Source organism: Leptosomus discolor, chromosome 2 (assembly GCF_034619465.1).
Source record: "Leptosomus discolor isolate bLepDis1 chromosome 2, bLepDis1.hap2, whole genome shotgun sequence".
Lineage (NCBI taxonomy): Eukaryota > Metazoa > Chordata > Aves > Leptosomiformes > Leptosomidae > Leptosomus > Leptosomus discolor.
In genome coordinates, this window is record NC_141392.1 from 113,585,215 (window position 1) to 113,873,572 (window position 288,358).

Here is a 288,358-nt window from a genome sequence, read left to right on the forward strand (position 1 = left end):
ACCAATGAACTCGTAACTGGTTTTGTTCCTCTCACATCATAAATGTGGTTCTACAACAATCTCGCAATGCTCAGGGAGACCCTGGGGGTTTCTTTTTTGTTTTCTTTAGTTTGTTTTGCCGTTTCTATCAGGGCCTGCCCATGACAAGATCCATCAGCACATTGGCCACGCGATGTCTCCATGTTGTGTGAAGTGTGTGCACTGCATACAGAGCATCATTCTCCCCTTAGCAGATAAGTCTGATGCTCTATACACACAGCAGGTGGCATTTATGGCAGCATAATAAAGAAAGAATAAATAGTCACAGGAAACTTTGTAGTACAGGTGAGATCAGAATGCAGGCAGAGATACAGTTGCATCAGATAGTCACAAAGATCCCAGAAGATCCTAGTGGCCTTTTTTAGTTGCTTTCATCTCCAACAATGTCAGGACGAAAATCCTTCTTGCCACATTTTTCTGTGCTTCCACTCATACATATTTAAAAAAAATAATAATCTGTAGAAGTATGTTCATATAAAGCAGTAGTGTGACTATTTCAGAGCCTACTTTGTCAGCTTAAAACTATTATTTCTCTCATTCCAGCAGAAGGATTGAACTCTGCAAGCACCATTGATAGGCTCCCTTTTTATTTAACAATAAAAATTCATCAGTAAGAAGCCAAATGCTGAACTGCAGTTTCTTTGCCACACAAATTCTTATTGCTTCTCCCTGGAAGAAGTAATTAATTCATCAACAATAGCAGGCTGACGTTGCAGGGGGGAGCGGGGGAGAAAGTGGTGTTTATGGACGGTTGATCCACACCCATCTTCTCTGTTATCTGTCACTCTTTCCAATCTGATGGCAGACAAAAAAAAAAAATAAAAAATTGAATGGCATGCTCCCTCTGCACTGTCTGCTAATCTAATGTTTATGGGTTTTGAGGATGCAAAAGGGGTTATTCCATACACATATTCTTTTTTTTTGCAAGTGCTGAATTTTGAATCCTGTATTTACCACACTGTGTGGAGTTGCTCAGATAGATAAACTGTCATATTCCACATAGGAATACATAGACAAATCACTACCCTCCACAAATAGTAAAGAGTACAGTTTGGCCTCAGAAAGGTTCACTACAATTAACTAAACAGTTTTCAATACAATCCAGCTATACTGTTCTGTACTGAGGCAGAAATAGAAACGATACACTAGAACTTGCAGAGCTTCTCCTTTGTAAAGCAAGAATTACAATTGATTTCAGAATAGTTAGTTACTCACATGTTCAGGTCTTGTGTCCACCCTTCTGGACAGTCCTTTAAAGAAAAAAGTTGTCATCAAAGCACAGAACGTTCTAGTGGGAGAAAACTGACATTGTTTAGCCCTATTGCCAGAGGGGAATCAAATCACACACTACATCTTTTTGAAAACATAATTAATTTCAGTGAATAAATAATGACTCAAAAAGCAGCCAGATAGATCCATCCAGTCAGAACAGCACACAGCTCTGACTTTCCACCTAAAATGGAGTTCACAGGAACGGCAAGATTATCCTGGGAAACACAGATCCAGCAAGGTGTAACTGTACCTTAAAAATCACTCTTTCTCTCCTCCGGCCTGTGGTCACTCCTCCTTGGGCAACGGCCACCCAGCGTTAGCTGCAGAGCTCCGTGCGCCCTCTCAGCCATGTTGTGCTCGTGTCCTCAGCCTTGGCTACAGCCATCCAACCTGACCAATGTGTTCAGTCTTCAGGAAAAACTACACACTAAACCTACTAAGACACTCACCTTTGCAGTGGATGCCTCCCACTCAAGATCACTGGCAGGCTGATGGGGGACATTGCAGTAGTCTCAGCACTCCAAGAAAACTGTGACTTCTGCTGATGGACAACCAATTCTATTGTAAATGTGTGTATATGCACGTATACAAAACACAGAATAAAGATTTCCAATCAATCAAATCAATCAATCAGCTGAACACCCAAGACCTACCTTGGCCATATTTTGTAGATGATTTTCCGGTTTTCTTTTTTAAACTCCTTTCCACAAAAAAGTTCATAGGATATCTTTAGTAAGAGTTGTTCAGAACATTTTTTTTCTGTTGGGTTACACAAGTATACCCAAGGATTCACTTGAAGAGGCCGTGACTACAAAACTGTGTCTGCAGGGTGAGAAACACACACCCAAACCATTAGAAAGACACTTTTTCTGTGCTTGAGGTGCTGAATCTTTTTACAGGTCACCAGGCAACATGAGAGGAGAACCAAGTTTGGCTTGCAGATCCCAGACTGATTTGTGGGTTAGAAGAGAGTTCTATTTGCTTAGTGAAAACTTCTGAGTTGGAAACTGGAGAGACATTTGCCCTTGCACACCTTCACAGCATCTTTCAAATGAAAGTCCAAGGCACGATGAGGGTAAAATGAAATACATGGGCAATATTAGAGAACAAATTTTATTTGACCTAAAAAAAAAACCAACCACTTTACTGTGTTAAAAGCCATTAAGAATCTCACTAAAAACAGGAAGGGAAAAATCCTTAATTCAAAATCATATCATCATTTAAACATGTGGAGATAAGCAAACTGGCAAATACCAACAACTCCACTAAATCTTACCTTCACATTAAGAATGATAGCAATTGATACTTCAGCCTCTCCCACTTTTTTTTTAGAGTACACAGAACATAATTTCTTCATGCAATGTAGAAATTAAATCAGTCTATTTTACAGTTTATAAGAAAAAAAAAATCTACAAATTCATAAATATATCCAAAACCAGGAGACTGGACTTCTGCCCCATCCCATATAATTTTGTGGAGCTCAGGAAAGACAAATGCAAAAGAAAACGAAACAAAATAAAACAAAACAAACCTCAAAATTGTAACAAAGCTATTTGCATCATTGATTATATCATATTTGAATAATTCTTACAATTCAATGTTGATATAAAAGCAATCAAAATAATTCTTTTTGTAAAGTAATTTTGAAATAAACCTTAAATTTATTTTCAAACTATTTTAGATGATTATTTGAAAGAGTCATCAAAACTACTGTTTTCAATGAAAAGTTTTTGTTTCAATGAATTCGTATTTCATGCTAAGGTAAAAACATGGTTCAGCCAGCTAGCTCTATCTGGCATCTGTCTAGATTTCAAAAAACTAGGCCACCTTAAAATTCCCATTTTCCCAGACAGTTCCTCCCTATTGCTTTCTCTTATAACTTGATTCTTCAAAGTGTGACATCAGGGGGTTTATGGGGTGGGGGCTTTTTCCCTTTTTGTTTGACTGGCAAAAATATTCCTCTTTTAGCTAAAACCTACTTTTCATGTTACTGCTACTTCAAATTGTGTGTGTATTCCTACCTTCATTTAGCCACGTAACTTTATGTATATCATTTTATGAGATTACAAAATTAGTTACAAATAAAACAGAGTAAGTTATTTATATTTTTCATACTCTCAACATTTATTTTACATTTCATTTTTTGGAAATAATAAAACAAATACGAAGCCACTCCCCTTAAAATAGCACAACTTTTATCGGCAATACTACAATAGGTGTTAATCCACTAGACATATCAGTAGAAACTAGGTGGGACATTAGAAGAAGAAGATTGCCTTTCTCCTTGAATCCTCACTGATCATTTCTCTTCATTACACATTCAGGTTCCACTGTGATGAGGGGCATAAAACTAAGACAGGTTTGCAGACAGAAATATCACTATATTTTTTCAATACAATCTCTGCTCAACACGTCATCTCAAATTAATAAGGACTTTACTTTCAGGGACATGATGGAAGTATTTTGTGAAGGTACTTAGGTTTGACAACCCAGCTTCTACTTGTCTACTGTAAGTTGTTTAAACATTTAATTTAAAGGAATGTAGTTATTTTTCAGGTTTCCTGAAAGACAGAGGAAGAACCAGAGAAATATGAATGTGCTTAGATCATAAGAGATAATTGGATTGAGTATGAGTTATCAACTTAAGCATGTAATTACAAAGATAACAAGAAAGCACAACTAATGAGATGAGATTACTAAACAGTCACAGCTGACTTGCATTCTCATCCCAGGCAAAGGGACTAGACTTGCAAGGAGACAAGCAGTTTCAAAGTAATTAAACGCTTGTGATATCAGCTGCAAGGTTGCACCTCCAAACCCACAGTGTTTTTACTAGCATCCAGCAGACCACTAATAAGAATCAGGAATGAAACGGCTGGGGGCTGCAGAATCATGTTGCCATGGAAACCACTGCAGGTGCGTGGTCCAAGGAATAATAAACCCCAGACTTTTAGAGTTTATAAAAAAAAAATAAGGAAGAAAGGAAAAGGAGACAGAGTGAAATAAATAACACAAACCAAGGGCATTGCAAACACTTTTGAAAGGAGGACAGAATAGCATTGTTAAATGTGAGCTGTCACAAAGAACATTGCAGGGGACAAAGGGATTGAGCTGAAAGATATCTCAGTGTATAAGTATGCCAGAAAAAAGGAAGAAGAAAACAGAACTAAACAAAAGAAAAATACAGACACCAGAGGGCACTGAAACAGAAATAAAATCTATTACAGGTCACTGAGTTCAGAAGAAACAACAGAAGAAAAAGAACAGTTCAGAAATTGATGTGGGAACCAGGACCTCTTGGATTGCATAACGTAGTTCTAGTTCTCTTGTGCCAAAAATCATTTGAACGTCAAGTCTCCCACTCATCTAGCACACGGATCAGCCTTTCCGAGAATAAGAGCTCATTCATCTATGTACAGCACAATGTAAGTCTGATGGATCCAGTTTTCAAAGGTAATTAGAGTCCTGAAACTGTAGCTGGTGGGATTTTACCAGATCCTGAACAGGTTGAGCACTTAATTCACATTCTCATCAGTGGAACTGAGGTACCTCATGCTCACCTTGCCTGTCCGAGGTCTACTGGCACCCTAAATTTCTCAACAGTCAAGTGAGGGGTTTGTATAGCTCTAAGATTGACTGAACCAATGAAGACTTGAATTGGTTTCTCTCCCTCAAGTGACTCTCTAGGACGAATTAGCAATAACATTTTTATTAAGACTATATTTATCTGTGCAGCTTCCTATTTGTAGAGTTTATGAGTAAAAGGAAAAATGCTGTCCAGAGATGCTGTAGAGTGATCTCTCTCCAGGCTCACAATACTCATGGAAAACAGAAGTCTCAGAAGATCATGACGTTTGCAATCCCATACATGATGATGTCTTCTCCACAATGGCCACATACTGCCCTACATTGCATTTACTTTCACAGAGCAAGGAGAGGTAGATTACAGAGTGGAAGACTCTGTCATCAAGAGCACAGATGACAAGGTTTGTGATACTAGAATGCCTTCAGGTGACTTTTCTGACTGGGGGAAAAAAAGGGCAGTTTTATAAAGAAAGGAAATCCAGGGACAAGACAACAGTTATGGTACACTGATACGCCCACGACCTAGAGAACAGTAAGAAAGAGGTTCTGGATGCAAAATGCAAGTTACTACATCTGGCACTAAAGATCAGGAACTTCATGACAGCATCCCACAATTTTACCCCTTAGTAGAAAAGCAGACAGAAGGTGAAATCATAATGCGAAGCTGAAATATTAGATGGAGGTGTTCAGAGGACGTATAGATGCGGTGCTTAGGGACATGGTTTCACGGTGGGCGTGGTAGTGTTAGGGTAATGGTTGGACCTAATGTTCTTAAAGGTCTTTTCCAACCAAACTGATTCTATGATTCTATGAAGTCATAAAACCTGCGTAGCATCAAATAAAGAATAGAAGAGAGGATGGCAAAACTCAAAAAGAAAAATATTTTGGCCAGACTTGAACAAAGACAGTACCCTTCAAATAGTACCTGAATATCGCAGAAACTTGATGAAGTATGAAGTATACAGATAAAACTACAGAGATATTAGAAAACTTGAAAAGAAAACAAAACCAAACCAAACCAAAACCCAAAACAACAGAAAACCAAACCAACCAAACAAACAAAAAAACCCAAAACACTAAACCAAAAACCACAGCTATATTAGCCAGCATGTTTGGTTTCCAAACGTGCATTCACATAATCAGCATATTAAAAATATCCAAATCTCCCCCAAAGCCATTATGAAGTGATTAATCCCAAAAGGGACACTGCAGAAAAATGAGGAAGAGTGTTATTTCCAGATTACAAATGAGAACCAAAAGATTAAAATTGTTAGCTACAACAGAAAGTGTTTAAATACACCATCCTAAACGCTGAAAAGCCATTCCTCAAACAGAAACTGAGACTAGATGGCTGACAGGGATGAAGCACAAGGTTAGGGAAGCTGTTAAAAATAAGGTGGTGTTTTGAGTCATGTCCAAACAAGAAAGTAGAAAAGAACAAACTGTGGAAGAAAAATTAAGGCAAGTAAAAAACAGCTGAGGAAAATGTTGCTTAAGGCATAAAAACAAATAGTAACTACTCTTTCAAAGAAGAAGTAGAAAGCCAGTGGAAAGCCTGACAAGAGTGTCTCTAGGGCTACTAGATGATCAAGGTGTAAAGGTACCCAGAAAAGACACAGCCATAGCAGAAAAGCTAAGTAAGTTCCTTGTGACTGTGCTTATGAAAGAAATCAGGGAGGGGTCAGCTTTCAAGGAAAGCAGAGCAGTAAGGCTAGTGTATCACACAAATTACACAACTGAAACTGTTAAAAATAATGTAGTTAAAAGACACACAGATAAACGTCAAGTATCGGGAGTACTGGGAAAGATTACAGTATCTGAATAAATCCTAGAGTTTTACTTATGTTGTTAAATTGAATTACATTCCATGATTATTTTTATCTTTGGAAGAGGATGATTTCTTTACAGGTAGATATCTACACAGTAGGTGTCTAGTGTGGGGTGCCACAAATATGCCATGAAGAGAGGTCATGCCTCACAAATATGTTAGTCCATGGATGCAGAGATTTGATTGATGTAATCAATTCAGATTCCTGAAAAAAATAAGTTATGAGAAAGTACATTTTCTCATTGATTAGCTATAGAAAGGGGAGGGGAATAAAATATAATTTAAAAAAAAAAAAGGAAAAGAAAACAAAGGGCATAAGTAAGTGGTCAGTTATCTCAATACAAGGGTTGATCTTTGCGGTCTAGGAACTTACGCTAGGATCTGTATCTGTATTGTACCCTGAATGATCTAGATAAGGTCATCATAACACAGCAGAATTTTCAGAGTACTAAAACTCTGAATGTGAAAAGCTGCAGGAGAATCTTTTAATACTGAGCAACTGGTGATATAATTGCAAGTAAAACTGAATTCTGAAAAATATGAATCAATGTGTCCATTCATAGGGATGGACTGTGAATTAGATATTACTGATCAGGAAAAAGATTCCATCAGGGAACAAAAGAAATGTCAATTTGCTTCAACAAAGCTGACCAGAAGAAAAAAAAAGGAAAAAAGAAACATAATGGACAATTAATTGTATATGACAAAAACCACCAACAAATATCACATTCATTAACAAAGGAAAATAAATAACAGATGATGGGAAGAACTGAAATATTCAGTGCCTCTTTGCTCCAATGTTCTAAAGAAAAATTGTGATTATATACTCAACGCAATTCGCATTTGTAACCAGCAGTAGTAAAACAAGCCAAAACGATGAAGGATTTTGTTAAAGATAAGTGAAATACAGTCAAGGCAGCTAAGCCTCATGAAAATTTACACTACATATTTAAGAAACAAGCCAAAGCAACCTTCAAATCATTAATGTTTATCTTCAAGAGCTCAAGGATGTCAGAAATATTCCAGAGTCAAAAAGTACCTACCTTTAAACAAAAAGAAGTAAAAATACATCAGTCACTAGGGCACTGAAGATCAAACTCTGATATCTGAAAGAAAGTGGAAAATATATGAAACAATTATTTTGCAAGATAGTAGATGATACTAACATGACAAGAAATATAAAAATGAATTGTCTAAAATACATGGGGTCACACTAATCAAATCTACTTCCCTGACAGGGCTATCAAACTAGGGGGAAGAAGTTTAACATATGCATCTTTCCTTTAGTAAAGCTTCTGGCATTTGACATTTACATAGGAAAATTAAGGATATATCATTTAGGTGAAACTAATATTAAATGCCTGAACAACCAATCGAAAATAATGAGAAAACAACGTGTCCACAGACTAGTTATTAATAGTTACTTTTAGCCTGGAAAGGTGAGAGATGAAATGGAATATCTGTCACAGGGTTTGAATTATATTCTGAAATTCCAGTAGTGATATGGTTGATAGAGCAGAAACAATTTATGGATGCTGCAAATGCTTTAAAGGTTTTTCAAGGACATGGTTAAAGACTCTTATCAAAGAAACACCATGAAATTTAACCCAAAAGATGGTACACCTGAGAAAGAAGAATTAAAGGTGTAAATAACGAGTGTCAGGAGGATGGAGCCAGGCTCTTCTCGGTGATGGCCAATGACAGGACAAGGGGCAGTGGGTGCAAGCTGGAGCACAGGAGGTTCCGCATTAACATAAGGAAAAGCTCTTCCACTGTGAGGGTGGCAGAGCACTGGAACAGGCTGCCCAGAGAGGTTGTGGAGTCTCCTTCTCTGGAGACATTCAAAACCCGCCTGGACATGTTCCTGTGTGATCTACTCCAGGTGGTCCTGCTCTGGCAGGGGGGTTGGACTAGATGATCTTTTGAGGTCCCTTCCAACTCCTAACATGATTCTGTGATTCTGTGAAATACAAAAAAATGAGAATAACTGTTTACACAACACCACTGCAGAAATGTAGCTGGGGTTACAGTAAACAACAAACAAAATTAGTTCAGAACATGAGTAGAGAGCAAAAGTAATTCTGGACTGAAGGCAGAGGAGCATTTCATGAAGGCCATGAAAAGTAGTTATTCCATTCTGCAAAGTATTGATAAGACTGTAACTATTGTACAAAATATTTCAAATAAAATTTCACAAATTAAGGAGAAACCAAGGGAGCTCTTCTAAAATATAAGAGGGGGATAAAAAAAAATAGAAAAAACAAAGAAAGAATTATATTTCTTTAAACTAGAGAAGATTTTTTAAAAAGCCTTTCATATTTTGAAAGGTCATAATAATGGAGGAGGCAACATTGAAGTGTTCTCCAAGATGCTAACGATTAATTTGAGAAAGCGATAATTTTCTATCACACTTCTAGGAAAATTAAACAAAACAAAGCTTTTCAACATGAGGACAGTTAAGTACTAGGACTAATTATCTGTGGAGAGTACCTAGCATGGCTCCTAATTTGGCCTCTGTTACTGTCAAACCACTGCTTGGAACAGAGGGTAACTACCCAGCAATGCAGAGCCTGGTTTCTGTTTGTTGTTACTGGGTTGACTCTGTTGAAGATGTTTGATCTGGTTTCTCTTTGGGTATCAACTGGGATGAAAAAGGATTCATCTCTGCAGGGAATTTATTTGTACTACACATTTGCAATTGCTTATTTACAAGAGGCTGTGAGATATATTTTTAAAATAATGAACTTTGAGGGCAAGAATTGGCTATTTGCTAAATGCATCAGACTTTGAGTTCTTCCCATGGAAACTCTGAAAATAGCACAGCAGCAGAGTGGTAGTAGACACAGTGTGCCACTTCCTCCAGAGTTAAAAGGGGCATTGTTTTTCCAGCGTTTTTTGTTCTAGATAGCAGATTTCATTACCTCAACTAAGCATTTTGCACTGTCGTGTCAAGTAAGATACCAGAATATCCATGAAAACTTGGATTTGAAGTCAGAGAAAATAATACCTCAAAGTCCAGATGTAGGTATGAGGAAAAGGCTCAATTAGCAGAGACAGATGTATCCTAGAGTTCATGATACATAAGGATAAAGCGATACTTGACAAAACTCGGACTGAGCTAGAATTTTTTAAAGGTATTAAACAGAAAAAGTTTTTTCCAACATTTTGCAAAAACAAACAAGGAAGGCTTTGCACTGGAAATGGGGCTACAGACTTTCTAGAAAGATGAATATGAGGTGGGAAGGTAGGATAGCTAACAGGATCACAGAAATGGAAGCGTACACATCTGAAGCAGGGCAAAACCTCAGGGAACTCCCTGCTCACACGACAAGGGGCTTCACATACTGCATGGAGAAATGTGGCAGGACTACAACATGGACTTGTATGTTCAGTATAAAGGTTTTTCAAGAAATCTATCCCACTTAAATTTATCCTCTATTAGGGATAAGGGTTTATATCAGGTGCCTACAAAAAAAAAAGAATTGATAAAAAGAAAGTCAGGCATGTCTATTTTGAATTCCACAATGCACAGGACTTTCTAATATTTTATAATGAGGCACAAGCTGACACTGGATGCCCTTTCTGCTTGCATTTTGGGAAGCCAACCAGGTTGGAAGCTGTCTAATCAAAATAGTGTGGGGCTAAGCATCAAAGAACATTAACCACCAATAAGCCACATTAGCAGCCCAAAAGAAAAATCTAAACCTATGGCATAAGCTGATTCTCTGTCCGAGGATCAGCCTGGATGAAAAATCTCAGGAGACAAATCTCATGGCAGCCAACATGTTCCATGAAAGCCCCCTAGAGACCCACTATAATGGGAGCTCTAAGCATTGTCTCTCTCCTAACCCTACTCTCAACCACCAGTGTACCCAAGGGCCTGGCTGAGCCTCAAGCACGAATTTTTAGGTGGTATAAATGAAAAAATTCACCAGGAATAACTTTTGTCTGCTGCCTACATCTTCCCTGTGCAGCCTCTCCCCAGCTTCCTTCCAGTCGCAGCTCTAGGCTTAAGGCGAAGGAGAAGGGAAATGGGGCATTTCAGTGCTGCGCCACTAGGCTACAGGCTTTGGGATCCGAGCCTCTCTCCCTCTAGCTGAGGTTCAGCTCTCTGCCTAGGACCATTCAGACCTGCGACTTCAGACTTACAGAAATCACCAGATCTAGGCGGGAAAGGAGAAGTCAGGACAGTGTTTTGGTAACCCGTCCACAGGAACAGCAAACACTATATCCACCCCTTTATGAAAAAGAACTTTAACTCATCTTTCATTGTCAGCCCACATACAGAAGGTTGGACAAGTCCTATCACTTTGAACAGGTCATTAAAAAAAAAAGCACCATGTGGAGTTAGTTCCAGGCCAGACAGAGATTATTGCCAAATCAAAGCACAGAGCTAATGCATCTGTGTAACATCATCTAATTATTGGCAGATAAATTATTTCACAGTGTTCTCCCAGGCTGAGTAATGAACAATTCACTAACATACTTTAGGATACAAGCCATGAATTCATAGCACTGGGGTCTGAAGCTCTTTTCATTTTATTCTAAACATATGTAAAGGAGATTTTTGCTGCTATACACATGGTTATCTGTGGAATTTACATATCACAGATTCTAATGCCCTTCTATCACCATTTTGTCTTCCTCTTGCAAAAAATTGAAAGAGATTTAGCTAAGTAATCAAGTAATCCGGGAGTGAAATAATAGTATGTATTGGGCTTTTAAATTCTCTTAGTCAAATGAACAGATTAATTAAAGATACTAGAAGCTCAGAAAAGCAACAGGTTCTGGTAAGCAGTCTGGAGAATAAAACTCGTGTAAAAATAGCCACTGGGATATTCAAAATAAGAAAAATCAGTAAAACTCTAAGCTTGTCTGCAAGTAACTCAAACAGGAAAGCCAGGCTACATTTGTTCATTTAATATTCCATCACAAATGTCTGGAATACCTCTAAAAAGTGCAACCTTATTCCATTCTTTCAGGCTCATAATGTTTGAAGCCCTCAGATGGTTTACCCTGGTACTATGGTTAGACAGCAAAGAAGAAGAACTGGAATAGGCATCCATAAATGACGTGGAAGGAACACAGCAGGTGCAGGATGATCAGGGACTCAGGTCCAGCCAGCATGGGTTCATGAAGGGCAGGTCCTGCTTAACAACCTGCTCTCCTTCTATGACCAGGTGACACAACTAGTCAATGAGGGGAAGGCTGTGGATGTCATCTACCTGGACCTTAGTAAAGCCTTTGAAACCGTCTCCCACAGCATTCTCCTAAGAAAGCTGGTGGCTCATGGCCCAGACAGATGCACACTAAACTGGGTTAAAAACTGGCTGGACAGCTGAGCACAGAGAGTGGTGGTGAATGGAGTTAAATCCAGCTGGCGGCCGGTCACAAGGGGTGTCCCCCAGGGCTCAGTACTGAGGCCAGTCTTGTTTAATATCTTTATTGATGATCTGGATGAGGGGGTTGAGTGCTCCCTCAGGGAGTTTGCAGATGACACTAAATTGGGAGGGAGTGTTGATCAGCTCGAGGGTAGGAAGGCTCTGCAGAGGGATCTGGACAGGCCGGATCGCTGGGCCAAGGCCAATTCCATGAGTTTCAACAAGGCCGAGTGCCGGGTCCTGCACTCGGGTCACAACAACCCCATGCAGCGTTACAGGCTTGGGGAGGAGTGGCTGGAAAGGTGCCTGGCAGAAAAGGACCTGGGGGGGGCTGGTCGACAGCCGGCTGAACATGAGCCAGCAGTGTGCCCAGGTGGCCAAGAAGGCCAACAGCATCCTGGCCTGTATCAGCAATGGTGTGGCCAGCAGGAGTAGGGAGGTGATCGTGCCCCTGTACTCAGCACTGGTGAGGCTGCACCTCGAATGCTGTGTGCACTTTTGGGCCCCTCACTGCAAGAAAGACATTGAGGTGCTGGAGCGTGTCCAGAGAAGGGCAACGAAGCTGGTGAAGGGTCTGGAGAACAGGTCTTGTGAGAAGCGGCTGAGGGAACTGGGGCTGTTTAGTCTGGAGAAGAGAAGGCTGAGGGGAGACCTTATTGCTCTCTACAGCTACCTAAAAGGAGGTTGCAGTGAGGTGGGGGTCGGTCTCTTCTCCCAAGTAACAAATGATAGGACAAGAGGAAATAGTCCCAAATTGCACCAGGGGAGGTTTAGGTTGGATATTAGGAAAAATTTCTTTACTGAAAGAGTGGTCAACCACTGGAACTGGCTGCCCAGGGCAGTGGTGGAGTCACCATCCCTGGAGGTGTTAAAAAAATGTGCAGATGTGGCACTTCGGGACATGGTTAATGGTCATGGTGGTGCTGGGTTGATGGTTGGACTTGACGATCTTCGAGATCTTTCCCAACCTTGATCATTCTACAATAAGGTGTCCTATGGAGTCACTGGAAAGAGAGAACACAACTCAAATCTTGGTTGGTTCAGTCAATCTTAGAGCTACATTAGACTGTAGCATTAAGTCACTCCTAAGAGGATGTTTCAAAAAGTGACTACCAAAAATATGTTAATAAACTTATAGTTACAATTCTGATACAAAGACTTTGGCTCACTTCAGAAGCTGTGACTGTACATTACTGGGGCTAAAGGAGTAGTAACAACTGCTAAAATTCTCCACGCCAATAAGGAAAAATTGTGGCATACTGCAAGGGAACAAGCAAGCACAAATTTCTCCTTCATCTGCCCCACAGTCCACTTTTTATAATTCACCATGCAAAACAGTAACTGCAAAGAACAGGTAAGGGAAATTTCATCCTGTAAGGTCAATGTCTTGAAGTTACAAATGTACTAAGCAATGCAAACTGATCCGCAGCTCTTAGGAGCTGGAAAAGCTGTCAGTTCCAAGAACTGAAAGCTAACACTCTTGACACCAAACACCCCCAAAAGATTATTTTCTGCAGTAATTCTAAATACAAGTCTTTAATAGAAGGGAGAGCTCTCTGCCTGAGGGTTAAGCCAAACTCATCATTAAAGTAGGGCTTTGAGATGTTGGCTGTCAACCACCACCTCCCACACACAGTTGTGCGACGCTTCTTAGTAATCTTCAGTGGCAGCTCTGTTGTATTCAAATTTATCCTAGGGATGCCAGGAATTATACCACAATTTTCCCCATAGTTATGATGCTGCTTTGCCTACGGCTATTCTTCTGGTTAATGCTTTGTAGATTTGAAATTCGGTGGAGCATAGAGGTGTTTTAGGATTACAAAATCCAGCTTGCTGATTTCTGTTCACCTGCATATTTAAACCTTAATTATTGAACAGTGATTAAAACCAGAAGCTGAAACTAGCAGCTGCAATAAGTAACATGGTAATGAAAGATCTTCCCAAGTCAGTCAGTTGTTGGCATCAAATGGTTTTCTCTTGGGACAGATTACATACATAGGACAACAGAATGGACTGGTATTTCAAGTCACAGAGAATATTTACTCCGTGCTGTCAAAGGCCTCTCCCAACAGCATAGAACAGGATTAAATCCTTGCTAGAAATCTCAAATGCCACAAAATGCCATGAAAAACAAACAAGAAAGATGTAGAAGACTTCCAGTGTCGGCAGTCACAGCAACAGCAGGGAATTTAACATAGAAAGGCAAGCTGCTTCCCATTTTGTTCCACTGTTGATAATCCTAAGCACCTTGAGCCTCTTCCATTAGGTGTTGGATACATTGAGATCGGTGAGCATCTGAGCAAACAAGGAAACACTTTAGAAGATGCTTCCTGAATCTCAGGTCTCAAGTTTAACAGACTGAGCTGCAGCTACTTGTACTTTGCTGTGTATATGTTTTTGAGTTTTTGAGAGCGTTACTCTACAATAAAGCCAAACCTAAGACATTGGCATAAGAACCACCTGTGCTCTCTTTCCTCACTTCTCTGACTTTTCAGCTTACAGGATGGAAAAAACAACTTTTAAAGTCAATAGTAAGTCAGCACATTTAAAGCAGGATCTTGCAGTACAGAGAAGTTATCAAAAATACCAACTATTTTTAGAGGCCATTTTTTCAAAATGAAAAAGATATCTTCAACCCGGTATGATACATGTTGGTTAGGCCAAGCAGATGTTGAGCAGAATCTGTCCAAAGATGACATTACTGTGATGTCTTTGCTGCTTATTTTCTCTAAACACATCATCTTTAACACATAACATGAATATTCTGTTGCATACAGGTGCAGTGCTTTCACAGTATGAGTCTTTACTGGGGCCTCCAGGGACTACCACCATAATAAATACTGCCCTTTAAAACCAAAATGATCTGAAGAAATCAACAGCTAATCAAAAAAACCTAGAGCTCTAATTACAAACAGTGGCTTGTAGTCCCCTTCATTCGTTTACCTTTGCTCATTGCTAATCTCTATGATTAAGACACACTACTTCAATTCCTCCCAGACCAAGACCCTCAAACTGCCAAATCGTATGTGTTAAATAAAATATTTTAGGAAAACCCACAATTAGTCTGAGCTGTTTGGTGTGGTCCTGCCAGTTGTTTTTCCATCATTACGAATGAGGGAAAAAAACTTAACTACACCACTTAAGTATTTATCTAGGATTTTCATTCCTCTGGAGATCTATCAAGTCATTGACGAGACATGGATTATACCTGGGTATGAAGTTAACAACAACCGAAAACTTAAATTATCAAACATCTTAAATCTTGAAGCATCTCAAGCTGGACTTACTTCAAACAGGAAGCCATATTTCATAACCACTTTTAGTTTTTAATCTACTTACATTTAGCAATTTTGAACAGCTTAAGAAAGTACTAAAGAATGAAAAAAATTACATCTTAGGAACATTTTTGTTACAGAACAGCTGTAGCATTTATAACTCCAAAGTCCAAAATTACCTAGGCTAGTTTTTGTCCACTTTTCTCTGCAATGTCTTTACCAGAAATAACATTTAAAGCAGCACTATGACAAACATTCACTAAGTGCTTAAATGAATGGAAGAGGTCACAACAAGAAGCACCTCCAGGACTGGACCTTAAATTGCACCACCATTCCCTTTTCAAGATTATACAGGATACTGCTGACACAGGTTAGGAATGGGCTGGCCAGTAACGTACATATTATTGACAGTTACATTCAGATACTGGTATGTCTTTTTTCCTCTATAGCCAGAACCAGCACAGATGGTACTACGAGATTAATTAAAAGCACCCCCCGGGTTCATTCATGTTTTGCGTTCTGTATTGTTCTCCTATTTAGACTAAACTCCTTCTGCTTATTTGTTTTCAAGCATTACTTTTTATTTTTAAACAGCATACATCTGCTTTGGTCATTAGAATAAATATTTTGCATGCACATTATGTAGATAAAGATTCTCACAGAAAAAAGGCCATAGTGCAGCTTTCTGTGTCTATCTGGGTTGCAAAGGTCATTGGAACACAAATCAGAGCTCTGTGTGAAGCTGGTTTCCCTGTTATCGTGCCCTTCAAGCAAGGGAAGCCTAGGAGGGTAGACTAAGAGGACATTCAGTGACAGGCGGTCAGCACAGCTTGGCAGAAGATGCTGAGTTCAGAGGGAGAGGAATACATATTAAGTAGACAATTCACTTTTAATGGTAATCACATTTTTTACATTAGTTTATATATACTTATTTTCACCATTAATTCTTATTTCCTTCAGAGATTACCACCAACTAATTGTTTCCTTCTTTTTCCTTATAAATAATGCACGAGGTCTAGTATTTTATTACCTTTGTGCCTTGAGAAAAGAGGTTGACTTGCATCAACTGCTATCAGGAAATATTCTAGTATTTCATATCTTCAGAAGAATGAATCTCAGTTTAATACTCAGCTTTGCCAGTTATGCATGCTGACCAGTGATGACTAAACGAGATATTTCAGCTTCTACACCTATTTTCAATAATGACCACATATAAATTGATTATACATTGTATTGGGTTTGCATGGCAAGTGTTTGGTGGCATGGCAAGCTAGAAGCTTCCCCCATGTCCGATAGAGCCAATGCCAGACAAGATACCTGCCACTGGCCAAGGCCAAGCCCATCAACAACAGTGGTAGCACCTCTGGGATAACATATTTAGGAAGGTAGGAAAAATAAAAACTGCGCAACTGCAATTGCAGTTAGAGAAAGGAGTAAGAATACGTGAGAGAAACAGCTCTGCAGACACCAAAGTCCGTGAAGAAGGAGGGGGAGGAGGTGCTCCAGGCACCAGAACAGAGATTCCCTTGTAGCCTGTGGTAAAGACCATGGTGAGGCAGGCTGTCCTCTTGCAGCCCATGGAGGTTTATGGTGGAGCAGATATCCACCTGCAGCCCATAGAAGTCCCCATGCCAGAGCAGGTGGATGCCCAGAGGAGGGTGTGACCCTGTGGGAAGTCTGTGCTGCAGCAGACTCCGGGCAGAACCCGTGGAGAGAGGAGCCCATGCTGGAGCGGGTTTGCTGGCAGGACTTGTGACCCCATGGGGGACCCACACCGGAACAGTCTGTTCCTGAAGGTCTGCACCCCGTGGAAGGGACCCATGATGGAGCAGTTTGTGAAGAACTGCAGTCCATGGGAATGAGTCTTGTTGGAGAAGTTTGTGGAGGACTGTCTCCTGTGGGAGAGATCCCACACTGGAGCAGGGGAAGAGTGTGAGGAGTCCTCCTCCTGAGGAGGAAGGAGTGGTAGAAACCACATGTGATGAACCAACCCCAATTGCCGTTCCCCATCCCCCTGTGCCACTCAGGGAATGGAGATAGAAATCACCAGTGAAGTTGAGCCTGGGAAGAAAGAAGGGGTGAGAGAAAGGTGTTTTAAGAATTAGGTTTTATTTTCTCATTATCCTACTCTGATTTGACTAGTAATAAATTAAATTAATTTCCCCAAGTTGAGTCTGTTCTTCCCGACAGTAATCGGTGAATGATCTCTCATTCCTTTATCTCAACCCATGACCCTTCTGTTATATTTTCTCTCCCCTGTACAGCTGAGGGGGGGGAGTGATAGAGTGGCATTGGTGGGCACGTGGCATCCAGCCAGGGTCAACCTGGCACATACAGAAACAATGTCCACTAACTGTCATGTATCCAGTATTGATAGGCGATACAGGAAGCTGGCACTTGGAAAGGACACGGCTGTGCAACAGAGAAGCTGTTGGGATCTCCGCCATCCAGTCGCAGGCAGCTTCAGAAAGCATAGTCTCTGGTTTTAAGTAGAAATGCTGACCAGGATGTCAGATCTAGCTATGACTGAGCTGGACATAACCTCAGACTTTATCTTCTATTTGTACAGCTTAGTGTATCCTATGAAGGTTCAGTCAACATGATAAAATACCTCGCTTTGTTCAAATAGCATAGCCATTAGCATGAGCACCAAGCCATCCCTTTTGTTAGCCAATCCCAAAGCAGAAGAAAAATGACAGATGAAATTTATCACTGTAAGAAGAAGTCAAAGCAAATATGATTTTCTTGTTTCTGAATGTCATGGTAGTCAGAGAGTTTGAGAGAGATTTTTAATTTTTTTTTTTTCTATATAGAGCTGCTATAATTACCTACTGAAAATACAGGTCATGGTTAAAAAACGACTCTCCTAAGCACTAAGGGAAGATGAGGCTCTGTCCTTGTGTTGCTAAAGTCTTCCTGCTCTATGATGGGATGCTCATTCACTCTGGAAACTCAGTACTCCATCTCCACCTAGTGCAACAGAGCATCACTGAGGACAAACATCTGGTTCTACTTATTGAAAAGAAAGGTGATATATTTTGCTGCTTTGCTGTATCTACCACTGAGGACAAACATACGAAAGTTTAAGGCAGTGAGCTCTTGTGGAGAATGGAACCATGACAGCAAATGATTTAACCTAGCTAAAAGAGCAAGCCTGCATCTGACCATTCGTAGGACCTTTTTCTACTTTTCTGCTTTTATATATGTGCCTTATCTTCAGCAAAATGAGATAGCTCTTTTCAAGTGCAGGCAGTTGTTACTGAGACTCAAGTTTCCTATTTTCTGTGCCTACAAAAGGCAACCAATAGTAAAGGTGTCAAAAAGGGCTGATGAAGACAAGTTTTTAAGTAAGAATGAGAGATGGATGAAAAACTGTCGAAAGTCTTCGTGAAACTTACTGTCCAGGTGATCAACTGGTAAGTGGACTTCAATCTGTAACTACAATGATGTACATGAGAAAAATAATCTTCAAATAATCTGTAAAAAAAATATAAAGTAATGTAATCTCAGATGACTGCTACCAATGTGGAAAGAGAGCTCAGGGTCAAACCAAATAATCCTACATAAACACTACCTCAAGTGCTCAGTAATAGTTAAATAATCAAATTGAAAAAGTTTTATGCTACTCGATGAACCTTTGGTGTGTCTGCAACATTTGATACAAGGCATGGCTCTGCTCCTCCCTTTCATGTCTCAAAACATATACTGAAAAAGATACAAAGGTAAATAAAGAAGACGACCAAAAGTCATAGAGAAATAATTAAGTACATCAAGACTCAACAGGTTAGAAAAAACACAACTGAGTATATTAGAAGTCCATAAAAACCGAGACGGTGGACAGTAATTTAGTTTTTCTTTTTTTTTTTTTTTTTCTGATATGAGAAGCAGGGATACAATTTGAAACAAATGAAAGATGAAAACACATAAATAATGGAGGTGGCTCTACTGACCAGTTTATGAGAAGTTGGGCATACAGATCAAGTCATGCAACCTTGGAACTGAGACAAGTCTCAGGGCTTTACTGAAAATGTGTACTCTCTTCCAAAAATACTAGAATTTAGGAACCTGGAAATGTTTAAGTAGGAAATGTGGCAGACATGGTGGGCAATGCTACAATAATAAATCCATTTTGAAGATGGAACACTTCTAGTTTTGTGTTCATTCCCTTCCTTCAGAATCTCTCAGTCTATCATCCATCAGTACGATAAAACAGCAAGGTGTTAGATGTTACCTGCTCTGTATTTTGCAGTGAAATATAACCCTAGCAAAATCCTCGCCTTGGCCTCCTTTTTCACGTACTTCAATTGTTGTGGCTGTTTCGATGTCGCCCTGCCCTTGACTGGCTCTCCAGCTAGAGCCTTCTTGTTCGGTACTGCTGACAGACGAACCTGGGTAAAATTTTCAGTTCCTACACGGTCTGTTGTCACCCTGTGCTTCTGCATAAGCAACACACTCTTTGGGAGAAGAGTTGGGCTGGGTGGTAACCCACCATCGTTCTCAGGAGCTAATGGTGCAAGGTTTCACCTAGCATCCTCTGTTTTGTGGGTAGCAGAGGCAGTTACTGTCTGCATACTCTTTTGTGAAATCTGACCCTGCACAAAATACTTGCTTGCCCAGTTTGCTGGGTTCTGAAGGGAAAGGAGAGGTAAATAAAAGAATCTTGAAAAATGATTGTGTTTTTGCAAGTGTAGGAACTCTTACCCCTATGATGAACATATTCATATTCTATGGCCATCCTCTCAAAGCATCTTTTCCCTGTGCAAAATGGCAAAAACAATAAAGCAGAGAAAGAATCATTATACAAAAAAAAATCCGAATCATACGTAGCCACCCACTCATTGAATTGCACTGTTTCGTTTATAAATACAAAAGTGTCTACTCTGCGTCTATTGCAATGACCTACTGTCTCCACTTATGATTTCCATCAGAGAAAGAAATTGTGAGTTACGGTCGTTCTTCCCTAATCTCTCGTTCTACTTATCCAAAAGAAAGGTGATATATTTTGCTGCTTTGCTGCATCTACCAGGCAGCAAAGCGCTCCTAAAGATGCAAACACAATCAGTGTTTTTCAGGCAAAAGAGGATTAATTGCCCTAGGAATTGCTCCTGGAGACACAGCTGAACTCTTTATTCACCTGCTTTTGGGAGCACAAGCATCTCCAGAGCATGGACTTGTTTTGGGTAAAAAAAAAAATAAGCTCATGCTGTATTCTGAACAGATCCCAACTACGGATCAAACAGACGAAACTGAACTGTTCAGCATCTTAAGTACTATTAATAAATACCAAGGTGAGTTTCTTAATGTTTAAAAACAAACAAAGAAAATCGCATCCAAAATCAACACAATAGCATTTGCTAGCATATCTTGGTCACTCCCAGAGCCTCAAATGTTATTCTACCATACAGAAGATACTAAAAAGCTGGCACTGGAATACACATATCCTTGTTACGTGTTTCTTTTTTCAATTTTTCCTTCTCCCTTATGTTTTATTTAGGCCATAGACTAATGTAGGCTGATGATTTGGATGTATATACTAAACCAGTTTCTTATACAAGAAAGTTTTGAACACAGAATAAATCAGGAGTAGTCCTGGCTGCAAGGAAAACATTCATCATGGATCTGTAATGCCAGCAAAACAGAAAATGGACAGAAGATCAATAACACTCATTAGAGCTTCATCTACAGCTCAGCTCTGAAGTGACACTAAGCACAAACTTTTCATGATCCTCAATGAGAATGTTCAGAAAATCTAGCACTGAACTTACTAACCCGAGAACAAAACATGCAGGCAGACCAAAATGCTCCATCATAAAGTACAGAAACATCTTCTACAGTATAATCCAACGTTTTCTCTCTGGACCTGTGCTTCATGGTTTGTCTGCATTACTTTCCTTTTCTAATTTTTTTCTTTTCTTTTCTCTGCAATTCCAATATACTTGGCTTTACTAGTCTGGGGCTCTTGGGACTGCTAACGTAAGAGAACAGAATTAAGGCAATATAGCTGAATGACGTAAATTTGAATTTGATAGGTACGTCAGCTACATGGATGAGATAGTCTTCTGTAAAACACTGAAGGACAGCTGGGACCAGCAAGTACAAAAAATAAGTTAACAAGCTAAAGAATTAGTGTTGTTAAAAACCTTGTTAAGAATCTTAGGTAAGGTGGGAAGTAAGGCTAACATATGAACAATTTCCACAGTCAGCAAAAGCTGATAAAACAATGAGGATCCCAAGTCAAAGACAATGCTAGCAAGAGTCAGTTTTGGTTCCACAACTGTAATCACCTATTTCTAAATTCTGAAGCCTAGGAAAGAACTCGGGAATACAAATTTGTACCGAAATAGCTAGTTCAAGCTTTTAATCCACTCTTCTTCAGTCTTTATGATTTAGGTTGACATTTAGGAAGGAGGATTTTAGAAACTATTGTCTCAGTAATAGTCAGCTTGTTACTGTATTGCATAACAAAGGGGCTGGCCAAATAGCCAAAAGGTCAGATAAGGGTGTTGTTACCGAAGCACAAGGCAACCACACTTCAACTGGATCCCTCTGTTGCCGAATTTTGACCAAATATTACCAGTGTTAACGGAATCTGTTACCAGCGTCTGTACTGTAGGCATAGTACAGCCAGCTAAATTGCCTATGAACTGCAAACACTGCACTGGAATTGTTTTTGTGTTCTTTTGGGCTTGGTTTGTTTTGAGGAGGGAAGGCTATGGGGGACCCCATACCTACAAGAAGGTTATCAAGATGATGGAGCCAGCGTGCATGGTGGCAGGATGAGACACAACCGGCAGAAGCTGAAATAAGGCAGGTTCAAACAAGAGGATAAACGTAAAAAGATTTTCAACATGGGGACAGCCAAGCAGTGGGACATTCATCCCTGGAGGTTTTCAAGAATCAACTGAATACAGTCTTGAGCAACGTGCTCCAACAATAAAGGAACCCTGCCTCGAGGAGAAGGTTAGATTACATTACCCCTAGAGATCGTTTCCAACCTGTATTATCCTATGGATCTTATCGTGTGTAATGGTTCTGTACATGGTTACATCAAAATTAGATCTGAACACAAGACTAGGCTAAAGATTTACAGATTAATTTTAACAACAAATTCCTATAAACACATGGAAACAGCAAACGCTTCTGGTAATGCAATGTAATAAACAGACAGTCCCCTTGTAAAACTTTTTGAATACAACCAGAAATACTTTGCCTTATTAAGACAGAAAGGCATTTGGAAATAAACACAACTACGTAATTTTTCAGAACCCAGGAAAAATACAAGTAAAATACTTTGAAAGCACATTCACAAAAGGTATCAACATATATTTAGGATTTGAGATAGGGCTTCGCAAACTGTGGAGAAAAATACCTCAAAGACTAGAACTGTCTGCAAGCACAGAAAAGTTCAGCTTGTCCTTATGAATAAACATCACCAAGGAGAGACAGGAATTTCAGAAAAAGGGGCTGAAGAAAGAAAATATTTATCTGTTTAAAAGGAGGAATGAAGAGAGACTAAAATAAATGCAAAATATTTTATTTATTGCAAACAAAACCTGTGGCAACAACATTGCACAATACCAAATTTTAAGGGTTTGAAATTCTCAGAAATTACTCTCCACTGTGATTTATTTTTTTGCTCCATATATCTTTATAATTATATTTTTACATTAGGTTTACATTATGACAAGAGTAAATTAATTACAGAAATTAAGACAAATTGTATATAACCTGCCAGCTTACTAACGTTTCATTTACATGTCACAGAGTGTAATCATTTAACACTTCTCTCTGATCTGAAAAGGATTATCAGCTTCAATGCTTTGCTAGTCATATAACACAACGATACGGTCCGCATCAATACATTTTTAAACGATTGGAAGTATATGGGAATTCACTTTGAGTGTGCTGTTTGTATTTTCTACAAAACATAGGTAATAACTAACTCTGTTACTTCACTAGGACAATAACTTCTCCCTTTTGTGTAAGATCTCCAGCAAAAAGGCAGACAAATGCATAAATCCAACATTTTTAGATCCAATGCTGAACAGCCTGGAGGGCAGTAGTAAAAGTCCTGAGTGCAGGATGAGTTCCTCGATGAGACATCAAAAGGGATCCGGCCTCTGCGTGGAACCCTGCTTCTTTAAGTTGTTTTGCTATTTCCTCTACATCCCAGCCTCCTTCTCCCTGGTTAGCCAGTAAGTGCTCAACAAGGCGAGGATAGAAGGCAGTAGACATGCACTTCACCACTAACCTGGCATTGAGGAGCAAGGAAAGTATTTCAGCATCACAACTGGAATCATCAACCTACAAAGAAAGAAAAAAACAAAGTAATTAAAAATTAATTATCAGATGCATCCATCAACCAGAACATTTCACGACTGTTCTAACTGCACAGCGTGACCTTGGAAAATGAGATGAGTATTCTGTATGGATTATCAACAAGGATACACACTTTGCATATGTCAGAGTATGTAAAGGTATGTCTTTAACAGTCTCTGTCACACTAATAAAAGTATTTGACCTCCACGAAGTCAAAGAATAAGGATGCTTAAAAACCTGGCTAGGATTACATGAACAGCTTTACAGACTTTCCACAGGTTTTCAGCCCCAGTGCAGAACAGACCACATCATTTACCTCCATATCAAGAACGACACCCCGAGGAAGGTCAGAGCAGAGTATATGACATTTTGGTCACTTCAGATTAATATAATGTCTTACATTACACGTATTCAAATGATAGGCAACATTCGCAGACTCAAACAGATTTTCCAGCTTTTCAGCATTCACAGCAAGAACGAGATTTTCAAACGAATTCAACATATTTTAAAAGATTTGGAGCACAGAGCTGCTACCTCTGCGAGACACTGTGGAAGCCTGAGAAAAATGTAGTTACTTGATGCATGAGAACAGATATTCTCCTGAAAATCTTGTCTATAGCTTTACAAATAACACTATTAGAATAGAATCTTTCAGTTAATTTTGGCATGTCTTTCCTGCATTCCTTCAAACACAGTGTTGTTTTAATCAGCTTAGGTGACTTACTACTTAAAGAAATGCCGTAAAACAAATACATATAACCAAAAAAAGAAGGGCCAAAGGAGGGATAGACAATAGTCAGTTTTCAATCACAGCATCCTATCAAGTTACAATAAACTCATCAAACCAGGCTACATTTACAAAACAACATCTCAGTTTTAAAAATAAATAAAATTTGTCTGGTTAGCCTCTGTTTCATTTCTGTAAAAATAATGAACTATCTTACATAGTTGGTACCAGGGTACCAGCAAGTAATAAAGATCCAGGGATTCGGTACCCTTGAAGACCAATTCAAGTGCTACACAGGACACGACTACCGTATACTGATAGATTTGGCACTGACACTTGAAATTAAGTAATTTTTACATCTAACTGACATCAGAAAAGTTTTAACCCTGATTCTTTTCAAGACAGCAGTTAAAGTTTCCTTGTGTCTCTGATCTAGTTCAAGCTAAAACAGTGCAGAGCTTTGCTGCTCATGTTTATGAGTAAAAGGCTGCATCCATCCCTTGCCCCACCATTGTCACCATGAGCGCACTGCAACAGGCACTTCTTGCTTATAGCCCAATTCTTTGTCCCATGAAGTTTCCAAACCCATTTCTTAGTAACATGTGTCAATTTGCTGCTGCGGTGTGGGTTTTTTCAATCGTTATTTCTTTCCAGAAAGACTGAACAGAAGTATGGTCTATTAGTCCAGAAAACCAAATGTACTAGTAAAAGAATCTTGCCTACTTAGACACATACACTGTGAGAGATCATGCACACCATTTAACAAGAACCATCTACTCTGAGAGACTAGTGTCTCCAGTTTCCCTGTACAGGTAGTCAAACCAGAAGCAGAATCCTCAAAGCAGAAATCAGAACAAGTACATAATTTTCTCTTGAATGCATAAAATTCCAAGACTCCCAAGGTTTGGCACCTTATTTGGAGGAATCAGTACTACATTTGCATGTAGAGGAACACAGAGTTTATGAGGAATTACCAGGTAGCTCCTTGCATTGAAATGGATGAGAAATCTGCAACTAGCTACAGGAGAAAGAACTTCCTTTGAAGTAACAACAAAATCTGTTAGAATAAAGATCTTTATTGTATCTAAGTAGCTGTAGATTAATGAATATAAGTTTCACTTCTGTGAAAGAGCTAAGAAGTCAGCATGACGACTGAAAGCACATTTGTAATACGCAACAGAAATAAAGCAATTTGTTGCTCTGTTTTGGCAAAGATGTACTCTACACAGCATAGAATATAATTTTAAAAAGGAAAAAGACAAAATATGAAATATTGTAGCATGAAAAGCTGTTATTCCTCTTTTTATCACCTTCAATTTACCATGAATAACACATGATCATTACTTTCGATTTACTATTTACACTTTCTTTGCAACTTCAGAAGCTTTCCAGAAAAACAGGTCTTTACCTATTAACCAGGAAGACAGTTTGCTGTTTCACCCTCATGCTACTTCTTCCATTACTACATTTAGATATTCGTGGTTTTCTTTCCACTGAAATCTTAAAAATAAACTTGATTTCCTCCAAGTCTTCAACATTTTCACACTTATGGATTACAAACCTAAGACAATAGTGCATAGCACTGTCCAGCTTACGAAACAGTTCTAAGAGCCATAGGGATGTCCAGTCTTTAGGCTGTCCAGTCTTCAAGTCTTTAATTATTTAATAATTCCTCTAAATTGTCATATGTTAATTACTGACACGTTTTCCTGTTCAAGACAGGTTGATAATTAAATAAAATTCCTAGTGTTGGCATCTTGTAGCATCCCATGCAGCATACTAAGCCATTACCCAAACAACTCTCATCTTTTCTGAAATGGGAGGCTGGAGGGATATTCTGCCCCACCTCTAAGCTCTGTGTGCTCCATTCTTGACCTGTAGGTAGGATGCAACTTTACACAGGGATTCAGTGACTGATTTTATGAACGTAAAAGGCTAACGGCAATTACAGTAATGAGAGTAAGAGCAGACTGGAGGTTTGATATAAATTAGGTTTTTAGGCTATTATTCAGTTAACGAAAAGTCCTATAGATTCGTGTGATTTCATATACCAAAAACCTACAAATTGGAGAGAGACAAGTCTGAACATAAAAGACCTTTGCTGTTATAAAAACTTTAAACAGCTGAACATACTATGGGGATGAAGATGTTCGCATGCAGAGCAACCTGTTTATGCTCACTCATGCATAAATGAGATCGTTGTGTCTTTGCACAGAATGAAAGAGCTGCACAGAAGGCTCTTGGTTGTGTCTGACAGCTCATCCTCAAGCTCAAATAGTCCAGTACGTTTAAATTGATTAACATTCCCATTTTCTGACTTCAAGGCTGGCTGAAGACCGGGTCAGAAAGTGGAAACCTTTGTAATATAACTGTCTCCAGGCAACTGGATGGAGACACAAGATCGCAACCAGGCCCTGTGAACACATTTCAGCCAGTTAAGGCCTCTGTCGTTCTGCAACTCTTTGGTCAATCTAAGGGAAGTCTCACAGATGTGGGAAGAACGCAGAGATACCAAGGTTTAATAAGAAATCTGCATTAAAAAAAGGCAGCTGAGGAAGCGAAACTATTTACCAGTTTTGCAACTTCAGATCATGTTAATTTTTTGGATATATGTTGCATATGAAGAGACAGTCACAATCATTAGTTTAAATAAAAAACCTGCACACATGGAAATTCCTTACCAACACCTATACAGACTGTCAATGAATTAATGTATATTTAAAAACCTTAATTAAGATAGCTTATAGACTGAACATGATGCTTAGATAAAAGCGTAAGATTTTTTAAAATTAATTTAAATGTACCATAAGACTACTTGTATTTAAAATTAATTTTAAATTAGAACAACAAACATTAAAGCAGAAAAATAACTAAAACAGTATGTAAGGTAAACACACAGAGCATATATTTAAAAGTAAAAATACACCACAGAGAATATAATATGGTGGCTGTGCAAGAAATGACTGAGTAAAACTCAGACACTCCAACCTAGGAAAGAGGCAGCTTGGAGGGTATAGAGCAGATAGCAACATCATTAGAGTAGACAGGGATTGACTGAACACATTCTCTCATTAAAAAAAGAATTATGAAGCATCAAAAAATCTAGCAGGATCAGATTCAGAGTAAATTAAAAAAAAATAGTTGTTTTTTTGCACTGAACTCTTTAGCAAACAATACTGCAGGATGTAAAATCTCATGCAAGCTTAAGGAAAAAATGGACAAAGCTGAGAAAGAAAAAACACCGGCAGTTACTTAGTTAGTAAATACATGCAGCTGAAAATAACTGGAAGTTGAGAGAGTACTATCTCAGAAAAAGAGCCTATACATTTGCCCTGTTCTTACTCTTCTCTAGACTTGTAATTGTTCCATCCGTTGGAGCTAGGATACTGTTCCAGATGCACTTTTGATCCTCAAAATTTTACCTTTTAAAAAATACTAATTCAATAAAAACCTTCAGGGTTATTTTTGCTTGCCAATGATGTCAATTATATTTGAAATGTTGTTTAAATTACACAGCCACAGATTGGCTGCAAGTACATACATCTGGCATACATGTCAAATATTAGCCTACAGTAGACACAGGCTCTCTAAATGCACCACATTTTCTTTTTCACTATCACTCTTTTGACAAGACTTGTAAACAACAGAGTAAAACCCAATTAAGACAATTACTAAAAAGCAACCTTACCATCCCAGTGTTAAAAAGCTGCTGCTTCTGGGCAAGCAGCAGAGGTAGGATCTTATTAATGAGTCACTTCTGATCTGCTTGCATATGCAGAGCCCTTGCTATCCCAAGATCCTAACTAAGCCATAAAACACCAGTTCCAGCGATATGGGATGCAGCTGACTGCAGTTTAAGCAAGTCTCGGAGGTGCAGGTATTTTCTGCACAAATTAACACACAAACATGTTCCATATTGTATGAACATGTGAATAAAGTATAAACCAGAATAATGACAAACTCAGAGTGTATATGATAGAGAAAAATCATTATGCCTATCTAGACTTCCATGCTACAGGTGCTACATTTTTCATTAGTGTAAAATCTGTTACTTCCGGAAGGCTTAAATGGCAGCAGCTTTACTTTTTCATAGCCATCTCTCCTTATGTAGGATCTGACAGTGCAGATTTAGTGTGGTGCTCACATGCAATACGTACGTGTACAAGCAAAATGGGAACAATTATGCTAAGGAGAGGAAATCCCGACTTTTTTTTTCTTTGACTTACACACCTATTTAGATATTGGCTGAAATCTTTCAAGATGTAGGCATCCAAGAGGTATTTCTGATGACTAGCTCTCTCCTTCAGACTGCAATGATCAATATCTTTCCCTGCTAGAGATGCTTATGCATCTAGAAAGCGAGATAGTATAGAAACAGGATTGCAACAGATGCACTCGCTTCCACTGAAGCAGAGCTATAAGCACTCTGCTTCAAACGCAGCTTGTGCATTTTATCAAATCTCTCTTTAATGCAGAATTTATAAACGGATCTGCATCTGCAGATGGAAAACCGCGTCTCAGCAAGGTTCCCCACAACCGGTAGAGAAGTGAGGACCCACTTGCACTCTGTCTCCACGAGTCCTGAACTTTCTGCGTATCTTCAGCAGGATGGGGAGGAGCCTCATCTCCGACTACAGAGGTGCTGCTCTTAGAGAGGGTGGGGGATTTGAGCTGTTTCCCTAATGCCCTTGGCAAATCATCGCACGCAAAGCAGCTGTACAACCTGTACTCACCCCTACGCTGACTGCCGTCTCTCTGAATCGGAATGGCAATTTATGTCTTACGCTGAACTGAGTGCTGTCAGTGCATAATTAGTAAGGGTTAAGCAGGCCTGCCTGGGGCTTTGCCATCAGCACACTGACGTTATATACGAACCTCAAATGGGCTCAGGCTTGAGGCACTCAGCTCTACCAAGGCAGCAGGTCCCCTGGGCAAGCAGACACAGGGAGCCTGCAAGTTTTTAAAAAGCTTGTGAGTGAAATAGGTGGGTGAAGATCAGGTTTGCCACAGGCAGCACCTCTTCTGATGTACTCAGAAGAGGAACTGGATAAATCTGATAAATTACCGAGGCCTCCAGAAATTCATGCGACCATGAGTGCAAGGATTTTGTGGATCTGCTCTCCAAGACCAAGGCCACATCTTATATCAGCATCTAGTATTTCTTCTGGCCGCTAATACAGCCTACATGGACACATTAGCTATACTAGCTATGATGCGGCGTATCTGAAAAACAACGAAAAACCTCTCTCCTGTAGTGAGAGTTTCAGATAAGCAAGAGCAGGTCAGGTGGTATCTTTTGCCTAACTAAGGGGTAAGACCTGGTCTGGGCAATTCCCTGTCAGCATTGTTTGTGCAGGTGACTAGAGGTTCTGGTAACAGGAAATATTTCATCCATAACTTATGCATTATAAAATCCACGAGTTATGAAACATGGATACTAATGGAAAGAGAAGAGCTGGCTCATGATGTAAGAGCAGAAAAGAAGTGAACCTGTTATTTCCCAGAGCATTAGTTCTCCACTACTACTAAAGGTAAAAATGCTTTTCATTTTACTCTTTAATGGAGTCTATAGCTATAGCACAAATAAATAAGGTGAGCAGAAAACAGAGAGATATTAAAAACCCCTAGAAAAATAAACCAGAGAAAGATATTTTATCATAATCACCATTAGCTTATATACACACACAAGACTTCTTTTAAAAGGTAAGCCACAATTGTGTAGTCATAAATGGCATAAGACACAGGAGAACACTCGAAATTCTATTATTTCACACACTCTCTATGATTTTTCATATTACATTTTTCGATAAATCATGTTGCAAAGGTAGTCTCACTACTTCATCATTGAAAGTATAGTATACAAATAGAGCCTAGGGTTCACTTGGTCTGTCAGAAGTATAAAAATAAGTCTTACTCTTTGAAAGATAACCAAGTGAACAAACCACACTGAAACGCTTCTCAAAAACAATCTGACTCTTAAGGTCAAACTCTTAGTCCTACTGTCAGTATTAAGCTTATTTAAGTAAACTGATTTTTAAAATTATTCACATACCACACAACACAGAGGAAGAATAGTTATTTCTGCTATCCAAAAAAGACAAGTGGCAGTTTATAAGAAGATACACAATAAAAAGAGAGGTCTGCAATTTCAAAAAAGCTTACACAAAATCTTGCTTGGTTTATTACAGGCAAAAGCTATACAATTCCTAGTATCAGCACTTCAGCATCATCCTTAACTGTAAACATCCATAAAGCTGTCAGTGACACAACAAATTGCTAACTAATACATCGTATCAGCAAGCAAGTGCTGTATTTTGTTCACAGCCATGTTTGTGAGCTGTGTTAGCACTATGTCAGGGAATCAATAGCTATGATTTCCCTTTGCCAGATGTTTTTTGTCCTTTTCCTGTTTATTGTAAACAGAAATGGGCTTCCTATGAAAAATTCATTAAGAATTGTAGAAAAAGCATTATCAGTCCAAATACTGATTTTAAAAAGCAAGAAGTACGCATACAAAATTATACTGAATAAACAACATTGACGTAGCTAAGCGATACATACGCTTTTAGTACACCAACTAATGCAATCATAAGAGAGGCACATAAAACAAGGAATAAGAGATACTTTTGTAAACAATATAAGAACAGCTTTTAAATGTAGCATGGCACTCTTCTGTACTAGTCGCTTTTCTAACACTGGCAGAGGAATGTCACATTCAAGGTACTGGCTAAGCTCTATGCCTGATGTAATGAAGTCAATAGTTATATTTTCATTGACTTAAGATGAAAGATCAGACCAAAGCTAAATGCTTTGAAAATTCTAGGTTATCCAGCACTCTTACAGAACTATGTGCTCAAATTAATACTGAATTTAGAAGGAAAATTAGAAAGAGCTTATCAAGCTGCCTCCTGTATAAGAAGGCCAACAAGAATATTATTTTAGGCATGCACAGGTGTACTAAGTGCTTTATATTAGTAAGAAGAGAATATGGTTCCTGGCCGTAGAACTCCAACATAATGAGATCAACCTAGAGTGTAGAAAATTGAAAGCTATAGCACACAAGAAAGAAAAGGCCAGTTAAGAGAGTAATACAATTAGTAACCAATTCAGAAAGTGCTCCTGCACAGCATTATGCTTTAAAAATAGTTAAATAAAATGTACTTAGACACAAATTCCTGCTGGCAAACTTCAGAGCTAGTCACTTACACAGCAGCTTTCATTTGTTAACAAAAAAGTCAATTTTAAAAGGTTAACAGGAACACATAGATGAGAAAGTGCATGCATACATCAGCTCTCCACTTGATTTTCAATGAGACCTTCTTATTAAGAACAGTTACAAAAGCGCCTTGCTTTGCAGACACAAAATCTATGATTGCAGGTGGTAAAATAAAACTATCAATATACTAAAGATAATCTACTATTGTTTTGGTGGTTGATATTTATAAAATTGTTTTGTGGAAAATTCAGAAAATTTGTGATTTATTTGTATAAAGAAAAGGGAATAGGAACACCTTCATAAAAACCTACGGTTCTTTGCTTAGAATGCCAAACTTAACTAGGAAATACTTCAAATTCATACTGGATGCGAAATATGGCATTGGAATTTTGATACAAGCAGATGTGTATTACATATAATATGCCCTGCCCCCTTTCATGCTACCATTCTAAATGCTCATAGAGAACAGGTTAAAAAAAGCTGGTGTTTCATCCATTTTGGCAACAAAGTCTTTTTGAGGCAAAATGAGCTTCAACATCTGAGATGGAGCCTGTGCTTCCAGGTCTCTTGCTTCTCTGACGGGTCTTCACTGCTGTGAAGGAGATAAATCCTTTCTCAATCTATGCAATGGATACAAAAAGAGAAGGCTTCCGGAATACAATGTGCAGCATAAACAGGAAAGACACAGCACATGAGCAGAAATAAGTGAGGAGGACAGACTTAAGGGAGAAACCTGGGAAAAGCAGGATGCAGAATATATTTCACATTATCCTCTGTTCCCTAGGAAAGTAGGGGATGGGATTGCACCGTTTGCTGCAACCAAAGAATCTGAAAAACTTGTGGTAATTAATATAATTAGAGCAGAAAGCCTGCCCTAGAAGGCTCCTGCAGAAACAGGGGAATGTTTGCCTACTTCATGTGTCTCGAAAGTTATAATTTCAATGTGAATTCCTACAAATCACATTTTTAAAGCTTTTATGGATGCTCATTTTAAAAAGATATACACAGTTGCATTCTGTTTCATTTTGAAGTAGCATATGGGAAATTTACCATCAATTACTATTTTATACTGTAATACACAACCAAGAGCTTCCTAAGATATGGAGCAGAATTTGGAAATATTAGAGATGTGGTTTTCCTACCTAAATAATTAGAATTCTGGAGACATTCAATGCTGTTAATTCAGACAGAAAGGAAAACCATTCTTTTTCATATAAAGGTCTGAGACTACACCTCCCTTCTCTTCCGTGGTACAGTGCTAGATCGTAGACCATAGCTAACATAAAATCCAAGCAAGTCAGGTTGTACATACACAAGTGCAATTAAGAGCTTGAAGAAGTTTTAAATCCACCTCAGTTTTCAGAAAAAAAAGATAAAAGGCAATATCATGATTTGTCTAGGAGACTAGCTTTCATCTTTTTACGTGTTCCTTCTTAACTGAAAAGCAAATACACAGGAAAAGAGAGTCATGTAACTTTATATAAGAACTGAAAAATACACAGTAATGTCTTTCTGTTCTTGTCCAAAGAAAAAAAGACAGTATCTAGGTTTTTTTCTCCAGAAACTTTGCTGCAGTATCAAATAAAACCTGTTTAGAATTGCATGAAAGTTCCCAAACATACCATCTTGCATTTTAACCTTTCTACAACAGAACCAGTGATGTAAAAGCTCTCCATGTGTATATAAACAGACTGCTAAGCTTGTCAGAAACAAGCTAACTCATCTGATGTACTATTATAACTTAAAAAAAACCCCTAAGTGCTAGAATATGAACACAGAGATAACAATCTACTTGATATAACAGAACAGTTTCTGTTCCACCACACTGACTTAAAATAGCATACTAGATAACTTAAAGAAAGTGATAAGAGTTTTAATCACCTCTAGTATATATAAAAGATCTTACTAGCCTTGTGTCACTGCTCACTGTAGACACAATAGCTGTGGAAAATCTTAATAATGATAAGGGTCTCAACAGTCTCTGCTACTGTATGAAGATAAAAGGGCTAATTTATTACAAACTCTGAAAGGTGGTTAATTCAGCTGTTCATACCTTAGGAACAGCTGTTATCTGCTCCAGTGCCACAGCTTGAAGATCTTGATCTTTGCTTTCTACTAACAGTTTCAGGGATGGCAGCAGGAGAGACTGGTTAAGCAGCAGCAAACATAATTCTTTTATACACTGAAAATAAAAGTAAACACATTTGGTGAGATCTCTGGAGATACTAACATCATCATTCACACTAAAATTTATGAAAATTCTATGTCAAATGCAAAATGAAAACCAAACATCCGCAACAAATGAACTCCCTGTTGGAAATAACTCTTCAGAAACTTGAAAGGATAAATTTAAAAAAAATGTGGAATACAGGGTTGTAAGTGCAATGTTTGTTATATTAAGACAAGGCAGGTACTGAATCACCATTACAACCCAGAGTTTTACTGAAGGAACAACAGAGCAATCACAGCTCTCTGGGGGACTAATATATTTGTGCTTACTGAAATACTGCAAAGCATAGGAGGAAAATTAACAGACACCTGTGACATTTCTGTAACTCAATCACGCAATCATAAAAGTGGAACAAAATAAAGGGGAAATAATAGTACATACCATAGTTTGACATCATAAAGTTCTGTTGCAAAATCTTTCCAAATTTTCTACAAGTTTTTTTATACACAATTAAAGCTTAGTAACTTCACTTTCCCTTGTTCACCTAATTTCTTGTAATTTTTAATAATATAGAATCATAAACCTTCTGCAAGAAGAAATTGGCCAAAGAAATATCTTTAACACTCCCCCTCCCAAAAAAAAAGAAAACAAAAAACCCCCCAAAAACCCCAAGAACAAACCTACTGTGCATTTCTAAATCTCTACCTTGGCCTTTAGTTGAAACAAACAAACAAAACATCCTACATGTAACTTCTGGGGGGGGGGGGGGGTTCCCCTTCAACTTTGTAGTGTGTAGTGATTTATTCATTTATACATCAAAATGTATTTTGAGTAACAATTTATGTTATAAATCAAATTACAACTTCCCTTTCCCTTTTTGTCATGTCCAAGAATTTGGGTCGTTTGTCACAAGCACTTCCCAACAAGGCCCATCCCATATTCCAGGACAACTTACACTAAGTGCTTTTGATATTGTATGGTAGTCACCTTGAAAATGGTATCCAGCTCTTAAGAGGTGCTCTCTGTCTCACTTCAACATTTAGACAGCAATTGTTGAAGAAGTTTATAAGCTAAACATTAAGCTGAGAGAATGTAAGTCATACATTTTTTACATTTTTTGCTGTTTAATGACAGGTGTAACCATTTGATGACCAACATGCAACCACACTTTTAGCAGCTGCGAACCTAAAAGCCTAAAAATTATTTGAAGATGAAGAGATGATAAATGCTCCAACTATAATGTACTGCAGAGACACCTGGCCTTGCTTGGCACAGGGAGCTCTCTGGCTACACATTGCTCAGTCTGTTCTGAACTTGTATCAAGATACAAATTCACCGCCCAGAAGGATGCATTCTATCACACTGAGCTCTGAGTCACTGAGGCAAGGCTTGTTGTCTTACCCAGACTTTTTCCTTTAAAATTGTATTCTGTACTGCTATTGATTGTTGATGTTTTCAGTGAAAGGCATGACACAGGATCAAGGAATAAGGAGATTAAATAACTACATTAAGCTGATCAGTATGATCAGTCATAGGCTTATTAAACTTCTGATAATTTCGTATTCTGTTCTATTTCTTTTGACCTGTATACGTAATCATTCCAGCAAACTTACTGAATGTAAAATTAGAGATTCACTCTACATGTCACCTTTTCTTGAAAACGTGTATCCACAGACATAACTACAACTTATGTACACAAAAATAAATTCAGAGAGTCATTAAGATACATCACCTAAAAAACCCAACAATTTTACCATGCTTGGTAACTTTTTCTGTCTGAGAGCCTCTCAAAACTAACCGGAGAAGCAGTGCCATAAGAAATAACTATAAAAAGGCTCTCTAAAAGAACTCCAAATCATATTTTTGGGCTGTTGGAGGAAGAAAAGGAAACTAAGCAAATTGTAAAATATAACTAGGTACTGTAAAAGCAACAAGGCAGGGAGAGAAAAGATGCAGATGTTGCATCAGAGTCTGCTGTCTCAATGAGCTGCTTTAAAATAAAGAAAAATCTCTCAGCAAGCAAATGCAGTAATACAGACATTAACATTGCTATTTTCAAAGCAATAACATTTAACTTGAATGATATGCCAGCATTTTTTTTTCTGTGTAGATACTTCAAAATTATACTCTAGTATTGGTTACACATTCTAATGGGACAGGTTCTAACTCAATCTGCCTTGTTCATCACAGAGGCATAAAGGCTTCCCCATAAGAAAACACTTGCTTAGCTATCCAATCAACTTCTGTTTATCTTACAATAGCAGATTTTTAAGCCAAAGGTCATCAGATTTAAGGTAGGTACCAGTCAGATGACCTGAGTAACTTTGTGCCTGACAATATCATGTCTAGCAGACATATCAAGTCTTACCTACAAAAATGTTTGAGTATAGAGAATCCATCATCTCTCTTGAAGGAGAAATATACATTCCAACAATTAAATTTACTGACAAATTATCATGCCTTATGCTAAAATTTGAAATGGTATAAATTAAACTCTATTGGGTCTTGTTATGCCTCTCCTCGTAAATTGAGAGACTTTTATTAGCTTGTGTTCCATCTAAAAATATCTGCAGAATACAATCAATCACCTCTCAACCCCTGATAATACACTGCACTCCTTCAGTCTTCCACTTCAAGATATTTTCATCCGTGCACTAATTTTTGCAGGTTCTCTCTTTTGCCCCTCATTTTTCAGTGTCCTCTTAAAATGCAGCCATAATAACGGTATTTTATTTTAATGCCAGTCTCACTAATGGCTTATGGAGAAGGGTACTTCTTACCCACTCTTCTTCCCTTGGTATCTCTTATAAGGTAAGACTGCACTGTATGTTTTCCTTATGACACTGTATCATGATTAATGACATCCTGATACGAAAAAAACAGTAACAAAAAGCCAAGAAAAGCAAAGCGTTAAATATCTATTTTGCATAGTTCTTATTAAAGGATCGCAGGCAAACGAACAGCTAACAGTTGACAACAATAATAGGTGAGAGTTCAGCATTGAAAATTCAGTCTGGAACAAAAACCCATGTTTCTGGGGCTGAAAAATTCACCTCCAAACACCTAAAGAAATAATATTGCAAGTTAAGTGACATCATCCTTGACAACATAACAGGTTTCAACAGACTGGAAGAGAAATACAGTCTGTCTTTCAGACACAGAAGAAAGCAGGCACGCAAAGGGAAAAGAGATTGTAGATCTACCAGACACTCCCAGTTCATGAAAATCATCAAAATATAAAATGAAAAAAAACAAACACAAAAAAATATGTATGTAAGTACATTCCCACATGGCCATGCAACAGGTTCTGTAGTTAGGGATAAGGCCATCACTATGGCATATTTTGACTTCAGCAAGACTTAGAGAGTGTCACATGAAACACTCACTGTCCTCTGCACCTGGGAAATAAGGTGTAGGATAGCGTGGTCCAACTTGCAGACCCCTGGAGTGGCCTCCATCCTTTTTTTCCACAGAAAGGGACTGGACAACTTGAGAAGCACTGGAGACTGTCCAAATAGTACAAATATCTCCTTGTATCTCTGCCACGAATGACGGCACTACTGCTCTGGACAGGAATTGGAAATCCAACCCTAAGCAGCAAGCCACCACCCACAGCACTTCTCAGAGCATCCCAAGTGGCTTTCTTTTCCGCAACAAGCACTCAAAAGCATTTGAGTGTCTGCCTGCCTGCAGTGAGAGGCTGTGCTTAGAAGGGATATGATGCTACCTGAGAGAGGGACAGGTGAAGTCCTAATTCAAAATTTGGATTGCCATGATTTAACTGAAACTTTTGTAAGGTAACTTTTATCTTCTATCTAGTTATACAGCTGTCGAGGATCAGTGTGACACCAGGGAGGCATATAAGCCAGATTTTGTAGGAATCTGTTTTGTATTATTCAGTATTTTCATGGATGGCTTGAAAGGCTGGATAATGAACACAAACAGTATTGTGTCTGGAAAGGCTGAAAGCAGACTGAAGGACAGCATTTAAATTCAAAATTATCTGAGCAAAATGATCAGACACAACTTTGAAGAAAAACATACAATGTAAACTCATAGAAAGGTCTGGGTTGGAAGGGATATTAAAGATCACCTAGTTCCAACCCCCCTGCCATGGGCAGGGACACCTCCCACTAGACCTGGTTGCTCCAAGCCCCATCCAGCCTGGCCTTGAACACTGCCAGGGAGGGGGCAGCCACAGCTTCTCTGGGCAACCTGTGCCAGTGCCTCACCACCCTCACAGGAAATAATTTCTTCCTAATATCTAATCTAAAACTCCCATCTTTCAGTTTAAAGCCATTACCCCTCATCCTATCACTACCCTCCCTGATCAGGAGTCCCTCCCCACCTTTCCTGCAGGCCTCCTTCAGGTACCGGAAGGCTGCTGTAAGGTCTCCCCGGAGCCTTCTCTTCTCCAGGCTGAACAACCTCAACTCTCTCAGCCTGTCCTCATATGGGACATGCTCCAGCCCTTGATCATCTTCATGACCCCTCATATATAAAAACCAGGAACAACTAGCTACAAAAACAGAGAAAAGGAGACCGATTGGCTGCTATATCATTCTAGGAGATAAGCATTTTATGGTCACTAGTACCCCAGGGTGATTACAGATAAGAGACTAGATGCATTCTCTCACTTGGGTGTTTATGTTAACTAACACATGACCCATAGGCTGATAAAAAAACATGAGATATGCATCAGTGTCACACTTTAACAATTACTGGAGGGAGAAGGATTTGCCCCTTTCTAAAGAGATTAATCAGGCAGTGCAGATGTCAGACAGTCCAAACACATGTGCCTTCCAAGCAAATAAAACAATGCTTATAAGAGGAATGGAAAAAATCTATCCACTGAATAATGTAAATAAAGAAAAAAATCCAACTACACACACACACGCAGATACAAAGATTAAAGTTATGCAACTCTCCAAAACACATTTAAAAAAAAAAAAAAAAACAAAAAACCGAACTTGGCTGTAAAAAACCAGAAGGACCAGCAGGAGGCAGAATAAAGGAAAATGGAAACCTTTCTGATTATATCCAAAGAAACAGTTTTTCTAACTTCTAGACCATCATGACTTGAAGTTAAATGTTTTCTTCCGTCACAGCCTTTGGACTTCAGAATGGCAAATGTTATTCATGGTGATAAATTGATCTCTCAGTTTTTAAAATTCCATCATTTTAGGTCTGTCTCCCTAACCAGTGTATTTACTGAAATGTGAAGTCTTCTAAACAGGTTGTCAGTAATCACATTTTCATCTTATTCAGCCACGTGAGCTCAACTCTGTAATTTGTGCCCTTAAGTATTTAAATAAGTTACTTAAATTTATTGATGTCATTCCCCCTCTTCCCAAGTAGAAACTTAAAGTACTACAGCCTCTGTTTGTAAGTAACTGAACAATTACACATTTTAGTGCAATTCCTGTTGCTGTACAGCATTCTAGCCATGAAAAAGGTATTTTGCATTGGGGCAAAGCCTCATTTTATGCTTGAGGACTAGAATATTTTCATACTGTACCTGTGTATTCACAACTACATGGAGGGCTCTTCCCACATCCTGTACCATTAAAAAAGGAAGGCACCTCCAACCACAGCTGCCAACTAATACCAAAACTGTCTGCAAATAGAGACTTGTTAATTGAGTAAAAGTTTTTTGAACTCCATAACACAAACGAGTAAATCATGACCCATTCTTGAGCAGAACTCTTGGTGACCTGACTGCTGTATGACAGTGACCCTTGGCGGGATTTGTCTTCCTGGATCACCAAGGTGAGGTCGAAAATTCTACTTTGATAAAGTTTGACTACTCCTATGCATGAATAAGATCATAAGTTTACAAGCTATGATGCGTCACTCAACACCTTATGAAGAAAAGCTACATATAATCACACCAGTCCTGTGGACACAGAGACCTGCATTCTACCAAAAAATTTTTGGTGGGATGAATAAAATAATAAATGTATTTATCATTTCAGCATACCAACAACTTCTGGAATCGCGTTTTACATAGATTTTGAACTTGGGTCAAATCAGTCTGTTGGACTACTTACAAGAAAAAAACAAAACCAACAACAACAAAAGCTGCACCTGCCTGTCCATATTTTAAACAGAATGTGTTGTTTCTATTCTGCTTTGTCTTAACATCAGCTGTTTCTGTAACAGACTGTGATTGCTTGAAGATGATTACAGGGGATTAATCAGCTTACTAAAAATATGCACATGACTACCCTGAAGCTGTGTGAAGTTTATTAAGCATTTCTCCAATGTGTCTTCATTAATATACAATGTTTACGTACAAAACGCTTCAATAATTTTATACTTCAGAGATGCTTGTATTAAAGTATGCATACATAGTTAAGGAACACAGAACATCATAATTATTACAAAGCAGTTACTTGTATATTAGGTTTTTTCAATTGCCAACACATTTTTCAAGAATTCTTCACTAAATCTTTATGCATTTATTAGTGAGAAAATTACTGATTATTTAATTAACAGCTTTTGCCACACTTACTTCAATGACAATATACTATTAAAGCCTTTCTACAAATATGTCAAAGAATAATTTATACTGGAACACACCTCTAAGGGTCAGCTGATCCAACTGGCCTCCACTCAAAGCAAGTCCAACAAGATCAAATTGCCCATGATGTGATCCAGTAAGTTCTGAATACCTCCAAGAACAGAGACTCCATGTGTCTTCTAGGCACCCACCTGTTCTAATGTTTCACCACTTCAACGGTGAAAAACGTTTTCCTTGTATGTAATGACAGTTTTTCATGCTGTAACTTGCCTCTATTGCCTCTTGTCCTATCACTGAGCATATCTGAGAAGAGGCTGGCTCCATCTCCTCTACATGTTTCCTCATCCGCATATTTAAAGACAGCAATATGATCTCCTCAGCCATCTCTTCTCAAGACAGAATGAACACAGTTCTCTCAGCATCTCTGCATTTATTGTGCTCAATCCCCCTAATCATCTTGTTAGTTCTCCATCGGACTTGATTCAGTATGGCAACATGTTTCTTGTAGTTGGGACCCTGAAACAGGACTCCTATCCATGATACCCAAAGTTAAAACTTACCTCGACAGGGAGCATGTGCTTTGTCTCATACAAAGAACGGCAGATTTTCAAAATTTCATTTCCTGTGCTCTCCTTTTCCTCAGGTGGGCATCTCTGTAGCATAACAGTCCCCAGTTTCACCCAGGGATTATCATCTGTGCACGATCTGCCCAGAAAAAAACAAACAAAAGACAGTAATAGAATATAAATATACATACACCCCCACCATTTTCTGTAGGTGCTTTAGGTGAGGTGGGTTTTTTTGTTGGGTTTTTTCTTTTTGGGTTGGGTTGGGGGTGTGTGTGTGTGTGTGTTTGTGAATTAAAGTACAATCTTATGAAAGAGGAAGAAGTTTTGAGACACGTTACTATCCTGAAGTTTTAAAGTATTTTGAATTATGACATGCTGTTATAATCCCTGCAGAATCACGCATCAGTTAAAGATCGATCAAATTGGAATAGCATAGGAATCTCTTCTCCTGGCTTTACACCAGCTGATTTCCCAAGCAGAATAGTATCAAGGGAGGGGTGACAGGAATCCAGCATTCCTAATTTTGTTTGCTTTGATCACATTCTAACAGCATCTGTCTCTCAAGTATCTGTCTCTTGCTTCTGAGCGGAAAAAATACTTCCAAGATTCACATTTTAATTTTCAATTCCAACAAGCACAAAGAAAAATAAACTTTTCTATAGCCCATCCTAACAGGGTAGGAGAGTGAAAGTACATCTGTACTTGTCCATTAGTAGATACAGATGTAGACAGATTCTTTTACATATTTAAAATGTTCTTTTCATTCCACACAGAACTTCATGCCATGTCACCATTGCACAGTCAGGCTTAAAGAGATGGCAGACAGTAGATATGAGTAAATTTTATCGCACATGATGGCAAAGGCAATGCTTACTATAAAGTATTGTTGCTGGAACATTTCTTGGCCTATAGCCTCTATTTGCTAGATCATGGAGATGCGTGGCTACTTTTGTTACAGACAGGTGTACTTGCTAGGACTGGTTGTACTGACAGAAATGGGTAGCAGACCAGAGCTTTTAAATGATAGCATGAAGTGTGATGCTGGAACACAGCCACACTGCTGTTTTCCTAATGTGAATTAAGTTAATGCATTTCAATTCCCATCTACAGTGGGCTAAAATCATGCACAATCACAGCTTAGATCATGATTATATTAAGCCACAGTAACACAGCCACTATGTTCACCTGTGCATAAACTTAGGAAGTTTAGGTGGTTTAAAAATCACCCGTTAATCTCTGTGGCCATTAATCAGCATCACAAAGATACAGGAAACTTTTCACTTTAGCTTGAAGGAAGAAAAGAAAAAAAAACCCACAGCAAGACCAAATCTCACAGGTTGGTCTTACAATTTAGTGTAAATTAAGAACCTCATCCAGCACCTGTGGGAAGAAGCACTAAAGTGCTGTCAAAGTGCTGCATTTCAAAGATATTATTTAGCAGCAAATGTTCAAAGTAACACATTAGTATCACTGTAAATGGAGTCCATTAAGAGAGTCTGTTGGACTGACATACCAAGGAATCGGTTTGACAACTCTGGAGAGGACAACCACCAACATCTGCTATTTCATATCTAAAAGCTCTCTCACGCTTACCTTTCACTTCCAAAAGTACATACTGTAAACAAATAAAACCAGGTCCACATGAAGCCAACATTATACCCTGATATGAAAATCAGACAGAGATGCTAGGAGTGGGTAACTTTTGAATGCAAACTAAACAGAAATGATTATCTTTATTCCTTCTGACAACTTAATTGAGCCTTTCCATCAGTCACAGTCCCTGAGCATCAAGCTGCCACAAGACTGGCTGGGGACAGCATTGCTCCTCCTCTCCTCTCCCTCCTTCCAACCTGATGGGTTGAACCCAAAGATGTCAGCTTATTCAACAAGCAGAACATGATGCACTTAATCTGTGAACACCCAGCAAGGTTAGGAGAAGAAAAAAAAGAAAAAACCCTGCAGCTCCATCTTTGCCACTGGTTAAATTGATAACTTCTGCCCTGTGATCCATCTCTTGCTTAGAGGCACGGAGAGTCATAATGAGTTTCCATTTTTATAGCTGCTGCCTCCAGAGTACATTAAGAAAACCTATAAGAATCTCCCATTAGAAAAAGAAATCAAAAAAATCACACTACAAAACACAGAAGGTAGAAATAACCAGTAAGATGCAAGGCTTGCCATGCGCATGTTTATTTATTTAAGTATCAGATATATACTTTACATATACAAAGCTTTTCTCAACATAATTCCTTATAATTATTTCAAATACTTGTGTGATCTATTAACAAATATCCATTATTTCTAAATAAAAGCAAGATTCAGTTACCAAAAAATCTGACACCTACAGGTAGAATTTAGTTTTCTTCTTGCCTTAATTTTACCTTAGTTCAACTATGTTTAAAAAAAGTTATTTCTCAAGGTGAAAAAAGTAATTATTTCAAAAACTCACCATGAACATGTTTTTTTTTTTTTTTTCCTGGCCAGAAACAAAAGACAGAAATTTTGGATTAAGTTAAAGAAAGAAAAGTGAATGAAAGCTATTGAGTCCCTAGAAGCTGGTCTTTTTGAGTTCCAAAACACCTTATCAATATTTAAGATAAATATAAAAAATGCCTTTTGAATGTAGGCAGCAAGTTCCAAAGGATCACAGAGCTTCAGGTACTGTCAATAAATTTTTTTAAAAACACCTTTATGAAATGCTTAAAATGACATCTGAATATGAGAAACCTAAGCAGAAAAGCATGCATGCATAACAAGGGTGTTGAAAATAAAATTTTAAAAAGTGTATGGTTTTGAGTGCTCACTGAAACAACCAAGCTACCTCTCTGTTTCCTCACAGACAACATGGCATATTGTGATATGGATAGAATCATATGAGCAGATGAATAATGAGCATTATTGTAGCTGAAGTGTTTTAGACTACAAGAACTCAAAAAAAAAAAAAATCGTTAGAAAGCATGGACTTAGTAACAGAGATGTCACAAAAGTTCAAAAATAAAAATAAAAGGCTACTAAAAACCACCCCAAATTTCAGTTCCTTTACTTCTCCTTCCTTTTGAGCCTTTATAGAATGTAAATTGTATTTTCTAGCTTTGTATTAAATATTTATTTTTAGGTTGAAAACCAAAATTCTAACTATTCAGATGACTCAGACTTAAATTCCCCAGTTCCTGCATATATCATTACATTGGCAGTAAATAATCAGTTAGCAACAATAAACAATCAGTTGGCAACAACAACCCTTTTCTGAAGCAGAGAAGGAAAAAACAAGTAAAGATTAAACAAAAATCTTAATTATAGTATCACAGAATAGTTTGGGTTGGAAGGGACCTTTAAAGGTCATCTAGTCCAAGCCCCCTGCAGTGAACAGGGACATCTTCAACTAGATCAGGCTGCTCAGACCCCTGTCCAGCCTGGCCTTGAAAGTTTCCAGGGATGGGGCTTCTACCACTTCTCTGGGCAATCTGTTCCAGTGTTTCACCACCCTCAGTGTAAAAAATTTCTTCTTTATATCTAGCCTAAATCTACCCTCCTTTAGTTTAAAAGCATTACTCCTTGTCCTACCACAACAGGCCCTAAAAAAATTGTCCCCATCACTCTTACAGGCCCCCTTTAGTACTGAAAGGCTGCAATAAGGTCTCCCCGGAGCCTTCTCTTCTCCAGGCTGAACAACCCCAATTCTCTCAGCCTGTCCTCATAGGGGAGGTGCTCCAGCCCCCTGATCATTTTTGTGGCCCTCCTCTGGACCTGCTCAAGCAGGTCCATGTCTTTCTTGGTCTGGGGGCCCCAGAGCTGAACACAGTACTCCAGGTGGGGTCTCACCAGAGCAGAACAGAGGGCGAGAATCACCTTCCTCGACCTGCTGGCCCCACTTCTTCTGATGCAGCCCAGGATACAACTGGCTTTCTGTGCTGCAAGCTAACATTGCTGGTTCATGTCCAGCATTTCATCCACCAGTACCCTCAAGTCCTTCTCAGCAGGGCTGTTCTCAATCCCTTCATCCCCCAGCCTGTACTGATACCGGGGATTGGCATGACCCAGGTGCAGGATCTTGCACTTGGGCTTTGTTGAACCTCATGAGGTTCACACAGGCCCACTCCTCAAGCTTGTCCAGGTCCCCCTGGATGGCATCCCATCCCTCACATTTGTCAACCTCACCACTCAGCTTGGTGTCATCTGCAAACTTGCTGAGGGTGCACTCGATACCACTGTCTATGTCATTGATGAAGATATTAAACAGCACTGGTCCCAAAAAGACCCCTGAGGGACATCAGTTGCCACTGATCTCCATCTGGACATTGAGCTGTTGACCACTACCCTCTGGATGCAACCATCCAACCAATTCCTCACCCACTGAAAATTCAAATTAATAAAATTCAACATGATATTATCAAGCAGGAAGACTTGGAACCCTTGTGCTACGTGGCTGTTTGAAGACATGCTTACCTCTTGCTCATGTCCATTGGTGGCCAAGCTTGAAGGAGTAAAACCAAGTGCTGAAACTCAGACAAACTGTGACTAGACTCCAGAAGTCCCAGGAAGAGATCATATCTTTTTTCTTCATTTTCAGTATCTGTTATCTCTACCTAAAAAAAAAAACAAAAAACAAAAAAAACCCACAAAAACCAAAACCCAAACAAAAAAAAAAAAGAATTTTTTTTAAGAAATCAATGATTTAAAAGCAAGCAACAAGCTATCTGTGAAGGACATCACTCTTGTAAAACAGTGCAGGAACAGAGTGAAAGCTATTTTCCCAGACATCCATTTTCCTACCTCTTATTTTCAATTACATGCAAATAAAACAGGAGAGTACACAGCAACGGGGCAGAATAACTTAGGTCTATGTTCCTAAAACAATGTAACCCCACACAAGTACATTCATTGATTACTTCAGAGGATCTTATCTGTGTTCTTCAAACAACCAAAAATCCCTTAAATTTCCCTTTCTCAATCTATAGACATACACACATACATATTTTTAAAGAATGGTTATGTCTACTGCTTCCCTAATATATATTACACTCACTCACCTATGAAAACTCAATAGTTTTACCTGAATTTACAGCATCTAATCTTTTCTCCCACAGGAAAGAGCCCTGAAAGATAATTCTAAATTCATTTAACCAGTGAAGATCTGCTGACAAGTACTGTAATATTGCTCTGTATAAGTGTCTGAAACTAAGAAAAACAAAAACTCACATCCCATCAGCCATCCACCAGACAACTCTATCTCAGGAAAAGCGCCCATCTAAGTTTTAAACCTGCAGCTTCTGGCAGCACTTGAATTCCCTTCAGTTGACAACAGGTTCTTTTACAGATAATTACTGCTTGCAATTTGCATGGTAAAAAAAGTACAAGGTAAAAGGTCTGACTGTTGAAGGAAGGTTGCTATAAGTGAGAACCAACTTGCTACTAAATGAGAAGTGCTTCTGAATAAAAGTTTGGCTAGCACACTAGGAGGGCTTTCACAAATGGAATAGCTATTTGCTGTCTATCTGACATACAAAAGTTCTTGGAGTTTAAAAATAACTTGTTACAGTAACAAGGTAGCTTCCTCTGTGTTATTAACACGTTCTAACACTGAATTTTTCTTCCAAAGTTCAAAAAATGCCAGGATATCAAACACTTCAGTTTCATCTTATAATTCCACTGAAGATACACAGCTCTAACTGTTAACTTTTCTGTTTCAGCCCAAGTAGTTCTAAGACATCAAACATGGACAAGGGTTTCCTCAGTTCTACAGATACTCTAAAAGATTAAAGATCGCATTCCCATCTTTTCAAAGCGACTCTGATACATCAAGGGCAAATTTTTCAAAAGAGATTGGAAAACAAAGATTACTGATGCATTTATTGAGTTGCCTACATAATTTGTGGCTTTAAAATATTTAGTGTTGAAAAACTGTTCACATCTGTCTCCAGGGTACATCTGAAAGCACTGTATACTAAAACATTTTAGATAGTGAAGAAATGTTTCTGAGATCTGTCCATTTAAAATACTTTTCTGTACTGCAAATGTCACATATCAGACATCAGTTACCCACTTGTAATATCCCTAAATTCCATCTATACTTGTTAACTTAAAATATTACTATATTCAATATTTAAATCACAAGGCTGAAAAGAGAAAGAAGAACAGGAAAGGGTAGAAGGGACGTAAGACATGATAACCTCTAAGGACGCAAAATATTTAGCAGTTTAGCAAATTATGTACTATTTAGACAATGAGAAGCTCTCATATTGCTTCATCTGTCCCCGGACTCCTTTTTCAAACAACGAACTCTTTAAATATTTAAACCAAGTAAGCAGCATTCTGGATGGTCCATTGGGTCCTTTTTAGTATATTTGCACAAACAGCATGTTACTTCAAAACACAAACGAAGTGTTCAGATCTCTCTAATGATAACCATAAAAATGGCAAGAAATGGCACAGATAATATTAACAGATGAGAAAAGCTGTCACAGAAATTGAGCCATTATTAGCAGAAAACAAATGAGACTAGATCAGACATCCTACTCAACATTAACTGAATTCCAATAATTCTGCCTAATAATGCATCTTTACAGACTCAGGTTTACATTTTTTTAATGGGGTTGATCTAACATTGTAATGTGTTTTGGACAACTGGATCCTTGCGACATGACTGCTTGTAACAAAACACATTCACACCATCAAAGTGAATCAGAAGAATTAACTTTCTGTTCTTAAACATGGTGTGCATTTCTGCCATGTTTCTTTCTACAACGGACTTTTTTCAAGTCGCCTACATTTCCCACTAAGAGCAATAAAAATAAAGTGAACTTTTTACAGTATTAGTTATTTATAGGGTTTTTTTTTTTAAGAAAACCATTGAAAATTCACTTTTTATATGGCATTTTAAATGCATGTCACTTCCATTTCCTGTGAAACAGGTCAGATTAGAAGTAGTAACATCGTGTATAAGGAACCATCCTTTAAGAGTGCATGTGGTGATCTAAAATTGCAGCACTAAGGATAGAGGAAATGGAAGGTTAATGAAAGAGCAACAAACAGGAAATACCTAAATATTGAAGGGTAGATGACAAATATGATTACTTTCAAAGAAAATTACTAGTCTTATCCTATCTTAAACTCCCCTCCTCTCCATCTTTTAAGCTCTAGCTTTTTTCCCTTCTTCAATGTGTCTTATGCTTCTGCTGCATTTCAAGTATGTTTGAAGCATTATTTCACTCCTGTGATAACATGGTTGTCAAAATAACTTTTTTTTTTGAAAAAGACAAGCCAAGAATCAGACGCAAACCCATGCTTTAACACCAAGAATGCCTGACTCTGTGTGACAATGGTCACATAGTCAACTGTATCAGGAATATTTTTCAAAAGTATTCCTGAGTTGAAAACATCATCAAACACACACTGATTCTGCAAGGATTGTATCCACGCTTCATCTTACACATTGATAAGCAGTCCCATTGGTTTCAATAAGATTGCACAAATGTCTAAAGCTACATTTACGAATCAAGATGACTGAAATCTATACACAATTCGCCCACTAGCATCACTAGAAAAATCCTAACAAGCAGATCAAGACCACGTACCAGAAACACAGACAACAGTAAAATAAAATATTTTAAAACTTCATTTCAAGATATTCTTACTCCTATAAAACAGAAAAGTCTGGTTTAAGTTATATACCAGTAAAGCAGAAATATTACCAGCTAAGAAGTAAATGAAGACACTTGCCTTAAATAGTTTCCACACTGCTTTATAGTTTGAATGACAAGATACCTTGCCCTGTCTCTAATTCTTTCCTTATAATTCTCCAGAAATAGAAGTTGCAATCAAACCACTAAAAAAAGTGATAGTTCCTTGCTACAAGAAAGCAATATCTTGAAGCAGCATGTTGGAATGAGGGTTTTTTTAAAATTTATATTTACTATACATATATATGTGTATCTGTGTGTGTATGTACACATATGTTTTTTTTTTTTAAATATATATATGTATATATACATCCATACAGAACATAAGTTTTCCTCTGTATTGTCTTCTCTTTCCAAGGCTGAGGGACAGCAGAGTGAAGAAGCAGCCACCTCTCACAGCAGAAACAGAGCACGCTCTGTGTTAAAAGACAGAGATTTCACCTTAACAGAGGTGAAAGCTAGCTGAGATGAAGTTGCTGAGGTTAGTGAAGCCTGTCATTTTGTTCTAATAACACAGCAAAAAGATTAAAAATTCCACTTTTAACTGAACACCCTTAGTACCAACTGGATGATCTATTGAGATGACTCTGAATGTTGTGACACAACAAAGCACTGCATTTCCACCTGTATGATCACCTTTAAAACCATGGTAATGGGAGAATATAACTCAGCTTTCCCCTGCCTTCTTTTTTGTTTTTTAAACAAAAACCAAAAACATCCCTCTAAAACACTTAAAGGCTATGCAAAGACAACCTGCCATGAACTGCTCAGAGCCCTGATAACACAAGTGTCTGTAAAGAAGAATCTGTCACTAAACAGAATAATGAGGCCCATAGCCAGGCAGTAAGGAGTGTGTTTGAACTTCAGATGATCCCAAAGGAATATGAAAAAAAAAAAAAAAACCCAAAAAAAAAAAAACCAAACCAAAAGCAAGGAACAAGAAAGCAAGGACTTTCAGTTTTAACAACAGATTTGCTCAATTCTGTCTCAATTCTTCCTAGTTTCCTGCCTTCTCTTTGGCAGTAGAAAACAGCTGGCTTCAAGTTTTTCATTAAAATGAAAGGCTGCACAAATCACTACCACAATGGGAAGTCAATTAGGGGAATTAATTTTAGAAATTATCCTCATGATAGATTATAAAGTAAAATACAAATTAAGCAAACCCAAAACTTACGTTAAACTGTTAAAATAAACAATTTCATTATCGAGGGACTACATATGTTTAAAATCAACAATCTGCAAACATCTGCATATGCTAAAGTTCTTTAAAAATATGTATAGAGGAAATCCACAAAGCAAAATACAGGTTACATAAACAGCACTGAGTGTTGCTTAAAACTGCATCAGCTACTACCAGCTGTCTGAACCAGTGCAAACTCCTCTTAAGCATATGTTCTCCTCCCGAGCACTTGGATTTCACTTCTTTTCCCAGTTTCTCCTGTTACTAGGTTTCAGTGGTTAGGAGGGCCTATAAAGAAGTCCTAACTCATCCCATATCATCCCTGCTCAGTAAAGGCAAAAATCAGTCCACCTTACACAAATATTGACCAAGACAGAAAACTAACCACATTTCTGAATGGGAGTGCAGACTGCAGCTATAGCCTGTAGCAGCTATAGCACGCCAGAAGGTAAAAGTCAGATTCTTTTTTTTAGCTGAGATACATTATTTTGTGTGTCTTTGAGCACGGTCACACAATATGCTTCATTGAATTACGTGATCTTAGCCATCAAAACGGGTATTTTTCCTCAAGTAGTTATGGTCTGCTTACCAGTAGCAGAACCTTCACAGAGCACGCATTCAATGTTACAGGGACAGTCCTGAACTGCTGTAACTCGCAAATCTTTGGAAAATTAAAACTCTTGATGGAAAATTTATTGCTGCAGCCCAGTTACTTATCAAACAATTGCCAAAATAACTCAGTTCTGACATAATTTTGCTAGTAGGAAGATACATATGACAAGTTTCCCACAAGCATTTTAAAACATTTGGTTTTATAAACAAAATGTGTGAAGTGTATGGCATGGGTGCTTTTACTGCTAAAGCATAAATAAAAAGAGGAATCTGGCAGTTGGTTGAGATACTTGCAATCTCTTCAACAGTACATGATCTGAGCACAAACACACCCTTTATCTGACTTCAGCCATCCTGAGCGAACTTGGAAGGCATGTTCTTTATGTCCAGTTCTGAAATAAAAACTTAATGCACTTACAATCCCTCCTCAAATAAAATCCCAAACTGTTCTGCCTGATGATAAAAATCTTCCAAAGATTTATATAGTTCTCTTCCCTCACAGATTAGATCCTATTAGATGCCCAAAATGTTGAATCTGCTCAATACACTTTATCCACTTTCAACGCACAAAGTTTTGACTCATCATCTTTTTCCATAGATTTGTTATTGCTATATAAATACTCATCACATGAGACACACTTGAAGGAGTCCAAATATGAAAAGTTCCCCTGGAAATTTTTTCTGTAGCTTTTAGAAATATAGTATTTTATAAAAACTGTAAGATGATATACTTGAAGAACTATAAGGTTAAAGCAAGCTGTGGACATTGTACATGACTGATAAAAGAAAACCTTTGGCATGCAGTCCACAGGATCAGTTGTTTAGTTCAGTACATTATCTCAAGTCTTCAAGTTATTTTAAAATCAGTAGTTACAGCAACAGTGGAATGTTGCTGTATCTAAATTGTGTCCCTGAGGCACAGATATCCACTATATAATGTTCTCCTGATCCTAAAGGACAGAGACATCTGGTAAGAGTTGTAAATGCTTTATTACTAAAGCTATATAATTTGATAATCTGATGTTGACCGACTTGGCTGATGACTTACAAAGAATTTTGCTTAAAAAATGGAAATGCCAATAAAAGATCCATCTAGTCCAATCCTCTCCTTCCCTTGAGATAAAATCCAAAACATTGCCTATTTACATATGAGAATAGTAAGCAGGAAAACTAACGCAGACAGATCTTCACCTCCCTCTGCCCAATTAAATCTGTTCTGCAAATTACATTTTTAGTCCTTGTGAGCATGGCAGAGCAATGGCTTTGATCAACAGATTTTGTTCACTACTAATGTTCAAAGGAAATAATTGATAAGGGTGTTTGTAACCAAAGAATCGAGATGTAGAAATCAGAAAAAATATTTTCCTTTATTATAATTGCTTGTTTACTGAGAAAAGCTACATATGTGCTTAAAATGAACTCCCTATATTAAAGGCAGAGACATTTGCAGTTTCCAAGAGCTGCAACCAAAAACGTACTGATTTATGTGATTATAAAATTCGTTTTATTACATCCACCAGATTGTAAACGTAAATATTTCAGAGTATGTTCATGTTCATCACTGCAGCATAAATTTGAATTAATATGGCATTGAAAATGCAAACACTAAGCAGGCATTTGAGTAGTCCCTTATTGCTACGATACCTTTGCGATTTGTCAGGACTCCCTTGTAAAATGCATTATGTTTTTATTTATCTCCCCACCACCCAAGCTCTAGTGGTAGATAATTCATCTATGCTGCATTTTACAATAATAGGTGGATCTGATATGAACAATTTTATTCAGATTTGAGACAGTGAATGCTGATGCTGAAACTTGCTTCCACTCACTAGACAGGGCTTAACATGCTTTATAAACAATGACTGAAAGGATTAATAATAATTTGATAGAATTTCTGTAATTGCCATCTTGGTGTGCTGTTCACAGCACAAAAATACAACAGTCTTGTCTTAAGGAGTTTACAATCTAATTAGGTAAAGCAGCAAACAACTTCCTACACAGACAGGCCAGTCAGGGTTGGTCACTGAAGAAATAAATCTTATTTTGTGGGTCAATCCGTAGTCCATCGTTCCCTATTCTGCTGGTATCTGTGTGGCCACTGAAAAGTCTGCACAAAGATAACCACAAACTGAAATCCACTTCCAGTACAAGGCTGCAAAGCTAAAAGCTTGTTACAAAGGACATAAAAAATTACAAACTAAGTTAAATAGATAATTAGAAGTTAATTACTCACAATATGAACACAAATGTGAAAAATCACCAGTAAATACAAACTGCAAAAAGTGTACAACTGCTCACGAAATTGACCCTGCACAGGTAAGATTGGGAGCTTTCAAAGGCCATTTTTTTTATTTAATTCTCTTCAAATCATTTCAAGATGCTAGATATCCTATCAACCTTGACGTTAGACACATTATATATTGTGGAACAAAGCAAAATCACAAGCATATATTGAAATACCTTATTAAAGACCTTCACATCCCAGAGCAACAGCAAACCCTTTTTAAAGGCAAAACCACAAGTGCTGTACTCCCACAACACACTACCAACATCCCATTATTTCTAAACTAGGGTTTCTTTAAAAAGAAAACTTTTAAGTTGTGATTGAGAGGGAAATCCTCAAAGACATAACCAGGTCAGGCTGAGGAGAGTAGTAACAGGCTTGGAATAACCAACCAACATGTTCTGCAGCCTTCCCATCTACCAGTGAATGGGCAAGAGCACACAAGAAAAAAGGAAGTCAAGAGTAACCATGAGAGCAGAGCTGCAAGCTTGGGCATGGACACTTTGAGATACCTGGTTAAAGGCAGTTTAGGAGGAGACCTCACATACAGCCAGACAGAAGAGGTTAAAAAACAGTGAACGAAATAACCTGTTTTGTGAGACATATGCTGGAAGTCAAAGATCCCAAGATCAAGAAAAAGTGGGGAACTACTACTTTTTCTCCTTGCTGTTTATCCTCACTATATTTATAGTCTAATTCTCCAAAATTTATCAGACTTTAGTGCTGGAGTAGGCCATTACTGATAAACTATACATCTCCATGTGCAATTTTATGCAATAATTTTGCACTAAAATCATAACTTCTGTTTAAGCTAGAATGCTTCTCATTACCTAGTTTTTTGACTTAAGCAAGTTTAAGGTGTAAACAAGAAACAAGTTTCATATCTTTCTGGTAAATTAGTCCCACCTATCACTCAAAAGGTAAAACTTCCTAATTTGGCTTTACCAAGACTACACTTCCTAGATCTCGCCATGGTAACACTTGAATTTACAGCTTGTCTACAACTCCACAGAGCTGTTGCCAGTTCCTATTCCTAATTAAACTCCTCTGACTATCCAGCGATGAGGACAATATTGGAGTACATTTCATATATACTTTTCATTTTCCTGTTCTTCCTTCCGTGTCTGGTTTTTGGCCACAGAATACCGGGATGGATTGGACCTTGATCTGAACTAGCATTGACATTTTTCTATACTCACACACTAATTAAAATTTACATCGCACTGGGCCCACAATATTTTGTTATATGCAGTTTCCAAGTGGAATTGAGTGAACACAGGGACTCAAGTAAGCTTATTATTTTCCATATGTGAAACGTACTCTCACAAGGTAGCTGAACAGGAGTCAATGAGTGAAAGTTGCTTCTCTAAGATATATTTTATGGACTTCACTTCAAACTTAGTATCTCCCTAAAGTTCTTTCACTGGCATTTAACAAAATTTTAACAATAATGTGATATAGTACTTTTCACTCTATATCCTAGCACTATATTGCCATGTACAGTTAAAGGCAATTAAGAAATATAGTTTAAAGAACACACTTGTACAGCACTAGGTTTTATATACTTTAAATATTCACAATGTTTTGGAATTAAATTCAAAAGATTTCCTAGAAAAAGGAATACTGTCAAATGACTACAACGAGGCAGATATAATGTGCTTCCTTACTGAGCATTCAGTCTTAGTACTGCACTTACTTCCTGGTTTTTTAAAGCCTTTTTTTGTAAAGCTGATAACTTTTATTTTTGAGAAAACCCATGGAAAGCTGTGGTTTACATTATGAAAGTGTTAGTTTACTCACACCACTGTTGGATAAGAAAAGTGTAATTTGAAGAGCACATATATACAACTAAATTGTAAACCTGGCAGGTTCAAAGATTTCTTGTGCACTAAGTTCCATTAAAAAAAAATGTCGTATGCCAATACATGTCATTTGAGATGTCCATCTTTCCTTTAGCACAGAGAGTTTTACCTTCCCACAAATGTATTCCAAATGTATTTCCCTCGTGGCAGAGGAACCAGTCAGTTTTAAATGAGAATGCCCAAATTCACATGTGGATAATCCTACTTTCAATCCATTTTGTATCCTGGTAAATGGAAACTTACATGGTAATAAGTCACAGCTGAGAGATGGTAACTTCTAAAAAAAGTGTTCGACTGGGCTCACAAATGCTCCTGTACAATGATGGCATTTCATTCTATTTTATGAAATTACACTGTAGGAAATACATGATCTGGTTTGTAGCCTAGACTAGTGCTGCAGATTAAATTGCCTTGCTTGAAAGAAGCATTTTTGAAGTTATGCTTACGGAGCTATCTCAGTTAATAAAAAGCAACAGCTTTATTAAGGAATACCCACTTAAAAAACAACAACAAACCAAAACCAACAAAAAATAAGAAACTCCACCACATTCAAAGTACCGTTGATTTCCATCACTAGGGGGAATATAAACTGAGACAGTGATGCAAAGGCCTACCTCACATCTCCTCTCCATTTGACCTTAAGACCAACAAGGAGACAGGGATTCAATGGGAGCATAGTCCAAGTCCTGAACTCACAAAGAGGTGGGCTGCTATGACCTGGACTTCAGAAAAACAGCCACTGCCTGACAGACCAGGAGGAAGTGTCTTCTATCAAAATAACAACCTTAGAGAAATCAATACAAAATTAAAACTGCAGTCAGGAGTTCTGCATGACATACTCAGTGTTCACAACCCGTACCTTCTACCCCAAAGGAGGATTTCTTGCACTTTCCCCAAAGCTGGACTTCACATTAAAAAATTATTATGCATATGACTGCTGAGCACATATGAAAGCCTGCTACACATAGATACTAAATGGATGCACATAATCTCACAGGTCAAATCCTGCTCACACTGAAGCCAGTGAACAGGATAAGCAAGTTACAGGATTCCCGTTCAAAAACAAATCAACCAGAAGTCTACTGGTGATGAATTAAACAAAGGCTCAGCCACACGTTGAGTTACCTGTCTTGTAGACGTACCCAAGAACTTTTTCTTCTGAACTGATTTATGTATTTAATTCCTTATCTGCTTGATATGCAGCTCACTAACACTAAGAAATGCATATAGATTCAGTAAACACAAATGCATTGCCTAATGCATGAAAATGCCCAACTCGCGCAGAAAATAAAATCCATTCATCTGTATTCTGCAGAAGACTTTGTCCTAATCTGCAAATACATTTCAGCACAGAGAAAACCTCTGAAGACTGTACATAGATAGTGATAGAGATAAGAGCAAATAAAGAAAAAAAATATGCATTTGAAAGGTTTATATATCTAGCTAGATAAAACTGAGAGGGGATTAACATCCATGTAATTTAAAATGTATATTGACCAGGTGTCAGTTAATAGGTAAAAATTTGGATCTGAGTAAATCATGGCTAAAACTAACATCTGTGCCACACAAGGGACTTAAAACTACAGAAGCCATTTTACTTGTATGTGTCACCTACTAATCACTGTTTCATGTTTCATAATCTATGTATAAATATAGATACTCTATATTTAGAACAGAAATGGGTCTTCGAAGACGCAGCCAGGAAATTACAAGATCTCAATCCTTACTTTAAACTGCTAAATTAGCTGAGCCATTTTCCTCCATACGTTGTGCAAGTGGCTCTTCAATTTATCTTTTCTGATTGGTGCTACCGTCAAGAAGCAGTGCACACACAACCTCCCTGTATTCAGCCGTATGTACAACTGGAGTCTTGATAATCAAAGTCTGCAATTCTTGCTCATCGAGGAAAAACAGTTTAAAAAAAAAAATGAAAATTTGTCAAAATTAATCTTTCTGAAATGTTACCCTGCAGATAGGCTAAACTCAAGTAAAAGATGCATTTTCAAAAAGAACAACCCACAATAAAGTAAGATACCCTCTTTTAGGAACAAGAAGTGGTTGATACTCACTCCAATTCTGAGAAATATTTCAGTACTACTATTTTCTGTAAAAAAGTAGACAAGAAAGACTTAATTTTTTAAATGCAAAATTCCTCTATTGTTTATCCATATTTATGACCTTTATTAGCAGCATTTAAGGTACGAAGTGGACGGATACCACAAAATTATTTAGGCTATAAAAACTGAAATGAATGAGTAGCTCTGTTGCAGCCATAAAAATAATAAGAACAAGGAAGGGCAGTATCATGCAACTGTCATACTAAATGGCACTGCAATTGCAATTGGTGGTTTTCTTTTTGATTTGTCTAGTGAAAGTCTGAGCACTCACAGACATCATAGCTGAGTCCCAGTGTAACAGCAGCAACAATATGGAAAAACCCCTGACTCTCTCAACCAACATGAACTATCAGAAATCACTATGAAGTAAGAACTATTTTAAGAGTACCTGAGAAGGGGTCCTCAGATGATACGGAGTTTACAAGACCTCTAAATAAAAAGTGTCAGGTAATAAGATGGTTGATGGAATAAGCTAAGACTGTTGGGGAAAAAAGCATAGCGTTAACTGAACATCACAGTTTTTAATAGCAAATACTCCTTTGAGATGTTAACAAAAAATAATGCCTAAAGAAAAACAGTTTTAGAACACATATTTTCAAAAGGTTTTTAACATCCCTCACTAGAAACCACTGAAGAGCTTGATCTGCTAACAGGAACGAAAATGAAAAACAAAACAAACAAAAAAGCAGTTTATGATCAAATGGTAAAGGTAAAAAGTAGAATTTATCATGATTTTATGACTGCTTCTTTGCTTATATAAATGCTTTTGGAGGACTGTAAGCATTGAACAGATAACACTGCACACAAATGAGTTGGTATATGTTCATCAAGGACTGCAGAGAAACCTCCAACTGACTTTAAACAAATCTAGGGTAAGTAAATGACCATACGATGGCAAATAAGACGTAACCATGGTAAAGCCACCACATTTTAAAATATGCTAAATTAGCCTTATCAAGTCAAAACAAGAACTTGAGCCTCACTGAATGAAATTCAGAGACCTCTGGCTAATATACAGCTGAAGTCAAGAGAGCAATCGAAGTGTTGAGATGCATAAGCACGGACTGCTAATTTCCACAAGGACATCACGTTCACTTCTCCAATTATCTCCTTTCAGGAGGTATACTTCCTATCACAGTAGGCTCTGAGATGGAGAGGAGAATAGTTACAGAGAAAGAAAACACCGTGGATGAGGTAACACGATTGGAATTGTTTACTCAGACTGAGTAAACAACAGACTATAGAAAAAAATGAAGTACATAAAACAGACAAATGACTTGATTTTCTGGATTTTGCAACAGCACATATCAAATCACATAAAAAGGCAAAAACAAAGAAACAAAAAATCCTTCTACAAAGTTTTAGCATGTTTTGCACTCAGTGCTGTATGGCATATCAATGCCAAGAATTTAGCAAGAAACACACAAGGCTGAATAACAGTTCATCCACCAATTTCTTTGCAACATGGTAATAGAACTCTGAACACATCAGTAATGAGCTCTAATTTTTTCTGAAATTGAGATAAAAGCACAGAATGCAATCTTTAAACCATTCTTCACTTAGACCTTCATTACAAAAGACCTATTACAGAAAGTGAATTATCCCCCACAAAGCCACTCCAGAGCACTCTACAGAATACCGTAGTACTCAGGGCTCACATTCGAAACCGTCACATTCACTCGAGCTATACCGCTTTCCTCTCCACTTTGTCTTATCCATTTTAGTTGTGTAGTTAATGGAAAATATTTTATTTGCATCTTAAAGTATTTAATTAATCACACACGCTATAATTTATGTTCCCAGAAAAAAAAAAAAAATACATTTCACATGTTCTCATATGGATGAACTGCATCTTCAAGGAATGGAAATTAGTGTTTTAAAATATTAATTAAAACTTAAATTAAATTTCTTCAACTTAATTTGTATGCATTACTACAAGAGAAACAATGTCTCTAGAATTATAAACAACATCCTAACAAATTTACTCAAAGTTGATAGGACCATAAATCTTTCTTCTAATTAAGCATTTTTCACAAATAAAAGATAGCTGAGGATTAAACAGATACAGCTCCTTCTCTTGTATTTTGCCAGATCAAGCTAAATACAGGTTATTGCTACCTGATAAATGACTTGGGAATTATTAAATCTCACTGTGCTTTCCAAATCCTTAGTTTTAAATCTCTCTGATACAAGTAGAGGGAATGGGAAAAAGTTGAAAAATCGCAGGACATTGACTTATTCCCACTGAGACCTTTCTTTATGAAGCCATATGAAGAAACATCATGTAAACAGATACACAGTTTTCATATACCGGGGGAAGCGGAACAAAAGAGCAACGGAGGCTTGACAGCCATACCCAAATACTCAGAAAGTCATAATGTTAACGTAGACATTACTAAGGTTGCTGAGACACACAAAACTTGCATATGGCATATGCAAATTGCCTGTATGAGGGAAGGGCAAATGTGTGTGGGATATACACAACACAAATACAAATTAGTACTGCCAGTTTTCAAAGCCAAACTTCAGGGAAAAAAAAACAAGTAAAAGAAAGGTGCCTAAAATTACCACCTTAAATTCATATTAGATATCCCTTACAATTTTCAAACATGCTTAGCCCTCAGCAGCTCTGTATACCCCAAGATCATGAAAAAAACATAATATAACAATATGAGGGGAAAGGCTAAATGACAAAGCTATTTAGATTTAAGTGGCATGCAAATTACATTTTGCATTTGCATAATAATTAAACAATCCTTTTAAGTCAAGGTGTGTCATACAGTAGCTTCATAATTATTAACTTCTTATCTTAAACTAACCCTTGGTTTACCTACAGAAGCTTTGTTAGTGCCACTGTAACTTCCTTGGGCAAAACCTTAACTCCTGTAACTGGTCACTGAACTGAACGACTTCGTACACACACATAACCTTACATACGTTACACAGTGCTGTGAGTCATTACAGACTATATTTTTATATAATACATGAAAACAGGTGGATTTCCCATCTTAGATGGAGAAAGCTAAAATTTGATCGGATCATTTTAAACAATGTTTCCCTCCCAACTTTTTTTTTAATATATAAAAAAGTCAGTATTTTGACCCATATTTTTCATGCACCAGTTAACTAGAAAATTACAGAACCTGAAGAGCTCAGATAAAATTCATCAAGGGGATTAAAGCAACACATCCCTCCTCCCTCCAGTAGCGTGGGATGTTACTGGAATGTGAACTGAAGTCTCTCAAACCTTTGAAAACTGAGGACCCCTGAATTTTTAATTTTGTTAACTAATCATTACAGAACTGGAAATTACTGTGTTTCTGACTGTTTGATAGGTAGCTGCTTCCACGAAGTACGTTTTTAATTTTGTAAGAGCTGGCCTGTTTCCCAGCAGCACGCTGATTTGTGGGACTGCTACTTACAGCACCTCGAGCGTAATTAAATATTAAGTCCCTCCTTGATGTATGCAAAGTCTGACTAAGAGGATTAGTAGACACACTGAGGGTGGCTTTCACACATTTTCTGGTAATTGAACACTGCAATATCATTAAACTTATCTTTACTCAATAGAAATCCACATTCATCCTTTATAATATCTGCTGTCCCTTTTTGTACCAAGGAATGGTAAAGGAAAAGAGGGATCCCCTAAACGCATGTAAGAAATATCAAGCAAGTAAGGATAAAACCAGCTGGCAGTAAGATAATAAGTACAGTTTTGAAGTATTTGCAATTTAAAGTTCATTTAAAAAAAACAAACCAAAACAATAACCTTTAATCACGTTCCTCTATAAACTAAAAATAGCACTCAATCCACACCCTCCCCCCCTTTTTTAAAATGTGATTTTTTTTTCTACTGCTTTGCTGGATGGGAATGGAGGACCAAATTAATAAAGGTATGGTAATGCTAGAGAAATTGATGCCTGCAGACAAGGCAGACAGGCTGACATAGCTGTCTGAGCCCACGTTTGAAGGATGTAATTCCTCATGTCTACTTTTTGACCCTGCTTCACCCAGGATAACCCAGCAACCCGATCAGACTTTTAAATTGTGCTTCAACATCCCCCTCTGTAGAATGGACTTACTTTCAAAGGTCTCTGCACCTAAAGCATTAACTTGCACGAGAAACTTGCTTAACTGATGTTTTGCCAAAAGCTCATACACAAATCTCTCTCTTTGCGTTTCAGCAGGCATGTAACTACTGACTTCTGCAGTGTTCTTATTTCACTAACACACCATGAAGGACTGTGAAATGTAGTTTTCAATACGCTATTTTATTACGCCATTTTCCCTGTTTGTTAATTCACAAGATAAGCAAACAATCATCAAATAAGGTCATCTCTTGCTTTTTCTGATATCAACTTACAGAGTAGCATTTGACATCAAATGACTAAAAGAGAAAAAAAAAAATGTTTTCTTGGACACTTGCGAAGACCTCTGAATTTCAATGAGTGGTACGTAACGGACAAACCAATATGAGTCTTCTGTCTAAATCACACAGTAGTTACCTAGTACAAAATACTCAATGAAAACAAAGATTTCTCATCTATCACATTTAGCTTGAACAGACATGAAAAACAGAATATTTTTAAATATGTTCCAACAGGACTCTAATAACCGTACTCGGTAGTAGGAACTCAGGCCAAAAAAAAAAAAAATTATGTGTACATATAAGACCAGGTTTCACTATTGCTAAGCATGAAAACTATTTCTGAACTTTGCTAAATAATAAATAGAATATACAATATACAGAGAATTTTATATTACAGTATTGTATGCACATTTTTATACCATTAGCTCTGAACAGTTTGAGCTTACCTAGCACATTACTAAGCTTTTTACTGCATGGCTTCTTGCACTATTTGCTTACTAATCAGCAAGAGAGTAGAGCACTAAAGTGATCAGCAACTGTTATGAAGAAATGGAATGCTGCTTATAGTCTGTACAAACTTCTTCCCTCACAAAAAACAAGTATGCTTTCTTGCTTGAAACCAGGAGTATTCTGAAAATCCACCACTTCAGGAAACAGCAATTATTAACTGATTATACAGAGAGACCTAAACAGGCTGGAAGATTGAGGCAACAGAATCACATCAGGTTTAACAGACATGCTGCACCTGGGACAGCACAGGTGGGGACAGCCACACTGGGGAGCAGCTCTGCTGAGAGGGCCTTGGGGGTCCTGGTGGGCAGTGAGCTGCACACGAGCAGCAGCATATGCAATGCATTCAATTAACTCCTAAAATGTCAGGAGACAAAAGCAAATGGATTTTCATGACGTAAAGTTATACACATTTTGACTTACCAGATTACAGGAGAAAATAAAAGTGACCTTATCTCATGTATTTCCCTAACAAGTGTAGTGAGTCTCACAAGATTTCTGTCAAATACAGGTATGGCTGAGAGCTATTATCTACCTGTAACTTTTTTTCTTAAAACATACTCCAGTTGAATCTTTTAGACTTGAAATGCTTTTGGATTGGAAAACAGGCAACAACAAATATTGTCAAAGGATTGAACTGAAGATGAGGAATCCAAACACAGACAGCTGAAGAGCAGTTGAGGAGTTAAGTGCTGGTATTAGGTTGAATGCAAGAGAAAAAGTAACTTCTAAAGAAAGCAAGAGATAAGCATTTTCCTTTAAGATTTTTATTAGGATTATTCCTTTGGATGATCTTAGCACAGCGAGTCAAAACTGAGATATCGCTTTTGTTTTATATGAATACAAAATGGTTTTGTGCATAATTTTTTGAGGAACTATTAGAAATATTCTATTTTAGTTCCGTAAGGTCTTGGCACAGGGGGAGGCATTTAGAAAATGGATGAAAACTAACTCTGCTTCTAAACAATTCTACATGCAGCAAGTGATACTCATATGATTTCATAAAGGCATAAGCTTCGAAGACCAGACTACTTCTTTCTGTTAAGCCTTCAGTATATTTTCACTGTACTTAGAAATGTAGAAACTCTAAAAATACATATGTTGATATTAATCACTTCACCAAAATAAGTAATGAAATGAAGTAGTTAAAATATTAATCAACGAGAGCTTTTTTGTATGCATAAAATTATTAATACTCTACTGACAACTTGAGCATTTTCACTCCTGAGAACATTCACTATATGATCCTTATCGGTCTTACATCAACTTCTACTTATACATATAAAGTTAGGCGTTTTGTCACCCTTTAATTAAAAAGGAAAGTTAATCTGGTTTAGACTTGGAAACTTGAACTAGAAGCACTCTGTCTCTCTCAGTCGGAAACAAACAAATAGCTAAGAGTAACTTCTTTCACCAATGATTTTTACCTTATTTTATTCCTGACTTTACACTGACAAAGACTTAAAACTATCACTTGGACAGTTAAAGATACGAACTGTTTTTAAGCAACTACTGTCTTTCAGTTGTTAGGTGCTGCCTCTTAAGAGACAATAGCAGACTATGAGTGAATGCATTGCCTGACAATCAAGTCTTTCCAATTGAGAATGTTCTTATGTTCCTACTACACATTCATGGAATAATACTTACAGGACCCCAGAAAAAAAAGAGATAGTGGCCACTAATTCTCATTCTAATTCTGACTATAATGCCACAGCAAGTAGAAGATAAAGAGTGAAGGTAAAATTGACACAAAAAATGGTAAGAAAAGAACATACGAAATCTTCAAAGTCAATGCTTGACATGGAGGAAAATCGTTAGTGTTTAATCGAGTCCAGTATTATGTAATCCTGACCCCAAACAAAAGCTGAAGAGTCCATTACTCTACACAACTTTGTTTTTCAAAGAATCATAGTGTATTAGAAATCTGATTCAAAAGGAAGGTAGGATTAGTTCCCCTATGAACAGGATGCATTGAAACCATATATTACAACCCAGCATTTTATCGTATAATCCTTGCATAGAAACAGTCTTATGCTACCATTTATAGCAATCAATATTAATACCTTTGTTTCAGGCCAGCAAGCTCTGAGCACTGCTTGCGTCCGGAAGTACACAAGTAGCTTGCTATCCTCATCACTGAGATGGAAGGCTTGCTCCAGAATTTGCAATACTCTGATGCGAGGCTTAACTGCTAAAGAGTCATCACCACAGAAAGGTCTCAGCCACTCCAGAAGGTCATCTGAAGAAACTACTTTCTCCCTGTAATTAAACAATACTGTATTAAACAGTCTTTGGTAATCCTAATGAAAGTACCACATGTATTTTCAAAGCTGTTAACAAGTACATTCAATACATAACAAATACATAACACTGGAAATGGAAGAGCTCACCTCTGAGCTGCAGAGAAACTAGCCCTCGTAAATCACAATGCCTAAAGCTAAGTGGTGAAAGAACTTTTTCTGAACTTCAAATAACCACGTAATACCAGGGAAATCCATCTACACAGTTACGTATTCTCCCACCTTGACTGCCAATTGCATTGCAATGGTGCTGGATTTCAGCACCTGAAAATTCAAGCCTTTTTATGGTGTCTGGTCCTGACTGATGCCTGTACTTCCATCCCATCTGACTTTATGGAAAACCAGTCTGAATGCTTGCATTTTAAGTATGACATTTTTACATCTGATGCTTATTCATATTGCCCTATATCCTCTTTCTTTCCTTATAAGTCCCTTCTTTACACTCCACATACACAAATTACTTTCTCCTGATGGTAGCTCTAGCCATTTCTTATTTTTTCTCTACCATCAATAGACAGCTTGATTATTGTTATGTTCTAGTATGATAATGATTGCAGAATGCCCATAATCCCTAGAAAGAAAAGATAGATGTTAAAAAACCTAAGTCTTTGGGGTTTCCTGACTTGGTTAATTAGAAAAACTCTTAATTAAACAATTTGATTCAAAACCTGTATTATACTGAATACATTTTAATTGTTGGAAGCATTTACAGACACAGGTTACCATGAACTCACCAACCAGCTGCAGACAGAATAATCCATTATGTCCCTTGGAGGCTATGAACTAGCATGTAACAAATCAGTAAATGCTATTCTGCTATCTTTCAGTAGTGTTTTAAACTAAAGCTAATTTTTTCTTCTGAAAAAAAACAAGCAAACAAAAAAAACAAACCCAAAAAAACCCCAAAACAAACAAACAAAAAAACCCAAGAAAGTGATTCCAGGTGGAGTGTGATTTATAACTAATGTTTCCTTATTTGTCTTAACAAGACAGATGGGAAAGTAGTATCAGGCAGAAAACACCAATTTAACCTGTCTTGCAGCTCTGAAATAATAGACATTGACAGCTTAGGTTTTCATATTACAAGGATTTCAATTTTGCTTAGGCTTTATATTGTCTAAATGATGCTGTTAGCTCAGAACTTCAGCTAAATTAGACATGCCTCTGCTGAACAGGTGGCATTCAAATCATAAATAACAAGTTTGGGAATTAAGAGGACCCGCTGAAATATTTCAAGAGTTTTGTAGAGGTCACACTTCACACGATGTTTATATATATTTTCCTGAGGGAAAGATTTATATTTTGTAAATTGAATAGCTGAGGTTTAAGGAGATAAATAAGAACAAGTATTTAAATGAATGTAAACAATCTCATGTAATCACAGTGACTTTCACTCTTGTTTCAGCAGTTAAATGTTGATGAAGTAGACAAATAAAACACTCCAGAAAGTGCATTTCAGAATAAAATAGTACCAACCCTCCCATTTTACCTTAGAGGCTCTCAAATGAGATTTATTGTAGATTTTTAAATCAATTCAGTCTGCTTCAGTATCCAATATTTAACTAATTTAATGCCAGTGGAAAAGCCTCCATGCAACAGTGTAATTGTTTTTGTGTGGCTACTAGGCCACGGGGTTTTTATTATTATTATTGTCATACATGAGTTCTTAGTTTGCACTTCTGGAAAGAAAACTGATTTTTTTCCTTCCTTTTCTTTACTAGAAATTCAACAGAAAATGCCAGTGAGATATAGAGACCATTAAGTGACCTGAAATAAGGACATGCCCAAAAGAGGAGAAAAAAATGTGGTGAAGCATCACACAGCATTTGTGAAATTGTTTCTGTACTATATCCTACAAATATTGACATATTTAGATATCTAAATTCAGATATCTGAAAGTGAGTCATTATTATCTGTAATTTATCTACTAAACTGAAACAAAAGCAGTGAATACAATCTGCAGTAGTCACAGTAGAAAAAAGTTTTTCTCAAATCACCATAATACATAGTTATCTAAATTTTAGGTTGAGTGACTTGATTCTTCCAGCAGATCAAGTAAAGGCTTCTGTCAGGGCTAAGATTTTGAATCTGATAAATGACAGCCTGTTCCAGACTGAAGTCTTAGAAAATTAAGTGCAAACCCATTATACATACCCATGAAGAAAAATCATCCATATTCAGTATTATACCTTCAACACTTTCATGAAAAGTCTCTTTCACAGTCTTAACCAAAGAATCCATACAGGAAATCCTTACCCTTTCTCAACACTTGCATGCACTGCAGAAACGATGCCTTCCAGGATTCCAAGTGGATCTTTAACTGATGTAGATGAGCCCCCACTTCCACTGTTAAGGGAACACATAAAATTGCCATTAAAATGGTCCCTAATATCATATCCAGTTCTATCGACCTGTAGGATGTACACGAATTGTTCACTAATTATAGCAATTTTCCACTTCCCCTGCTTAATTAGTACCTTTATTTATATGTCAAACTAATGTGAGGAGCAACAAGAAAAGAGTGTGAAAGAGAAATACTAAAATACTTAAGGGAAACTCAAAAGAAAAAGAATAGTTAAAATTTAGCACTTCTAATACAGGTTAGGTCAGCAAAATATATACATGTAATCTCATTACCTTAAAGACCTCATCACTATCAACTAAACAGATTAAAGGTTACACTATCTTTTTCAAATATCATCTTGCAGTTATCACTATTGGTTTAAACCCAGTGACTGTTACACGAAATCAACAGAATCCTACCTGCTGATTCAGCAGATTTCTCTCTCTCCTCCCCAACTCTGGGCTTCATTTTCCATTGGATAAACCAGGTTCATGACTACCAGAACCAACAAAATTAAGAAGTAGGGGATACATGGTCAAAAAGAGAGACTTGGTGCTGAAAGAGTGAGGGATTTTGCACCGGGACTCCAATAAAGCACACAGTGTCTCCTCATGGAAACCACTGCAGAGGCAGTGATGCCTGGATGAACTAGAAAAACAAGTTTTGCCTATTTTAGTTTTTCAATGCTGCATTAAAGAAGAAGAAAGAAAGGCAAATAGTTCCAATAGTTCCAAGTTGGCTTATTAAGGATGACTCAAAAACCCAGAGATAAAATGTATTTTCTCTACAGTTCATCAGCATCTCAAAGTGCTTCTGCTACTAAAAGTGTCAGCCTCTTCCTATATGATCTCTTAATAAGAATGAATACAGATTACAGCAGTATGGCAGAAGTGTGGAAACAGAACAGCAGTATTAAAGTAATCATTTTATGCAAGCAGCTACATGCATTAGATGGTTTCAAATTTGTTTTAAAATAAAAAAAAATAACCCCTAAGAAAATTTAAGATATGTTCTCAGAGCCAACACACATATAAGCCACTTCATTAATGTTCTGTTTACAGGCCAGATCTAAATTTTCCTGTATTATTAGGCTTTTTGTTTTTTCAATTAAGTTTCTAATAAAAAGACATCAAAGGTCATTAATATGGCATATCTAAAGAAAACTAGAATACTTGTAAAGCTTGCATACTAAGAAAGACAATTGAAATAGAAAAGAACAGGACATGGACTACAGAAATGGAGATCTTATAGCTCTACTTAAGCTAAATTCCCTTTAGTGTACATAAGCAATTTCTGTATCAAAGGAGACTGGCCAGCAAATCTTATATTTTGGGTACCCTCGATTTTGCAGATTGATTCTGAATAGTCCTAGCACTTGCTCTTCAAAAACCCTTCCCTATTTAAAGATGAAAGTCATTAGCTTTTACTGCAACCAGGCTGAGCACCTCAAAAAAAAAAAAAAAACAAAAAAAAACAAAAAACCACCCCCAAAACCTCGGGTCAAAAGTAACATGTACACAAATGTTAATGGCCATTTCTGAAAACAGAAACCCACTGTTTCAGAGAATACATCTGTGAAGCCAGTTCACAAGTACAATAGATGTGTGAACATTTACAGAAAGCTTCAAGTTTGTCATACACAGGCAGGTACTACTCTACTAAGCAGGAGGAAAGAAAAAAAAAAGGTGACTCTAAGCAGTAAGTTACAGTTATTTAGAATAAGAGATTTTTAGAAAGAAATCTAGAAAGACTGAAAGCTTGCATTTTGTTAAGCTTAACACTGCCTTTACTGCCTAATGGTTAGAGAAACTAAAAAGAGATTAGAGCTCATGAGACAAATAATCGTGTCAAGTTTCCACAGATTGTTGCCTTGTTCTTTTCTTAATAATTAATGATTAAAAATAAGCAGCTACTAACAGAAACAAATATAATTAATGAAGGATTAGTCTTCCACACAGATTATGCTATTTCATGCTTATTTTAAACAACAGAACAGGATTCAGTGATCACCTCAAAACTCCTACGTATGAGCCTGGTGTAATTACACTGATAAAGGCTTATTTTAATTTCAGTTCAGTTTCAGAGAGAGTAATGCATATTTAATCAAGTTCCTCAAACACAATAAAATACAAAGAATGCTTGAAAGGAGAATAAATTAACTTCATCTAAATCTTTTAACCTAATTATAGTATTCACCAAAAATACTTGATATTGTCCTATTTCTCCAGCCTTATTTTCCTTTTTCTGTTTGCATTTCCTCTAAATATCAGGAAAATAAGAAAATAATACATTGTTGGTGTGATCATTCAATGCTGGGGAAAAAAAGTCATAATGCCAAATCATCGTTTCCATCAGAAATACCATGAAATTATAAAATCCAAGTTACAAAATTACTCTGTATGACCCCTGCTCAAGTGAGATGAGACAGTAAAAAAATCCATTTTTTTTTTTCCTTCTGAGTTAGCTAGTCAGTCTAATAAAGCTGGTTTCACCTTTTTAATGAAACACCGAACACTAAACAAGAACTCAAAATTTCACCAAACCTTTCCGGCTCACTGCCTGGTGAATACTTCCAAAATTTCATTAAATGCTACATCCTTCTGGACACCTACGATAAGAAATTTAGGAGCTACAAACGAAGGAGGCCATAATATCTCCAATAGCCAAACTGTCTCCCCTGGCGAACCAACCATGAACATGCCTACAGTCATGGATCATGGAAGGTCTCCAGTCTATCATGTGAATGTCCTTAGGTAATGGTTTAAATTCAGTCTTAGTGAAGTCTAACCAGACTACCATAATTACCAAAATCTTCTTGGTTTTTTTGTTTGTTTTTTTTTTTTTTTTTGGTTGGTTGGTTGGTTTTTGGTGTTTTTTTTTAAGAAGTTCACGATTTCTACTGAAAAGGCAACTGATTTTTATTCATAGTAGCTGTTTCCATAGGCAAATGAAGAAGTGCCCAATACATATGTTGCATAAAGTATGCAGATATACTCTGCTGGAGAGATTTTATACATCCCAATGCATGAGTTTCTACTTGAATTTTGTGTGCCGGAACTAGAGAATCAAGGGAGATAAAAGTAGTTAACAGAACTGGACAATGTAGGTACCTAATATTAGGCAAAAAACTATGTCACATTTTACATGAAGTCTGTTTCTGAGAAGTTGTCAAGAGTTTTTAAGCCTATAATATTGTTTATTGTTGAAAAATGAAGGCAGGTTAATTGTCAAAGAAGGAATTTTCTAACATGATCTCTTTCAAAACTATTGTATAAAATAACCACCCTGTATAACATATCAAAGCTCCAGTAAATAAACCTGAAGAGTTTTCCCTTGAAATGTCATTCCAGGTGCACAGGCAAGACTACTACTTTAATTGTTGGTTGCCCATTACCCTTGAAATGCAAGTATTGCACAAGATGTGGTTAATATGTTTTAATTTGCGTTATGGTCTAGCCTGAAAGCCAACATCTGAGTGTAGGACAGAGATGCATCCAATTTTATTCACAGCAACAACATTAACACCAGGAGACTTAAGAGATGACAAGCAACAACCTTTCTTTTAATTGCTCCCTATGTTTAGAGTGATGATACTCTATATTATCCTCTTACTGAATTTCATAATAGGGAGGATATTATTTCAAATATTTTCTGTTTTATTTTATGCCAGATTTTCACTTCATGCTGTTTATCACTGTAGTAGACAAACTTCCCATAGCTCATTATCTATTCATTTATTATGAATAATATGAAATGATCTTCCTCTTCCCCTCAAAGAGGAGAGAAGAAAAAAAAAAAAATTCTACTGATTACATCAGATCACATCACACATCAAATGAGTTTATCTGAAGCCTCCAACTAATCCTCCCATCTTTGCCACCACAGTTTTCTGTACTGGAGAGACAGGCATTCCCTTCTTTACTAGAAAGTGCTGCAGAGGAGTTGCTGGTCACGGTCTCTGCTCCAGAACTTTAAATCAACTTGCAGACATTCCAGCCTTGCAATGCATATAAAGAGAAAATAATTCAGTTCACAGAAAAACGTTGATAAGAAGCAGAGTAAAAAGGAGAATTTTGATAGGTTTCTCATACTCTGCATGTTAATGAGACTCATTATAGTTGAAATAACTGGGCTTTGTGAGCTTTATATCCAAATGCATCACACTGTTATATTTCGGTTAGAAATAGCAGGACAGTGATTATCTAAAGCCAAATTATTCTTCATCAAATGGACAAACCTGGACAAGAAAGACAGTATTGCTTAAGTTGCTGTGCAAAAGCTCTACCATCACTGAGGATTCTATGAACAGACCTAAATTGAGTGACAGGAGAAATCAATTTTCTGTTAAAGAGGACTGCAGACACTTTGACAGGCGGCCTTCTTTTCATCTGTAGCACTTCAATCTGCTGTAACATACACATACATACTGAAGAAAAGGTAGAGCCATAGATTATTTTCCATGCTAGACTTGTTTCTCTATTTCTGGTATGTACATTCAGATCATCCTACTCACATAATTTTTCTGCATGCAGAAGAACAAAATAAATTCTCAAAGTTTTATCTATCTAAACTGGGCTTAGAAGTGATAAACAGTGTCTAGCAGCCATCTAACAATGGAATATTCTTTCGTACTTGTTGCATGTATCTCTTTGGAACAGAAGGAATTCAGAAGAGAGCTCTGTATGAATAGTTAAATAAGAAGTATCTGTTAATTTATCACGGATAATACGAAATCAGCTTGCCCCCCTCTATTTTTTGGGGGAGGGTGGAGAAAATATTTCTACTGAAACCACTAGGTTATAGATACAGTGGTATTCCATTCGGAATACTCAGTACATCAATGACCCATCCAGGAACAGGTAACAGGTAGCAGGTAGCAGTCAGCAACATTAAATCCAAGAGGGCCTCTTCAAACGAAAAAAAAAAAAAATCCCTGAGGAATTAATTTCACCTGACTGAAGCGGAGGGAAAAAAAAAAAAAAAAAAGCCAAAATGAATACTTTTATGCTGCTCTGAAGGAGAAAGATCATCACGGACAGAAGGATTCTTAAGAGCCCATTAATATTCTGTCAACAATGACAGAAAAAAAAAAATAAAAAATTCAGGGTCTCTGCATCCTCATAACAGAAATACTGACAGGGATGTAAATGTAAAATCCCAGAACTTCATTATCAGCTTGCTGTCTTGAGAAATTCACATCCCAGCAATGAGGACTGAGTGTGCTCTTTGGGTAAATCGTTCTGACAGAGAACATCAAGACAGACGTACAGATTCCATCGCACTAAGGCATGGGTCAGAATGCTGCTAATTCCTTGGCAGGAAAAAGGACAGGTTGCTCTTATCTGGCTACAAGAATCCATGGACTTCCACATATCCTAAACCTTGTTAAAGAGCAATGGCACCTTCACAGACTCATTCAACCCTAAGAAACCATTTTCAATGTACACTTGTCCCATGCATTTGAGTCCCCAAACCCTGTCACTTCACCACCCTAATAAATACCTTCAGTTTTGCTGCAGCAGGAAAAAGGTTGAACCTTGAAGGACAGGCTGAAGTCTCACATTACAAGCCAAAGGAATTTGACAATCACTACGGCTACAAAATGGCTTACCAAATCTTAACACAACATGGTAAAAAATAGCAAGCTGAGGTAGAACTGAGCATCAAACAAAATCAAGGAAAAGCACCTTATTTCACTGAAAAGCTTTTCATGTGCTTAGCTTTCCCCCACCTGTGTCCACATCCTCACCATGTCTGTAAACACATCCATAAGCAGGTATTTTTAACAGTTCTATATTCCCAGAGATGACTACATTCTCCCAAATGCCAGACAAACTAAACCAGTTTCAGCCTCAAACTTGTGAAGAAAAAGCATATCCCTTCTGGGCTGTAAGGCATGAAGCACAGAGGCTGCAGCTAACCAAACAGGCAGGACTTCAATGCAGGACTCTTCTCTCCTCCCTTGCCCAAGACACGGCTAGTACTGAAGAAAGGCACCATGACTACAGTAGTTTTAGACCGTTTCTCACAAGTGTTAGAACTGTAATTTGGAAGCAAGACTATAAAGAATATATTCAACTACGAGATCATTGTACTGGAGTTAATACAAACTTTGAACTCACTGTTAACAAGATTAAGATGGTCAGCATCAACTGGATTTCATTTTCCTTTGTATCATCCAGGTCTTGCCCAGATCTCAACAGAATTATTCAGGGATGTTTAAGTATAAACTCTGTGGAAGACAGGTATTTTGCATTTTCTGTTCTCCTAGCCTATTTCTCATCATTTAAAAATAAGAGATAACTCAGTTTGCTGGAGTTGTATAAACAGGCCGGTTATCTCGTTTGTGTCATGTTATGGAAAAGACAATTGCTGAGGTTTGGGTCTGTGAACCCCAGAAAAAGATAAGAGACAAAGCCTTGCTTCTGGTACAGTGTGTAGGATTCTTTATAAGTATGATGACACTAATAACAGCAAGAAGCAGTAACAATGACAACACTGAAAGACTCGAGCACAGCAATCCCCTTCCTCACACTAGAAACCTGTTTCTCTCCAAGAAGTTAGCAGGTCGGGGGATTTTTAGGGTATCATTGTTGCTTTTAAGTGCTGCAGGAAGCACAAAGCACTCATACCTGCTGTTTAATTTGGAGGTAGGGTATGATGCAAACCGAGGTGGGAGAGGAGCAAAAACTCTAAGAAGCATTCTTTATGAGAACAAAGAAGAAAAATGTAAAGCCTACATTTTAATGATAGATAAACACATTTTTCAAAACCTTGCAAATAAAAAACCAAACAAACCAACCAACCCACACAAAAAACAGCTCCCAGAAATACCCCAGCAAGTTATTCCAAAGATGGAAATTGTACTTCTTCCTGTAGGACTACCTGTTTTGGCAACAGCCATTGCTGGGCCTCTACTGCCCAAACACCTGCATGAGCTACCCACCATTTCCAACAAACATGCCTTTTGACTTCGTTTGAGAGGGAAGAATTATATGCAGTTGTCAATTTGCCAAAAACTCACAAGTACGCACACACACATAACGGAGCAATATTGTAAAGCCAACGTTTTCAATTGAAAAGCACCCTCCAGTGAATAGGATGAGTTCTGTGGCTTGCTTTGTTCAGATTGCCCAGACTTCCCAAACTCACAAAAATATAACTGTCTTATCTGAGTATGAAATTATAGATAAACAGGACCATAAACTATCCAAGAATGCATTTCCTGTTACTGTCCAATTCTGCAAAATCCAGGCATTCAAAGCAAACAAGTACTCACTACAAAATACAACCAATCCCAACCTAACCAACCAAAAAAACCAAAAAAAACCAAAAAAAAACCAAAAACCCAGAAGAGATATTTTCGGGCTTAACTGTGGCAATGTACTTACCTTAATATACATACAATTCTTTTAATAGCACATTGGACAATATCCTTGGGAGAAAGACCTAGATCTCCAACAGCCACCTGTAACAACTGTTGTATCATGTCCAGGGGTTGACCATCTATACACATAGCTACTGCTTGGTCATGGATTTTTTCTTTCTCTGACCTTGATAAATCATATAAATAGCCATACTTCCGTAGTGTATCCTGTGAACAGATAATTTTTGAACATGAATCAATGTACTCTTATTTACAGGGCTGTATCATACAGAGTCTTTCTTTCTACCATGATTTAACACATACTATGAACAAGAGAAGATTGATGAAAATGAATTTTCAAAAACCAGGTCAACAAACACAAAGGTACAAAACATTAATAAAATATGACAGAAGACTGATGTCCATCACTGCTAGTCATGGTAACACTCAAAACAGTGTTTTTACCTAATTAGTAATCATTACCTGTTCACTATTTTTCAAGTAAGTGATAAAACAGTGAGTGAGTGTTTCCAGATGAGCAAGAGATTGTTGCAAGTGATTCAGAGTTTCTTCATAAGCAACGGACAGGTTTTCAGCATCTCCCATCTCATTTCCTGAAGTTTTTTTTCTTGATTTCTCAGAAAGATGTTTGACTGCCTTAATAGCCTTCTTAGTCACTTCTATCCTGGCTTCAACTGGCAGCTGAAAAAGATTACTTATCATTACTTACCATTCATCATCTGTAGACTACTATTTGTATTACAGCAGTGTCTAGAAGTCAGGTGGCTCCACTGCTCTACAGCACAGCATAAAACTAAATGAAGTATTTTTTGAGAAACAACTTTATTTCTTATTAGTCATTTATTTAAAAAGGATCAGTATTCCATTACTTTCTTCTGTTGCCGTTTCTTTTATTGATGTTGAATCTGGCTTGCTTTAAACCATACGAAACTTCTTTTCCCTAATAATATTTACGATTTTTGTACACTGACACTTTATAATCTTTGTTTTTTAATTCTGCATTCAGAGATGTCTGGGGATCGTTTTACAAGATTAACTGAAAATCCTCAATGCTGAAAACTAACTTAAGGTTAGTTTTGTCAGGTTTAGATCACTGTTTAAAGTATATCCCTAAGATCATAATAGTAATGAAAAAAACAGTAGGAGGTCTACAACTTTTAAATCAACTTATTTAAAGGACCAGTTATACAAAACAGAAAGTAACTATTTCGAACACCCTGTACAACTAGATGTATCTAGCCACTAAACTGAAAAACAAGGAAGTCTGGGGTTTTTTTCCCCATTATACCTCTCACAGAGTTTGAATTTTTAAATAGTCATACATACACTGAAAAAAGTTTTCCCCTACCCCTCCATCTAGCATGAAATGGTCATTCCAGTGTGTCAGAATGGAATTTAGAACTTCAGAATGGAGCTTGGGCAATGATCACAGATTCCCAAGCTTCCAGAAACCTAGAGTATGTTGGAAAAGGATATACATGGAAATACTCTTTACATTGACAGTACTTGCACCAAACTGTTGTGCTTTTAAGTCAGGAAAGACACAGCATCAGCTGTAATTCCAAAGTCGATCTTAAATATTAATGTATAATTTGTTTACTGCTTCAAGTACAGCTTTAAGGATGCTTACAATATACTTTCTAATGGGTGGGGGTGTCCTCTGCCTAAACCCACAGCATTAAGTACTTTTAACATCAGGTGTTTTAGTTACTGGAATGCTGGGCAAAGACACACAAACAATTTTTAATTTTCAACTAGAAATACACAAGAAATAGAAAACAAAGCTTGAATCTGTATGACACATTGAATAGGAAAGAGGCTGAACTACCACTGAAAGAGGAAAATTAAACTGCTATAGTATTGTTTATAAGAAAGTCAAAATGATGTTTACATCATGAATTAAAATATCTACTTGTAAAACCATGGAAAGCTTGATAACGATTAGTTAGCAGACAGTTTTACAGTTTACATACTTCCCCACGCACCCCAGCCCACCCAAAAAAACCCCAAAGAACTCCAAACAAACCACACAGTGAAGAATCATAGAATCATTATGTTGGAATAGACCTCCAAGACCATCAAGTCCAACCACTGACCTAGTACCACCATGCCCACTAAACCACATCTACAAGCCATCAACACAGTTTTTGAACACCTCCAGGGCTGGTGACTCAACACTTCCCTGGGCAGCCTGTTCCAATGTTTGACTACTCTTCCAACACAGAAATTTTTCCTAATATCCTATCTAAAGATGGAGGGTTTACTCCTAGTTTTGCGTGCTCTTGCTGTGAACCACAGTAATGGTCTACTGGACATTTCTAATGATAAAAGCCAAACTGGTGGACATTATTTTAAGAGCTACAAGAACTTGTCGGTATTAACAGGGTAAATACAAAGGGTATTTTACCATTCAGTTCCAAATGCAACTCAGTTCCATTCCCACCAAAACTAATTAAGTATGATTTTGTTACTTTGAACAAGGTCTTGATATCAGGTTTTATTATAAGCAAAGAAAACGTGATACTCTTCACATCACATCAAAATTTAATGACCACAGATGGACTTGCATATACACTTTGTAAACATGATAAAAGATGAAAACAGCTACATATTTCACTTTTCCCCTTCTACTGTACATTCTAATGTTCAAAATGCAATTAAGAGATGCAAAAGGCAAGCAATTTAAGTATTCCATCTCACTGTTATATCCTAGAGAACAGTGTGAATATACTGCCAGTTTCAAAGTCATGATCCCATACAGAATAAAGCATTTAAAAAAAAATACAAGTTTTTATCAAGACTATTTTAATTTGGCACTCATATTTGAATAGTGCCAAAATGCAGCACTACCAACATATCATTTCTCTGTTTATTTTATTCCAAAGCATGAATGGCTATCCTCCATACTTCTCATTAGCTTCCGTAATGAGATTTCCAATCATACCCAGTGATAAAAAAAGTAGCTTAGGGGCTAGTTCAATCTTTGTTCGCATGTGAAGTGAAGTTTTCTTTTTAAAAAGCTTTTACAGTTTAAAAGATTTCCAATTCTATAGGCTATAATGTGTAATGAAAAATCCTAAAGAACTGTTTTCTTTCATTTTCAAATCAAGGAACATCACACTATTTCAGCTCAACAGATTTCACTCCTCAGGGTAAAAATGACATCTGAGAAGCCCATTTTCTTCAGAATATGTAAGTATTTCTTAATGAAGTATTGTACAAGTAACATTCACTTGCACATGAAAATGTTGACCCTGACGCTTTTATAGACGGTGATTAGCAAGGAAACAGCTCCCCTTGTTTTAATGCCACGGGAACCTGGGATGCCAGCAACACTGAAACCCAGAATGGCTGAAGTTGGAAGGGACCTCTGGAGGGCAACCCCCCACTCAAACAGAGCCACTTAGAGCCAGCTGCCTAGGACCATGTCCAGGTGGCTTTTGAACATCCCTACTGCGGGAGATTCCACAACCTCTGTGCAACCTGTGACAGTGATTGGTCACCCTCATAATGAAAAATGTTTCCTGACGTTCAGACAGAACAGTTTGATCCAGTTCCTTCCGGGCCACTAAATCCCAGCTTTACATACTCCATCAACCACATGTCATGTAGCCACAAGCCAATCAGATATACTAGAATGGAAAGCAAATTAAATTAGTTAATTCAGAAGAAGGTTAAGTAGTTACAGAATAACAAAAGCTGGTTCCAGTTACGACAAGGGGAGAGAAAAAGAAGAGCAAAAGCAAGAAAACTTGTGGATCAATTTAAGGACAGTTTAATATATAAAGGAGAAGGGAAAAAAACTGAACAAACCAACACCAAGCGATGAAAAGGCAATCACTCACCACCTCCCACAAGCAGACCAATGCCAAGCCAACCTCCAAGCACCAACCATCTTAGAAGACACCCTCCAATCTCCCTTTTGTTACTGCTGAGCATGACATCATATGGCATAGAAAGTACCTCTGGCCAGCGCAGGTCACCTGCCTTGGCTGTGTCCCCTCCCGACTTCCTGCCTACCTGCAGCCAACTCAGGGCTGCAGCCTACTCAGGAGCACAAGTGGTGGAGGAGACAATGAGGAGAGCTGTGCTGCTGCACCTTGTGATAACAAAGAAGGACTGGTCAGGGATGTGAAGGCTGCGGGTAGCTTTCGCTGGAGCGGCCATGAGATGGTAGACTTCAGGATTCTGCGTGGAAGAAGCAGGGCAGTAAGTAGGACTGCAACCCTGCACTTCAAGAGAGATAACTCCAGCCTCTTCAAAGGCCTGCTTGGAGGAATCCCATGGGTTCAGGATCTAGAATGTAGGGGGGTCCAGGAGAGCTGGTTAATATTCAAGCACCACTTCCTCCAAGATCAAGATTGGTGCATCCCTATGAAGAAGAAATCAAGCAAAGGAAGCAGGAGACCTGCATGGATGAGCAAGGAACTATGTAAAATTCAAATGGAAGAAGGAAGTTTACAGAATGTAGAAAAGAGACTGGCCACTTGGGAGGAATATAGGAACGTTGTCAGAGTATGCAGGGATGCAATGAGGAAGGCTAAGGGACCCTTGGAATTAAATCTGGCAAGGGATGTCAAAGATAACAAGTTCTTCAAGTTCATCGGTACCAAAAGAAAGATTAGGGAAAAGGTGGGCCAGCTGCTGAATGATGTCGGTGCCCTGGTGGCAGGCGATACAAGAAGGTGGAATTACTGAATGCCATCTTTGCCTCAGTCTTTATTTCTAGGGCTGGCCCTCAGGAATCCCAGACCCTGGAGGTAGGGGAGGAGGTCTGGAGAAAATAAGACTTTCCCTTGGTAGAAGGGGATTTGGTTAGAGATCTTTTAGGCAAACTGGTCACCCATAAATCCATGGGCCCCAAAGGGATGCACCCATGAGTGCTGAGCGAGCTGGCAGATATTATTGTTAAGCCACTCTCCATCATCTTTGAAAGGTCATGCTGAACAGGAGAGGTGCTTGAGGACTGGAGGAAAGACAATGTCACTCCAATCTTCGAAAAGGGTAAGGAGGAGGACCCGTGAAACTACAGACCAGTCAGCCTCACCTCCATTCCTGGAAAGGTGATGGAGCAGCTCATTCTGGATGTCATCTCTAAGAATGTGGAAGAAAAAGGGGTTATTGAGAGTGGTCAATATGGATTCGTCAAGGGGAAATCATGTCTGACCAATCTGAAAGCCCTCTATGATGGCATGGCAGGCTGGGTAGACGAGGGGAGAGCAGTGGATGTTGTCTACCTCAACTTCAGCAATGCTTTTGACGCTGTCTTCCACAGTATCCTCATAGGTAAGCTTAGGAAGTGTGGTTAGATGGGTGGACAGTGAGGTCGACTGAGAAATGGCTGTCAGAGCTCAGAAGGTTGTGATCAGTGGCACAGAGTCCAGCTGGAGGCCTGTGACTAGCAGTGTTCCCCTCGGTTCAGTACTGGGTCTGCTCTTGTTTAACATATTCATCTACGACCTGGATAAAGTGACAGAGTGTACCCTCAGCAAGTTTGGTGATGATATAAAACGGGGCGGAGTGTCTGATACACCAGAAGGCTGGAGAGTTGGGCAGAGAGGAACCTAATGAGGTTCAACAAAGGCAAGTGTAGGGTCCTGTACCTGGGGAGGAATAACCCCATGCACCAGTACAGGCTGGGGGTTGACACTGGAGAGCAGCCCTGCAGAGAAGGACCTGGAAGTCCAGGTGGGCAGCAAGTTAACCATGAGCCAGCAGTGTGCCCTTGTGGCCAAGAAGGCAAATGGTATCCTGGCGTGCGTTAAGAAGAGTGTGGCTAGCAGGTTGAGGGAGGTTCTCCTCCTCCTCTACTTTGCCCTGGTGAGGCCAGATCTGGAGTATTGTGTCCAGTTCTGGCCTCCCCAGTTCAAGAGAGACAGGGAACTACTGGAGGGAGTCCAGCGAAGGGCCACAAAGATGATGAGAGGACTGGAGCATCTCTCTTACAAGAAAAGCCTGAGAGACCTCTGGGTCTGTCTGGCCTGGAGAAGAGAAGACTGTGAGGGGATCCTATCAACACTTATAAATATCTAAAGGGTTAGTATTACTGTTTTAGTCATAAATCCAAAACACAGCCCCACAGAGTCTGCTATGAAGAAAGTTAACTCCATCCCTGCCAGACCCAGTACTGAGATCTGGAGATCACTGTAAATGTTCTAATGCATGTAAGGAGCCAGTTAAAGAAAAGACATTATTCATGAAGTTTCCTATTATGCAGTCTTAAAGCAGATGTAATTAAAATAACTATATTAATGGCAAGGCACAAGAAAGTACCTAAAGAATGTACTGATATCAGAAAAACAGGTACTGTCAATACTGGTGAAGAAAACAAGGTCAGACAAGATAAACCAACTGAACTGGAGCACAGTGACAAAAAGTGATAAAAAAGAAGCCATGTAATTCAGAGGTAACATCTGAATGCAGTCGTGCTACCTAAGAACACTATTAACACATTTCTTGTACATCTTCAGGCAATGTAATGTCATGCCCTGTTTTTTTCTTCAGCGTTAAGAAGTCCATCAGCCAGACAAAAGATACTGAACATTATTTTGAGCTTTTTTTTTTTTAAACTGAGATTTTTACACAATTATTTAAAATGCCATTTAAAGTCATTAAAATTGAAAAAGAAAATTATGCAGGTTGATATTCAGTTGTAACACGTTCCCATTCCACACCCATTTGGTTTGGGGTCAAAATGTGGATATCACATTCCTGCTTAAGCAAGAAGAAAATGGTCAAAAAATCATTACCGACTCAAAGAAAATAAAAGCCAGCCTTTCAATTATAAACATTAAGTTGCCAGCAAAGTTCTTCCTTTGCACCAGAAGCTGCAAAAGAAGTTATAAAGGATGGAACAGTAAATGAAAAATGTCATCATGAAAGGCTGACAGGAAGAGCCTGTGTAAGGAAAATTTCAACTTCTCTTTCTCTATCAAAGACCTAACTGATGATACCACTGCTTTTCATTCTGCTTTTACTATTTAAATCTGTAGCCTTTTTTCCTAATTATCATATTGTGCCCAACCCAATTGTAGCGTGTGCTTAATAACAAAAACACAGCGATTAAAGTAATTGTTTTCAGTTGTGGTTTTGGTTTTAGTTTTGTTGCATTGGGCTTTCTTTCCAGAGTACTGTTGATCAACAAACATCAGGGCAACGACCTATGAGCTCTGAAACAGATGGTTCTTTGATGAGATAACCAACTATCTAGCACAACGAACAAAATCCTGGCAACAAGGATAAAAAAATCCCCAAATTACCTAAAATGCCTTACATATATCACACAAGCCGCAATAGACAGGAAATGATCAAGATAAAAAAGTTGATATGATCATTACTACAATTAAGAATCTATGAAGTCAGCATTATTCAAAAGCAAACAGCTGCTGGAAGAAAAGATGACAGACACAAAACACATGCAAAAATATAAGCAGTAGTTCCATTGAATATTTGGGATACCTCCATTTTAGGGAGAAATCTGTTCCCTACATGCAAATAGCCTACACTACAGTGGTGGACTGAATTATTATTTAGTCAGAAAAACTTGAGTAGTTATTCAGAAATTCAGTTATTAAAAGCTTTCTGAGTAGAAGTGCCACAAGCAAGAACCCTCTCACTGCCTGCAGCAGTGAGCTGCTGTGGTCAAAGAATCAATACTTCAGTCCTTCAGTGTGTGAGGAGGGTACTGATGAAGAGTAAAGGACTTCACCTGTTTTATTTACCACAAACACAACAAGAATATTCCATCTCTACCACCTTCAACTGAAGACAGATGCTGATATACTGGATACAAGGAAGGGCTGTGATAATAATGGAAGAGCTGGGAAAAAAAGAAAATAAAACAACGCCACGCATTAAAAAAAAAAAAACCAAAAAAAAACCTCAAACAAAAAAACTCCCAAACAAATAAAAAACAGCCACCAAAACCAATAAAATCCCACCACATGAGGAAAAAAAAAAACCCAACCAAACAAAAAAAAACCCACACCACACCGAACAGAAAACTTCCCAAGGTCAGTTCATTCAGTTTATCAAAACCATGTTTATGTGGGCCTCTGCTGAATGTCTGACTGTGGAAGATAACTTTGATAACTACCTCTTTAGTACAGCAAAGGTCTCTAGGTAGACTTTCAAAACTAGATAAATTCAGTTTAGCAAAAAGGCATTTTAAAAAAGAAACTGAATAATCAGCCACTAGAGCAATCAAGGATTAGTCTGGATTCACAAGTCACCCTTAACCTCTCAGAAATTATAAAGTATCTCCTAGGATATGCTGCAGATCAAAAAATACTGAATTTTGGGAAGCAGTCTGATCTGTCTCATACAGAACATCTAGTACATTAACCATGTTACTTTGGATCTATGATCTATTGAAGTCCCACTACGATGCATCTCTGCTCACACAGTTCCCACCACCCAGTGTCACCACTTCTCTGAAACTTTAAGATTGGGGAGCTGAATCTCATCTTTCATTTGTGCAAGAAACATGGGAAAAAATAACCTCTGAGCCCTTAGAGCTACAAGCACCTAAAACCTTGGCACACCCTAACTACAAGTCAGTGTAACAATGTTAGATGCCGTTTCACAAGTGGAAACTCCCCATCCATTTCTCTAATTTAGAGATTATCTCAACTCCTCTGCCCAGTCAAGCACTGCTCATTCATCCACCTTTTCATTCAGTCACCACTGGCCCAACTCATCAGAAAGTTAAAAAGAAGAGCTAGTAGGAAGGGGACAGGTGAAGAAGATTGCCCTTGTCAAAGCCCAGTACATTCCTGTCTTTCTCAGTAAGAACAAGAAGTTGCAGAAGTGAGCACTAAATCCCTGTGTTTTCATTCCCTTTTGCAGAATTACATATTCTGCTCCCAGGTTCTTTGCCATGTCAAGGGGCACACAAGTAGAAGCAGCTTCCTATTGCTTTGCTGTCCCGTCATCTGCCTCTCCTTACTACTGTTGATACACTGAAACAGTGGGGGATATTCTGATGTCTGCTTCCCAAGTTCCCATGTGGTGACAACAGCAATGGTACCCTTGAAGTTTCACTCGTGCAGCCTACACTGCGAGGCAGCCTACCTCCCATTACCCCTCGTCACTTGAGACTTTTCTTAATCGCTTCTGACCAAGAGGTGCTGTTCCACAAGAATAGCTAGCGATGGAGGGCATTTCATCACCCCTACTACTCTCTCTCCTTTCCCCCTGCTTCCCTTTTGAAATTTTGAGGGGGTAGTGTGTGTGCAGCAGCAGTCACTTTTTGAGTTGGTTTTGGTTTGTTTGGGGTTTTTTTTGTTTTTTTTTTTTTGCAAAGGGGGAAGGAGACAACTCATCTTTCAGCATTCCTAAAAAAACTACTTACATTCTCTCGCTTTAAGCTTCCTCTCAAGGTCCGCTTAAAAGAACACCAGAAATTTTCTGTGTGTGAGAAAACTCAACTGTCTCAGTGACAGCACAGATTATTTCATAATAATGAGCATGGGTTTTTGCAGTCCTTTACATACATTATATATCAGCACTTCCATGAAATACAGAAATGTACATCTCTTATGGGAATGGGAAACTGATATCATAAGTTATGGAAAGGGAAACTGATACCATAGAACTGAGCTGGGAAGAGAGTGCTGAATTAGAGATTAAAAGAGTGATCGTATGACTAGTGCAGCCTCAAAAGAAGATAAAATTTTAAGTAAAAAGTGAAGCCAAAAGGCAGCTTTTATGCATGAAGCATTTTTCAGATCAGAGGAAAGACATCTTTGAGAAATAAGTTTTCAGGTTCTACAACAATAATTTTCACTGTACACTTCCACTTGAAAATTGGATGGGATCCTGAGGCAAAACTAGTTTCAAGCCACTTAAATAGCTGTTTCATTCCCAAACCCAGTGCGGAGGACACAGTAAACCAGCTTATTTGACCAACTGTTTTGAACATTTCTTGAGTATCTTTCACAGTCAAAAAGCTAACAAAGGAAAATAAACAACATGTTTCAAAACAGATACACCGTGGAGGCTATCCATCCTCTCCCTGCACCATTCATGTGGCATAAATGAGAAAATCTTGAAATGCCCAAGATACATTAGCAGCAAGAGGTTCAAGTAGTCACTAGCGGCGATCATACATGAAGACAGTATTTCCCTCTCATTAGACAATCATCATCCCCTGGCTACCTCAGTCCAGGGTCAGGTCTAGCAACTGAGATCTTAGTATGAGTGTCAGTCTTTCCTGATAAGCATGAAACACTTAGTACAATTATATGATTAAAAGGATCAAAACACCGAAACAAGACAGTAGTTCTGCTGAACAGGTTTAAGAGACGGCTGATGGAACTAGTGATAAAATGTGTTGGTCTAGCATGGCAGACAGATCAGACAGATCAAAGCATAAATTTAGTGCTGACAAAGCTTTTAGTTTTCCCAGGATTTCAATAAATAGTAATTTTTTTTCCACCAAATTCTGGTATAGATACAAGTTAGATGGGTTCTAATAAATTTATACTAATATTGTGGGAACACTAAAACAACATCCAAAGAGGGAACAAATTTAAATCCACCTCATTGAACAAACTCCTCTGGAAAATGAGCACATTCCAGAATAGAGAAGATAGACACCAAATACCCAACAAAACCCCTCCTCTATCATCTTTTCCTTTCAGATTAAGTTAGTGAAGACATTTCAAGATCTTTTAATATGGAAATAGCTAAGAAATCTCATCTCTTTTTCATGCTTGCAGTAAAGATACATAAGAAAGCATGGATAAAGCTTCATGTTAGACATATCCTACTGGGCAAAAAGACACTGCAGATCTGGTAATATATGTTATGGACATGAAAGCATGTTCTTTCAATAACAGGCTTTTAGCCAGATGGCGATTATGACAGAGTTTATCATTTATGTTATTACAGTGACTAGAAACCATACACATTAGCCCAGAACACTTCTCTGTGGAGCATCCTATTCAGAATGCAAAAGCCTGGTACTAAACACAAGCCTGCGGCACAATGAATTTTAGGATGAGCACAAGTAAAACAAATACACAAGAAAAGTTATCTTATTCTCCGCGGAACCAGTACAGGGACTTTGGAGTTCCATCAACAACTCTCTTATCCACAGAGCTAACTCCTCTAAATGAATAAAAATCTTTTTTTTTTTTTTTTACGCTGGCAGTCATGAAAAGAAGAGGTCGGCAGAGGAAGGCAGTTTATGAACTTTCCTTTAAAAACTGTAATATGAAAAATGTAAAATTTGCTGAGACTTCCTCCTTGATACTGCATTTAACTGTAACACACCTGAGGCCTGTAATTCCTCAAATATATCTGCTTACCTTGGTGACAGCTTTTGAAGAGAAGGTAATTTCATCAATAAAAGTGATGATATCATCTGGATCAAGTCTATCGAAGTACTTGGAACACGTATCATATGCATGAAGCCACTCATCCACAGTTTCCGGTATTTTTTTAATGAGATGGTTATCGCCATTCCAAAAAAGTTTTTGTAACCAGACAGCATAAATAGAGCTTGGTGACAGCATGCTGCCATCTTTTTTAGGAATTTTGGGAGCCAGTTTGGAAATAGATAAGATATTTTGACTTGTAAGGACAGGCTCCAGTGTTTTCAGAGGGTTTTCATTTTCATCTGTTAGTTTTTTGTAATTAAGACCTATTGACAGAGGGAGAAAGAGGCAAACAAAATAAAAGTTATTCATAGTTAGATCTACTCAGACTCTACATTTATGTGTAAAACAATCAGCACTAAACCACTATCTGAAGAACTAGAAAGTCTCAATTTCCTTTTACAATCATACATACTGACAGACTGGGGAGGAAGACAGGTTTGTATACAGGTAACACTGGCATTTTATGATGTCCTTATGCATGTGAAATCTCTCAATTCCTGTAACGTATTTTAACATTACACATAGATACAAATTAAAAAAGCAGATTCTCAAGGAAACAAGAATATATATAGTATATAGAAATGTGCTACTATTTTTTTTAATATAAAGCCTAGAAAACCTGATGCACCTCAAAATATAAGCCTTCATTAATTAAAAAAGATACATTCTGATCATGTAACAATTGGTACTTACTACTACCTACCCCAGCAAAAATGCAAGGCACTAACCACAAGCAAACTAAGTAAGGTCAACTACAGACAAGACATGTAGATCCATTTACATGAACACCCATATAATACAAGAGTCCTGTTACTACTTTGGTTCCTACAGGAAGAAAACTCTTGCAAATAGGAAGGAAAAAGAAAACTTGCAAAAAGGAAGAAAACTCTTGCAAATTACTCTAGCAACAATACTATTTTATTCTCTATGCATATAAAGCCTGAGACAACCGACATCTCTTGTCATGTTTTTCTTCATATAATTAGGGCCTGTAACCTCTACAAACACTTTGGTGTTGCTCCTTGCCTACTATCTATAAACTACGCTGAACACTGAGAATTTTAATGAAGGGTGTAATACAATAGAAAATTATACAAAGTGACTCATTTATGTCTAATATATTGCCCTATGACTTTTTTTTTAGCAACGTCTAAAAATAGCTTTAAAGACAAAAAATAACTTCTTGACAGATTTTTATTTGACAAGCATTGTAGAACTCCCCTGTTTAAACACATCAATAAGAACTGAAGGTAATCCCTCCTCCCCCAAAAAATTCTTGCCTTTTTTTTCTTCCTGCAATACATGAATTCATATGCACAATCTCTCCAAATTCCACTGCAAAGATAGTGTCTGATATACACAAGGTTCCAGTATTGAACAATTAATTCATCCCCATAGCAGGTAATACCATACAGTGTGTAGTTTTCATTCGGAAACTGGATTAGGAGTTATTCAACCGAAAATCAAGATCCTGCTACTACTTGACTAACAAGCAAATTGAAACTAGTATTCAAAATTTCAGAGTGCTTTCAAGCAGCTTGCTTTTATAGGCATTCTCTGATAATGTAGGAGGACAAATAATGTTGTATCTTTGAAAAAGCAAAAGGAAACATCAAGGATAAAACACAAAATAAAATTACCCCTTTAAAACAAACTGCTTAAAGTTCCTAATACATTATGTAATTCAGACTTTTGAAAGGTCAACTGCCTCGAGTTCTTTGAGAATATCCATGTTAATCTTGCAGTGTCAAAAATTATGCTCTAGGAGGTCTGTATTTCTTCTTTAAAAATTCACTGTGCACCACTGCCAAAAATTTCAACTTGCATCACCACAGAAACCTGTTTTTCAATATTTTTTGCTCGCTGTGATAAACTAAATATTCAGTAATGTAACGAGCAGGAGCTTACTCCTATAAGATCTGACTAACCTACTAAATTACTTGCATTCATATGATATGCTCATTGGAAAAAATTACCTGAAAAGTATAAACTACCTAAGCATAATCATATCAACACTCACATAACAGAATAATAAATACAGCTATAAAGAAAATAAACAGGAACTCTCCTACCTGGTGCAACTGCTTTGAATTTTTTCAGGAGTCGGATGTGATTTTCAGGTTTAAGAGCATGCTTCACCACTTCTGAGCAACCACAGTTTTCAAGAAGTGTAAAATAATAAAGCAACCGCTGGTGATCTCTGCCTTCAATACTTGGGTAAACATATTTAAGCATGTGTTCATGTAAGGTTTCAGGACTGGTCTTCAAAGTCTCAAACAGACCAAGACTTTGTGCTCTTTCTTCTATTTCCAGTGTCGCTAACCTGCACGTAGAAATAATTTTGCCTTTAAAGGCCTGGACATGCCATGAAAGATTCTTCAGCTGCACACTTGGGAGACAGGACAGCACTTTCCTTTCTTTAAGGTTCAATTTTATAAGACATTTTGAAAGAGTAAATACTCATTCATAAATATTTAGATAGCTGTTCTCCATACACAAAAGCTAAGCAGCTCTTGTATTTCCTGATCTTGTTATCTGCTGACTTGGACATGCATATTAAGGGTCATGAATACTGAAGTGGGATACAAAGCAGCATTTCACATCTCTGAGTACAGCTATACATAAAAGCAGACATATGTCAAGAGTATGTGTACAGGAATCCAACCCAAACCAAAAAAACTTGTGGCTGAATGATGCTAGAAAATCCTATTGCCCAATTAGAAGTTCTCCAAATGTTTTACATTCTATTTGCTGTAGTCAGTGAGCACCTGTGCCTGCTTTGAGAGAGATTATCACTGAAAATTTGCTCTTGCCCCCTAGTTAATCTATTTGACACACTTATTCATGCTTAGCATATTCCATTTGACAGTTTTATCAAGCTGCTTCTCAAATTGTCATCCATGAAAGCTTATGAAAATATCAGCAACTCTTAAGGTGACCTCAGCCAGTCTCACTGCTTCAGGAAATTTTTTTCCTGACCCTTTTGAATAGAATACATTAGGTCTTTCATAGCATGAATTCAGACACGTCCATCTGACTACATAAAAGATAGCTGAATGTAATCGCTCCTTTTTTTCCTCAGCTGGAAGAAAAATGGGTGCATATCAAGGAAGTCTCATCTTAAGTTTATACTTTCCTCAACTGAAAGTTTAGCCTAAAATCCGAGGAAAGAAGTAACCTACAGATGACCACCACCTTGACTCTCCCCAGAGTCCAATCACATGTCATGTTAGGTAGTATATTTCATTTGGAAATCTGATGTCTTCTAATCCCATTTGATTTTCTTCTACTTTTAAATTTGATTAAATTAGAATTTCAACATCATTTTTTTCTGAGTATAAATGCCACATGTAAGTTAGTGTTTCTCTTTGATATCCAAGTAAAATATGTCTCAGTTTCATTCCTAACGATGATTTTCTTACAGCAAACATCATGAACACAACCTTCTCTCAGTTTAAAAGAGATTCTCTGATTCCTGAGGAAGAGTAAATTATTTCTGAGTTTTTTTAATACCTAGAACCTAGCCCAGTTAGGTTGTTAACCTTGTAAGCATTATTTTAATTCTCTAAATTCTTGTTATTTATTAAGTGTTCTACTACCATATTAATGCAAATAAAGCATCATTCATTCTTAGTATCAGACAAAACAGACACTTGGACCTGATGTACTTCAAGACTGTAATCTGAATATATTTTTCTGTCCACACTCAAAGTTCAAACTAAAGGCTAGATGGACATTAAATTATATCAACAGTATCTACAGAGGTTTGCTGTGTGTTTTTTGGTGGTGGATAGGAAGGGTTCATTATGCTGTTCAGAAAGATTCCAGAACAATAGATTCTGCGATGGGCAAACATAAAATTTCCTGTTGCTGAAATCATGAAATGCATTTTATAGATTTTCAGTAATAAATGTGATCAGATTCTTCAAAAGAAACAATTAAATTTCCATTGAATTTTAAAAAATGTGATTGTAAACAGTTTTCAACACACTTAAATTCACAGCATAATAGAAAAACACGCGATGTTTATTTGTCATCAAGGAATCAAATAAATAGTTAATACAAACTATGTAAGTCCTTCTTTTGAGCTTCTCCCTACATAAAATGGCTTACAGAAATACACTGTATTTGGTTAAAGAGATTAAGTCTTAGAATAAACTTCTTTTCAGCTAAGAATGAATGTGTAATGAGGCATGAATTATTAATACAATAATCCCAAGACCAAAATATACTGTCATGGCCATATGCTGTCAATCAACTTTAAAATGAGATTATGATACAACAAAAACATGCTCAGCAGCATATTACGCTATTATACATCAATTTTCAAGACTTTTTCGAATTTCATCAGGGAAAAGGTTGTTATTTCGTACTTCAGTGATTTCAGAATTCTATGAATACTAACTCATGGAGGACAAGAACAAAGAAAATTACAGGAAACTGTTGCAAAATACCTTAGGTAATATTCTAGTGCCAGAGAAGTGAGCTGGCTCTTTCACATTCACCCCAGTGTTGCCATGTTTATATCCTGACTGTCTATTTTGTTTAAAGCACTAAATAATTTAGCAGCATCAAAACTTAGAGGGTATGACTTCTCTGTTTTCTGGAGGAACCAAAGAAAATCTCAGAATGTTATTTCATCTTTTCAGATCTTGCACCAACATCTAAAAGGCTTTGTTTTTTTATGCCTCATGTTTTATAAAACTTTTTAATGCTTTTTAATAGTTAATGTTGAGAGGTACAAATACTGCTGCAAGCTAAAGCTGCTTTCACGATTTAAAATTGAAACAAACTACTAATTTGCTCATGCCTGTCCGAATCGTAGATACGAGTTGCTGTATTACACAGAGGGCTCTACATCACTGTCATCTGAATGCACTGTTCAGGTGAGAAGCTCAGTCTTTCATCGAATGGGTTTATTCATCTTTCAGTGGGCAAAAAGTACTTGTCTGACTGACAAGATGTCGACGTTTAAAAAAAAAAAAAAAAAAAAAAAAAGACAGAGAGAAAAAAAAAAAAGCATCCTGGAACCAACTCCAGAACAGAAACGAAAAGCATCCCTCCCCTCATGGCCCCCATCAATGCCAGGTCTGGTCTGCCATAATCTTGTAGGCTAGAACAGTTCCAAAGAAATACTGTAAAAAAAAAAAAAAAAAAAAAAAAAAAGTGCTTCTACAAAAATGTGTGACTGAGATGAACAGACGAATAATGTGAATGGGAAGCTCCAATTTATTTAATTTCCTTTGCTATTATGTAGAAGAGAGATCAATGAACAGCAAAACTTTCATTTTAAAGAAATAATTATGTAACAACTATCAAACTTCAGGATATATTCCAAGGGACTGTAAAAATAACTACAAGTTCCAGTTGGAAGAGAGCACTAAGCGTTCAAAGCTGTGGAAACCTAAATACTGAAACAAAACCGGGATACTTAGAAGAACAATAACACATGTATGGACTTTTATCCTTGCTTCTAACACCTTATTTTTGTAGCTGGTTACAAAAGCATCACATGAAAAAGACAAAAATTCCCAAACTATCACAACCCTAGAAATATGAAAACACAAACCAAACTCTACCCCCGATATACTTCAATTTTCTTATAGGTTAGCACATATTTCTGTGTAACAGAACCGTATGTGTACTTGCAGGGGAGACAACTTACCCACTGTCGGTGAATAAAAATTCCAGATGGGTCATATAAACTTCCCAAAGTGGAACATCATATCGCTGAGCCAAAGAAACAGCAATCTTGTAGACATTTTCTTCAAGTGTTCTTATAGAGAAAAGATATGAAAGAAAACAAGGAAAAGTCACACTAAGCCCCTGGAGACATAACATGAAAATAAATATTTACATTACAAAATTAATGAGTTCTTTTTAAAATATTTTTTTCATAAACCAAGAAACTAGAATCACTGTTAAATAAAAATACACAAAGTGTGTCTTCTTGCATTTGCTTATACTCAGTGCTCTATTTGGGGGGATAAAAAAAAAGAACAGGGGGAGGGCTCAAACTACAGCGATATTCCAAAGACAGGCTCCTACTCCATATACACTTCGGTTCGCAATGACAGTTTCTGTTTAACCTTTGTGCTAAAATAAACCCCTCAGTTTTCATTTCATTTCACTTAAAGGGTGATAAAGGATGTAATGTGTCACAGTTAGCATTCATTTGACTTAATTTTAACACCTACAGTGTTTTAGCATGACTCTTGTGTAGGTCCTCAAAGCTCTTCCTTTCACAGACATTAACACTCAGTATCTGCAGACTAAAAGAAGGTGTGAAGATGTCCAGCTCCACTCTCTAAATGCCCTAGAAATATTAAAAACTCTCTTTCTGTTATCGTGTATCTGTTTAACAAAACAATAGCTGGAGAACCTGTTAAGCGAACAAAGCCTGAAGTTAACTTCGTATTAATTTTTACTAATTACTGAAGTCAGTATGGTTCAATTAGACACACGTGGTTCTTGGTTTTAGGCTGGTATAGGAGCAATACTATTAAGGGCGATGCTGGGTTTTCTGGGGTTTGTGTTGTGATTTTTTTTTCTTCAGCATAATTCCAAGAGAAACATTATCTGTTTGTAATTACATCCTAATAGACCTGTCATGAACAACTTTTTAAAAAATTTATTTAATGTGAACACTGCCGACCATATTGTCTTAGATTCTTTAATTAAAAAGTCATGTGGGACTAAGGAAAAAAGCCTTACACAACATGAACTGTTACAAAACACAATTGCAACTGTCAGTAAATCAGTTTACAAAATTTTATAAGACTCATGTTAACTCCATAAACTTATCATATTATGCTTAACATCTTCCTTAGATTCTTTACTTTGTTTTCTACAGTCCTGGCGGGGGTAGGCGACAGATGTTGCAGAGCAACAATAACTTTCAGTACATTTTCTATACAATCAACATGATCCATGTACAACAATAAAATAAAGGAGAAAGACCCCTTCATATTAGAAACATATCCTCCTAGTTCTTTTTTTTTTGTCACTTACAAACATAGATCTATACTATAACTTGATGATCTATGCTAAACAAGGCTTACAGCTGGAGCCTATGACTTTCTCGCCACCCTAGGTAAAGAGCCATACACCTTAATTCTGATTTTTAGATGTTCAATTCAACATATCATTACATTCCACTGTGATAGTTGCTACAGATACTGTAGAATTAAAATAAGATATACAATGCAGAATACAAAAGCAAAATGTCAAGAAAGGAAATAGTGCTGAAAAACCTTCACAACCAGCTATGAGAATAGCCTTTGCATTATATCTATTGCTCTAATAATTAGAAAAACAAATACAAACACCAAAAAGGGGCAAAAAATCACAACTCTCTTGTAATGACTCGCAGTTATGACAACTCCTGAAAAATATTTGGCACTTTACACTGAATAACATGCACGCAAAGGAGACAGAACAGAAACATTAAAAGGAATAAATATATTTTAAGGAAAATGAAAGTATTTATTGAAACACATTTAAGAAGAAAAAAGAAAGATAAAGAAGGAAAAAAATCCTCCACGCTATCCTGTCTCTTCTGTTCCAAGGGCTATGGCACCTTCCCTCTGATTTTCCAACACAGCAAGGCTTCCTGCACCCAACGTCTTTGAAACTAGACTCAATACTTCAGTGCAAACAGAAGAACACTTTTTCACCCAGCAAGTAATGGTGTATGTATAAGAGGATGTTGATCTGAACTTTTTCAAAAATACTCAGTAAGAGTCATCTAATCTTTTAGAGGCAGATGCTCTATTCTATTTTTCGACATTAAGAAGCACCATGACAACACTACGTTGTGAATTCCAGATCAGGAGCTGCAGTTTGTGCAGATTGTCATTCAGCACATAAAAGCAGATTTTTTTTAAACCAGGGACAGACAACAGCTGTTGCCAAATCACAACACATGTAAACTTACATTCCTTTGCACTTCCAGAAATCATTTGCTATACCGTCAACAAGGGTATTACTAGTTAAAGTGAAGGTGAAGACTAATACAAGAACTGCACAGCGACCATGCCACTGGCTAAGGGGAAGATAACAGGATATTCAGGAAAAGGTACCTTGGAGGTGATGAGGTTAACAGCAGTATTCTGCAGGCTAGCCCTCAACACTGATCTCAATACTTTCACTAATTTAAAAAAAGGAAAAAAAAGAAAAAAAAAAGGAAAAAGTACAATATATTACTTCCCTTGTATCATCCATTCAGCTACAGAGTATCTTGACAGAAGGAAAAGATGACCTTTCGGAATGATCTAATAACCCTCTACTTAAAAAGTAAATATTGCAACAACTTCTGAAATGAACTGAGCAGTTCTAAAATCAACAATGGAGCTACTGGAGAGAGTCCAGTGAAGGGCCACAAAGATGATGAAGGGACTGGAGCATCTCTCCTGTGAGGAAAGGCTGAGAGAGCTGGGACTGTTTATTCAGCCTGGAGAAGGCTCAAGGGGATCTCATCAATGTATGTAAATACATGAAGGGAGGGTGCAGGGAGGACAGAGCCAGGCTCTTTTCAGTGGTGCCCAGAGACAGGTCCAGAGGCAATGGGCACAATGAAACACAGGAGGCGCCATCTGAACATCAGGAAACACTTCTGCCCCATGATGGTGACTGAACATGGAAACAGGTTGCCCAGGGAGGCTATGGAGTCTCCATCCTTGGAGATATTAAAAGCTGCCTGGACATGTTCCTTGGCAATCAGCTCTAGGTGGCCCTGCTTGAGCAAGGAGGTTGGGCAAAGTGACTTCCAGAGGTCCCTTCCAACATCAACCATTCTATGACACTGATTCAGTGAAAGAGGAAGATGATATGAATGCTTTAGTTGCACAGTAACTCAGTCAATCATACAAATCAGTTGTTCTTGGATCCATTCCCCCCCTAGCACTCTATAAACCTTACTAAATCCTGTCTTTCTGTCTTCAGAGCAGTATGCCATGGCCAAATGGAGGTTTAAGGAAATGATACTGTATAAATTAAGAACAGTAGTAACAAGCTATTCATTGTCAAGACAAGTAGTTGTTACCCAATGAAAAGCTAAAAAAAATGGCCATTATCTTTGTCAAGGACCTTTTAAATTTCTTTTTTTACACACCCCTTCTCAAGCCCAGCCGTAACTGCCTGTCCCTGCGAGCCTGTGGACTGCCACAGAAATCCCCACTGAAGGCTCCGGTGCAGGCGCAGCGTGGCTGTACTTCTTGTGTGCTGTTGCACCAAGACTGATGCTAAAACAAAGTCAGCAGCAGTTCTTTTGGATGGTTCTTAGCCACCTGCCTGTGTGCTAGCACGCATTTCTGAAGTATCAAAAAATATGCCTGTGAAAGTATAAAAAAATATGCCTGTGAAGTAGCATTCATCTGGGATTTTGCTGACTATCTTCAAGCTCACAGAAATAAATATTTGGCAGCTTAGAGCAATTGGCTGGGTTGGTTTTTTTCCATCTTTCTGTTCTCTAAAACCTCTGTTGTATCATACACGTGCATGTGTTTGCTCACAATTGCTGTCTTCAAGATTTTCTGTTGACATCAATCAGCTACAAAGCATTAGAACCACCACTGGATTCAATCATAACAAAGGGAAATGAGATCCCGTTTTCTAGTTGCCCATTCTCAAAAAATGCTTAAAAAAAAAAAAATCCAACTGAGAGAAGTGAAATGAAGATTTAAGCCAATAACCTTTAGTTTCCTCTCATGCTTGAAGCAGAAAAATGAGATGGAAGGCTATGGCTGTTTGTTAACTTCTGCAGCAGCAACACATCAGGGAGAAAAGGCTGTGTCTACCCTGGCAACAGAGGAGAGTAGCATAGCAAGAGCATACACAATGGTTCAGAAGCTGATGTCACTAATAAGAGGCGAAGTACATTCTAAGTGGTTTTACATAGAACCTTCTAGTTTAGTCTTCTGGAAAGGGACCTAGTTCACATTCACCAAATTCTGAGAACCAAATAAGCACAAGCTAAGTTATGAAATTCAGATTGCTTGATAATTGCACAATTTTTCTAAAAAAACTAAAATAAGTGTTTCAGATCGGTGACATAAGACAAAGAAGAAATTGGTATTAAATCATTAAAATCAACTTCTGATTTCAACGTTTTAAAAGAAGCCGTGAAAGGCTGAAGAACTCAGAGCAGGTGAATTAAAAACAAAACAAAACACACACAGACAAAAAACCAACCCACAACAAAACAAACAAAAAAACCAACACCCCCCCCCCCTAAAAGCTGTCTTCAAGTAAAAGAAGAATTTAGAAACCTTATATACCATAGCTGGCCTGAAGCTACACGGGACTTTACCTGATTACTCAAGAATTCCCATTCAGTCTTGCCCTACTTTCCCTAATACCTTTCCAGATACATTCTGGCTCTATTTTGCCAAGTAAGATGTTAACTGCTTGAGAACTAGCCTTGATTAAGTCTGTGAGGCACCCAGATCTTTAAATATTTGATAAATAATGCACAATAAGCTCTAACAACAATACACCAAATACGGAAGATAAAATTGACAACTATTTGTTAAGTAGTTTTAGCAAATCACTCATTCTAGTACAGAGCTGTTTCGTAAATAAGATGTCATCTCTTCAAGGTGTTGTTCCTGCACACAACACTTCATAAAAGATTAAAAACACGAGACATTTAATGATAATTCAAAAATAAGAAAAATATGCTACACAATTATATCGAATTTGCACATTGTTTTCAATAGAAAAAGCAGATTAAGGGTCAACTGAGAAGATCAAAGCAAGGAAGCTGCAAGCTGAACAGCTAATTAATTGGATCTTTGCAGTTGCCTAATATGGAACTACCACACTCACCCACACGCTATGAAGCCTTAGTTTTACTAACCCTTTCATACTGTGTTTTGATCTCTACTTACTGTAAGAAACTCTCTCTTCTATTTACTTTATTTTTACAAAGGCTGTATCTAAAGGACTCTTGGATGAGAATGTAAGTAAGCATGCTGCATCCAACATAAACGTCTGTAACAACAGAAGGCTTTTTGTATTGCCATTACTGTAGATAATCATCAAGAATTAACTTTCATCCAATGACGTACTACTGATATGATATGTGCTCGATGAACAATATGTACAAAACAGGTAACTCCAGTGGAAATGTTAGAAGATGCATAGAAGCTGGTTTTATGAATGCAGTGCCAAAAATCTATGCACGTACAGATTCTATAGATGCAAAGCAGAAGCTTAGGTAGTGTTCAAAACCGGAGTTATATTAGTATTCTTATTCAGCTTTTCATACCAATGTGTCTTTCTTACTAATCAATTTCTACTGGAATTGTAGCTATGAGTAGCTACATAGGTGGAAGACTGTAAACATCTAAATATGCTCTTCAAAAGCTTTATGCACAGAGTAGTCCAAAATTATATTAAAAGCGTATTGCACAGACCTCTTCCTTTGATATTCTAGCAGCTATTCAATTAGAGTTCAAGTATATTCCTGACTAGTTCACAGCTTAAAGTACCTGCATGCAGATGTTCATTAAAGGTATTTTTTTAAATTAAAAGACAGTACTATCCTACATCGTTCCTCCTTCTCCTATTCTCCACAACCGAGAAGTGAGACAGAAGCATTCTAAATATCGGAACACGTGCAGTGAAGGTTTCAGTAATTCCAAATGACTACAGGGAAAAAATACTGTAACAGACAGTAGCTTTAACTAAATTATTAAAAATAAAATACAGTTGTTTTTTTTTTTTAAACTATAGTTCATTACAAACTTTGATGCTTGGGCATACCATAAGAGATTGCTAGGGTAGGTTTACAGGAGATGAAAGGAAGAGATCAGACCTCCACCTATGCTCTGATTTCAAATGAAAATCGAAATCCCTGATTAACTTTAATATTAGCAGTTAATAAACGAAGAGTTATAGCTTCCATTAAAAGTTATCCATCCATTTATTTGAGCAACATTTCATTTAAGTGGAGTAGTTGAATAGGAAAGGCTCCAATTGTAGTAGCATTACAGTGTAAATGTCTAAAGCAACTGGTACCTTATCCCTTCTAAAGGTCAGCACTCCTTTTCAATTTACTTTCCTGATTTAAAGCTTAAAGTAATTCCGTTTTAAAATAAAGAAAATAAACATAATAGACATTACTTACTCTGCCAATCCTAGTATTGTTTCTCTCTTATACTGCCCATCTGCTGTAAACCTCTGCACATCCACTCCTCTGCCAAGACCTTGCAGAATCTGAGCTTGAGTGAAATCCAGTAGTCGTTCATTGTAGTAATGCAGCTGATTTATCAAAGGTGTGACTTCTTCAGGCCAGTCTGTATAGCCATACTGAGTGACATGCTTTGTGACCAGCTGAATCAATTCTTTTGGATCAGCCTGTGAAAATAATTGACAACCAAATTTAAAAAAAAAAAAAGCCCTGTAAGTTTCTAAAAAAAAATTATCATTTTATAATTGATCCCTGTGTTCAGAACTGAAATATGTTTCCATTTCTGAGAAGTTTTAAGTACAACAGAATTCAAAATTTTCTGCAAGGGCTCTTCACTATGACGTTAAAATTTATCCTTTTGGAATGTTTTAGACTATTCCATATGCTACAAAAATTCAAACAAACTTATCTAACCAAATTAATAGTAAAACTATTCTCACTATGACTGAACTTCCTTGTTTTTAAATGCCTCATTTTTATTCATGTTGAACTATGTAACTGATTGGTAACACACGTCAAGAAATCAAAGAAAACTTACCAACTCTCCTCAATTACAAACAATACAAGTAAGTCTACTCTAAACCAGAGACTATTTCAAAAATAAGAATGTAAGCAACGTTGCAAACGGGGGGTTTTTGTTATTGAATTTCTGATACACTTGTATTAAACAGAATTGATAAAGGAATAGTTTAGCATTGTAACTGTCAAGCACTGCTACTTTCAAAGACCGAGAAGTGTTGCAGGATCTGCAAATTCCACATGAGACACTATCTATACCCTGAAACCTTCAAAGAATTAAATATTGATCATCCATGGATTAGGACAACTTTTGTTTTCAAAATACTTTCACCACAAATAAAACTTCTCTCTGTTAGAAATTATGCATAAAGTGCATATTTAATCAACCACTAACTCACTCCTGCAGTCAAAAACCCACATAGCTGAGCAACAGTTTAGAACATGATACAAATACAGTCTGCATGTTTGGAATGAAAAATGAACGCATGCACTGTACAGAGTTCCCAATTATTTCAAGATCTGGACAGTCGCTACATCTAAGCACCTCCACTTGAAAACAGCTGTGTGTGATATGTAATCACTCAGCACACGCAATACCTTGATTTCTCTCTTCCATGAAAAATGAGGCCACCAGCAACACAATGCCATAAGGAAGCAGCACAACTTCTGTGTGGCACCCACTGAGGAAGGAGTGCCATCCAAAGAGCCACCAAAAATACTTGGGGATGTTTGTCCTTAAAACATTTTGTAAAAGAAACAGCTGTTTTAACCGCTGTGATCTCAAAAATTTTAGTGTACTGAACAAATATACTTTGTTTTTATTACAGAATGATCCTGCTAAATTAGAAGCTAAACTTATGAACATTAACTGAAGTGCACAGCAGGGTAAAACGTGCACCAAATGTTTGAACCTTGAGGCATGCTTGAACTTTTCCATGACTTGCTGGTCATTCTAAAATTGATTTTCTTTTCTTCCCCTGCTCCCCTCTCCCGCGCCAAGTCTTAGCGGACAGGCTGCTCATCAAGTCATATTAAATGCTATGGGGCAACCTTTTTTCCTCTCCACATGACATTTTTCTGACGCCCTCTAAACATTGCAAGTTCATTGATTTTATAAACAACATCATTAGTTCCTTCAAGGTTGCTTAGGAGATTGGTAACAGAATAATAAAACCTGAGAAAAAAGATAGGCAAGAACAGCAGTGCCTCTACAATACAATTATATCAGCTGGAAACCAATCCACTGCTTATCATGTACCCTGGTATCTCATTTTATGTGATACACTCAAAAACAGAGCATGGAGACAGCTAAACTCGGAGCAAGATGAAGAAACCTGTTTAACAGAATTGCCTAAATCCTCTGTAGAGTCACTGAGAAAGGCAAGTCTCTCTGACAACCTATGAGGGTAAATTTGCCCTCTTTTGTTAGGTTTCCCCTCTCTCCATTAGAAAGAGTAAAATCCATTGTCAGCACTCTCTTTCCAGTGCACAGCCCACCAGATCATTCATAAAGTACATAAAGACAATCTTGAAAGTACTTTCAAATATCCAGAACTCTTCCTCGAGAAACGGCTTCTGAAGATGAAAGGATAACATTTTTAATAAGTTCCCTGCATAGCACATAATTTTTCACCATGAGGCAGCACTAAACTTGAGCATTTACAATAACTTCAGATAATATTAATTAATAAGACAGGTTGATTAAAAACATTTTATTTTTGGTCTACTGTTGCTTTCAATACATTGGGCAATCATCATCTTTAAATGTGAAATCTGTTTTAAAAAAACATAATCTTCCACTTTACTTCCAATCGTAATATTCTGACCAAGTTGTCACCCTCTCAAATGACTAGTGCCAATCTTTATTCCCCATTTGTTACATTTCCCTAAAAGCATCTGGGTGCAATCTTCCACGCTGCCTGTTTATGCTTCAAAGGAACACCTTAAGGCTATCTAATCCGCTTAATCATTTTCCTGTTAATACTTTTGCCAAATAATACCTACTAAGATGCAATAATAAGTGTGTGGTTCCACCAGGACTGCTCTTTATCAAATTAGTCAGTACTGTTCCACAGTTCTTCTTATCTAAACGTCTTCTACCCCTTGCTTCATTATCAGGTTATAATAAAAATAAATTAAAAAACCTGGATCAAGGACCAGTGTAATACAGTAGTACCACATCAAATAATAATGATGACAAATTGTTAGAAGTAGGGAAAGACAAGGAAGTGAATGATAATCTGATGTACATCTTGTTTAAAGAACCAATGTGAGCCTTGGACATACATATAAGGAATCAAAAACGAAAAAATTACACTGATAATTAAGATAATTAATTCCCACTACTAGGTTATTTTCTGGGTTTTGAAGTTCTGAAATACATTATAAAGCAGAGGGATCTGAAAAGTATCACAAAAATATTTAAAGGATTTAAGAAGCATATCTTACAGTAATATACAAATAATGTCTTTGAAAATAATGTTTTAGGGTGGATTGAGCTTATTAATGACAGAATCATAGAATCATATCCTGTATGAATACTCATACATGTATATCCATACATATGTAAGGCAAAAAATTGCATCAAACTCTTCAATACAGGAGATGAAAGTATGAGATCTGATAGCTGGTAAATTGACATATATACATTCAGATTAAAGAAAACACAAGTTGGTTTTAGGTTGGTTTTTTTTAATTGCAAGCAGTTGCCAAGGATTGTGTTGAACTCTTCACCATCAAAAACCTTTCAGTCAAGTGCTGTATTTTATCCCTTATAAGACCTATGCTCCAAACTCTCAGAGCATGTGAAATCAAAAATTAGTTTACAGAAATCCCACAGCCTGCTTCATGCAAGAGCCTATACTGATATCCAATGTGAGACTTTCTAGGTTTTTAATCTAGAAAAAAAATCTTTCCAAAGTTGCAGTTGTTTGCAAAACTCATTTACTGGAATGACACACCGTTTTCCCTCTCTGAGATTTGTCAGCCTTCTATAGATTTTAAATGTTTTCTTAAATAACAGTGCTGCTTGCACAGTATTTATTAGGCATTCAAGACAAGCTCCATGAAAAAAAAATATAAAAAACTAAAGGCTTTGGTATCGAGCTGCATAGAACTTGTATTTCATAATTTCAAATATTCATTCTTTAACATCTTCACATTTTAATAATACATATTTTTTAAAAGATAAACACAAATATTTCTACACCCATTAGATACTTAGTTCAACTAGTCATGACGCTTGTTATAATAAACAGTAATACAGAAAGATCATTATAGCTGTATTCAAAAAAGTCTTGTCAGTTTTCACTTGAAAAGACTATAATAACAAGCTAGTAACAGTAGCTGGCCATAAAGAAAATTAGCAAAAGCAGTGAAGGCTGACTTTTATTGCAGCATTCAAAGGGTTCACAAATTCTTTGACTTTCTTAAAACAGTAACAAGCACTTTAAAAAAAAGTAATCTCTACAGCAATTTGTGTAAATACAAACAAACTGACAGGTAAGACTGATAAGACGTCGTACTCAACTTGTTCTCTTTCTAACGTTATCTGTCAAAAAAAACCCAAACCAAAACAAAACACCAAAAAAACTACACTACTATCTCTGTTGCCTTTTCAGAGTCTTTCAGATACTTAGGAATTGTGCCTAGGTGTCCAATTCCCCACTTTGCCAGGTAAATCTCCTCCAGTACTTCCAGACAGATGTCTGAACACAGCTTCTCCTCCCTGATCATTCAGGAAGGGTGTTTTACATATAAACACAACAGCAAACATAGGGTAAGTTACCAGAGAAGCCCCAAAGCTGACCCGAATGTATTACACCCTTAGCTTGTGAGCCTCCCTAGCATTGCCAAGGGAAAGCCCTTTTGAACTACCCGCCAATGCATTTTACTCATCTATTAGAGTAGCATGATGTTTTGTGCTGAAACAGTGCTGCCTGGGCAATAGTGAAACGATCTGGCATAGGCTTTGCTTGGGAATTTAAAAAAGGAAAAGGAAACAGAAGAGGACGGGAAACAGAAGAGGACGGGAAACAGAAGAGGACGGGAAACAGAAGAGGACGGGAAACAGAAGAGGACGGGAAACAGAAGAGGACGGGAAACAGAAGAGGAAGAGAAGTACCCATCACTTCAGGATAAAGCTAATTTAATTTCAGGCTATTAGATGTGATTTACTCAGCACAGATCAGCACAAGTTACTGACAGTATTGTACCACCAGCCATTACCAGCAAGCCTCAGCTGGGGATCACGGTCCACCTGACTAAATGTTTTAAAGCAGTATTTCTCTTTGACCATCCTCTGGGAGTCACACCTGTGAAGCCCTTCAGAATCTGTTTGTCACTGTGATATTATAAAAACAACACTGGTTTTAAAAAAGAGATGAGAGGTTTTGATCTTGGAATTTATTCACCCTGATCTCTAATCTTCAATTTGATTTTCTACCCACCTCGCAGTAAGCTGCTATTTCTTTTTTCTTTCAAATCTCTTTAAAAGACTTAATTCAGCCATATACATCAGGGGAAAAAAATGCTCCTGCTCAGGAAGTCATAACAATTTTACAGCTATGGCAAGAGAGATAAATAATAAAAAGCTCTACTGTAAACACGTCATTGAGATTATTATACCATCGTAAGGCTATTTAGCTTGTTTACTTCTTTTAAGACCAAGAATCTTTTCAATTGTTCCAAAAAGGAATGTTATTCTTTTGGTTTTGTTTTTCACTGATGAGAAAAGCTGCTTAGATCACCGAGGCTAATCTGCTCATAATCAGTCCAAAAACATAACTGATGGTGTGGACCTTTCTGGATTGAAGTTGAAAAACATTTCCATCACCTCTTGAATGGTAATCTTTTCATAATGGTCAAAAGCTGCAATCGCGGTTGCATCCAAATGGGCAGGCAGAACACACATTAAGTTGTGCCCAGATTCTTGTAACACCATATTTGTTCTAAGCCATTTTCAGTGATCTTAAGAAAGAGATTATGCTACAAAGGAAGACCCATACACCAAGCAAACCCCTAAGTTTAGCAAAACTAGGAGATGACAGCACATAAGCAAAGCAAGAGACACCAGGGAGCAGGGTGTAAAATTCCTGCTGCAGACACGGTTGCACTTTGATCACTATCCTGCCTCTAGCTGTTGCCCACCTCCAGGGCTTCTAAGGGAACCAAACTACACCTCTGGAAAGCACATTTCAGGGAGAAGAGGAGAGCTCTGCCTAATCCTTGCAGGAACTGCCACAATCCCTGTAGCAAAAGATTCAATGTGCTCTAAATTTGATGGAGAGGGAAGCAAGAAAAAAAGAATGAGTAGAAGCATGTACAGGCGACACTTTTCCTCAAGTAACGAAACAGGAAAAAAGATTTATGGGAAAGAAATAGTTCACTCAAGAAAAATCCTGAACATGCCTGTTCACTCAAGAAGTAAAATCCATCCCTCCATAGGACAGCTTTTCATTAATTAAATCAATGACACTTGTTCTCAACCAAGTCTGTTGTCACGCTGTGAGGTAAGAGCACATTAACTTAGACAAAGCACCATATGAATTTGGGGTGGCCTACCTTTCAGATCACAGCTGTCTCACATCTGATCTTCTCAAAGCAAAAGATAAGAGTGTATGGCTGAGATAGAAGACCAGAACTTCTCAGAAATAAAACCTGTACTGTCACATCACTCAAGTGCAAGGATACATCAACTTTCTTTGTCCTCCCGCTGCTGCAGCTATCTATATTGCTGGGTGACAACACTGATTTGTTCAGGATCAGCTTTCACAACCATTTTTTAAATGGATATGGGAAACAGCAAGTACCATAACCCACCACTGAAACCACACCAAGTCAACATATAAAGATACCTACTAGAATACTTTTTATAAGCTACAAGACGCATCAGAATAAAGTTGCACAAATTAACAAAAAAAATTAAGTAGAGATGAGCTGAGCAATAAATCCTCAATTATCAAACCTATAGGTAGGTCTCAAACCTACAAAATCATAGAATGCATTGGGTTGGAAGGGGCCTCTAAAGGCCATCTAGTCCAACCCCCCTACAAGAAGCAGGGACATCCCTAACTAGGTCAGGTTGCTCTGAGCCCCATCAAGCCTGACCTTGGATGTCTCCAGGGATGGGGCTTCCACTACGTCTCTGGGCAATCTGTTCCAGTGATCCACCACCCTCATATTGAGGAACTTTTTCCTAATGTCCATACTACATCTACCCTTTGCTAGCTTAAAACCATTACCCCTCATTCTATTGCTACAAACCCTTGTGAACAGTGCTTCCCCTGCCTTCTTATAGGCCCCTTTCAGGTACTGGAAGGTTGCTATAAGGTCCCTGCAGAGCCTTCTCTTCTCCAGGCTGAACAACCCCAACTCTCCCAGCCTGTACTCCTAGAAGATGTGCTCCAGCCCTCTGAGCATCTTCGTGGCCCTCCTCTGGACACGCTCCAACAGGTCCATGTCCTTCTTGTGTCAGGTAGGTCTTACAAATTCATTCAATACTAAAACAATTTTCTATTTCAGATTTGTAATCTGAAATGATTCAGGAGAAATTTTTGTATCATACTTTAATGTCTCAGGTACATTTAAGTATAATGATTTTAAAACTCTTAAAAAAAACACTTGTCACCACAGTACTGTACATGTGTAGTGCAAACAAGCAATTTCATACTGTAGTCAAAAAACGTAGATCTGGATTTTGAAGATCCAGGACTGAAGCTGTGGACTCCAATTCTCTAGCTTCCCTTCCCATCTTCACCACAGATTTCATCTAGACTTCTCTTTTTTTTTTCCAAGAACTGAAACTGGATGTTTTAAAATTTCATTTTAGGTAAGTGGCTGTATACAACAAATGCTCCTGGATCACAGTTTAAAAGCTAGTACCGTTAGCTCTCACTTGAAGTGGTCATGTTTAAAACACTCCCAAACTTATACCTTATATAGACATAAGTTACATGTTATACAAAACACAGATCACACAGGTAAGTGAGGGCTTCACAGTCTTAGGAGTTTAAGGCTAGTATTAACTTAAAGGACTCATATGAATTTCTGGGGAAATTAGTGAAAAGCAAATATGTACATTTGCAGTGAAATTGGAGTAAACTAATTCATGACAAAAAAATAGCCAAAACCAAAAGAGTTGGTGAATTACAAGAGGAACACAAAAACACAGGTAAACAGTTTGCAAATAAGTACTCGCAATTTCAATGAAATTGGAACTAATTAATTTTATTTACAAAGTCATGCTTTCTTCCACTATCAGGCAGTAAGGACCTATGATAACAATTCAAAGTGCAAACATATGATCATAAATGACATTTCATGCAAATGTGCTTTGTTGCTTTATAAACAGAAATAGGTTGGGAATACTAAAGCTAAAAAAGGCTCAAAAATTATAATAGTTCAAAACGGGAGTCTAGAAAGAACAATCTCTTTGTGTTGGGGGGGGGTTGCCTTTTTTTTAATAGAAAAAATTTCATATGTTTTGAATAAGGATGCTGAAACATAATGGTTGAAAACTGAAACACTGGGAATAGAAAGCCAGCATACACCACTGCTGCTTCAAGACCATTATGTTGGAAACTACCTGAATCTTGGGACAAAATGTTGCCCAAGATGCTGGTATGATTAAAGATATGACGTAAGTGGAATCCCAGGAATATTTTCTACCAACAAAGCCCCCAGAAGAGACTGCGTAAGAAAGGACTGAGAGTCAAGCTGTTAGTTTTTAATTATGAATCAGATGTTGTTAGTACACAAACTTAAAATAGTATTACCTGCTGGGTTTATTTCTGCTTCAGAAATTACACTAAACATGGTATATGACAATTTGGCTAAGCAGTGTACAGCATCTATTACACAAAACCACGTTCTGCGGGATTTTTTTTTTTTAACTCCTTGCAGAGGTACCACAATCACTGGTGTGCTGGTTTGGTGTCTGTCAGGGTTTTGGTAGCAGGGGAGGGGGCTACGGAGGTGGCTCCTGTAAGAGGCTTCGAGAAGCTCCCCCAGCTCCAATTTCGGACTCCCCTCTGGACAAGGCCAGAGCGATGGTACCCCTGCGAATAACTATTTAAGAGTGAAAGAAGCCGTTGGTTGTGTCTGTGTGTTCTGTTTGTGCCGGTGAGCGAAGGGGGATGGGAGAGAGACAGCCCTGGGGACCCCCCGGTCAGTGAGGGAGGAGAGGGGGAGCTGTGCCGGGGCAGGGGTTCCCCTGCGGCCCATAGCGGTGGGGTGGCGGCTGAGCCCCTGCAGCCCCTGGAGCCCAGCGGCGGCCCAGAGGTCGCCCTGCGGCCCGCGGAGGGCCCCGGGCCGGAGGAGCAGGGACCGGGCCCGGAGCAGCCGCGACTGCGGCCGCGCTGGAGCCGCCCGTCGGTGGGAGGGCGGCAGCCCCGGGAGGGCCCCGCGCTGGGGGGTTCTGGGGAGCTGCGGCCCCGCGGGAAGGGCTCGCGTTGGGGCGGTTGGAGGGGGAATGTCTGCCGGGAGAGGGACCCCGCGGTGGGGCAGGGGAGGGCTGCGAGGGCCCCTCTCCCTGAGGGGGAAGGAGCAGCGGAGACCCCTTGTGCCGGCCGGGCTGGGACCCCCATTCCCTGCCCCTGCGCTGCTGGGGGGGAAGAGGGAGCAGAGCTGAGCCCGGGGAGGCCGGAGGGGTCTGAGGGGGGAAGGTGTATTTAGGACCTGGTTGTCTCTCTCATTCTCCTTGATGGTGGCGGTTGTTTTGTATTAAATGTGTGTTGTGATCCCCAAGTTGAGTCTGTCTTCTGCCCGTGACCACAACTGATGAGTGAGCCCTCCCTTTCCTTTGTCTCAACCATCAAGCCCTTTTGGTTGTATTTTCTCTTTCCCATCCCTCAGGGGACGGGGTAGGGGTGAGCAAGGGGCTGCCTGGTGCTTTTGGAGCCAGCTGGGTAGGCTCAAACCAGGACAACTGGCTAGAATTATCAGAATACTCAAAACTGGGATGTAAACGGAAACAAATTTGATTTCATCTATACATTTTGTTTTAAGGTCAAATGGACACCCATCACAAAGTTAAATCATATAATCAGCTAGGATAGCTGCAGTATTTATAGACTACTGAATGTTAGTATCTGCACATTAGTCTGAAAATTGCCTTGAAATTTTACTGAAGATATTTTAAGGTAAATTCCTACCAGACAAAACCTGGTTACAAAAATGACACATTATCTTTTAATAGCCAGCAGCAGAAGAAACAATGACAACAAAGTGACTTTAAGCCCAAACACCACCATTAGGTATAAGTTAAATCTACATAGTTTCCAATACGAAGCCAGTACTGCTGCAGGAAAAAAAGAAAAAAAAATATTTAAGAGCCTGCTTTTAAGTAATAAAACATAAAAATAATTTGAGAAGTTGTCCAGGAAGTTGTTTCTACAGTTATGTTAAATGACTTGTGTCTGAAGCGTTGAACAAATTGCTCTAGTGCTCTGTTTTAAATGGGGTTTTTTGCTTCGTTTTCAATCAGCTATTCCAGCAAGAGTGAGGAGTAATTTGTCCCAAGAGAAAATGTTTTCATAGTTTCTTTTCTACCTTGTGTTCTCTTATTGAGTAGGATATTGACAAGTCAGGTTTAGGGAGAAAAATCTCATCTCACCATTTCACCTGACGGCTTTTTTAGTGGAATAAACACGATATATAAATGGTTAAAATGACAACTGAAAAAACACCTCTCAAAATAGAAAATTACTACATAGTTTTGAGTGAAGTGCCTGCTAAATTCACAGTGCATAATTCATTCCCCATTTGCAGTGAGCATTACTCTCAGCAAATAATGTCACAGTTTAGGTAATTATCCTAACCTTCTGTCTATCTCCCTTTTCTCTTGGAAAAAAAAAAAAAATCATTGTGCTTTCTTTTTGAATAAATTATGGCATGGTATATTCTTTTAGAATATGCCTTTAATATTGATTTTTGTATCATACACTCCTGTAAAACTTCATTAAATTTGATACAGTTTAAGTACAATACTGTGTTCATTTAATTTGCACAGTTACTTGACTTGCAATACATGCAAATATTTCTGTATCTTACTAATTTAAAGCTTGAAAACTAAATATTCCATGAGCTACAAAACACAATTTCCTCTTCCCTGACAGTTATTAAAATGACAGGTCAAATACTTCTTTCATCCTAATCCAGGAGCACAGCCAGCACTTCTGATTAGAAGCATGAATTTCTCAGTGATCACCTTCTCTTATTGTGATGTACATTTTCATTAATAGCTTCTTAGGCTAAATTTATAGAGGCCAATCTAGCATTTATCCTCAAGTCTAAGATGGAAAAAAATCAAACCAAACCAAACAAAACCACCCACAATCAAACAGCCAAACCACCAAAAACCAAAGCAACAGAGGAGCCAGCTCTCTCACTTGATGGGAATTCAGTGCTGTCTGAAGAGTAACCTGTATTGTCAACCCAGATAAATAAATTTTTGCTAAAATATTTTGTATTCTAAGGTGAATAGAAAATTTCAGTCAGGCTGCTTGCAAAATTAATGATGCTTACTGACTGGAGAAAATAGTTACAGAAGCACAGAAAAGGAAAGCAAAAAGAGAAGATAAAGCAAATTGACTAGGGGAAGACTGCTTCAAAAAGCTGTTGGTCACATTTATACTGTTTCCCAGAGAGGAACAAAACCCTTTGCAAGAAGGAAAGCATTAGTGCTTATCCCAACTACCTCCCTTGCATGAAAAGCCACAATTATGTCACCAGAGGAACACAGGCAAGCTAGACCTCAAACCTCTGCTGAAATGAAAGCCTGGTTTGAAGATCCTCTTTTCTTAAGAAGTATTTCTGAACAGCTGGCTCAAGAACAACACTCGCCCTGCTTTCAGAAGTAGGATTTAACAGACTAGCTTATACAACCCTTGAGAAACAAAAATAAGCAACACTGTAAGCATCTCTTTCTTAAGCACAATTTATCTTGAAGAAATAAAACCGGGGGAAAAAACCAAAGAAATTCCAAATAACTATTTAACGGTAGCTCTTTGCTAGATTGCTATCACAGGTATCATACTGCAAGATGTTCAAAAATGTCCACAATGATTGCCAGTTCAGGAAAGCTTACTTGAGCTTTAGGCCTTTGAATATAGTAGTTTAGTGAACTCTCAATTTTTGTTAGCTTAGATAGTCATTCATTTAAAAAAATGCATGCTTATTTGTTGAGACATCACTGAGGAATAAGCAAATCAATGAGGAAAACTCACAAAACGTGACAGGCCAAAGTGGAAATTAAAAGGGCTATAAGAGTACCTGGAAAGCATCATATAAAGAATGGTACAGCTGAGAGCAAAATGACCTGAGAAGTCAGGATCATAGAACAGTTTCAGTTGGAAGAGACCCTCAAGATCATCAAGTCCAACCTTTGTCCTAGCTCTATCAACACCACTTAACCATGTCCCTAAGTACAACATCTACTAAACACCTCCAGGGATGATGTCTCCACCACCTTCCTGGGCAGGCTGTTCCAGTGCCTGACAAGTCACTCAAAATCAGGAAGCCAGACAGAGAAGTGGTAGGATCACTTGGCGAAAAGGTGTCAAAGAGGCACTCATGGTAAGTCCATAGCAGAGGGAAGCAATGAGATCTTTGTGTCAGCCCTCACTGCTGAAGATGTGGAGGAGAGAGCTCAGAAGAGCTAGATGAGTTCGAAGAAGTGTCAGATCAATTACATAAGTTATGTGCTTGCATACCACCATGACCAAACCACATTCATCCCTCAGTTCTCAAGGAACACAAACGTGAAATTATGTTAAATGTCAGGCTAAGGTGCATTAATGAATTATATAAAAAAAAACACAGTGCCAGAGTGCAAGTCCCATCTAAAAAATGGATCTCAAGGGGATCCTCATAGGCACCACAGACCAGTGAGTCAGGTTTCCATCCCTGGTAAGATGGCAGACTGTAACAAAGAGTAAGACCACCGAGCACACGCATTAACAGAGCTCGGCAGGAAAGAGTCAGCGTGGCCTCTGTAAAGGGAAATCCACTTTGTTAGCTTGCTGGAGGGCTATGAGCACATGGACAAAGGGAATCCTGTGGCAAAATATACACAGGTCTTCCAAAATTCTTTGACAAGATTTCCCACAAAATTCTCGTCCAGAAACTTAAATTGCCAAAGGATTGAAAGAAAGGTGCTTTTATGAACTGAAACCTGGTGAAAGGAGAGGTGAAAGCTTAGTGATCACTTTTCAGATACGGGAAAGCCAGCAGCAAGTCCTTTAGGGGCAGGTTTTGACACCACTTTTATTCATAATCTATTATCAATGACATAGAGAAGGGATGAGCAATAAATATTTAAGTTTTCTGATGACACGAAGCTCACTTCAAGTGTCATGCTACATATCAAGACTACAGTGTCTGGCCTACTTTAGTACTTAAAAGAAAAAAAAAAAAAAAGAAAAAAACAAAGAAAACTTCTCCTAAGACCAGTTCTTAGTCTGCCAGTTAATGTCTTGTTCATGGTACCTTCCCCCACTGTGCTCCCTCTCCTTGGTTTGTCACAGACTCCACACACCTACAGGAAGGTCAGTGGAAGAGAGAATAGTGCAGCATAGATTCAAGGAGTTATACTCCCAATTTTGATTTTAGAACCATCAGCTATGCACTGGACTTAGAAGCATATACCAAATGAGATCGATTTCCCCCACCAAGTATTAATGAGTAACAGTATCTGAACTTGTACAGGCAATCAGCCTGGTATATAAAAACATAAGAAGTACTAGGCATAAACAGCAGCATGAAAAGGAAGTACAGTAACCTAAAGACCAGCAAAGAAATTTGAACTTGATGCAGAACATACAAGAGAAAATTCAAACAGTGAAGCAAAGGGGAGAAAATACGTTGCCAAAGGAAATTCACTATTTTTCAGCACCACTAACCAAACAGAAAAAGGGGCCAAAGAAGAGACAAGGGCTTGAATCAGGACTTAAAATAGTAATACAAGTGAAGAAGGTGATGTTTTAAGTCCACCATAAAGAGCACTACCATTCTACCATCTACAACAGACTCAGTGCTAGATGTTGCATTTCTACACAAAAAGTTGAATGTCAAGACAGAATGAAATAAGACTGACACAGCTTGTCAGTTTTCAGTGTCAGTGTTCATAGACTCCAGTAAAACTTCAGGGACACAAATCCAATTTGAGATTTAAAATATATATATTATTCCAAGTGAGTTAAGTTCATAATTTAGGAATGTGACAGGATATTATTATTAAACACAAACCAACATGCAACCATTTAATAAGCATTTGATTTCCAATGAAAGATTACGTCATGTGTACAGACTTCACTTCTAGCTGCACTAAAGTGCAATGTAACAAGGTTAAAGTCATTAGACCACAAACAACATGGGTGATACATCAGGCAGCCCACAAGTGCCCCTCTTCCTGTCTACAGCTGCCTTATACAACATTTATTTCCACTTCCAATGAAGTCTTTATTTTCAACACCCCAACATTCAGAATATTACCTAAAGCTGTAGCCACAGCTGGGACTCCCAACCATGGCTGGGAGTTCTGCTTCTCTGGCTTAACATAACTGTATTTATAATTAAGGTCAACAAATAAGCAACAGAACTGCCTTGGGAGCCAGGTCAAGCCTGCAGAATGAAATCCCGTAAGATCAACACAAACCTCTACATACTCAGTCCCAAGTTCAAAGCACTCCTCTTTTGACCTTGCGTTCATTAATGCAAAACAAACAAAAAAAAAAGATAAACACCTATCAGCATGTAACAATTCAAAAAAACTGTTCCACATGCTGGTTTTCCCCTATGGGAAAGGAGATTAGAGAGAATAAGACACACATGACATATTTGTCACAGCCACTTAATGCACTTAAAGCCTACATATGCCATTGTGGTGAGGGCAGTATAGAAAGCCTAAATATAGTCCTGTGAAGGAAGATGTGAATAGACAGAAGCAATGGTCTAACAATATCAGGAATAAAGAGAAACAACACAGGAACTAAAATACACAACAGCTGTGATAGAGAGAAAACAGAAACAAAAACAAACCAAAACAAAACCCCACCGAAACAAAAAAAAAAACCCCTACTTTGTAGGCAGTGAATTTATGTGAGGTGAAAGCAGACCTAATTCTGCCTCTTAGAGAGATCGACAGAGGCTTCCCTAAGCAGCAAGCAACAGAAGAGGGAAGCAGGTTAAGTGCACAGAGCACAAGTTCACTGTATAAATGCACCCTTTCACACAGTGACTCAAAAGCCAATTATATCAGGCTACTTAACTCTGTGGAACTGAACTCCCAGCTTCTTCACTGACTCTAGATTGCAACAAAAGCATCACTAAGGAGAACCTCCAAGGTTACACCTTCAACATAATGCCAGTTGCAATACACAAAAGGACAGGAATCAAATTCATTTTCTTGAATGAAAATTACAAGTACAGGAATAAAATAAAAACCTAAGAATTTTCTGCCAACAGTTAACTTTCTTCATCTGCTATTAATTGTAGAATTCCCATTCCCCTTGGCAACTTAGCAGTATTTGTTAGAACTGCTGCTTGATGCTCCAGTAAAAAGCTTGCCCCCCAGCTAAGGTCAGCAAAATACTCCTCTCCAAAACCACAGGAACACCTCAGGCATTAAATTAGCAGCATGAGGACAGGAACATAGCATATTAATTAACCTCAGGATAATTAAAATTTTCACTCCTTTCTAGAGCAAATAATCCCCCAGATATATTTATTCTGGTCACTTATCAGATAGCCAGGACAGGACAAATGAGGAGGTAAGCTGCTAACAGCAAACATCATCCAGCAAATTTCTCGCTCAGCTGTAAGGCTTTCCTTCTCATACATCAAGACTGAGAAGCAGTGAGGGGTGAATCAGAGCAGCAATAGGAAGACAGCCTTGATGCTGTGCAAGCAAGGTTCAGCAGCAGCCAAAACACTGGTGTGTTATCAACTTCTAGCCACAAATGCAAGCACAGCACCACAGGGGCTGCAATGAAGCAAGTTAACTCCATCCCTGCCAGACCAAGTACAGGCCTAAAACAAAAATAAATGCAGCTTCTCAATGGGCAATCAGTCTTCTCACACCAATGCTTTCCGCAGCCAGTCCAGAAATTTTGTTCTCTTCTTCTGTCTGGCATTATTCTTGCAGACCTTTATGTGTGGTTTTGTTTGGTTGTAGAGCTCCTTTAATGTCTTCCTCAGGATAAGAAACTAATATAGCTCAGATGCCCTATAACTATTATAACAACTAAAATTCAAAATTGTGTTGGGTAGAAAACTACAGCAGTACTTGACACCCAAATCCCTTTGTTTCTCCTTAAAGCAAAGTAATAACTTCTACAGAAATAGAAATTATCAAGCTGATTTCCTTTTGCACATCAACAGTACAAAAAAAAGTTAATGAGAATTTCTGGCAATTTATGATTCTGTTTTGACGTGCACGTATTAGCTGTCAGTATTTCATGTTGCAGTTAAAAAAATAATCAAGTCTTCATGCAACAGATTCAATCATTCCTTCAAATCATCTTTCTTGACTTCTTGACTAACTGGTAAGTCCTAAAAGCCTGTCTCAGCCAGTGGAAGTCTCCCCCCTGCTCCCCATTAGCCTTATAACACATCCGTCATTTTCATTCTGAGAATATTTCTCCCATTATGCCAGAGGTACTTATGTACTGTTGTGAATGTTATTTTAAAATAAACATAGGAAGTGTAGATTTCTCCATGCTTCTATACAGTTTCTTACAAATTCTGCTAGAGTTTTCAGACAGGATACTTGACGCAATGGACTAGAGAAATCACACCTACTGTGATTCAGATGCTGTTGAACAGAGATATATGCTCTATGATCTTGGGGATCCACATTCTAAGCAAGTGGCTGAAGTGCCAGATTTAGATCTTTACTGAATACGTAAAGGTTTAGAACAGGCAAGAAAAAAAGGGTTGGTTATACACCTTCACTCATGAAAACACACCCCGTTATCTTCCAAGAATAATGCATAGCTTTGAATTACATAGTTAAAGGACCTAGGGATGCATTTCTGTTTTGAGAAACAGTCAGAAGAAAAAGGTGATGCAAGACACCAGTGGCATGAGCTGGAAGACAATCTACTACAGAACGACATCTCTAACTGACTGTATCATCTTCATAAAATTTTGTACCATAAGTGTCTAAGATCAATTTCCTACCCCCCCTTCCCCCCTCCCTGGAGCTCTTGCGAAACACAAAAATAAAACCCATGGCTAGATCTAGTCACATGGATAGCAACTGGTACGTTACTGAGGAAAGCAACTTGCAAGAGGAGCCATTCTTTAATATAGCCATCCAAGATGTACATTTAAACAAACGGCTGTTTTGCAGTGGAAACCGAGCATTCACATCTGGGTCGGTTTGGTTTGGTTTTTGGGGGGATGGATGAAGTACTTATATTCCTCAAAAGCATGTTTCCATTTCTCCTTTTCTACTTCAGTGGCATTCCCTCACCAGATACCACTGGAATTAGTAACAGTGAATGTATTCTCCTGTGCTGTTTTCTTACTGGGTATTCAGGCCTCTTTCTTTGATTCTACCTTTTTTTTTTTTTTGTTGGTGTGCTCTTCACTCAGGATCTCCTCATACAGTTGCCTTCAAAAGCTACTGTTTAAGAGTAGCACTTAAACATAGCATATATTCTTTTTAGCAAACTTAGAATCCACTGCTTATCCCAGACACATAGATTATTTTACCAAGGTGGAACAAAAGATCTAGCTAAAGACCGTATCAGTAAGAGATAAAACTACATAGAGCTATTGATAAATAACTAGAAATCGTTCAGTCTTTAACATCTCTGTCCTCATCTTATGACTCACTCTTCCAAAAGGCTTCAAAGCTTTCTATAAGACTGGTTAAAAAAGCTAAACTAAGAAAAACAAACCAAACCAAACCTTTTTTTTTTCATCAAAGGCGCCTTGCAGCAGGTGGACCTAGGCTTAAAGAAAGCTATTTAAAAAACACAAGTTAATTCCTCACAACCGACATATTTTGGAAACCCCACAAATTTCAGCTGTGGGCCAAGTCTTCCTTTAGCTTCTAAACTGAAGGTAGTAGAATGCAAATCTCAGCAGGAACATGAAACACTGCCTAACTGCAGAACTGGGCAGATATCAAAACAGGCTTTCCTCTGTAAATGAGGAGTCATTCCAAACATAGAAAAAAATCTCCTCTCATGCCACAGTGACGATTAGTGGTCTCTTTTTCAGAAAACTTGTGACCAGGAGTCATTTTTTAGCTGTAATGCAGAGCTAGGCTGAAAACCAAACAGTCCGGAGAACTTCTGTACAGGATGAAAGAACTGGTGTGAATTCAGAAAGGCCTTCTTGGAGCCTTGAACCTTGTTACTCAGGTATCTTAGTAGGAATGGCAATTGGTGCCTTACTAAAAACTTCTGTGTGTCACCTCTTCAATTTAGTTCAGAGTTTATCCCGTAACTGCTGTAATCACAGGAGACACTTCTCAAAGGAAACCAACAAATTCATCTATGAATGAGGATGAATTTTCAAAACACCGTATGTAAACTGAAATACAAATGAAAACACCTCAAGGAAGGCTATGGAAACTTTTTGAACAGCACCGCTGTTGTTGAAATGGACTCTTGATTCTGCCTAGGAAGTACTATTTTGTATTTTGCAAGATGACAGCATAGGCTATGCTCATTATTGCTCAGTGTTTATAAGCTAATTTGAAGACTGATAGTGCTATTACCTATAAATGACACTTGATACTGTGCTTTAAAACCTCTTCCATAAATTGTGAAGTACTTGTCTGTTTACAGCACTGCAGAATAATAATTATCCATAACTTAACAGGCTGCTTACAGTGTACGTAAGATCAGCTCCTTAACAGGCTTAACTCATGTACTGGCTTTTTAGAACAGCTTTAATGCTGCACATTAATGAATGCGGTTTTAAAAAGAAAGAGTACTAACCCTGTAGAGAGGGTGGCATTTGTCCTTGAAACATGGTGCCAAACGAGCATAGATCTGCAGGCTATAGTAATAACTTGCCAGCTGGAGAGATAACGCAGAATGTAATTGCTTTTCAAAGCATTTGTTGGCATCTACCACCTAGGAGAAAGAGCATTAATTTAGATGAAAGAATTAGCAAGCCTACAACATTAAGTGCACAAACTTTCTAAAAAGCTACTTGCTGTGATTTAGCAATAGCTCTGACTATGATTTTCTGGCACAGAAGTAAATCAGTAACCTACGCACACAGATAATTCTACATTATGATGTTTTTCCACCCCTTGCATAAACACCTAACCAAATCGATTTTCCAACTACAGTTTTGCTGCTTCTATACTACAAAGTTATTATCCATATTTCTGAGCTACATTAGAACTGTTAGTCACATGGCCTAACTACTATTTTAAGTAAGAAAATGTGTCTTTTTGCCAGTGCCATGCTCATAAGTCAGTCCAAGAGCATTTGTTCAGAATTTCCTTTAAAGGAAAGACTTAGATTTTAAAACCCTGAGGAAATTACATTTTCCTATGGAATTCTGAAATGCTATGAATAGTCTTTCCTGCTAAAAACACATAAACAAAATCAATATCAACATACCTGTGGCAGCGCAAGTAGATAGGCAAGAGACAAGGCCATATCATTTGGTAGAGCATCACTTGCCAGTTGTAGCAGAACTGCAACATACAGGGAGCAGAAATAAAGCTTTGATTACTGATACATCTAGCCTTGACAGTTAACAAATGAAACGTTTTCAGTGTAACCGTATTTTCATACAATCCTAGAATACCAGGTTGGAAGGAACCTCAAGGATCATCTAGTCCAACTTTTCAAGGTAAAAATACAGTTGAAATGATATGGCCCAGCACCCTGTCGAGTCTTAAAACTATCCAACGTAGGGGAATCCAACACTTCCTTGGGAGATTATTCCAATGTCTAATTGTCCTCATGGTGAAAAAGTTTCTTCTGGAGTCCAATGGGAATCTCCCCAGGAGTAACATGTATCCATAACGCCTTGTCTTTTCCATATGACTCCTTGTAAAAAGGGAGTCTCCATCTTCTTGGTAGCCACCCTTTATGTACATGATAATAAGGTCTCCCCTAAGTCTTCTCTTCTCAAGGCTGAACAAACCCAGTTTTCTCAGCCGCTCTTTATATGGCAGGTCTTCTAGTCCTCTGATCATCTTCGTGACCCTTCTCTGCATCCTTTCCAGCTTGTCCAATTCTTTTTTGTACAGTGGGGACCAAAACTGAAAGCAGTACTCAAGGTATGATCTAACCAGCGCTGAGTAGAGAGGGATAATGACTTCTTTATCTCTGCTGGTGATGCCCTTGTTAATGCAACCCAGTACCCTGTTGGCTTGCTTTGCCACAGCAGCACACTGTTCACTCATGTTGAGCTTGTCATCCACCAAGACCCCCAGATCCCTTTCCACGGGGCTGCTCTCCAGCCAGGTGGATCCCAGTCTGAGCTGCGTTACGGGGTTAGGTATTCCCAGGTGCAAGCCCTTACACTTGTCCCTGTTGAACTTCATAAAGTTCCTGCTAGCCCACTCCTCCAGCCTGTCCAGGTCTTCCTGGAGGGTGGCTCTCCCTTCTGGAGTGTCAAATACCCCACCCATTTTGGTGTCATCTGCAAACTTCATCAGGGTGCTCTTGATCCCAACATCCAAATTGCTTATGAAGAGATTAAACAGCACTGGGCCCAATACTGATCCCTGGGGGACTCCACTTGTGACCTGTTGCCAGTTTGAGAATGAACTACTTACTACCACCCTCTGGGTACGGCCATATTTTATTAGACACTAGCTGGAAGCACTCTATACATTCTTAATTAAACACTTATCAGTGCAATCCAGAAACAGATAATATGTAATTAAACTGCAGCACAGCTTTACTTTGACTTCAAGGCAAAGCATTTGATGCATTAACCAAACAAGAATGAGACCATGCAGTAACAGATGCTAAACAAAGCCACTAAAATATCACCTGTACTGATTTATGAAAAGTAAATCTTTTGCTTGTAAAATCAAGGCAGTAATGTAATGCTGTAAATGTTTGAATATACCAACCAGAGGAACAGTACAAAATGTCTGCTCCTCAAGCCTGAACTCTAATTCACTTATCACTGATCACAACAAATCATATTAAAAACTTCTGTCCTAATAATAAATTAAAAAAAAAAAAAAAAAGAGAAAGCTGCAAGTGTTATTTGAATTTTAAATAAGATCAGTAAACCACCAAAAACAGGTCTCGCTACATAATGCAAACAGAAATACCAGCACAACATAGTCAAAATTAATGCATCAAAGAATAATTATTCTGATTATAAAAAGATATACTTCTCATAGAACTGACATAAAAATTATCTGTTTTTCCTACAGTATAGATAGTAAACTTATTTTTTTGTTAAAAAAAAATCCACTATATTTTACATTACACAAATAGGAGAACCAACACACAGGCACAGTGTAACCACCCAAGATTTGTTAATTAGTAACAGGATCTCTCCTTCACGCGGTTACCTCCTTCTGTGCTAAAGTCAAGCATCACTATGGTTGCTATGAAAGTTCCAACAAATAACTATAGAAAAAAGATTCTCACGATACTCTTAAATTTTGGGGGTAGAGAATATAGATATTTAGTTCCAGGGACAACTTCAAAAATCTTATGAAACCTGGACCAGAAATTGCATCAGGAATTGTAGGTATACCAGGAAAACAACATTATGGTTTTTTTTTAATAATACTAATACTACTACTACCGCTATTATTATTATGCCAATCAGTAGAAGCCATCTTAAAGCAAATTAGCTCTTTGTTTATTTTAAGGAAGTCTCAAATGCCTACATTCCCACATTACACAAACTATTTTTGAGAGCACACTGGCAAGAAACCTGATTATTTTACACACACACAGCCCCCCAGTGAATTCTTTGTTCCAAAGACTGATTTACAAAAGGCTTAAATGACCAATTACAATTTTCAGATTATCATTAATTTGAAGTGGATTTACATGCTGGCCCTCAGCCAGATACAAAAACCAAATTGTTATGTGAGCAATCATCACACAGGCTGTCTACATGGCAATACATTACAGTTACTGCAAATACAAGCCTGTCCAACAGTTTCTTGCTGCTGACAGCCTGTTTCTCCTACATTTAAAATAACCTGTATGCCTTCCAAGCAAAGATAATAGGACCCTAAAATATCTAATATTAAAATCTTGATGAATTAGTTTGCAAAATTGGTATTTCCTGCTCCGAGCACAAACAAAGTTACTTTATATATTCTTACAACGACCTCTAGTCAAACAGAAAAATCTGGGAGGAGGGAAAGAAGAATTTGGGCTCTGCCCTCTTCTCCCATTCTCTGGAAAATTAATGATTGCAAAGCCTCAGGAATACATAATAAATTGTATCTTCTTTTCCAACTGAATATCGCCAATATGCAAATGCCATGCTAGCAAAAATCTACCTTCACCCTTCAGATAGCAATCACGACAAAGAACATAGTACCAATACGAGGGCAGAGAACAGTATGAATTTATTCATACACTTGCATGAAGCTTAACACAAGGACATCCCAGTTGCCAGAATGTACTTAAGAAAGACTTGCCTCCATTTGTCATCCCTTCTGAGAAGAAAACATCCCCTGTGCTCATTCAATAAACATAAATTTTCTGTGTGCAGATACGTGCAGGTATGTATCCATATATAGATGCCTACTTTACATATACGCATACACAATGTGTATACACAAAGACTAATTTCATACCGTTTTCATCTCCCTGTGAAGCCCTACAGGAATTCTCTGATGTCTAACAGGGCTGAGTTCAGTCAAGAGGCTATGGACATTAGCAGGATGCCATTCTGTCCTCTCAAACACCTTCATAAAATTTACAGGAACTTAGATCACTTCAGACCACTGCCAAATTCGAAATTTGCCAAAGGCATTCAAGAGGGTTGGCAAATGAGGGAGGACACACAGTGACAAAGAGCCAACACTGCTGTCCCACAAACAATATTTCCTTAGGAAAACACACCCAAAAATTGATTTTATGAATAATTTTTACTTCCTGTGCAGATCTTTATGCCAGAAGCCTGTTTGGAAGACTAAGTAGGGAAAAAAATGGATTATTTGTGAAAACTGGAATTTATCAAAACCTAGAAGTTTCAACTCTTTTTCCATGTTTTTTTTTTCCTCTGAAAAAAAATGCAAAAACTGCTTCAAGTCTTCAGTTGTTCATTTAGCAGCGATAAAATCTCACTAAGCTTAAAAGCATATATTGCAGTTCAACAGACTTATCTGCAGACAATTACAAAATAATGGAAAAAGTTAAGCTATTCTTTGTTCTAAAACTCCTTTGGATTAACAGATACGACCAACTTTCCTGGGTTTACTTCAAGTTTAGTACCTAATCTGGTCACAGTGAAATGCAGCCATCAACTGTAGTAACTTGCCATTCAGATCTCATCTTCAACATCCCCACCAAATCTCTATGGGCCATGCAGAAAGACAACTACAATTAGACAGAGATGCACAACACTGCCTTGGTCACGCTAAGTCTGGATTCACTATAATGGCACAACTGAGGAAAGTGTTTTACTGGACCCAAAGTGACGGTTGTTACCACTTCACTTGAAAATGTTCAGTCTACCACCTACATCCAAATAGAAAGGACAAGAAAAGTCAAAGTCCAAGGCTTGTGACTCTACCAAAACCACAAAAGCAGCAGCAAATATCATCTTGATTTTTATCATGTATGGCTGCCTGTGTGGCAACACTGCTGGAGCACGACACTGGTATAGTAATAGAAACAGAGTTTGATGCGTGCTTCAATGTCTCCTAAGACAACGTGCTAAGTACAACTAGGGTTTCTTTGCTTAAACTGCATCTTTTTCCATCTTTGCCGATTCTTCTAAAGGAGCTGAAACCTGCTGCCATAGCTGTCCTATAAAACAGCTAGAAGGAAACAAATAGGATTCAAACTTGTCAGAAAAATCACATAAAATCTGCTGTATTTGTTAGTTACTAGTATAGTAGCTATTAACTCATATTAGCGTTCAAGTTTCATATGGCAAAAATTGTCCCAAAACCTTAGAGCAAGCCTGAAAATATGGGAAAAACACACAATAATAAATGGTATTCATATGTGCATGATTTTTTTTTTAATTTTAATTTTTTGTACTGTGCTATTAATGTGCATATTTTCCAGCTCCACAATCCTGAAAGTGTTAACTGATCATAAGGACTTTCATGGGACTTGATAAAGCAAAGCATTATGAAGGGGGAAGAGGTGGGATCCAACGCTGTTAATCCAGGGTTAAATGCATTAACCATCAGCAAGTTACCAATCCATTCATTTACAGAAAGCTACATTATGCTTATGTGTAAGAACGCTGTCTATTGACTACCAAAAGGTGTCACACAGCAGGACTGCCAAGTACAGAATAACTACAGCTCAGTTTTCCAGAAAACTCTCAGTTCCATAGCACAGTTGGAAGGACTCGTAAGTGAAATTCAGATTGACTATTGAGTAAGAGTGGTGGAAGAGAACAGAAGTATTAAAATGGTAAAAACAGTAGTCTGCACACTTATGGAGGAAGACAGAGGCTCAAAAATTAAAATATATCTCAAAATACTGAATTGACAAGTATGCCAGTTTTCACTAAACAGTTGAAATAAAACTGTGTGGCTTATGAAGAAAGTCTCACTTTAAACTTTCGTCATATTGCAAGTGATTTCATGTACTGATTTTTCATGGCAGAACTTACTACAGAGTAAAATAGAAAACAGAAATCTTCCTTCAAAAGATACTAACAGCATGTAAATATTTAAACAGTTCATTTCTTAAATCAGCAGGAGACAGCCAAAAGGAAAGACAATCATAGGTGGTTTTGTGTGGTTTGTTGTTTTTTGTTTGTTTTTGTGGGCTTTTAAAAAAGTTAAAGTTTCAGTTAACAAATTAAGTATAACCTATAAAACATAGAAATTTCTGAAGACAAGAAGTTCTGATTCCAGAAGCTGCAGTTAAGCATTAATTAGCAAATAAAATACTGTAATGACCCTGCAATACTGAAAGCTGTATACACCATGGCACAAAATCTGAACAAGTGAATACAGAGGCATACAAATAAATAACTTTAACACCAGGTTGCAGATTTCCATTTAAATATCTGTATATGATAGTATTCGGGAAACTTTCAACAATTTTTCCCCCCACAATATTCATAACTTTGTCAGTCCTCAAATATCAGTTTCTGCTTATTTAAATTAGATTTCAGATTTCTAGTCTTTACTGAGCAACTCCTTTTCAAAGTACCACTTCTCTTGAAAACTTTGCAGCTAATTCTGTCTACAGTACTTACCAATGTAAGATGTTGAACCAGATCACAATTCATACAAAATACCCAGGCCATACTTCAGATCATTGTGTGCAATTCTCCATATTTAAACCCAGCCATAGATGCTCCTATATTTACTATATATAGTAAATACAAGAGTGAATATACACATACCCATACCTTCTGTAGTTGGAAGTAGGTCTTTTCCTTCACTCTTTGTTTCTGTTAGTTTCTCTGTTCTCAGCAATACTTCTGCAAAGCTTTCCAAAGAATTGTTCTGGTACGTGCCATAGCTGATTTCAGACTAGAATTAAAATAAGATAACTGACACATGCGCACTACACACTGCAGTTATATTTAGCTCACTTGCATCAGATGCAATTATCTACCTTGCTTCCTGCATTTGCTTCCCTTTCCGTTTAATTCTGGATTTTTTCCTACTATTGCACAAAATTCCAAGTCACAAAAATAATCCAAAATCCATACTTTGACTTATCTATAAGATTTCAACAAAAACCAAACACTTCAGAATTCTCTAACAGAAACTTACTTCTGCAACATATGGATCAGCAATTAGAGACTCATAAAACGGATGACAGCCTTGTTTTTCCACAGTGGCATTTTCTCCAGGCCCACTTTTTAATACATCTCCAAATTCTTGGCCCTGGGAAAAATAAGTATAGTTAAGCCTACCAAAAAAGCTCAGTGATTTAAAAGACTGCACCTGCTGTTCTGAAGGGAACCAACTGTAAATGCAAATACCATTGAATTCAGTGGGGAGCAAGATAGGGGTCAACTTACGTAAGCCAATGCTGAATGAGGTCCAGTATTCTTAAAAAAGGAAAGAGAATCATGCTCAAAAGTAGCATCAGAAAAACTAGTATCATAAACATTATAGAAAATCCACTGAAATAGAGAAGGGAGAAAAGAGGCACGGAAAAGGAACAGCTTTGAACATAAAATTACAGTATTTAAAGAGTGGGCTTCGCTGTGCTTTCTTCCCCAAAGTTCTGAAGTTCTGTCAAATTTCAACTATGCCTTCTCATACTATGCTAAGAAAGCAAGAGAAAACAGATTAGAAAACAAGAAAAGGAAACAGCTTTAGACCCCTTCTTTCATTGGGATTTTCTTGCAAACAGTCCTGGGATGTCTCTAGTTCATTTATTGATTTGAGGTCTTCAGTTATCAGATACCTACAAAGGAGACTGACTTTTATACTAACATATCAGGGAATATGTAAACATCTGGAGACACATCAGCAATCCCTTACATGTAATGGTCGAAGATAAGTTAATGATCTCTTCCACCACTGTCCATCACTGACAGCATGCAGCATGGCTTTTGTAGTCATAGTTGTGTTAGACAACACCTTCATGGTTTTTGATGTCGTCCAGTACAACAAATCAGCAGACTGGCTAGAGGAGACGTTGGTTTCATCCTGTGAGCATATCCAACACACAATGGCAAGTGTTAGACTCATGCTTTAGTTAGGCTAATGACCTAAAGCCAAACGCATGAGAGTTCAGGCACGCTAAGTTAACAATATATTTTAATGATCATTAATTTAAGCAGCACCTGTTATAAAAACAAACAAAAGACAAGTTAAAAGTGATTTAGAAGTTTCAGTCCAAAGTAAGTAGCATGATCAGCAGAACATTTTGCCCCTTATTTGGCTATAATCTCTTGCTGCCACAGACACAGTTGGTTTTAATTCCAAAGTTTGTAATGGTAATTTTACATAGCTGCTGAATGCTTCTGTTAAAATAACGTTCTCTCTACGAATGAGAAGATTGAGCATGCTAAAATTAATCTTCAATAATTCAAGAAAGGTGATAGTAGAGACAATCTTCTATTTGTACAGAAGTAGCATTAATTAAGTTGAATTCTCAGTAGGGGAAACGGAGAAAAGATGTAAACATTCATCTAGAACAAGTGAAAAAGTATCATCAAAATTTGAAATTCTGCAGTCTTCACTTACAAGGTACTGAATACAGCAAATGTAAAAGACTGCAAAAAAAGAATTGAGACCCCAGCCTATTCTCAATCACAAACTGCTTCTGCAATACATGCACGTATGTGTCTACACGTTATCCTACAAAACATCTTCACTCAGTCTCAGTAAAGTCACATGTAAGTCAGTTCTTAAAAGGTGAAGACATGTTCCACAAATGGAGCTTTCTGCACAAGCTCTTTCTCACATAAAGCATTTAGATAATATCCAGAATATCTACATTGGTTGATCTATGCTATTCCAGTCCTGAAAGGTTTGTGTTACTTGCATGCTTTACAAAGCTTACACATTAGACATAAATATATAATTAACATAATATAAACACACTGTCTTTAGCAACAGACAACATAAATATTTTCCTCCATACAGCAAACTTCAACAACTTTATATCCCATGTTTCTCCCTAGCAACTCTACGATTCCTTTCCCCATACACTGAAATGTACTGAAAGAGAAAAATTCTACCTGTGTAACTGAATGTGAGGTATTAGTTTACAACTTACTAACTCATGAGAAAATCTCAGACATCACAGTAAAAGGATGCCAAGTTATGCTCAAGTGAATTATGTCCCACCATAACCTCGTCAACAAAACATGTCAGCTTCAGTGAGGTAGAACTGCACTGTAGACAAACTTATTTTTAGTACCTTTTACTGCAGTATGCAGTAAATCACTGCCTCAAGCTGACTACTGAAGGAGCTGGTCCATCTTAAGTCCTTCTTTCCATCAAGGCTTCAGCACTTTTTCAGTCTTTTCTGAAATCATATTCTGCATTTTACGGATGCACCACTAATGAACTGAATGGCTAGACTGGAAATTTCAGCTCTTACTTCACCAAATGAAAAAAGAGCATGCCTAGTCCAGCAATGCCAGTATGTTTACTCCTCTGAAAAGCAAAAAGCAACAGAAAATCCTAGGTCTGGTGGCTTGGGGGGTGGGGGAGAATGTCTTGTTTGTTTGTTTTTTAAATAAAACACTCTTGGTACTTAGTATAAAAACTTTTTGTATTCTGTACATAACATTTGAAATAAATTACTGATTTCTCTCTTTGCCTCCATTTTTAATTAGATGCTGCAGGACACCTAACTGATTCCTTATGGGGAAAAAATAAACCAAACCAAAACAGAACCAGGAAGAAAAAACCCACCCAAGTTCTCAACTGCATTTGACTAAAACTTTTTTTTTTCTTTTTTTTAAAATAAACCTCCTTCAGTAGTGTAAAAACTAATGGGATAACTTGTATGCTGGTGTGTATGCTTCTATAGCTCTACTGTTATCAGATAAACTCTATTGATTTTTTTCTAAAAATAATTTCAACTCTTATGAGTAATTATAGTCTTCTCTGCGCAAACAGGAATCCTGTTTTCTTAAAAGCCATTCCTCTGTGTATGTGGAACAGCAACACTTTCATGCTATGACTTTTTGATGTCCTGAATCAATCTCTCACGAATTTATTTCTTAAAGATTGTTGGAGATCCCATCTTAAGAAGACAACTTGAATTGTATCCTTTAATTGTATCTTCAGGAGGAAGGTATAGTTTTGGGGTTTTGAGGGGTGTTTGGGGAAAGTTATTTTCTTATATTATTTTGTCCTTTATAAAAGTAAGCACTTCTGATTAAAATCAAAATAATAATATCAACAATAACAACAACTTATTATTCCTAAATTAGCAGCTCAAAAATTTATATGAATCCAAAGTGGTGTAAAAACAACCAACAAATTCTGAATTATCAAGACACTCTAAAATAACAGCTAAAATATTTACATATATACCTATGCTCATACATACACATAATTCCAAACAGTCAAAACTGGACAAAACCCAAAGTTAACTATTTTTTAAATAAGCCACAGAAGAGAGAGGAGTAAATTAGAACCCCTGCAACATGGATTTTTTGTGTTTTTTGGTCTTTAATGACAATCAGTCAATGTGCAAGGATTAAAACAAACCACACATTGTATACAGCTTATGCATTAAGAGTTATTATGCATTAAGATTATGAGGGAAAGAAAGTAGAACAGATTCTGTTCATAAGACAGAACATCACGTATCGGCTTTCCTTTTTCTTTTTCCCTTTTCAGTACTTCCATTGGAAAACAGCAATTTAAAATAGTCTCTTTCACAGAAGTATTCATGTTTATTCTACAGTTATGTTTTGTGCCTTAGAGGATTTTGGTTTGTTTGGGTTTTTTCTTTGTTTTGTTTTGTTCTTTTTGTATTGTATGTTACAGCTAATGAATCAGTCTAATTGAAAACTCCAGTCCTGCACAGATAAACCAGACCCTAGATAAGAGACTACAGAAAAGATTCAGCTCAAGACGACAACACTAAAATTCAGGTGTCACTGAATGTCTAAGCTCTTATTAGGGCTACAATGTCACTGGAACTGAAAAATTAATGCAGCCTTAAGCATAGGCATTGCATGTGATTCAATTGCTTAACGACAGGCTTTGATGACTGTCTGAGCTATATGGCAATAATTAAGACAGTTGCATAACACTTGTAGATCTGACAGAGGACCTAGACTTTTTGAGTCAGTGGCTAAAGGTCAGGAGGATTCCTTAGGGCATCTCAAATCGCTGTATCTACAATTAAGTAACGGAATCAACCACCTACTGACTGATTAACTGCATTATTCTCTATGCATCATTGACGAGATCTCCACTGACTACACCAGGAGTTTAAACAGTGCATGTACTGAGCTCCACATTGAGATTTTTCTCCTTCTCTGCACAAGAGTTCGGTGACACTGTAGATGAACACAATTCCTTCGGGAATTGCAGCTACGTCTTCCTATGAGAAGAACCCCAATTTAGTTATTAGAGAATTACAACCAGTACATTTACTAAACCACAAAACACAGCTTCAGTGAATCTCAAATAAAATAATATTTAAAAAAAAAACCCAACAAACAAAACAAAAAACACAACAGAATTTGAAAGAGCAGCTGGAGCATTATTTTTGTCCTGAGGTTCCAAAGACTCCAGGTGGAAGAATTCCCAGTGCATGCCACAAAGACAACGTTCCCTAATCATTTCTAACAAGCAGTGATAAAAATACATGGCATATCAATTTAATGTACACAAATGTTTTAAAAGATCCTAACTTTTCCTAGATCTAGTGCTTGCAAAAAATGCAAAAGCAAAGAAGATGCTAATGCTCTGTTAATTGGAAATTTTCTTCTCCTTAAGCAACGTTTAAGAAAAGCATTCCTATAATTTGAAGATACTCTCCTCTAGAAATTATGTCTGCTCTCCTACCAAAGAGTTTGTTTTCCAGGAAACTTCAAACTGCAAATTTCTCTTGTGCTGATATGCCACTTTACAGTAATTACATTTTCACATTCAGATATGTGAAAGATAATGATTTTATTTATAACAGATGTAATGCATGTTTTAAGTATTACGCAGATTTAACACAAAGTCAGATGTCATTTACAAGGCAATCGATGGTTATTATTTCTACTGTTTAAACACAACACAGCATCTCATGACTAAGCATTATATTTTAATTTAATAATGTTAGCAATAATATTCAGAAATGCTTTTCACGAATCAAGACATTAATTTTCTCACTGAGACATTCTGTTTGAGAGGCACAGATTAGTTGCTGAGCCATTTACAGCATACAACAAAGAGAAAAAAGTGTGGCAACTAATGATTAAATACTAGATGAAGGTAAGAAGAGGTAGAAAAAGGTCACTAAAGCTTTGAAAGGGAAAATTAATATACTTACAGACAGGTATTTTTAATGCAACAGAGAAAGAGATGCCCAAACATATATGCTAGAAGAAGCTTAGGCAAGTCAAGATAAGGAAAATTACATTTAGAGCATCAATTTGACAACCTATCAATAAGTGAGAAAGAAGAACATTTGTCAACTCCTTGAGACAAGGATGCTAGAAGTTAATCAGGACATAAGTGAAAAAGGAGTAAAAAGAAAGAGAACCAAAAAAATCTTATAGTTTGTTTTTTCTTTAAAGAATCTGAATTTCTGTGCAAGACAATGAAGGTGAAACATGAGGAATTAACTGAAGTGGAACTATGGGGATTGCAGTTATGGGATTCAGTAAAGTCAGAGAAAGTGAGTTATTGAATATATTGCTTTTCTAACATGTCAGATGTCTGTAACAAAGGAAGGGTTATAGAGTGACTAAATTGTTGGCTGTGTTTCCTCCTGTGTCATTGCAAGAAATGAAAGAAGCTATAAATCCCTACTAAGTCAACTGGGAGAGAACAAAAAGAATTAGCAAATACACAGAACTCATTTCATAGTGTAACACTCTGAAATATGACATGCGAAGAAGCTATATTAAAACAGAATGAAAAAAACTCAATGCAGCAACATACAAACTTGCCAGGTCAACTGTCTGCCTATTCCCAACTCTAAACAGACATCCAACCACAACTAAGGGGGAAAAAAAAAAGAATGAAAGATATATTGGAAAAAATAAGAGTGGAAAACTTTCTGAATGCAAATTCCCCAGCATAATGAAAATTGCTTCAGATATCCAAACTGAACTGATAATGAAGTTAATTAGTGAGTTTGCTCAACTCTGATAAATCCTCAAATAAGTTTCTTAATAATTTATATGCACGTATAATTGTTCTGCCACAACACACAGTCAATAGTACTACAGCAAATGAAAAGTGATGCATGACAAATTATTATATACATTAAAATATTGTAAACATATACATCCACATCAGAAGGTTCCACAATTTTATTAACATCTACTTAATACTCTTCCTCTCTGATAGATTCATTTACCAGTTTCTAGAAAATATAAAGCATTTGTGCCAGTGAAACAGACCTGTTATTCATATCAATGATTCTAGCAGATACATGACGTGTTTAGCTCTCTTCCTCTGTTTTCAGTGCTATCTTACTTTCCTGCTCATTTATTTTATATGTATGCAAACCCGTGTGTGTATTTACATATGCATATACGTATACGAAGTATGCATGTATGCCTATATATATATATATATATATATATGAAAAACATACACAAAATGCAGACATATACATAGAAGTTATCTGTTCCCATTCCAGTAACATGAAGGAGAGGCATGTTTTTTTAAGCCACACAGTGTTAAACATGCCAAAGGCAAAGACTAGCATGTTCCACCTAGTGCTGCCATTGGTAAAACCTCCCCAAGGTTGTAACATTAAGGATGCTGCAACTCAGATACTTTTCTCGAAAAGCCAGACTATGCAACATAAAACCACCTTTTTTCTTCTTTCTCTACTCTTTCCTGTATTTCTTTAAGGTTTTTGCCCCCCCTCCCCGCCCAGGATACATTTATCATCTACAGAAAAATTTAATTAAACAGAAAACAGATGAAAGAATAACTTAGAATTTTCAACTCTGAAGAGGATGAAAAAGACATTCCTTTCTTTCATAAATAGGTAATTACATTGTCTTTAAAGAAAGAAATGTACTTGCAATTGTATGTGTACAAACTTAATTTATGAAAATAATAAACATGAAAAGTAGAAGTAATATTAGACGTTTTCCTGCTGCTTTGCCTCTATTCCCACAAAACACTCACTGATCTTACACACAAAAATAATTTCACATGCAGTATATGACAAAGAAGCCATAAACTTTATGATACACAGAACAAAAGGGAAAAATAAGTTTAATTCAGGACATTTTTTAATAAATATGTAGTTCAGTTTTATTTTCAAATGTTTTACTTTAAAATTGGAATAGATTTAAAAAATCAAACCAACATTAATGTATGTTATCATGTTAGGTTTTGTTGCACTTTTCTCCACCTCTGGGTTTATTTTTTATTCTACGGTGCTAAGACTGTGCAGGAAGAAGCAATGAAAAATCAGAAAAGACTAAGTATAAATACATAAGCAAAACCTTCAATTTAAAGCAATCTAAGAACAGAAATTAGTAGAAATCTTTAATGTGCTAATCTAGTAAACAGGTAGATGTTGCTTAAAACTCAAATTCAGCTCTTCAGCATAATGCAGAATAAAATCTGCATTTAAAAACCTCTCTTTAAAGCTTACCTCTGTATCCTTACTGATCAATGAAGAAGGTCCTGAGATATTTACATTCTCACCTCCTTCCGAAGGAAGAAACTGGTAATTCACAGCCTGATAAAGAATCTATAAACACAAAATAAATAGAATCTCTTACCAGTCAAATAATTAAAACTAAGAATTATGACTGATATCATAGGAAATCCAAGAAATTCTGATGTACATCTTCCATGGTAGAAAAACAAGGGTGCAAGGAAAGACGTGGAGAATAACACATCGGTATCATTGGCATGCTCTCACTGTTGTAGTCCCCAGACAAAATGACCACCCTGAGGGTGGTGAGGCACTGGCACAGGTTGCACAGAGCAGCTGTGGCTGCCCCCTCCCTGGCAGTGTTCAAGGCCAGGTTGGATGGGGCTTGGAGCAACCTGTTCTGATGGAAGGTGTCCCTGCCCATGGCAGAGGGGCTGGAACTAGGTGATCTTTGAGGTCCCTTCCAACCCAAACCATTCTATGTTCTCGGTGACTTTTGTGCAATCTTTTTCACACAATGCAAGACTTTTTTATTATTTTTTTTTTTAAATTATAGGCACCCTGCTGTACTACATAGGCTAAAGAACTTTCATGAAAAACATCCATTATCTGAACTGTGCCTCTAAGGTGTTGGGTAACTCCACAGAAACAAGTGTTAACACAAGATAGGAGTTTTGTCAGCAGAATTTCCACAGGCCATAGAACTGATGAAGGTCTGCAAAAAGACACTTAAAGCTGTTTAACATCATCAGGTCAGCGTGACCTTCTGATGAAGATTTTCTGCATGTATCTATCTACCAATGTATAAAGACAGAGTGCTTGGACAGAACATGTAGTACCATGCCCTGGTTTTGGCTGGGACAGAGTTAATTTTTTTCCTAGTAGCTGGTATAGTGCTGTTTTGGATTTAGTATGAGAATAACGTTGGTAACACGTTGATGTTTTTAGCTGTTGCTAAATAGTGTTTCTGCGAAGTCAAGGATTTTTCAGCTTATCGTGCCCTGCCAGCGAAAAGGTTGGAGGGGCACAAGAGCTGGGAGGGGACACAGCCAGGACAGCTGACCCAAACTGGCCAAAGGAATATTCCATACCATATGACGTCATGGCCCGTATATACACTGGGGGGGAGTTGGCCAGGAGGGGCTGATCACTGCTTGGAGACTGGCTGGGCATCAGTCAGCAGGTAGTGAGCAATTGCACTGTGCATCACGTGTCTTTCTGGGGTTTTATTTCTCTCTCTTTTTTACCTTCCTCTTCATTACAATTATTATTATCATCATTATTATTATTATTTTTTTATTTCAATTATTAAATGGTTCTTATCTCAATCCATGAGTTTTACTTTTTTCTGATTCTCTTCCCCATCCCACTGGGAGGGGTGGGGGAGGAGACAGAGTGAGTGAGCAGCTATGTGGTGCTTAGTTGCTGTCTGGGGATAAACCACGACAGACCATTAACGAACAGAGCTGAAAAGCTTACGCTTAGTTTATGGAGAAAGTAATTGCAGAAGAAACTGATTAAACATGCTTTGACTCAAATCATGACTTGGGTTTGGCTTCCTGGGGCAAATACAAAATTAACTACCACTGCACTGCTGCTGCAAATGATACTGCACTACCAGGGAAACTTGAGCAAGAAATTCAGTCTCAAGTTTAGTGAATGGAGGAGACGGAGAATATTTTCCCTTGGAGAAGCAGGATGCAAGCGGGTAATAACCAGTGGCTGCGCAGCTGCACTGCATTACAACTAACAGGACCTGAAGCCTTTGGAAGGAATGAGACAGCAATATAGAAACAGGGAATTGACAGAAAGTCTAACAAATTTTGGTTTTTACAGTGATGTCTGACTTCAAATTCTAATTCTAGGTACAGGCATGTAAGGGGAGGAACAAGTTTTATTGTACAGGTATCTAGCCTGCAAAGATTCCACTCACGTTTAAGCTCATAAAAGTACCTACCTCTCTCAAATTTGAGTGCTTTCATGATGAAAAAAAATATTCAATAGCTTGCAGGAGCTAGACTTTAATGTTACGCTGTTACTGAAGCAGCACATGTTACCTATATTTCTCATACACATTGCTATAGTAGCAATTTTGTAAAGAAAAAGGCTATGCACTCGCAGCTGCCTTAATTAGACTGCATATGTACTGTAGGAATTGCTCCCTTCTCCCCCATTCTTCAGACACAGCATACAAGCCCTCTAGGATGCTCTATTACACAAAGATAAATCCATGAACATTGTGAACTCTTAGACAACTAAGAAAATTATGAACTCTTAAACAAGTAATAGTACGTAGGCCAAGCCACAATCACAGTTTTCAAAAGGTTTGCTATGTTATCTTGCCATAACTTGTACCTAAATGCCACAATTACATGTTCTCACATCTATAGTATGATCAGCTGAACACCTAAGACATGATTCTATTAAGAAGTCAGCCAGTGCAGAGTTAATAAAGATGGCTCAGATATAAAGCCTGTTGTAGTTGTTAAAAACATTACATGGTTGAAATCAGTGCAAAAAGAATTTCATTGTATATTGGGTAGAGATCATAAAAACGTAAGAATAAACATTTAATAGACATTTAAGCGGGCATTTAATGAAGTTGCAGTACAAGGTGTAAACACCTGGAAAACATTGAAAAAATTGTTTAACTTCATTTGCAAATAAAATGTTTAAATCGGGCAATAAACGAAGAAACTAAAAGTACTAAAGACAGAGAACACAATTGCACTCCTGCTTAAGAAGCCAACTCAAGATATAAAAATGCTTATAAAGAGACAGATTTGTTGAAATATAACTGGAAGTAGAAAAATAGAGTAGAATAAACATGAACTTGTTGAGGGGTGGAACCTAAAGGAACAACTTTACTTTGGCAAGCATTGAACTTGCATGAAAAGTTTCAGAAACACCTACCTGGGTTTGCAGTGAGCTGCTCACTCCCAACAATGCCTCTATGGCACTTGGGGGACAGTGTGTCAGAGCAAAAGCCATGAGTTCCTGACGCATACCCAAATCATGGTAACCCTCTGATTGCCCAAGCTGACTGCATACTTCCCAGCTTTTAGAATAACCTACAAGGGAACAAAAAAAGTACTTCTGAGATTGGTAAAGTTCACAAGTGATAGGAAGATGCTGCATTATTCTTAAGGTATGAAATAAAGGAGGGCACGTGGTATTCTTGCTGACCCTTAACATCCCCTGAGAAAGGAACCATAAAGGTTCCATAAAACAGAGATGTAACTCAACTTAAGACTGACCAAATACATAAAAGATTAATTATTAACATATTGCAGATATCAGTACAATAGGCATCTGTAAGCCTACACACTACATTTTCACATATTGCAATACGAAAATCAAATTTTACTTCAGAGCATGATATTGAACACCTTACTAGAGCGGCTGTTAAAAAAAAAGTGTAAAATACATCACTTGATATAATAAAAGAACCTCAATTCATCTCAGACTTTTCCCCCTCAAACTTAAGGCAGAAAAGAACAAAAGAAACAAATTCCATCTTCCTTAGTATCTTGACATATACATCATTTACCACCACTCATACCCTCACATATAAAAATTACACAAACACCAATATTTTAAGTTTTGACAGAAAGGTAAGACATCTAAAAGACCTGAACATTCCTACTAGTTGCAGTCACATATTTTTACCTGTTTGAGAGAGGTATAACATAGAAAAAATAAGAAATTGATTCACAGAGGAATATAGAAAAAGCTGCTATTTACATCTTAATTCCATGGAGATGTCAGTTCACTTCCACAAACAAAATGTAACTGATTTTTGAATGAAAAGGACCAATCTGAAGTACAATACTTCACAGTAAGCTAAGAATGAGAACTCAGACTTCCACCACCATCACCCCACACAATCCCCATTTATTCATTTTACCTGCGGCCATAAGCTCCTGGCAATGCATACTAGCTGCTTTGTAGTCCTGGAAACTGAGAGCTTGTTCCACTAAAAGGATTAAAACTTGACCTTTTCTCTCCATCTGATCATCTCCTGTAAGAAAAATCCAACGTTTTTATTAGTTAATTGGAATTAATGGTCGACTTAAGCTTGCTACTTTATTACCTAGCAAAACTATATGCCACAAATGAAAAGCCCATCTTGAAACTGAAGCAGAAATAAAATTATCTGCTTTTTCCTGAAGGAAACAATAAAAACAGTTACATATTTTAAAAAACATTGGCATCACAGATAGCTAAAAGAAAACTACACAGCATGTTATGTCTAGGTTAAAAAAAAAAAAAACAGTTTTGAAAACTATATTTATGTGATGGCCAAGTCATAGATCAAAACTGGTATTTAAGGTATATGACATATATATAAATCAAAATCCTGACATTGAAAAAAAAACTTCTGTGAACTGCAATAGAAGAATAATTCTGAAATTTTTAATTGTTTCTTACAGTATACAAAGCCCCAGTTTAAACTCCCACTTCATGGAGCCAAATAATTCATGAAATGTGGAAGACACAGGTATTTAAAAATTATTACCCTCATAACTTGAGCGAGTAGATCTGAAACTATTTTTTCACACAATACACACATCTTGGTCACCAGGCCTTTTGGACAATGCTTCTTCCTCCAGTTAGGAGTCAAAAGTAACACTTCAGATACTATTGATCTCTTCTGACTAAAGTTCCATTGACAGTCTTTGCAGAAAAGTGTCCTGACCTTAATACATCAGCATTCACAGATGAAAATCTAATCAGACAACTTATCTCCTTTTCAAAGCCAGTTACAGTCAATACAAACAACATTTATACCTGTCACCCTTTACCAGTCATCTTTTTTTTTTTTAAGCTTTTTCCAATTTAGAGTCAACACAAGAGAATGAAAGTTACTTATTTTTCTGATGTCTGTTGGTCCAGTGTTATGCTCAAAATAGCATGTATGTCCATGCACTGTATGAGAAGGCCACTAAACATACACAGAAAAAAAAAAGTCTCACGCTATTAATTTTAATTTGGGAAAGAAGGATGGCAAGAAGCTAATAAAAATGAGTGGATTTTTTTCAATGCAAGCTTCTTGTTCATGTTTCTCCCCTATTATTAAAAGCAATTTTATGCACTGCTGTTACAGTCATTTGAAAAGGGCACTGGTTTATGAAACTGTATTACTACAACTCATGAAATGCAAATGTTTCAGAAGGTTAAACAGATCAGATTCCAAAAACCATTTAAAGAGTACATGTTCTTAAATTGCATAGTTGTTATTTTTAACTCTACTTTGTGGGTCCATCACCACAGGCAAAGCAAATTTCTTTTTAAAGCTTTCTCAAAAGAAGAGATGTAGCAGTTGCACTAGAATGACATTCAGGGAAGTGAAGTCACCCTAATTACTGAACTCAATCAAGATTCCCCTAATCCCAGCACGTCATGACTAACTCAGCTGGGAGAACAGGTTAGCTTCCCATCATTTTATCTTTTGGCCTCTTGCTCTATATACTGCCAACAGAAGATGTTGCGAATTAATCACATCCAAGGCTCTTCTGTTGCAACATTTTGCCCTCTGGAACCTGGGAACTTCTCATCCAGGCAAAAGCAATTACAGATGACAAAGAGGTGCGTCCATCTACACAAGCTAAATGTGAACTGTCATTTCTGTAAGCAAGAGATCTGTACTTGCCACTCACCTTCTGATGCCCACTTCACCCTGACAGCTTTACTACTTACAGAGAGATTTGACTAAGTAGCAGACACAGATATAAGGCAAGAGAAATAACCAAACTGTTGTTCCTCAGATTTCAGCCAGACAAAATAATCACCTTCATTTATTACTACTAAAAAATCAGTGGGATTGGAGGGAAGAGAGGAAGAATACTTAGAGCAAGGAATGATATTCTTCTTAATTGTGCTTGAGCAGTCATATGCTGATAAGTCCCCCATCCCCAATGTTTTAGTTAATTAGTTTTGGCGCAGTAGGATCCATCTCTGCATGTTTTACAAAAGCACAAGCATAAAATATAAGGTTTGTTCTTCTTCCAGTCCATGGCTATACTTGCTCATCTTGTATCCACTGTTCACTCATTTAAACCTCCATTATCTTGACACACGCTGTTATGCCACAGAACAACCATCAGCTCTGACTGACATGACTACTGAGTCCCCTGCACTGCACAGCCCAAGTTCTTATTCATATAGCCTTCATTGCCTCAAAGTGCAGTCACTTAAAACAGGACTAGCTGCTGCTCAGAAGCACAATCTTGTTCTTCTACTCAAACATGAAAAAATCCACTGCTTCAGCTTTGTGACGCCTCATTTGAAGGTATTTTTAATAATAAAGTCTTATAAAAGTGAAAGTTTTGAATTCTAAATTGTTCCCTTTGCCATTTTGACTGACAGCCAAGATTTAAAACCAAGAAAGGTTCAATAACAAAAACTACTAAAATGGTGACCTTACTATGTTACACAGTAATTCTCCATTAGGCCTTAATGTTAATATCTGACATCCAGACTCAAATAAATCAAGTTCAGAAACTGGAAAGGATATCTTACTTTTTGTTTCCCTTTTACTATCTGTGAAAGTTTGTGTGTGTTCAGCTCCTTCGGACTATTACCTCCTTACGTCATAAGGAAAATGCATTTACATTCTAAGGGTTACTCCACCCAGTAAGATTTAGGTCTCCAACATTCTTTTCTATCTTTCTGTTATGATGTTTAGCATTCAGATAGACGTTGATACAAGCAGATATGGCACTACACCTGAAAGAAGGTTGTAGCGAGCTGGGTGTCAGTCTCTTTTCCCAAGTAGCAAGTGACAGGACAAGAAGAAATGGCCTCAAGTTACACCAGGGGAGGTTTAGATTGGATATTATGAAAAATTGTGTTGAGTCACCACCCCATCTTTCTACAAAGATGTGTAGATGTGGCACTTAAGGGCACAGTTTAGTGGTGGACCTGGCAGTGCTAGGTTAATGGTTGGACTCGATCTTAAAGGCCTTTTCCAACCTAAATGATTCTATGTTTCTATTACAAATAATGAGATGAAAAATATGGAAACTCAGAAATAATAGAAAATAATTTTTTCTTGAGAAATAAAGGATGTTCAAACACTTTTTAAAAGTTTAGCTCCAATTTGGGTCATATAAGGAAAAAAAAAAAAGACTTATTAAAACACTTTGGTTAAGATGCATGTTATATGTGAGTGGATGAAACATTATCTCGAGAATTCCAGTAATTCTCCAGAAATTCCACATCACCTACATTTAGGAGATCAGAAACCATCTCTATGGTTACTTCCACATGCATTAAGCAACAAAGTCAGTGTTGAGGAAGGTGAATTTCAAAAATAAGCTTTGACTTATCAACGTGAGCAAAGCTTAAAGTTACTAGAATTAGCTTATGGATATTAAATTTCACTGAATTACCACAGAAAGTTGTGAGAAAATAAAATAATGAACATAAAACATTTATAGAGTGCCTAACTCAAGAAATAAAGAACAATGCTCCTTAGATCTTTTTGATACACAGTAACAGTAGAGAAGATGCTCTTAATTTCTGACACATTAAGCTTTTTTTTTTTAAAAAAAAACTTTTTTTTTTCTTTTTGCTCCTCTCTTTTGTAAGCAAGTAACTGCAGAACGTGAATTCTTTCACATCCTTTCTTAACTGAAAGCGTGGAGTAAGTGAGGATCTCGAGATGTAGAACAGTTCCAGCTCCCTGAGCAGGTGCAGATTTTCTGGCTGTCACGCTGAACACATTCTCCCTCACTCACTTTACCCATCTGTGAAATTAAGATAACACTTGCGTGCTTACTTTACAGAGGTAGGGGCATGAGGCTTAAGTAGAGTTTACTGTCATTAATCAAATACTTTAAAGCAATTAAGAAGCTAGCTGATATATCATTACCTAAGCAATATTTTAGCTTTGATAAGTATGAATATAAATTCCATTACTCACTTTCAGTGCTGCTCTCTAAACAACTGTATTCAGAGAACACAGCTCCCAAAGCTCCTTGAGGATGACCAAGTGCACTCTACCCTTGTACGTACAGCAAACGCATTCTTTTAGAATTGAAATTAAAACACATATGCTCATAGTATTTTATAGGCTATATATTATATATAGTATAACATAGCATATACTATATACACACACATATGTATACAATTTATATAGGTATGGATAGATGTAGCAAGCAAGTCTTTCATATCACATGGGGTGGAGTGGCAGGGGGAGCAAAATCCAGTTCACAGACAAAGCACAAGAAAGCACTCTACTGGTAGATACACACAGTGGATCGGGAACAGAAGGGACTGCAAATTTGAGCATACATAACCAATACCGGTCAGTATGTTCCGCAAGACAAAATTAGAACTTCTTTCACAGCAAAGGTGGATCATAAATCAGGATAATTGTATAAATAGTGAAAACCAATTAGGGACAAAAAACAATTCCTTCTTCCAGCAGCACTTTATTTAATTCTTCATTAAGCAAGTCCATAAAGTTCAGTCCCTAGATTCTTTTTCAATATCCAGAATCATCCCAATATATCTCCTTAAAACCATTCGCTTTCATCATAAGCTGTTAGAAATCAAGTCACCCTTTCCCAGTAGTTTTAAACCTGGTAACAAAGACTATTTGTGCTAAAACTACAAGGAAGGTTTTCCTTTTTTAATGTTCAGTCTAAAATAAAATATACTCATTCATGAATCTTAAAACCTATATGCGTGAGCTGCCCCTTTGGCTATAAGCTAATCTGTGGAATAATATTAGCCCTTGTTATCATTCTTATTGCCTACCAAGTCCTAAATTAATTCTTCATCATAATAATAATTGTAATTCAATAACTTAAGTCAACAGATACAGAAATACCATTTCTACATGTCTTGCTCTAATACTGGTTTTTAATACCTACTATTAAATTTTATAAGACTCTTCACTTACAGACTATGATCAAGGCTTTGTCAGCATTCCACTTAAAACCTGGTTTTAAAGTTACTGTTAGCCTAGCTATTAAAACAATATGCAACTTCAAATTCAGTGTAAGGTTCGCTATTCCACCACTCAGTGGAAGTACATACAGCAGTAATTGAGGACTAAAGAGTACAGCTCTACAGACTTCCTTTAATCTGTTGGAAAAATATTGCATTTGCATACATGACAGAATAGTCATAACGATCACATTTGCTTTGTATGCTTTCAGATACTGTTCCGGATATCCGTCAATGGAGTGGAATGTCAGGCGTAAAAAATTCAGCAGTAATAGTGGCATGCTGTTTATAGCTTTCAAGTCCAGAAAAACTAAAAAAGATTAAAGAAATATTGAGTTTCTTAAAATGAAGGAAACCTGTTTTCCATAGCCCGTCTCCTACAACAAATAAGTTTACATAAAACTCCCAACCGTGGCATTCTCATGCTGAATTCGTATCTTGCTTATAAATGAATATCCTGTACAGAAAATAGCCTTTCTATCAAAGTAATACAATTATCACCCCTCAGTGACAGTGAAATGGTTTTCAATCGCAAAAGCTTAAAACTACTTACTTAAACTAAAAAGAAAACAAACGAAGACCCACAAAAAATGCCACCACATCCACCACCACAGAAAGTCACTACTGGAAATATTTTCTTGCTATTTTTTCTTTTCAAATAAATGTTATTCTATAACCAAAAGATAACTTTGAAAGTGACTGAGTAATTTGTTTATTTAGCATACAAGACAGGAAAAGCAAGTGTCAAAATAGTGTGTTCCTTACCTAGATTCACACTTGAAATATACTTTTACTACTAAAACTTCATACTTACCACAGGAACAACCATTAGGATTATCCCTGAGGTTAACCAGTAAAAGTCAGAGCACCCAACACTCTTAGAATAAATGTGTAATTTGTGGTGCAAGTACTAGTTTTTAAATCATCCACATCCTTAAAAATTAGCCACCTCACAGGTTCATCTTCTGGCTTTTCCAGCCCAGTAACAGCATGGAAGAGAAAAATCAGGAGCCCATTTTGTCATCTGGCTTTAAATCTCTCTTTTTAAATCACTCTTTTCAGTGAGGTCTCAGTAAGTGCCACTGTGATTATAACACTAGCACACAGACATTACCATATCAATGAGCTCTATATGAATTCCCTAAAGTTCTCTACCTAATATATGTTGCCTTTCATCTTTCAGTCTCTGGAGATGGGAGCCAGGAGTTTGTTCCTTGTTCAAAGGCACATACCAGGGCACTATAGATGCTGATCGACAACTAAGGCACTAAGATAACACTAATGGACGAAAAACTTTGTGGTTTTAGGCTTCATAGAATCACTGTGGATTTTGCTTTTCCTTCTCTCATATAAAGAGAATCTTTTAGATTCAAAAAGAAGGTAAAATAAAAATCAGCTTCATTAGCCTAAAGAATTTTAAGAAAAACTGACAGATTTTGACTTCGTGCAGGAGGCAGCAGAGAGGAGAGGGAAAGATCTGTACAGCAATCTTATGAACCAATACAGAGACATTTTTCCCAAAAGTCTTGCAAGCAGAGAAAAAAAAAAAAAAAAAAAAAAGAGAAATTATGTCTGTCATTCTAGTTTTGCTACAGAACAGGATATTACATGTAAAGGGAACAAATACGTAGATTGGATCCAGCTACCTCACATGGTACCATCCCTCCCCTCTACCAACTTCCATGTAGCAGTGCTACATAACAGGAGCACTGAGCTTACCAGAGTCACAACAACACTTCCAGTGATTCACCTCCTTAGGATCTAGGTATCTTGGGAGTTCAACAACCTAACCTCTGTTCGTAACCTCACCCAACCCCCCTGAATATCTCCCTTCCTATATTTAATACTACACAAAAATTGCCAACGCTAAGCTTCCTAAAAACCTAAGAAAAAATTCTTAAATCATTTAACAAATAGAGAGAGAAAGGAATTAGCCAAGCATGCATCAGTGACAAAGCCAGTATGCATTGATTTTATATAGCACACTGCATGAAATATGAATTTCTATTTTATATTTCTATATCCTGTTTCTACATCATACAAATACAGCAGTATTGTATTTGCAGTTGCACTGATGAAGTATTTTTCAAATATCAAAAGGTCTGCCAGACACTTTAGGTAGGCTATCAAAAAAAAAAAAAAAAAAAAAAAATCTACTATCCTTAAGATGTTCAGCTCCTCAAATGAATACTCAGGCTAAGACATTATTTTTAGTGTACAAAGGAGATACATGAATCATAGACAAAAGTCTAACAGCTGAAGTTTATGCATTACAGATTATTTCCCCCCCCCAGCAACTTGAATAGGACTATTATTAAATCAAACTACCTTATTTGACAGAGACAGTAAGATTTACTGGAATTTTAGTACTACCAATTAACTGTAAGACAAAATATTTTCAGCTACAACTCCCTGAAATGAGTTTTTACTCAAAACCCAGATTAGACAAAGCTGTTTTTACTTTAGGTGTGAGTGGAATGCCAGAGCAGCTGACAGTATCAGCTGTTTTACCAATGCAGTACTTCATCATGTAAAAGCATAGAATGGTTTGGGTTGGAAGGGACCTTAAAGATCATCTAGTTCCAACCTTCCACTAGACCAGGTTGCTCAAAATATTTTATTCCTCCCCAATGACTGCTCTTCCAGATAACTTTTCAGTGATAACCCTGAACACATGTTCTAATGATCAACTCAAATATCCTAAAGCACAACACAAATGCATTTTGCATTGCAATACAGTGTCTTATAAACACAGCTTACCCGCAACCCTTAGCAAATTCGCAAGTCCCAGGAGCTTAGCAGACTGTTTATAGTTTGTTGACATCTGAGCAAGACAGTCCTTGATGAGACTAAGTCGATCCGAACATAAACGCACTGTTGAAAGAAGAATTCATGTTAGAGACTGTACAAGTGAACCCTACTGCTGTATTTCTGGTTAAACAACGTAGGTGCAGAAAAGTGCTAGGGAGTATAGGAATACGTGCTAGGAAGTATAAGAATACAAACACAATCTGAAAGCCAGGCCAAAGTTGCTTGCTTGCAGATCCTCAATTATACCTATAAACACCTATATTTTACCTATAAGGTAAAATAACACTAAACATTTTCAGCCCAAATCATTAGCAAGGCAGGCTATGAAGGCAGGAAGAAGGGGGAGACTGATCTAAATGAAAACTTATTTGGGTTTCAGGTTTTCAGACTCAATGTTTTTAAATTTATATGACTAACCATATGCATTTATACAATCTCTCTCTAAATATAATCTCTTCAACATTCTCAGACATTAATTTTCATTATGAATGTTGTAAATAACTAATATTTCATGCTACATTTTATTTTAGCATGAATAGGATACATCACACAGACTGAAATAACTGTCATAAGCAAAATCTTCAGGCTGTTTCCATTTACATAAATATTTTTTGAGCAAGTGAAGAGACAGGCTGCAAATCACCAGGCTGTGTCAACTATATTCCAGGAAGCTTATAATTAGTACTGTGCTCAGAAAAGATTTTACCAAGAATTAAACAATTACTTTAATTGTATAATTTAATATCATGAGCCGATTTCAGTGCTCTTTTTAGCTAGCTGGTGGGTGGCTAACTTCAGGCTGCTGCTTTAAAAGGGTAACATTTTCATATCATGCAAGTTCTCAGAACACTGAGGAACAGCATGCAGATGTTCCACTTAACACTCAGTAAGACATTAATATTTGCACGGGGGATAAACTCCGCATTAGCATATTGGGCTTAAAACATAAGATATTAGGCCTCTCAATAAGAGCAAAGAAGCACTCACATAATGAAAACGTTCTGGAAATCAAATTAGGCTAAAACTAATCAGGCTAGAATTAAGAATGGAGGAGCAGGAAAAGGTTACTCTTTTAGTTTTACTTTTAGTATTCTATCACACACATATTAGTATATAGCAGTGAAATATTTTTGTTCCCTGATTATGTAAGCAAGGTTTTTTGAAATACCTAACATTACCCAAAGCAATCTGAAGTAATACCATGGGTCAAACACTTTCATTAAAGATGGACTTTGCTTCACGTTTTATGTTAATAAGGAGTCTCCAAAACAGATTTTATTAAAATGTATCATAACAGTAGCTCACAATCTTAAATGCTGAATTTGCTAAAAATGCAAGTAGGGGGGAAGCTCTACAGAAAACTAAAGATAAAAGTGCAAATAACAGTCTATTGCTAAGTTCTACTGTGGAAATAACACCAAGCTGGGTGGAAGTGTTGATCTCCTTGAGGGTAGGGAAGCTCTGCAGAGTGATCCGGACAGGCCGGATCGCTGGGCCAAGGCCCATTCCATGAGTTTCAACAAGCCAAGTGCTGGGTCCTGCCCTTGGGTCACAACCACCCCAGCAGCACTACAGGCTGGGGGATGAGTGGCTGGAAAGCTGCCTGGCAGAAAAGGACCTGGGGGTGCTGGTTGACAGCCGGCTGAACATGAGCCAGCAGTGTGCCCAGGTGGCCAAGAAGGCCACTGGCATCCTGGCCTGTATCAGCAATGGTGTGGCCAGCAGGAGCAGGAAGGTGATCATGCCCCTGTACTCAGCACTGGTGAGGCTGCAGCTCAAATCCTGTGTCCAGTTTTGGGCACAGTTTTCTCTACAAGGACACTGGGGTGCTGGAGAGGGTACAGAAGCGGGCTACCAAGCTAGTGAAGGGTTTGGAGCGTGTCTCATATCAGGAACAGCTGAGAGAACTGGGACTATTTAGTCTTAAGAAAAGCAGGCTGAGGGGAGACCTGATCGCTGTCTACAACTACTTGAAAGGAGGCTGTAGCGAGGCGGGGGCTGGTCTGTTCTCCCTAGTAACAAGTGATAGAACAAGTGGAAATGGCCTTAAGCTGCACCAGGGGAGGTTCAGGCTGGATATTAGGAAGAATTTCTTTACTGAAAGTGTTGTCAGGCATTGGAACAGCCTGCCCAGGGAGGTGGTGGGGTCACCATCCCTGGAGGTGTTTAAGAGACAGGTAAATGTTGTACTTAGGGACATGGTTTAGTGTTGATGGAGCTAGGACAAAGGTTGGACTCAATGATCTTGAAGCACTTTTCCAGTCAAAACTGTTCTATGATTCTAATAACTAATCCTTAATCTTATTTTAATTACACTCTTTTAAAGTAACTGACCATTTAAAGGCTTTCATTAAAACTTTAAAACACTGTTTTAATCTTATTAGGTTAATTTGATTAACATGAAAGATGCTGAAGAAAGGATGTCAGGATCATTAATGAAATTACAGGCATGATTTCACATATTCTAATTAATATAGATCAGTAGTATTACACATACTGTTAATGCAATATTATGTTGCCACTTTCTTGAAATGACAACTTCACATCTACACCAAAAAAGATAACAAAAACATACATGTACTTTTCTACAGGCTGAACAAACTGACTAAAAAATAATTCTGGCCTAGATTTCAATAGTGCAATATTGCAAGATCTAGAAGCCAGACATTCTCAGTTCAGAAATGGTAAGATTTCTGAATATAACATATGGAGCATCAGCTCATTTTGAAGGAATACTTGGGAGGGGGGAACCAAACCAAAAAGAGAACACCAAAGTAAAGTAACAGCAGTCACTAAGAACATTCATTTAATTTTCCATAGGCCCACAAGTACTTTCCATAAATCCCAGTATTTCTCTGCACAACACCAGAAGTAAAACACTACCATCAGCACTTTTCATTAGTACTTGGTGCTATTCTCAGCCAATTCTTCTGGAGTGCTTTCCATACTGGCGTTCATGCAGTTTCACACAGTTGCCCAAATACCATACATCGAAGTTTCATTGAAAGCCAGGTAGACAAGCCCTCTTGCATTTCTTTAATTTAGAAAACTGGGGCTTTTGTTAATAAAATGTATTGGGTTTGCGCGGCAAGGGTTTGGCAGCAGCGGTGCTACAAGGGTGGCTTCTGTGAGAAGCTGCTAGAAGCTTCCTCCATGTCTGATAGAGCCAATGCCAGCCGGCTCTAGGACATACCTGCCACTGGCCAAGGCCAAACCCATCAACAACAGTGGTAGCGCCTCTGGGATAACATATTTAAGAAAGTGGGAAAAAAAACCTGCAGCGGAACAGTAGCCAGAGGAGATGTCCTAGGTTACAGTGTAAAATGTGCCAAAAAAAAAAAAGTATTCTATTACCATCTTCAGGAGCTGTTTAGGCCAGGTGGGGCGGTGCTCCCTGCCTCCCCCCTCTGGACTATCTCCTGTTACTGGGCACAACAATGCCTTATCGCCTGACCCATCGATAACTCGCTCCTGGGCTATCTCCTGTTCATGGCCCATCAAGGAACTGCCTCACGACTCCCCATCCCATGGTGAGATGCTCCGCCTGGGGGGAAGGAGCCAAGCAGTCCATGCCAAATAAAAACGGAGATTTTGAACACCCTAGCAGCCTTCTTCCACTGGATTCCCAGAGGAGTTTTCCCCCCCACTGGAGTTCCAGAGGACAAGAGCTACCTACCTACCACTGGACCTTCGGAGGAAGACCAGACCCTTTTACAAGATCGCTGCTTCAACAGAACTACACCCATCGCTTCAGGAGGACTGCAGCCAGCATCTTATCGGACTGCTACTGACACCCTAACAGGGTGTCAGGTTGTATTCCTGACTCTGTCAGTGTAAACCAGGGGGTTGTTTTTTTTTCCCTGCCTTGTATTATATATATATAAAAATATATATAAAAATATAAATATATATATAAAAAAAAATATATATATATATAAAAATATATAAAGAACTGTTATTCCTATTGCCCATATCTTTGCCTGAAGGCCCGTTAATTTCAAAATTATAATAATTTGGAGGGAAGGAGGTTGCATTTTCCATTTCAAGGGAGGCTCCTGCCTTCCTCCGCAGACACCTGTCTTTCAAACCAGGACAGGAGAGAAGAGTGAGAATATGTAACAGAGAAAAAAAATCTGCAGACACCAAGGTCAGTGAAGGAGAGGGAGGAGATGCTCCAGGCACCAGAGCAGAGATTCCCCTGCAGCCCATGGTGAAGACCATGGTGAGGCAGGCTGTCCCCCTCCAGCCCATGGAAGTCCATGGTGGAGCAGATATCCACCTGTAGCTCGTGGAGGACCCCATGCTGAAGCAGGTGGATGCCCAAAGGAGGCTGTGACCCTGTGGGAAGCCCATGCTCGAGCAGGCTCCTGACAGGACCTCTGGACCTGTGGAGAGAGAAGCCCACACGGGAGCAGGTTTGCTGGCAGGACCTGTGACCCTGTTTGGGACCCACACTGGAGCAGTTCACGGAGGACTGTGTCCCATGGGAGAGGCCCCACACTGGAGCAGGGGAAGAGTGTCAGGATTCCTCCCCCTGAGGAGGAAGGAGCAGCAGAGACAATGTGTGATGAACTGACCGCAACCCCCATTCCCCATCCCCCTGTGCTGCTCAGGGTGTGGAGTTAGAAGAAATTGGCAGTGAAGTTGAGCCTGGGAAGAAGGGATAAGCAGAAGGAAGGTGTTTTTTTAAGATTTAGTTTTTATTTTTCTCATTTTCCTACTCTTATTTGATTAGCAATAAATTAAACTAATTTCCCCAAGTTGAGTCTGTTTTGCCTATGACAGTAACTGGTGAATAATCTCTTCTTGTCATTATCTCGACCCTTTCATTATATTTTCTCTCCCCTGTCCAGCTGAGGAAGGGGGGTGATTGAGAGACTTTTGTGAGCACCTGGCATCCAGCCAGGGTCAACCCACCACATAAAGCAATTGTTAGTTTGGCACAATCGACAAACTACAAAATACACTCCAATGTATTAAATTTTCCCTTTTACCTCATTGTCCATAAAAATCCTTTCTTTCCAACTCCTATCCAACAACCTTCCATACCATTGGAGTCAGAGCTCCAAAACAGATTTAAACAAGACATCAGAAGAAACAGTTTGTAAAACTTCTGTTGTCATTGGGTTTTATATAGTTCAAAATGAAATAGCCCAGTGGAGACAGAAAAACTGCCTATGCATGAAGTACGTGTCTCCCACCCATTATTTTAAAGCTCATCAGAGCATGAGCAAGTGCAGATTATTCTGTAAATAAAAGGTGATCTCAAACTATTTCTGCTGAAGTCACCATGAGCTTCAGAAACTTGGTACTTAATTATTAAAAAGACCTGCTAAAAATAAATCCCAAAACACAGATTCCATATACAGACATCCTTCTTATCTCGTATCAACTGAAAAATGTTTTTAAAAAATAATCTCTTGGTATGTGCCCATAAGCTGTTTGGAGGCAGGGAAGGGACCCTTTAGTTTACTTACGCAACACTCATGCAATAGTAAACTATTTGTCATGCATATTTACGCCTATGATTGAAGTAATCATATAAAGAATAAAAATATGCAGTACCTTGTAGTGGCAATATTTTCACACCGAATTCTTCAAGGTAGCTGAGAGCACGAATGAGATCTAGTTCCTCCTGAACAGCACTTGGACAGTCTACAATAAGTTGTAGACAGCACCTAAATAGGAAAGAAGCAAGTTTTCCTAAAAATTGTTGAAGAAATTAAAAGTTAAACGTAGAAAAAGTTCATCTGTGAGTAAGAAAAAAAGAAAAAACACAAACAGGAAAAAAACCCTGTAATTTACTATGCATTTGAAAGGTCAAAATACTCACTAGCCCTGTAACACACATTTTAGATGTTTGCAGTATACCTCTGTTATGGCTGGCTAAACATTTTAACGAAATTCTATTCTTGGATTGCCACAATATTCTTCACCTAGTTGTGATAAGAACATTGCCTAAACCTTCTGGCATTTAGACTGGCAAGAAATTTAATGAAAGATGTTGAAGCCATATGTACTTAAATACATAATTATTTAGGGAAATATTTCTCTATCATTCTTTGGTGTTGCCATATACAACTAGATAAAAGCAAATTCTGTAAAAATTTTATTGGAAGTGAAATGGTAGAGCTGTTGTCACAAATTCAGTGACCATAGAGAAAATTTCCTCAACTAGGTTCAGCAAATGAAAACAAAGCTGATAAGAATGACACGTTATGAATAAGTGTATGCATTAATTAATCTTCAGAGCAATTTTGTGGTGGTTTTATTTCTTTTTATAACTTTTTAAACAACCTTTTTAAAAATTCATAGGTTTTATGAATTTAGATAATTTCTTTAAATAAAAGCATTCTGGTACACTGTGTTCATATGTGCTTTCATTAATACACGTTTAACAAAAACCCACATGCAAAATAGTCTCAACGATTTAAAATGGCTTAATTCATCATGCACATTCAACAAGGAAAATATTTTACTTGTGTAATTGGTCATATGGCTTTTATCTCTACATGTTAACTAAGAAATAGACAAGTTTACATCAAAAATAAAATTGCATGTTAGCTACATTCCTGTCTGAATGCATCACATTTTTCAGGAGCACTACAAACATTTCAGGGTGAAGCGGAGAATAAAACAGGAGTGGAAGGAAAGAGAACTAGCTAAAATGAAGGTAAGTGTGTTCTGCCTAAAACAACTCATACAGGAAGGTTAGTAGGAGACCTACACCCTGTGATAATCACTCATGGAAGTTAAGTTAAATTACCATGAAACAACTGATTGGAGAAAATTCAGTGAAGGACCAAAATATCCAACTACACAGTCACACATTCAATAGCAAGTATTCAAGCTATAAACTGCATATTTTGAAATATCACTGTAAAACTGTAAGATAAAACTTGATCACGGAACCCTTATAAGGTATTAAAAACAATAGTACTTTGTATTTCCAGAGCCTGCTAATAGAAAAGACTCCAAATAGGAGACGGGGGCGGGAGATAGTAAATAAGCCCTAATTTTAGGACAACATTGAATCAGTTTTTCATAGTGATTACAGAATCAAAGAACAGTTTGGGTTGGAAGGGACCTTTAAAGGTCATCTAGTCCAACATCCCTGCAGTGAGCAGGGACATCTTCAACTAGATTAGGCTGCTCAAAGCCCCGTCCAACCTGACCTTGAATATTCCCAGAGATCAGGCTTCTACCATCCTTCTGGGCAATCTGTTCCAGTGTTTCACTACCCTCACTGTAAAATATTTCATCCTTATATCCCGTCTAAATCTACTCTCTTTCAGTTTAAAAACATTACCCCTTGTCCTATAGTAACAGGCCCTGCTAGAAAGTCTGTCTCCATCTTTCTTACAGGCCCCCTTTAAGTACTGAAAGGCCACAATAAGGTCTGCCTTGGAGCCTTCTCTTCTCCAGGCTGAACAAACCCAATTCTCTCAGCCTTTCCTCATAGGGGAGGTGTTCCATCACAAATTATTTATTATCTCCAATAATTTTTGTGACCCTCCTCTGTACCCACTCAAGCAGGTCCATGTCTTTCCTGTGCTGAGGACTCCAGAGCTGGACGCAGTATTACAGTGGACTCTCATCAGAGCAGACCGGAGGGGTGGAATCACCTCCCTTGACCTGCTGGCCACGCTTCTTTTGATGCAGCCCACAATATGGTTCGCCTTCTGGGCTGCGAATGCACACTGCTGGTTCACGTCCAGCTTTTCAACCAACCACATCCCCAAGTCCTCCGCAGGTCTGCTCTCAATCCCTTTGTCCCCCAGCCTGTACTGATACCGACCCAGCTGCAGGACCTTGCACTTGGCCTTCTTGAACCTCATGAGGTTCACATGAGCCTACTTCTCAAGCTTGTCCAGGTCCCTCTGGATGGCTTCCCATCCTTCAGGCACGTCAACCACACCACTCAGCTTGGCGTCATCTGCAAACTTGCTGAGGGTGCACTTGATCCCACTGTCTAATATCTTCATCAACAACATAAACAGCACTGGTCCCAGTAAGGACCCCGGAGGGACACCAATTGTCACTGATCTCCATCTGGACATTGACCCGTTAACTACTACCCTCTGGACGTGACCACTCAACCAGTTCCTCACTCATTGAACAGTCCACTCATCAAATCCATATCTCTCCAACTTAGAGAGAAGGATGTTGTGGGGGACCATGTTAAAGACCTTACAGAGGTCAAGACAGACAACATCCATAGCTCCTCCCTCATCCACTCCATCATAGAAGGCCACTAGGATGGTCAGGCAGGACTTGCCCTTGGTGAAGCCATGCTGGCTCTCGAATCACTTCCCTGTCCTGCATGTGCCTTAGCAGAGCTTCTAAGAAGATCTGTTCCATGACCTTCCCAGTCACGGAGGTGAGACTACATTATATTACAGCACTACCTTCAACAGCAAAGGACTGGACTGCTGACCCAAAATGTCTATTCCAAATTATCATGCATTTAGTTCCTGCTGCTCCAAAATGCTCCTCCTGCAAAAAAACAATCAAACTTTCTGCCTCCTAGCTTAGCCCAGAGGAGGGCTTCTCTCCTATGCACAGAGGAAAATCAAACCACTACATTATCCTCTCCCCATACTAGTAAATAGCTAATAGAAACACTATGGCAATTCTATCCATAAAGATATAATTAATTTGTAATTTGGATATTATAACTGTCTATGCACCTGCTTCATTAGGATCACAACTTCTGCACAGTTTATCTAGTAGCCTTGGTGTCCAAAATGCAAAAAGGCTCGATTGATTTAAAATATATATATATATTCATATAAATATTCATATATTTAAAAATAAAGATAAAATAAAAATTTTAAAAAAAAAACAAACCACAAAAACAAGACAGTGAATTGGGCCTTTTAGACCTCCAAAGCAAGTATTTACCTAGAGTGCTTATAAGCAGTAAAGACAGTCAATAAACTGTGTTTTCAATAAAAAGGTAGAAATTAAGCTAGCATTACATAATTAATATTGTAAAAGTGACTGTCTTCCAAGTTTGACCTAAGGCAGTAATGCCTTTACGAAAAAAAAAAAAAGGAAACAACAAAGCTCCACAAAAATAAAGGAAAAACACCTCAGCCTCATCATATATATTTATGTGTTTGTGCACTTGGGATGGGAGAGAGGAACAAGCTGCAAGCTATTAGGGAGGAAAAAAAAACAGCACTTTTTCAGTCATTTTCTAGTTAAGTTACGGAGAATGTAATTGTCACTCAAGGCAAACTGCAAAAATATTCTTCCTTTAATCCACAATAGAAAATATACAATTTGTCAATCTGTAAAACTTTATGGTAACGATGTTTTAGAGTAAAACTTCTTAATTTGAAAAAGAATCATTAATTACAAACAGTTTCATTGTATTACAATAGTCAGTACTCAAAAAAGAATGGTAACCTGTATGTACATACCATTATGAGTAAAGATGAATCTGTATCTTGAGGGGAAAAAAATAATTTAATCTTTTCCTTGTAATTAGTAGGTAAATGTACTTATGTTTAAGCAGAAGTAGCACTTTATAAAGACATGTCTTCCTTTGTAGTTGAGATGTAAGTATTTTTGGTTATGGGATTTTGGTTTTTATTGTTTGGTTTGCGTATGGGTTTGTTGTTTGGTTTTTGTTTTTTTTTTTTAAATAAACGCCTTAAGGAAAAGGAAAACTCATTTGGATTAGCACATAACAACAATACCAACGAAACATCAAATTCTCAGAATAAAAGGGAAGGGCTGGAAATATTAACACATGCCTCTATTTTAAATATTTCAGGTAAGCCAAGGCATCAATCTTCCACCTAGGTAACACCCTATTATTTTACCTATCTGCATCTAAACTTAAAAGAAAATACTTCCATATCTAAATCTATACAAGAATGAACAGCCACACTGCAACCTCCAAGGCTGTTCTACGCCTGAATTCCTTTCTGAAGAATTATTTGGCTTATTTCTTAATGTAATAGTGTCAAATGAACTCTCAGAATTGGGAAAGACCAATGTAAGGAAGGAAATTAAAGAATCACCAAAATGCTATTTTCTATTGTGATAGTAACTGAGGGTCACAATTGCAGTTCAACGTCGTAACATGGAAAACATTCAAGTGACACAAAGAGCTTCTTATCCACACAGAAAGACTTGCATGTTTCTCCTCCTTCTTCAACCTGAATTCTGTAACAAATCATTCCAGCAACCAGTGACAGCAACGGTGTATACACACAAAAAGCAAGGCAGGGAGAGGGGGAAATACAAAAACAACACCACCCCAAAAAAACCCTAAAAATGCTACAGAAGCCAAAGACCTTGTTTCCATTTACTAAGTAAATTTACACGAGGAGAAGTAAATCCACATAAGATTCGTCCCCTCATACAGGGAAAACAAAACTCAAGTTTCAATTGGAAAGCAATATGTATTTACATACAACTGTAAATATACCTGGCCAAATCCATACAGCTATCGGTCAAACTCGTTGAAGAATTGAAATATTCTCTGCCAGCAGCCAAAACTAGTTCAATACTTTTTGCATAGCTGACTCGGTACCGTGTCTTCCCTTTTGATGAACTTGGTAGATCCACTGAGCAAGTACTGCAGTGCATCATTTGCCCAGCCAAGTGGATATTGTCTATACTGCTTGAGCATAAAAGACTTTCTGTGAATATCTGAAAAAAAGAACAATAATTTAATAATGTGCAGCAGCAGCTTCAAGTAAGCTTATCTGCATTGCATGGAATGAAACCCTTTGACTAAAAGGATCTTTGAAGTCAAAAGAATATATTCAGTCCAAGCAGAAAATGTAACTTCTACCAAGGAGAGTATTTCCACAAATTATTTAAGTAAAGCTAAAATTAACTAGTAGCTAGTTGCTTCTACTTCCTGCAGAAAAACAGCTTATTAGTTATCTTTTTACAGTGTAACTTAGAGATCAGAAATTATTTATACCTACTTTCTGAGGTGTTAATGGGATGTAAGAATCTGAAAAGGCAGTTCAGTATTAAGACCGTAAAACAAACAACATATGAAAAGAAACTTTGTATTCCTGAAGAAACTAAAAATATGTAGACCTGAGCATATAAGATGTTTTTTTACGTTTCAAACACGACTATCTTCAAAGAATGCATATTAATATAACACTGCATCTGCCACAAAACACCTAACACTTATTTTCAGGTCAAAGTTTTTGCCTATTTTAAGACACTCAAAATAACCTAAATTCCTTAAAAAATAAATTGGTTTTGTTTTTTTGTGGTTTTGTTTTGGTTTTTTTTGTTTTTTTTTTAAACACAGTCAGTATTGTCCTAATGAAGAGCAAGATATGCATTAAATCATTTCCGACAATATCACAGCTGCAACAACATGGCCTTTATAGAAAGTTTTAAATTTCATAGCCAATTAAATAGAATCAATGAGTCATAGAAGAGCCCATGTTGGAAGAGGCCTCAAAAAAATCAGCCGGTCCAAGAAAGGGGGCATGGATTAAATTATCCAGCACCCTGTCCAATCACATCTTGAAATTAAAGTATTTCTTCACTAGGAAGAACACCTCCAAACCAGCTCATGCTCTAGTAAGGAACACAGTTCAGTGCCTCTTAAAAAGCATCATACAACTGGATCATCGGAACAGTGAAAGATGCAAAGTATTATAGTTAACCCTTCTTCCCTAAAGATCACATACATACAATTTACCTCTCTCAAAACTTATGGACATGAAGTCCTTCTTCAAGAGCACAGGATTCACTTTGCATGCAAACAGAATAGAGTGAGCATCATGCTAAAAAAGATCCCAATACAAACCTCACATGTGATTGCAAATCCTTACTGTTCATCGATTTCTCAATTTTGAGGTTATGAAAGTATAAACGTATACAACAGCACCACATTTCAAAGGACTTTCAGCATTGATCTGTTACAGATCATTTTTCCAAAATCCTTTGTTGTGGGATTTTTTTTCAATCATATAGTGTAGAGGTTAAAAAATAATTTAATATTAATAAAAAATATTAATATCAGAGCAAAGCAAATGCTATTATTTTCAGAGTGCTCTAGTACTATATTTTTTTAAATGCACTTAAAAAATTACAAGTACACTAAGCCTTAGCCTATCACAAAACCCTGCAGTTCTCTTCAAGCAAATTCAAATTGTACAACTACACAGAAAGAATAACTTTTTTATGTAGAGGTTGAATAACATTGCCTTTTCCTTTCAAAGTTTTTTTTTTTCTAATTTGCTTTCCAAACTTCTCCCAACAGCTAATCAGATTCGTAGCTGTAAGCAATTAAATCAGCAAACTGTAATAAAACACTCTTAAACTTTTAAAAGATGTGACTATTTAAACACCAATTATAGTGGACACAGCACTATTTCTGTAATAAACTGCAGTATATTGAAGTGAAAATGTAGATAAACAATACACGTCACAGAAAATTCTACATCAGTTTAAGAGCTATCCTTTGCAAATATTAATGACATAGGTTTGAGGTTTATGCACATGCAAGGGTTTGGGGTTTTTTTTTTGGTTCAATGAAATTATATTTCTCATCTCACATTATTTTACTTCAACTGCAAGCAGCAGAAAGTCCATAATCTTCTGATGATCTTGGATAATATTATGAAACCAGAACTTCATGTTTAATAAATGCTTGGCTAAAGATAACATTTAGCTAAAAGATCTGTTTATTTTCATCAGTTTTAAGTGTTTGTTACTAAACAGATTTGTACATAGAATTACCAAGTGTCAAGAAGCTGACTCAATTTAAAAAAAGTTGAATTCTAGTAAGAGATATACAGGATATTTATTTAGAGGGGCTTTTGATGAAATGAATCAACACAGGAAGTTTCTGATTTGAATGAAAATACCATAAAAGACCCAGTAGACAACCAAGTAACATAACACATGAAAATGTCTTTACATTTGTGAGCAACAGTATGAAACAAGAATGTGTGGCTTACTTGCGGGACACAGATCAGTAAGAAAATGTAAAACTCACCTCATAGCAATTATCTGAATGTAAGCATGTATATACTTTCTGCTGCATGTCTAACATATCCTGGAGCAATTCCTTCCAGTGTGTCTCACTGACTGGCGGTTGCCTACAAACATAGAAACATTTTAAAAATTAAATTTGTTGAGGAAGAGAATATGTAAAGAAAAGCAGTAAATAACACTATGGTTCCATCACCAAAAATATGAGTTCTCAAATGCTATTTCAATCTTTAATTGGACTTTTAACCAAAAGTGATTTAAAGAAAGACAGAATGCTTTTAGTATTAATTTACATCAAAACAGTGTCTGCGGGATAAAATTCTTTGATGACAACAATGCAGTACCCAAAGTGTTTTTTCTGTTTGTTTTTTGTGGGACAAGACAGGGATTTAAGCAATCTTCATCTATATCCCCCAAGCAGGTTTTGATAACTTCTAAAAGTACATCAGAAAGTTGGAAGTGCTATCTTCCTGATGATTCAAGAACAACTGGGTAAAACCAAGTTTGTAACAGCAACTGAGGATCATTAAAGTGCTGTTCTCAGAGGACTAATCAATTGCATGCAATCACAGGGGAACAGAGATGTAAGTTTATTTTGTTCCTTAAACTGTAATGGTATTCAGGTTCTTGACCCTCGGGATCCATGGATCTCTGTTTACTCACAAAGCTTCCTACACAACTCCACATACTCTATCAAAACTTTTACTAGTAAAAACACTATGAAGATTTTTTTGACATTATCTTGAGCCTCTCAGATTAAAAAGACTTTAAGCTACACAAGCTAGTCCAGCTAATAGTGATTTTCTCACGCGGCATTAGGTTTCATTCTGGCAAAGCAAAGTGCCTCTACAAAAAGAGCAAAAAAAATTTAAAAAGAAATTTAAAAAGAAAAAAAATCAACAGTTTTCCTACAGAGGCATTGACTTCATCTTTCTAAAGAAACATTTTTAGAAGTCTTAAAAAGCTTTCACATGTGCAAGCTAAATACTACTCTACCATCACAGATAAACTGTTGTGCATGTTTACTTTAAATAAAGAGAAGAAAAAAAAAACCCAGTGATGGCTGTTTTTCCCATGGTTCAATCTTTTTATATGCTTATGCCAAGAGCCATGTAATAATTCATCTACAATTGGAAGATAACTTAAATGAAGTCGTTCTTAAAGAAAAAAAATAAACAATTATACTGGAAATACAAGAGATAGAATCAATATGGGAAAAAAAAAAAAAAAAAAAAAAATCAATAAATTACCCTATTACAAGAGCTCATAAGAAAACACGCCAAAAATCAGAAGTGTTATTTTCCAACTCCTTCATTCTCCATAAAATTAAATAGGTCTTAAAGGACCTCATTTACAATATGTTAACTTTTACTGTTTGCCATCTTGCAGTATTTCGCAGCCAGTTTGCCTTTTAGGCTTGTTTACTTGAACACAAACATATCGAAACAGGTTCAAAGCAAGACAGGGTTTTCAAATGTGGAGAATGCAGCCAAAACACTAATGATGTTAATCATCAATTTAACAACTGTGTTTTATGTACACTGAGTTCAGTTTGAACACTTCCATTCCCTCCTACAAAAAAAACAGGCAGGTGCACTCTCTGACAAGTACTGTTACCTTACTGTCCTTTCCCCCGATCTCCCATTCCCCTTTGAATACTAACTTGCGACCTGTGTGCCTCGTCAGCCTAATCATCAGCTTCCGTGCCTCCTCCACACTGTCCTTTGTGTCTTTCACAAAGGAAACTGGTTTCTGAAGTCCATGTTTCTCCAACAGCTCCGACACGCTGTAAATGAACCATCAACATATTTGAATCCTGCACAGTTGTACCACTAACACTGCTGCAGCAGTCTTAAAGCTGTCTCAGACAATGTACTGCAAATGCAAAGAGTCTCCATAAAGTCTGTAACAGTGTGGATTAGCCAGAGCAACATTATTTACTCCAAAAATATTAATACTGGAGGGTAAATGCATATCACCAGTTATCTGATGACATATCTTCACAGCTTTTAGTTTTTCACCATGCAAAGCATTATAGGATATCAAGATCAAAACAAATTCCCTGGGTAACCTTCTCCCTCAAAAAAAAAAAGTAAAAAAGAAAAAAAAAAAAGCTTTTTATTCCAAGGAAAATATCTATGCAGTTTTATAATATTCAAATAGATAAAACCATTCAAATTTTTTAAGTTCTGAATACAAAAGACTTACAGATTATCTTGTTGACAGCATTAAAAACAAGATAAATATTCTTGCTGCTTTCTTGTCATAAAAAGTTCTTGGCTACATCTAGTGACTTCTGTAAGAATACGTTACTTAATTTAGCAGAATTAAATACCTAAGAATTTGTTCCAGTTCATCTACTTCATCATGCAGAGTGCTAGTTTTCTCTGTTTCAGGCCTGCAAAGATATTATACAATTAATATTAAATATATGTATATCTCCATATTTTTTGTAATTTCTTCATCTAATTCATATTACATAGATATCAAGATAAGCAGTCTGAAACATTCCTTGATGAAAATCAAATGTACGTTTGTTTGAAAAGATTAAAACTGTTGTTTTCTTGCTGTAAAGACCACTAAAATTGACAGGGTCCCTTGGTCTCCCAAGAACAGAGCTTCTCCTTCTTCCTTAGACTTCTCTCAGGCTCTCTCCTTCCTACATGTAAAAGATGTCAAGAGAATAGTTTAAATCTCCTCATGCTTTCACTTTCTTGAGAATTACTTGTCCTTCATATAGGTCTTCCATATAGACACCCCTCTCACAGGGCCATATTGCTGCTTATAAGCTAAGTGCAACACACCACTAACCGTAACAAGACCAACAAGGCCAGTAAGAGAGCATTAACACTTGTTCTCAATTCACCAGGCTATAAAAGTCTAAGAAACTAATACAGAAGCCTCGGTCTAGGCTGCTACTTTAAAACACGTTTTGTTGCTGTGTCTAGCAGAACACATATACAGCATGAGCGTACGTACACATATATGATCATGGCAACTCAGACAGGAACAGAATATTCCAGTAATATCACCTACCCTTTAGTGACTTAACTATTTTAAAGCATTAATTCACAACTATATTTAACATATCTAAAATATTTAGAGATAACTAGCTGAAAATGTTTACCCGTATCCTCTTTGTGGAAGGCATTCCAAAATATCGTAACAAAGAGAGAGCTGGTCATCTCGTTCACAACTGTAAATACATTCCAATGCCGTAATCATAAGCTGGTCTTGATCGGAAATAATTTTTTGCTGACACTAACAAGAAAAGAACACACATTCTTTTTAGTTTTCTGTTTTGAATTCAACAGTTAAATGTCTTCAGAATATAGAAAGATGTGTACTCCAAGTAAATAAGTTGTCTTTAGTTGCAATTAGACAGTCTCTTGCTAACAACTTAGTGAAGCACCTGTTGAAGTTATAACCTGAAACATAACTCCGCTAGTTTCCTACGCTGCAGACACGGGAAAGTGGGGTGGTACACATTATACCCCTTTTGAACGTGAGGGGTGAAGAGGCTGCAGGGCAGAGGAAGGCAACTAGTGTAAACATTTCTCAGATTTTTTTAAACATACAACAGTATCAATACATATAAAAGAGCTGTGGTTTTCCTTCACTGGTTGATTTCTGTCCATACACTTAGAATATTCAGTAGTATGCAAAAACGTGTTTATGTGCCCTGGAATAATTATTTAAACTGTAGAAGCAGCTTGAAATACTCACATGGAATGTAGCTTCAACCCTTACTCATTGAACTCTTGGCTCCATCCAAATGGCCCCCATCCTAATGGCCCCCATTTTATTCTTTACATTTGTTGTGGAAATACAGGGGCAGGGAAAAGAACTTGAAATCTACTGCTAGTAAATTCCTCAGGGAAAAAATATTAGTGAGATTAAGTTCTTTCATATCCATTTAGTAAAAAGTAAATATGACAGGAATTTACTTTAAACATGTCGCCATAAAATTACTTCAAAGAAGAACCTTTACAGTAATTTTTGTTCTACTAGGTCAAGATCATAATTACATTAGTTTGACAATCTCATCAAGGATGGTTTACCAGCATCGTAACTTACTCTATAATACTTTTTAATTAGTGTTTTCTAAAATGTAACAAATTCTGGGTCCAAGATAAAAGGAAAGATCAGAGAGACGATCTGATTCAGAAGATGAACTAACCCTATTTATGAATTCATATCTTCAGGACAAGAATTAACAAAGAAACCAGTAGAATCATCAGGGCGTTATACTTACAGCAGGTTTTGAATGCTGAAATATCTTCAGAGGTAGAGTCAGGTCTTTCTTTGCTAATGTTACTAAATATTCCTTAAAAAGTGAATTTGCAAGACCAGGTGACTGATTTTCACAGCGGTGGAGAAAAGGGATCATCCACTGATAAACATTCTTCACATATTTTTCATCAGAGGACTGGAAAGCGCAAAGAGTTACAGAAAGGAAAAAAAGAACAAGTTCAGCTTTGTTGTCCAAAGCAAATGAGAAAGCCAAAAAACAAATAGGACTTATTTTGGTCAATATAACTGAAACAGTGTCTTCACCTATCACAAACAACAGCGGAAGCCTGTCATTCACTACTGCTGCCCAGATTACTACATAATGAAGCACTGAAACAATTCATCATGTTTCTGCTACCCAATGGCTTGAGGAAACCAAGCAGTACAGGTGTGAAGCTCATTACATGGGGAAAGCCTAGCTGTCTTCCTCCTGCAACTTCAAAAATGAGTGAAAGATCAGCTTGCAATCATGTCAGAGTAGCATCACTTTCAGTATGCAAGAATGCAAGACAGAAAAACAAATTATGAGTGATTACATAAATCCTGGGAAAATTTTGCAAATCCTGAGGAGCTTCAAGTGCATGAGTATTCTTCTCTGGTGCTTATATATTCTTCGACTGAATTTCAGAGCCCTGTTCAATCTCTAGGTATTTTTCGACCTTTCCAAGAGATCTTTCTCTATTCTGAAATGCCATGCACAGGCTGAACACAGAGAAGATGAAAAACACACATATGCTGCAGAGGCAAATATTAAGATTTTTTGCCAATATTTAAAGACACCAAAAAACACCCAAGGAAAACATTCAATGTTGTTGTATCCGCAGCATCATCAACAGCTACACTGAAGATCCTTTAGAAAGGGTCAAAGAAAAGGCAATTCATAGTTTTTAAAAGACTGGATTTATTAATGTTTAGTCCTGTGCCTAGGACAAAGAAATAGGTCTTTGAGAAAACTGAGCTATTTCAGCTTTTGTTAAAAACAAATAAACAAAGCAAAAAAACCTCACCACAACAAAAAAGAAACAGTAAAGGTGTTGAATTCTTCTTGAATTAAAGATGGAGGTTCATCAGAAAAAGGTCAGCCACTAATAGTATCTTTATATACATAGGATCTAGGTTAACCTGAATTACTGGAAATCAAGGTATACTTACTGATTTGTTAAAAATACTTACATTCTTCATCAACAGTCTCAGCTTTTCAATGTCTTTCATCTCTACAAGTTCCTTCAATGTTAAGGTTCTATCACCATCTGTCTCATAAACTACTGTCTCAAGAGTGATCAGATTGTCACAAAGCACCTGCAGACCAGGAATATTCCTCTCCATGCCAAGGCGAACAAGGGACAGAGCACAGTCCACCTGAAAAATAATTAAAAAACCCTGCTGTACAACTGTTTGCCAAAAAAACAGCTTTAAGTCCAATCTGCACCCTGTTTGTGTGTCCATTTTCATTCCCTGGTTCTTTTGCTTAATAGGCAATTCTACATTCCTGGAACTTTTTGTGTACTATATATTCCTAAATGGATTCCTCTTTTCAGCTTTATAAAGATCAAATAAAATGCTTAATCTTAGTGGATGATGCCATTTCAGGCTTTTGACCTAGATGCATCCTATTGATGCATGTAAATTAGGAGAACACTATTCCTTCATCTCACTGCATGGAACATGAATAACTGCTTTAAACTAAGATAATCAGTTAACTCACTGAAGTTATGCATCTCTCTGCATGTAACGTGACTTTTCCAGATGACCATGAATTAATATTTTTAATTGTTGCATTTTATTTCACAGAAGATAATGGCAGTCTTTTTCCCTGACTGAAAATACTCTTACATGAAAGATTCTGTTTCAATTTCAAAGAATGCAATATTGACTGTACACATTCAGTGAGGCAGATGTAAGTCTGGAAGAGTAGAACGCAATTCAATTTATATGTCAGTAATTTAATTGATCCTTGGAAGTTGCTTTTGTTTCCATACCTATTGATAGGCTGTTAAGATACCAGAGAACTATGATTAAAGAGCCTTGGAGGACTGCAAACTTGAAGAAAAAAAGAACTTGCCCATTAGAACTAGCTCATAGTTATACTTCCAGACAGCCTCCTTATCATGCAGCTAAACTGGCTTGAAAAGCAACAAAACACTGGAGCCTGTCAGCGATGAGCACTATTCTTACTTGCAATGCTTGCCTTTACCACATAGAGCTTCAAACATTTTTAAAATATGAAGAAAATAAAGCAAACATAATATGCAAGGTAGTCCCACAGACAAACAATAAACCTGTCAGGAAGCAATCATGACAGAACCACATCGTGGCATATGACGGTGACACACGTGACTGCCACGTATCAAGATATATGACACAGTATCATGTGAAAGACAATAAAACATTTCCTGATACCCTGTGCACAACATTTCCTCCCTTAATTACGAACATAAAATGTAATGGTAAACATTTTTCATGGACTACGAAAAGTGCTACTGTCTGCTACGGTAAGCCAAGTGAAAGAGAATCTACCAGCTTCCTATTCATTCCTACGGATCAATCATTTGGCTGAGTAAACTTTAGAGCAAGCATAAGTACACTGCAAAAGAAAAACCAAATACTTCAAAAGCCTTAATGAAGATTGAGACACACTGTATTACTGAGGGAAAGGCATCCCATTAATACGTATTAAGACAGGATTCTGTTGAGGAAGGCTGAGCAGCTAGAGTCAGCCATCATCATTTCCTCACTGCTATTCTCACCTGCATCGCATATTTTTCAATTTCCTGTGCTCTGCTCAAATACCAATCGGTAGCAAGATCTACTGAAAGGTCAGTAGTCCTGTACTTCAGTAACTCAGGCTGCATTTCATACAGAAATTCACCTTCATCTTGTAAAGTTGGTTCAACAATCATCCTTTAAAAAAAAAAAAAAAAAGAGTATATAAGTGTATGTTTAAGTAGACATTTGCTTGCATTTTTTTCACATCAGTCTTTTTCCTAAAACCTCTGGGTGTTCTGAAAGAAAACGATACAATCAACCTACCATTACAGCAATAATTTGATGAGACTCAAATACCAATCACAGTGTTAATTTTTGTCAGCAAAGTAACTAGTAAGAGATTCCAAACATGAGACAGATCATGAAAGAATCCTCTCTCTAAAGACACAGGTGTGGCCAACCTCTGCTTTCCATCTGTTCCTCACAGAGTGAAAGGCTGTTTTGTGATCCATTAATGCTGCTCTGATAATATTATGGCTGACAAGTAATGGGGTAGAAGGGAAAAAAAAAAAAATAATCAGGATTTCCAACAGTAACCTCCTGCCCACTCACATGCATTTGCAAAAGTAATCACACTGAACAATGAGCGCTATAACATGAAAGAGTGTCAGCTCAGTGTATCTCAGTAAGAAAGCTGAAAACACAAGTTAGTGTGTACAAAAATAAGCAGTGAGTCTTACTGGGTCTTTCCCACATTTTAAAGGGTTTACTTACTAATTCTTATCTGAAATGTACAGATACATAGAAAAAACTTTTTGTTTTTTCTATATACTTACCTGCATTCTGCCTTTTCACACCAGTCTTCTTCACGATGTTTCTGCTCATTCCAAGGAAGAATTTTCAGTGTCCCCTGCTTGTAACTGGTATAACAGAAAAGGGAAGTTTTATACTTTTTTTTTTAATTGTGATGGCATTCAAGTAATGGAATACAAAGCATACACACGTATTTCAGTGAATTCATAATGAGTATGCCGTTCAATTACAGTATTGCTTCTATTAAGATCTACCACTTCTTAATGCAGCTTTACAAGTGTGATTTTGCCTGTATATTATCTGTACAAGCACATATTCTACCTATACCATTAAAGATTGACTAAAAAAAACAATTACTAAATTGATTTTCTTACTAACTGTACCTTTTTTTAAAAAAAAAAAAAAACACTACATGTTTTAAGAATTTTTACCACGTCACAGTAATATTCTGACTTCACATGCTGTCACAGAAGACTGAAATGAGTAAAAAAAAAATCTATGGTCTTCACCACTTAAAAAAAAATTTATATATAGTTCTTCAAATTTTAGCACAAATCCTTGTATTGAAACAAAACAAAATATGCCCTGCTATATTGATCTTCTCAATTAAGTTTAATGTGATTTTCTGACTACAAACTTCCACAGCAAAAGTTTCTCTAAATATTGTGGTTGAAGAAAAAAAAAAAAAAAAAAAATCTGTTTAAGATGCAGATTCAGAACACCATAAGCTATTACTACAATGATTATTTATGGCTTGCTTTTGTAGGGTATTTGTTTAAGCAGCATAAACCCCAAGAAAACCATATCAAGCTATGCAGAAAAAACTAAAGAGGAAGAGAAGAGCCATATAGGTTCTGGCATTTGTAGAAGTAAGAAACAAACCATGTACAAAGTAAAGACATTAAAGTTTCAGCATACTGGAGCAATAAGCTATTTTAAATCTCATTAATTTTCTCCCAATAATAAACAGCAACAGCAATACTACATGGACAATCCTTATTTATAAATTAACAACTAACACAATCTTCTCATCCCTTGAAGAGCAGCACTGTAACTCAGTAGCTGAAAAAGAAACATAATTCCAACAAACAAATCAATTTCACAATATAGTAAGAGTCGAAATAACAAACTAAAAATCAGTAACTCCATCTCATTTAGCAACAGCCATTAAACACACGTAACAAAGCAAGACACGTCCATACTAACTGTCCTGCCCTATACACGTACACACATCTCCCAGGAGGTCAGTCCCCCTTTCTTTCCCCCCTCTATGCGCTAACAAGTAATACACCGTGTTTTATCACAGTAATTCCAATGCTTCAAATGAAACGTGCAGTAGAAATCCAGCAATAAATTGGCAAAGGCAGATTTGCAGGCTATAAAAGTCAAAAGAAAGGAAGGGAGAAGACAGAAAACTGCTAATTCCCGTGTCTCAGCTATAGTAACATCAGTGTTCAATTCCAGTTCAGCTGGACAAAAAGCTCCATAATTATCTCTATAATTAGGCACCATGTAGTAACATCACTGAAAAATAATTAATAAAGAAAACTCCACATTAACATTTATGGTCAAAGCACCAGCAATAAAGTCACTTTCTCATTTTGCAAAGATTCATCATCAGCCCATGCATTTTTTGGATTGGGGTGGCTGTTTCTTTAGGTCTTAGATAACATAATTTATCAATTAATTTTCAATATTAATGCTTAAAACTGTGTTCATAAATTAATAAGGTCATATTTCAAATGTCACACATGAGAATGTTATTATGGAAAGCTCAGTCTGTAGTGGAAAAAGTTCTCTTTATCAGCTGAAATTTCAAACAACAAAAAAGCCAAAGTGCGATTAATGCTCTCTTCCAAAATACAAAATCAAGACAGGATGAGCAGGTGTTTATGTCACAATCAATGAAGCTCTCCTCTTCTATGTTCTAGTAAACATAAAACAAAACTGCACAAAATTTTATTGCCCAAGAAAACTTATTTTCATAGTACAATTTTTCCATTCACTTCCCAGTAGGCTGAAGTAGACATTTCAGGGGGACTGTTTAGTTGGTTGTTTTCTTTGGGTTTTGTTTAGTGAGGGTCTGGTTGGTTTGTTTGTTTGCTTTAATATTAACACACCTTCTCACTGGTGGGAAAAAAAAAAAAAAAAAATTAAAAAAGAGCTTTTATGCAGCAGAGGACCAACAAGGGTTTCCTTTTAGAAGCCATTTCAAATAACATCTGCAAAATTGTAGCAGAACTACTATGAGAGAATACGAGCAAGAGGAGATTTTCAGGCAACAACCCCGATTTCACATTACAGATAATAGCTTTTTTCCCTCCAACATTAGCTACATACACTAATATCTTAATTAGCGTTCTGTCTCCAAGAACTGCAAAAAGTTGTTATTTTACTGTATTTAAAAAAAAAATAAATCTCAACACAGTATGGGCCCGTAAGAGTTGACTACATCTAATCAAATCATTTTCACAATCTTTTGCTTATAAACATCAGAGGTAAAAAGAGATTCAGTCATTGGCAAAGACCAGTTGGCAGTGGAATGTCTCAAAAGACCCTGAGGGCTTGGGCAGTTTCAGAAGCTGAAGAATCACAAAGCCAAGATGAGAGGAGCACTCACACCACGTCTAGCCCTTCCCTTAGTCTCCTTCCCATGGCTCCGCTAAGAACGGCATGAATAGTACTGGGTAACCTCTAAAACCACAGTCAGCCCCTCTCCGTCAGTCTCTCAAACCCCTCTTAGTAAGACAACATATTGGTTGAGACACCATCCCTGGAGGTATTTAAAAGACAAGTAGATGTGGCACTTAAGGACATGGCTTAGTGGTGGACTTGGCAGTGCCAGGTTTACAGTTGTACCCTATGATCTTAAAAGGTCTTTTCCAACAAAAATGAATCTATGATTCTATTAAAGAGAACACAAACCGTGCCCCTACCCCTCTCTTCCAAACTTTGGCTTTTGCATGAGTTTCTAAAACACCTAACTGATGGGGGAGCAGTAAGGGGGGCACATGAAAAGTAAATAATTATATCAAGATCCACTAGAAAATTGCAGCAGATACCATTTATTGTATTTACTCTGAAAGGAAATTCCTGCTCCAAGTAGTCACTTGCAGACTGTTCATGGCTCTCAAGTAAGAGCATCCCATCTGAATGAGCCTTCCCATATAATCTCAGAGCCCCAGGAGAAACTTTTGGGAAAGTTGCTCTTGTCTGGCTGTTCCTTCACTGGTTGTTTTTGTCATTATTGAGAGAAAGAAATCATGCAAAATAGTAAGGAAAGAGGTGCACACATTTAATGTACATATAAACTTCAAAATTTTCCTCTTTTGGCTAACAAATTATTAAGAAAGAAAATCACTAGAAATAAGCAAAGACAGTAGAAGTTTAGAACACAAATTTAAAGCCACTCATGCATGAATATGGGATCTGAATGACAAGGAACCAAGACATTCCAAAACACATACACTGTCCTAACGCTACTATCCCTCAGTATGAGATCTGAAGGAAAAAAAAAAGAAATAAAAATAGTTAAAAAAAAAAAAAGAAACCTCCACTGATCCAAGTCTGTACTGCCAAACACTACACTGAACACGTTTTTCTTAATTAAGCTGCCACATCCTGCATACTTGCCATAGATGTGGCAAAGTTACATTCTGGAATTACAGCTCTAGCTAAGAAATTGTTTCTGAACAGATTCAGAAGCACAGAAAGTTTATAACTAAAGTTGGCAAAACTTGCAACTTTTCTTAACTGACCTGAATATCACCATGAATTACATGTTTCTTCCCTCCAATTATTAACATAGCTGAGTCACTGCCCTGGCCCTGATAAACAATTAGTAGAGTCTAAACAGTTTAATTTTAATGCAAGCAAAAGTTGTCCACCCAGTCTAAAAATCAAAAGCTACTACAAAACACTTCCTTTTGTAGACTAATGCAATCACCTATCTGGGCCTTCTTCCCAACTCACTTCAGGTAATAATCTGCATTTCCCTCTCTCCATCTGAAAATAGGTATTTTCTTCCCTATTCCTGTAATGCAAAACACACCTGGGTTTGCCTTTAATTCCAACTGCTTCAAGTAATTTTTTAAAAATACATTTTAAAATAGAATCCTTTCTAATTAACAGAAGTCATGGATTAAGCACAGACTCCATTCAAAGTGACTTCTCCAACACCCTACTATGGCTTCTAGTTTCCACTGAAGATAAAAGTTTATTGCTTAAAAAACAATTGCTGAGAAAGATCTCACTCAATTCAAGTTCCCAGGCTTTGCCCTCTTTGACAGTTGCTTTGCTTCCCCCTTTCTCCTCACCTCCAAACCATCAAGCAAGGAAGCAGTGTGCAACTCTGCCTCCCTCTGCCCACCTTACTCAACAGGGTATGATAGAAAAAAAGTTGAAAAAGTACAGGGACAAGCGATGTGAATGGCCAAAGGTAAGTGTGTGATCATCCCTTCTGTAAGAGCCAGAGCAGACTGAAGAAGCCTAGAAGAAAGAAAGCAACCAACACACTAAGACTGATATCAAGTCCTTCATTTTTTCATTTCACTTCAATAGGAAATGACATTTCACTGTTTTTACTTCCTACAACAACGTAAGCACTGATGGGCCCCATTAAATGGGGCCCCCACACTAGAATGGCCCCATTTAAAACAAACAACAGCAGATGCTGTTTTACGTCATACACAGCTAAACTGTTAGCTACTCGCTGTACGACACAGCAAATAAAACACTGTGTATTGGGGTTAAAAATAGAAAGAATTCTTGGAATAAAGTGTCATGAAAGCCTACTGTGTCTAGAAAATATCTAGTTCAGAAATATTTGAGCCACATATTACAGGATGAGAAACTTCAGGTAAATGTTACAATGGGCTTGCCTGTACCTATTTCCTTCCCTTGGCAACTGCTCTTGGCCATTTACCATCTGGCCAAATCTACCAAGACCAATCTCATGTTTCAGTACAAGATTCTGCAGGAATGAAACCTACAGTTGTCCAGACACATCAATTCAAGAAGTAGTATAAGCATACTTCAAAGGTTTTTCATAAAAGCTTGTTCACAGATCTCACCACGAAACACTGAAGAGGAGAAGACTTCTCATGAGAAAGAATCAGCATGCAATGCAATCTTGACTGGAAAAAGTCTACTTCATCTTTTTTCCCCTTCTCACAGCAGAAGTTAAATACTTTAAGTCAGGTATATGGATAAGCCACAGAAAATTCTTTTAAAAGTATTTTCTGCTCTGGCTTGATTTGCCATTTCAGAAGTATTCAGGTTCACCACAGGAATAAGTTGAGAGAGGAATTTTAGATTTTTAAAGCTCTCACCAAGAGTCAAGCAGTAGTCAGTAACTACCTCCTCTAAATGTTTAAAGAAAACACCACAAAATAAAGATACAACTGCAAAATATCTCATCCTAGTGGAAATCAGCAATTATGGAAAGTCACTCAACAGGTACATTTCTTGCTAAGTTCACAAAAAAAAAAAAAAAAACAGCAAAAACCACACCACTCAGATGACTGCTAACTTCATTCACCTTCTCAACACTAAAAAAATCCATAACTCCCTCCTGCTCCTTACATGACTGCATCCAAGTGTCCTTACTTTCTCTCCTCATTCTAAAGAGTTTAGAAAAAACTCTGTGTTTGAATTCAAACATAATGACCAGAATAAACCAGTCTTGACACTAGCAAAGGACAGGAGATCCCTGTACCCAAGTCCTTTATAAAGGCAAAGAAATTATTAAAATACTGTATTTATCTCACAAGGTTTTTTCTTAACTGATAGTTACATTTTAGCACAGTTTTTTTTTTTCCCCTCAAATTTCCATTATCAGTAACTCCAGTGACTTGTGCAGACACAGAGAGCAACAAAACTTTGGAAAAGGAGCTGTTAAAATGGAAGCAAGTCAGTCAAGAAACATTGCAGGCATCAAAACACCATTGCAGTCTTCAAACTCCGAAACATAAACGCAGACAAGATGAAGAAGAAGGAAAAGAGACAGTGACATGAACACACAGATGTAAAAAGGTAAGGCTTCCATTTTGCTACCACGCCTCTGTTTACAACACATGTTCAGCAAATTCAGTTGAACGGGGGCACACCAGCACCCCTGCATGTGCCCTGCACACTACAGGTAAGTCTAACAGGGCTGCCAGTGGTGAATTCGGCACGTGCAGGCAGCTTGCCACATGGGCAACACACACTCTGTGCTACCGCACCCAGAATTCATCAGTCTCTCTGCTTATGCTATGCAACTTTGCAGTTTTGTTCTAGGAACTGAAATCCCACAGAGGTCAGAGACGCGCAGGTTACGTCTGTATCACTATACGGTAGGCACTCACCCCATGTTCCAGATTTGGGGACAGATCACTGTAGTCACCAAGGCCAGTGGCTGCCTTTTCCAATTAAAAGACACTATCAGCTGCACCATACCATAACTCTACACAAATATTAGCATGGGGGTTTTATTTTATTTTTTTCCTGAGCCACTGCTTCCCCCCCGCCTTTACCCGTCATCTCTTCAACACGAGAATAAATATGATTGCAGACCAGTAAATTGACAGATTACGGAGGTATTCAACCCTTTCTTCAAAAAGAGCTGACTTTTCCTCTATTGCTCTTTTCACTCTATTGTTTATGTTGGCTTGGCAATTCTTCCCATTCTTTTCTTTGACAAAGGAGGTCCATGCTATTGTAGTTTCTATATCCTACCAACTGCATTTATTCAAACCTGCAGATTATTTTTCTCTCCAAGGACAGGCTTTCAAAAGAGAAAGGTCTAATTCAGTTTTAAGGTCAGAGTCCAATTCTTTCTATTACCAATGGCAACTGCAGGGTTTTTTTTCCTACAAGCATTTCATACAGCAAGCCTGTCTCCAAGACTCATCTAGTTTAGGATTAGAATTTTATTTTTTTTTTTAAATCTTTTCCCTTGTAAACTTGTGCACATTGAATCCAGACTCTAAGGCAAAAGGCAATTTGCCCCAACACATTTATGAAACAATAGTTTTTTGCTGAAAGATATGGACATTTTAAGAGTAGATTTGGTTTTTTTTCTGATTTTTTTTTTTTAATTATGTCTCGTTGCCTGAGAAACTAGTGTTATAAACACTAATTCTGCATTTGAAAGCTTTTGTGTTACATACTGAAATAGTTCTGAACCTAACACATTTAAGCAAGGCACCAAGTATTGATCTGTTAGAAATGAGACAGCTATATATGAAAGATACTAAAAATAGGGTAGTGTTTCCATCAAATGGTTTTGTTATCCACTCAAAATATTTTTGAAGAATGTGCTTGATACAATTTTACTATGTTTATTTTTAAAATTCTCTCAAATTTATGTTTTGTGGTAAGAGGAATATAAAATCCTGAACCTTTACCAGCATTTATGATTTCCTTATTCTACTGTAGGTACACTGTAAATTATTTTAGACTTCAGATTCAAATTAGCACTTCCATAATCCCACTATATACAGATATGGAGGCATTAAAAGGAGGCTACATATAATACATATAGTTGTATATATGCAGGATCTGCAAGGGAAGTATTCTTTTTTACTTTAATCCAGAAACTCTTTTGTCCAAAGTCTGTATTTTCTCAGAAAGCAATGGGGAAATCAATGCCAGTTTCTGTTGCTGGGCAATTCTTACAGCTCTGAAACAGTTTTATTATGTCACAACTATTCTGTAACTGAGAATGAAATATAATAAGAAATGCATCCCCTATATCTAGTCTGAAATGGCTATGATATGTATTGTATTTCTCATATTGCAGGAAAACATTCTTTTCTACCATACAGTACTTTAGTAGGGAATTAGTAAATGCAATAATATAACTGATTGCATATATTTTTAGGTTTCCAATTATTCAATATACTATGTGATGTAGAAGTGTCATGCAGAGAGAGAAGCCCTTCATTTTCCAGGAATATACATAGGACACGCGACAAATTCAACAAGATGAAGTACTGCTGGCACCTAAAACAGAGTACCAAAAACACTACACATTTTGGGAAAACTGATTGCATGAACTAGTGGAAAAGGTGTCCCAGCTCTTTTTGGCTGCCCCAGTTAACTACCCTTCAGAATGCCTGCTGCACATTGTGAGGACAGGTCTTTTGAAGCTACTCTGCCACCAGAGGAGAAAAGTTATACCTGGTTTTGCATAAAAAAATTCAAGCTATGTTTTAATGATGGTGGTTAACCTTTAAGAGAATTTGAGCAGAGAAGAACTTTTTTTTCCTTCTAAAACAACCTAGACTGAATAATCTAAACATCAGAAAAGTCAACCAACACTATACAACTACAGCTTAGAAGTTCCCTGTTGTTTTTTTTTCTCTTGATGTATACTATAAAAATTGTGAGGCAATAGCTTTCACAAAATCAAAATGGGCTATTTTAAAGACACAGCTGAACTCCAAGTAAGACCAAAGCTGTCTGCCACCATATAGTGAAAATACTCCTTCAGAACTGCACATTTATAAAGCATAACGAATGTTCATGCATGAAATTTTGTTCTAAACCCTGTAAAAAGGCAACAAACAAATACAACAATGGCAGCAATACGCCTTCATGAGAAGACTGGGGAAGGCTAGCCAAGGTACAGTTCAGTACTATGCAGGCAAAAGACACACACGGTAGATGAAGACAGGACAAGTGAGGCATGAACAAGCCAGAAATATAAAGAAAATCCTGTTAATGCTCTGTGGATAAACACCACAGGCATAGTTAAGCTCACATGCTATAGGAAGGTATGTGAAGGCTGCTACTGGCTCGCCTGAAACCTTCTCCATGCTGAACACATGCAGCTCTCAGTATTCAAGGTCTCCAGTCCCCAATCACCTTGGTGGCCCCCTGCTGTGCTCACTCCAGTTTACTGATGTCTTTTCTACACTGGGGACCAACACCCTAGATGCAGTTGAATGAATACAGTAGGCTGATTGCTGAGTCTCCTGGCTTTGCTTCTGTTCACGCAGGACAACGTGCTGCTGGCCTTCCCTGTTGGCTCACATCCTTTCCAGCAGAGCTGCTTCCCAGTCAGTCAGTCTCCATCCTTTATTGTTCCAAGAGTTACTTCAATTGCAGGAACAGGACTTCGCATTTGTCCTTGAACTCCCCAAGGCTCTTGCTGGCCTATTCCTCCAGCCTGCCTAGGTTCCTCTGAATGACAGGTAAGCTCCAGCATAGCAGCTCCTGTGAAACCTCCCTGCTTCCTTGGTGACAGCTCATGTTCTCTGTGGCTCCCTCACAGCTTCAAGCGCTCATTCTCCTCCTCAAAAACTCCTCACAACTGGGAGGCTTGCCAGCTCACTTTCTGCAGCAGCCTTCTGGCTGCAGTGGACTGCTCCTGCTGCTTTCCCAGATCCCCACATAGGCCAGTTGGCAGAAGAGCTTCTCTTCCTTCAAAACACTGCTTTAACTTTTGCATGGACCTCAAGAACTTTCCTCGCTCCTACCAGAAGTCAATCCAAACAGGCACATGAGAGCCACTATGACAAATTAGTCTTTCCCTCAGAAGCTATTTTTTTCTACTTCATAGTGGAAGGTAAGATCCACAATTTTTTTTTTTTTTCCAAGAACATGTCCTTGAAATAATATTAACTACTTTACCTCTGAACTGCTTTTATTCTTTCCCTTAGTGCAAAGAAAAAGAAGTGCCCTTCTTATTCATTTCACTGTAGCACTATACAAATGAAATTAAACAAAGAAAAAGAACTGACCATGAGTTTAATTCTTTTAACCTGAACACTTCCGAACTACACTAAAACCAAAAACAGCTCAGCTTCAGAAGAGAAGAAAAACTAATAAGAAAAAGTAAGAACTATATATTACACAGTTCTGCAGACGTTCAGTCATCAAACCTATTTGCATACACATACTAAGAAGAGAAGAAATGAAGCTGTAAGAGCTTTATTGAAACTGCAATGCCACAGGCAGTAACTAAAAACCTAGTTCAGGAGAAGACATCATTATAGAAAGGCAAAGTTAACTTATGCTTATGAGACTCTTAGTTTAATTGTGTACTATTTATCTATTCATAGATGAGAGTCAACTACATCGAAATGTTCAGGTTTTAAAAGCTCCACTAAGTTTTTCAGAAGATATTTCCACTCCCACCCCAGTTCATCAGGCAAATGGAGTTCGTCCACACTCTCCAACAAAAATGCACTTTAAGTCATGACTGAAAACCAGTATTTGAGAAAGTTAAGGAGTAAAAAAGCAGAAACATATAAAAAGTTGCTATCTTAGAGAGAAGACTTTTACTACTAGCGTAATGTGCAATATAGCAGACTTATGGCTGTTGAGGGAACCATACATTTGAATTTCCCAACTTCTGCGAGTTTAAAATGTGAGCAGTAATGTTGCAATATAACAGTTAAATGTACTAAAAAGTATAAGAAAATTAAAAGAAACGGAGAAAGACTCTGGTTATGTATTTATAATGGTGGTAAAGCATTGTTTTCCTCTGAGATTACCTTTAAAAACCTGAGGGCAACAGTGTTAACTATAGACTAAGAATGCTAGCTGTAGCTACTTCAACAGAGATTAGAAAGAGCTATCATCTTTGAATACCTAACTTTTACGACCTTCACTCTAGTTGCCTGAACAGATGAAGTCTCTGCATTTGAAGGATCTTTGAGAATGAGCGTGAATCCCAATGATTAAGAGACTGCAAAGATTCAGGAGCCATCATTATAAAAGAAGCTGAGAAAGAATACAAAAAGAAGGAGGAAAACATTACAATCACAATTCCACAAAAACACCGTACTGAGTAATGTCAGTCTACCACAATACCAATTTGAAGCATACAGGCATGTAGAGACACCGATGCAACATAGTATTTCAGATTCCTTCTCAACTCTGGGACCTGTTGAGCTTATGTCACTCATCATCCTTCACAAGAGTCTCATGAATACATAAATCCTCTGCTCAGACATTACAAACCTCCTCCTGAACAGTTCCAAGAGTGACCCCTAAAGATGCTAAGTGACAAAACATGTGCCAAAAAATGAGAAACAAAAGGATATCTACCACTTGGGACTTTCTGCAAGCAGATATAAGGAAAAGAAAAAAAAAAAAAAAAAATTCTTCTACCTTTTTTCTCCCATTTGTTATGCCAACTCTTCCTCGACGGATTAAGACCTTAAATTTTTTGCAACACTGGCCTCTAAATGCCATCCTAATGTAAATGACACGTGCCAGTAACAAGAAAAACAACAGCTTTATGCCTATAGAATGAACTAGCAAAGCAAGCTTTTCTTTCACCCAGTACTTAGAATTTACTTTCTGCAGCTGAACCGGAGGCTCCAGAGTAAAGAAAAGGGCAGTTATAACACAGCCTTTACAAAAACATTTCTCACAGGTAACGAAATTCTTCAGCTACAGCACTTCTATGTGCATTCATGTTGGTGGTGGTGCACAGCAAGCAATTGTGTTTCGATGCTTTTGCCTTGGCAATAGCTAGAGGTGCCTATTTGTCCCACCCTCACCTGTTCCATGCACAAACAAGGCAACACCTGCTATACAATCTCAAGTTTTTCCTCAGCTAGATTCCCCCTATAGCTGGAAGAACTAAAAGAACACAGAGCAACATGGTGAACTTCCATAAGGATAGGTATCACCTCAGAGAGCTCCAGCTGGGAACCAACCCTCTTAGCATTTAAAGTGCTCCATATACACAGACTCAGTATGGTCAACTCCCAGCAGTACTTCATCCTACATACACACAGGACCACACAGGAAGACCTAGAAGACAAACTAGAATATTTTCGTCCTCCACCAAAATCTGTTCTGCCTCCAGAGCTGCACACTGCTCAGCAAAAGGCTTAGCTGCGAAGGCATCAACAAGGCATGAACAAGGCGCTCTTTAAGCAAGGACACCGGGGCAGGCTGCACTCTTAACATGGGCACTATTATGCAGTTGGTCCATGTTAGTGCTCTCATCAGATGCACCACAGAAACCAATTACGCTATCGGAATCTCTTGGTACACACAATTATGGCCTTGAATTTTCAGAGAAAAGCAATTAAATAAAAGAAATCACAAGGGAGACGTGTCTTTCTTTGAGCTGAAAGTAGAAAATCCTTTTGATATCCAGCATACACCCTATTTCACAACTGCAACAGTGTGAAATTTAAAAAGGAAAATCAGACTAAGCCGTTTCCTGACTCAGAATCCTTTATAAGATTCATCTAGAGTCAAAGTTCATGAAGACAGATTGAATCATTCCCACTCCTTATCCAAAGACCGCTGTAATTACAAGCTGCATAAGCTGAAGTTGTAATGCTGCAGACATTTTTTTCTACCAAGTAAAACCCTGGGATTTGTATTTTTGCAACGTTTTCCTTTCATTCAGAAGTTTATTAATTACGGTCTTGCAACTTTTTAATATTATGTTGGAATGAAATGTTTTTGAAAGTTGTATCATAACCTTGTTCAATCAGTCAAGGCAAATTATGTCTACATACTGTATTCTATAGAGAAGTAAACTAGATAGAACACTCATTTAAACTGGATTTCATAACAACTACATATCTATAGAATGCCAGTAATTCTATTCATGCTAATAACCCATTTAAAAATAAATGCTAGAACTAAAAGGCCCAATAAACTCACTTAAAATGACCAAGAATTTCCATTCTCCGATTCATATAGATTCATTTTGGTTCAAATGAAACAAGAATTGCCAGAAGCTGAAGCTATTTGGACTGGGGAGGAGACTTAGCTCATTTAAAAAAAAAAAAAATTAGTAAGAAAATGTTACTTTGTACAACATAAGTTTACTTCATTACTGTATTATTCTCATTAATAGATACTGGCATCAACATATATTTAACTCCATTACATCAATAAAATACAGTTTTAGGGAGTCTATTTAGTAATACTATGTAAATAATTAGTTTTGTAACAGGGAAACCGTTTTAGAACAAGGTTAGATAAAATACACAGTACATTTTCATAAATATACGAGATTAATGTATATAGTATTGCCTCTCATCCCCATTTTGCAGTTGTCCAAAGACGAACATTTGAAAGACATCCAGCATTATCTGTTCTGCAACCTGAAAAAAAAAAGCGCGAGCCTGCACATACCTTATCCTAGCACTGGAAAGTTCTCTCTGCCATGGGAATAAAGATTCAAACTATATACTTCCATTTTTCAACAGAAGACAAAACTAAGTTCTTAACCCATAACCTCACAGCTTTACTACTAGATCACTGGTGAAATGTTTTATTTTAACTGTTATTTTGCCTCTTGGCTCGTAAGTCAGTTTCCAAAACAAATGAATCAAACACAACAAAATAAAAAACCAGAAAGAAGAACAAACAATCCTTCAGAAAGAAGGGAATCTGTTTATAAACACCAACAAAATATCATAACCATATTTAAGAGGATGCTTCTTACCTCCCTCTCACATTATAAAACTTATCAAAGCAAAAGAGAAAAATTTGAATATATTTTACCAATTTTATAAACACTGCAATAATTTCTCTTCATGGTCCTAACTGTTCCCTTAAAGAAAAGGATAAAACAAGTGTTTTCACACCATAAATAATTAAATGTATTCATAATACTACCAACACAATAAGAAGGGCACTGGTAAGTATTAGTTATCATGAAATAAAGGCTAACTTCTGCTCAGAAAGGACAAAAGTGATAAGAATTATAAGCTAGGAAAAATGTCAGGTGAATAACCTGATGAATTAAAAATACCTCTTTTACATGGAGAATTATCCAAATGGGATTGTTAAAACTTCAAAGTGAAAAACTTAACTATAATACTGTAAGACTACCAAAAAAGAAATTCTGTTAGCTAGTCCAAAAACTATCCCTCTGAAGTAAGTCTTCAAAGTTCTATTGTGAAATATTAAATAATGAAATCTCCCCAATTCTTTATAAGCACTGAACAACATGCGTCAAAACTAATTTCATAATTGAAGTGTTTGAAAGAAACACTCTAGAAGCAAAACAACCTTTTAATTCATACTCAGAACATTATTGTGATGTTCAAGGAAGACTCTCTTATGAAAATTTATATGAAATTGACAGTAAACCAATATTTTATGCTGAAATGAAAGAGTAGGAAAGTCTGGATTTAAAGCTCTTCTTAATTCTACCTTAGTAAGCTGCATAAGAATCGGTAACAAGAAGATTCATGTTTTTGAAGTTACTGACTGCTTAAGTGTTAAATTACATTTCAAAACAAATCTAGAAAAACATAATTGCTTCCAGGGAGCTAAACACTTCTATTATTAATTTCCTAACGCTGGCTGTTATTACAAACCAATTACAAACTTGTATTTAGACCTGTGGAAATCTGGGGGGTTTCAGGTCAGAAAAGGCCATGGTTCCTCTTATGTGTAATGGAGGCAAGAACATTTAAGTCCTGACTTTCCTGATAATAACCAGAAGAGACCAAAAAGCTTCCATGAATTTACATTCCGAAGTAAAGCAGAAAATGAAGACTGGTCAAGTATATAAGGACAAAGCGGTTCTGGTTATTACCTGGCATCAAGCCAGGTAATAACCAACAGCAGATTGCCATATATGGAAACAAATTTAAGTATTAACCTAAAAAATTCTTCTTTTTTTTTTTAGTTAATATCCTTTGAAGCATCCTTACCAAGCTTCAGGCAATAAGAAAGCATATTCATGTGGTGAAGTAGTCTCTGGAAAATTGGAGAGAATTGCCTGTCTGTGTGGAAGTAAAGCTGATCCATGGAAAGTGAACAAAATTTCCAGGGCTCTGACATTGCTTTCCTAAAGAGCAAAACAATAAGTTGCAGAACTAGCTTAAGACTGATTTAGACTGAAAATGAGCAAGAAAGGCAAGCTTAGGTCATGCAACAACCATTTAATCATAAAAGTTAATTTAATTAAAATTTTCTTTATCAATAAAGAAAATTAGCTCAGGGTCACTGCACTTATTTATTTACAATCAAACAAATATACCCCCCACCTCTTAAATTCCCACTTAGATTCAACCAAGTTCAAAGGGGGGAAAAATGCACTTAAATGCAAAGAGCAATACCAAAACATAATTACATTCTAGCAAAATAAGCATTAATACCCGAGCATAAGTTCTTGCTGAAAGTACAATATTCTGATTTCTGAACTTCTTGAAGAATTCACCATCATAGTGCTGTTCAGCTGCATGAGGCCCTCCAAGAATTTCCTTCAAATAAAAAAAAAAAACAACCCACCACTTTAAAAGATTGGGTTTTTATACAAGATTTACAAAAGCATCAAAAAGCCTACACATTTCTTTATCTTAGCGTGAATAAGTATGAGATGTATGTGGAAAAGCATGCTGTTGGCTTTTATGTTTCAGTACAAGAACAAACCATGAATTTTTGATTGATAAGCTACGACAATTCTCTGCCTTATTTTAATTTGGGTTTAACAACATTAGTTATAAAGAGATGTGGTAAGTGTCATTACATGACTACTGCCAACTGCAAAGTTAAAATTTTAAAAACTGAGGAAAATGCATTTTTGTCTTTCCAAAAACTTTCACTTCAGTAAGCTGACGGAAGAAAAAGATTTGGTAGAGAATCCAAACAGAACTTGCTAATCAGACCAACAGAGTGAGATAATAGTAATCCTGCACCATTGTTGCATAACTTCATTCCCTGAAGACAATGGTATGTTCAAAGCAGGCTTCTGCCCAACTGTACCTCTCAACACTAGAAGCTGTCCATTTGCAACAGTGAAGCAGGAGAAAGGTGGTAGCTTGAACAGAAAACTGCTTACTTTTCTCAAGTGAGAGACTGTACCATTTCAAGACTATAAACAGTAATATGACAATATATAACAGAAAAGATATGATGATGTGACAAAAACGTTACAGGAATATCTATGCAATGATAACTCAGAAGAACTGTAGCCAGTTACCAAGTTTCCTCACCTCATAGGTTTCAAGGCGATCAAGGTAACTTAACAGCTTCAGCCTGCTACGGCAGAGTTCTTTCTGTTCCAGTGTCAGCCTGTGTTCAAAACAGGAATTTTCATGCTTGCAATTGATATCATACATGATGAAGACAATGGTTACACATTTAAATGACTGTGCACTGGACTAGATTAATAAATTAAGTAAACAGGGAACTTTGACACAATATAATGCCAGTTAAAATTTAAACCACTTTCCTATTAGGAATAACATATGTGAGAGTGATTATGTTCTTGCAACTGCATAATTATAATAAATCTGTAACTCTGAATAAAACATGGCCTAACATTTCATTTACTTTGAGAAGTTTACTGATAATAGCAGTTCTTGATGCTTCTTGGCCTCTTTTTCTTTTCTAGTATCCATTTCTTCATCTGGTGACAAAAAGTCTTCGTAGGGAATTTCAATGTCCACCTCCCCTGGTAAGATAAATCTGGAAGACAAAAACAACAACATAATCTATGCTGATTAAAAACAAACAAACAAACAACAGATAAGACAAACTTATTTTTGAACAAACATACTAAAAACAGCTTTCTGTTTATGTCTAGAGTAAAAATCTAAACTTTTATGAAAAAGGTGATACTGAGTTTTCCTGTTATAAAGCAGCAGACACTCATCACTAGCCAACAAGAGGCATCATCTCTTGTTTCCACCCCCCTCTAAAACAAACCAAAAAAACCAAACCACCAACGCACAGCTATGATGGTTGATAAAAGTTTCTAAATTCCACGGGTAGCACTGGGACTGGCAGCAGCTCTACTCTACTGCATACAATGGTTACAGATGACTGCAGAAAGAAAGAACAGCCTCTTCCCGCACCAGACACTGAATACTGAAGTGAATTGTCTCCGCGTGTATTTCCCCACTGACCCACCATGTTTTGCTTTGTTCCTCTCCCCACTTAACAACACAAGATCATTACAAAATAAGGCATACAAAAAAATGCATTTATAGGGGTAGTTGCAGCTTCCAGAAGAGGCAACAGAACCAGATTCTCATAGAAAAATAGTGACATCAGAAGTGCTCTATGGTGAGGAAAATTAAGGGAGATAAGATGCAGTACAAAACAGCAATTTTACCTTTTACAAAGTAAAATGAAAATAGATACCTTGTGGACAAATTTAGAACAGTTTGATTCAAAGCATCACCTTTCGTTACATCCTGCAAAAGCATCTTAACATTTTCATCAGTGGTTGATAAAAAAAATTTACCAAATTATTAGAAAAGACTCCATACACCATTCTTTAAAAAGAAAACAAACAAAAAAAATACTCTTCCCAAACCTGCCACCATCTTCTCCTTTTCCTATGGCCACAAGAGCTTCTAAGTCTGTGCCTTTTAAGCCATACTGAAGAAGCTTCTTAGCAGCATACGCATTCTCTGGAACTCTTTCCAAGCACTCGTGAAGAACCCATGCGCGTTTCTTAATTTTGCTCTGTCCAAGAACAGAAACATAGACACAATATTGTATGCTTCAACCCAAAGCAATGAAACTGGAGCTGTTAAAATCTTCTAATGTGTTTCTTCCACCTAAGAAAACGCCAAGTTAATCTGATAACTGACAATGTGAGCCAACAAAAGAGGCGACAATGCAAAAAACATAATTTCCCACAGAGTATATGTGGCAGAAAAGGGCATAGAAATGCCAAATGATTTAGCAGAACTTTCACAACAACTGGAACAGAAGTTATTATTTGTATTCCCTAATTAGCATCACTCGTCCTTACACTAAACAAAATGTGATGGTTTGGGGCTAAAATGCAGTTTTTATAAGCCAAGTGTATTCCACAATAGCAATACAGTGATTCACAGTATCAATCTCTTCGCATGCCAATAGGATTCTATGACAGAAAAGACACACCCCAGGGTCACAAAATATTATTGGTCTTATTTGCTGATCTTCAATTGAGACTACATGGCATACGGAGAATGGCTACTTGTAACAATCTTATTTTGACATTCAATTGATACCTGACTTAAAGAAACCCAAAAATTAGATAATATTTCTCTTGATCTCTTGGAAGAGTTTACCATATAGCAGCATCAGGTTGTGCAGCTTTGACAATGCTCATCTGCAGAGTTTGAAGTCTTTTTCCCAAGCCAAAAAAAAACCCATGTTGGATTCTACTGAAAAAGCTCCCAGTTACAGGTAGCAGAGTTCACTGTAAATTTTGTTATTCAAACTTTGCTATATAGCTATTGATATAACTTCACCTTCTCATTTAATTTTCTAAAATACTTGGAAGTTATTTAAATGCTTTGTATTTCAAATTATTATTATTCATTTGCCAGACAACAACCTACTGCTGCATGTGGAGGAGAGAAAACATCAGAGAAAGCCAGCTGCTATTAACAGAAATTAAAAGATACTTGAAAGGAAAGATTTCCATTAACTTCCAAGGTCTCCAGATCAGGCCTTCAGTTACATTAACAAGATCACTTTCACATGACATGAAATGGAATTTGCAGGACAGCTCTCCAAATTGCCACCAATTCAGGTTGCATAAATTAGAACACAACTGAGAATTCAATTTCTGCAAAGGTAACACAGCCATTCTGATAAGAAAGTCTAAAAGTCACAAGAAACAAACCCACCAAGTAGTCTTGAATTGAAGCAACATTAACAGCCGACTTCCTCCACTGTCTTTGATACACAAGATCAGAATCAAGGCCATATGCTTGAGCTAAAGACAAAGCTTCCCCATATTCTTCATTATCAATCTAAAAAGGAAACATGAAAATGAAAGCCATTTTATTTCCATATTTAACAATCCATTATTAATTCTGTGTGTTGAAACAGGTAGAGGAATAATCACTGCAGGTATGCTTAAGCAGGTAGAAAAGAGAATGGCTCAAGATACAAATGAGTAAGACTCAGATCTAGACACCTCTAGAAAACAAGAGATTTTTCCTCAAGAAAAAGGAAGAAGTTATTTAGGTAACTAGTATGACATCAGCACTCCCGGGAAACTCTTAATAGCTATTGAGTGGGCTGGATTACCGTGAAAGGAACTGAAATGGCCTAGACAAAGTACTGACTAGAGTGCTCTTAAAAATGAAGAGGTATCTGTTCAGTAAGAGTGAGTCACATGCCTAATTTGTATGTATGTCTGAAAAAACACATAAGTAAACTACATTCACATCGGAGTATGAGTTAACCCATTCCCTGGCCAATAACAAGCTAAACTAATTTCATTCAATGCATTTGCCAGGTCTTTAATTATTTGTAAACACTCACATGAGTACACTTCCATGTCTGGCCAAGCTAATGAGGCACAGTATTTCCTCAGTGATCTGCAAACTTCATCTTATTTGAACTATTATAATGCTAGTGTATAACAATGATCCCTTTAATTAGGTAACACAGTGGAAATATGTGCCTAAATCCTTCTGTTAAATACAGCAAGAATTAAAAGAAAAATTAGAAGTTCTTTCTAAATAAAGCTGATTAAGAGAGCTATCACCTTTCTTCTATACTTACTTTTCTCTGGTACAGTTCCTCTGGAGTCGTGGATCTCAAACTGACAAGGCGAAAATTCTTTGTAATAGTACGTGGACGTTTCCGTGGAGGAGCAAATCGTTCCATTTCTGTCACAAAGTACAGGCCTTGCTTTAGGTAGCCAAAATATCTGTCCTTAGCAGAAGCTTCATCATCTGAGTCCGAGTCATCTTCTCCCTCATCTTCATCACCAGGCCTGCTCTCCAAGCGTAATCTTTTTGGAGCAAGTTTTATCTCACACTGCACAGAAAATATGAATATAAAGCATCCTCCTAGCACACCTCAACTAGTTTGGTGAGAACTGAGAACATCTCCACTTCCAGTACTTCAAATTTCAGAATCAACATCATTCCCCCCTCTTCTTTAAGCCCTTTATTTCTCAGCTTGCTTAACATGCTCCACAAACCCTGACCGCGTCTGTCTCCAAATCTCACACTTCATCCGCTACCTACTGAATGAAGCAACAGTGGCGGCTTCTTAACAGTAACCCGCTGTTACACGACATGTCCTACACCCCAGAAAGGACAGAACTATGGACACATCTTCATACACTGTTACACAGCTTACTGCACTGTACAGCAGTGTTTTCAACTCTTAGCTATTCAAAGCAAGGTTTTCTGTTGAATACAAATGTAATATGCCAATCACTGGCTGTATCTTATTTACAGAATAATAAACTTTCCCAAAAACATGCATGCAAGCTTTGTACATATTGAGATATTCTGATAAATTTAAAACTTTTGTTTAAGATGTTTAAGACCTATTTCAGTGTAAGCCTTAGGGAAGAGTAATTTTCTCCATTTCAAAGAAAATTCCTGGTTAACCTTATTATGTTCTACTCCTTCCTGGAATCCTACTAAAGATGAACAAAAAATATCTCTCTTATATGGCTTTGTCTTAATTTAAGTGTGTTCCTCATTTCTTTTAAGTGTACTCCCTCTGTAAGAGGCACCTGTTTCAAAACGGGAGAGGGATGCTTGCCATATTCTTTAAATGCACTAATGTACAAAGCAGAGAAAACTGCCGACACAAACTGTTTCCTGCAGCAAGATTCCTCTCATTCAGATTCAGCCTTCTAGGAGTTTTGCTTCTACTCTCCAGAAGTCATTTGACAATCAAGTTTTTATTAAGACAGTTAAGACATTGCAAGTTCAGAATTTCCCTTAGAGATAAGGAAACAAAAATCACTTTTCCTACTAGTAATAACTTTTTTTTTTGTTAACCACACCATACACACAACACCCTTAGGATTACAGATACAAAAGCAAACTGTTCTACTGCATTTCAAAAAGGTATCTGCTTGTGCACATTGCTCACCTCCAGACTTAGAAATCCTCCATCATGAGCTGAAGTGACCTGAGGAGAACTCTCAAACCACTCACATGACTTTCCCAGCAAGTTTCTTAATGTCTTGACTGATGACACAGTCAACGCACCAGAGCAGCGAGCCAGGATGACAGAATTAGCTGCCCACCAATTTACATCTATCAGTGGGTAATAGGATTCTTTATCTAAAATAAACAAACAAATAAATAAGAATGCATCATACAAACAAAGATAACTTTAAACACCAGATAAGCACAGAAGTTACTTCAATTACTAAGAGATTTCATCTGATGGCCTAATTTAACAAACATTTATTATTGTAGATGCATCCTTGGTTCACTAAGTTTCTATTTTAGATCAATTGTATTTTACTAAATCAGTTCTGCATTTAGTAAAGCTGTTGAAGAAAAACAAAACTCACTTAATTGCAGATGTAATTAATTGTAATATTATTGGAAAAAGAATTCACAGTTAACTTGGTTACTTAACTTATTTACTTGCACAAAATATGACAAATTTTAGAGATTTGATAAAGACCTGCTTCAATACTTCTCAGGCCATCCTTGACCAAGTCTCCCTGGCAACAAACATAACACTGATGAAAATCAGAAAAGGCTACACTGCCTTTCAGGACAAGTGACAACTATGAATAAGGCTCCAGAAACAGCCTACAACCTGAGGTTGTTAAAAAGATTAAACCAACAAAACAAACAGTCAATGCAACTGAGGATGTAAGCAGTGTCATTTCTAAGACTGTCTTTATTATGGTAACTGGATGCTGGGACAAAATGTTCACCAGAGAGTTAGCTCAATTTGTTCACTACATCGTCATTTCCCACCTCTCTGATGAAAACCATCTTTCCCCAAACAGCACAGAGAAATAGATCAGCTTATCGCTTTTCTGCCACTTCCAGTGCTTAGTCAGCAGCCTACCCATGAAGGTCAAATGAGTTAATCCAAAGACAGAATAACCAGGGAAAACAGTACAAAGAAACAGGGATCTTTTAGTTACAGAGATGTATACAAGCAGTAGTGAATGGATCACAGAATCACGGAATGGAATCACGGAATGGCTATTGATCTTTGCACTCTTGTAAGAGCCAGGCAGTAAGCAGGTGATAAAGGGCTGCACACAGTGGCCTGAATTTGGGGAAAAGAATAGAGAGACTGACATAAGGCAAATTCAGTTGGAGGAAACAAAGTCCCCTTGTTTTAGAATTTGAAACTAATATCTTTAAATTACCTTAGCTTTCAAGATTTATTACATATTAATAGAAAGAAAAGGTAAAGATATGTTTAGGTTTTAGACTGTCTACTCTAATAATGGTCACCTACAGTATTATGATGCAGAGGCTTCTGATACAAGCTGAGATGTCTGCTGAATGTTCTGCATTCTACAGAGTCATCATCACATTATTAATAATAAATGAAGTCCTGTACTAATTGAAATATTGTCTTATTTGTGGTTATGGCTACAAAAGTATTCCTAAGAGGGGATTTAAAAAAAACCCTATTGTGACACTCATTTAGCTATGCCATGCTACAAATTCAAATCATACAGGCGACTTTGGCAACTGTTCTAACAGAGATTCAATTAAGCCATTTCAGGCCTTTGTATATTTGTGTAAGTATTTTTAACTACACAATGGTATAAAATAATGATCTAACTGTGCCACATACCTTTTATTTTCTTTCTTTTTTCACTAGAGAGTCTCCAGTTTGGGTTGATCTCATCATAACCTGGCTAAAAAAGTAATAAGCAAGACAAATAAAAGGATTATATGCAAGAAATTCATTGTAATGCAGACAATCTGTTTATTTACTCTATTGTTCACCATAAATTCAAACTTTTCCTGAACATAAAACATACAGATGCTGTAGTGACATTGTACTTTTCTCCAGACAGTTAAATTATTAAAAAAAAAAAAATTCATAGCAAAATAGACTTCTGGATTCCTAAAACACCATATTAGAAAACAAAGAGTACCATCAGAGCCGGCCTAGTCAGCATCAAACAGCAATCATACCCTAAAGATTTCTGAAATAAAGGCTCTCCAGCAACCAGAAGCTCCCCAAGTGTTTGCTTTTCATGTCTCTACATGGAACTGCAAGTGTATAAAAGAATCATCTCCAAAATAGCCCTCCTCTTCATTCTGTGTAGTGTTCCTGAGTACCGGCCTAGTACACTGCTCTAAGTATTTACTCTGGTTATTTTTGTAATTAGCCCCTTCCAAGACTAATGCAGCAAGAGAAGCAGCATTATTTAATGATGCACTGCAACGTTTAGAATAAGTAAGCTGTTGCTGGGTTATTTTTTTAAACTTTATTTAGTAGAATCAGAATACACGGGAACCACACAAATACAGATGAAAGTAATCCTGCCCCTAACTGCAATACAATGGAAGCACAAGAAGAGTATACGGCTTAGAAAACTGAAGCAGGTTTGGGATTTTCAGACTTAATTTTTAGTAGAAAGAGAAGGGTCTACTAATTAACAGCAAACATGAGGCCACTTTAGTTAATTTAACAAATATGTTTGGGTGACAATTAAGTAGGAATCACACACATTATGAAAATAACCATTATACTTGGACACTAGTTTCACCTACAAAAATCATTCTGAAAACAGCGAAATCCTGAATACTGCTTTATATCACCCTCACTAAATGATAACCAGATTCTGAAAACTGGTTCAGAATATTATTGTTAAAAACAAAGAAAAAAAAAATAGAAGAAGAATTCACTGTAAGCATCCTCGAGCAAAATCTGTATTCTCACAAAAATCTGAAGTGTGCACTAAAACCAGATAAATAATATGTGTCCATATACACGCACCACATTTTTGTCAACACTGGAGCAGAATTTTTGCTTGCTTGTTTTTTGTTTTTTAAAAGTTCTTTCCCAAATAATCTGGAACTACATTTCTGTGGTGGGTTGATGCAACCCAGCAGCTAAGCACTATACAGCCACTAACTCACTCCCCTCCCCAGTGGGAGAATGTAGGGAGAGCAAAAGCAAGAAGAGTCATGTGTCAAGACAAAGACAGCTTAATAAGCAAGGAAAACTGGGGCAGGAGGCAAACAAAACCAACAAGTGATGCAAAGGCAATCATTCACTATCTCCCACAAGCAGACTGATGCCCACCCAGTCTCTGAGCCATGGCTACCCACCCAAAACCTCCCCCTGCTCTGTTTTTATTGCTGATCAGTATGTTATATGGTATGGAATACCCCTTCTGCCAGCTGGAGTCAGCTATCCAGGCTGTGCCCCCTCCCAGATTGTTGTGCATCCCCTAACTACTCATTGGGAGACAACAGTGAGAAAGAGAGAAGGCCTTGAAGCCGTGTAAGCGCTACTGAGCAACAGTGGAACACTGGTGTGTAATCAACGCTGCTTTGGTTACAAATCCAAAACCTAGCACCATATAGGCTGCTGTGAAGAAAAGGAACTCCATCGCAGCCAGACCCAGAACAGTTTCCCCAAATACCTGACTGCTAACTTGTAAGAACAACAACTTAAGCTACACAACACCACAACCATGTTTCCAAGTCAGAAGTCTTGCTCTTGCAGTCAGATTAAAATCTTAACAGCACACCAGTGTTGTTCAGGATGGCAACATACCATTATCTCTACATTTATTAACTTCCATCTTTCCTACAGTCAAATTTTTTGGCCTATTTCTTTTGTAATTTTTCTTGAAAACGTTCATTTAACTTCAGTCATCATGATATCCAAAGGAAGAAGCCTGCCTTCATTGTGTCCTCTTCCTCATTATAGAAGCCTACGCCTACATGTAAAGTCAAGGAAGTGTTTTGTTGTGGACCTTATAGTACCTACTGCACAATGCATTAACTGCAGAGAAATTCAATATAGTGTGGGAAAAAGCTGTCTGTGTTTCATATGAATGCACAAACTTGAAGAATTTAAAACAGTTTGAGAACTGGAGGAAGTATTTTTGCTCTGGAATTTCTAAAGGAGTCAATACACTGTGCAAACATTTACCCTGCAAAACGAAATTATAGAGAAGAATCAGAAACTGCAAATATTGAACAATAACATAACACATAGATTTATTAATCAGCATATGCACTAAAACACAATTGTTTACTACTAAGTAGCAAATGCTTCATTCTACATTAATTTTCTAATAAGAAACACACTTATTTACAATAAAATCATCTGAGATCAATACTGTGTAGGAAATATTGGTGGTAATTTGCACCATATATGTCTAGTGACCAAAGATCCCGTTACTGGTTACTCTGCTTGGACTTGATGTCAGTTCATGTCTTGCAGGTTTAGAACATAACACAACACACAGTACTTCCAGTGAAAAGCCTTTCCATATCTATTAGTGAAGATATTAATGGGAGTAAAACTAGAATACTTCACAGATTACTGTGCAACATTTCAGATTTGTCACTTTTCAATATGCAGATATATTTTCCCCAGCAAAATAAGTGTTATTTTTACCCAAAGAGGGTATTTATTATTTGGAATTATCTTTGAAAACTAGTTAGTTTTCAATTCCAGTGTTTAAATTCATGCTAGTCACATAAAAGTTTGCCAGTGTCTGGGCAAACTAACTAACTTCAGTTCCCCTACTTAGTTTTGCAAACAATTCCTGTAGAACGTACGTGACTTACTAATACCAATCCAATCAACAAACTACTCTAGAGCATTATCTCGTAGAAGGTATGGTAAACTTTGTAGGAGGAACAGATGAACACATTAGACACTCAGGCGAATTTCTTTTCAACCATTCAAACAAAGTTACCCATGTTGGCCTCCACACATTCTAAAACAGCATTGCAGTCTACCTTTACCAGCGTTACCCACTTGGCAACAAAATGCCTCATGAAAAAATTCACCACAACACAACTGGTTCTTTTTCTTAATTTTTAAAGTTTATGGATTATAGTTAAAACATAGAAAGATCATTATAAAAGCAAATACAAGGCTCTTTAAAAACACGGAATTGATTGGAAAGATAGTATGTAGTTCAAGCATAATTACCTGAACTGCTCTCATCTCCTAGGAAGACACATCTCCAGAGGATTAAGATAGATACTACAAGTTTCTAAGCATCCACATCCATCTTACCTGATAAGTTTGGTCCCATTCTCCTTGTTGTCTGAGAGATGGAATAGACCAGATAGTCAGTTTTCCTGAGAAATGAATAGCCGCCAGAAGAGCTCCATCAGGAGAAAGGCTCATCTTGAAAACTCCATCCTGCCAAACATTATGTCAGCAAGTAAAAAAACCCAAACAACAAAAACATCCCCCCCACACACAAAGGAATACCCAAAAAACCCATCAAACTATTTTTTCTATTTTATGAAAAAAAAAATTGTAGTCTTCCATCCTGAAAATTTAACACGCTTTAAATTTTTTTAAAAACTATGCTAAAGGTCAGAATAAAGGTAAAATATCAGTTGTAGCATGGAAGAGTAAAAACAACCTGTATAAAGGAAGCACGCTACCATAACACAAACAAATCTTCAGGAATGTGGACTTCTGTATCACACAGTTATACAGCAAATAAAAACAGAAAGTGCAGCATTCCTGGGAGAACACTGCCTACAGCAATGCAAAGCTACTTGTAGGAAAAACTGCAGGTTGTTCTCTGTTCAGAGAAAGCATTCAGAGCCTGTTCCCTACTGTCCTGCCTCGCAGAGCCACCTAAAGAAAACTGTTACCAAAACACAACTTAGTACATCTCTTCCTCCCTGGGAGCAAACTTTTGGGTGGGCATTATTACAAGGAAAAAAAAAAAAATAAAAAAAAAAGGCAGATACCAGAGATAGAGAGGTGAAGAGATCTTGGAGGAGCACGATACTGAATTGGAATTTAAGTATCTCTTGGGTAACAACAGACTAAGCATCAACACAACAAACATCAGATTAAGTCCATACAGGTGAAATAATTCAACATCTGTAAGAAAACTTCGTCATGGCTACAATAATTCTCCTGGATGAAGTTCTCCTTCAGCTCTGGATCTCTTAAGAGGCAAAATATACTTCTAACAAAATATTTCCTTAAGGATTCACAATCTCCCATACAATTAAAATGGGACCGCTATCCTATTTCCACAAGACAAGAACCTGTAAATATACACTCAATTTTTAAGTCAAACTTAGTGCCACCGGCCATGCATAACAATTTCTAAAAATACAATTTATATTTATTCCCCCTGCCCCCAACACAGCTTCTATGTTTTCAGAGAGATCATTAGGTTCTCAGAGTCTTCACTGAAAGACAGCAGGATGTAGATTCCTGTTTATATAATCCTGTAGATTATACTGTTTATAAAACCCCACTTAGTGCAGTTCACTTTTAAAAACTTCCTAATAAAGATTCATCCTACAGTAATATTAGAACTGTCCAAGTCTGCACTAATCAATTTTTAAACTGGCGCCTCTCCTCTTGGAGAATGCCCCAACATAAATGAAGTACCAAAAGTTACCAGACATCCACATGATTAAGAAGTTTTAGTGGTGTTTCTATAGCACATTAGATAGGCATCATTTGAAGATAACAATATTCTTTTAGGGTATTTTTGTTTGTTTGGGGTTTTTTTTTATTATTTTTATTTTATTTCTTAGGCTGTTTCAGGTTCTAGCTATGCCACAGAAACAATGACAATCAAGTAATCTGCTCTCTGTTGTACAGTGGTTTGCAGCCTAAATCCAAGCTTAAAATGTGTTTTTAATTGAAAAGGACAGCATTATCAAGTTTTTTTAAAACCAATTAAGAATTATTTATATCAGAAAAATTTCTTAAGTATTCTCATTATATTCTCAAGCAGCTAGAGTACTGCAGTCCCTACTGTAGTTTGCCAAGGGATTGTACGTGCGTGCTAATGGCAATTCTCTCCTTACAAATCAATTTGCATGCACAGAGGACAAAGAACAAGACTGTTAAAGGACTTAGAAACATACAGCTGAAATATATAACCCATTCAGATAAATGATCAGTGGAACACATCACAGATCTTACCAAAAAAAAAAAAAGAAGAAAAAAGTTAAACATTTACTCAGTAGTCAGTAATCATTCTCTCGCTGTTAAATTTAGATGTTGAGTAGCCATTAACACATTCAAATTTACCAGCCAAACATTGTTATCTACAGAGATTAATCAGTCCCTTGGCAAAGCATGCAATGCTGCCTCAGTAAACAGCTTCTTTAAAAGGAAACTGCAGAACAAGACACTGAAAACCTCAGCAGGTTTGCACTTCACATTTTGTAAATGTCATTCAAGTTAGCCACACTAAGAATCAAATCCCAATGCAGCTAGTTTTAACATACAAGTCCTCTAGCTGCTGTGTCTGTCATATTGTAACACTGCTGCCAATTTCCCAGGAAGAACACAAACTATACCTCACATATTTAAACCACAATCTCTGAAATTGGATTAAAACATTCAAGGATGAATAACAATCCCTGCTTTTCTTTGTAAATTTAATACTGGCAAGTGTAATGAAGTTAAAGTTTAGTACACCTACACTCAATACTAGCCTTCCAGCAAAAAAAGTGTACTTCAGCTTTCTCTTTTCTATTTTCAGTGAAAGAAATAAAATTTCTCCCCATTCCACCCTTGAGAGAAATCCAGAAAGATTTGTTTTCCCCTTCCAATCGAGCATGCAATTTCTTCTTTTAACCAGTCACCAAAACATCGAAAAAATCTATTAAGGTCATTTCCAAAGTCCATATAACTTCAGACCAGCCATTTTTTCCTCTCAGGAGGATACAGTGAGGGTGGGAGACAGATTCTTTACTGTTCTTTCATTGTAAAGCAAATGAAGCGAAAATTTTTTTTTTTTTTTTTTTTTACAAGGAGGGAAAGGGGAATTAAAAAGGGAATGAAGCGAAGGCTACACAGGACTAGTAGATAAGAGATAGGAGAAGGTGGTGCAGTACTGCACAAGTAGCTCCTAAGGCATGTAGAAGAAAGCCACTAGCACTGTGCACAAAGCCTTAGAAATACAGAAAGCACACACCTACACCTCAGCATGACACGCTCACTCATTCAGGGGAGAGGAGAACACAAGACCCACACCCAGGGTTTGTTAAGAACAAATTGATTCCGACCAGCAGTTTCATCAGGTTCGCGTGCATCCTGGTAGAAGTCTGACCCATAATAAACCTTTGAAGCTACTTCGCAAAATGTTTCCATAGCATCTCAAAACCGACAGTAAAAATCAAGTCTTTGTGTCTGCCTACTAAAGCCACAAATCATTAGTTTGAACCCACTCACTTTTCCTTCCCCACATCATATGAAAATCTTGCGCTGTAAGGTGAGGGGGCTTTTGTTTGTTTTCTAGTGTGAGTGAGGTACTGCGAAGCATGGGCTTTGTTCCTCTTATTCCTCTCCAGGGCACATATTTGAGAAACGCTGTAACAACCTACTCTCTTCTTGTAGAACACGGTAACACCCCTAACTGCTATGATCATTATATCCATTAACAAATAACTAGGTGGCTTTTTACACCTTTTTTCAATAAGAGTTTACATTTAATCTTGAACTCTACATCTCTAAACCTGTTCCTGTCAGTATGTTGAAAACCCAAGATTCAAGCTTCAGCAGATGAACTAATTGGATTTTTAAAAAAGCCAAATAAATGGCAAGCTACTCCATTTAATGCTAAAAGCTTATTATTCTTGATAAGTTTTATAGAAACGTTCATTCTTAAATTGCATAAACTAGAAACTACTTTCAATCAGTCTCTCATGCAGTCATTAACGAACAATTATGTTAGTAAAATACATTTCTGAGATAGACGTAGACCTTGATACCTGTTCTGTTCCCCGCCTGCTGTAAAATCTTAAATTCATAATCCTTAATAATCCTCTTCTCTGTGCCTGTAAGAAGAGAAACACATCATACAATGAAAGGCAACCTCACACATTGCTTCACGCACCAAAAACTAAGTCATACTTAAAGCACTGGAACAACTCTTCAGGATTCTTTAAGCTTCCATAAGACTGCCTACTTTAAAACAATGCAAGGATAATAAAATGCAGTTCGTACAACTTTTCCCATTTCATTAGGTATGTAATATGTCATAGAAAAGCACTGCCCATTTGCAATGAAATTAACAGCTCCCTTTTAATACCAAGCAATACCTACATAAGAGTAAATACTGGCATTTATCCTAGTCTATTGTAAATTTATTTCAGTATATCCACACTGTAGTTGTTACCAAATCAAACATTTACTTCTACTAGAAGCAAAAGAAATCAAGAGTCAAGACTTAAACTGAAACATTTATTTCAGCTGTGCTGCCTTTTGGTATGAAGCAATAAAAACACAAAAATAACTGGACTTTTTTTTCCAGCAAAGCCAGGTAACATATCCCAGTAAACAACTAAGGAGTTTATGTATTTCCACGCTACCATTTTTTTGTCATTTCCTGTTGTTTTGGATTTTTTTTTTTTAAATCACAAGTGACAACCAAGAACTTAAAAGTTCAAACCATACTATAGAAAAAGCAAAAATAGACAAATGCTGGGGGGTGGGGATAACTTATCAGAAGTTCACACCATAGCTTACAAAATAGCAAAACATGGCATTAAATTCTTCTTTCTAAACGACGTTCATATTGAACTTCCAGTTACAATATTCATCTAGTAAAATGAGGAAACATACTTACTGTTCTAATGTCATCTTCATAACTAGTGACCTCTTTATAATGGGGGGAGCCTGACAGAACTCTCCAAGCAGATATCCCACAACCAGTTGCTTTAGATACTCCATCTTCATCTGTTTCACAGCCTCCTACAAGAAGAAGTCTGAAAAATATATAAAGGCATATTATGGTTTCATATACCGCCACATAAATGGGGTTTTTTCAATTGTCTTAAGTCAGACCTACAGCAGTTTGCTTGCAATAACAAAAAGACTAAGATACCTAACAGCCTCAATTAGCTTTGTTTGTCAATAAACACCCTGAAGTTTAAAAAGACTTAAATATTACTTGAGTAACACTTGTTATTTGTGGCGTTTAACCCTACCCATTCTCATCTCTAGCTTTCCAAATAAAACATAATTCCCAACATTTAAAATAAAATATGTCTGGCTACAAATTTGAGTTTCTCCCCTACCCACAAAGAATGATAACAATTACAGCTTAAGCTTATGAAAAGTCCTGGTCATTCTGTTTAAGCATTAGGTTTCCATTTATTCAGATATGGTACAAAAGCTACTTCTCTTTTATTGAGGAACTGAATGTGTCAAGGTTTTTCAGTTTTGTTTTCTAAAGCCACTCTACCAATCATAAATATGCATGCAACAATTTCCTTACACACAACAGATGACAATTTAAAAACTTTGAGGGAACTCTTACAATTATTGCTGATTACCACTAAAATGTATCAAAATATTTTCCCTTGAAGCCCTTTCACCTTACTAACAAGCAGTTTTATATTTAACTGATTATTACTTTGATAAAAACTTTGATAACAGATGTCTAAGTTAGTCAGATAGAACAACCTATCGAAAAGTAAAGAATCTGCAAAAAAAGGCACGGACAGGAAAAGCCAGAAGTTCGGCCCTGAGAACACTCCTTTATCAGTTTTCTAAGTCTGCGTTACTCTTGAAATGCTCTACCACCTAGCGGCTGACGTTCATATAGCTCTCAGCTGTGATCTCAGTGTTTTTCCAAACATTTCCTGTAAAAGTCAACTGAAGGAAAAACATAAGAAAAAAAAAATTTCCTTCCACGTTTAATCCTCTAAGACGTCAATAAAAGTTATTCAATGTTCCTAGGTCTCATGCTAGTCACAAACATACAGCAAGATGACTTATACTATGGATGCTTACAGTCTGTTACCGTTCTTAAGAGTTTCAGTTACATTGTAGTGTAAACAGTTGCCTAAGACAGCAAAACAGAAACCACTTTCAGCATCTTCCCCAAGGACAGCAATTGGAGACTCTCAATCTACCGTCATAATTAACAGGAAAACGGGTAATTTTGCATTGTTCTTATGATAAGAAAGTAAAGCAGAGCACAGCTAAGGGTAATAAGGAGGCAGTTGGTGACAACCAACATGGCTTCACCAAGGGCAAATCACACCTGACAAATCTGGTGGCCTTCTATGATGGGGTTACAGCATTGACAGATAATGGAACAGCAACTGACATCATCTACCTGGACTTCTACAAAGCCTTCAACACTGTCCTGCACAACATCCTTGCCTTTAAACTGGAGAGACATGGATTTGATGGATGGACCACCCGGTGGATAAGGAATTGGCTGGGTGGTTGCACTCAAAGAGCCAGGGTCAACAGCTCGATGTCCGAGCGGAGACCAGTGACAAGTGTGTTCCTCAGGGATCAGTACTAGGACTGGTGCTATTTAACATCTTTGTTGGCAACATGGACAGTGGGATTGAGTGCACCCTCAGCAAGTTTGCCAATGACCCCAAGCTGTGTGGTGAGGTCAACACACTGGAGGGAAGGGATGCCATCCAGAGGGACCTTGACAGGCTGGAGAGGTGGGCCTGTGCAAACCTCATGGAGTTCAACAAGGCCAAGTGCAAAGTCCCGCACATGGGCTGGGGCAATCCCAAGCACAGATACAGGCTGGGCGATGAGTGGATACAGAGCAGTCCTGGGGAGAAGGACTTGGGGGTGCTGGTGGATGAAAAACTGAGTATGACCCAGCAATGTGTGCTCACAGCCCAGAAAGCCAATCACATCCTGGGCTGCATCAAAAGAAGTGTGGCCAGCAGCTCAGGGGACGTGTTTCTGCCCCTCTGCTCTGCTCCCATGAGATCCCACCTGCAGTGCTGTGTGCAGCTCTGGGGCCCCCAGCACAAGACAGACATGGACCTGTTGGAGTCAGTCCACAAAGATGATCAGGGGGCTGGAGCACCTCCCCTATGAGGACAGGCTGAGAGAGTTGGGCTTGTCCTGCCTGGAGAAGAGAAGGCTCTGGGGAGACCTTATAGCGGCCTTCCAGTACTTCAAGGGGGCCTACAGGAACTGTGGGAAGGGACTCTTGATTGGGGGGAGTAGTGACAGGACAAGGGGTAATGGTTTCAAACTGAAAGAGGGGAGATTTAGATTAGATATTAGGAACTTGGAAAACAATAATACATGAGGTACAGCCATCAACAAGCAACACTGTTCTCAGAATCACACAAAGTATTTTTATATCAAATTTTCTGCTGATTACTGGGGAAAAGCACACTTGGGAATTTCACAGATTAAATGTCATACACTTAATCCATTTGTGGGCTTCCCTTCCACATATTTTTTTATTGTCCTTCTTCCTGATGTTTCTGTTCTGGAACTTTCCTCTGCCTATGCTTATTCTATCAGAGAAGCTTGACACGCTGCCACTGACCCAAGAACCTAACAGCTGCCTCCAAGTTGTACAAAAGCCATCTTTTAGACATGCTACATAGTTCTTCTGAGGAGCTTCACTTACAAACAAGGAAGTAACATGTTTTCAAATATCTGGCAGCACATAACTATGTAACAGGTCTGCGTGGCAAGGTTTTGGTAGCGGGGGGGTTATAGGGGGTAGCTTCTGTGAGAAGCTGTTAGAAGTTTCCCCTATGTCAGATGCAGCCAATGCCAGCTGACTAAGACGGACCCACCGCTGGCCAAGGCCGAGCCCATCAGCGACAGCGTTTTTCACCTCTGTGATAACGTATTTAAGAGAGCGAAGAAGCTGTTGCTCAGCAGTAATTGCAGCGAGTGAGAGGAGTGAGAATATGGGAGAGAAACGTCCCGCAGACACCAAGGTCAGTGCAGAAGGAGGGGGAGGAGATGCTCCAGGCGCCGGAGCAACGATTCCCCTGCGGCCTGTGGTGAAGACCGTGGTGAGACAGGCTGTGCCCCTGCAGCCCATGGGCGGTGGAGCAGATGACTGCCTACACCCCGTGGAGGGCCCCCACACCGGAGTAGGTGGATGCCTGAAGGAAGCTGTGACCCCGTGGGAAGCCTGCACCGGAGCAGGCTCCTGGTAGGACCTGTGGCCCGTGGAGAGAGAGAAGCCCACGCTGGAGCAGGTTTGCTGCTAGAGACCCCATGAGGGGGGGTCCCACGCTGGAGTAGTCGGTTCCTGAAGGACTGCACACCATGGAGGAGACCCACGTTGGAGCAGTTCACGAAGAACTGAACACGTGGGAGGACTCACGCTGGAGAAGTCATGGAGGACTTTCTCCCATGAAAAGGGACCCCACATTGGAGCAGGAGAAGTGTGTGAGGAGTCCTCCCCCTGCGGAGGAAGGAGCGGCAGGAACAACAGAGTGATGAACTGACCCCAACCCCCATTCCCTGTTCCCCCCTCAGGGGGGGCAGGAGGGAGAGAAATCAGGATCAAAGTTAAGCCCAGGAAAGGAGGGAGGGGTGTGGGGAAGGTGTTTTAAGATTTGGTTTTATTTCTCATTACTCCTCTCTCAGTTAATTGGTAATAAATTACATTTTCTTGACATCGAGTCTGTTTTGCCTGTGACAGTAAATGCTGAGTGATCTCCCTGTCCTTCTGTCAACCCCACAGGCCTGTTACTTATTTTTTCCTCCTCTCGCCTGTCCAGTTGAGGAGGGGGAATGATAGAGGGGCTTTGGTGGGCACCTGGCATCTGGCCAGGGTCAACCCACCTCACTCTACCAAACAAACTTTCAGCAAAGACACAACACACCACATGAAATCCCTTGTAACACCTCAAATATGTTTTAGGGCAAAATACTTACCTACCCTGTTGTACATGATGCAGTTTACATCTATTTTAGCTAGTCAAGAATAAACATGTTCGCGTACTCACATATGAGCACACAGTCTAGTATGAGCGAACATGAAATCACATCTCAAAACTCTAAAAGATGTTGGCAAGGCTAATCACTACACAAACATTTTTTTTAGCACAGAAAGCAGGTTTTGCATATGTCTTTCACAACCTCACCATGAGGAAAGCTTTAAAAAAAAAAAAAAAAGAAAAAATTCATTAAAAAGAACTTCATGAAGTCACAACACAGCTGTCAATTCCTAATTACCAAGAGACAGCAGGCATAGTCTTCTGGAAGATTAATATAGCTGTAGTCTTGTCCATCCATAGGCACCTAAATTCTTCCACAAAGCTCCAGCTTCCATTACAAAGGGCCACTCAATTACAAATTTCAACAGCAGCAGTGACTAGAACTCAATTACAATTGACCACACTGTGCCAGAAGTGACTTAAGAGACAAAAAGTAGCACAAAGACCAAGAGAAGAATTGTCAATAATAGTGACAGCAGTAGCTCCAAAACTGCCTGAATGAGCTCTCAAAAACTCATCAAGATAAATCTTTTCAAAGAAGTTTTGGAAAAACTGTCACATACAGTGCAACATACTTATAATTCAGAAGTATCTTTTAGGATAAATGAAACTCAATGACAGCTGGAATGAAGATGTCGTATCAGTTTAGACACACACAAAACACACAACCTCAAGACAAAACGCCTTTTCCCAGGACTGCAGAGAAATTCATCATGGCAGCACGTACTTAAAATTTTAAAAAGCTTTTCAGAGAGCAAAACAAAACAGCAGGGGCAAAAACTATTAAGATGAATAACACAACTGGCATCAAAAGAAAATGAAAGGTACTCCTGAGAGCCTCCACAAAGATCTGGCCTTGTTTACCAATTATTTTTTCAGGACTAGACAGGAGATGACTCCAAAATAGCAAGCTGACAGGTAGACTGGGAGCAGCAACAGGAGAAGTTTTTTTCCTTTTTTTTTTTTTTAAGTCAGTCTGAAGAAGATACCATGCCAACAACTTTTTTTGTCCCAATAACATGAAAAACTACTTTTCCTAGCCAAATACTTGGATTTTTAAGTCACATCACATCAGCTGTCGTTTTATGCCACTCCAGATGGTTCACAAAGCAATGTTAATTTAATATATGACACATAATAGTAATTCCCTAGAAGGGAAAGTATTGTCTTGTCACGCTGTTATGGACATCAAGATCAAGGCAACATCCTTTAGGACTTCAAATGTTAAAAGCTTAAATAATTTTTATTCTTGCATATGTTTTCTACACAGATCACAGCTACCACGCAGCAGTTTGTGCAGCAGATTCTAGGCTCTGTTTCTAGATCCTCTGAATTTTTTTACATACTTCTGGAATCATCAGAGGACTCCTGGGAAGTCTCTGAGAAACTTCACAATGCCCACCATTGCTAGCAAGGTCTAGAAGCTTTTAACAAGGTCTGCCAGCTGTTTGTGATCAAAGGCTGCTTTCATCTTTTGCTCCAGCTGACTCCTGATTACAAAGGCTCAGGAACCCTTTCAACAAGTCCTGGAAAAGGACCTATGTAAGAGTCAGGCCTAGAGCACACCCAACAGATACAGCATTTTGTGCACCAGCTTGCAGAAAACGATGGCCAGAAACTCTCTCTGTACACGTTCTCAGCAGTTATGGTGATGCACTCTCAGGCTCAGTCCCCAGCACCCACTGGAGCAGACAACCCAGCACATTCGAACCCTTAACACAAACCACTCTCCTAAGGGAGGATACAGATGTGCAGGTCTTAGCACTGCAGGGACATGGCTCCAAGCAACCTACTCTAGTGGATCCTGCTGTGAAAGGGAATGGATAAGATGATCTGCAGAGGTTCCTCCAGTCTCAAAAAAATGGCTGCCCTTGCAGCACCTCAATTGTATTCTACTTCAAAGGTGTTGGTTTTTGGTTTGTTTTTTTGGTTTTTTTTTTTTTGGGGGGGGGGTTTGTTGTTTTTTACAAAGGTGGGCTGAAGATAACTAGTATAATACTGGTCTCAAGAGCAGCAAGTTCAATTGAGGCATCCAAGAAAAATTTGAGACCCCTATGCAATTCTTCACTTTTAGTTAAAATTTAGTTAAAACAAACAAGTTCCAACTCAATCTAAAACCTTCATCTCCCACAGTCATCACAAATTTTAGGCTCTAATATCAAACATTTTCTGTAGCAATTGCAGATAACCCTGAAGACAGACATGCAGCTCCAGATTAAATACTCAAAATAAGCAGGTGTTGAACCTTCCATTAGAGCCTACAGAGAGCTCACACTGAACCAGACATTTGAGTTTTGTCAACTAAAGTGCACCATAAATTGTATCATAGATGAAGGCTATATCACATGAGAACATCAATATTAGGCATCTAAATTAAGGTATGTAACACTTTTCAACAGCAGTGAAACTCATTATTAGACTTTTTCCCAAAGCTATTGTTTCAAGTTTACCTACAGATTCAGATACATTCCCTGCTGACATATTCTCTTTGCAGTTCTCGTACATCTGGTTGAAAAAATCAAGTGTATTAAGTTCTTGAGTGCTATCTTATTGCACTGTAATAGGTAACGTGCAAATACATAGTAATATAGACTACAGTAAGTCAAGGCTTACAAGCTGTGGAGATAGACCAGTATAACTTAACCATCTGAAAGTAACTGAAACGTAAAAAAGCACAAGGTGGCAAAGTTAAACTTAAGTGATCAAAGTTCACATTACTGAAAATGAAAACTTTGAAGTGTTCTTATGTATCTACAATTTTCTTTAATGCACAATTTAAGAAAACTGCCTCCCTTCAACTCCTTCTGTTTTGTTTTTTTATAACAAGACAATTTCAGCAAGAGATTCTGCTCATGAATTTAGAGTTCTCTAATGTCAAATTTAGACATTTTCTACCACAAAGTAAATTCAAAATAGAAAAGACTTGCCTACATGAAGGGCAAAACATCGGCTCTTTCAGCTTTCCATCCATTCGACCCAATTGTGCATTCTTTCAAGTATCAATTTTTCAACTTTACCAAGCAAGTCAACTGGCTGCACATAGCAGCAGATACTACGATCACAGGGGACTGACTCCACTGAACTATTTTTATTTTTATGGAATGAGGTGTAACATTTCCTGGTAAAAACAAGTAATTCCTGAATGTGTATGCCACACGCATTACACAGACTTGTTACTTCAGCAGCAGATATAATCACATCTTTTCAGGTAAGGAAAGAGCATTTCTCTCCCTAGAAAAAGTGTGGACTATAGACAACAACAAAAATATGCCAACCATAAGCTTCCATAAAAAGATAACTTTAATTATTAATGTTCTGAATAAACTGTTCTAAGCACAAAACCAGCTTCGTCTCCTGCCTTTTTACTTCACACTAATATAAAGTTTTAAAAAAGTTAACCTAAGGTCTTACAAGAATACTAAGAAAAACAAATCTATTACTTGTCTTGGAGATGGGAGGAAAGAAGGAAAACAAAATTTCACATTTTTGCCTTTTTCTTCCCCTCTCCTCTTTTAAACCTCTATGGCATGAGGTCGCGATTAGCACACACGAAGCAAGGTCCATACTATTTGGTTGACAACTACACCAGCTGATTTTCTACATGTTTTCTTGTTAATGGGTTCATCCATTATAAAAGTTCAACAGTTCTGACACTGTTTACTCAGAAATGCACCAAAAATGAAAAGCAAGCACATCCATCTATAATAATTGGCAGAATAATTATTTGACCATACTTTGAATACCAACCTATAGTCTTTGCAACATTCACTGTTATAATCAATGTGCTTCCTAACATTAGGAGCAGAAAAAAAATAACTTTGGAAACAAGTGTCAAAAAACATTAACCCTGGTCTGACCAAAGGAAAGAATGAGTAGATTCTGTTGTCTGGTCAGATAGTGCTATCAAAGCTACATCACCCACACCTATTACCTCAAAACTCTAGATTTACTGTACTGAGTATTAATTATGTGGAATTACTAGATATGAACTAGATAGAAAGAAGAAACCATACTCAAAACTAACCTCTCAAAGTAATAAGTTAGACCAACATTAGTTCTTACTAATAACCATGTTTTTCCTAAGACAGATAGGACAGCTCACTTAACACTGAAGAATAAGAACTGGTTTTAAACAGTGAGTTTCTTCTGGTACTCTATAGCCAAGCCTAATTTCCATTTAAAACAATACAGTGATGTAACATATTGTGCTGACAAATGCAATTCTAGAAGATCTAATAGAAGAAAAATATCTAGAAGGGGAAGTTTAGTTCCTACAACCGAAGAGAAACAGAAAAACAAGTTGCTGAGTCTATCTTGGTATATAACAAGCAGATATTAAAAAGACAGACACATTTTTGATAGGAGTTATTGGCTAACCAGTACCTAATCCAACTATATCTGGTTCAAAAGCAGACAGTCAACTAGTCCATCTTTTGAGGCTGGTGTCTCTACCCAACATGTTACTAACAGAAAAAATGCATCACAAGACAACTCCAAATATCAAAGCCTGGAACTTCCAGTCAGAACCCTACAAAAAATGGGCTCGCCAACAAGTCCGGTAATCAAATCCAGACAGAAAAAAAAACCAAAACAATCAAACAAACAAACTAATACATCAGCCTTTACCCCCATCAAATTCAGCAATGCCTTTTGCAGCTATTCCTGACATTCTAAAAAATGCTGCTTATGCAAGGTATTCAAACAGTAGAGGATATAACTTGGTTTTCATTCCATTAATAAAGTGAGATTACCAACTAGGACTTCTTTCACAGGTACAATCATACATGACTTATTATTGATTCACTAAATACCAATATTAAAACAGATCTTTTTTTCTCCCTTCCTTATCCAACACACTTCAGTGTTTGTTTTGCCACTTTTGTTCATCATTTCCATATTATTGTCATGTAGCAAACAGAACACTTACCTGTGACCAGGATGATAAATGACAGTAGTTATTCCATGGGCATAATGGCTGCTAAAGCTGAAACTATGACTTTCTTGAAAGCTTTGATTTGTTCCAACACTAGACATAGGGGGAAAAAAAAATACATGCATTATTGCAGATTTATTTTCTTTAAAGAGTGGAAAAAACTGCTTTGAAGTTCACTGTGCCTTCTCAAAGTAAGTCAAAATTTATGTTTACCTTACAAGATAACTTCTCAGTTCTCCACGATAATTAACGACAAGCAGTTCGGCTGACCATTGGGCACTTGCCTTGTATTCTAGAAAGATCAATCCAGCAATAGCGTAACTCAGATCTCCTGGAAAACTTGCTGTCTTTACCCAAAAATGCAGACAGACATTGAGAGAGAAAGGGGATTCAAAATAAAAAAAGAAAAAAAAAGAAAAAAAAAAAGAAAGTGTCTTCATTACTGAAAGAACTAGGAAGCTAAATTTACTATATTGTATAAAAATGTATTAAAAAAACGGTTTCACAGTTTGTACTAGTAACAAAATACACTTCCTTTTATCTTGATTTTGAAGAATTATTACTGTAAAGTCTGTAAAGACAATACACTAAGGAAATACACTCGAGTCACCCTCCCAAATTAGTTTAATACAACCTTTGAATATGCAAAATATAAAATATATTGTGCGGGTCAAGCCAACAGCAATCATCTATTCTCATACCAAGAAAAAAAAAAATCCTCTATTTCTCTACCAACTATATTTCTTGATTTATAAGTGACACTACATATAAACTACAGCTCTGTAATCTGCTACAAATTACAAAATTGCAATTATTCGTACATATACTAATTAGGTGATTCTACACTTTCACAATCTGATGTACCTTCAGATCTACCATAATTCTAAGAAAAAGAAAAGAAAGATTAAGATTCTGACTATATACAATAGCACAAAGGATATGTTTTACACATGCTACACATGAATTAAGTTTAACTATCATATATCCATGATATGATAAACACTTCATGGTACATTTGTGCATGGTATTCATACAGTAAGCCATGATTTAAAAAAGGCCAAAGAGTAGAAATTACCCTCTATCCTTACAAAAAGTTCTACTATATTTATATCTAATCTAAGAGACCACTTACCGGTGAAATGACCAAAAGCTCACTACCCATTAGGTCAAACACTCTTACTGTTCCAGTGCTTTCAGCATAAGCAAGTAACGTACAATCGTGACTCCATGCCACTCGCCTCCACTGAGGGTTAGGATCCTTTGGCACTACGAAAAAGTAAAAAAGTTATTTAAAAATGAAATATAAATATAATCCCTTAAACAGAACAAAAAGTCAACTGCATCAAAAAATGCAGGGTGCCTACCATCATTACAAGCTTATCTTGGAGGAGAAAAAACAAAAAACAAAAACCAACACACATCACCTCCAACACCTGATACGTCTCCCAAACCCATTAATTTTAAGTTTCATGAGAAAGAGTAACAAAGCTAGCCATAAAGCAAAATTATTAATAAATTCTTCCCAATGCTTTTACAACATTATCTTTAAAGTAAACCAACACCACCACTTAGCAATTCATGAATAACAATGACAACACTAAGTAATGATGTAGAGGTTGCCATATTGTGTACCTTGACATTTTCCAATTATGGATCCAAAGTCATCTTTTGCAGACCTGCAGAAAGAGACTCATATGGATTTAAATAAGAAAAAAAAAAAACAAAAAACAAAAACAAAACACACCACCACACTCCTCAATTTTCCAGAATAAACAGAACTCTATAAAAATACTCTTAAGTGCCCAATTCAAAGGCCTGCATGTATTCAACTACTTGTTCAAAAAGGCAGATAGTAGCCTTCACCCTTAAGCAGCTACAGTAACTAAATAGTATTTTAGAAAACCTCCTCCCAACACATAACCCTCATTTAGTAGCAATGCTCTTCAAAATAGCATAGCAGCATTTCAGAACTTCAGCACGTAACTTTAGAGAAAAAAAAAAAAAATAGTCAGTATTCTCTAGGTTACAATTTTAGAAACAATGCAAGAATATAGTTACATTAATACAATTGAAATACAAGACTTATTTTACAGTCTATAAGCTGACATTTATGGTGTTCACACCTCTTCTGATTGAACAATTTTCATACACTTGCTTCTTTTACATATAAATAGAAGGTCTGACCTTCTAGCAAATGGATTTTTGTGAAGCAAGTAAACACACTCAATCAAGATCCATTCTATAGCTGAACGTGTTCTCGAACTAGCAAAGGAGAGCTTGTTGTTAGCAAGCAGAAGAAAAACGGAAAGCATCAGTCTTTATGGCAATCCATATTACATGTAAAATAATGTGAAGTATTATACATGCCAGCCACTCTACAGAGGAGCAGAATACTAGCTCCTTGTCCCATTTATTATGAGAGAATTTCTAGGGGGAACAGAAAGGTAAAGGTTAGAAAGACCATGATTTGGGTTTAGTATTTTGAAGGGTCTTAAATGTTTTTCTTTCACATCTTCAAAAAAAGAAAGAGATACAGATAGGTACTTACACAAATTTATCTACAACACATATAATGGGGGTGGGTGTTGCTGGGGCAGGGGGTGGGATGTTGTTTGGTTTTTTTTTAAATGGGGAATGGCCATGAACTTAGAAGGCTGCTTCTTTCTAAGTGATAATGCATTTTGAGATTATTCCATAAATTACTTTCACAATATATAACATTCCAAAAAAAAAAAAAAACACCACCACAAAAATCTTGAAAAGTACGGTCAGTAAATGACTAGAAACACTTTCTCGGAACTCCACAACTGTGGTCATGAAGCAATAGATAACATTAAGTTACCTGATTTCTACACATTGGTCTTGAACAACTGCCAACAATTTCCCATTGCTGAAAGAGAAAAATACAGGTATGAAAATTCATTTAACATCTAGTCCTTACAAAATGTGCATCAGAACTCTAGGTGCTTTCCTGCAAGGTTAGATACAACTTTCCTCTTTCTTAGGAAATACCAAATTTTTTTTTTTTTTTTAATTTAAAAAAAAAATAAATAAATTAAAAAAAAAAAAATCAGTGCTACAATAAAATTCCCTTCATGTCACTGAAATGTATCTGTCACTCTTTCCTAGTGGAACTAAGAAAAGAGAAACAATGTCTACAAACTTGCTGCAGGGGAGGTCAGAATTAGATGTTACCTATGGATAATTTTATAGCAGCAATATCTAAAACTATGCATTGCTTTATCTGGAACAAACAACTATCACACTTCAGTAAGTTACGTCGTCTCCTTAAGAGCAACTCTCCTGTCTTTGTACCTAACACAGAACATTGCAACTGGCATGTTGCGCCTCAAAAAGGATCATCGCTTCCCTCAAAGAATCGTCATCTCTCTAAACTGTATAGAGCTCTTGCTGAACCACTGATCATATTAAGCGATAATATATAAGAAACTAAAACGTTCTATAGTACCTTCATGTCATTGAACCATTTTTCTGCACATAGTTATGCTTGTTTTTAAAAGCCAGTGATCTCACTCATGCTGCCAAAATTACTGCAGAAGAGCTGGTTCTAGCTTTGGAACTCTCACTTCCCCTCTATACGTACAACAGCAGACAAGTCTCGAGGGTATGCATTCACGTTCCACAACTTTTAAAATAAGCAATTTATATTACATATCCTGCCAAGTTATAGGTCTTTAACTGATCGAATTTAGGACTTGAGTTTGAGAACAATTGCACTGCAAGCCACTTTGCCTCAAAAGCCAGAACATTCTGCCGGACGCGTTCCTGTGTGACCTACTCCAGGGGTCCTGCTCTGGCAGGGGAATTGGACTAGATGATCTTTCGAGGTCCCTTCCTGTGATTCTGTGACATTCAGACTGAGTGAGAGATGCATTTAACAAAGGGAAGCCACATGGAATTCTCTAGGTAGCAGACTGATGTTTCTTTCCCAATGCTACCTTGTGAAAGCCTCCACTATTTCCCTTGACCAAAAAGAATAACATGACCTTAGCACAACACTAAGTCAGCATTATTACCAACGGGGACAGAAGGGGAAGGAGAGGAAGCATTAATACATTTACGACTGCCAAAAATGGAGATGCATGAAGTTACCTTGCAAGTACTAGGTGCCAGTTGATCTGCTTACTAACCAGACGAACCAGTCCAGTGGGCAGAGAAAACTTTGCAGGGCTGAAATGACAAAACCATTAGGCTAAATGAGAACATACAACTAACAAAAGCAGTTCCCGAGATACACATGCCAGATGACTTAGCTTTAAGGCAACCATCAATCACCTGGGAGGTTTTAGCAACTGAACATGAATCGACTCTGCACCCTGCAAATGGTGAAGGTGAACAACATCCTTGTTTGTATTAACAGAGCAAGATCACATATCAAGACAACTGATTATTTACTCATCACTCTTTATACTCTGGTCAGCAGCAAGTTTTGCTCCTCCCCCCATTACAAGACCACCATCAATAACGGGGAGGGTCACAAAGATGGTCAGGGGACTGGAGCACTTGCTGTACAAGGAGATGCTGAGGGAATTGTACTCGTTTAGCCTGGAGAAGGGAACACTTCAGGGGGACCAAACAGCAGCTCTCTGATACCTAGGAGGTTATCACGAAGACAGGAGCCACCGAGGTGCATGGCAGGAGCACAAAAAACCATGATCAATCCTTGGTGGACTTGGCAGTGTTAGGTTAACAGTTGGTCCTTTCCAACCTAAATGACTCTAAAACAGAGCAGGTTCCCAGCTGACATAAGGAAGAGAATTCTTCAACACGAAGACAGTCAGGCACTGGAATAGGCTGCCCAGAGTCTTTGGAATCTCCATCGTTTAAGCTTTTCAATACCTAGCTGGACAGAGACCCAAGGAACCTGGTCTGAATTCCATATTCTCCCTGCTTTTACCAGGACTTTAAACTAGAGGCCTCCTGAGCTCCCTTACAAACCCTTTTATTAAATATAGGAAAACAGCAATTAGAATCAATTATAACAGCTAGAAAACAGACTTTAAATACGACTACCAGGGGGCAGGGGAGAAAAATAAACACCATAAAACCCACCACCACCCCAAAAAGAAAGGAGGGGTGAGGAGGTGCAAAATCAAGTAGAACACCAACAATAGGGAAAACAGCACTTGCCACTCACGTCAAGTACAGTATTGTTTCACAGGGAGCCACATTAATGTCCCTTTCCATATATATCAAAACCATCAGAATACCCTTAAAAAAGGAGAACTGGTGGTATTTTCAAACCTGCCAAGAGCATCAACAGAGCAGTACAACCACGGAGCTGAAATTCTCCAGGAATACTGTATTTACCCCAATTGTTGCTGGGACCATCTAAGTGCCTTTTGAATCAGAAGTTAAATTTATAAATTGCTCAACGAGTTAAATCTTTTTGTATGACAGTTTGAAATGTCAAGAAAAAAAAAAAATCCAAATTATTACCCCAAAGGAAGCAAATCCTGCCATGCCATCGTACCTGTCACTGAGGCTTAAGAAAAAAACAAAACAAAACAAAACAAAACAGCTTCACTTGCAATATCTCAGTTGGGAGTGAGGAGGACAAACGTGTTTTGAGAAAGGTTATGTTCCAGCTGCAAGTTTATTCAGGCTTCAGATAGAAGCAAAAAAGTGAAACTAGTATACACCAGCTCTGTTCTAGATAGGCTTCAGCTGTAACTCAAGTGGTTACAACTTAAACTTATGAAAACAGAATATTCTAAGCATTGCTTGTACAATACTCTAAACAAGTGCTCAATTTTACTCTCACTAAAAATAACTTTCCATCAAATCAAAAAGCTATAAAATACTACCAAATAAAAAGATTAAGCTCTGTTTTCATCAAACCTACCTGTACCAGATGTACCGAAGCAAAAACAATGCGGGACCTACAACAGAAACAGAGGCAAAAATGACACTTGTAGCAGTTTTAAAACACTCTCCAGCTTACTGCACAGAAGAATCTCAGAAACTCTCACAAAAGAAAAAGGTATTAAGGGAAAAACAATCTATCCTCAGCCAATTAATTCTCATATTAGAGAAAATGCAAATGCAAATGGCAGATCAAGAAAATCATTACACATTTCTGGAAATTCTAAGATAAATTCCTACTGGATGAAAACACAATTTGGTTACTGCATAAACCAAGTGTTGAATGGCAATGTAATATAACCAGAATGTAAATCTTCCTTATAGAACTGCCTAACTAGCAAACAGCCCAATACCAGAGCTGGTAAAGAAAAAAAATCTCAACAACAATAAGCAAACGCACAAAGCTTCTAAACTTCTTAGATACATGGTTCATTAGTCTGTCCCAATAAGCTAATAGAGACAAGAAAGCTCACAAAAATGACAGAAAAATAACATAGTGAGATCGATAATCACAAAACATCTTCCTCAAAACACATCCTGCGCTCTATTTCCATTACACTAGTCACCCTGGAGTGCAGAAATTGTAAGTTTTACAAGCAATCCACATATCATTCTTAAGAGTCATGAACATAAGAACAAGTCATATTTACCTGTAATTGCTCTAGTGATGATAAATGATGCGCCATGTTTTCTGTTGCCTCTTGGCTGCAAATACAACAATAATAGTCAAATACTATGTTATACATTTTAACTTAAATACAACATTCATACATATATTCACCAATTAAATTTAAGTTGCCTGCTAGCCTACAAGTTCCTTAGGTATTTTCTATTACTCGCAACTTCATACAGTGAGTAATTTAACTGCATACGCTAAAACAGGCTATAAAGCCAAATATTTTAAGTGCTAGGTGTAATAAACAAAACATAGTACAGATTGTCTATTGATTCAGCTTTGCTTTGGTCTTTGGGTAGTAACAAAAGACATTGACTTCTGATTATGTTCTCATGTAAGGTATTATAAATCATTCTTTCTACACCAAACAAATGTCAGATTGATCTGCAATACCCAGAAGTCAAAGCAATTGGTGTTCAACATATTATGCTAATATATAACTGCTAAGCTACATAAAGACTGCTGGTGAAAGCTTCAGAAATATTAAGAAAAACAAAGAACTTCTGAAGAAAAACTTTTTTAATGTCATTTTGTACTAGGTAACACAGCCACTCAGATCACCACCTCTACTCCATACCATCTCACACAGCCTTTCCAGCAGTCCTGCTCTACTTAAGGTGGAGGGGAACAACTACACTCACTATACAAATGAAAGCACTCTCCAAATACAGAAAAAAAAAAAAAAAAGAAATACAAAACAACATAGGATGTATATTCTTAGCTACAAGAAGAGGTTAAATTATTTGCCCATAAGAAAGTAAGAAACTCATTAGGTGATCAATGGAGTTAAATCCAGCTGGAAGCTGGTCACAAGTGGAGTTCCTCAGGGGTCAGTACTAGGGACACTTCTGTTTAACATCTTTATCAATGATCTTGATGAAGGGATAGAATGCACCCTTAGTGCGTTCACAGATGACACCAAGTTAGGTGGGAGTGTTGAGCTTCTTGAAGGTAGGGAGGCTCTACAGAGGGACCTGGACAGGCTGGATCGATGGGCCAAGGCCAATTGTATGAGGTTTAACAAGACCAAGTGCCAGGTCCTGCACTCGGGTCACAACAACCCCATGCAGCGCTACAGGCTGGGGGAGGAGCGGCTGGAAAGGTGCCCGGCAGAAAAGGACCTGGGGGTGCTGGTCAACAGCCGGCTGAACATGAGCCAGCAGTGTGCCCAGGTGGCCAAGAAGGCCAACAGCATCCTGGCCTGTATCAGAAATGGTGTGGCCAGCAGGAGTAGGGAGGTGATTGTGCCCCTGTACTCAGCACTGGTGAGGCTGCAGCTCAAATGCTGTGTGCACTTTTGGGCCCCTCACTACAAAAAAGACATTGAGGTGCTGGAGCGTGTTCAGAGAAGGGCAACGAAGCTGGTGAAGGGTCTGGAGAATAAGTCTTATGAAGAGCGGCTGAGGGAACTGGGGCTGTTAAGTCTTAAGAACAGGAGGCTGAGGGGAGACTTTATTGCTCTCTACAACTACCTGAGAGGACATTGTAGAGAAGCGGGTGCTGGTCTCTTCTCACAGGTAATTAATGATAGAACAAGAGGGAATGGACTCAAGCTGCATCAGGGTAGGTTTAGGATAGAGGTTAGGAAAAATGTTTTCACTGAAAGGGTTGTCAGGCATTGGAATAGGCTGCCCAGGGAGGTGGTTGAGTCACCATCCCTTAGTGTGTTTAAAGGTTGTTTAGATGTGGTGCTTGGCGGTACGGTTTAGGGGTGTACTGGGTAGAGCAGAGTTGATGGTTGGACTCAATCTCAAAGGTCTTTTCCAACCTGAATGATTCTACAAAAAAGGGATTAAACTGGGAAAACAAGGAATAACCAATAAGGAAGGCATCACACACAAATCTTCAAAGTAAGCAGTCCTGTTTACACTTTTCTAGTGAAAATATTAGAGCACCTCAAACTGAGCATTAGAGTAAGTAACAAATGAACTTTCTCTTCCCTTCAGTATAGAATACATAAAGCAGATCATTACTTGCTAACTGAAAGATTCAGACCTCTCACTCCAAATTATAGAGCAGCAAACACTGAAAGACACACAAATTTATCAAAATTCCACATTTAAAAGAAAAGGTATTTGGGCTCCCAAATTTAAATTACTGAAGTTAAAGATTAACAGTTTTCTGTACAAAGTTCGCAATCCAGAAATAGTCTTCCAAATAATCAGGCTATCATCTCACATCATCTAAGAATCCAACACAGCTGAATAGATAATATTCCAAATGCAGGTTGATTAACCAGGAAATAACAAGGCATTATAGTAAAATAAGTGAGAGTATAAATTATTTCTTACAGCTATCATAGTACCTCAGGGAGAGCTTCAATGTCCTAGAGAAAGCAGAGCTTGTCAAAGTCTTTGGATTAAGAAAAGTTTGCAGTAAAAACATTTCCATAAATTGCTTATACCTCTTCAGAATTTTTGTTAATATTCTTAGTGTCCTCTCCTGATCCTAAACTACAGGCTCCTATTCCACACATCTTACACCCTTCACAAAACTGATTTACTATTACCGTCCAAAGACCTGAATTTTAATTTTTGTAATATATTCCTATCACCCCAGCAATAGCAATGGCTACTACATGTGCTCTGTTTCTTTTTTAATTCATTCCCATTTGGAAGAACATCAAATTCTCCTTCACTACAGCATTGCAGAAATATAACCTAAGTAACTTCCTCACTGATAAGACATTCACTTAGTTTTGGATTTTGCTGCACACCCACCAAGCTTATGGGGGGAGGGGGGGGGGTGTGGAGCAGGAGGATGTAAGAGAAATCTCAAAACATTAGGTGGCAATGAAAAAACCCCACAGAATCAAGTGATACATTCGATACATTTCAGAAGACAGAGAGTACTTATCTACTGGAGAAAAGCAAAAGTTCAGCCTGCCTGTATTTCCACAAATGATTCCATGAACCCTCCCTGCAACCTCCTCCACAACCACTGCCTCATTCACTATTTGCACTGATCAACTACTCAGTAATTCCTTTTAGTCTCATTATCCATTTCAGGGTTCCCAAACAGTGCATTATATAAAATCACATCATTACACTGAATATAGACTGCTTGGTTTCCACACCACACTCTTCTCTGGCTTTGCCAGTTCCTTGCATGTGCCCTGTTACAAATACCTGTTATTTTCCCCTCACCAAAAAAAAATTATTCTAGGGAAATTCAATACAGGTGAATGAGGATACTAACAAGAACAAAAATTAAAGGTAGTTTGGGGGTCCAACTTAAAAATTTCATGACAGTTTTATCAGTGTTTTGAATTTAATACAACTTTACAAGTTCATCACAGGATTCATCTTCCAACAGTCATAAATACAGTTGTAAGCGCTCAGCACTCTGGAATTAAAAATCAATCACCCCAAATGAGATAACAGAAAAATAAAACAAAGAGCTGTGAAAAGTTTGTTTTAAGGCCTTGCTTTGTATCCTAGACGATTGCATAGGAAGACATTTAATCTACTTTTCCAGCGCAGCATTCAACTTCCTTTCCCTTTCTGCTGTCCCTTACCTCACTCATTCCAAACCACCTAGTTCTACAAGTAGTAAGGCAGGGACATTTTGTGACTTTTTCTGAAAACAGTGAATAAACCAGGATTAGAAGAGACAGATGTTCCAAAGGGAAAGTCACAATCACATAAATAATATCACTGTTAAGGCATGTCAAGGCAAAAACTGAATCACGCTGACAAAATAATTCTTTGCCTATGTATGTCAGTGTAAAATCAATTTCCCACTAGAACTGTAAAAACAGTATCAGAACTGTCCTTGGCAACTGACAGTCTTCAAAAAATGTAAATCCAAACAAACTACATAGCGTAATATTTTCAAACCTTCCTTTTTCTGCCATTTCAAATTGGAATTATTTTGAAAATAAAGTAAATAGGCAGGAAATACCAAGTTTAAAACAGCCTGTACCGTAGGTCTGCAGAGAGGGACCTAGGAGTTTTGGTGGATAACTGGATGACCATGAGCCAGCAATGTGCCCTTGTGGCCAAGAAGGCCAATGGCATCCTGGGGTGTATTAAGAAGAGTCTGGCCAGCAGGTCGAGGGAGGTTCTCCTCCCCCTCTACTCTGCCCTGGTGAGGCCACACCTGGAGTACTGTGTCCAGTTCTGGGGCCCTTAATTCAAGAGAGACAGAGAACTACTGGAGAGAGCCCAGCGGAGGGCTACCAAGATGATTAGGGGGCCAGTGTCCCTCCTATGAGGAGAGGCTGAGAGACCTGGGGCTTTTTAGCCTAGAGAAGAGAAGACTGAGAGGGGACCTTATCAACGCTTATAAATATCTAAAGGGCAGGTGTCAAGAGGATGGGGCCAGGCTGTACTCAGTGGTGCCCAGTGACAGGACAAGGGTCAACAGGCACAAGCTGGAGCACAGGAAGTTCTACCTGAACATGAGGAAAAACTTCTTTACGCTGAGGGTGACAGAGCACTGGAACAGGCTGCCCAGGGAGGTTGTGGAGTCTCCTTCTCCAGAGATATTCAAAACCCATCTGGACAAGTTCCTGTGTGACCTGCCCTAGGCTGACCTGCTTTGGCTGGGGAGCCGGACTAGATGATCTCCAGAGGTCCTCTCCAACTCTGTAATTCTATGATTTGCTGAAGTTGACAAGCAGAATTCTATGATGCTCAGAACTTCTATCAGGGCAGATGAAGACTCTCAGACTGTGGTTCCATGATCACTGGCCCGCTGCCACCAAAGGGAGGTCTCACACTTCGCTCTGTTTTGACTGTCACATTCACCTGCCTTGGTACCTACGCGAGTACTAGGGTGACCACTCAACAAAAGGAAATGAAACAATATGATTGTTTCTCAGACTAACCAGTTCTTTAACCAACTAACCATACAACTTGAAGAATACTAATAGCAGCAGAAGACAAGGGATACTTGTTGTAAATGTGTCCCCTTAACGCAGTTATAGAACCACAGTCTCGTGCCACCACATCTAAGTCCTCCTCACAGTTTGCAGACATGTAAATCGCTTTCATATGTTACTAGAAACAAACACTATTTACCATCTCTCACAATACAGTTAAATAAAAGTAGGTGCAACTGTCTACTCACCTATACGAGCAACCTGTAAAGTTAGTAATTGGTAACAAGCAAACATCTTTTCCAAACTCCCATACCTCTTGCTGCAACTGAGGATTTACAGATCAAAAGGAAAAAAAAAAAAATCTTTTTGATAAACAGAAATCTATTTTTAAGAAAATGGTTTTAGTAATTACTACGAGGTACATTTTTCCACCTGTGATGTTTTACATCTCTGTTCAGATGTTCCCAGCAAGCATAAAACTTTGTTAAAATACTTCCATAAACTACTTTCAGTGGGAAATGCATTAACAACTGCAGTGGACTTGAAAGCCACTACAAGGAAGAAATTTAACCACATTGCTTGCAGCCTCTATGTCCAAGTCAGACAAGAGTAGACAGAGGCAACTAGCTCAGCCCGTTGCAGGGGAAAAGATGAAAAAGCAAAGATGAAAGGGATTCTCAGCTTTTCCACTGACCCATGAAAAATAGACAGAAGCAAGAAAAAAACTGTAATACAAGAACAATGGTTTCCAACCTTTTAAGCATCCATTTGTGTGCCTTGTAGACACAAAGGGATGTACTTCTGCCTTTTAATCCACTTCTGAAAATACATATGCAATCATTCTGCTATACGAGTCTGGAGAGGGATCCAGTTTTCCTCGCACAAGGTAAGCTCGATAAACACCTTGATTTCACCAGGACAGCTTCCACTGCTCTCAGTACAGCTGTTTCTGGAAATGAGACCTGGACTTCACAGCTTCCCTCCTATCAGCTCAACAGTAAAACCTGACATACAGCGTTCACAGGTGACGAGCAAAAAACACTTTAGGGCACCCCAGGCGGCACAGTCAAGGGTGACACCGCGGGGGTTAAGCGACACGAAGCCACGACAGCGGCAGGATGACCGCAGGATACCTTTTAGGCTTGCCCCTGCTGTCCTCCCCGGTCTTGCGCCTACCCCGAGCGGAAGGGGCAGCCCGGCGAGCCTCCCCGGAGGCAGGAGCCCGTCCCCACGACCCTAAGGGCCGGTGGCCTCCCTCCGCCCAGCCCCCGGGGCAGCGGGGCTCACCCCCGCCCGCGCCGACGTGGCCGGTCCCCTCCCCCGCACCCCGGCCGTGCCGCGGCGACGCGCACCTGCACCTCCGTCTCCGGGGGCCACTCGGTGTTAACCAGCAGGTCGTACAGGATATTCTCATCCCCGTCCTCTTCCTCGCCGGCACCGGCCATCCCCTCCTCTCTCAGCTCCGCTTCGCCGCGCTCCCCGCCGGCGGCGGCGGCGGCCATGCCGGCCCGGTCCCCACCCACCCAGCGCCGCAGCGACGACGGTGGCCGGCGGAGGCCAAACCAACAACACCCGGCAGCTCCGCGGAGCCGCCCGCCTTTAACTCCTTCAGCGCCGGCGGCGGCTGGGCGCTCCTGGCGCCGCGCCCCGCTCCTCTCCTCGCCGCGAGGCGAGAGGCCGGTGCCTTCCGTGCCCGAGGGGCCTTGGAACCCGGAGAGGGAGTCTGCTCCGCGGGAAGCTGAGGGCAAGGGAGCGAGGCCGAGGAGCTCCCACCGCCCCAACGGGGGCCGAGGAGCCCTCTCTGCCCCAGCGGCTGCTCTGAAGGGCAGCACCTGCGGCTTCAGGGACGTCAACCTTCCCTCTAAGCCAGGAGGGGTGAGATGCACATTTAGGGCAAGAAACGAGGCTACCGAATATGACATACGGTGTACATCTATAGAGAGCATAGACAAGTAAACCTGTAGCTCCACAGCTTGTCTGCTGCCCCAGGGATGCCTGGAGGAGGCCTTTAAACCAGCGCCCGCCACTGCTCGGCAGCAAGGTGCCACCGTCAGGGCCACCCTGCCGGCGTGGCCGCCCCGCACAGGACTGCCCAGGGGAAATACCTGTTGCTACAGCCTGGTGTTGGCTGTCCAGAAAGCTGATAGCGGGAAAATTTACGTAACACCTAGTGTAGGCAAGGCCTGAGTGTATTAGTTAAACCCTTACTGAATAAGAAAAAAAAAAAAACGAAAAGAATCAAAAGTTACATGTTTCTCACAATTCTTCCAACTTGAATGATGCTGTGTAGAACTTCTAAATATTTCAGTCCTACAAACATTTGCACTCATATAGTTCAGCTCTCTCAGGCAGGTAAAAAAGATCCTGTTTATAAATTATTATGAAAGAACTTAGTTCTCAGCCTCTTTCCTGCGACTTTATAAGGCATTTGTAAAATTGAAAGAAAATTACCTCACATCCTGCCACTTCTGCTCCCGTACTCTCATTTTAGCTTGTATTAGTAGCCTCTTAGTCTTGTAGGCAACTGTACAGCCCAGAATTAGGCTAAACTAAAAATTAAATTCTGAAACTAGGAATTCGGGACAATATGAAAGCTCTGTTGGATACTTGGGAAACACTAAGGAAGAAAAAACTATTGAGAAAAAAATGCTTTCTGGCTGTCTACTTGATAACCTTTCTTTAGCTGTATTTGACAATGCAGCTTGTAAAGCAATGGCAAATAACATAACACCATGTTCATATGTTTCAAAGAATTGTGGGAGATTTATAGTAAATTGCTCTCTGGGTTCCACGCCAACAAGCAGCACTATGTGTTAGTATTGAAGTCTGTCTAAAACACGTTTTCTCAGAATCACAGTTGAATCTGTAGATTATTCATATCTGTGTCTTTAAAAATGATTAGATTTGTCATTTATCCAAAAGCAAGCAAAATAATGATTGACAGATATAATGAATAATAGTGAAAGAAAGGAAGTGCATCAAATGAAGATATTCCCAAACAAATTATTAATATATGAGAAGCCATCCTGATGCAAACAGCCTGGCACTAAAGATGTAAAAAACCTGCTGCGTTTTTCTCTGCATGACACCTGGTTTCTACAGCGTAAGTTAACAGTCAGTAGGGCTCGGTGAGTGTTTTAAACAAGGTCTTGACATAAACCTCCAGGACAAAGCCAGTACTTAAGTTGCAACATGGTAGTCGAGAGAACTGAGTTGTCAGAGATGCTGTCGCTTATTTGGCCTTTGAACCAGATGTGTCCATACCTCAGGACTGCCTTAGAAAGGATTGAAGTTGCATTTCACGATGGAAAACGGGAGGTGATACTTTATGTTGTGACTTCCACTTAGCAGACAAATGCACCATTGATTTGTGGTGTAACTGCAGAAGTTGCATTTTTTCATTTGCAATCTAATTTTATTTTTATGATAACACCCCAGAGATTCTTGCCTTTAACTTCATCAGAAGTTGTTCTAGAAAAAGATTGTGCAGCATTTGGGGAAATTTCTGTAAGAAGCAGAGAAGAATGTATCCCCATTAACGTACCTCTGAAAAAACTACATCGGTGTGTTATCTACGTGTGAAGCTGCTTTTGTTCATCCAAAACCCTGAATACTTTCTGCCAAACATGTTTATTGTGGAAAACCGTGCAAATGCGAACTACACCAAGGAACGGATGACAGTGCTGTATGCAAACGTCAAGCAGCTGCTCGTTGCAAACACACACTTCGTGTTTAAGACAGAAGTCCCCCCGGGTGTAAACTGGACTGCGTGTTCTCGTGACTTCACGGCCCGCGCAAAGCTGCAGCCGCGGGGCCGGCACCGCCACGCACCCGAGCTGCGACCGGCAGGGCCGAGAGCCGCGCCGCGCCGCGCCGTCTGAAAAGCCGTAAAATCGTGGGCAGGTGACCTCAGCGCACCCTCAGAATCCGCAAACAGAACAAAAATAATTCCTCCTTCGATTTTGCCCTTGGTGGATCCGCTGGAGGCCCACGCCTGCGCCCGAAGGGTGCCCAAACCAGCGGGAGCCGGGGCCGGGGCCGGGGCCGGGGCCTGACCGCGCTGCGCGGCGCCTCCCGCCTCCCACCCGGCGCCACAAAGCAACGCACGGGCTCCGCGCTTGCGCACTGCGGGCCGAGGGGTTGGGCGGCGCTCGCGGGGCGAAGATGGCGGCGTTTTCGGGTACGTGGTGCTGGGGCTGGGGGTGTCGCCTGGGCCGCCGGCAGCGAAGCAGCGGGAGAGGCTCCTGGCTGCGGGCCTGCCGCGCCGTGCGGGGGTGGCGGCGCCTCCCGGTCTCCCGGCGGCGGAGGGGCCTCGTCAGCGCCGGGCGCCGCTCCCCGGGCCTGCCCTCGGGCCGGGTGCCCGCAGCCCGTGACTTGCCGCGTAGGAGGCTGAGGGGCCAGAGGCCTGCGGGGATGTCGGTGTTCTGCCCGGCTCCCGGGGCTCCTGCAGGCCTTCGGAAGCGGTTGTCAGAATGGGTTCGCTGGTTTCGGTGCGTGCGTGGTGCGCGTGGATCCGGCCAGCGGAGCTGCTGGAAGCCAGTCCTTCCTCGGGCTGGCCGGTCTCGGTAGTAGGAGCCTCATCGTAGCGGTTCTCCGTATTGCAGCGGGTAATAGCTGGTTTTTATGGGAGTAGCTCGGTTCTGTGATACGGTTGGAAATGTGGGTATATACCGTAGGCTAAAAACTTAATGTTGAGGGAGGAAACGCCATTGTTTGTCCCTGCCGTGCACATATGTGCGCATATAGTCGGCCAGTCAACGTTAGGGTAGTGTGAAGTTTTCGCGTATATGAGGTTTTTAATTTGTTTCTTTTAGTGGAATTCTTTATATCTAATCATGAGGTAAAATGCTGAAGCTTCTTTCATAGATCTGGAGATAAGCTTAGATGCTAGACAGCAAGTTTAATTTGGTTGTAGTTGAAGAAAATGTCATAGTGCCATTGTTTGACTAAACCCTTGGACTGTGTATTAAATTAAGCTGTGAGCTGGAAGTGTATTAAAAATTGAAAAAAAATAACAGAAGGATTTACATATAATTTGTAATTGATAACTATGTTTATTGCTACGGAGAAAGCCTTTTTCTTACGTGACGTGTTTAATTTTGTAGGAATATAGGCTAACACTTGAAAATATGAAAGCTTTCAGAAATTGTGTTATGAATAAAACATGTTTCTTACGGTACTTGTATTATAGCAAATAGAAGAATAATTTTTTGGCTGTGTACATCCATATATGTCAGCCCAGCTCTCTTCTTGTGTACATGTGTGTGGTATGTGTGAAACCCAGCATGGGATAGTGTAAAGGCTGGCATGTAAAAGCTCCCTTTAGAAAGGTGCATGTTTATACTAAAAGAGATTGACTTAGAGTAACCTGAAAAGGTAACCAGCAGCTAAATTGTTATTTTGGCAGTAAAATACCATTGTTTGTGTTGGTTAAGATGTGCTTTCCTCTTGCCCTTATTGAGTAGCTGCAGGTTTCTTTCTTTTTTTAATAGACAGTATTTGTTTATCAGCTTAGAAATGTTCATACATGGCTTCATTTAACTTGTGTCTGGGGAATGACCATCAGACCTTGATATGAGTTTGCCAGAAGGGGTATCTAAGGAAAACACTTTTCAAAGAAGCTGGATGTGTTTAGTAACTATGAAAATCAAAACATCTACTTAATATATGTGCTATAAATGTGTAAGAGAAGACTTGGTGAAAAGAAACTTGAGCACCTCAAGTTTGAGTCCTTATATGCTACAGATTTTTTTTCTTTTTTTGAAAACTGTTTGCATCTCAACTGTAGAGAGAGTCAGGATATTTGTGATTAACAAAGTTTTCCCTGTTGTTTGCGTAGGCAGTTTCCTTAAATGTGCAAAGATAAGTACCTTGTCCTTGTCCTTGAAATGGTATTCAGTTCCCAGTGTGTTTGCTTTGCTATGTCAGCACCTGCCCATATGCCTGACTGCTGTAAGTGGGGGACGACTGTCAAAACTGTACGTGAGGAAGGGATAATGTTTCTTATCTATCACTTGAGTTCTGTACAGAAGGCTGTGTGTACTGTTGCTCAAAAGAATGCTGTTTTGTTTTTGTCGTTGGAAGTGTTGACACTTGGAAGTCTTTTGGGCTATGTTGAGGTAAATAACACTGTTTTTTCCTTTTTTCTTGTCTTGCAGAAATGGGCGTCATGCCTGAGATAGCTCAAGCGGTGGAGGAGATGGACTGGCTGTAAGTAGGAGTGCGTTTGGGCCTGGCAAAATCTAATTTGCCTTTCAGCGATAAACACGACATACTCCTCAAAATACCTCTGCTGTCACAAAGCTAAACCAAATCAGATTGTTTTACTTTAACTGCCATTGCCTGTTTTTAGTGCACAAATTGTGACTTCAGTGGTAACATTTCAACTTGGACAAGCAAAGCACAACTGCTTACACTTCAGTGTCATTTGTTTGATAAAAGCCTCTGTGCTGCTGATTTGTTGGTTATATGTATTGTGGGATTACTGGATGAAATGCTGTCATGTAATTGATGCTTATTTAGTAAACATTTTACAGACTGGTCTGAATTTGTGTTCTTCAGAGTTGATGCTTGTGTGTCAGTCTTCTACAAAAGCTGTTCTTCCTGTGTTTAATTACTTGTTTAGCTAAAATACTTAAGAACTTGTTTTGAATTGTCGTTCAGGATGTTGTCGGTACAGACGATCTTAGTGTATGTAGTTCTTCTTTCCTCATATGCACGATATTAATTGCTGTGATTGTCTGAAAATACTCGTTACATTTAGGTATCTTTATTTTCCAGTTTTGAGTAGGAATCTTGTAAATGGGGGCTGTGTAAGTGGCTTTAAAAGTGAAACTGGCTTAAAGGAAGGAAAGCAGGGAGTACATCGTTAATCTGTTTCTCCTATAGTTTAGCATAGTGATGTGAGATGTAGCCCTCTTGTCAGGGTGCAGCTGAATCCACTGCATCCACTAGTTACTTCCTGTCAAGGTGCATCTGTTCCAAGCTCTTCTTGTAAGTGGAATCCTTTTCACTTCTGTAGCTGCAAGCCAGGAATAATAACATTTACCTGCTATTTCCCATCTTGCAGATGATCGTGGTTTCTGTGAGTTTCTGTATAAGCAAAAGTCCTGTTGTCAGCTGGTAACACCGGTTTGTGTTAATGTGTTCTTTCCTGTAGCCTTCCTACGGATATCCAAGCAGAATCCATCCCACTGATCCTGGGAGGTGGTGATGTACTTATGGTATGTATGCAGGATAGCCCTATTCCTAGAAAGCCCATGTCTTTTAATTGGTTTTGTGGTCAATTCCCTTCTTTCCAGAAGGGTCCATAGTTAAATTAAGTCTCCTGTTCTTCAATAGAAAATACGTTCTTCAGCTAAAAACCTCTTTGAGTTCCTGGTGTATTTCCAAGTGTTGTTGCAGATGGCATTCATTCTTTTTAGCCTTTATTTTTTGACTTAAGTAATAAGTAAGGCTTCCTATATTCTTCTGTAGCGCCTCCAGAAATCAGACGTACATAGGTAGATTTTCTGGTGGACTCAGAGCTTTTAGTTTTGGGGTTTCTTTGAAGTGTATTGTAAAAGTTTTCTGTGTATTCACATCTAATTCGTGTGAAGCAATGGCATTACTCTTTAAGATTTTCTGTATTATGCATAAGTAAAAGTAAATTTATTTTATTAAAATAGATCTGTAGAACAGTCCTTACAGTGTAAGTTGCAGCTTTGGTTAAACTCTTAAATTTTTCTTCCTATAGGCTGCTGAAACAGGGAGTGGAAAAACTGGGGTAAGTAATCGAATTTAAATTAGCAGAAAGTAAGTCTTTTAAGCAGTGAGAGGTGGTGTGTGTGTTTGTGTATATGTGTATATACAGAGAGAACAAGTATATGTTTGTATGTTTATTTAAGCAGTATTATTAGTAGTGTTTACAGACATATGTGTAGGCATGTTTTAAAGTGTTTGTGGCCCTGGTTATTGCATTTGAAAACTAGGCTGACTGTATATCTGGAAATACCTGTATAAACTGTGGAATGAAAATAACTTTCCATTTTAGGCTTTTAGCATTCCAGTTATCCAGATTGTTTATGAAACGCTGAAGGACCAGATGGAAGGCAAGAAAGGGAAAGCAACTATTAAAACCGGGGGGGCAGGTAAGTTTTTATTTCACACTCCTGAAGTCTGGAGCACTGTTAATTCATGTTGATTCCGTCACCTCCCAAAGTAAAAGTAGCAGAACTTGCCATTAGGTAAGTATTTTTTCCTTGATTTGGGGTAACATAAATAGAATATCATCACCCCAGATTTATAAAACAGTGAATATAAATTTACTGGTGGAGTCATGGAAAGAACTGGGATGCATTTGACCGCAGTCTCTTAGTAACACTCATTGTCTTAGCATAAGGCCAACTGATCTGTGCTCTTCAGTGTTCTTTTGAAATCCGCAATAGTCTAGTGCCTTGCAGGATGTGAAGTGGTAGTAGTATCCAGCTTAAAAAAAAGGAGTTTTAAAAAAATAAACCTTCCAATTGCAGGGATAGATGAAACATCAGCAGTGACAGCCCATCAGAGTGTGGGCCTCTTGAGTGTGCTTGAGCAGAAAGCTCTCTTAGGCTTCTTCTCTTTTTGTGTGGCTGGGATAGCACTGTAGTGTGTCTTTCAGTTCTGCTGGGCTGAATAAAGCTGTTGCATTCCTTTTGGCGCCTAGCTGGGTTTAGAAGCTGAATAACAACTTGAATTCCTGCGGCTTTGAACTAGTAAACATTGAACTGGGCAGGAGATGCAAAGGGCCAGAACCCACTGATATAGAATGGGTTGTAACCATGATAATATCCTTATAGTATTTGAGGGTCTATTACACATCTCTAAATAAGCTTGCAACATGAAAGCTAGTAACAGTGTCCAGTCTGGTACTTATAGACTGAGATTTATGTAAGTGACTGCACAAACGCTCTGGAGATGTTACAGAAGTTCGCGTCTTTCAGCTTCATTATAACTACTGCTACAGTGATGACAGTACAGTCAACTTTAAAAAAAAAAAAAAATCAATAAAAAGTCCTGCTTGAAAGAATACAATGCAAATACACTCTGTAATTCTAATTGGAATGGCAAAATTTTATAGTTCTACAAAAATCCTTGTGCTGTGGAACCTCTAGACTTTATTGCAACACATTATTTGGCGTATGAAAAATTAAGACAGACATTTTATGTGATGTATGTAGATGTATCTTAGCTCTTCAGTAATGGTGTTTTAATCTATACCCTGAACAATATCTTAATGTGAACTTGGAACAGAAATAGCAAATACATTTCAAAGTTACTGCTCTTAATGTGGTTTTGGATATTTTCTAACTGAGTTTGATTGTGATTATGTGGAACTCTGGCTTATTTTATAAATGTCTTCGTTGTTTTCAGTGGTATTTTTAATTAACTTAATCTGTGCTCTCCTTAATGGATTCATCTAAACATTTGTGGAATACTTTTGTATTATGCATCTCTGCCCCTCCAAGTTGTGGGCCTTCATTCTGACCTTGTATGAGTTGCATTGGAACAAAGCTGTCTCCCCAGAAAACTAAGCCAAATGCTGCAGAGCCAATGTGAACTTCTGATGTGAGTTTTCCAGACTTACCTTGTTGATTTAATGCTTTTTCTGTTGCTGTCTTTCCAATTTAGTGCTCAATAAATGGCAAATGAACCCGTATGATAGAGGATCAGCTTTTGGTGAGTTGTCCTAATGGTGCTTTAAATGTTCAGTTGAAAATGATCCGTTGGTGAAAAAAATAGTAAACTAGAGGAAAGTATGCATGAACTTTTTTTTTTTTAAAGCAGTTAGGCAGTGTAACTAAAACTGTTTTGTCATTTTCAGCAATTGGATCAGACGGTTTGTGTTGTCAAAGCAGAGAAGTAAAAGAATGGCATGGATGCAGAGCAACTAGAGGTGTGACTAAAGGTAGGTATCAAATTAGATATTTTGGAGACTTCTAGAAGTGTCAGGTGAAATGCCTGCTTGTCACCCATTGATAATGTGAATGGTTGCGTTTAAAACTTATTATCCATCTGAGCAAATGTGCCGTTACTCAATTTACTGCTAGCTGAAGACTTTGGAATGACAAATACCTCTGTTTTGTTCTCCTTGTGTAAATTACCTTTTCCTTGATGGGGTATTGAGTTGGAGGAGACAGTCATAACTAATATCCATTATAACAGATTTTATTAAGGTGTTATTAATAGGAAATAGTGACTCAGACAGTACTTGAACTTGTTTACTCGCACACTTTGCACAGACACATCCATACACAAGTTTCATGGTTACGTGTTTGGAACAACACTTGAGAGGCCAACCCCAGTTCCTTACTCAGGAGAGTCATACTGGTACCCCAGTGGTTCTAGGTGGGTGTTCAGAAAGACCCTCAGTCTCGTTTTGCCGGGTGTGCAGATAATCCTGTAGCCTGTCTGTACACAGCAGCCAGTTGGATGTGATTCAAGTTACACAACCAGTTGTTCATGCTGGTGGTCTTGTACTGATTTGGCAGACCCCTGGTGCTCCGAGTTTACCAGTTCTTGTGGATCCAATAGAACCGCTGGTCTCTAGCTTATCACTCCTTTAGAGCCTTTCACACACTACCTCTCAGCATGTACTTTTTCTCTTTTGTCTGTTCTCTGGTCGTCGTGTTTCTTCATTACATATATAAGTACCTCCAGAACCTTTAAACTCTAACGTGACAGGGGACTTTGACACACTCAGCAGGGGTGGAAATAGTAGATTTGTGTGATCTTGAAAGTAGCCAAACCAAACCACCTTGATGAAATTGCTATTTAGGTGGTTTAGATCCTTCCTTTCTCTTTTTAAAGGGAAATACTACTACGAAGTTTCCTGTCATGACCAAGGCTTGTGCAGAGTTGGTTGGTCAACTATGCAGGCTTCACTGGATTTGGGTGAGTTTCCTTCAAAAGAAGAATCCCATAGATAGTTTTCATATTCACATGGAATGACTGGAGTCCTATTCTAGTCTTGCAGAGAATGGGCTCCTTGGGAAGGATAGCAATAAGTTAAAAACTTTTTGTACAAATCTTGTTCTTCTGTAAGAGGAAATATGCTTAGGTAGTGGCAGTGTTTCTTGTCTCTTGTGACTTTTTCCCTTTAATTTCAGTTTTTTAATGAAGATGACTGGAGGTGAATAAAATCAATAATTATACTGGTACAAAAATACTAGTTTAGTGTCTATCAAAGATAGAAGTCTTTAGTTAGCACTGTGTATTGGTGGTTTTAGAGGTTTCAGTTGCCAATACAAGGAGGAAAAAACATGACCTGTCAAACAAAAGATAAAAAGCTATACTTTATTTTGTCTGCAGGTACTGATAAATTTGGCTTTGGCTTTGGTGGTACTGGTAAGAAATCTCACAACAAGCAATTTGACAGCTATGGTGAGGTAAGCGTGAATTGCTTATTGGTAGAAATATTATTAAAAGTTTTACACGTTGGTTCTGTGCTGAACCATCAACTGCCTTTCCTAAGAGTGCTGACTTTTAAGGGAAAGTCACTGGGCAAAAATACTGTGAAACATTGAAGCATTTTTGGATAAAAGCATATTAACAGATTTAACAAAAGTGGTTATCAGCTGGAGACTTATAATTGTGGCTAGACCACAAATATATTGACTGTTATTTAGAAAATAAACATTTTCTCTGTTACAGGTTAGAGGTTAACTGATTTGTTGGCTTTATGTCTCGACTTGCTTTAGTCTTAACTTGAACAACAGCAGCCCACCTGTATACCTTGGTCAATGTCTAGGTGAATGTCTAAGTGAGGGCATCATATCCTGTTTACTAGTAGTTAAAGTAGAAGTAATCCCAGAACTCTCTAATATGTCAAAGCATTAACTACTAATAAGATGTATTTAGTCATGGTCTGTTTCTAGCTATTGAGTTGGGTTTGACATTAGAACTGTTGTCTGAATGTGCACTTCTGAACATGTCTGCCAGGAATGTCTGTGGTGGTTTTTGTGTAGTGTGCCAGTCGAGAGTTCAGATGTTTAAGCATAATTTATATAAATAAGAATAGTAAAGCAGAAGCTCAAGTCTTTCTGTGGTACTAATGAACTCTCAATGGCATAAAACTTGCAACTTTTAGGCTATTGTGTTGGAGCTTTTTTAATAGGAGTGTCTTCTGAGCTGTTGAATTAGAAGCGCTTAACAAGATACAGATTTTTATTGAATACCTTTACAATGAGCAGACTTCAAGATACTTAAATGATCTTAAGTATACGTAACATGCATATGGTACCTCCTGCAGGAGTTAGTCTTTTTATAGTCAAAGTATAGGTTTCTGTTGCTGTGTTTGGTGCTTTAAGCTTACATTTACATTGGCTAATAAATGCATGATTAATGCATTTTTCAATAATGTTGAATAATTCCAGGTAAATGACTTGAATTTGTCAAAGTGTTTGGTTTTAAAGAAAATTTAAAGCAGCAATAAATGTTTCAATATCTAAGATAAATTGGGCAGTTTATTGAAGATTTGTAATTAAAATATGCATACTATTTACAGCACTATTACTGGAATAAATTGAACTTTCTCAAAAATTAGTGTTTAGTAGTGCAAAGTGGGGAAAACTGAAAGCTGACAGAATGTAAGCACTAAGTTTTCCTGATACGCTGAACACTAAAATCTCTTAGGTTCACGAACTTCTCTTTGTTACAGGAATTCACTATGCATGATACAATTGGGTGTTACCTAGACATAGATAAAGGACAAATAAAATTTTCCAAAAATGGTAAGTTTTACTTACTTTCTTTGGAATTTTATTGGGGTGCTGGTATTGGGGAAGGGGCAGGGAGAGGCATGCATGTGCATGCAGTCTGACTGAGCCAACCCTGCTTTCAGGGAAGGACCTTGGCCTGGCGTTTGAAATCCCACCGCACATAAGGAACCAAGCACTGTTTGCAGCTTGTGTACTGAAGGTAACTTAATAGTATTGCAGATGTGTAAGATCATGAAAATTGTTCTCGTTTTGGTAGCTAACTACTTATGTATAAAGCTTGCATTGTGACCTGCCAGTGCTGCAGTTGTGCTTGTACACTTTCGGTTTCCTTTGGTCTGCTAGTATTTAACTACTGGAGTGGCCACCACAGTGTGGTGGATTTGATGAGTACTGTTCAAGTTAAATGTTTAAATATGGATTTAAATACTTAAACTTCAATATAAGGGTAGAATAGCATGGATAACTAATTCCTAATACTAGTGCTATCTTGTCTGTATTACACTTTGATATACTACGATTCAACAGATATAAGCAAATAACTTGAAAGTGCCAGAATTCCTGTTTCATTTATTCTCGACTGTAGTGTTACAGCAGTGTAGTAGTTAACTCTCTGGGATGAGCTCTTACAGAGTAAAGGTTTTAGCAAAAAGTTTTAGTGGTCAGAGAAATGTACAAGTCCAAAAAAAAAAAAAAGTGGTTTGGTTTTTTTAGTTGTGGTTTGTCACTGAAAATGAATGTAACATAAAGTTTTCTATGTTTCTATAAATGTGGGAATATTTTGATGTAGAAGAAAAGAGCTTTAGGATCTGGAACCACACAGAAAATGTCTGGCAGGTTTTAGGTGACTTGGGGAAAGGAAATGTGTAAGATAGGAGGAAACACCATGTTCCCCTCCTCCTCATCTAGATGGTTTCTCATGAGGAAATTAATTATAGAATTGTTTCGTATTTTGTGTGATCTCTTGAATCTGTCTGTATGACATAACTTTTGTTGAAATCTAGAATGCTGAATTGAAATTCAATTTTGGTGAAGAAGATTTCAAGTTTCCACCAAAAGATGGCTATATTGGTCTTTGCAAGGCTCCCGATGGTAGTGTTGTAAAATCACAGCACTCGGGTAGGTTAGACTTTTAAACTTCTCTCTGTTCTGTATTCAGGTTGTGTTACAGAGCATTTTTGATCACTTTAATTGCTTCATTACTGCTATGTTCAAGGTCTTACAATATCTTCCTGTTAGCAATATTAGTGCTTTTTTAAAGTATTAGAAATGTTTTTCATCTTAAACCACAAATAATGTAACATTTTGAATTTAGATAAAAAAGAAGTTTAGCCAAGTTACTCAACAGTGTCATCTTTAAAAATAAGTGTGTTTAAACTCTGCAATGAAATTAATTATGCTGCGTGGCTGGTATACCCACTATCATGGCAAGATTCACTTGTAATCTCTGGATATGAATCTGAAGTTATTTATAATTCAGTGAGCAATAACACTGAATTATTTTATTTAGAATCATGAGGTTTTAGATTATTAGTGGAAACTCCAAGTTCGTTTCCAGTAAAAAATTCCAGGACAGGAATGTAGTTTGTCTTAATGGTGTATTTTTTCATTTAGGAAATGCCCAAGTGGTTCAAACACAGAACCTTCCAAATGCTCCAAAAGCATTGATTGTAGAACCATCAAGGGAGCTGGCAGAACAAACCTTGAACAATGTAAAGCAGTTCAAAAAATATGTCGATAATCCCAAATTAAGGTAACAGTGCATCTGTTATAATTGTGTTTGTGATGTTGTCCATGGACATGACTTCATGGGGGGGCAGGGAGCCACTTTGTAGCTAAGTGGACCTTAATCTGTGGTGCTTCTGATAATAGCCTCAAACATCTGGTGGCAACCAACCTTCTGACTTTTCAGCTACAGTCAGACCAGTTAGGGGTTTTTGATGTGTTTTATCTATGGACAACATCTTTCTGGTATGACAAATTATTTGGTTTTCTTTTTCTTTTTTTTTTTTTTCCTTCAGATTATCAGAGGTGTATGATATTTAATGTTTTTAATCAAGAAAAGCACATCTACTTACTGCCCTTCTTTTCTGAGCATCTTCTGGTGCCCCACACCTCCTTGCCGTCATTTTGTTTGTATTCCATTTCCAACAAATAGTTCAATACAAGGTCTGCTCTCTTTGCATTGATGTGCTCACAGGACAAATGTTGCCGTGATTAGCATGGGGATGCCATTCTGAAAAATTAATTATCTCCAAGCTGCTTTGGTCTAAAGTTGTTTCTCTTTTGCCTGTGCTTGTAAAACTTAAACAAGCATCTCCATATTCTAAACTGCAGTTAATTTACAAGAGTGCTTTTTCTAGAGCAGCAGGGCAGTAGCAATGGGGAGAGGCAAGCTATGATGTAAGATTAGTTTACTGGTATTTGTATTTCGAGCTTTCAAGAGCACAGGAAACTTAAAGCTAACTTATGTTTGAGATTTTTAAGGAATAGATATATATTTTTTAAGATGAGATTGGCTAAGGTGTTAATGTATTTAATACAATAGCAACAGAGTAATCAAATTCGAATACAGTTCAGTAACAAAACTTTCACTTCTTGAATTACAATATACTACATATGAAGGGATTCATTTTAAAAATAATTTATTCACTATTCTTTCTTAATTAGTTCTTAATCATCAGCTACTAATAAAAGAATCAAATCTTCAGCCAGATTTTATAATCTTCCGAATATAATAAATTACCAAACGTCAATATACATTGATGTCATTTTAGGGAGCTGTTGATTATTGGTGGTGTTGCTGCAAGAGATCAACTCTCTATACTGGAACAAGGAGTAAGTTGTATTTTTGTTTACCTGATTTAATAGTTTGGGTTCTGGATAACTCGTGATGTGGTTGGAGGGTAGTAATGGTGCTTCTTGTAACTCCTGTAAGCCCGATAAAAAGGGATTGTGCAGTTGATAGCAAGCTCATGTTGCAGTGGTCTAGCATTTGTTGCTTTACTTCCATGGCAATTGTCAGCACAAATGCTTGTAGTACTTGGTCAAATTTTGTTGAAGCCTGAGAACTTCTGAAAATTTTAAAATAAAGGTGTAATTTTTGCCATTTGTCCTTAGTTAGCAAGACAGACACAGTTTTCCTTTTATCTTTTGCTTCACATTTATGTGAATAAAGTTGAATATGCAATTATCAGGGTTAACCTGCGCTACAAACCAGTCCTACGTAGGAGGAACCTAGCTTCGGCAGCATGGGGTGTACAGTCAACTTGGTCATGCTGTAGGGATAGCATCATCACTTTTTTATTTAAGACTTGCTTTTGGAAGTAAGACCATATCACCATTGATAAGTTGTTTCAGTGATGCTAGCTGCCAAAATACAATTTTTCTCCTAAGCGGGCTTGAACTGGAAGATTTCTAGACTTTTACGTGAATGCTAAATTCATGAGAGTGAACACTTCCATCTGACAAAATCTTAAGTTACTTCTATAGTTGATAGACTTGATAATGTATACTTGCACAGTAAGAAAATTTAGATTTATTTTGTCCCTATTTAAAACCAAATGTCTTCATGGGCTTCAGATAACAAAGTTACACAGGTTGGGCGGGGCAGGGGAGGGGGGAAAGGAGCAGGGCCGCAACACTTTCCAAAAAAAGGGGAGGCTTCCTGCCTAAGGCAGATTCTGCTAATGAAATGGCTGTAGAACCGAAATGCGGGTTGCCCAGAGAGGTTGTGGGATCTCTCTCCTTCAAGATCCTGGAAATTTTATTGGGTAACTGTCTAAAGCAACTTGGAAATTGCCCTTGATTTGCCTGTGATTGAGGGAGTGGAGACCAGATGGCCTCAAGAGATCCCTCCAACCCAAACTACTCTGGGATTCTGTGAAGTTATAATTAATAGAAAACAGGGTATCATACTGATAATTTTCTCTTAATCTTAAATTTGGACGAATTTGGTAATGTCTTTTAGTTATGGGACCAATTCATACTCCTATGTATTTCATAGGTAGATATTGTCGTTGGAACTCCTGGAAGACTGGATGACCTGGTCTCGACGGGAAAGCTTAATTTATCTCAAGTTAGATTCCTGGTTCTGGATGAAGCTGTATGTAGAGAACTAAGTGACACTTAGCTTTTGTTCTTAAATGCAAGACACTTCCTAAAAGATTCAGTTAAACATCATTGTTCTAGAGCGTTTGGTACTTCACTGGAACATCGATTAGCTACCTATAGACTATTCCAAGTTAAGCTTATTGTCTGTAACCATAGTAACCTACCCTTTTTGTAATTTTTTTTTTCTCCTCCCTTGAAGCCTCTCTGGTAAAGCTGCTTGAATTTTTTTGGATAGAGAAATATATTTCAGGCTGTATTCAGAAAGTAGTGAAGTCTGTCCCTGTCACTGTACAAGAACTTAAAAGGACAAAGAGATGAGCATTTTTGATTACCCAGCCGGTCTTGAAGCCAATGAATGCTGTAGTCAATATGCTGCGACATGAGAGCCTCCCTCTCTCTCATCTGCTGTAGTACAACTGAATAATCACAAAAACGGAAAGCCGCGGTGTGTTAGCTAGGAGAAGCTACTAAGACAAATGTTCAATTTGTTGTGAAGCACAGCAGCTGTACTTGCAAATACTCCAAATTTTTACTTTTTTTTTTTTTCTTAGTAATAATATGAGCCAGGTGTTGACCTGTCCGGCTAACTAAAAGAGAACTTCTATAGACCTCAGCTGTATTGCTTATTTAACTCCAGTATATAGATGGACAAATGAAAAATAAGAACTGCAGCTTTGTTTCTTTTTTTTTATTCCCATGTAGGATGGCCTTCTCCTCCAAGGTTATTCAGATTTCATAAACAGGATCCACAGTCAAATTCCTCAGATAACTTCAGATGGAAAGAGACTTCAGGTATAAAATTTGTTAGTGGTTTTGAGGGGGTTTTTGTGTTGCTTTTGGTTTTGTTTGGTTTGGGATTTCTGTGTGTGGTGTGCTCTGCTTTCAGTTGTTGACTATTACATGGCATGGAGCATGCTGCTTTGAAGTAGTGTTTGTTATACTTCTTGTCCAAGACTAACACTTGTTCAGTGGGTTCAGTAATTGCCTGTGAATATGTATTTTGAGGATCCTAGATCTTGAAGCCCAGTGTTTAGCAGTATTTGAGTTATTTAGATATGAACATATCTGAAAAATGAGTGACTATGTACATCATGATTTCTAATGATCTAGTAATCTTGATTCATCAGCTCTGAGTAATTCTGCTTTGTTCCTCTTAAATGATCAGGGTTTTTTAAGAGAATAGTTGAGTAACTTCTTTTGTGTCTTGACTCTTTGTCAGCTGAGTGGTTCCTGTGATGAGGAAAACCAGTCAGGGACTCTTTGTTGTGCTACGTTATGCTATTCAACTACACAACATTCTTCCAGTTCCACTCAGACCTTTTCTGCTGGAAAAATCTGATCTTCAGTGGTATCCATCATATGGCTTTTTCTCTTCTCAGGTGATTGTGTGCTCTGCAACACTACATTCTTTTGATGTGAAAAAACTATCTGAAAAGATCATGCATTTTCCTACCTGGGTTGATTTGAAAGGAGAAGATTCTGTCCCTGAAACTGTACACCATGTAGTTGTGCCTGTAAACCCAAAAGCTGACAAACTCTGGGAAAGGCTTGGCAAGAATCATATCAGAGTAAGTGGTTTTTAGGTGAAAAGAGTATTTGCCTGTGTTTACCTATTTAACCTTCTGAATTGGGGCCTAATGTAGGATCTTTGCCAGCTATTGAAACAGCTTAGTGTGTTTGAAATGGTTTGTTCCATGGGAGGCAGCATCATAATATTGGTGATGTAAGACTGTTTCTGAACGGCTCGGTCTTACAAACATGACTGTGGAAGATGTTGATGGGAGTAACCTTTGTACTACAGAACAGTGGCACTGCACTGCTTCTTCACTCATTTCACAGCTAATGGTCTGTGGCTTGACTGTAGTTAGTACCTGTCTTCTCTGATTGATTAGGAGGAAGTAAACATTCCAACATAGATCGTTCTGTAAAGCAGTTTTGTCTCTAACCTATATGAGACAAGCAATTTTTAGAGGGATGGATTTCATCTCAGACTGCTGAGACTCTAGTTTAAATTCTACGTTAACATGACACCTCCTCATGGGAGAAGGTGGTGGTGGTTGTTGAAGTCTTTAGGTTTTGAGTTCTGAATAACCTGGGACTGTGTTTCATTCTCAGTAACTCTTACACAGTTACAATCAATAGGTTTTCTTAACCCCTCATTATCTCTGGAACCTCCCTTTGTTAGATCTGTTGGAGCCTTTTCTCTAAGTCTTAGCATGAATTATTTCTCTTGGGTTTTAGGTTTATATCTGATTGAGCCTAGCACAGGGAAAAAAGATTAGGAACAACTGTGTGTGTATGATTTAGCCATGTTTATAGTACAGTGTTTTTCAGGTTTTGTTTTGTTGTTTTAATTCATCACTCTGTTCAAAGGTGGTTTCTATCCATATTACATTAATAATTTTATGTCTACATTAATAATTTTATTGTCCTTTTTTTATGAATAGGTTTTGTGTGCTCACACTCAAGACTTCTCTTTAGCTACAGGTAGATTAGCTTGTCTAGTGGGAGAACAGAATGCTAAGATTACTTTCAAACTTTAATTTCTTGCTGATTAGAAGTTAATGGAGTTAAGTATTTCCTCTGCGAAGTATGGACTCATGATTTTGGGGGCTTTGTTTGTTTGTTTCCTAGACTGATGAAGTACATGCAAAGGACAATACACGACCTGGCGCTAACACTCCAGGTAATCTGCAACACTAGTTAACTAACAGCTTGTGAAGTACTCCTTTGTCAATGTTACAAAGTAAAGCTAAATTATAGTAGATACCAGCCTTGAGTCGTGTTCCTCGAAACTTATTTCTGTGTTTTTGTAGTTGTGAAGAGAAATGTGTTTCTGTAATTAGGGAGGGAGAAAAATACTTGAGTATGTATTTTGCAGGTATGTAAACAAGTGTTTGTTGCAGTGTAAGTAACCTGAAACTCCTGAATCGTTTTGTTATTTCTATATTTTATTACCTTGGAGGAGGGAAGCATTGTGGGGTGGGCGGGGGCGGAGAAGAGAAAACTGAAGGTCTAGCTCACTTACACTGCTAATAAAAGTTTAGCTGTCTACCCCAATGCTAAGGAAAACTTTAAATGTATGCTGTTCAGAGGCTCTTCATGTTTTCAAACAATTTTGAGTGAAATAACTTCTTTACTTTTACTTAGAAATGTGGTCTGAAGCGATCAAAATTCTAAAAGGCGAATACACTGTTCGGGCAATCAAAGAGCACAAGATGGACCAAGCCATTATTTTCTGCAGGACTAAAATAGATTGTGATAATATGGAGCAGTACTTCATTCAACAGGGTGGAGGTAGTATTTTTCACAAAACCCTTGTTCTGCTTGTTTTCATGTTTATGTCAAAGCCAGAAGTATGTGATGGAGGTCACAGAAGCTGGGGCACCACAGAAATGAGATTGTGCTTGGTGTGTTTTTTGACATACTGACAGGGTTCGGTAGCAGGGAGCTGCAGGGGTGCCTTTGTGGGAGGAGGGAATGAACTGCCTGTACCTGTTCCAGACAGCTTTGAAATGGCTGGAAACAACCCATCATGTGCAAAAATTTGATCCAATGAGAAGAGTCTAAGGAGCATCTGCTGACCCATGTATAAGAGAAAGTGATAGTTGCTGGGGCAGAAGACACTGGAGGAAATGTGTTGTACTTCTGTACGCCCGGAAGGAGAAATGTGAGAGAAAACACAGGAGGGCACTGAACTGGAGAAACGGGGGCAGTTTAGGCTAGGAAGGAGTGCAGAGACTTGCCTGCACAGACCCCTGGGCAGTGGGGAGGAAAGGTGTTTGTTTAATTTTTTGTGTTGTTTTTCCCCAGTGCCTGTATCGGTAGTTACAAGTTTGTGTTAATTGGTAATAAATCAAGTGAAATTCCCGAGTTGAAACTTTTGCCTGCAGAATGTACTTTTTTCCAGTTCTGTGTGGTGTTGTGTCATAACTTATATATGATGTTATTAATGCATAGCAACTCTTTCAGGCCCCGATAGGAAGGGACATCAGTTCTCGTGTGTCTGCCTGCACGGTGACAGAAAACCTCAAGAAAGAAAGCAAAACCTGGAAAGATTTAAGGTAATGCAGCAGATCCTTGAAGATTTTTCGCTCACTTCCTGGTATCTGAAATTATATGTTAATTTGTGTTGCTCTTCTCAATCTAAATTAAATTGTGTTCAAATGCTCTATGTCCTGCTTCCTAAAACTCTGTGAGGCATGATTTCTGTAGGTGGAAATTATAATGTCAGTCAATATGACCTTTGAGTTCTCATAAGTGAGCTTACTTTTAAATAAAGCCTGAATTTAAGCCTTTATATTTTCTTTTAAAGTCTTCAGTTCTTGAGTATCAAGAAAAAAGTTATTTAAATATTAGACAGTTTGATTTTGGTTAAGCCGTTCATGGATTTATACTTGCCTAATAAGGATGTAAATTGACCAAGCTATTCATGTTCAAAAAGCGCTGTTGCACTGTGGAAGAGCTTTATTTAATCTGTTCCTAAATGTACAGAGATGCTTCAAGGTGAAGTAAATGCTTAGAACTGCTGCTTCGTTGTCTGGAATTTTGTTTGGTTTATTTAGCACACTTCTTTACAACTATGTTTTCATAGAGAGGAGATGTCCGTTTCTTGATCTGCACAGATGTTGCTGCTAGAGGAATTGATATTCATGGTGTTCCATATGGTAAGACATAACTTTTAAACTAAGCTATTGAATTGTATACAGCTTCGGTAGATCTGTAGTCCTGCCAGCTGGTTACAACAGGTATATGACTTAAAGCTTCATTTTAAAAACTTGTAGCTGTTAAAGGTGTGAACTAGGCAACTTTTAATTTGATTTGTTCACCATACCTTCTGAAATACCTGGTGATGTTCTGCATTGTTGGGCATTCTTCATTTATTTTTCCACTCTTTTCGAAAAGCAATCGTGGAGAAAGCAGTTTTATAGTGGAAGCCTTAATCTCAGGTATTGCAGGTAATGACACCTGCAACTGCTGTAATAACTATGAAGCATGTGTATGGGCTAAGGAGAGGGCTTGCAGCAATCAAAATCCTATTTATTTTATGTGTCTGGTCTGTGACCTTAGCTGGTATATTTTAAAAAAAAATACCTTGTATTCTCTGTGGATTGTATCTTACACAGTTATCAACGTGACACTGCCTGATGAAAAACAGAACTATGTTCATCGAATTGGGAGAGTAGGCAGAGCTGAGAGGTCTGTATGTGTTCAGAGTAGGCGCCATGTTTTCTTTTTTTGTTGTTTCACAAGTTGGCAGTAATTATTGAGACACGTTTTTCTCTCTCCCTTCTCCCATAATATTTCAGGATGGGTTTGGCAATCTCCCTTGTGGCAAAAGAGAAAGAAAAGGTAATTATACTCCAAAGCAAAATTGAACAGATGTTATTTACTGAAGTTCTATCCACCGCTGATGTCTGACTTTAATATCCTGCATTGGAAAACTGCTTGTTTGTTCTGGTTCGTTTGAAAGGAAATTGAAATAGATATCTGAATTTTTCCGTGCTGTAGTCAACCAAAGTGAATGTACTAAACTTATTTCACAAAGCTTAGAAGTTGTTTTCCTTTATTTCTAGGTTTGGTATCATGTGTGCAGTAGTCGTGGAAAAGGATGTTACAATACCAGACTGAAGGAAGAAGGAGGTTGTACCATATGGTACAATGAGATGCAGGTAAACGTTTGAATTAACCAGAATGTTCTAACCCCTCTAAAAGACTGTGGGATATAGTTCTTGGTTTAGCTGTGTAGTTGAAGGTACAAGTTGAAATGTTGGGGTGTTTATAACCTTTGATTCCATTTGAATAAATTGGAAAACTTCGTAAGTTAAAATTTCTGTGAGTTACTACTTTAATTATAAAAGCTTATTTTGATATTCCCAGCCAATTCTGTTGGAGTCTTTATTTTCAGCTTCTGTATAGTCTTCCTAATCAAGTTCTGTTAAGAGTTACAGGATGTTAGTTGCACATTTTTTTGTTTAGATGGTTTGTTGCAAAACTGTAAGTTACTTAAAACTGTTGTTCCTCTAACCCGCAAATAGCGTGTCACCTAAGTACATACTCATTGGGATTTATATACCAAGTATGAATGCGTGTTGAATTCACAGTGCTTCCCTTCTTTCTGCGTTAAAGAGGGGTGACTGACACCTATGGTAAAATAAGCTTAGCCTGTGAGCTCTCATGAAGTAGCCATGCTCGTGTAAGGCGAGCAGTACGTAAAACAAAGGTTTCTAGGTGGGGTAAAAACATAGTGAGATTGGAAATTAACCTGTATAGTCTGTTTGAGCAAAAAATGTGTTAGTCTTTGGTGTCTGCAGCCATGTTGTTTTCTGTGTGCAGTTCCTGTTGAAACTACTGGATTGTGACTGAGACCACTGGTCAGACTGACGTCTCGGACCATAAGAGTACTTTAAGGCTTTTTTTTTTTTTTTTTTTTTTAGCTGCTGGGGGAGATTGAAGAACACTTAAACTGCACTATTGCCCAAGTTGAACCAGACATAAAAGTACCAGTAGATGATTTTGATGGGAAAGTTACATATGGGCAGAAAAGAGCTCTGGGTGGTAAGCAATGAACTACCTTTGAGTTACCTTGCTATGTGATGCTCCGTTTCTTGGTTGTGTGCTGTGTAACTGCAGAACGAGAGACTAAAAAACCCTCCTAGTTCTTTGTCATGTTCTGCATTTGTTACGTGCATTCTGTGGGTCTCAAAGTGTGTGTATGCCTGTGTTCTTGTTTTGTTTGTGCCTTTTTTTTTTTTTAACAAGTTAGCAAACTTAACTTGAACTTTCTGAATGGCTGTGGCTGAACATTATTAGTTCTGCTGAAACACAACTTTGAACACCTCGTTTAGATCGGGTCTCTTTTGGCAGGTGGACTGTATAAAGGCCATGTGGATATTCTGGCACCTACAGTACAAGAGTTGGCTGCCCTTGAAAAGGAGGCTCAGACATCTTTCTTGCATCTTGGCTATCTTCCTAACCAGCTGTTCAGAACATTCTGATTGTGCCACACTTGAGACAAGGCTTGACTTAATAAAGGCTTTACCCTGCAAATACAAAAATCCCACACTGTCTCTGAGTAGCAGTAGTTAGAAGAGGATTAAAATTAAATATACTTTTTTGCGTGAAGTGTGTTCAGCGTTGTTAACTCTGTGTTAACCATTGTCTTGATAAAATAAAATGAGTCAAAGATGAAATGGTTTCTTTTGATCTTCCTTTGCCTTGCCTTGAGGATTACTTTGCAGTCATTCTTTGCATAGCTTTTTGATTTATTGAAAATAGAATTATAGTTAAGCAAATCCGGAGAAAGGAGAGTTTACTTCTTTGCAGAATATATGTTAAAATTACTTAACTAGCTGCGACTGTATTTTTTAATGCTGGGCTTTCTAAAGATTCATCCATATTCAGACAGCTGTTTAAGATTCTGAAGAAGGAAAAAAAAATTACTGAAGTGAAGCTCTTGGTTATCCAAAAACCCTAAATCTAGGCTGATAACTGTGTTTTGATTCCTTAATACTAGACTTCTCAAAGTTAATGTGTCTTAAATTTCTAAAATGGATCTTGTACAAAGAATTCTGCAATACTCTTGAGTTCATGGGAAAGTAACATGCTGGTATCAAAGCAGTTCATAAATCTTCAGGAAAAGCTTTTTCATGCAGCAGCACAGGTTGAAGTACTTAATGCCTCTTGTGCTGCTTTCAGGCAGGTTGAATTTGTTCAGATTAAGTCACTGTAGTCTGATACGGATTTTTTTTTTTTTAGCTTCCTTTTTTCTCTAGTGCCTCCTCTAATGATACTTAGAAATTTCAGTGACTTTGCCTGCAAAATGTCACCTAAAATATCAAAGGTCATCAGGACTGCCTGACAACCCAGAATGAAAGTAAACTTTTGCCTTCCTCATGAAGATTTCTAGTCGCAAAACATTCAGGCCCCTTGCAGAAAACAGTGACAACCAGATTAAATTCAGGTTGAGCAGAGAAGCAATTGCTGGGGTTTTTTGTGTAGTGTTACCTGGAGAGGGCAGACTGAGAGGCCTAGCTATTACAGTAAAATACATAGATTTCTCATTAAGTTGAACAAATGTAAGTATTAAATTTACTGTGACTATGTGGTCTTACCTGATCCTAAACTGGTCATTCTGGAATCATTCTTTTAGTATCTTTTATATACTCTAAAACTGGGGGGAAGGGGAGGACATACAGGGTGCTAATCAGTAGAATTTAGGAAGAAAATTTCTACTGTTTTTATTGATCTTCTCTTGTCAGACAAGAGTAATGAAATCTATTGACCATAAGTCAATCAAAATTAATTTATTGCAGTGCCTAAAATAATTTTAGATACAGGAGAAAACAGATCATGCGTGTTTGCAAATGAAAGCTGAGAATAAAATGACTTTCATCTAGTGTAAAGTGGACATACTATATATTTAATTGGGGATCACTTTTAAATCGATGGTGGGCACATAGAATCAGAAATCTTACCAGCATTGCTCTTTTTGTTAGCATGTAACATTTTCTGTAAATCTGCTATGTGTTCAAAGTGCTGATACCTTTTCAATTAGCTATTGAGTATCCAAACTTCAGTGTGTGATTACAAATTATGACTATTTAGCATGGCTTTTTTCAGTCCTAAAAATAGAAGTCACTTCAGGTGTACAGTCTTAGGCGTGCAAATACTTATTTTATACTTACTTAATACTTACTACTTTATACTCACTTAATATTAAATACAAATACTTTATTTCCTTGGTGTAGGAGCTGACATTAGTGAAATGGCCTCACGTATACTTGTTTTCAGGAGGGTTTTGCAGATATGTCTTCAGACACTGAAGCATCAGGCAGGTACAGGGGGAACGCATTTCTGGTTGAGAAACTTTAAAGACTGGCTAAGATGTCAGGAACTTAACTGTATCTTATGCTAAACAACAGAAAATCCCTGCTGCCCTAACGAGTAACCTCTAGGAAAAGCATTTAGATGAGATGGCCCATAAACCCCTTGCAGTTGTTTTGGGGGATCTGGTCTGGGATTTTTATATTGCTTTCAGTTACTGCTGTCTTAAAACACTAAAAAGATGAACTTTATGGAAAACATCACGTTTCTTTGGAAAGCAAGTAAGGTTATGTAAAAAAAAAAAAAAAAAAAAAAAAGAAGCTAAATGGAATTATATCAAATTAAGTTCAGACAACTGTCCCTGGCTGTTCACTGTCTTTTATTTTTATTTCAGAATCCGCATGCCTTTGCACCTAGAACAGTAAGTGATAAGCCATATGTAGCTAGATAGGCGTGATTCCAGTTAAAAGCTTTAACTACCTTTCTTGAACCAAGCACTGACTAGCTTTTGCCTCTGCAGTCAGGATATGAAGGTGTTTTCACACTGGAAGTTAAAGTCAACAGACATGCAAGAACAGAATTTCTTATGATCAGGTAGTGCTGTACATCTTGTCGTTGGGAATACTCCAAGTGAAATGGAGAAAAAAATTCCTGTTGAAATTAAGTTCCTAATTGTGTGTCTTTATACATGCATGTATACGTACATGTGGGCTGCTCTGCATATGTATACTACATGTGTATGGTTAGGGGGGTGGGTGTTCCGAATGCGCTCTTTGCTGGTTTTTGGTAGGTGACTGACCGTTGGCTGCCTCGTGGTGGTGCTGGTGTTTCATGTATGGCTAGAGGGGCTGTTGGTACAGCAGCCTCCTGCTTCCAACTGGGTCAATTATATTCTCCCTATTCTTTTTTTTTTTTTTTTTCCTCTCCTTAGTAACAAACAAACTCCTAAACCAAAAGGAACCTAAAGCTGTTAGAACTGATTGTGTGGAGCACCAACTCAAAGTGAAGGGCCCTTGCTTCACTGGCTGACTTCTTGTTGCAGCTTGAATAAACGTGCAGGTTAAGCTGTTAGGGTGGTTAGTCCAGTAACTTCTGTTTTAAATGGCTTGTTCCTTGTATCCTCTGGATACAATGGTAATTCTTGCTACTGTTAGTGTCAAAACTTTGTTTATTTTTAATTTTTACTGTTGATTTCTAGGGCTGGCTAACTGAAAACAGCACAAGAACCAAAGCTTTTAAAGCGCCCCCAGCAGTTCACTGGCTTTAGAACTCTCTAAGCAAATCCCATGTAGGCATGCTCGCTGTGCTTCAGCTTTTCTGACCAAAAGGGGAAAATATGGGAAATTCAAGATTAGCCAAAGTAAAATGAGCAAAACAAAAATTTTAATTTTAAGCTTTCTTTTTCTAGTTAGATTTTAATAATAGCTGTAAAGTTGGGGCAGGAGAATTTTTTTTTTTTCAGCTTTTTGAGTTTATCCCTTGCTTATTGGAGCACCCTTGTTCAATAGCTTTGTGTTTTTGACTAATTTGCTTTAGTACAATGTCTTGAGAGAATTCACATTCTTATTGGATGATTAACTATTCATTTGAGTATTTATAACTACTGGTAGTAATCTTTCTTTGTTTTCCTTTACCCTGCTATAAAGGTTCCTTTTATGGAAGGGAAAAGGATACAGATGGTGTTTGCCACTCAGCATCCAAACTGCTGAGCTGGGGCCCCCTTTTAGTATACTCCAAAGGCAGGAGTTCAGTGGTCTCTTACACTTTAAGTATGGTTCTGCTTTGCTACTGTGAAAGCAGACAAAATTGCTGCTGGCAACACAAACTCGCACTCCAGTCTTCTCATGTTTATGGAATCACACATACAAATAAATGCGCCTGGTCTATTTGAAGAGGCAATTGGCCTGTGGTCACTACCATATGTGAATATCTGTATAATGCAATAAGCTGGGCTCCTGCTTAAGCCAGTTAGCAAAAATAACTGTATCTCAAGTAGATTAGACAAATGTAAGAAAGGGGAAAAATGGGATGGTGAGTTCAAAAGGCGAACTTTACCGAGGAATGTGTACCCTTGTGCTTTGCACCTCTGTCTGTACGCAGGGGAAAGTGCAAAAGCTAGGGACACTTAAAGAAACCCTTTATGACTGCAATTACATCTCACTTGCCAATAGACAAAATGAAGATATGCAAGGGGTGAGGGAGAGGAAAACCTATGGCTTGTGCAGGGAATCCGCTTGACAATAATACTTCTCTGAGAACTTTGCTTGAAAGCAAAGTTGCTACTTCGTGCAGTTGCTACTAGTTGCAGATACTAATGCATTCTGTGAATGATGAGCGAGCTCTTAATCACTTCTTAAGATGATTTCAAAAACCACTTTGCGTCTTGCAGTGCTTTTTGTGCTGATTTCTTACAAATGTGGCTGGATCCACAGATGGAGAAACTGAGGTAAAGGGATGCAGTAATCTGCTGAATGTCAGCCAAGACTGGCAGGAACTTTGATAATTTCTTTGCAGCAATGATACATTAAAGACTGTTTCATGATACTCGGCACGTGAATGAAATAGTCTTTCATAATGGTTGTTATTATTGCAGAACATAAAAGGTTCATTGATGAAGCGCAGCCTACGTCTGCTGAGCGCCACTGCTCACTGGAGTGCCGAAGGCGCGTGGCAGAATATTTCCCTTGTCCTGAAGGGATTTGCTTGATCTAATATTTGGCAGAAAAATTAAAAGGACGAACAGCTAACTGATATATGGAGAACAGATTGCTGGAATTGAGTGGATTCTAGTTAACGTTGAGCTGTTACCACTGTGAGTGACGGGATAGGCTGCCACTCCAGAAGGACACAGGTCTTCCTCCTGTAGGGGCTGTGTTGTACCTGCCAGTGCTGTTGAGAAAACTCAGGTAGCCTGGAGCATCTAAACAGCATCAAGAGTTTGTGTTTAGACAACTCGAACCATCCTATGTATATAACAAAGTTTAACTTAAAAAATTTTAATACGTACGGAAACGTCACAGCACTCATTTCATAAACCGTGGTGCCGTGGAAGCCTTTGTTTGCTGTCTTCTGGTAGCACTGAAGTGTGGCGGAATTGTCCAGTGGTGACTGTCTGCTGCTTGCCAGTCACTGAAATACACAAAACTCGATGGGTGATTTCGGTGGTATCCATTAAAGGCATCCTTCTACAGGTCTTTTTTGGAGAACCAGCATCCTTTTAACCAGAGCTGTGAATGTGTTACAATTAGCTCAACTTGTGTGAGTTATGAAGGAAAACAAAACAAAAATTATATCAAAATTGCTTTTGTTGACTTTTGTGACTGTCTGGTATGTTGTCAGTATTACGTATGGCTATCTTACTTAGGTTTTAAGCAATGTATTCTATTGTAATAATTTTTGTGAGTTTTCAGTTGTGGCATTTAGTTTGTCTGAACAATAATATTTTTAAATTAAGTGCTTCAAAATAGGAAATAGAGAATTTGTTATCATACAGTAGTATGCAGTTATGCTTTAAGCAGCTCTGTACCAAATGTAATAGGTTTGGGGTGGATTTTTTAATTTAGTCTTAACCTTTTTTGAAAAAAATACTTAAATTGCTTTTCACTCCCTTGTAACGAGAGTTTGAACAGTATTTGGTGGAAAAGGCTAAAAAGAAGTTTTACAAAAACAAAGTCTATTCACCTGGAAGCACTGATATTTGGTGGTATTTCTAATGTACTAACCCAATGTGAACAGAATTTAAATTCAATTTAAAAAAAATTGTAAATGAGTCTGAAATCATCTGCAGCTTTCTGTCAGCAGCCCAAACTCTGGTTAGGAGTTTTGCCAACAGTATTATTGCCAAGTGGTGCTTTTACACAGGGGACCTCATTTAGCCCAATTTTCTAAAACACAATCATTCTTAGTATATGGTAAATACATATAATTTTTCTGTATTTTCTTAATAGGCTTTAACTTTTCTGCAATGGACGTACAAACAACCGCTCCTGATAGCTTGAAAATTATTTTTATAGCTAAAGAAGGAAGAAGTTTGTTGTTAATCTTTCCCTACTAAACTTGTCTTTTTTTTTTCAGTATAATGCCTATGGTGTCAGAGGCTTCCTCTGTGTTTTACATACTTCATTTAATCGTGTAGGTAACTTATGTAAACGCTATGCTCTGGGATGCAGTTGTCTTAATAAAGCAGGAAATCTCTGGGAAACTGTCCAAATAAACACTCTACAGGCTACCAAAACAATCAGAAATACGGGTTTGTATATGAAATGTTTTCATCAAGCCTGTATAATACCCCCTTAAAAGTCATCTTTTTTTTTTCTGAGAAGGCATCCAATAAAGTGACCTTTCTACTTGTCAGACCATGTGTGCATCCAGTTGCCTCTCCTGTTACCCTACTGTTGAAAAGTGAGTTAACTTTTACTCCTAGATCAACAGAATTGTTTGCATGGTGGCTTTCAGTTTACAGCTCTTGAAAATCAGCCAGGGGCTGGGGAGAAAATGTGTTGGGGTAAGATGGGGAAGAAAAGTAAGCTTCCTAAAATTAAAGAAGGAATGCAAATCAAATCCTGACTGAGACCTAAATTGCCAGTTTAAAAATAATCTTCTAAAGTGTTTCCATAAGTGACATGATTTGGGGTAATTAAGTTTGTGATGCCCGAAGAAGCTGTGGTTTTGGGGTTGTGAGCTTCAGAGATCAGTGTCTTACAATCTTAAACGTATGTGATAATCTTGACTATGCAAATTGATATGCAACAAATATAAATTCTTTTCACTCTTGCATACTGCTGTTGTTTAGAGCAAATTAAAATAACATGGTTTGATATGCCATGATGAGAAATCCTCTCATTGAAGCGTCTGTATCTCAGCAAGATGTCAGTCTCTGCAGCTCATTCACAAATCCCAACCTCAGCTATGTTCTGGTTCAGATTAGGTTTGTACTGAACAAAATAGAGTGTAACAAAAGTAAGCAGGAAGCAATTCCACCCCCGAAATGAGGCCATTCCAGTTTTTGTAAGTGTTTAATAAGAAGCTCAACAAATTGCCAACTTGGGTAGAACTTGTGGGATGTTATTCTCTCTCCTTTTATATAGCGATGCTCTGTTGTGCAAAGCATTACATCTAAAACCCATACTTTCTCAGGCAATATTTACCAAACTCAAGTCTCTAATAACTCATTTATTTGAAGAAGAAATCCCCAACTCCACTAGAGTATTTCCTGCATTAAGCTAATTAACCTTCACAGAGAAATTAGGTCTTGCAGAGGTGGTTATGTTTCCTAAGAGGGCAGCCACAGCGCTCCTGACAAGTGTTTGATGTGGAGAAAGAAAGTTTTTAAGCAGAATGGGTTAATTTCCAAAGGTGCTGCTGCTATAAAAACAGATTTCAAGTGTTATGCATGTTCCTTGCCTGTTGTTGCTATATAATGAGATGCTTTTTGTTGTGTCAGATGCATTTCGTTTGCCAGACAGACTTTAAAAGGTTTTCTTCTGCAAAGTTTTTGTAGCAAAAAGTATTATTCATGTGTCATTTTATAAAACCAATATCAAGAAGTGGCTTTACTTTTAATAATTTAATCTGTTCCTTTAATAAGAAGAAAAAAAAATGGGAGGGAAAGGACAACCCTGAGTCAGGGTAGCCCAGTCAGAGCTTAGTCTAATGCCGTGATGTGAAATAGATTTTTACCTGGAGTGCTGTTTACACAGTCTGCGTGGTGTGTGTATATACAAGCACTCCCTTTTCCTCTCATATTAGCCTGTGAAGTTACCCCATTTCAGCCTTCCCTTTGGATAGCGGGTCGTCCCGTTGGTTCATCTGCATGTGCCTGGGGCTATGGTGTTGCTCGCCCTTCCCTGTGGCGTAGGGCATGTGCACAAGGGAGGAGGGAAGATACCTGGCGACTAAGGCAGCAGGGTGTGGCAGGACAGCGTTCCTCCGAGGAAGCTTGCTCATGTGAGGCCTGATAAAGGGGTGAAAATCAAAGCAACAGCAGGCTACTGTACATCATTTGGGATTTGATGGGGGCAGAAAAATTGGGGAATCACATGGCACTGTCAACTTTATTCTTCTGAAATTCTTGTATTGCTGCTTGGTAGGCGAGTGCTTTCCCTAAGCAAGGTGATGCGTTGTGATACCTGTCAAGAATGGCTTGTTTTCCTCACTGCCTCTCCAAGGAGGGAATTATACAAGCTCTTAGGCTCAAAAACATTCTTTTGAAGGAATAAGCAGGAAGGTTGAAGTAGACAAGTAGTGAGCATAGTGAAGAAAGGAATGAATTAAAGCTGACCCTAAATTTCCGTGAGCAGCCACTCTATCCACCACAAAACCCATTTGCTATGCCAGTGGAAGTTATTTTTTTTTTGTGCAAGAAAGTTCTGCTCTGACAGAAGGGGAGAGATGTTTTTTTCTTTGTGCCAAACAAACTGTGTTTAAACATACACTGTTTTATTTGAGAAACCGAGGAATGGATCAAGATACTTTTTCGTGGAGCACTTCATGTGATGAATGAGATCACTACGGTCGAATGGACCCACGTAGCTGAGCAAACATGCAGAACTCTGAATTTGTTGGAAGTGAGTCTAAACAGGTTTCATGCCCTGAGAGGTAATTCCTGAGTGGTGGCAAAGATGTGTGATTATTGCTAAATTTACCAGCATAATTGAAGTCATGTAGTCAATTATAGGTGATAACACTACTTATGCACACTGACAGGACCTTATGGGAATACCCAAATTGCAGGTTAGTTGGCTGGCTGTGTGTGCGGTTGCAGCCAATGGAGTTTGCACTGTGTTTGGAAGACTCACTGCGTTCCCTCTTGTGCTATGGGGTGGTCTGCCACACAGCAAGGACTAGACCAAGAACTGTATTTTTTTTTATGCTGTCTCATATGGCAAAGGTCAGGTTTGCACGTTGTAAAGGTCTAGGAAAAGGCTGCAAGGTTGATCTACTTATTTTTTTATTTTCTTCTCCAAATAATTTGTGTTCCTAAGTGCAGAAGTTTGGAAGTAAACACATAAGTGGTAAGAGATGTTATTTTGAAATGTTTTCACACTTGAATTTGAGACCTTATGATTTTTATTTTTTCAAATGGATGACTGGTGTTGGTAAAAATCTTTTTTTTCCTGTTACTTTCTTTTTTAATCAGTGCTTAATTACAATATGCAGGTGACATGAAAGAAGTGCATGTAAGTACCAAGGAAAATAATATTTTCAAGGTTAAACTCCAACTAAAATTTTCAAGAACAATTTTGGTTCATAAGATGCTTTAGCCCTGAACTGAAGCTTGTTACGGTTCAAGTGCTGAAGCTGAGATCAAAACAAGAAGCTGCAGGCAACTGCATTCACAACCTGATTGCTTTGACTCATGTTCTTGATGGTATTACCATTCTAGTAAATATTATCTCTGACACTGTTTTTCCACACTTTCCCTTGGTCTCTGGTTCAAAAGGAACAGCTGAGGGCAAAGTGAGCAAGTGGTGTTTTATGGTGTATCCACACTGACAGATTAGGAACAAGAGATGAGCCTGGATGGGTCTGAACTGGATCGATCATGCTTCAGGCCAAATAAAAACAAAATCTCTGACAGGAGGGATGAAATTGAAGGAATGCTGATTTTTATTAACCAAGTGCACACTGACATGTCCTTAAAGAAGAGTGGGAGGATGTAGCCTGTTTGTATTGCCACTGAGACTCCCAGACAGATTACATGCTTGACTGCTACCATATGTTAGCTGGGAGTGACATTGCAGCCTGTCTGCAAGAGGGACCCTCACGAAGAATTACAGCCACTGCTCGTCTTTAGGCACCATTTTCTGCTGTTGCACTGGATTTGACTTTTAATTATACCCATATATATTTGGAAATGTTTTCAAAATGGCAAATTCCAAAAATTGCCTTTGAACAGTTTAGTTGGCCTCAGCATTACCTTGCTGTCACTTTATTTGAGCTAAATTATTCTTTAGTTAAGGATTTGGTTCTGTAATTCTGTAATTGTAGCAGAGCAAAACCCTAATCTTGTTGACTTGCTGAAAAAGAGCAGTAAAGCAACATGACTGTTGGACTCCTGTCTGTCTTTCTATGCAAGCACTAGAGAAAAATTCAGAAAAAAAACTATTCAAAGATCTGTTTCAAAGAGTGAGACACAGTCTGGATGATCACTTTTTGAAAAGTCTTTGTGTGCTACTGTGGTTTATAGCTGGGTGGCATTAGGATCGTGGAGGTACCCCAAAAGGGCTGTGTAATACTGGTGGTTTGTATTGTTCTTTTTTCTACAAATACAGGGGATTTTTTTAAACATTCCAATGATAGCTTTAAATGCTTTTGTCTTCAGCAGTGCATTTTTTAGTGGAAGGTTTAAGTCACAGAAGTCTAGAAGATACTAATACTCTGATGATGAAAAAATGGTCATTCATTAACTTAAATTGCTTTCTGTGTTGCTAAACAACTATCTAAAAAGCTTTGTTCCATAATATGCACTGCAGCATTCTGAAACAGCACAGAAAAGTCCAAACTCTCAGGTTTAAAATTTAAATTCTAACATTAAAAAAAGAAAAATCACTCATTCAAACAATGCTTCCTAACTATCTCCAGCTTGAAATTTAATTTGCAAAGGTGATACTAGGACCACACATACTTCATGTTTCTATGTTAAGCTCCTATGAAGTCGAAACTGGATGAGCAATTTTTCCCGATCTGTGGATTTGGTCTCTCCATGACATGTGAGTTCATAGAATACAGAAAATTTCTATTCATGCATATTAATCCTCTTGTATATCAAAGAAGCAATTACTTACTTTCATGTGCTTTTATGTTTCTCACAATGTAGGATAATGATGTTGTATATATTAAAACTTAAATATTTTATAGACATAATGAAAAAAACATTTAAGGGTCTGACTAAAATGTAAAAGCAAAGAAATTTAAACCTCAGGTAGGAGATTTTGTTCTATATAATATTCTTCAGGATTTTCAAGACTACTATTGAGTGCTACTGGCTCAGCTGCTTTGTCTAATCTTGCATTGACCTAGGATGAACCATATGTAAGTTCCATTTGTGCAGTGTAATTTTTTTAATGAGAAAAGTGAAAATATAGACTTTAAATTTTCATTTTGAAGTTTACAGAAAGCTGCCTACCTGATACATTTATGTAATGAGGCAAAATCATAGATCACTGTATTAATGTGCATTTAATTTATGTTTCTTTTTTTAAATCATATGCTTGTCAGAGAAGACAATGGTCAAATCTGTATGGAAAACAGGGTTGGGTTTTTTTAAGTTTCTTTGCTTCCAAGTACATTTCTGAATTGATTACAAGGTAAAAATTGCACCTGTGAGAGAGCACAAGGGATTCTGGACTAGATCTACAACAGCAGTGAAGTACAGCTTACTTTTTAAGTTAAGTGTCTGATGTCCTGAAAAATATTTTTTCAGATGCTAAGTCCAAGGTTACTTCAGTTCTGCAAGTAATTTCCTTACTGAACTGCAAGGTTTCCAGGAGCCTGAAGTCTTCTTTCAGAAAGTAACCAAAAGTGGATCAAAAGGACAGTGGAGAAGCTGGTGACTGATCGGTGCATATTCGAGGGTCACAAACGAAATATTTCTCCTTTCTCTGTCTAAATTGCCTGCAGATGCTTTTAGAGAATAGCTGATAGGGACATTCTTAGAGAACTGTGTTCCACATCAAATGTAGCAACATGTAGTGCTTTCTTTTCAAAAAGCGGCATCATCACTAGCAACAGCTTTTGCCCTGTAGATGAGTGGTTAGAGTGTTAGCCAGGGTACAGGAGAATGAAAAGCACATCCTTCCTTCTATGTAGAAGGCTTAAAATCTTTATCTCTTATGTCTCAAAAGACTACACCACCTAATCAACTTTAGGGTAGTTTTGAGTGAGAACGCATTTACCTCCTAGTATAATTATGCAGAATAGAGTTCAAGATTCATTGATCTGAGGGAGAGGCCAGAAAAGAAAGCAAGGACTCTATAAACAATAAGTTAGTCTAAATTATTTTTTCAGTTTTAGTTTATTGCTAGTCTAACCTTTCCAGCTTAACCCCATAGAAATGGGAGCCTGTTAAATCTTCCTCTGGACTGAAAAGCCCTCTCTTAATTTCGTTCCTTAAATAAGTAACTAAAGAACATGCTATGGTCCTGTCTCTGCTTTCTTTGCCATAAAACAGTTCACTGAGCTCTCAAGTACCTCCAAAGTAGTAAATTTTGTAATCCTTGCATCATTCTTGTGACTTCCACTCAAACTCTGATTCCCCAGGATGATCTCTGCTTCTGGGTACCAGCACTGGGCGGTGCTCCAAATTCAGCAGCACAATTTCCAAGCACAGAATTAATGCAACCTCCCTTTCTATTCTTTCTGTCCCCAGTGATTGTATTTGCTTTTTGTGTAGAGGGTCATGCTGGAAACTTGAGCTCAGCTGATAATTGACTGATACTTCTCTCTCTCCCTCCCTTTCTTTTTTCTTCCAGAGACTGTTTGAGGTTGTAACCCAGAAGTAGTGACTATTCTCAGAGGTACTACTGTATATGTAGCCATATTTAGGATCAAAGTGCTCATTTATGGTTAGGTTACGAGGTGGTTTGTATCACTTTGTCTTTCTCTTCGTTAGTTACTAATCCTGATGGATTCTTATTCTATATTTATAGAGAAAGTATTTTTTTCAGGTTTTTGATACAAATAATTTGTGGGGATCCAGAAAAAACCCTGGTGTTCTCAATGATGCATGTCCATTTCCAGTTACTTTTGGAGACCTGTCAGTCACATAGTTTGACTGGTATGTGCTGTGCTGTATTTGTGTCACCATAGCTTCTTAATTAATAAATCAATAAATCAGGGAGTGCCAAATCAGTGCCTAAATATATGAATTCTCCATTATTCCTTTTTTAACTAAACTTGTAATTTCATCATAAAAGATACCAGTTTAGCTTGACGCAAACTCGTGTTGATTGGCATTAATTATATTACCCTCCTTTAATTTATTAATCAAGTCCTGTATCAGCCAGCTATTTTGCTTAGGATCAATGTCAGTGTGACAAGCCTATAATTACCCCGATCGTCTTATTTGCCCTTTTAAAATATTGGCACAACATTAAGCTCTCTGCAATGTCTCTGGTGTTCCACAGTGTATTGAAAATCAACATTAATGGCCCAGAGAGTTCCTTTGCAAGCTGTCCCTGAAACCTTTCAATATAAGTTATTTGGACATACTAATGTCTACTTCTAGGAACTATTTTTTAACATCTTTCTGAGCTACTATTAAAATTTTGTCATCATCAACAGAACGTGCTGGGAGGGTTTTTTCATTAATGTGTTTTGGGAGATTCTTCTGCTTTTTCACTACTGTTGTTGGTTTGGTTTTTTTTCTGTCAGAGAGCTTACCTTAATCTTTTGATAAAGTTTTTCTGATTCCCAGTCTTGCTTCCTTGCAGGATCAAGCAAAACCCTGTTCCTGTGTTTGACATCCATTTACCATGGAAATCACTAACATCCCAGGCTTAGCACTAGAGCTTCAGTATCAGAGGATAAGAGTGAAAGAAGGTGAAGTTTTGAGGTAAACACTATATTTATGGTGTTATAGGCTCATCTAGAGGCCACAATCAAGCCTTAAGTCTCTGTATGGTTTCAGCATCAGATAACATCCGAAGTATAAGCTAAGGGACCACTAACAGAGCTGAAAAGGGGACATGAAGAGCCCAGCGACACCACCGTTTAAGTTAGTGCAATGGGGAGGACAAACGTGTTTGACAGCCTGTGCTGATGCATTGCATAAGCCTTGTAGCATTGTTTTAAGGTAAATGTAACCCATGAACTCTTAGACCCACTGATGTCTGTTAAACCTGATGTTCATTTGCTGAATAAGAAAAAGATTGGAAAAGTAAATATTTCAGTTAAATTCTCCAGGATAAAGAAGCCTCTTTAGAACTGGGTAAGGAGCAATAAACATGATAGAGGGGATGCTTGATGGGCTCGCAACCTTAGTGCAGTGAACAGCTCCATTGTCAATTGTACCCATTTCTCTTAACATCACTTGTGGTGCTCCGGAGCTGCGGGTCTCCTTGCTGGTGGGGTCCCACAATGCATAAACACCATCAAGGTGCCGCTCAGTAGTGGTAAAATCAGGCAAGGCTTCCCGTGCTGCAGCTGATGGCCTGGAAAAGGAATGCTTTTGAAATGGGCTGCGGTGTTCGCTGCTTTGCTTGATTGTTTCCATCTCTGCATCAATCCCCGTTTCAACACTGTGTTGAATCCTTGTATAAACCACTATAAAATGTCAGGTTAAAGCAAGGTAACAAACAGCCCAGGTTTTACCAGAAATACATGCCATTCAGTATCTGACTTTGGTAACTTCATAATGAAAATAACCTCTATTATTTCATGACAATGTGCTTTCCATTTCCTAAGGGGCTAGATCCAAAGTCTGCTACAGCCAGAAGAGGTCAGAGCAAGCATTCCTTATTCTGGGAATAAAATCTCCAAAGACATGATGCTTACATGACTTCTGTTCATGGTAATCATCATGGAGAGCTCCATTTCAGTACAGCAAACAGACAAATACTGTTTATACAGTGCTTCTCATGAAGTCAAAGGGTATTACCAAGGAAAGGCCCTATAAGGGAAAATACACTCCTTTTACAAAACTGTTAACATCACTTTTTAAGATTTTAAACTCCCAGTGCTTGCATGCCTTTCAATCTCGCACAAATCTGTAAGAGACACATAAATTAAATACAGAAATCATAGATCACAACCTTTTTCTTTCTATGTCTTCCAACACAGGAATAAAATTGCTTTCACCAAAAATGAAACGAACTTACATCTTGTCGTTCTGTGTCCTACTAAAGGATAAAGCCTCTTGTCCCAGGTAGTGTGCTGGTCCAGAACAGAGTGTCGGCCCCAGGTACACAGACTTTTGATGTAACTATAATATAAGACAACGGATAATATGTAAGACAGATAAAAATCTGAGAAACAGTGGCACTGTGTTAGCTGTGTTAATGGCAGAAGAGCATTCTCGCTGTTGCTGCTGACATTGTGGTATTCGTGACCATAGAAAATAGAGGAAAATTCAAGATGTCGTAAAGAGGATATGGATGTATAGAGTGTCTGTAAATGGATAATAAACATATATCAAAGGATGTGATTTTTAACATTAACAAAAACATTGGGACGGATACAAAATTTTGTGGTTTCTGTTGGATTAGGAGGATCTCTAGTTTGATCATATAAGGCAGTAGCTGGGCTCATATCCTTGCCATTGTGGAAAAGAAACTGCTTGTTTTGGGAAACCGATGACACGACTGTTGTATGTTTCTTGCAAAGGCTTAAAAGAGAAAGGTAATGAAAGGTAAATTAAATTCAGGAAATAATTCAGCAGGAAAATCATCTGACTACCAATAAAATTCTGTATATAGTTAAGGCTACTGCTTTTTATCCATGAAACTCTAATTTTTTTCCTCCAGCAGTCTCTATTTCTTGTGTGTTATCACAGCATTTGCAAATTCCAGGGAGGCTTGAATTGTAACCTTAATATGAAAAAGAGTAAATTTCCAAAACTTTGTACTAAATAGTCTGTTATCGTTTAAATATCAGGGCGTGTTACAGAGCACATCTGTTTTTCTGGACATCTGGGAGGTGGGGGGTGAGAGAGTATGGGATGGACAGAGTTTGAGATATAGTGGACTATTGGTATTAATAACAGATAAATATTTAGACATTCAGAGACTGACAGCTTGCATAGAAGGTAGGATCAGACCTTTGCATTTTGTTACTGAAATACATATTAATAACCACTGCCAAATTATTCCTTCTTGTTGTTGTAGTTACAACTAATAAGCCCACACAGTTCCTCTGTCAACTTTCTCCACATATTTCCTTGAAATTACTGATACTTGTCTATTTTCTTCCAAATTCTTGAGTGCAATAAGAAACTACATTTTAATGTGCTTTCATCATTTTACTAACTGTAAAACTATGGTAAGCACTTTGCTGGTTTGAAACCAGACATTTGGTTTCTAAGGATATCATGAAGTACTAAATTTAATCCTTTCATTAATAGTATATCCCTGTTCAGTAAACCAGAGACCCAATGTGCTGTGCTGGCATGGGGAGTTACTGCTACAACTCTGGTTATGCTGTTCCAAAACCATGTGCTGTTTATCTCAAAATTTCTGATCAATAACAATAATAGTCTTATTGTTATAGGATTCTGACTGTTCTTTAACTTTGTTTTACAACAGTACCAACCATTTGACTTGAGCAGATTCCTCTGCTGCACTCTGAACAGATAAACAAGTGATAGTAAGAAGAGACCCATTAATCTGGTATATTTAAAAAGTGCAACTGTTTGGCCTGCATTCCCTATCTAATTAAACTGTATTGTAATATCCAAGTTTTTGTGGCTTATGGTTGGATATCTAATGTGCTCTTTGATTACTGATGTACTTCATGCTGCCAGAATTCGCATATTGTGATCAGCATTTTTAATGGCATAACTGGTGACCCTCAAGTCTGCTTTCTACCCTGACTAAAAAAAAAAAAAAAAAAAAAAAAAAATCAAGGAAATAGAAGGCAAATTCTCTCTAACAGCATGATTGGTGTTTCCTGAACTGGGAAATAATGATACCAATTAAGATTTTATTTCTTTTTCCTTTTCTTCCCACTTTAAAGTATCTAAATGCACAAAGAGGAGTCATGCCAGGTTAACTGATTGGCTGTTAATGAAACCTCCGTGTGAAGACCCTCCCTAATCTGCTCAACCCTCTAGAGATCAAACAGAGTTAACAGAGCAAAGCAGGTTATATGTGATGGATGTGCGTGTATAAATCAGTTCCTCAAAGCTAAATTGTTCCAATTCACTCAGTGGCAACAAACTGCAAAGATTCTCACAGACATGTAACACTCCCTCCTCCTCCTCCTCCTCCTCGGTAAGGATTTGGCTGAAAGTTAGAAAACTCCTGGGAATGCGGGTAATACAGTAACAGTGGAGAAAGCAGCAAGACAAGTAGGGAATAAAAGCAAGCATGTAAAAGAAATAATAATTATTTTTGTCTTCTGATAAGCATTTGGTTGGCCCTGAGGGGAACTATACTGTTGCTTCAACTTCTGGTGTTGTGCAGATAGCTCTGCTTAGATGTTCTTAAAGGTAACATTTAAAGAGACAAAATAGCAAAAGAAGAATAATTCATGATTCTTTAAGGAATGACTTGTAAAATTATGAAATAAAATTCACCTGTGAATCACAAGCTCCAAAAGGACACTTCTGACAACTGCTACCCACAATTCATATATTTTCTGGTTTCCTGTTTTCATTCTGATAAAGTAAATTTTTGGAATCTGATGACATGAAGAACAGTTGTCTTTGTGCTTATTAATGTCTCTCCAGTGCCTGCTTTCTCAGATATTCTTTTTCTGTTCCTGTAGAAGAGAAGTTCACTCCTTGCAGATTGTGCTGAGACCAAAACTATCTCATTGTGTTTGAGAGAGAAATCCTGCTCTTCATTATTATATCACTTGTTGCAGTAGAAACTATTAATATAGCCAAGAGGTGAATTGCATTTGAGGGAAATTTTAAATGCAAAATTAAATTAAATGTTGTTATATATTCAATTAGATAGTTTTTATACATACTGTTTCCCATTTAAAATTATTCTTCGTATTTTTTTTGTCTTTCCCTCTGCTTTTCACGCTACTGTATTACTGTTACACACATTTTCTTCCTTTTTCTAATACTCTACTCCAATTATTTTTAGCTTTCTCCATGCTCAAAAAAAAGACTTCTTATAGACAACAATCTGCTTAACTTCATCTTACTGAAACATTGATATTCATAGGTAGTTGTCCATTAGGAGTTTCATCTGAATACATGCTATAGAGTAAAGGAGGGTTGAGTAGATCATGAGTCTAAGTATGTGAAGAGCTAGGTTTAGAAAGAAAAAAAAAAAAAAACAACCAAGAGTGAAAGGCACTCAGACTTTTGCCACTGTTCTGTATTTTAAGTTTATTATTTACACTGAAGACAAAGAATTTGCATATGTGCATTTCAAGACCATGGTCATAGATCCAAATATGGTAAATTCTAACTTTGTCCAGAGACAGAATATTTGTGGATGAGATTAATGGAGAATAAGTTCCTTGACTATTAAAAGCACCCAGGCTCTTTTGAGTGGTGCTCAGTGACAGGACAATGGGCACAAGCTGGAGCACAGGAAGTTCCACCTGACCATGAGGAAAAACTTTACTGTGAGGGTGACAGAGCACTGGAACAGGCTGCCCAGGGACGTTGTGGAGTCTCCTTCTCTGGAGACTTTCAAAATCCGCCTGGATGTGATCCTGTGCAACCTGCTGCAGGTGAACCTGCTTTAGCATGGGAGTTGGACTAGATGATCTCCGGAGGTCCCTTCCAACCCCTGCCATTCTCTGTGATTCTGTGAAAAGTCATTAACAATGGAAAATAAAACCCCAAACGTAAATGGGTCATTACTAGGATAAAAGAAGTACCTTCAAAGCATTAAACTTCAGGTCATTCCAGTCTACCCTACTGATGGGGGTGAAATTTATTTCACTTCACTTTAGATGACTACAACTTGGTCACCTTTAATTCCCTTCTTACAGGTACTCTTATGTGTGCCTGTGATGACATCTAACTTTATAGTTGATGTCTTTGGATTAAAATGAATCATATCTTTTTTTCTTCCGTGGTTATTTAGCACGTAGTGACTAATTGACATACTGACATCTACATATGGACATGTACATAAGCCTACATATAGACATCTACAGCTGTCTGTATTGATATATAGACATACATATTTGGTCAGATAAATCCTGCCCAAAGCAATATATTCAGCAGCCCCCCTTTTTTCCCTAAACCCCCCCTACATGTAAATTTCTAAAGACAATTGAAGTATAAGGTTTCAATTTCAGAGTGGCATGTACAAGCAGACAAGCTTTGAGACTTCAGTCAAATATCATTCGTAACAGCTGAGCTTAGCAACAAAAAAGCCCCAGTCCTGTTTTTATAACGGACATACTGACAAATCCTCCATGTTATAATAAGTGTATGGATGAATACAATAAATTACAGTTGGAAGCCAGGCAAAGTCACTTCCTTCCCTACGTTGTGGAAAACATAAGTGTGCCTTTGTACAAGACAAGAATTGGTTTGGCTCAATTTATTGTGTGGGTAAATCCAAATCTTTAATCAAATCCCTGCTTAGTCTTAACGCCAACTTTTCCTCCTAACTTTGAAGGTTTCATTCCAAAGGTTCAGACAAATCAGTCCAGAGACCTATGTACTTCTCACACTTGATCAGCTGGGTCATCTATGTCGAGGGGAAAGAGTGGTGGTGGTGGGAAGTCAAACAACAGTGCAAAATAATTGCTTTTTCTCTTTTTATACAGGAAAAAGGAATTTTGTTGAGATGGCTAAGTCTTCAAAAGGACATTTTGCAAAACAGAAATACACTTAAAAGCATATAATCTTTAGCTGCAGGCCAGGCTGAGTATGTTTCTGATTATGCTGGTGACCCTCACCCTAAAATCCCTTTGTAGAAATGCCTTTATTCTAGACAACATACTGACTAGCAAATGATCTAACAGATTTCACAGCACATAAATTAAGACCTAATAAATTATTTCAAATTCAGACTCCCTAATTACAGAATCAGTGAAGCATTCCATTTACAACTACAATTATCTAAACAATTAATAAATACAACTAAAATAAGGCATCACAGAAACATATTTGATAGCTATTTACTATGGAAAAAATGGGCTAAAACTTATTTGGTTCGTCTAGATACCAGAATAGGAACATTTCATTACCTTAGCTTAGCTGAGTATAAATGCTTAGATATTAACCTCTGATACTGATTAATTTATATACTTATTTAGAAATGTTCAATTCTTCTACTACTATTACAGTGTAGTATTGTACTAACTTTAGCAGGAAAGGTTTTTGAAATATAGAATGTATATTACTGTGGAGAAATGCTAGGCTTGTAAGGTTTGACTTAAGCAAAGTAAAGCAACATGTTTATCATGCCCGGAATAGAGCGAGAATGAGAGCTGAGCAACTTCCTCATCTGGCAAAAAACAGCAAAATGTTAAGAATGCTGGTATCTGCTTCTCCCTTCCACAAACCTTGAGAGGGGAGATAACAGCTGAAAGAGGAAGCCTTGTGGCAGCAAGGCTAAAGAACTCTTCTGGCTAAAGAGTGAGGAATCAACCAGAAAAACGGTTTCAGCACAAAACTTTGAAGACTGTGGTGTCTGGAGTGAAACCTTTGCTTAATTAACTAGAAAATTAATATTACAGTTAACACCCCTGCATATGTTAATGAGAATTATAGAGATCATGTTATACATCTATGACTATGCTACTCAACTCTCCGCTTAAATCATGCTATACATAACCCGCGGGAGGGGAAATAAAGAATCAGAGAATAAAAAGAGGAGAAGATCGGTTAAAAATTGGGAGAAAGGGACTGAAGACCTAGAAGAGACAGTTGATGGGCTGTGCTCCCCTTCCTCCAGCCAACACAGGGACGGCTTCTTGGTAAGAATTGCGCCTTCGCTCCTGGCCAGCATTTTTATAGTACATTAGTGCTATTGCACTATTGGTAAGTGTATTTATCAACAGCAATTCCGTCCTTGTTATACCTGTTGCCTTAATAAATTACCTATGTTTGCAACTTTGTGAAACTGTTTCAGTGAAAGTCTGTGGGAGGGCTCTGACAGGCAACATCACATCCATACTTTTAATGTGGCAATTATGTATGTTAAATATATAATTCCAAAGTATTTCTTGGAATTTATAGATACGGAAAGAGCAATTTACAATTAGGAAATGTGCTTTGTTTACAGGTATGGTTATAGCTCTATGTGGATGGCTCCAACACATATCAGTGTGAAGGACAAACATTTATATTCTCTCCTCTCCCATATAAATCTAATAGTGGGAACGCATATCACCTATAAAATACAGAACAGCTCACCCTTTGCACATAACGGTGTCTCTAAAATACCCTCCTTTTGTCTGTTTTTTTTCCCCATGCCCAGCAGCAAAGATCAATCAGAGCAAAATGCTAAGGAAAATGTCAGCTGCTGCTATCAATAAATTTATTTCAGATATTGGGATACCTGCAGTGAGAAAATTAAGGCAGGCTATCAACAAATTATAAAGGAATCTATCATGTGTGGCGATAAGGTGCTTCTGTCCCAGTACTTTGTATTGTCTCAAGTACTCTTAGTGAACCATAACAGCACTGCTGCCCCAGAACTCTGTGCCTCCCTGATTACTTAGGATTTCATTGAATCCAGTGCAGTGGGACTTCATTTATTTCTGCACTGCCATCAGAACAAAGTATGTGAAGATGTTGAAATGTAGTACTGAGCTTGTAGGAAAGGTCCCTGCTGCTCACCCATGACCCTGACTAGACAGTTGTTCAACAGAGATGGAACTTGAATGCTGCTGTCTTCTCGATGACTGTGTCAAAAAAAAGGGAAAGTGGAAACAAGAACATAACTGCTTTGTTTATTGGCTGCCACGTGTAGGTGTCTTCTGAGATGACGCATTAATTTGAGAAGACATTGGGACATCACAAACTGTGAGGCTAGTTGTTTTGCTACCAGACACAGTGAGGGCTCATTTCAGAGTGCTTAGGAGCTTTTGAGACTTCTGTGACTTCTGTTCAAATAATGGGTTCGAGCTCTGTGAGGAAACCACTGAAATCGTCATGTCATTGCTCTGAATTATTCCTCAGGAAAAAATTTTTAAATTCTGTTAATTTTTATTCGCTGAAGGGAAAAGTCAGTTCTTTCCAGAAGCTGTGGCTGAAGTCTGAGATAACATGTGAGAACTGTCAGTCAATTCTGAGCTTGTTACAGTTTCAGAGTCTAGTTAAGGAACTAGGACTGGTGAGGGAGGTTCTGGTTTCCTTTGCAATTGTTGTATGTAGTGCTAAAGGAGTTCTTGCTGTTGCTTTTTCCCAGATTCTTGGGATTTTCTGAGATCATGGACTTCTGGTAGAAGAGTGATAAAATAATCCATTCAGCTGACTGAAATAATGAAAATGAAACTCTGTTTTAAATTGGTGGTGGTCCAGCAGAGGGATCTTCCATATCTCAGATTCAGCATTCTTGTTCATGCAGTCTGTATGTTTTTGTAGGCACAGGTTGCTCCACACAAAACCTGAAATAACAAGTTGTCTTTGTACCATAAATAGAATATTAAACTTTGCACATTCATCCCTGACACAGTCCCTAACTATGTTAAACTTCCTTGCTATGTACCAATCACATCTGAAATATTCCATAGGAATATAAAAAATGCTGTTAAAACTAATGGCAACATGATCTCGTACTCTGCTTCTGGCAGTGGCAATGGGACGCTGAACATCAGCTGCGTCCACCCATCTTTTCTTCATCAGCATCTCAGATTCCTTCGCTCCCACTTCGCTTTTTTAACAGTAGGTGGTAGGTTTTTCTCATGAATTCTCAGGTGAATTTAGCACTGGTTGTCACAAGGGCAGAAAAAATTCTGTGGAGCATTTATTGGAAAAGGACTTAGAAATGTGAGTTTTGCAGCACCACACCCTTCTGATGGAAAAAAAGCTTCCACTGAATTAACATCAGTGCAATAGCAAATCCTAATTGTATCATCTCTTTCTAGACTCAAATCCTGTGATCCTTACTGAGTCAAAGCTTCATCCTTGAGAGGATGGAAGTTTAGCCTCAGTAATAACACAGTACTTCTGAGCTTTGTCCCTTTGTAAAGTAATTTGTAGCTTTTCATGTGTTGCTGTAATATACATTCATTTCCCTTTTTACTCGTAGCCTACACTGGAAGCCGTTTATGTATTTTACGGAATGCCAAGAAAACAATCACAAATCATCTATTAGCAATTGGATTACACAGTCTTCTAAAGCTGGCTAGATTTTCTTTGCCAAATATATTCTACTCTTTTTAATCCAGCTTGCTAGGAAAAAAACACCATCAAGCTGCTATACATGTTGCCTTTCAGTTTTAATTGCTGGCATTTTATAAGGAATGCACACGGGTCCTAATTTGCACAAAGAACTTACTGTACATTCGTTTGCAATATCAAATTCCATGTCTTGGTGAAAATTATATTTGCAGTAATGCTTTGTGTCATAAAACTGCAACGTATTATTTGTTACACAGTCTTAATCTTATTACATTCAGTTGTTGAACTCGGTTTTAGCAGAGTGAAACAGAAAGAGAAGCATTCATGCTAAAAGTCAAGGAGAATCATGGCTGTTAGGCAGGGATAATTCACTGCTTGTTCAAGTCATAAGTAGAAGGTGGGCACCCTCCTGAGCTGCACCTGAGGAAAGGGGATGAAAACCTTATTTTTGATTGAATCCAAAAAGACTTTTTTGAATAAACCAGTATCGGTAGGGAAAGCAGCTGTTCAGCACTTCTGAAAATGGATTCTTCCAAATCTTCCGTTATGAATGCAGTATGGAGGCACCAAAAAATTGGTTGCCAAATCTGGCAGTCTAGGCCTCTGGGGGTAATTTGTGCTGTTGGATACTTCCATCAATGGGTAGCTGAAATAGATAGAGTTGCAACACAAACTTCTCGTCTGGGAGTCAGCAAGTTCTCTGGAAGTCTTATCATTGCTATTTTAATTGATGATCACTTGTAAAAAGGTAACAAAGATGCAATGTCTCTCGTTCCTGACATTAGGAAACTGTATTGAGTAGTACACATTATTAGTGGCTCTTTCATACCTGTTAAAAGCTAAAGTCTTGTTCCTGTTACAGCACCTATTCATTTCCTCCTAGGAGCATAATTTCATTTTCAACAAATACTCAAAAAGGCTATAAAATAAGAGAAAATCAAAATCAATCTCAAGAGACTCTTCTGCCTGAATTATGAAGCAGCCTGGTACACTGAGTAAGAAAATGGAACAATGAACCTAAAAGCCAAACGCCTGACCTCAGCTTCTCTGAATTTTCTGTGTTACAGAATCTTTGCTTGAATTTTGCGTCTCGGTTTCATTCCAGTAGCTTGTGCTATGAACCAGATGCTGCCTCTGAACCCAAAGCATTTGTGTGGAAGATGAGGGGAACTATTTATAAACATGTTTAATCAAGCACACGAACAGACTAAGGTGCAAAATGTAGAGCTATATTTGCTTTGAAAAAGTAACAGCTAAATTTGCTTTGACACTGTTGCCTAACAATGTAATTGAACAGTAACGTTTGCCCATTAAAACCCAACACCTTCACTGGAAAAGTTGTATGTCCTTAGACTGACTGTGCCTCTAACTGCCTGTGACCGATGGAGTGTCTCTGTGTTTTAAAATGGCATTTCACAGCCATGGTTATAATTTAGGTTTTAAGGATCTGATCGTATGTTCCTCACACATCTGAAACACTCAGTGAAAACAGCAAGAGCTGTGTATTTGCAAGGGGCACAGGAACCAAGACTTTGTAGTTGTTGCTCTTCTTTTTCTTTTTCTTTTTTTTTCAATGTTTAAATTGTGTGTTAATAGGGTGGCTTTACTATCAGCTGGCTTTATGATTTATGTGTATTTTTTTCACTCAAGCCATCTGTACCAGAATAATAAGAATGCTCAGCTAAATACATTCTCTGCATTAGCTTCACTGTCCCTAACAGAGTTGAACAGGGAAGAAATTTCTCTGTAATCAGACTTTAAACTGATGTAACTGCAGAAAACAAATGCAATCGTAAAAACCTAAAACTTACCAGAAATATCTAACATACAATTTGATCTTCTGCTTATGCTATTGTGCTTCAATGCATAATAAAGTAACATTTCTGCTTCACTAGCACCTGCTGTGTATCACTGCAAATGATATGCATAGCAGCACAGGTGCCTTGAGAAAAGGAGAATACACTGTTCAGAACATACAGATAACTATATTTGAATTTATGTATATAATAATTTCTTCTGAAAAATGTGAACTGTTTAAACAAATAATCCTTTCATAAGTGTTTATTCTAGAAAAACCGTATTTTCTTTCCCAGAAAATTGCACGCAGCAATGGCTGGCAACACTGGTGATTTGTCAACCATGGCATTCAAAGAGATGAGAGCTTTGGGTTTTGTATAGAAACTGGAAAAAAAGCAGCTCTGGTACCCAACTAGAAAGTGCTTGTGAAAACAATCTGAAAAGAAAATAAACAAATACCTACTGCAGTGCATAGTTTAAGGTTAATTTCAAAGTCATTTCAACTGTTGTACGTGATGTTTGCCTCCAGTCACTCCTTTGTCAAGACACCAGGAATAGATGGTTTCGTATCTATATTTGGACACCTGAGTAGCGCAGTACTGTTCATAAAATCTGTCAAGAAAGAGGTTTTCTTGCAGCCCCCTTGGAGTGGGCTGGGGTGGTGACTGGGACACATCACAGCCAGGCCCTGTGCAAAGAAAAGGTATTGGCTCAACATACCTACGTTCCCCAAAGTCCTGTCTGTGTGGGCATAGGCTTATTGCTGTTACCCAGTTTGCCCCATAGATGTCTCATGAAGGAAAATAACTTTTGCCTTTGAGACAGAAAAGAGATAGTGAGTGATCAACCTAAGAGTATCCCTCTGAAACCCCCACAGGCATGCCATTGCCTATTGCTGCCATTCCTGATGTCTTGGTGCTTGGTCCAGGAGTACAATTCACCAACCTGACTCAGACATCATAGTTCAAAGTACAGCGAACAGGAGGAGATAGATAGGTTTGAACATCCAGCACATCAAACTGGACAGTGTCCTCTGAAATAGCTGTTCTGTCAGCAGTGAAATTATTGACAACTTAAGGCATCCAAGAAATGTAAAAAAGAGGGATGCCTGTGAAGTTTGGTGTTTCATCTTGGTATTAGATGCCTACCTGCAGCTGTGACTTAGATGTCTCTGAAGGCTAAATTAAAAAAAAAAAAAAAACAAATCAGAAAGTCTTACAATAAGACATCTCTTAGAGTACAGGCAGCTATTTTATGTATATTTTAGAACACAGCCAGAGGAAGCAGAGTTGCATGCCTTTCTTTTAGAGGCTACAGAGCTTGCTGAGGATCTGAGATGACTGGCTTTTACATCTTGTGAGTCTAAGGAGATGAAGCAAGAGGTGGGTTAGCTCTGCAAGCAAATGATTAGGCTACTTTGCTGAGGGAAGAAAGTTCTGGGGTTCCAGTCATTCCCTCAGTATTTCTGTTTTTATCCAATCCTTGCTTGAAGCGGAATATATAAACAGCTAAGGTACCCTGCAAGTTCCTATGTGATTAAGTGGTTATGTGGGGATTTTGTGGATCACTCATCTCAACTGCTGTTTTCAGGTTTCAAACTTTGTGCCTGAAAGAGATCTGTTGTAGTGTACATCTGGCTCAAACTTACTGTTCAGAATAACAATAAGACATTCATAGCAATTCTGTATAGGATATTTAGCTCATAGAGGTACCACTAGTGGTTTTAGGCATGGTTGCAATAATCTACAAACAACCCCAAAACTAAATGCACTATTATGTCCAATTTTGGCTCAGCTGTTTGTCCCAGCAGGGCTTTCCTGGGCTGTTAGCACCAGCCCTGTGTAAAGGCAGCAGGGCTACTTCTGCTGCTCGTTTCCATGACTTGAGATAAGCAGGGGATTCTGCTGCATCAGCTTGCTATAGGCACTGCCTGTGAGAGACCGGAGATTCGTTTCTTTTACCCCCTCAGGTTCTCATGAGAATTCATCCAAACGCAGTCTGTTGTTCCACACTCCAAGCAAGATTTGTGATACCTTTAGGAGTCCGTGACTTCTAAAGGTTACCTCTGGGCTACCCACACTGGCTCTTTTTCTAGTCCACAGAGACAGGCACTTCCAGCAAGAAATTATTTGCTTTCTAATCTTTGGGTGAATAACACCCTATTTTATTACCTATCTAGCTCAGGTGCAAATGTTTATGTTTAGCCAGAGGGTTGCCACCCTTTTGTGCCTAGCTGAAGTGACAACTTCAAATGACTGCTGAGCAAATGACTGCTATTACCCCGTGCACATTTGGAGGGAAAGGTGGTAAAAAGAAAGGCTTATGTGCCCTTTCCTCTCCATCAACACTCTCAGATGCCACATGTATGATTGGGATCATTTGAAAACAGTAAAGGCTGTGCTGCCCTCCCAGCCAGATATCACCAAGATCCTCATCGTTACGTTTGCAGCTATTATGTCATATGAAAAATATGCAGAATATTTTTTTTTTATTTTAGGTGCTTTGATGCCATCTGCATCTTTATAACTCCTGATGCTCACTGATCACCCTTCACAGATCTGACTTATTATGTATCCAGTTCCAGGGTTTTTTTGTGTGCATCGAGAATCTGTGATGGCTAAAAAGGTGCCAAATTTTGCCAAAAAAGAAAATTGGACAGAAAATCAAAGAAGAGCTTTCCAAGACACCTTCTCCAAATGGCTCCCAAGTTTTCTCTAAATGTGTTACTCCGTTCTGCAGTATTGAAATAACTTTAAAATGCAGAAATGTCTTGTCCAATGCCAGCCGGTGTCTGCAGTTTCCCTGGTGTACTCATATGTGTAAAATATTTAAATGGTTCTGGAATGGCAGTAGTTAAAACGTTCACTTGGTTTCTCTATTTACCTACTTCTTTTTTAGTGCAGTACAATATTGATGCTGTCAGTTAATACAGAAAGTCACATCAGCAGCTGGGTAAGAGTTCATCACAAATAATGGCACTCTTTGAAAAAATTACCCTTATAATCTACATAGATTGTTTTCTGCTTTGATATATTTTTATTTCAAAACCAAATAATTTTCCCTCAGCATTTGTTAAACAATAGATTACTCCTAATGTAAAATTACCACAAGGCAACTATTTATATATTGCTACTCTTTAAAATCACATAACTGATGGTTACAACTCACCTTTATACTGACCTTTTTCTCTTTTCCAAATAAAACCAGCACAATTACATAATTTGAAGCACTTTATTTAAATTGCAGCTTGTTACCTATCTTCTGAAATAACATGTTTTAAAATTATAATAATGCAGTGCTTTTAAATCTGATCCTCTTCACTCTGCTAGCACCAGGGCTCCATGCTAGATGTCAGTGGCATTCCATGTAGGCACAGGAATCTCCACTAATGAACCTGAAGCAGCTGAGGGTCATCGTTAATGTTTGACTGTGTATTTACAGACGGCTGTTTGATGGGGAGTATGGGCCAAAGTAATAGATCTCCCACCTTGCTCCCTTAGCCACAAACGCTGCTTGAGAACAAGTGGCTTGTGTTTGGATATACACTTAAACAGATTTCAGTCAATCTAATGACCAAATATCACTGAATTTCCACAGGCACATGAAATTTAAAAACATTTTTTCCTTTTTTTTTTTCCTGGATAGTACTTTGTTTGAACCTGATGCAACACAAACTGGATGACAAGCATGTCACTCACTGGCAGCAGGAAAGGAGTACCTTTCACAGGCTGGTAAATTAGCAGGCAAATTCATGTGAATTCTGCAGGAGAGAGGGTGAGCACTGAGCAGCCACCCCAGTGAGGAGATACCTGATTGTAAAACTGCCACACTGCCATCTCAAATATGTATCTGCACCACCTAGCTTCAAAGGGCAGGGAATTAAGGAGGGAATCAGCCCATTGACTTCAGCTGGCTGTAGATCAATGCCACCTCTTTCCTACAAATTCATGAAACTGCTATGAGAGGCTTTAAAATGTATTGCTGGATATCCCATTCCCACATCTTGAAGAAGGGCAATTATTTGGCAAAGCAATTGCCAGTTTAGTATTACTTCTGTAAAACACAGTTCTCCCTAGCTTTGGTGCCCTTTGTTATCTGTCTTGTAACATTTTTGTAACAAGGGTGGTGCAAAAATATTCACTGGAAGTACTAGCTAGAGCTACTGGCAGTACGCCACTTCTAAAGCCACTCAAAGATTTGTATTTTTTTCCTACTGAATATTATTGCTTCTAAAATCAGACCTTATTTATGCTAGAGAAAATCAAACATGCCATGGAGCACAGGGCTGAACAACAAGGTGATAAATATGCTTGAATCCCACCTACATTTTATTTTATATCGTGAGTGCCAGCAGCCAAGTCGGGTGATGGAGGACTGTGTCAGTGCAGACAGTGGCACAAGCAGCTCACAAATAAATGCTCTTGGTTTCATGTGGTGGTGGCGAGCACTAAGCTGGGGGCGAGGGGGAAGAACATGACTGTGTGTGTTCATGGGGTTGGAAAGGCCATCATGTTTCACAGATTCTCAACAACAAATTCTGACAAGTGAAAAATGTTTGATTTTAAAAAGTCACACAGCTCGCCTTTTTTAAACACTTTCAGTATTTATTTAACCTAGTAAATAGGTTTATTAGCAAGGTTCCATTCTTTGTAGTTTAGGTAATGGATTTACCATATGTTTATGCTTTAAGGATTTGTGTAAGACTGCTAACACCTATTTCTCCACCTCCTGTCTCAGGGGTTAAGACCTTGGTATGTTGCCAGTTTACTGCTGTGGTCCCTTCCCCTTGTATAATTACAGTCATTCCCAGAGTGAAGGAAATTCCCTGAGCTTTTACTCTAACTAGCCACAATGTTTCGCTACAAAAAGGCACTCTTTGAAAGAAGAAAAGTAATAAAACTTTCACATTATTAACTTTTTCCCTTTTAAAAGAGGCTGAAAAATGCCATTGTACCACATTAAAGACCTTTACATAAGACTCACCATTGGCTAATGAGCCTTGTTGTACAATCTACCACATGCAACTGCCTTCAAGTGCTGCTTTTAACTTAACCTTGATGTAGTGCCAGGAATGTGCAAAGGATATACTTTGATGGTGGGGGCAGTCTAATTCCCCACGCCCCCTCCCCGCTTTTCCATATTGATACACTTAAAAATATCTGTTATCAACATAAGAATATATTATATTTATACATATATATCTGTTATTAGTATAACAATATATCAATATATTGTTTAACAGAGCAAGTACTTTGTACTGCATAAAGGAGGAATGAGTAATTATCTGTCCTACAGAAATAAGCAAGTAGATCGGTTATTTCTAATAGAAACAATAAGTTGTTCATACTTTTTACTTGCACAATGGCTTTCTTCCTGCAGACACAAGGCACTTCATAATCATCCTCACAACTCCCCTGTGAAGCAAGTATTATAATCTCTGCTTTATCATTAATAAAGCTGGTTCAGTGACTTTCCAGAAGATGACACAGAATGTTAGTATAAGAAACAGGACCTGAAGAATTTTTACTTGCAGTTCCCTCTTTGCTTATGAGTCATTTCCTCCCATCATTGGAATGAATTATTGTAGCAGTGCTACTGGAATTTGTTTAAATTTCATGTTACGGCCAGGCGTGTTCTCCACAGAAACATGTATTTGATTTATATAATAATATTTATAACACAGGTAATATCCTGAAGATATTTTGGAAGCACTTATCCAACATTATTCTTTCCTTGAATAAAATTACTACAATATTGAAAATTAATCCCAAACTTTCCATGAAGACTATTTATAGAAATGTTAATTTTCTTAAGCTTTATAGATTTCTATGACTTAATTTTTGTCTGTTACTTCCTCGGTTGCATACTCAAAACATATAGGAGCTGTTATCTAAATGGTTTAATTTTCTATCATTCGAGAATTTTGTGAATGAAAAGAGTGTCTGAAATTATTGATGCAAGACATGAAAGGTCCTTCACAAAGGGTATATTCAAGGATGAAGTGGATGACAACATGAGAAAATTAATAGCAAGGGGGGTCAAAAACAAGTTTTGCTGTATGCATCCCAAAAGTCAAGACAAAAAATTTTCTCTTTACATTAATATAAAAAGCTTGGAGTGTCTTCACGAGACAATTCAGAGCCTGGTGGAAGTGGAAATTGAAATTCCTTTTATTTTCTGCAATGCTTCCTGCATCCATTCTGCATGCCAGGCAATTTAGCATTTTCTTCAGATTTGAACAGAAAAAATACAGAGTGATATTTTAAGTAGTCGAAATTTTAACAGGAGTAAAATTGTTGTAGCTTCTGAAAATACCACCTTAAGGGTACAAAAGTGATCAAAAATGTCTGGGAAGCTGTGGGGTTGTCCAGAACATTTAGTCAGGTTCTCTGAGAGTAGCCTATGAATTTTCAAGTTAACAGGACAGGAAGACTGATAGAATTACTAAAACTGAGTTTGAATTGCCTTCTTTAAGTAAAGACTGAATTAAATATTTCAAAAGTAAAGGTGATTAAAAATGAGGTTTCTTTCCATTCCATCCTCTTCAAAGTCAGTAAGGAAAGTATTTTCCACATGCCAGCTTCTGACACAGTGGGAGGAGAACTGGTGCTCAATTTTGCAAATTACCAGGTGGCATGAGCGAAATAACACAGTTGAATCAAATCAAACTGAAAAACAAAAGATTACAAAAGGGCATTTGTATCTCTTTTTTTCTTTTTCCTTTTCATTACCGCATACTAACTGTCACTGTCTTGAGATTTTTGTAAATCCAGTTCTCTTTCTTTCTTTCTAGAATAGCTTTCTAAAGGAGAAAAAATATTTTTTTTATATTTTATATATATTATTAATACTATATTTATATTTAATTTCTTCTTTAAAATATTGCCAGTGATTATGAACAATTTTGACCACTTCACAATATGGAGGACTAGAACTGGTTGAGATAGGTTACCTTTTTTTTTTTTCCAAAAAATATGTTTATGTAGTTTTCATTTCTTAATTTCAAAATAAATATTATTTCAAGTTTTGAAAGTATTTATGGCATGTTTTATGAAAAATTTAAGGTGTGCCGTTTCAATGAAAATCTTGTTGTTATGGTTTTAGTTCCTGGTCAATAAACATTTTGTTTCCTTTGAAAAAGAAAAAAATGAAAAAAAGGCACACAGTTAAGAAAAACGGTCTGTTTTTGCAAAAGTGCTGTGTTGGGTTTTTTTTGTATTTTGAAAGAAAAAAAACCCTATCAACATTAAAATATCAAAAAGCCCTGCTATGCGATAACTTGACACTTAAAAAGGGGATTCTCTGGTCAATGCATAATGGTAGTAGATGTAAGGTGAAAGTTAAGATGATGGTAGAGGCACGAGAGAAGCGCATGAAGGTTGAAAGGAGAGCTGAAGGGTAAAGGTAAAAAATGAGAAGCTTGAGACTCAGACAGGGCAGGACTTAAGAAGTGTAAAATGAATAGTTTCCCTGACCAATTTGTCTTCACCCTCGATTGAACTTCTTATGGTTATTATATGAACACCTGGACAGTTGGGATAATTACAAAAAGAGTTATGCAGAAACTGAACAACTTCATATTATTAGAAGCAGAAACCCTTAAAAGACAGATAGATAGATAGATATATCAGAGAACATAGCACCATCATTTCCTGAAAAATTTCTTGTATGTTTATGAAATGTGATTTTTGATGAGGGTTTGAATAATAATCCATAGGAGCTCTACCAGTGTTGCACACAGTCTGCTTACACAGACAGAATTGTTTTATTTTCTCTGTTAGTCTGCCCAAGTGGTATAAAATCCCTGTAACATTCTTCCTTGCCCCATGTTTGGTAATTAACTCTTCAAGCACTAGCATGTGTTAGAGATAAATCAAACACAATTTGTTTTGTTAATATCTTTTTGGAGAAGGGATCAGACATTTCCATATAATTGTTATCGTTTTCAGACAGCATTTCATATCACTCAATTTATGATATACTTTAAAGATACTTTCTTACTGGCTGAGGGATTCTGGAATTTTAGTAGCCTTCAGTTAAATAATAGAATTGTTGACCTTGCTTTGCAAGGCACAACTTTGCAATCAGAAATTGCTGGTCTTGTTTTGCAAGGAAAAAAGACATACAAATGAGTGCTCTTCTTCCCTCTACGTAGGGGAACAGAAACCTCTACTGAAGTGTGACCACATAGTTTATTTGAGCTGCACACACGTAGGAATAAGTGGTTGCACATGCATGAGGAGAATCTTATACAGTTGTCAGCCAATTACTATTTTTGTGAGAAAAAAAAAAAATCTATTTAGTTACCGTCTAATTGCTTCCATGGGTATTATCCTTCAACCAATCAGGCTTGTGAATTTATGGGTTAAGAGACTTTAACAAAATTTAGATCCTCCTATGTTTTGGCTTACTAGTGTTTGTAGGAGTGGCTGTAACTCCACAGGTTGCTGCAGCTCTCAGTTTGGTCTTAAGGCCTTGAAGCTATTTTGTTTTGAACTTGTTGAAGATGCTTCAGTGAAGAACTATGATGTAGTAAATAATTTGCCTGGAAATCATGTTGCTACTAAAGGGATGAAAAGTCTGGAGACTAGTGAATAACAAATAGCAACATTTTTTCTTTTTTTTTTTTTTTAGAGAACACTCCCCTTGTGTAAGGACTGTCAGGCTGAAAAGATGGAGAAAAATAAGAAGGAACTTGGATATTAAAGATTTTTCTGGATTTCAGCTTCCAAAGCTAGTTAGTTGTTTCACTAAAACTATTTTCTTTTATCTGTAAATTTCTTACTTATAAATTCCTCCATCCACAATTGTCTTAAAATTAGACATTAAAAATGACAAAACTTACATTCTGCATTGGTGTCTGGTGGCCTGCTACCACTGCAGCGCATAGCTTTGTAAGTGTAATCCTGAATAGACTCACCTTTGCACTGTACTATAGAGGATCTTCGTAGTGCACTGAACGGTGACTGTGACTGTAAACGGTAAAGTGAAAAACTGGAAATTGCCTGAAGCCTCTGATGTGCAGTATAAACATTGTGATGGTAGCGTAGGAGGAGATTGAAAAGAACTGCAGTTAGAAAGGACTTCTGGAGATCATCAGGTTCAAGTTCCCTGCTCAAAACAGGGTCAGATAGAGCAGTTTGCTGTCCATGTGCATTTGGCTTCTGAATATCTCCAGGAATCGAGAATTCACAACCTCTCTCATTAATCTGTTCCAGTGTTTGATCACTCACATAGTAAAAATGTTTTTTCTTATGTTTAAACATAAATAACACAGTCTGTGCCCGTTGTAGCTTGTCCTTTCACTGCACACCACTGAGAAGAGTCTGGCTCTTTCTTTTACTCCCCCCATCAGATATGCATACACCTCAATGAGATCCCCCTGAGCCTTCTCTTCAGGCTCAGCAGTCCCAGTCTCTCTCAGACTTTCCTCATAGGAGAGATGCTCCAGTCCCTTAACCATCTTAGTGGCCTTTCACTGGACTGCCTCCATTATGTCCATGTCTTCTTGTACTGAGGAGCCCTGAACTGGGCCCAGTTGTGTCTCACCAGTGTGGAGCAGAGGGGAAGGATCACCTCCCTCAACCTGCTGGCAATGCTCTTCCTCATGCAGCCCACAACGCTCTTGGCCTTCTTTGTTGCGAGGGCACACTGCTGGCTCATGTCCAACTTATTGTCCACCGGGATCCCCAGGTCCTCCTCTGCAAATCTGCTTTCCATTCAGTCAGCCCCCACCTTGGTGAATGTGATTATTCTTCCCCAGGTGGAGGACCGAGCACTTCCTTTGTTGAACTTCATGATATTGATACCGTTTGCCCATTTCTCCAGCCTGTCAAGATACACACAGTGTACCAGCCACTTGTCCCAGTGCTGTATCATCTGCAAACTCTGTCCCACGCTTCACGTCATTAATGAGGATATGAAACAATACTGGCTCCAGTATTGACCGCTGGGGCACACCACTGGTGATTGGCTCCCAGCTCAACATTGCACCACTGATCACAACCTTAAACAATATTGGAAACACACACTGTAAATACCAAACTTGAAAGAAAGAATCCTTGTACAATGGGCACAGAGTGAAAAAGGGAGAAAGATTACTTCAAAATGCCAGCCATCCTATCTGCAGTGACAGTCTGATGCTGAAATATTTTGACAGCATCCTGAAAGTGTATTCATGATCTATAGGCAATCACAGAAATCTTTGGAGTTTAATGGGTGTGCTTACCACGTTAGGTGGGAATAAATCATAGAGCAATTAAATATGCATTGGTCTGTAAGGCAAGATGTGATTGGAAAGAAACTAAGAGGACAGAAGAGCTGTCCTTGATCGCTTCACGGTTCTGGACATGAATCGGTGGAGTTGTGCATGACTGCATGTGACAGAAGGATGTGACTGGAGCCATGGGTCACAGGAGAAGAGGAGGACAGACAGAACTATGAGGGATCTAAGAATGAAAGAAGTTTTTTCTTGGGGAAAAAACAGGTATAAGCGAGCAGGACTATCAAGAAAGGAAGTGTAGGTTTTTGAATGAGGAAATTGTATAATGCTAATTGCTCCTGTCATATTCAGGGATTCAGAAATCGTCTGGTTTTTTACAAATAAGTTTGCAACTGATATTAGACACCTTAGAGAAAAATGGCAACTCTATGCTTTACTTGCAGTGGATTATTTGCTGTCACTGTGTTGTACAGACTGACTGACAGAATGCAGTCCTTGCTAAATGAAGCATAAACACACACACTCCCTTTTACCAAGAAGTTCCTTGGTCTTACCAGTTGATTGCAGTTATATCTCTAGGTTTGGTTCGTCTGGAAATATATGAAAATCAGTGCAGCAATGAATGTCTGTTGTCTTCCAAAACCAACTTTCACTCATTTCTTTATATTACTTATAGAGAACCTCAGTAGAGGTGGTGTGAACACTGTGCAGAAAAGGGCTCACGAACTGGAATTTTACTCAGTGCCTTTGGTAATTTTGCCAATTGCTTGTACTGTCAAGGGCTACCCCTGGCCAGAACAGAGGGATGGCATCATCTTTCCAGTCATGCAGATATACTGTACATAATCTCATTGGATTTTGCCTCCTCCAGTCTTGACATTCTTTATGTTTTGGCACAAGTAAGGATCATTCACTACTGGCAGAAAGTCACCAGGTCTGAGAGGAAAATAGGGTTCAGGCTATGTGCTCAAAACTGCAACAGAGCATAAAGGCAGGTGAGACCTGTCTTTCATAATGTGCTTTACAACTGAGGAAAAACTACTGAGAGCCACTGAACATCCACCAATCCTTAGAGCCCTTGGGAGTGAGAATCCACATTAAAAACTGTATCACTGCAGTGTTTGTGGTGTCAGGATTACTTCAATAATTCACTGCCTTACATTCTGTATCCTGTTATAAATATTTTTTTAAAATTACATGTAATCCCATGTTTACTTTCTGCTTTAGCTTTTTCCTTTTGTCATCATTCTGTGGATTAATTCTCACACAATTTTCTTGTGTGCACAAGCTCCCCAGATTTTCTATTATACACAAGGACAACTTGTTTACACAGAGTTTTCCAATTCACTTTTACACCATGTCAGCAGACTGAGTTGTGATCTCTTGGCTTATGCCAGAAGAATGGGAATTTAATTATCAGACAAAAAGTAAAGGTGCAGTGATTTTGTATCTATCTCTTTACTTTTGGGGCCACCAAGGAGGATGAAAAAGATTCCACACACCTTTTCAGTTAGCCAGACTGCTCAAATGTGATTTTACAGATAATGACAGTAATAGCTCACACAGCACATTTATATCTATGCTTAAGAGCTACATGAAGCAGTTTGAGCTGTTACACAACGCCAAACAGTCTCCTTAACCCACAGTTTCTCCCATCATAGTCTAAGCTCTCCAAGTTCTTCCAGTAACAGGGTAAAAAAAAAGACTGTGACTAGGGAGGGATCAGTGCAGCAGGGATTGCTCTCTTACATGCTGAAGATAAATTATCAAGAGAAATTACATCCTCTTGGGTTTTGTTGTCTAAATCTCAGACTTCGCAACTGTTGTCAGCCAAGTTACCCCGGAATTTGTGTATCACTCCACAATCCTCTGGAGAGCAACATTCAGTGCAAGGTGTTCAGCCCGTCTCCTGCCTTTCCCCATAACTCTCCCTTGCACAGAGCACTTTGTGCTCTATGTGACATAGGTATAATTTCTGTCTTGGTGATTTAGCTTATAATATAAGATAGCAACAGAGCTTTTGAGATTCATGCATGGTAAGACAGTTTCTGAGATCTTGAACACTGTGACTCGAGGCAGCTCACTGAAGAGCTTAGTGCGAAGCATTCTTGAGAAGTCTTGAAATTCTGTTCAAAATGGATTTTTGTGGGAAAACTGGTTTGTAGTATCTACTTCTGCCTTACAGAATAGGTAATAATAGGTACATAATGGGTCTTGTAGCTGAGTCCTATTTCTCTTTGTAATCTACAAGACTCAAACTCCATTTTATATGAAAGTGCAGTCCTGTAAAACAGATGGTGGGAGACAGAATTAGTGCATGGGAATTTTGGAGGGATTGTACTTCAGGGGGTCATACCTCTTTCTCAGCTCAACGAAGGATCTGAAATCATCCTGTAGGTATAATATTAATAGTAAGCATTGTTCATATAGATTTTGATGTTCCACTTCATGCTTTCTAGCTATTGTGCTACTTAAAGCATTATGGGTGAACAGTAGTTTGAAATACTTCAAATAACAGCTATTTCACACCATTTTCAACTGACAGTCAAAGAAAAATTTCTTGCAAAAGTATCCTGGCAACAGGGCTTATAGCATCAGTGTAATTCTTGTACATGTATTAGCATGCTGTGGAATATCACTGTGTTCAGAGAGGAGAGCTGCAAATACATTTTTTATCCTGAAGTGGCAGTTTTCTTGAACTATAGCAGTGACAATTACGTAACCATCCAAAACAGGGTATTTCTCAGAAAAGACAATAAAAGTCAAATAAAATCAGGTTGTGTAAGCATTTTGTAAGCCTTTACCATTATTTGCATTAAAAAGCTCTCCCTATTTAAGTATCAGCAACCCTCAAACACAACGCTGTTAATCTGAACACTCAGATATTCATATGATGCCATAGGTCTTTAAAATGCTTATGAGTGATTTAGCAGTACTTACAGGCAACATTCAGTGGTGAAACCTGCAACTTTGTGTGGTAATTTGCACAAAGCCCTTCCATTGGGAAAGAATAATAGTTTGAGCCCAAACAACAGTGCTTATTTAGTCACAGGCAAAGTAAACAGTAGCCTACAGTGACAGACTGCCTGAGATGGCAGATGAGGACATGCAGTGCACTGCTTGAACAGCCAGTCTCTGCCTCCTACCTGCACAGCCTTCTGCTCTTTTGGTGCTGTTGCTGAGCAAGGGATCGTGTTTCTGCAGCAACAAGAGAGAAGCAGTGGGAGTAGGAAGCTTAAATTGCCTGGGCTCTTCCCAGCTTTCTGTCCTGGCCCTGCTCCTTCTCCTTCAAAGCGCCTTGTCCTCATTTCTGCAGTCAAAATGCCAGTTTTGTGTACACTGTCAGGAAGCCTTGAAACCAAGGAAGAAAGTGCCCCAAATGACCCCAAGTTTGGAATTGCTTCCAAAAAGCAGAGTGCTAGGGAATGCCACAGGGTCTGCTGAGGACTCTACTGATTTTTAAGAGGTTCAACTGCAATAGCAATAAGCAGTGATATGAAGCACAAAAGACATTGGATATATTCAAGCATCTCATAAATGTTTCTGTAGGCAGCCAGACTTCAATGGGCCCAAATTTGTGACATAACTCAGAAGGGGAAAATAGAAAGAAAAACAAGGACGGGATATATGACTGCTGCAACTACGTGAAATACTTGAAATAGAATCTGTAGAAGTGTTGAAACAAACAGTTTATTTTATGTGTATGTCTGTCTGTAGATACTGTTCCAGCAGAATTAATCCCAGGTCAAGTACAATCTACACATGACCCTTACTTCACCCACAACAGGTATCACCTGTTTTCACATACACAACATAAAACCAATATAAACACTGTATCATACACTCTGGCTAATTCAGCAGGGGTGTGATTCTGTGATGCATGATTCAAGCTGCATTTGTACTGCAGGTGATTTGGCAGTGCTTGGACCCAGTATTGATAGTAGGACCCCTCAGACTACACAGTCAGCAAACTTGATCTGTATGGGCTACTTGATTAAAACTTGAGATTTCTGGGGCAAGGTGAGGAACTTGAATAGAATAGTGTGAATCTTCCATTAAGTGCTTCACTGGTTTAACTTATCAATCAAAAATTCACTTCCTACGTACACAGGAGTGTCTGCTCATAGCAACTTCTTTGTGCTTTTGTATCTGTAGCTACAATAGATGATAAGGAAGATTATGACCTGTGCAAAAGCTCAGAAACTTTGGTTAAGCTTTTAGTTTTTGACTGATGTTCTGTGTGGCTTGAGCATATCTCTCAATATCTCTTCTCCCTTGGTAAAACAGAGATAACTATATATCATATATGAAGTATTTGAACACAAAGGTGTCCGGGACTATAGAGGCATGCAGAAAGCATCTGACATGGATACGTTCATTGAATTTTCACCTAACATAAGAATTACAGAATTTACTGAGCAAAAAGTAAACAGTATAGGGCTAGTTGATAGCTGTTGGTGCAACGAACAAGATGAAAACTCAAGCTCTCGTCATTAATTAGCCCTGAGCATTTTATCGGTAATAAATCTGTAAAGTCTCATATGGGGTAAATGTGTCCTAGCTCTTTAAAATCCTTCTAAGTGGTATTCGTTAAAAAGTCTCCTTCCCACTCTGCCCTATAATAACATGTAATTTTGAGTAGCTTCAGCACGGTGTACTGCAGGTTGTGACAGTTTTTCAATGGCAGATGAACTTCCTACTGAACTGGATTCTCAGGTGAAACAAGAGCTTTTGGTGCTTCGAGTCCCACTGCATTTTGGCAGGATCCTTGTAGGTCAGGAGTCCTTGAAGAAGAAACAGATAGCAAAGAGTAGACTATGCTGGCTTTTTGCATTGATTCATCATTGATTTTACCCTGCAGCTGGAATGAGTGTCGTGGTTTGAGCCTACCCAGCTGTCTCCAAAAGCACCAGGCAGCCGCTTGCTCTGAGGTATGGGGAAAAGAAAATACAACCGAAAGGGCTTGAGGGTTGAGACAAAGGACAGGGAGGGCTCACTCATCAGTTGTGGTCACGGGCAAAAGACAGACTCAGCTTGGGGATCACAACACACATTTAATACAAAACAACCACCACCATCAAGGAGAATGAGAGATACAACCAGGTCCTAAATACAACACACCTTTCCCCCTCAGACCCCTCCGGCCTCCGCTCTGCTCCCTCTTCCCCCCCAGCAGCGCAGGGGCAGGGAATGGGGGTCCCAGCCCGGCCGGCACAAGGGGTCTCCGCTGCTCCTTCCCCCTCAGGGAGAGGGGCCCTCGCAGCCCTCCCCTGCCCCACCGCGGGGTCCCTCTCCCGGCAGACATTCCCCCTCCAACCGCCCCAACGCGAGCCCTTCCCGCGGGGCCGCAGCTCCCCAGAACCCCCCAGCGCGGGGCCCTCCCGGGGCTGCCGCCCTCCCACCGACGGGCGGCTCCAGCGCGGCCGCAGTCGCGGCTGCTCCGGGCCCGGGCCCTGCTCCTCCGGCCCGGGGCCCTCCGCGGGCTGCAGGGCGACCTCTGGGCCACCGCTGGGCTCCAGGGGCTGCAGGGGCTCAGCCGCCACCCCACCGCTATGGGCCGCAGGGGAACCCCTGCCCCGGCACAGCTCCCCCTCTCCTCCCTCACTGACCGGGGGGTCCCCAGGGCTGTCTCTCTCCCATCCCCCTTCGCTCACCGGCACAAACAGAACACACAGACACAACCAACGGCTTCTTTCACTCTTAAATAGTTATTCGCAGAGGCGCCATCGGTCTGGCCTTGCCCAGAGGGGAGTCCGAAATTGGAGCCGGGGGAGCTTCTCGAAGCCTCTTACAGGAACCACCTCTGTAGCCCCTTCCCCCCACTACCAAAATCGGACCAAAACCCCGCCAGACACCAAACCACCACAATGAGAAACAGAAATAACACTATAGGCTTGAGGATCTAATGTCAATGATCTTTAAGGTGTCTCCTGATGTAGACATTAATTTCATATAGCAGATTGTTCTAGCCACACGTTCACATTTTTTTTTAAAAGCTACAAATTGCCTTTTACATAAAAATTAAGAAGATTAAAACCAGATCTGTCTGGTTCAATCTAATATTAACAGCAGAAACTAAAGACATTGGGGGCAAAAAATGACAAGTAATGGGATTCAGGTATACAAGCAGACATATTTTTGAAATATTTGTTTTTCTTTTTGCTATATCAGTAGAGAACTAATCTAGATAATAGTCTTAATAACATAAGGATAAGAGTGCTTAGCAAGCTGAGCAGTTCTACTGCCACCCCCCGCCTGTCTGTTATGACACAGTGAAAAGGGACAAACGAAGCTGTCAACAAAGAGAAGTATTCCCACTGAACACCTGAAATACTTTTTATGGAAGACAAATACAGATGAAAGAGGGAGACAGGTAAGGAAGAAGGCTAGGAAAAGAGCTTTGCCAAAATCCTGCTTAAAATAGGATGAAGTGTGTGAGGACGAAGGATCAGAGGGCAAGACAGAAAATGAGAACTGTCATCAGCAGGCTGACATGCTGCAAGACTTTTCGTATTCTAAAGAGGACCACTGGAATTTTCCAGAGGGCAGAGGTAGCAAAATATTGAAAGGCAATTATAGCTGCTTTAAGTGGACAGAGCTCCTCCAACACAAATCCTTGAGTCTGAAGAGGAAGCAGTGAGGGAAGAAATAGGAAAAACCTTGGCAAGAGTTTTGAGATCTTGCCAAGTATGGCAGTGACCCCAGAGAAAGGGACAGATGGACAACTCAATTCCTGACACTAAGAAATTAGTAGGAGCAACATGCCCATAAAGTTGACTTCTGCTATGAGGAAGATTTTGGGATAATCAGCAGCATTTTCCAATTGTTTTCGTCACTGTTATGTACACATTCTTATGCTTCCTAGAGAACAGGATAGAGTAGGTGATCTCTTGGCACCTTCTGAAGTCTTGCATTTTTAATTTCTCTGATTTAAGATAACTTGGCAATGTCAGCTCTACTGTGGGAAGAAAATGGATTTTAAAATAATGAGAAATTTTCCATCATCTTGCTATAGATACAGACCTACAAAGCAACTCCATTTGGGGAAAAAAATCTGAGAAACAAAGACAATATGAAATATGTGAGTTATCATGCTGGATATAGCAAAGACAAGATAATAGTATATTTGAAGTCATTCAGATAGACTCTGAAACGTGGTGGGAGGGTAGAGACAGAGAGAACCAGCAGTCTAACATTTTCTGCATATTCCGCTGTTAGTTGTTGCTTCCTTTTTGATTCTGTTTTGAAACGCATCTAACAAGCTACTTACTTCCTACAGAAATTATTACTCCCTCAGACCCAGCTGAAAATACAGCTTAGTTTATATTCTGGTATTTAGCTTCACTAAACTGAATAATATTCAGGATAGGGTAGGAGAACTTTGTAAAAACCTCTTCTTGTCAAAGGAATTGCTCTCAAGTATCAATTAAGATTCCTTTCACTTAATGGAATGAAATATCCCATTCATTGTGCCTGACAAATCATCCTGCAAAAACTGCTTCTGAAGATTGTGTTTGATCCCTCTGTCTCATGTTTCCTCTCTGAGGAAAGAAGCAGCAGACTTAAAAAAGAAAGACTTAACACATAAAGACGTAGTGTAAAAAAACATCTTTTATTGACTGGACAAGCATAAATGCTACAATGCACAAATGATTATGTTTCCCAAAATACCTTTACATGTACAGTCTCTTAGTTCAGTTATGGACAATTGATTTACCATAATTATTTTTGAAAGGCTTAGTAGTAATGATCTCACTAAGATGAACATGCAGGAAAACATACTGAACTTAATCTTCCTGCATTAATACACAGGGAAGTAATTTACTGCTAATAAGTGCAAGACAATGAAAGTTCTTTGCAGGAGAGAAAGTGATACCTCACAACTGGGATTTTTTTGTACATATTTTCTTTTTTTTCTGACACCATGTCATAACAATGTTGTTGCATCAATACCAAATATGTTCATTTCGAGATCTTTTCATACTTTGCTAAAGGAAAAAGACCTGTGAAGCTCAGCTTCTTTCCTAGACAATGGCCTATCTTCACCAAGGTAGTTGCAGAATATTGTTTCTATGCAATAAAATGTTAAAATAACTGTTCTTTTCCAGGAGGAAACGGCTACTCAGGTGGAAACTATAAATTTAAAACTTCTCAAGCTGAGAAGAACAGAATCTGGCTCTTGTACTTCCTTTTGTCTGAATAATATAATCACCTTTTTGTTGCGGAAAAACTAGGTAGCAACACCTCTTCTGGTCATGTTTTAAAGGGCAAGCTATAGCTGTGATCAGGTACTTTAGGTGGTAACTGGTATGTCTTTGCAGAGAATGGCTTGCTTGTGGCCAGCAGGTTGAGGGAGGTGATTCTGCCCCTCTACTCTGCCCTCGTGAGACCCCACCTGCAGTGCTGTGTGCAGCTCTGGAGCCCCCAACACAAGAAACACATGAAGCTTTTGGAGTGAGTCCAGAGGAGGCCTACCAAGATGGTCAGAGGGTTGGAACACCTTTCCTACGAGGACAGGCTGAGACAGTTGGACTTGTTCAGCCTGGAAAAGAGAAGGCTCCGGGGAGACCTTATAGCGGCCTTCCAGCGCCTGAAGGGGCCCTGCAAGAAGGCTGGGGAGGGACTTGTTACAGGGGCCTGCAGTGATAGGATGAGGGGTAATGGTTGGAAGTTGGGAGAGGGCAGGTTTAGATTAGATACAAGGAAGAAGTTCTTCACCCTGAGGGTGGTGAGACACTGGAACGGGTTGTCTAATGAAGTCGTGGATGCGCCATATGTGGAAGTGTTCAAGGCCAGGTTGGATGTGGCCTTGAGCAACCTGGTCTAGTGGGAGGTGTCCCTGCCATGGCAGGGAGGCTGGGACTAGATGATCTTTGAGGTCACTTCCAACCCAAACCATTCTGTGATTCTATGATACGATTCTATGAATCCTTGTCTTTGGTTTCAGCCACATTGAGAGATCTCTTGGAGATGGCCTAAAGAGCTCAAAGCACGCTGGAATTTCAGAAACTGGGACTCCTGAGTAGCTTCTTGCTCAGTGTGTGAGGTTTCTCACTGCCTTTCGGCGGTGTGTGACTCTTCTCAGTCATCATATAAAGAAGGGAAGGCATCTAGTCCTGTGTCCTTAATTTAACAGATGGTGCAATGCCTACTTCGTATAATTCTAAGTTTCTTTTATCCAAATTACTCTTTAGCTGTGGAAAGAAGTACATGAACTAATCTGTGAACAAAATCTCTAAGAAGCTGTTGGATCATTAATGAGACAATCAGTACTCTGGGCTTTGCAATGCTCCAGGCTTTGTGATTCTGACAGCAGTCTGCCTATGTCCATCAGACTTCCCTGTAACTGTTCTCTAAGTATAGAAATAGCAGGGACTTTTTTTTTCTTTGTCTTCTCATGCTTCTATCTTTGTAAGATTTTTGCTTGCTTTATTGCATATATTTATGCGTAGAACCTGACTTACAAGCAGTAAAGTTACGCACTGAAAATAAAAATAAATAAATAAATAAAAAAGATCCCAGAAAAAAGCTGTTGAAATCTTAGTGGAATCACTGGTGCAAAGTTGGCACATTAACATCTTCTCTCCCTCGAAAAGAAGCGAAGGTTGAATGCAAGTAATTCATCATTCAGATTCTTTATCTGGCGCTTGCAACCTTGAGATCATTTGCCTCTTCCTGATGAGACAGAATTCAAATCCAATTTGTGACAATAAACTATGACTTTGAATGTATCAATCACAATTGATTCTTTTTGTTACTTTAATTGGACCACCTTGTAATTACTGAAGTATTTATTTTGAATTATCAGTTCTCATTTGTTCTGAATTACTGTATTCTGCTTCATTCCTCCAAAAAAAATTTAGAAATATAATATGGAAACCTCAGTAGGTTTGATTGTGAAAAATAATAATGAATTTAAGAAGTGACTAAAGGATAATGATCATCCCAGAGATATAGGTGTTAAAATATCAGGGAAAATTGTATTTCCAAAGTAGAGCATTACTTTTCACCCTTTAATAAAGGTGTCACTATCACACCATGAATGTCCCTAATGGTATTAATCCACCAAGGCTGTCCCTCAGCTTTATCTGTCCTTCTGAGCTTAAACAGTCAAATGCACAGCTCTCTTTGACCTGACATCAAAGCTTTCTTATTCCTCTGAGTATATAGGTCAGTGACTATTCCAGAAATGAGTCAGTTTCCTATTGCATTTAAGTTCCTCTAACATTTTTACTGTGGGTTTAATGAAAAGAAATACGCTGGTTGGACACTGCAGTAAAATTCCAAGGTAGTATGAGCTTAGCTAAATTTACAGTACGGAGAACTTATCTTGGCTTTTACCACGGCTCAGAGTATGTTCCTGACTAAACACTTTCAAAGCACAGAAAGAAGTTTGTCTAGAAAAAGCAACCTTCCCCAAAGGTAGATGTAGCGATATACGCACCTCCTCCACCTCCACTTTTGTGGAAATGCCTGTCATCAAACAGAATAATTCATTCCTCTGAAAGGTGTTCACAATGAACAGATGAACGTAAATATTTTCAGATGTTCTGTGTTAATCCCTTTCCTGCAGAGGGCAGAGAGAGATGATCCAGGTCCATCAGGTCTTTTCCATTGCTAGTGTGTATAATTAATTCAGGAAAATAATTTTCCTCCCTTCTACAGCTAACTTGTTTTCTGCGGGCTCTGTGTTTCCCTTTCTCTCACTTAAATCATTAACTGTTTGTTTTCCTTTCCCTATGTACACATTTAAATCCTGTTAATGCTAATGGAAAATACATGTGCAATGGATAATAAACATCTAAATATTTAGATTCTGCTAACACTCCTCTCTAGGGCATAACAGTAAAAATGTTATAGGAAAATACATTTGTGCAGAAGCACCAGAAGCACAGAAGGAACAAATTTGACATGTCTCTATTCTTCCACCGCAGTGAGATAAAGAAGTAGTAGAAAGTATCTTTTCGTTTATCTTTAGATAAATCTGTTCAAATAAAAAGAAATAGAAATTTTAGTATTACTCCAGCAACCGTGTTTGAGGAACATGGCTTCGTTCTGCCTAGCAGGAACAGAAATGACATTGGTGTATTTGTTAGCTTCTAGGAAGGAGGGAAAGGCTCTTCATTAGAAGCCTGGCAGAACTAGTATGCAGAAAGCTGTGGGTGCAAGCACCTTCCCAAGACAACTACATTAAGAGCATGGCCACTTTTTGCTTCATCTGTGGTCAGTGATGAATAAGATAACCATGACTTCAGGGCAACTGAGGTCACAGGTGAGATGAATCCTGGGGGGGTGGGGGTGGGGGTGGAGGCAGGTGTCTTGAAACCTATTAACAAATGTATAATTTGTGTTTCTCTGTATGGCATAATTCTGCTACTGTACCACAACACTGAAATAGTATCACTAATTTTTCAAATTTTGGCCCTGTTTTTCTACACTAGGACTGGAAGGGACCATCTATGTCAGCAAATCCAGACCTTAACAGCTGTATGAAACCATGCATGAAATGGCTTATTTAGGAAGATCTTACTCTGTATGTTTCTGCAAACCCCTCTGCCGCACCCTATTGCGTATACTGAAGATCTGTAGTAAGAGAGCAAAAGCTGCAGTGACAAAGTGGCAGAAGAAGTGGAGACAATGGAGACTGCCACTGCTTGAGAAGTTGCTGAGACTCATTAAACCCTCTAGATGATCCTAAATAGGAAATCATGAGCCATGCTGCAGACATTTAAAAAACAAGCACACAAACGTCCTTGCTAATATGACCTAGGGAATCAAATACCCAGCTAAATCTGGTGATCTGAGTGTATAAGCAAGCTATACAGATTTTCCTGTCCAGCTTATCCATTGGAGAGAATGCAATGTTCCAGGGACACCAGAGCGACCTGCCTAGCTCTGGCCAATCTTCTGCATCTTGGGAGAAGGTGAATGTGTCCTCACACCCCTCATCACTGTCTCTCAAGCCAAATCAAGGGATCAGCAGAGCCCGGAAGTATGGAAATAGGAGGGTATAAATCAATAATAATATATATAAATCAGAAAGCCAATCTGTTCTCAGACTCCTGTGCATGTAGAAAAACACCAGATAGCCCAGGTTTCATTCAGGGAGCCAGCCCAAAGACAGATGCTTTCCTGCCCTGTGGGTTGCTTAGGAAAAGAGTTTGTATATGTGTGTCAGGGGAGTGAAGGGGATTTGTCGGGGCAGGGAGGCATATGGCGGCGTTCTGCCACACTAATCTCTCGATGGGACGGTGGCCATTAAGGAGCCTACGCTGCTTGGATCCATCTGGCAGCTGCTCCTGGGTGCCCTTGGGCCCTCCAGTCCACACATGCCGACACAGAGCATGGGAGAGCTGGTGCCTTTGGCACCACCATCCCTGTTCCTCCGACAGGCTGCTCTCAGCAGGGAGAGCAGGGGAGCCCAGCCCTCCAACCCTCGTTGCCTACAGCGGAACAGAAATTATCATTTTTTTTAGAAATCTCATAGGACTGCATTTTTTTTCTGGGGAAATTGAAGCTAGCATGAATGTAAAGATTTGTAGCAGCATGTAGCGCATTTGTTTTGTATCCACTGAAGCCTCTGGGGTAGCTGGCTGAGTGAGGAATAAGCGCTTTTCTTTAAATCCAGGGATCCCTTACATGACCAAAGCTCTGACTACCGGTACGTCTGTCTCCCCTAGGGCTAGCTACTGGCAGCAAATGATAAAAACAAGGTAACTTTTCACTCCCTTTTATCATTTCCCTAACCCCACCCTCCTGCAAAACAGCCAGTGGGGAGAGGAAAGTCCTGATGCTCCCTTTCCTGAAGGGACAAAAACAGGAGTAGTAAATAGCTGGGCAACTTTGTGCCCCATTGGCAACTGTGATTCCCCAGAATACACACAGTTATTGTAGTAATGATAAGCAAGCTACAAATGTTCACATTTCACATTTTTATTTTTTTATTAAATTTGTAGGTATTTTTTGCCCTAGCAATGCAACAGACATGTGAAAGTGGGAACAAACTGCCTGAAAATTGCAGAACACTTTTATCGGCAAGGGAATTCAGACAACTACAGAAATGATAAACAGCTTTCTGGACAACATTGTTTAAATCCCTTCAGCAGTGTACCGTCCCTTTTGAAGAAATGTCACAGGTTTCCTAGAGTACACTAAAGTACTATTGCAACTATCATTACTGTTATGAACTTACATTCTTTCAAAACTTTCTCAATGCCATTTAAAGTGCATCCCACATAATCTAAGACATAGTCAACCTTAAGAAAATGATAAATAGTATTGAATGTAATTCCAAAGCAAGAAAAAAGTCAGGGGGAAAAGAGCATATCTGAATATTCATGGTCAGACTCCACTTCTCACCAGTGGTCTCTTCAATCTGTGTTTTAAAGAATGATATAGCTTAAAAAATGAAACAATAGCTTGACAGTGTTCACCTAGAAGCTGTGCCTTGTTTTCTTGAAATAAAAGTTCAGTATTTTATGGGGTAAGAAGTAGAGGCAAACAGGAAGTCTGTAGACAAAAGTACTTGACCCAGCACATCCATAAAGACTGAAGATAATAGCTGGTTATTTATTTCTCCTGAAAAAGTTCACTGCTAAAGTGAGCAAATTAGAAACACTTTTTGTCAGTATTTTCTAGTAAAAAAACAACACCTGTTCCACATCCACCCCTGACTTTTTTTGGATAAAGTTACTTATTGGTTGTGGGAAAGAGAATTAAGAGGGTAGGAAAAGATTGGTAAAAGGTAAATAAGTTAGATAAAATGGGTACTTTTTACACAGAAAAGGTCTCATCAAAATATTTCCCTTCTTCCTCAAATAACTTCTATGACAAATTTTGAGCCTTCCTAGTGATAATACATACACAATGACAATGCCTGTGCTTATGGATGCCTCTTCCAAGTTGTTCTTGTTGGTTAGTGTAATTCTTTCTGGCTTTTAGCAAGCATAATCTCCTTTAATTGTGAGCCTTCCTTAATGAAGACTATTCTTGAAACTGTCATTTAAACTAAGTCATTAATTGTTTTCCACCCCCCATTAAATATAATAGGAAGCTATACCATTAATTTTATCACTGCTAAATCCCCACATTGCCAGATGCTGAAGCAGAATGGGACTATGGATTACAAAACATATGGATTTATTTACACTAGGTAACTTCTTTATTAAAATATCTTAACACAGTCATTACAGAGACTTCTTTCCCAAGCCCCTGCTGTCACACTCCACTCTGCTCAGGAACACACACCACATCTGCTTTTCACATATGCTCTCCAGCCCCAGTCCACCCACATGGGCCCCATTCGCAGCAGTCTGTGCCCCTCCTCCCGAGCCTCGGATACACACAATGGGGCTGTAGCACTAACAGAACTACGGCGAGTTCAAATTTGCCTTGGCTGTCTTGGAGAATATGCCTAGACCATCTCTGTTCCAGCATAGCTGGTCTTCAGCGATAGACTCTCCAGCTCATGCCGACTCTCCAGAAGCAATGCAGCTTATCCAGCGTAAAACTGCCAAGGCAGATTTTTCACTGGTAATCCCATGACTAGGTGTTTCTAACCCATTAAAAAGAAAATAGAAAAGCAATCCCACACCTTCCTGTCTCCTTTCCTTTAAGCCACAAGTGCCTGAACTGTAGGCTAATGCTAAACACAGTCCTTGCTACTGGGGAGTAAGAAAAGAGAAAGACCTTGGGATGAACTGCCTGTTCCTTTTTCCTTGAAAACTGCTCAGACACCTTTCTGAGCATTGTAAGAAAGACGCCTAGTGGAACAGATAGATGGATTATGCTGAAGCTTTCAGTTTGTGTTTGGTTTGCATAGGTCTGATTTTCTAGCTGCAAGAGCACGCGTGCCCTTCCCCTCCCTATGTAGTTTGTGCTAATTCTGCAAATAGATAACCAGTAAAAAGTGGAATACGTTCTTAAAATGTAGACTCTTTGTTATCTACCTGTCTCTTTAGTTACAGACTGTCTTTTCCCTATGGGCAGCATGCTTTTGCCTGACTTCCTAATTCTCCACCACTTCAGCGGGTTTTTTTTTTCTTTCTGGGTTGTCATCTTTGAGCCAAAAATGTGTGACCTCTTTTTTTATTAGCAGAAAACACATATTCTAACAAAGGAGTTTTGAAACTGCCTCCATAGCAACCAAGGATTCTTTATAAAAGAGGATGTTTAAGATCTCCTCATTGCTTAACAATGTATTTCAAACCACAGCCCTCATTCTAATGAAGTACATTTACAGTGCACACCTCACCCCAATCATCTCCACATTAAAATGCTAAAGATGCAAAGTAATGCGCTCTAAAATTAGGAAACTAAGGCTTTTTACTAAGGCCATGCTATTTTTTCTCCCCACCTTTACCCTCTTCTCAGTGGTATCAGGTTCTTAGTAGCAGTCCCATCTTCATATCTGAGCTGTCACTATGTGTTACTTCTCCCTAGCGTACCTCTTTTGAATCCCTTTGGTCCAGCCGTTCTCACAGGGTCGATGTACATCCATTCTCGCTTTCTATTCATGAACACTCCACTTAACCTTAACTGGGTCCACAAGTCCTCTGTCACCTGTTCCCAGCCCCGCCTGGGATTCAAGCCAGGTCCTAGTCCTTCCTCCACTCCCAGTCTAGTTTCGTACCTTGTCCCTCATTTAACTCCTTTTTTAACTCCTTGTTCAGTCTTAATTTTCTCAGTCCCACCACTCCTTGACTCTTGTTCCCATTCTCTGCCTTCTCTTGTCTGGGTTCAGGAACGCTTTTACCTTCCTGTCTCCTCTTCTTTTTCCACTCAACTCCAATAGTCCAGATGGAAAATTATTCCAGCCTAATTCCTCTGATCCTGAGTTCTGTCTTCCCTTGTTGCTCTGTCTATCAAATGGTCCCATTTGCTCTAACAGGCTCTTCACTCAGGCCTCTTTTTACTGAAGCGGTTCAGTTCTGTTTTATCAATTAACTTCACTATTGCCTGAAATATCAGAACATTTGCATTAACTCTTTATCTTTCATAATATCACCAGCATGGATTCCAATATAGCTTTATTTACAACTGTCTGGTACATGGAAGCTCCTTCCTGCCTTTCTAGCTAATAAATAGACATTTTTTTTTATATTGAAAATCTATCAGGGCAGGAAGAAGACAGGAGAACCAGCAACAATCAGCCATTAGTGGAATTACCTTCCGAATACAGGCATCACAGCCAAGTACATAAACTTTAACAGTGTGGATATTTCTCTCTGCATTCGCATTACTCCTCTGATGTGGACCACTAA

General features: G+C 38.1%; 2 protein-coding genes across 2 annotated transcripts; one reads left to right on the forward strand and one right to left on the reverse strand.

The window, feature by feature from the left end:
- Positions 1-23,187: 23,187 nt before the first annotated feature.
- NBAS (NBAS subunit of NRZ tethering complex) lies at positions 23,188-214,977 on the reverse strand. The gene is made up of 53 exons (XM_086460475.1): positions 214,828-214,977; positions 208,625-208,679; positions 207,955-207,991; positions 206,202-206,279; positions 204,931-204,978; positions 203,721-203,764; positions 203,221-203,354; positions 202,302-202,435; positions 202,083-202,181; positions 193,042-193,180; positions 192,185-192,250; positions 188,493-188,621; positions 185,070-185,133; positions 183,381-183,574; positions 182,046-182,303; positions 181,160-181,285; positions 179,848-179,999; positions 178,860-178,994; positions 178,520-178,598; positions 177,683-177,787; positions 177,236-177,372; positions 162,626-162,709; positions 161,831-161,984; positions 160,257-160,442; positions 159,046-159,219; positions 157,918-158,051; positions 157,126-157,188; positions 156,454-156,576; positions 154,795-154,897; positions 152,245-152,468; positions 147,366-147,478; positions 141,750-141,863; positions 133,936-134,049; positions 132,942-133,099; positions 130,023-130,121; positions 123,251-123,418; positions 122,531-122,644; positions 122,161-122,284; positions 116,235-116,311; positions 115,599-115,736; positions 97,063-97,292; positions 90,598-90,708; positions 87,005-87,255; positions 84,861-85,195; positions 74,011-74,229; positions 73,553-73,755; positions 72,794-72,796; positions 66,074-66,163; positions 63,581-63,776; positions 45,351-45,490; positions 40,896-41,040; positions 33,696-33,824; positions 23,188-23,684 (listed from the first exon to the last, which is right to left on the reverse strand). Exons 1-53 carry the CDS (start codon positions 214,975-214,977, stop codon positions 23,409-23,411), a joined length of 7,155 nt encoding a protein of 2,384 aa, XP_086316601.1. The 3' UTR covers positions 23,188-23,408.
- A 2,649-nt stretch (positions 214,978-217,626) lies between these two features.
- On the forward strand, positions 217,627-237,515 carry DDX1 (DEAD-box helicase 1). Its single transcript, XM_086460333.1, has 26 exons — positions 217,627-217,655; positions 219,634-219,685; positions 220,635-220,698; positions 221,211-221,240; positions 221,508-221,604; positions 223,124-223,171; positions 223,317-223,400; positions 224,303-224,386; positions 224,804-224,880; positions 226,152-226,224; positions 226,335-226,411; positions 227,214-227,328; positions 227,824-227,962; positions 228,987-229,047; positions 230,216-230,314; positions 231,025-231,114; positions 231,702-231,890; positions 232,957-233,008; positions 233,473-233,619; positions 234,295-234,386; positions 234,917-234,989; positions 235,449-235,521; positions 235,632-235,674; positions 235,899-235,994; positions 236,760-236,880; positions 237,190-237,515. The coding sequence occupies exons 1-26, from the start codon at positions 217,640-217,642 to the stop codon at positions 237,318-237,320; spliced, it is 2,223 nt and encodes a 740-aa protein (XP_086316459.1). The 5' UTR covers positions 217,627-217,639; the 3' UTR covers positions 237,321-237,515.
- The last annotated feature ends 50,843 nt before the right edge of the window (positions 237,516-288,358 follow it).

Bases quoted from the DNA above. Each gene is read 5' to 3' on its own strand.
- NBAS (XM_086460475.1), bottom strand. From the start codon at position 214,977: ATGGCCGCCGCCGCCGCCGGCGGGGAGCGCGGCGAAGCGGAGCTGAGA. The intron at 141,864-147,365 runs GTACTGCATATT...TTCTTTCAACAG, and splicing joins GAAAATATTGCCACTACAAG to TGCGTTTATGTTCGGATCGA. The intron at 73,756-74,010 runs GTAATGATTACT...ATCTGTTCACAG, and splicing joins ACTTGAAAAATAGTGAACAG to GATACACTACGGAAGTATGG.
- DDX1 (XM_086460333.1), top strand. The intron at 221,241-221,507 runs GTAAGTAATCGA...TTTCCATTTTAG, and splicing joins CAGGGAGTGGAAAAACTGGG to GCTTTTAGCATTCCAGTTAT. The intron at 221,605-223,123 runs GTAAGTTTTTAT...TTTCCAATTTAG, and splicing joins TATTAAAACCGGGGGGGCAG to TGCTCAATAAATGGCAAATG.